The sequence below is a fragment of the Homalodisca vitripennis genome, chromosome 2 (assembly GCF_021130785.1).
Source record: "Homalodisca vitripennis isolate AUS2020 chromosome 2, UT_GWSS_2.1, whole genome shotgun sequence".
NCBI lineage: Eukaryota > Metazoa > Arthropoda > Insecta > Hemiptera > Cicadellidae > Homalodisca > Homalodisca vitripennis.
The window spans coordinates 36,155,956-36,397,574 of record NC_060208.1 but is presented as its reverse complement, the minus strand read 5'-3'; the positions used below and the strand labels follow the sequence as shown (position 1 = coordinate 36,397,574).

The 241,619-nt window shown below is 33.6% G+C and overlaps 3 protein-coding genes across 12 annotated transcripts; 2 read left to right on the top strand and 1 right to left on the bottom strand.

The window, feature by feature from the left end:
- The first annotated feature begins 23,254 nt into the window (after positions 1 to 23,254).
- Positions 23,255 to 85,782, top strand: LOC124353810 (brefeldin A-inhibited guanine nucleotide-exchange protein 1). 2 transcript variants are annotated; one of them, XM_046803821.1, is made up of 33 exons: positions 23,255 to 23,507; positions 30,617 to 30,798; positions 31,866 to 32,012; positions 32,447 to 32,626; positions 32,824 to 33,010; positions 34,223 to 34,314; positions 35,593 to 35,735; positions 36,500 to 36,734; positions 38,238 to 38,407; positions 44,564 to 44,742; positions 45,656 to 45,851; positions 46,267 to 46,426; positions 48,207 to 48,364; positions 48,691 to 48,929; positions 50,144 to 50,244; positions 51,142 to 51,321; positions 54,488 to 54,617; positions 56,577 to 56,750; positions 57,634 to 57,761; positions 57,879 to 58,022; positions 58,159 to 58,310; positions 58,532 to 58,704; positions 58,823 to 58,983; positions 60,172 to 60,432; positions 62,811 to 62,867; positions 71,910 to 72,045; positions 72,936 to 73,102; positions 75,419 to 75,517; positions 76,123 to 76,254; positions 77,486 to 77,666; positions 79,164 to 79,315; positions 80,814 to 80,918; positions 82,767 to 85,782. In XM_046803821.1, the coding sequence occupies exons 1-33, from the start codon at positions 23,384 to 23,386 to the stop codon at positions 82,893 to 82,895; spliced, it is 5,154 nt and encodes a 1,717-aa protein (XP_046659777.1). In that variant the 5' UTR covers positions 23,255 to 23,383; the 3' UTR covers positions 82,896 to 85,782. The 2 variants fall into 2 exon arrangements, with proteins under 2 accessions (XP_046659777.1, XP_046659778.1); XM_046803822.1 differs by lacking the exon at positions 62,811 to 62,867.
- Positions 85,783 to 96,042: 10,260 nt separating this feature from the next.
- LOC124353809 (methanethiol oxidase) lies at positions 96,043 to 142,559 on the bottom strand. 2 transcript variants are annotated; one of them, XM_046803819.1, is made up of 11 exons: positions 142,300 to 142,559; positions 134,266 to 134,426; positions 125,571 to 125,756; positions 113,521 to 113,680; positions 112,558 to 112,701; positions 110,404 to 110,569; positions 104,791 to 104,885; positions 102,990 to 103,177; positions 99,665 to 99,810; positions 98,973 to 99,095; positions 96,043 to 97,264 (listed from the first exon to the last, which is right to left on the bottom strand). In XM_046803819.1, the coding sequence occupies exons 1-11, from the start codon at positions 142,328 to 142,330 to the stop codon at positions 97,192 to 97,194; spliced, it is 1,473 nt and encodes a 490-aa protein (XP_046659775.1). In that variant the 5' UTR covers positions 142,331 to 142,559; the 3' UTR covers positions 96,043 to 97,191. The 2 variants fall into 2 exon arrangements, with proteins under 2 accessions (XP_046659775.1, XP_046659776.1); XM_046803820.1 differs by lacking the exons at positions 134,266 to 134,426; positions 142,300 to 142,559 and adding an exon at positions 128,747 to 128,884.
- An 11,377-nt stretch (positions 142,560 to 153,936) lies between these two features.
- LOC124353807 (PHD finger protein 20-like protein 1) lies at positions 153,937 to 220,070 on the top strand. 8 transcript variants are annotated; one of them, XM_046803813.1, is made up of 25 exons: positions 153,937 to 154,088; positions 163,171 to 163,506; positions 166,155 to 166,453; positions 170,013 to 170,147; positions 175,321 to 175,421; positions 177,127 to 177,221; positions 177,367 to 177,503; positions 178,562 to 178,823; positions 181,770 to 181,899; positions 183,074 to 183,182; positions 185,345 to 185,515; positions 186,672 to 186,844; positions 187,059 to 187,126; positions 188,665 to 188,876; positions 192,179 to 192,392; positions 194,785 to 195,245; positions 195,727 to 195,833; positions 196,687 to 196,830; positions 201,108 to 201,161; positions 203,699 to 203,829; positions 205,405 to 205,571; positions 214,146 to 214,283; positions 216,864 to 216,961; positions 217,607 to 217,735; positions 219,143 to 220,070. In XM_046803813.1, the coding sequence occupies exons 2-25, from the start codon at positions 163,234 to 163,236 to the stop codon at positions 219,268 to 219,270; spliced, it is 3,936 nt and encodes a 1,311-aa protein (XP_046659769.1). In that variant the 5' UTR covers positions 153,937 to 154,088; positions 163,171 to 163,233; the 3' UTR covers positions 219,271 to 220,070. The 8 variants fall into 8 exon arrangements, with proteins under 8 accessions (XP_046659769.1, XP_046659768.1, XP_046659766.1 ...); XM_046803812.1 differs by having other exon boundaries at positions 201,108 to 201,203; XM_046803810.1 differs by having other exon boundaries at positions 201,108 to 201,218.
- The last annotated feature ends 21,549 nt before the right edge of the window (positions 220,071 to 241,619 follow it).

The following is a 241,619-nucleotide window of genomic DNA, read 5'->3' as shown; positions in this document are numbered from 1 at the left end:
TCCCTCCGTGCTATTTCACGATGCGCGCGCATACTGCCATCCCCTTCCTAATGGGCTTCCCTCTCCTCATCCCTGAACTGGCAGTACTACGCCTGACCTTGAACAGAGCGTGTTTACAGAGCTGTATCAATTAGATACAGTGCGACCATTCCCGTTTCAGATTTACGGTATCAATTTCATGCAGTGCGACCGTTTCACGTATCATATTTACAATATCATTGTAGTGCAGTTGCGATCGTTTCTGTTCCGCTTTTTAGGTAAAAAAATGTCAAAACGCAGTTTGAACTTAGAAACCGATGACGGTCAGGAAAACTGTCCATCGCCTCTTATTTTCTGATACAAGTGAAGAATAGAATGAAAGGTTAGAATACATTGATGGTGATAATAGCGATATAGGCGGTGAAGATGTGGTTGAAGAAAGAGAACAAAAACTCCGATACAGAACAGAGTGCTGATGTGACGAACTAATGATGTTGGATGAAACCACAGGCGCAGGTGATCGACCAGCCACAGCCGCAGGTGATTCGACAAGCCACAGCCGCAGGTGATCAACCAGCCACCACCTCTACAACGTCAGGTTCGCCGAAGAAGATGCACAAGACAACTTGTTTTTTGACAGCTAAATGGGGTAAGAATGATACAATTAAGTGGTTCTTAAGACCTAGGCAGTACAATCAAAGAACACAGCCACAAAAACATTTTGCGACGTCCTGCCTTGCGTGATTGGGCCTGCACGTCAAAGCAAATCCGAATTAGATTGTTGGTCCAACTTTTGCATACAAATCAGCATATTACCCTTGTACAGCTAAAGTATTACTAGACTTCGTGATGCCAAAAACCACTGACTTGATCGAAATAAAGGCGTTCATAGGCATACTTTACCTTTTAGGAGTTTTTAAGTCAAATAGGCAAACTCTGGATGAGATATTTTCTACCGATGGTTTCGGCATAGAAAAAATGCAGAATGACGTTTAGTCTCAGACGGTTTAAATTTCTCCTAAGATGCTTAAGATTTGATGATAGAAGTACTCGAGACGAGCGTAAAGAGATTGTTAACTTAGCCGCTATCAGAGAGATATTTACAGACTTCGTAGGTAACTGTAAAAAAATGTTTACTCTCACGGACAACATGTAACTATCGATGAAAAACTGGAAGCTTTTTCGTGGTGGTTGTCACTTTAAACAGTATGTCCCTTCAAAACCAGCAAAATATGGTATCAAAATCTTTGCTCTTTGTGACACTAAAACATTTTACACTAGCAATTCTTGAAGTGTACTTCGCTAAACAGCCAGACGGCCCTTTCTGGACTATTGTAGCTGAACACATTCAACGAAGGTGTGAGACCATACCAGGTTGGAGTAATTCCCTTGCAAATTCAACATGGACTGAAGAAAAATATGCAATGCAGACCGGGATGGAAATTTTTGTAAAAAGAGAGAGGCCACAGTTAGAGAAGCGGACAAGGAGTGAGTTCTGTAAGCTTGATAAGAGAACCCGACTTACAAAAACACTTTGCAGAAAGTGTAAGAAAACCATCTGCAATGAACATACAGAGGTTGTGTGCGTACGCTGCTATCCGAACATGTAAAACAGTGTTCCTTCGTACATAAGTTCTTGAGTTCATTTTTATATATATATATATATACAGTAAGTGGTATTACTGTATTTTACTTTATATAGAAATATCTTATATTTTTAGCGACAGAAACAACTACTTTTTGTTCTGCAATTGTTTGGCTAAAAAAAATGGCAAAATATATGTAATTAGTTTCAATATAAATATATTCCATTATTCCTGATCGTTATTGTCTGTTATTTCTTAAAATCCATGTAATTTACCAAATGTGTATCAAATAGATACAGTGCGACCATTCCCGTTTCAATAACAATTTGGTTTGAGTGCAAACTTTTTGTAAAATATTTTTAATATTTTTAAAACTACATTTAAAAACCAAACTATGATATTTGAAAAGCATGAGACATGTTTTTAGAACCTATAAATATAATATATTATATGATTATATTGGAGTAAATACCACAGAAATTAGTTTTAAATACAAATGTATCAATTTGATACAGTGCGACCTGTCATGTATCGTTTCAGGAGCGACCGAAGGAGGTTAAATTGCAAGTATTTGACTAAATTTGTTATATAATATTAAAAAACTTACGCAATGAAAATCTTAATACAATTTGATATTGAAAGATGAAATCTTTTGTCATTTTGAAAAAGTAAATTGCACAATACTATATTTTTCTTGGTGATTCTTAGGGATACGCATAGGTATCTATTAAAACAGCACATACATACAGGACGGAAAACAAAACATTTTCAAACATATAATCTATTTTTTTTTCTTGTTTTTATATACTGAATCAACTTTTGAAATGTTGGCTACTTGAGTTATGGAGCACTCATTATGCCTGATCGGTTGGCTTGGCTTCCCTTGTGCACTGTCCAGGCCAGCATTTATTATGAGATGAGAATCCGCATGGGGTTCATTTCTACATCAGTCGTTTATTTCAACTCTTATTATATTTGCCTTTAAAGTCAGTTTCAACATGTGAGTCAATATGCAGTGGCTACCTCGCTCTCTTGTTTCTTTAGCTGAGCAATTTTCTCATAAAATTCTTTTTAATTGCTATATAATTACATAACTTAAAACTCAAGGTGAAGGTATTGTATTGTGAAGGCCATCAGGATTCTAGCTGGACTCCAGAGACTGGACACTTGCAGAGAGGCCTTCAAGTCACTAGGAATTTTAACAATTATCAGTCTTTACATACAGGAAGTTGTGATGCATGCTGATGGACAGAACATGATGAGAGGCTGTGATCTACACACGTACAGCACACGTAATGCACAACTCTACAGTCTTCCAGCACACCGGCTAGCTCAATGTGAGAAAAAACCAACATACATGGGTATTAAATTCCTCAATCACTTGTCTAGAGACTTACGGACAAGGAATGGAAATAAGCTGAAGAGAGGACTCCACAGCTGGCTAGTTGAACATCCGTTCTACTCCATAAACGAGTTTCTTCTACATGAATAGACTGTCCAACAAACAACTCTTATTTTGTATAGTTTCTTTATGTACTCAATCAATGATTTTACTGTAAAACTGACACCATTTCTGTTCTTGATGAACATGTAATAAAGGATATTGATTTGATTTGATTTATCGAGAACTCCCTTGTACTGCTTTGTGGATTTCACAAGTTTATTATACAAATGTATTTTTTATTTATAAGACTAGAAAGATGAGGACAAACCAAAAGAGACCAAATGGCCTGTTGAAATTTTATTGTTTTAAAACTACCTTTTTCTATTAAAATTCTCTTCATCATCCCGACATCCTCCTGCTGGCTATGACATTGTTTAGGAACCATTTACTCATAATATTTGCAACTTACATCTTTCAATGCTTCAAAACTTTTGTTAATATCACTAAAAACCTATATAATACAAGGTAAGAGTACCTCACTTGATAACATAACATGCTTCGCTAAGGTCGCATACACAGTTTCAAATCTATATAGCTCACTGCATTCTCTAGATGTCCTATGGACTGATAGCCATACAGAAAAAATATTTCCATCCTCTTTGCAAACAATAGAGAAATTGTGTCAGCCTACTGAGTGATAGGCTTCAGTGACGCTCAGCCAAATTCCATGGTTGGACAAACACCATCATCGACCTCAGTGTTGCTAATATTAAAATGAAACATCATGCAAAATTTCAAGTGTATAGGTCAGTTCGATTTCAAAACATCGTGTGGGGAGAAATTAAGATTTTCCAGCCCCTCGAGTGATGGGTTTCACTAACGTTCAGCCAACAAATAATTTTGTTTTAATAAGAAATATACAATACATCAACATACATGTCTCCGGGAGGGTTCACTTCTGGTTGATTTATACTTTTCAATTTAACCCACACTGAGTACAGCAAATCCTATGTGTTACTTAAATAAGGACAATTCAATGGATGTCCAGGAGCGGCACATTATTAACCGTGAATGTTGATATATTAAGGAGTAAGAGAAGATCGACAGGTCTAGTCAACTGTGGAGGATGACCGTTGGAGTTGGTAGGGTCCTAGAGCAGTTTCTAGACCAGACACAAGGGTATGTTACCCTGCCTGCTTTGACTAGGAAGGCAGGTACAGAGCTGGCCTCTTCTTACCCATCCTGTATATCCTGCTACTACAGAAGCAAGCGCAAAGACCCTTTAAGGACTAATTGCAATGCGAGGTTTATCAGCTTCTTGTAAAGAAAATCAAAACAAAAAATCTTAATGTCAAATTGAAAATATTTCACTCATATATTTATTTATATTTAAGGTCAAAAAAATCAAGCAACATAAAGAATTAAATTCAAATTATTTTTAAAAATTTAACTCACTATAAATATATATAAAATATTTAAAGTTTCTCAAAAGATCAACATCTCGATATTTTACAGTTACAATTACTAGGAACAATTTGTATGAATTTGAAGACAGGAGTATAACTTTTGAAACTCACCTTGACAGTATAAAGAATCAGTGTTGAACTTTAAAAGAGATTTTTTGGTCTTATTTTTATTGTCCAAGGCCGTCGGTAGTCTCACCATGGTTTGTACCTTCAAAATGACCAGGTGAAGGCCATAGTCAATTAAAAAAACCTTATTCAATGAAATCTATAAAAATTCAACATTTTAAATAGTGATTTACAAAATCACAAGCGCAAGATAATAACTTTAAGAGCTCCGTTTGAACCATTCAGTCAAGAGTAAAAGTTAAGATGATAATTTAAGAACAAACTTTTTCATTGAAGTCTAAAGTTACATACTAAAACAGTACACTTGTCTGTATGAAAATGTAGTCTTTACTGTGTATCAAGTTTGCGAGTTATGAATTTTTAAAGTTGCAGTTTGGTTGGAAACCACCAAAAACCATTACCTTTTCTTGTTATAACTGATATAATTGGAGGTTATTATTTGTAAATAATTTGTTTTATATGTCTAAATGCAGAAATAAACAATCTAAATTAAAATTAACTCCTGTAATTGTAGTTCTACTAGTTATTTTGTGATTAACGTTCGAACACGGGTATCTGTACTTTTTGATGATAGTAAAGCAATTCACGCTGAGACTGACTAAATTATGTGAAAACAGTAGATGTAACGCTACAACTCGATCATCTATACTTTTGCCCCCTAGTACAGTTTTAACACCTGGAGCAAATGGCGCCCTATATTCCCCCCCCCCCCAAGCTGCGGCTCTGAGAGTTCGTCTTTGACGTGCACAAATATAAATTCCCACATAACCACTTGTCACTCTCCTGATACCAGTGACTAATATTGTGGATTTTTTTGCGGGTCTCAGCTATGCAATATAAGTGACCTGTGAAGACGACTTCGGTGAGTGCCATTCTCTAGGAGTCCTTTGAATCACGATATTGAGCAGCAGTACGGAATGAGATGAAGTAATCTCCTAATGATTATAACTTACCTCATAGATTGTAGGGAATATTACCATGTTTCATGGTAATGGTAAGAGTGACGTCACTATTGGAGGTAATAAAAAAAATCCATTCTGTAGTAACATGACGGGAATGAATGTGGAGACTGGAATTTTGCCCACCATTTTAAGACACATAAGAGTTGCTGTGGGAATAAATTCAACGTTAAGGTTGCAGATAATACTCCTCTGTAGGAGTCCTTTAAATGAAATAGTTGAAACAAATAATTGACAAAACATGCTGAAACAGTGCCACTCAATATTGTGAAAGCTGTACAATTTTTCTGTTTACCTGAGATCTTTCTTGCTAATAATAAAAGTTGTTTAATATTAAACACTGGCTGGATCTACACATTTCTTTATCTTCTTCCTTATCAATCTCTTAAGTATAACTCATTCAATCACTTTGGAGAAGATTGAGATGAGTGAGATTGGTCTGTAGTTACTGGCTTACTTTGGACTTCCGCTTTTGTACTTAGGATATACTTTGGCCAATTTTAAGGTTATTGGGAATTATCCTGATCTTAGTGACATATTGGTTATGAAAATCACATGTGATAGAAGAGTTTCACAGCATTGTTATAATAACTTGGATGAGACTCCGTCCACTCCCAGTGAGGTTTTGGGCTTGAAGCTCTTGATTATCTTTGAATTTCTTCTATGTCAGTGGCTGGAAGATGTGTGAGGTGGTTTTGCATATACTCAGAGGTGTAGTGCCGAATTTAGCTGTGCCGGAGCGACCATGGTGTAAGTATAATAGGTGTACTACCGCGCAGATTCCCCCCACCCCCTCGACCAGTCGGGCAAGTGTGTCGTCAGCTTGGGCGTTCCCCACGGCAGCGTTACATTTGCAGACTTCCACTTAAACTGTTTTCTGTTTTACTCACTTAAACTAGAACGATTGTAATAAATTTTATATATTCTGGTTAATTATTAAATATATACTTTGTAACTGTAGTCATTTTCATGGTGAAAAACTGTAATATAAATATATTATACTTACACCATGGGAGCGGCGAGTTGCTGGGTATAGCAATAAAAATCTTTTTGATTATTAATAAAGGACATTTTATTTCGTAAACAAAGCTAACACAATTTGTAATGACAAACAGATAAGTTAGGGTTTTAGATATAGGTACTTTGAAAAATTACTGTGTGTCGTGCTAATACATTATTGTAGCCTGAAAAAGAATACCGTAAAAATGCATTGTACAAACTATTAAATATTGAAAAAAGTAATATTTTTACATATTTTGAATGGTAACACGAACATGAATATTGTGCGATAACCTCTAAAGTATGACCCAAAATTCCTCTCCTTTTCCATTCCCATTTCCTTTGGAGGTTCTGCTATTCTTGTTTGGGTGTCAGCTGCTGAAACGATGTCTTCTTAGCCATGTCATGACATAGGCTTCCATCTGTGGGGCGGGGGGACCTTGGAGTTTAAAAAACAGTAGGGCTGAGACATGACTTACTGTCAATGAGTTCCTTAATGGTGTGAGTATGTTATTCATACTGCTGAACCCCTCTTTCACAGTCAGCGGAACTACAGGGTTTTATTTTTAGTGCAGTTTATAAGCACTTGCATTCCATCAGGTACCCGCCTGCTGTTGTCCAAGTAATCCCTGTAAGCAGTCACAGCTCTGTTGATGTCCAACTTGAAGCTTTTGCATAGCTGCTCCACTTGAGTTTGGCCAAACCCAGGTTGAATATCAGTAGGCCAGTATTCGGGTTCCAAAACTTTTAGTTGCCCTACAAACTCCTCGTTCTTGACAATTTTTCGCCTAAGCTAACGGTAAACATTTTCTTCTTTAAGTTGCTATTACACTAGAAATCACAACTGCTCACCATTAAATGATACGATTTTAGGGTTTTTCATTTAAGTTTTACAGAAGCAAAACAGCCTTCCCTCATGGCGACTTGTGCCTCCAGAACTCTTGTCCCAGGTTTTTCTTTCAAAGATTCCAGATATCTGATTGATCTATGAATCATTTTGTCTGCAAATACAAGGAACGTGCTTCTGTTTTCCAGTCTTTCAGACAGCAAAAGCCAATTCAGCAAGAATGTCATACATAAATGCTAAGTTTAACAAAAACTTATGGGAAGTCAGCCTCTTCAATAAACCATTATATTTGCATCTATCAGTGGATGTTCTCTCAGGATCATCCATTGCTTTAGAGAAGTGGCTGGCTAAGGCTTGGTAAACCAAACCACACGGCTGAAACAGTACGAAAACTGCTTGCTACCCACCTCGTGCTTAAAATTCTGCCGATTTTATTCTTTTCAATATCGAGCTCCTGTGCACATTCTTTTAAACTCTCGCTTATTCTTTGGATATGTGCTGTACAATGAATTAAGTTTATCCATGAATGACTACTTCACTTATGGCATCTCCAATAGTCAGTTCCAGTCTGTGATTCACACAGTGCCATATGATAATATTAGGGTAAACAGATCAAATTCTCCTTGCTACATCTGAGTGCTTTTCCAACATGGCGTTCGCCCCGTCGCTGTAAAGGAAACCAAGTTTTGTTTTAAGTACTCGCCATTAAAACATATCCTTCAAGGCACTGGTGAACACTGTTAAAAAACTGTCTCAGATTTTTTTGATCAGAAAGCTCAACTAAGTCCAAAAATAAAGTACGTGGTGGTTTATCCTTGCTAAGTTCACATTTTAAATATACAATGAGGACGGATTTAGAACTAATGCTTGTGGATTCATCAATGATTATTGACAGTTTTCCACAAATTTCCTTTGAAATGTGATCTATTATTTCGACCGCGCTATAACCTTGAATGAAGCCCTACGCCAATATCTACCCCATTTAGTTTTTGTAGCTCAAGCAATCCGAAATGGTCACTGTACAGACGGTCGTTTTAAGTAATAAAATGTGCCGATCTAAACATAGCCTTAGTTGAATTGAGCTGAAATTGATTCATTTGATCAATTAATTTGTGGCATCGAATGTTTGTTTGATTTGTCAATAATTGTTTGTGGGATTTTGTGAACTTTTTGACTGTTTATGTTCAATAATCTTTTTCCTCAAAGATTTGAGTTGATTTGTTCTATTTGAGACATAAAAAAACAAAACTTTGTACGAACGCCACTCATAAGAAAGCGAAACATGTTCTTTTTTTGTAGGCTCCCAAATTACCCGACTTCAAAACAAATTTTACAGCCCAATTTACCTTCTTCTTTTGAGTCTATCCAAGGAAAAGCCGCCTTCTTTCTCTCCCACATATCTTCTGTCCATATTTCAGGCCACTGTGTTCTGGGGGGGGGTCATCTGATCGAACATCCTTTTCATTAGGCTCAGGCTCAGCGAGGTTACTTATTTTATTTTTTAGCTTTTTGGATTTGATGTTCCAGGCACAGGATTTGAGCCAGTCATATTAGGGGCACTACAAAATTAACGTTATATATTTTTGTTTAGGTTTTGGTTTCATCACTTCACAAAAATCACAAACCAATAATTAAAATATTAGTAATAGGCTTTCACAAATGTATTATAGAGGACTCAACTCAAACAAAACTAACTGTATATACGGTACGCTGTTTGAACTCAACCACTACGACTAAGACTGTCGACGATAACAGCTTATACAAGCACTCACAATAACATAGAGACCGGGAACGCGAATAACAAGTCTCGACCTGTCTGTATATGTATACACTTCCTGCAGTCAGTAGGAGATTGGTCGGGGGGGGGGGGGGGGGTTTTGGCACACCTGTCATGGAAGGGGTAGAGGGAGAGTGCGAGAGAGCACCCTAATTTTTTTATGCAGGCGCTAGTTGCGAGTTACAAGAGTTGTCTATTGAACTGCGCCTACAATTATCTTGATACCACTCAACGGACATATAAGTGATGCGGGTTTGTTCTGGCCTTTTTAATTATCGAGCTCGTCACCCCGCCTACCTCACTTTACAGACGGGTGGGTGCTCCTATTTACAGCTCTGTCTCAAGCTGTGCCGGAGCGCCGCTCCGGACCGCTCCGGCCCCACTACACCACTGCATATACTGTACTTTTATGTTGTTGGCTGTGTGATGTGTGTTGTTGGCAAGTGTCTTGTCCGCTATGTTGGTGAAGAAATGGTTGAAGTGTTCTGCAACTTCCCTTGGGTTACTTATTTCCCTGTTATCCACTTCCAGATTTAGTTGGGTTTTAGGCTGTTTATTGTTTTGTCTTTCAGAATTTACTATCTGCCACACAGCCTTACACTTTTTATTAGATTTGTTAATGAAATCTGCTGACACCTGCAGCCTTAACGTTTTGAGTCGGAGATCATAGTCCTTTTTGTCTTTGACTTTATGCCTGTAAGACAATGTTTATTCAGACATTTGATGTATTCTACCTTAAAATCAAGTGATCCTTTGTCTATAAAGGGGCAAGCAGCATCCATGGTCATTGTCAGTGTTGCTAAGAAGGTATTATATGTATCATCAACATTTTAGGATTCATATAAATCGTCCCAATCTTCATTTTCAAGTAGTGCCTTCAAAGTATTAATGTTTTCTTTCTTGAACTGTTATTGAATAGAACTCGTAGAGGGAATGTCATGCATTTTAAAACGTGCTGTGGTCAATTGGGCTGTGTGATCTGATATGCCTGCTTCAATTGCTGATGTTTTTAATCTGTCATTTTTAAAATTTATGCATACACTGTCAATGGAAGTACCTACTGGACTGGGGAGTTATCTTTGTGGGAGGAAGGGTAAGTTTGGACAGATTGTGCCTCATTAATGTTTCATTTAGAATACAGTTGTCCCCGTATTCTTTATTAACTATAAAGATATAAAACTGTAATATGTTTTTTTTTTAATTAATCGACTTACTATTAGATGGAGAGAATTGATTTCCAATGGAAAACTACAACTACTTTTGAGTGACTTCATAGTCCATGTTTCAGATAGTTTTCTTCAATTAATAGTCCTCTGATATTTATCTTAATTATTAATACAGTACATTGTACTTAGACTAAGTATTGTTAGGTTATAGCTGACCCATCAATTCTCAGGTAAGAGAAAATGACTGACAGCTTTCAAAATTTAACCCGGGTGTTTAAACAGGTTAGGTAAGATCTTCTACTGTACTTCAGGTAATGTGGGTTTATAAGTACTACATTAGTTTAATTTACTTCTGAGAGTTCACTTCAATAATACTAACCATGATATTTTTTGTATGATCTTGAGGTTTGATATGACAAGTTTCTTTTAAGATAGAAAATTAAAATACATATTTATTCATTTTACATGATTAAAACTCATTTTTATTTATTAAAATATAAAATACTTGTTTATTTTACTAGAAGATGTGACTACTACGGCGCACCTAGGAGTTGGAGACAATACTAACTCTACACTTTACCCGGTGGCAAAGATTGGAACTAATTTTGTTGCGCTCATGGTAGCCAAGAAAAGAGCTAACTGTTGCACCTTGATGGTAAAAACTAAACTAATTGCTGAGATCTTGGTGATGAATACAAGCTAAAAGTGACATCGCCAGTAACATTGGAAGTTTGACATAAGACTTAATAATTATTTACTAAACATCACTGATAAATAAAACAAGATTTTCCGGACATTTACCATTGTTCAGTGATACAAACACATATTTTCCTAAATCACTAAACGATGGCAAATATCAGGAAAAAGACGTTTCTACCACAGTTATTCCATCACTAAACAAAGAATGATCGGTAAGAGTTAGGATTTTGTCACTATTTTGTGCCCTGTGATTATGTGAATGTGATAGATTGATTTGCGGGGTTTTTACCTTTAAAATCTGACCTGTCACACCAGTGATAAAACTATTCACAGTTTTGTAAGATAACGTGTAACATGTTTACTAAAATGTACTGGAATTAGAAACAAATCTAAGCGAGACTGTATTCTTATATTTCCATACCTTAGAAAAGAGCAACAAGGTATATGAAGCAAGGAAGTAATAAAGTAATAAGGAAGACTATACTTTTAAAACATAATTTTTAGAACAACGCCTCAGTACATTTATAATTAAAGGGGTTAGGTTATTTTTATCTACAAGTATCTGTTAATTTTAATGTCCTACCAATGTTTTAAATAACGCTTAATTTTTTCAGATACCTACTTTTGTTGGTTACTCGAAATAGGTGGTTTTATATTCAATTATAAACTTTACAAGAAACACTATAAGGATTATTATTGTTTATTAATTCATATAGCCTACTTTAAGAGATTCATCTCTCATAATAAATTCTACGACCCAGAATAACACTCATAGACTCTAGACTCTCTAGGTCATTATTATTTCATAAATCTTACCACTATAAGTTCCTGACCTATAAGACTTCCGGCTATTATGAATCCTCGGATTGTTGGAGCTCCCAACGACTGATCTGGCTGGTTTCTTTGTCTTCAATATGTTGGTATAAAGATAATAATGATCTCTAGGCCTCAGGCCTCTAAAATCCTCCATTCCCACGCACAGTTTAGTTTAGTTTACGAGATAGCACCTGTTAACAATATTGAAGCATTTTACGAGGCGCTTAATATAATATTCATTTATACAGTTTACAAGGAACACTAAAAGGGATATAATTGTTTATTAATTTCTATAGCCTATTTGAAGCCATAATTAATTCTACAACCTACGTTAAGAGCGTAAATGCATTTGAAGTTTAACATTGCTTTGCTTCTATGCGGTAAAACTCAAAGTTGTGTCATTACAGCTGACACTTGAACAGGAAGGCACTGTAATTATGTACCTACGTCATAACAGTGATACAAATCGAACAAGATAAGAGCTTCAAATTACATATTTGGCGTGTCTTGTGCTGTGCCCACAAATAAAATAGATGAATATACAATTTCATATTTGTGAGCTCTATTAAACCCAACGAATGTAGTATAGTTCGTTGATTAAACCACAACGTGTTCCTTAGAAGTTATTGAAAACTTGTAAGGAATGAAATATTCTGTATATAGCCTACAGAGTAAATAATCGGGTACAGCAAACTTGAATAATCCTCACATTGTAACTGACGTTTTGGAATATCGCCTTTTATATCTAATTAATTCAAAATAATAACTTTACAAATTTGTTTTGTAGGTTTTGAAAATACTTTTATTTTACTTCGATCAATAATATTATGTAAATTTTTGAAACTTTACTCTATGCACTAGCATATAATTTCAAAACATTTTTGTGTGTTTTAAACCTGACCAATAGTATCGGGTAATCAATATAATGATTCGAACCACTTTGATAGCTTTTGGTTCTTCAGAAACATACAGCAGTGGCGTAGCGAAGGGGGGGGTCCAGGAGGTCCGGACCCCCCCCCCCCGAAATTTTAAGACATATTAAAAAATAAAGCATGGAGCAGGAGAAAAAAGGAGAGTTGTCATTACTCTTGTCTACAAACATTAAATTGATTGATTAAATTGATTAAAGTGACCGTTGTTAAAAATATAATTCTCCATTCGTTTAAATCATAAACTATCAAACGATACTTTTGGGCTCGGCCTTTCGGATAGTGTAGTGTAATCACAGTATTTCTATAGGGCGCGGTCACGTGACGTCGCAAAGTAACCTGAACCGTAACACGGCGAACAGTTTAAATTAGCGACCACTTCGTTCAAATTCGTCTTGAGGACGTAAAATGACTGCTTAGAATTAAGTTACGACGTTGATTTTAGGTGTCATTAAACTGTAGACGTGTATATAATTATCGAAAAAAATATAAAAAATCACTTTCGGTCGGAAAATAGCCTACACTTGAAAAACTCTACTGATTAGAACTTCAACTAATTTGGACTTCAGTGATTGAGGTAAACGTGGTGTTTTCGACTGAGTTAGGACGACCATTTTTTTATCATTAAACTGTACAATGTACTTATATAATTATTGAGAAAAAAATCACTTCCGGTCGGTAAATACCGAAGAAAGCTCTCTACAGATTCAAGTTTTGACGATTTTGGATTTCACTGGTTGAGTGGTTGAGGTAAAAGTGGTACTTATAATTATGTTAGGACGTTTATTTTAGGTATTAATTCAACGTCGACTAATACATATATAATTATCGAGACACAAAACAATAAAATCACTTCCGGTCGGAAAATACCGAGGAAAAGCTCTACTGATTCAGATTTTGACGATTTTGGATTTCACTGGTTGAATCGTTGAGATAAAAGTGGTACTTAGAATTATGTTAGAACATTGATTTTAGGTATCAATTGAACGCCGACTAATACCTATATAATTATCGAAAACAATTTGAAAAAATAACTTCCGGTCGGATAATACACCGGAAAAACTCTACTGATAAGAAGTTCCGACTACTTTTTATTTCACTGACTGAGGTATTATTTCATTTTAGTGTATTCCGATCGGAAGTGATTATAAGTACCACTTTACCTCAACCACTCAACCAGTGAAATCCAAAATCATCAAAACTTGAATCTGTAGAGAGCTTTTCTTCGGTATTTACCGACCGAATAGTGATTTTTTTTCTCGATAATTATATAGGTAGTCGAGTACAGTTTAATGATAACAAAAATCGTCCTAACTCAATCAAAAATACCACGTTTACCTCAATCACTGAAGTCCGAAGTAGTTGAAGTTCTAATCATTAGAGTTTTTCAGGTGTATTTTATTTCCGACCGAAAGTGATTTTTTTCCGATAATTATATACTCGTGTACAGTTTAATGATACAAAAAATCGTCATTATAACTCATTCATAAATACCTCAATCAGTGAAATCCAAAGTAGCCGAAGTTATAATCAGTAGAGTTTTTCCGGTGCATTTTCCGACCGTTAGTTTGATCTGTACCCGAGCAACACTCGAAAATTGCCCTCCTTTTCTAAAGGGTTTTCGGCCGTCAGTGGCCCAATGTCCCCGAAAGGGTATTTCATTTTCTCCACAGAATATAGTTGTGTCAATTATACAACTTGCTCGCTTGCTTGCTTGCTTGCTTGTGTGCTTGCAACTTGCTTGCTTAGCTTGAGTGAAGCTCTGTTTTGTTCTTTTTCTTTCTTATCCAGTGAATCCAACATCACTTTGGTGCCTTCTATTCGACCAGAATTGAACTTCGTAAAGTTTCTGTAGGTATACAAGAAAATTTGTGGTACTAGAGTTGCTGTGAGAGTTGAATTTGCCTATTACATCTTTCCACTTTCTATAAGGCGTAGTTACTAAAGCTCCATATTTTTGGTATTTACCTTTTACCAGTGAACTCATTGGCAAATAACACACAAAACGTCCCACGGATCCCCCGGTCTCGGACCCAAATTTTCGGACCCCTCCCGAACGAAATTTCTGGCTACGCTACTGACATACAGTATTCGCTCTAACGTCCGTAGAAAGCTCATCTTAAATTAATATTTTACTAAATTCCTTATCTAAACATTCTAATATAAATAAATTAATATAACTTTAATCTGGCTAGTTATTTTGTATTAATATACTTACTATTAGGCAGAAAGTAATGATTTACACAGGAAAAACATTACAACTTTCTGAATATTGAGTGACTCCATAGTCCATGTTCAAGGTAGGTTTCTTCACTGAATATTTGTATAATAATCATCTTACTAATGCAATACATTAAACCAGCATTGGTAAACAGACCAAGTATGGTTAGTTTATAGCTGACCGTCAATTCTCAGGTAAGAGAAAATAACTGACAGCTTTCAAATACTAATTAAACTTTTTCTACAAGTAAGAGTCCATGTCCAAGTCCAAGTCCAAGTCGCTGTGACTGTGGGGGGGGGGTGGATCCCCCACATCTTTCAAGGCCTCTGCCGGTTAGGCTTTTGCCTTGTGTCTCGAGGGTCAAAGCCCTAGTAGCTTTCGCTACCTGTCAGTGGGGTGAAGTATCGTGTGCAGTCGAAGTTGTAATCGATGTCATCAGTCATCCATGGGAAGACGCAGTTGGGGCCCCCCTGGGTGTGAAGCTCACGGATGTGATCCCACGGTGAGGACTCTGCATGTATCATGGCATCTGGACTTATGACTACCATATTCTTTAATTTACCTCCGAGATTTTACTGAAATAATACCAATAATATTATTTTCTTTGTGATTATGAGCTGTGATCTGAAAAGTTTCATTTAAGTAAAGCATTAATACACATATTTATAAATTTTACGTTATTAGAACTCATTTTTATTTATTAAAATATCAAATACTTGCTGCTTAATATGTGATCAAATACTTGTTTATTTTACTAGAAGATGTGACTACTACGGCGCACCTAGGAGTTGAAGCCAATATTAGCTCTACACTTTACCCGGTGGCAAAGATTGGAACTAATTTTGTTGCGCTTATGGTAGCCAAGAACAGAACTAACTGTGCAACGAGCTCCTCATGGGCCACCTGAATGGGGTGATCACACGCCGCGGAGAGAACGATGGATGGAGGGGCCCCTCCTGCCAACTACAGATAGCCCGTGTATTGGAATAGTGGAATAAGCAGTCCGCGCGTTCTCGCTCCGCATTCCTCTGGATTTAATTTAGTTCAGTACCTGGCAAACCTATTAAATTGTATCACTGTATTTTCAGCTTATACTCTGAGTTAAACCTCTTTCAGTAATTTCGTACAGCATTCATATATTTAAATTACTACTCTTTCAAGCTGAATGTTGCAGGATGCAGCACAATTAAATTGATTTCATTAAACCTTGATTTTACAACGTAATTAATGACAGGCAATTAATCTTGTCTACATACAAATAAACCAATACAACGGAGTATCGAAAGATCCAACAAGACGTAAGGAAGTCTAATGTAACAAAGTGACCTCGTTACATACAGTGGCGTAGCTAGAAAAAATTCGGTGGATTAAACATCCGGGAGGTTAAAAAGAGCTCTACTCGCAAAATTTAGAAATTTGTTTTGTTTACAAGTGAATTCTCAAGCTAATTGAACTTTTTTAATTTGATTACTCACTCAAATGTGATTGTAATTATTCATGCATGCAAACATTTAAACTTTTCAGAATATTCGAGACTTGTGTTCTTAGCATAGTAGTTAAATAATGATCTTCAAGGCCTCCAAAATACAAAAACAACCATTAAATTGAAATTTTTAACTGAATCTTTTGTATTTTAAAATGTAAACCAATAACATTGTTTTGTAAAATTATATTTGGTAAGTCAAGTAGTTGTGATTGATTTTGTCATATTTCTATGATTATGTTTTTGTTGAACATTTGCTCACAAGTTTTTTTTTTTAATCCCCTTAGTTCCTATTTCTTAATACATCTACTGTGGTAACTCTTTATTACAGCTTTTGTAGCGTAATTATTAATTTATTTTCCACCAATTAAGGACTGCATATTATAATATGTTTTTTTTTGCCCTATTAATTTTAATAGCTTTCCAATAAAACAAAACAAAACATTTACAGTCGTTTTTAGCCTATATGCAAAATATGATGAAATTATGACACTTTATTCGTTGTGCACCGTCTCACATTTTGTCAAGTGTTTGGAGTTATAAAGAAAGTTCAATATTAATATAATTAATTCAATAAACATTAATGTAGTATACGTTCTATATCATTTCTATGTTTTGCAGATATGTTCGGATATAAAACGAATCATTAATTCGTAATAGATTATAGAAATCAGAACCGCTCCGAACTCGGCGTGTGATCACCCCATCCAGGTGGCCCATGAGGAGCTCGTACTGTTGCACCTTGATGGTAAAAACGGAACTAATTGCCGAGATCTTATTGAAGAATACACGTAAAATGTAACATCGCCAGTTAACATTAGTAGTTTGACACAAGGCTTAATAATTATTTACTAAACATCACTTATAAATAAAACATGATTTTTTCGGACATTTCCACCGTTCATTGATACAAAGATGTTTTAAATCACTGAACGATGGCAAATATCAGGAAAAAGATGTTTCTATCACAATTTTATTCTATCGCTAAACAAAGAATGATTGATAAGAGTTAGGATTTGTCACTATTTTTTATGCCATATTCTGTGAATGTGATTGATTGATTTGCGGGGTTTTTACCTTTAATATCTGATCTATCACACTAGTGTGAAAACAATTCACAGTTTTGTAAAATAACGTGTAACAGTGTTTACTAAAATGTACTGAAATTGGAAACAAATCTAAGTAAGACTTTCTGTATTGCTATGTTTCCATAGCTTAGAAAAGAGCAACAAGGTATATGGAGTGTCAGTATTAAGGAAGACTATACTTTTAAAACATAATTTTTAGAACAACACTTCAGTAACATTATTAATTAAAGGTGTTTGGTTATTTTTATGTACAAGTATCTCTTATTGTTAATGTCCTACCAACTTTTTTTAACTCTTTTAAGGCTCATCTCTTAGGCTATGCTGGCTTGTTTTTGGTCACTGTGGCTATTATCGACTTTGTTGTGATCAGCTGATGGGTGCGGCGTCGCCGAAAGTAGTAGCCTACAAACATAAAGGGAGCCTTGAGTCCAAAAAGTTTGGGAAACACTGTGTTAAACGATAATAATATTAAAAATTGTATGTGTGACATCCGCCTGAGAGCATTATTATTATTATTTTGTGCTCTACAAAATCGGCTGTAATTTAAGAGAACATTTAACCTTTTAGAGATCAAACTAGAACAAAAAGGAATTGTACGAAAACGTCGCTACATTGAAGAGGCTCGAAACATGACTATAGTAAGGAACTAAAAACATGTCCTACACCTTTTACCTATAGTTTATACATTCTAAAATGGGCTTCCTTGATACATATATGTTGCTTGAACATTTGGGCGTGTATTTGTATTAGGCTAATTAAATAATATTTATTTTACATTAAAATGTGTTTTTCATTTAAAACCAAGCCATCCCTGATAAATAATATTGAGATATAAATTGACATGCATTTTATAGAGGCTATATTTACTACTTATGTATACAACTGCACAAATTTCGAGACATGAAATTAGTAATTGTGTGTTTTTTTACCAAGACTGAGTGGTTGACGTCCACTGAATGCACTGCGCATAGACGCGGAAGACGCTTGCGATGAACGAATATAGACATTAAAGTGTTAACTTATAGTTAAATATTGTTTGCAAAGCACGATATTTCCTTACTTTGGTTTGTAATTTTTGATTTTAATGCACAAAGATTAACAAAAATATGTTATAGCGATCGGTTAGTAACTATCGTTATAATTAATGAACGTACATACATATAAATCAACGAAAGATAAATCTATTTAGTTTTTTTTTTGTGATTTTAAATGTCATCATACTAGTGATATTCTATTGCCATATTAGACATTCTTTTGGGTTACAGTTTTATATAAGCTATTGCAGGCATCAACCTGAGATCTGATAGGGGAGTCACGGTATAGCTAACATTTTTGTTAATATTTCACATGACAAATTATCCTTTAATTAAGCAGTTTCATAGCAGCGAGTACGCTAAGCCTGAAAAATAAAACTGATAATTTTTAGTTTAATATAAGAGATGTTGAGAGACAAATCATCAATTTTTACTTAATTTTAATCACCAATTCTAATGTATAACATTCGTCATCTAAAGGTGAGAGGGATGAACCGAAATTAAATGGGATTATCACATACGATCACCAGAAATGTAAAGTTTTAGATTCTACCTTTATCGACAACTTACTCTACTACGTTAAAACTTAAATTACTTGACTATTTTGTTAAAACACTCACTGTTTTTCCAACAGGTTTTAAGATTTGTAAAGCTGTCCTAATCTTAAATAATTTAAATTTTAACCTTGACAGATAGAGACCATTGTCAATTACTCGAATGTGTTTAAAGTATTTCAGACAATGGTACATTTATGCATAAAGTAAAATCTACTGTGCATTACTGTACTACAGTACATTATTTAAGTTTATTACCGTACAGTACTACTTTATTAAGACTAGTAATATTGATGTTCATATAAATCTGGGTTCCATCATGATATCTCAACAATTCCTGCCGTTTCTTTACTTGTTCAAATAGCAGTGACTACCGTTTGAGTAAAATTAACTTAAATTTACCCTTTTTATATTTAATTAAAACTTTTGACGTTGTCGATCACGAGAATCTCAGGGTAACTTAAGGTGGGATATTTGAGCCTTGGCTAAGACATGTTTACTCAAAATTTGTTTTCTTCCAAATTTATGTTCCTCGTGGACTTGCTGATCGTCTGGAGCAGGGGTGCCCAACCTTTTTTTTACCCAAGGGCCACATTGTAAAGCCTTTATGGCCAGGCGGGCCAACATCCCAGGGGATTTGGAACCCCAAACAAAACGTATTGCCCGGTGTTTGTTCCAGAAATCTTGTGCAAAATATGATTTTTAAGGTTATTTGGCCCTTGATTCCTGATTATTGTAATTTCTTATTATTTATTAGTTGTTAGGTAAAGGTTTATAATATATTACGTTTTTAGGTTCTTTTAGTAGAAACAAATATAAACCCAGACTTTTGGATGTTTGCTCTAATTCTGAGGGAACAATAAAAAAGTCACCAATAATTGAATACATTGATTTTAATTAAGCCTACTAGGATACTAGGACATACAAATTACGTGGCGAGTGGTGACCTTGAGTTGGGTAGGGGTTACGTCGCCGCACCGCGCGCTGTGCTGTGCTTTACGTGCGCTCTATTCGCCAGCCGGCAGCCACCACCGTAGTCAGTGAAATCTGTCTGCAACTACTTTACTTCTTTCAACACTCATACTCCACCAAATGAATACGGCTCGTTCTACGTGAAATCGGCTGGACTGCTTGGTTCTCAAAATTTGTATTTATTTAATATTTCAAATGCTTGTAAACAAATTTGGTTGTTTTGGCAACAAGGCGGGGCCATATAAAACTGACTTGCGGGCCGGATTCGGCCCGCGGGCCGTAGGTTGGGCAGCCCTGGTCTGGAGTTTCGGACTTTCCGTCTTGCAGCATCTTAACTCTGTATGCATTTATATCATTGCGTTGAATTTTTTAATAACAACAATTTAAACTTTCAGAACAGCTCTGACAATAGGAACTAATATTAGTTAAAAATTTAGAGATTGAAGTTACACATTTATAAAAACTCAATTCTTTACTTCGGTCCTAAGTTATTTAATTCCTCAAAACTAGGACGTTATATGGTCGGAAAGGCAATGTACTGTTTGCATTAACTTTAGGAAGTGTGGAAGCGACCGTCACTGTAGGCAATTATATTTGTCAACCCCTACGGACTCGCCATTCCGAAAAATTACAAAGTAGAGTTTTGTGTTTTACTACTGTATATGTCAGACGTCATAGTTAAAATATGAAACCAAATAAAAACAAAATTGGACTATGACATATTGTTCGAATACGAGTATACTTTCAGTTTAACGCAAGTGAAAATATACCTTAAATATTTTTGTATCAATGGGGGGAGGGGTAACCCCCTTGGATACCCCTATGCTTGCAACTGACCATTAATTTTCAGGTAAGAGAAAATGACAAACAGCTTTCTAAATTTACGCTAAGACAATCCAGGTGTATACAAAATAGTGAACCAACTCTGCTGGCGGGCTGTGGTATTATGACCGCAAAATTAATTATATTTGCTAACGAGTGAGTGCCTAAGAAAATAGTACCAATAATATTATTTTCTGTGTTTTTAACATCTAAGATACAAACACTTCTCTCTTACTTATTGAATTACAAATTTATTTGAATCTTGTTTACATCAGTAGGACATATCTATCTTTATTAAAATTACAATACCAGTTTATTTTCATAGAAGATATAACAACAACGGCTCACTTAAGAGATTTAGATAATACTAACTTCACATGCTTCCCCAGTAGCAAACGTTAAAACTAATTTTGCTGCGTTCATGGTTGCGAAAGTTTTAACTAACTGCTCCACTATTGGTGGTAAAAGACATAGCTAACTACTTCACTAATAGCAGGCCAGAACTATTGGGATGAATCATTGTAATATATTGGCAAGATTTGGAAAGAGTTTTAGTACTATTTTATGTATGTGGTTATTGACTGATATGCAAGGATTTCATGCTTATAAGATATTTAATATTTTAATTATAAGACCTACAAAAAATCAACCTAAATTAATTGTATATCCAAATAATGTTATGTTGACATAATAAACCCGTCATGATTCTAGAAAGCAGAGATATTCTGCAATGGTGACTTGCAATGTAATACAATTAATTGACTGCTTCATCTAACAACAACGATATCACAAATCAACTCTGTACTGTATTAATATTTACTTTAATAATCTGGAATTTATAGATACAACGGCAGAAGATACCAAAGATGTATTTTTTACAATATGTACGTGAGCTATAGCTTCACCGCATTATATATTTTTACGTGTACACCAATTGAGTTTGTTAATACATTTGTCTAAAAACATGTAATTTCTAATATTTAATATAAATTAAATATTTAATACAAATTTAAATTTTATTAACATCTTACGTATAGCCTATGTCTCCAATCTTATTCCTATTTCTCCCAACGAAACATTTACGTACTTTAATAACTGTACCGTATGATTATAACAATAACTGCTTTAGAGATCATTATGAAAATAATATCGTTATTTTAAAGGATTTGAACCCACTGATGAACCGTTCCAAGCTCATACCATGCTCTTAATCAGAGTACGAGCGAGGTTTCAGTCGTATGAACATATCACCAACCAGACAAAACTGTCAATCCAGCACGTTTTAGCCCTAATGTTTATAAAATTTAACGGTCTAAATTCCTAGACATGGAACCTTGTATTAAGCCATGGCTGTAACAGCACCGCTGGGCTGACAACACTAGAACTCGACAAGCTAAACCCTCGATAAGCAGGACCCTAACATTTAAAAAGAAGACGCATTTGCAAATTATTTGTAAACATTTGTATTCGTCTATGACGATATTGAAGCATATGAAAAATTGTTGATATATTAGATTTTTGTCTATTTTTGGTGTAATGATCTACTGCTAATTATGTGGTAGATTCGATGTTGTCATACCACTTCTTATATAGGACAAGTGGAGTTAGGTTGAGAATTATGGCGTTATCTTTCTAATACTGATCAAAATTGCAATTTAAACACTGTGTAATATAATATGTAATAGCAATAAGATGTGATAAATATAAATTAGTAAATTTACGGTGTTTTAAACTATTTACTTTTTTTATATTGTTACGAATGACCTTTTTAATTAAATTAAAGCAGACTAGTGATCTATCTAGGTCAATATTTGAGGCTCTGATCATTTAAACGTTCTATGAAGTCATAGTAACGCAGTTTGCAAACTGAAGATTATTTTATATGTTCTTAATTGCCCATTCAGCATTTCCACAATGAAACAATTACGATTAAATCATTATTTATTACTATTAACACGTAAATTGCCATATAACGCGTATCAGCCCGTATACTAAATTGAGAAATGAACTCTCTTTGTGAGGAGTCAAAATATCCCTGTGCCCATACACTGGGCTGTTACGGATTAAGTTACAATAACAATAGCATTGACAATAACTCGAGCCTACGCACAGGCTGCTTACTCATGTAGGCTCATTTCCATATTATGGTCATTCTTTAAAAATATTTTTACTTGTTAAGTACGACAAAGAAATTGATAAAATATATTTATTTTTATAAAACAACACTGCATTTAATTTTATTTGTTATAGTATGAAATTAAGTTTGTAACCTGTTGCTTATTCATTACTCCATGCTCGTTCTCTGTCATAACATATGGTTTTCAATCAGCTTTTCGTAGACTTAATAATTCGTTTTCTGTAAAAATAAAATTGGGTTGTGGTTGTATTGACTTTAGTTTGTTGTTATGAGTAGTAAATTTGGTGCAATTTATTAGTTATTGTATGTTAAATAAAATATGTGATTTTTTTGTTAATCATGAAAAGAAGCTCTAAAACCAAAGAAATGTTTATTGTTCGAGCACTAGAAAAGATACTGAGCGATAAAGAAATTAAGCGGTCTTACCACTCCCAACTGAAAAGAGCCTGTGAGGTGGCATTAGGTAATAATAAATTATCATAATATGCTATAATGTAATATTTCAAGTTTATTTCATCAGAGTCTTATAGTTTTAGTGCAAAATATCAGTTGTTTATAATGTCAAACATATTATTAAAAGTGAGGTTAGGTCTAGTTAATTAAAGCACTAATGTTCATCAGTAGTTTGTAATAAAACAATCTTTTCATTACACTGCACTATCACATTTCTTTGACAGAGATTAGTGAATTTTATCTAATCTACTTTAGGACTAACCAATTATCTATGTTTGAAACTAATAGGCAAAAATATGTTACAACATATCAAGTAGCCTATTACATCAGGTCACATATGGGGTAGAGTAGGATAAATGACCTGGTTTTTTTTATATAGAAGTTATAAAACGATGTTTAATTATTATACACATTGATATAATCAACCAATAGTAATTAATTTGAATAGTAACTAAATCATCTGTACCAACTGTATGTATGTACATTTTCATATTGTAAACACAATATGTTCTATTGTTTAAATATAAAAGATAGGCTAGTTAACTTTAGAAAAACTAAACAAAATAACATTTAAAGATGATTTATTGAGTCCTTTTCGGTTTCAAGAAGTTTGTTTTATTGTTAAATTTTCTTTATTATTGAAATGACATTTTTCCTGTCACTTGTCTTAGTTTTGTTCGATTAATGGTTCTGGTTCCATTATTATTTATGACATTACGTAATTGTTTTAAACTATGTCTATTAATTTAAAAATGTGACTTTAACCCTTTCCGGGCCAGGCGGCAATATATTGCCACCATAGATCGCGTCTGAAAAGTGCCAGGGGCAACATAATGCCGTCGGTGACATACACGAAAAGCGCCAGGCGGCAATATATAGTCGCCTTGATATTCGTCGTTTTCTTAAATAAATACGAAGTCAAATTATTAAAGTTTTATGTTTTTTTATTCCCTGGTATATTTGTAGATAATTAATATTATGAATATCGTTTTTATTTTGAAGGTCTATGCATTTTTATTTCGTAATTGTCACGTGACATTATCAGCTGACTCAATCTATTGTTGTTAATTCTTTATGCTTTAGTGTAATCGTACTATTGTATGCTGGATATTTCATTATTTTATTTTGTGGTTGTAAATATTAGTAGTGTTAGTAGTTACGTGTTTAGCTATTGTGTGTAGTAGTTACAATGACTGACAATTTGCGTTCTCACGGGAGTGAAATTGTAAGTAGCATATTTGTAAAGGGTAGGGTCCAATAAGCGGACCCGGTTTTTTATATCGAAGAATATAATCATCGATACCTAATATTCGCATATCGAATCATAGACTATCAATCGATATAACAGTAATAACAATCATATGTTTAAATTAAAATGTGAATTTAATTATAACAAATAATAAATGAACATAACCAAAATCAGGGAAACTCATAACTTTAACTAAATGAAACAGAACGAAAACGTTTTTACTAAAGTTGTGTCCACCATTACCTTCTTTTTTTGCATCTGAAGACGACCATGTTAGCTCCTCTGACAGTTACATTTGTTACCTTTCCACAAATATCACATAATGGATTCTTAGGTACTAACCCAACATCCTGAAGCCATAAAAAACATATTTTATCGTCTTTTAAAGCAATTTCGTGAAGCTTCCTAAGATTGACGGCCATTTTAATACACAATGTTACGTGAAATTTAAAATATTACCTTGTATTATTTGAAAGTGTTTACAGCTGTTCATATAGATTATTTAAGTTGTTAAAAATAATTCATCAGTATCGATTGATTATATCGATGGTTATGATTAAGTAATATCGTTTGCCAATTTCGATATAAAAAACCGGGTCCGCTTATTGGACCGTACCCTTTGTAAATAGAAAAAGTGTAAATAAATTTCAAATAAAATTGTGTAAATATTTCTTGGTAAATAGTGTTTTTAACTGTATTGAAACTGTTTATGGATCCTACAATCATCTGTTTACCGGTACATCCATAATGTGAATATTTATTTTAAGTTTCTTGCAGTGTAAGAGTCAGTTGCTTTATCCCTTATGAAAAGTACAATTGCGTATTTATACAAAATGTGTCATAAAAAATTTATTTATGTGAGAAATATTTTTCCTTTTTTAGTTATTTACAAAAAAAAATTTTTTTTTATGTAATCCATTAAAACATTATTTTTTAAATTTTAAATTACTTAAAACTACATCTATATATTTTTTTTTGATAGTATATATCTATACGAGTAATTTGGTGCAACTTTTAGGTCATTCTCTAATTTTTATGAAAAGTTATAAATTTTAATCTAAGAGACTGCAAAATCGCCAATTTTAGCCTGGCACTTTTGACTAGTCACAAGGGGATATGATATGTGAAAAAATTGTGCAACATCTCATATTTGTTCCTGGCCCTGAAAGGGTTAATTTAGTATTTTAGATACGTTGGTATCGATTGATATTTCTGTTATTCTATAGTCTAGGCCTATATAAAGTATCGATGATTGTAATTAGCCATATAGAAACCGGGTCCGCTTATTGTACCCTGCCCCTCATATGCAGACTGGGTATTTAATATCTATCCATCGAAATCTATTCTTAAATAACTGAACATGAACTACTGATAACAACAATCAAATGAATTATAAATCATAATACCTAATCACACATTACACTTTAAAAAGAACTAGTGCTCTTGTATTTTTAATCTGTATTATTATTATTAAATTGTACTAAACAGTGGTTTAAATTGTGTTGCGTAGTTTTATATAACGTTTAAGGGCTGGAGTATAATACACGTCCAACACTCACATGATCTATATTCATAATTATCGTATCATTGATATTTATGAGTAACGAATCCTTGATTTAAACCAAATCACGTTTTGGATGTTTCAAAATTCAGTATAGTTTGGCTGTTTTTGTATCTGAAAAAAGTAATAATTTTATAGTGAATAAAAATTATAGTGAATTTTTATATGTCAAAGATATATGTACACATTTTAGACCATAGAAAATAATACAACTTTGTTTATGCTCATTTTGAGTAGTGTAGTAGTTTACCAATTTCATTTACAATTAGGTTACAGGGTAAACATGTCTTGACAGCATTTTAATCGTTCTAATCGATAGTTGATTTGATTGTGGTTGTGGCCGCTTATCATACTGCAGTCTATTTATGAGTTCCAAATAACTTCTCATAATTTCTTTGTGACACATCTAGATAAATCATGTCATTGATGTGTGTTCACCATGTTCAATTTTCACTAATACAAAGCCCCCAATTCCATTATGGTCTTTCCTAGCTAATCACAGGCCCTCTTAATTAATTAATTAAGGAATACATTAACCTTAATTTTATTCCTGGAATCCATTTGTTTTTATCATCTTGTGTAATACAAAACACCATTCAATAAATTTATAGAATTAACTAGTCACTCACAATGGATTTCATATTGAAATGTGATACTCACAAAGGATTTCTAAAGATATAGAAATGTTCAATAAAACATCAGAAAGTTGAATGTTTTCCTAGATATCATTTAGGCAACAGCAATCTATTTTCAGATTATAATGTATCAAAAATGGTAGGAATATATCTCTTCTGGGAACTGTACATAATTTTCTTTAGCATCATATTATCATGTTAAGGGATAGGCATTGTAGTTGTTTTTCCTTATTATCCATTACAAATTTTATTACCATTCACAAGATGCTAGTAAAACCTGTTACAATATTTGATTATTACATAAAAATACAATAAATGTCAATATAAATTTTGTACCTAGGCAAACACTTACAGCCAATTTTATTGTCCTCTTTAGACAACAATCTAGGACTGTATATATGGACAGATCATGCACATATGTGTAGGAATAGATTTTTATAAGAGCCTTTTTTAGACTCAAATGTGCTTCGAAATTGGTATTTCCACATGAAACAGACATATAAGATTTACTGATTTACTGTAATTGTCCTACTTACTAGTTTATTATGTTACATGTGATAAAAATTAAAATTGTTATTCCCTATGTTCTCATTATTATTGCAAAAACCAAGTTTGTAATAAATCGTATTCAAGTTCATAGTTGCTAAAAGGATCAAAATGGTGAAATGTATTTCAAAAAGTTTTACGTAAATGAAATAAATAAATTAGCATGTTTAAATTGCATGTAACTACTGGTTAGACATTTATTTATGGTTATGACTAAACAAAAAGAAAAATTCTGTCTCTTTTTAACTCTCCTCTTAATCTGTCAATTCCCCCAGGATTCGAGTAGGAATGTAACAAGAAAAATAGGTACCATACAATCCGAGTTCGTCAGTTCAGATACAAAATGCTCTAGGCCAAGGCTTAGAGTCCTTTCCACACCTAGCAGTCAGGGAATGCAAGAATGCTCTGGTAGGACTGGCTAAGAAAAATAGAGTAACACTTGGTTGGGTGCTGAGCCATGAGGGTATTCATGGTAATTAAAAAACAGTTATGCTCGCCAAAAAGGGAGTGGAGTACTTTATGGTGGGGTTAGAGCCAGGTTGCCAGTTAGCTTTCTCTTACAACAGAGCTCTTGTAAAAGATTGGGAAAAGAGGATAAGATATTTTAATTGGAGTAGGGCCTCAGGATTAAGACTAAAGGGTGGGTATCTCTCCTAGATCAGATTAAGAGAATATAAGAATGATTATAGGGATGTTGACAGGAAATGGCCCCCTTAAAAAACACCTTATGAAGGTGGGCCTTAGCCAAACGGATGAATGCAGACTCTGCGAAGAAGCGGAGGAATCAGCGGAGCACATATGGCTAAACTGTCCTGCCATATCTACAATTCGGAAAAGATTCCTAAGGGCATATCTCCTCAGCCCAAGGACATCAGATAAGGATTCTCTTCAAATCGGCTTCTGAAAAAGTCTCAGATTCTGAGTACACAAATACAAGTAAGGGAGGCGCAAAGGTCCTTTTTAGTCCTAAGTGCGGAGAAAATCGTCTCATTCCCTAAAAAAAGAAGATTTATAGTAGAGTGGTTCGACCAAGAAAGCCAACTAAGATTTAAGGACCTCTCCCTCGTGCAGGCATCGGATATGAAATTGAATCCCAGATGTTGAAAGTTTGGACATGCAGGAAAAATATGGTGGGAAATGAGGGATCTGAATAGGACAGTGAATTTTGGGGTAAATTATTGTGTCAGTAACACCACCAAGGTCTACTTCCTGTGAATCATGAATGTGCACTATTGATATATCATAATTTAATTTACATACAAACTAATATAGAGCTATTTACAAAAGTTTAGCATACACAGTTCAAGAAATATCAGAAATGACTCTTGATTGAACTATTCCTTTACATTAAGTCAAGTGCTTAAGACTTTAAAAATATAGTAATATCACACGTACCACCAATAAATTACCTGCAGATATAGATAAAAAACTATTGCAAGTATAAATTGTGTTTTATTCTCATCCCAAAGAATTTTCGGCATCATCTGTTAATAAAACTTCCGGCATTAAATAATCTGTGATATGAAAGTCTTATCTTTGATACTATTTAATAAGTCTTCCCTGTGGATATTCTTTAAATAATTGTTTCATCTCCCATTATTGAATATTTTCACTGCAACAGTTGTGGATCCTACTTGTATATGTGATTTATTTGTTTTAATGTACTTCATTCACTCGCCCCTTATACTACGGTTGACTAAGAGTCTTTCTTACAAACTATCAGAAGTCCTGTTTTTTTTTATAACTTAAGGCAATTGTATCTTTGATATTTTTTTGTGTACGTCTTGATTTTTGTCCATTACACTTAGATTCAGTAAACAGAATTTCTCAGAATTTTGGCATTATATGCAGTAAATGTAGGTCTGGCTGTAAGATGGTGAAATAAACTATATTCTTGTAAGATTTCTGTGTGTGCACCTGTCTATTTACAGCAATATACTTCGTGTTGGGTCTGCCGAATGATCTCCTCTGCTGTCCAAATGAAACTATATGTGCCTTTTGATCTCATTAATTATCGGAGATACCATTAGGGTAATCAAAAAAGGTGGACCTGATTTCAAACATTAATAAGTAAGACTTAGTTTTATAAAGAGAGCTTTTTCCCAACAACAGGTATAGAAAATTTGTATGTTTTTTACATACTTTAATAGATTTTTGTATGTGAACACTCCCTATAACATAACATTAAAGCATATACGGGCATAACAGACTTAAAAGCGATATTCAACTTCTGTTCAGGTTCTCTCAATCATGTCAGGAGTCAAAGTTGCAATCGCAGTGTTGATTCGTTCCCTTGAGTGTCGCAGGTCCCGGATCTTTGTAGCGTAGACATTAAAACATATACTTAACTTTTGATATAACCCCAAAGCAAGAAGTCCAAAAGAGTTGTCAGGGCTCCTTGGCAGTCATGCAACAGGACAACCTCTACCAATCTGTCAAGATGGTGCTTATGTATGTAAAGAGTTGCTTATGTATGTAAAGAGTTGCTTATGTATGTAAAGAGTTGCAGCTTCAAGGTCAGCTCAATGGTGGTGTTAAAACTTTTAAGATTTTTTCTATCATGACATTAGTTTTGCTAAAATTACTTCATTAATACTTTTACAATAAAAATCATGTCCACCTTTTTCGATGATCCTGTACTTGTGAAAGAACCAACAGCCAGGCATTTGGGAAATGTAGTTATATTTTTAAATAGGCATAATATTCCCTGGTTTAAGAGATTTTAATGTATATTTTTATCTTTATGGGAGGAAAAAAAATCTTTATTGATACCATGGGTTACCTTGGATCCTCTGTGATTTTCACAGGCATAATGGATTCCCACCCTCTAAAATCCCCTCTAAAATGGTACAACTTGATAGCATTACTTCAGCCCCAGTTGTATATTTATTACTGGTCTGGTTTTGTAAGAAGGGTTTGTAAAAATTGATAGTTGGGTAGGTTATGTCAGAATCATTTCTGTTTAAGCTATGTTTATTGATCCTATATATAAATATTTAAACTACATAGTAATTTAATTGAATCTTTGATGTGTGAGAAACAAACCAAACTTATTTATAGAGATTTGAAGTATATAAATGTTATGTAATGGCTCTGCATCGAAATGGAATAATGTTGTCTGCCTGTAGATGAAATTCGTACAGAACTGAAAGAGGACCAGAGCAGTAATACCAACTCGTCGTCAGCACTACCACTACCAAAAGATGAGAATAGCGGCAGTATTACTGCTGAGAAGTACTTCTTGCCTTTTGAGTTGGCTTGTCAAAGCAAGACCTCCCGGATCGTGGTTACTGCCCTGGACTGTCTTCAGGTTTGTTAATGCTTACTTGGTTCTTCTGTTTAGGTTTGTACTCCCAAAATTGTGTAGCGATTTTTGGATTGTTATTGAAGGCCAATGAGACAAATTTATTATAGATGTATTGTAAGTTCTCAGTAAATAAATTAACATTCACATTTTATTTTGTATCTCCATCTATCAAAAAGTATTTTTGATAAAAGTGCATAGACTAATAAATAATCATATATGCATAAAAAGATTAAGTAATTAAGGGAAGGGGTTAATTCTATGGGTTGATCTTAAAGTTATAGAATACACTAAAGAGGAATAGGGGATTGATGTGCCTTTGTATGGAAATTTCTATACATTAAATGTAGAAAATCCATAGGTTATTTGAAATAATGTACAGGTCAGCTTAAAATGAGTTGGTTTGTTATTTGGTTTTTTTTACTATGAAACATATAATCAAACAAAAGTTTCAATGTGAACAAATTTTGTATCTAGTGATAAAGTAAATAAAATGTGTACTAAAATTTAAAATAAACATAATCATTAGACGTAAGCAACATACAAAGTAATTGCAAAGTCAACGCCAGCCATGAAGGCTCACTAACTACTGATAGTGCAAACTATAAAGGAAATTTTCATTTGAAAAAATCATATTTACATGATTTATAAAGATTAGTTCTTTCTGAATACACGGATTTTTTCACAAGTCTTAAGTTCATTTTACAGATATACAAATTAGATGCCTATCATCTGACAGTTGTTTGTTTCTCTGCACTGCATACCAAACTCAAAATAAGTCATTTTGTTTTTGATAAATATAAATGGTTTATTACATTTTATATTCACAAAACAAATCCTATTTTTAGGTCTGCTTGTGAAGAGTAAATGTAAATGTTTCATGCTTTTCCTGTTTTTGTTATTTCAATTTAATTGATTAAAAACGGTATTTTTATCATTCCAGAAATCAATTGTTCCTTTAATTTTTGTATCGCAATGTAGAGTCAAAACTACTTCTCCTGGATGTAGATACAATTATTGTGTTTAGCTTCGCTTCAACAAAACAGTTTATGAACATGAACATTGATTTGCAGAAGCTGATAGCGTATGGTCATCTGACTGGCAATGTCCCTGACTCCAACACACCTGGCAAACTGCTGATTGACAGAATTGTGGAGACCATCTGCAACTGTTTCTCCGGGCCACAGACAGACGAGGGAGTCCAGCTACAGATCATCAAGGCATGTATAATTGGTATCTGTTGTAGAATTATCCATATTTTACAAGATAAAATACAACATGCAATAAATAACCTCTAAATAACAGTATGTTAAAACAATGGGCAATAGAGCATATATGAAAGACATAACAAGTAAAAACCATAAGACGTATTAACCTGTGTTAGTCCACAGGTTCAATTTTGTTTCTTTACCAGTACACCAGTATCTGATTGTATGCTCCAGATTCTGGGTATATATGGGTTATAGAAGTGCACATGGTTATTCAAAAATGTTCAAAAATCACACCATAATCTCTAGCATAAAATTCTTCATGGCTATATAGGCCAAAAAATAAAATGCTAAAATCTTGCTGAAAATAAAATAAATGTTGGTTAACAGGTGAATTTAAATTAACATGATTAAAATAAATTTGTTTCTTTATTGGTGTTTCTCAGGCTCTATTGACGGTAGTCACCAGTCAGCATGTGGAGGTACACGAAGGCACTGTGTTGCTGGCAGTCCGGACTGTCTACAACATCTACCTGGCCAGCAAGAACCTCATCAACCAGACGACAGCTCGGGCAACTCTCACTCAGATGCTCAACGTCATTTTTGCTCGTATGGAGAGTCAAGCTGTAAGTTATACAATTGCTCTTTAAGTTTTATGTTTGATCCTATTTTATTCTGATTAGCACCGTGTAGCTCCATTGTTCTACAACTATTCATAGTATTTTCATAGTTAGGTGGTCCTCAAGGATTGATTTTAGAGCCTGTGTTATTTCTGTTATAATAAAATGTTTCAACAAATTTGCTATGTTTACTCGGTGTGAAGGCAGAGGAGAACAGTCGACTGAAGGATACACCGGAGGTGGTGGAACCACTGGAGCTGCCTGTGGTCCCTCCGACACCTACACCTGGACCTGATGTAAACTCTGTGCCCACACCAACTTCGATGGACTCTTCTAGTCAACAGGTGGTCCAGAGTTTACTCAATAGTGTCATAGACGCTGTTGTCTCAGGTAAGCTTCTAATATTGCAGTTTCCAGTAGTGTATGATATAAGATGGCTTTCTTATACATATTACTATAATAAAACTGTGTTATTGTTTGAGACAAAACCTTTTGGTTTGCACAGAAAGGTTTTTTTGTGTTGCTCAGAAATATATAAAAACATTGTTTTAAGAGCTCATATTTTCAAAAATGTCCAGGTATAGTTTCCAGAACTCCCTTTCTTCTAGAAAGTATACCATACCCTCGTGATCCCTAGGAGGTTACAGTTCTGCCATCTTTAATTCTAGAAATCAAGAACTGAGTTGTAAGAGAAGAACAGACATTTTAGTCTCAATGAGAAAGCTATTGACAGTGTGTACATATGAGTGGTGATAACAAGACAAGACTGGAAAATCATACACAACCACAAGCAACAAATTATAAATTCCAAGATTATATTTTACAATGCTTTTCCTCAGAACAATCATCTAAAACTTTGTGGACGAAACAGAAAGAGCTGTGAGTAGGAAAATCTATTGGTGACCAACACACCCATTTTAATCCAAATGTAATCAATAAGTTTTTTGCCAATGTCCCTCTCGATATGTCTCATACTCATGGTTATGTCACGGAGCTAGAAACTGCTATGCGTGATAGACCCGTTATTCAATTCTCTCTCATTGTCCGTTTCATGATCACTAAATTTATTCAGCACTTCCTATCCAGCAGACTGTTTACCCTCACTTGTTTTTGTGCAACCAGTCTGGTAATGGTCAAGAAAAAACTTTCCTCATACCAAGTATACACCTGGTGAATCCCTAGAGGTATCCTCAACATTTTGGTATGTCGATCGTGGATCTTGCTTTATAATTTTCTCAAAGACATTTAAATTTTGAACACCAACTAAATCATGTGAAAAATCAATTTTCCCAATTACTGCTGGCAACCAATCAAGTGATTGCATCTCACTCAAATCATTTTTAAAATCATACAAAATTATTGGACAAAAATCTCTTGTTTCCTGGTTGTTTGTTTATTACTATAAATAATATAATTTCTTTAATAATACTTTATTGTAATTATATGTCTGTTGATTTGTTGACTTTATCAAACTTTGATACTAACTATCTATTTTTATTTCATTGTGGGTAAAAATTTTGGAATAGAAAGTGCAATTAAAAGATAGTTGATGAACTGGTCTGATAGCATTATAATTGCATTTTAACAATATATTTCACATAGGCTGTGAAGAAAATGCCAGAACGGCCTCAGAAAGTGGAGATTCATTCAACAATGAAGCTAATGGCAGTTCCTTGAATAGAGTGCCTTCACAAGTAAGTGATATTTCCATTATGTTCCTTTGAAAGTTATTAATTAATATAGTTAAAAAAAGGTTTTTATTATCAGTTCACAGCCATGCAGTTAAGTTTAATAAAATATATTGTTGAACAAATTGTACATTACTTAAAAATAAATAGTCAAACTCAGACTCGACTTGGGTGTTACTGGCCTTTTTTGTGGTGCTACCCTTTTAGCGTCAATACCCTGTTTCCCGAATTTGATGCAAAGTATACATAAATTGTCAATACATTGTCTCTTGTATATTTACTTTCTGCACAATATGCCAGTGTCCAATTTTCAGTACATATGTAAATAAAGTACATCTCAAATAGTATAAACACAATTAATTGGAATTTGTATTCAACAAAATACTAATGCCATCATTCTAATTTCTAACTAATTAAAAAAAATTTTCATAAATTTGGCTGTAGAAAATATTGGTAAACTCTGTCAACAAATGACAAATGTAAAAGGAGTGTTAAGGTTTTAATAAAATTTAAAAAAGCTCTTGGCAGCAAAAAAATTTAAAAAAGCTCTTGGCAGCAAAAAATTAGCTTTGGGATAAAAATTTAAATAAAAAGTTCATATTGGCCTATTCCTACTTTATCAGTATAGTAGAGAAAACTACTAAACAATTATTTTTTCAGTATATTGGTATGAGAGAACCGATGAGCAAGCGGTCTAAGATGTTATACTTTGAATCTGAGTTAGTGATAGCACAGGTTTAAATCTTGTATGTGACTGTAGCACTTTTTATCAGTGCCATCGACCTTGTACTGTATCGATCCTACGCCTTATTCTGTTTGATAAGATCCTCGCACAGGCCAGCAGCATATTAGGACAGGCAGAGTAATTTAATTTGAGAAGAACTTTAGTTCTAAGCGAGACAATGATTAGTATATGTTTAAAATAAAGAAAGTTAAACAAATCCACAATATCTTAGGGATTAATTTGTCTGAAACTTTTCTGATTGTACTAAAGGATACTAATATGGCTGTTATATAAGCAACAATGGAGAAAGCAAAGTGACACCACAGTTCACCCACATCGTGCAGAAGGATATACTCCAAGTGTACAGAGCATTTTGCAAACTTTTCTGATTGTACTAAAAGCTATTAATATTGTGCCAGGAAAGTGTGGACATGAGCAACGATGGAGAGAGCAAAGTGACACCACAGTTCACCCACATCCTGCAGAAGGATGTACTCCAAGTGTACAGAGCATTTTGCAAACTTTTCTGATTGTACTAAAAGCTATTAATATTGTGCCAGGAAAGTGTGGACATGAGCAACGATGGAGATAGCAAAGTGACGCCACAGTTCACGCACATCCTGCAGAAGGACGCATTCCTAGTGTTCCGAGCACTCTGCAAACTTTCTATGAAGCCTCTGTCTGAAGGCCAGCCCGACCCTAAGTAAGTAAATAAATTACAGCAGTAGAAAAAATAGAGCATAGCTAGAAGCTGATGACGATCTGACATTGTCATATCTTTCATTAAACATTCAAATTTAAAAAGGTACATTGTCATCGTAATAGCATTAATATTTTATATATTTCACTACATTCATTTATATTACTTTTGAAACTTCTCTCCATTGACCATTGTACAATTTTATAAATGTTTTATCAATTATTCAAAGTAATGCTGAAAATTTCAGGCTGCAATGGCCTTCAATTTTATAGTGTTTCCTTCTTTACCTCTTCGACAAAGGTAAAATTGTTACTCTTCATATCTTTTTTTTTTAATATGAAGAACAAAATAAATTATATGGAGGGCTTTGATGACTAGAAAGAATGAAAACCAGTATCATTCTGTGTTACTTTATATATTTCGCACAGACAGTGCAAGATTATATTTTTTTCTTAAAAAAATATCTTTGTTGTGTACTTATTGGCCATTTTTATTTAATGCTTAACTATAAATACAACTGCATATAGATAGTATTTGAACCAATGTTTAAACATTCAATTTTTATAGATGGTAACTTTAAAACACTGTCATTAGTCTAAAAAATTAATAAAGAAATTGTTTTACATTATTTCTTAGGTGAGACTATGGAATTAGAAAACAATTTGGTGGGTGTATGCGCAAGCGCACAAGCGCCTGTGTGTGTCTATCCTGTCATTGTGACTAGGCTGTTTAAATTTCTGGTTTATACGTGAAGAATTGTTGTACAGATCACACGAGCTACGATCCAAGATTCTCTCACTCCACCTGTTACTGTCCATTCTTCAGTCGGCTGGACCGGTGTTCCGGGCCAACTTCATGTTTGTCACTGCCATCAAGCAGTACCTCTGTGTGGCCCTCAGCAAGAATGGTGTGTCTTCCGTGCCTGAAGTCTTTGAGCTCTCCCTAGCCATCTTCCTGGCTCTTCTGTCACGTTTTAAGATGCACCTCAAGATGCAGATCGAGGTAGGTCAAAGTTGAATGAATTAGGAACTGAAACAAATGCCTGGAATATGGTTTTCAAACCACCATCGATTGCAGAGTAATTTTCGATGTCAGGATAACTCAGTGCCACTCATCTAAGCGGTGACCTCACCTTTTGTTGGTAGAAATATCTTCTAACAATGACCACTGTACCATTCAATCCAACTCTGAACTCAACTCTTATCACTACAAATAAAATTAATGCAGTCTGTTGGTAGGTTTTAATTTGAAGTAGAGAAGTTAATAGTAAGATTTTGATTACTATCTATTTTTCATCTACAATTTCTGTTCTTTTCTCTTAATTCCATACCGTTTTAGTTTTCCTGAGAGCAAACTTTGTAAAATACAATCAAAAGCCTTAGTTAAACCAATTACGGCAGTAGACTGTACAACTTTATTATCAAAGCACAAATTGATGCTGTTAACTACATTCTCAAACAAATTGACTGTGCTATAATCCAACATGAAACTAAACTCTACCTTCCATAATAGCAGGGACTAATAATAAAAGTAGACTGGTAATCTTGTGTTGAAATTTGAGGCCAGTGAGAACAGTGCAACTATAGTCCCACTCTAGTTAATCTACTCTATAAACAAGCTGTAGGGTTGGGGAGGGTGGGGGTAAGGGATAAGAAAGTGCGGGCTAGCTCAGCACAGTGCAATCTAGGTTGGTCTGTCAATACTACATCCTGGTTGACACCGAGTCAGCACACTTCTCCTGTATGGATCTGCAGTTTACTTATATTGTTAGTTTCTGATAATAGGCTATTTAAATGGAAATTTATGAATTATCTTTATTTGTTTAATACAGTGCTCAGACTTTTTTTTCCAAGATGGGTGTCAAAGATGACAACTCAAAGGGTTAAGTTATTATTTTTTTAGTAACAGGTTTTACTTTTAAAAGTTTAAGAACACTTGGAAAACACTTTGGCTAACATTATATTGTATAAATAAACTAGAGGCTCAACTATAATATCCATAAGATTGGAAATATCAAAGAAATCTTTTTGAGCTGAAGTGATACTACCTCACATTAACTTCTTTACTTATTTTGTTCTTTTGTGATTTCCCCAATATAAATTGAGAATCTAAATAACAATTATAAACAAAAGTAAAATGTTGGATTTTGAATATTTGACAATGAAAATATACTTAGACTCAATAATAATTGACAAATGGGCCTGGAAAATTCCATTGTCTTGCATAATCGATGAGTTCATGACTGCGAGACATTGAATATTCATATGCTAGTCTTAGATTACCATGATACCAATTATCATTGCAGTTTTAGAAATCATTTCTTTTGCTTTTGACTAGCCTAGTTAGCTTATTTTCCATTTCCAAGGTATACTGTAATATTAATAGTGTTAAATTTTATTTTTATTTTCTGTCAATTGAACCAGAATTGAAACGGTTGAATTTGTTCCAGTGAATATTGTATATGTTCACAATTTATTTATATTTTTATATATGATTAATGTGCAGGTTTTCTTCAAAGAGATCTTCTTGAACATTCTGGAAACATCAAGTTCATCATTTGAGCACAAGTGGATGGTGATCCAAGCGCTGACAAGAATCTGCGCTGATGCGCAGAGTGTGGTGGACATGTACGTCAACTATGACTGTGATCTGAATGCTGCAAATCTGTTTGAAAGGTGAGAGAGATTGTTCTATAAATTGTAATCCCAGATAACAATTATCTTGATGTGATAAGAACTTTTATTTAGATAGTATAAGATGAACACAAGTGCTGCAGTGTTTAATAGGATCGTTTAAGAGATTAGGATCGTTCACCTCACATTCCAACCAACATTTAACTCTTCCATATACAGGGTGTACATAAAGTCCTGCACGGGTATAATATTTTCTGAATGATAACAGATAAATAAACAAGATTTGGTACATCAATACTACACCTAAAAATCTACTTTTTGAAGGAACTATCAGTTTTCTGTAATATCATGGGGACGTCCCGCAAGGAGTCAGAAGGAAATCTTAAATAGGAGCATAGGTCAATATGGACATCATTTTAAAGGGCTTGTCTAGCAGAGTTTAATGCCGCAAACCGCACTCAAAAAGATTGATCCAGTACAAAATGGTGGATGTTCAAAGATTTTACTTGGTTACATTTTATTAGTAGCCATAACCCCAGTAAAGCAAAACTGCAACCAAACAAATACTGCAGCTAACCACTACATTATGCTGGTCAGTTGTACAGAAGTGAATTATGACATTAGTTATCCTCAAGGGTTATAAATTTGGTCCTAATATATTGATAACGGGGAAAACCTGATAACAGTAACAATTAGAAATCTCTTATCTTTGGGTCGCAGTTAGGACTTTCCTATTAGCCAGTCTATTCATAGTAGGCTATTCTAGTTTTCTTGTTTTAGTAGTGCTGTCCATCCATTTTATCAGTAAAGTAAAGAATGTCTTATTTTACCAGGCGAAGTTAGGGCTAAGAAGCCCTCTCTAACACTTAACCTGGGGACCAACGGCTTAAAGGTGACTTCCGAACCACCACCAATGGCCGGGCAGGCGGGCCGCTTGCAAGGACAGGATCGCTCAGCGGTCACCTGTCCAAGCAGCAGCCACGCTCGGCGTTGGTACAGCTTTAGTACAAAAGAGTTTGTCGTATTGCTTGTAGTTCTTCAACTACACTATGTCGCCTGACGAACGTGAACGTATAACACTTCTTATGATGGTTGGTTGGGGAAATAACAGACGATCACACGAAGAAGCATGCCATTTATTTAATAACTACTTTCACGAGAGGCAGCCAATTTCTAGAACAACTGTAGGGAGAACTGTTTCAACACTTTATGAAAACAGGAAGTGTTTCCGATCGTTATAGGTCGCTGAGATTTCTAATTTTTACTGTTATCAGGTTTTCCCCGTTATCAATATATTAGGACCAAATTTGTAACCCTTGAGGATAACTAATGTCATAATTCACTTCTGTACAACTGACCAGCATAATGTAGTAGTTAGCTGCAGTATTTGTTTGGTTGCAGTTTTGCTTTACTGGGGTTATGACTACTAATAAAATGTAACCAAGTAAAATCTTTGAACAGCCGCCATTTTGTACTGGATCAATCTTTTTGAGTGCGGTCTGCGGCATTAAACTCTGCTAGACAAGCCCTTTAAAATGATGTCCATATTGACCTATGCTCCTATTTAAGATTTCCTTCTGACTCCTTGCGGGACGTCCCCATGATATTACAGAAAACTGATAGTTCCTTCAAAAAGTAGATTTTTAGGTGTAGTATTGATGTACCAAATCTTATTTATTTATCTGGTATCGTTCAGAAAATATTATACCCGTGCAGGACTTTATGTACACCCTGTATATTCGAATGATAGACTTTGACCTAAATGCAAACACGATTATATCTTCAACGATACATTGTATATCTTGGAGAGTTTTTATAGTTCACAAAAAGCCTTCAGAATGGCAGGCGATTGACTAGGAAGTATTTTTAGACGACCTTTATGGCAGGGGGAGGGGGTGCCCTTTGTTTAGCTCCATCCATCTGCTTGTCTGCCTTGTCCTACAGAGTCATAACCAAATATATCCGTGGTCTGCTCAGATTATAAGATGAGATGATGGACCTTATATACAAAACTTTAAATAAGAAAACACTCTAAAAGTTAGTAGTTTATATAATTTTTCTGTTTTATTAGATTGTACCATGAATTTGAATTTAGATCAAATTAACAGTTTGGTAAATAGTTGTTTTTAGATTTTTATCAATAAATATCCTAATCTTAACTAAAATGCCCGGTTTTATATTTTTTGCATTTACCTCTAATAGCATATGTATAATAAAAATTAGCTTTAAATGAAAGTTATTATATTCTTTAGCAGCATGCGAAGAGTTGTGATTTAACCCTAGAACTGGCAATGGTGTCACTCTGTACTGGCGGCTCTATTTTAACAGCCTCGCAGACGTTTCTTATAATGTATCACATTTCATAACTGTTAGTCCAAATATAAACTATTATATGTCAACGTATTCACAACTATATGGAGAGCCTTATAATAACAATATCTTATTGTTTCCATGGAAACATATTTTTATTTTTTTTACAAAATGTAAGAAAAATGTTTTTTGGAAATTTTTTTTGTAAATATTCCGTTGTGTAACTTCTTAGCAATAAGCTTTACATCAAAACCGTAAATGTATAACTTATGCGAAATTTTGTCCTGATTACAAAAATATATAATTATTGTAACTTTTACCTCAAAACGTATGTGTTACAGGGCTTTGTATGAAAAAGCACCCATATTTACTTATTTTCAAAAATGCGTACATTTCTAAATAAATATTATTGTTCGTGGGTAAACATAATCTCTTGACTGCATTTATACTTATATAAGTATGAGAGTAAAAACAAAAATAAAATAAAATAATAAATTTTAATCTTACCTTATTTACATATGTACAATATACAGGGTGTACATAAAGTCCTGCACGGGTATAATATTTTCTAAACGATAACAGATAAATAAACAAGATTTGGTACATCAATACTACACCTAAAAATCTACTTTTTGAAGGAACTATCAGTTTTTCTGTAATATCATGGGGACGTCCCACAAGGAGTCAGAAGGAAATCTTAAATAGGAGCATAGGTCAATATGGACATCATTTTAAAGGGCTTATCTAGCAGAGTTTAATGCCGCAAACCACACTCAAAAAGATTGATCCAGTAAAAAATGGCGGCTGTTCAAAGATTTTACTTGGTTACATTTTATTAGTAGCCATAACCCCAGTAAAGGAAAACTGCAACCAAACGAATACTGCAGCTAACTACTACATTATGCTTGTCAGTTGTACAGAAGTGAATTATGACATTAGTTATCCTCAAGGGTTACAAATTTGGTCCTAATATATTGATAACGGGGAAAACCTGATAACAGTAACAATTAGAAATCTCAGCGACCTATGACGATCGGAAACACTTCCTGTTTTCATAAAGTGTTGAACAGTTCTCCCTACAGTTGTTCTAGAAATTGGCTGCCTCTCGTGAAAGTAGTCATTAAATAAATGGCATGCTTCCTCGTGTGATCGTCTATACGTTCACGTTCGTCAAGCGACATAGTGTAGTTGAAGAACTACAAGCAATACGACAAACTCTTTTGTACTAAAGCGCACTGATAAAATGGATGGACAGCACTACTAAAACAAGAAAACTAGAATAGCCTACTATGAATAGACTGGCTAATAGGAAAGTCCTAACTGCGACCCAAAGATAAGAGATTTCTAATTGTTACTGTTATCAGGTTTTCCCCCCGTTATCAATATATTAGGACCAAATTTGTAACCCTTGAGGATAACTAATGTCATAATTCACTTCTGTACAACTGACAAGCATAATGTAGTAGTTAGCTGCAGTATTCGTTTGGTTGCAGTTTTCCTTTACTGGGGTTATGGCTACTAATAAAATATAACCAAGTAAAATCTTTGAACAGCCGCCATTTTTTACTGGATCAATCTTTTTGAGTGCGGTTTGCGGCATTAAACTCTGCTAGATAAGCCCTTTAAAATGATGTCCATATTGACCTATGCTGCTATTTAAGATTTCCTTCTGACTCCTTGCGGGACGTCCCCATGATATTACAGAAAACTGATAGTTCCTTCAAAAAGTAGATTTTTAGGTGTAGTATTGATGTACCAAATCTTGTTTATTTATCTGTTATCGTTCAGAAAATATTATACCCGTGCAGGACTTTATGTACACCCTGTATACAAAGATTCATTTTTCACTCAGCGTCACTAGATCCCGCCCTGCGAGCTCTCTAAGATCATTTGATCGGTCTCTAAAGTTTTCACCAATACTGAACAACTAAAACTATAACCTAAGAAAGCTAAAAAAACAATAATAACAACACCAAATAAATACTATTGGATTCGTAACCTCAAACACAAAACCCGGCACTTGTTTACAGTTTCACAACAATGTGTTTGACCCGTACTACGTTCACGTCAGCTGTCCAAAAAAACGATGTTTTACGGTAAACAAAGAAGACAATAATCGAAGTAAGAACAGTAAATTGGTACTATAGTTAATGCTCTTCCAGAATATATCAAATAAAAATCATTTATATGACCTAAATTGCCTAAAATTTCAATAACTGTACATGTCTACTTTGGCGACGAATATTCGTCGTTGCTAAATCGTTAGGGCCTTTGGCGACGAAAATTCGTTTCATACCAGCTCTAGGGTTAAAAATCGTTATTGTTCTGATTTTTTATGAGCATATTAATGTCTAAATTAAGCCCAATAGCCTTGTTGATGTAAAGGCTGACTCGCTAAGAATTTCAGATTTGAGTAAGTTTTTCATATGCAATTGATCAAGAACCCTGAAACATTCACTGGTGTTATCAGCTATAAGTGCCGTTTCCAATTATGAATCATTGTATCAACATATTATGGTGATTATCAAAATAATCATAAATACAAATAATTTTCTGCTGAAAGAGAATGTAGAATCCATATAATCTTTGGTCAAGATAATGCTTCGAACAAATTATCTGGTTGATGATTGATTGTCAAATTCAAAGAAACAATTTGAGACACAATAGAGATATACTTGAGCAGACAGTTGCTTTGAAAATATTGAAACTGTAGTTGTTCATTTAGGTATGACTCAAAGAACAATAATTCATTTGCAAATTGCTTTTACAGTATATTACCAGGTAGTTATAACCATCAAGCGTGATACTGTGTAAAACAACCTTATGCAGTAGGTATTGTGCATAGCTAAACAAAATAGCTTGAACAGAATTTTACAATAATTTTTTTTTCAATATTCTGCATGTTTGATACTTGTGACCTGTTGTATTAGGGATAAACATGAATACAAAGAAAAAAATGCAATGTTAGTAACGTGCTTCAAAAACCAACATTGTAGTCATTATTTTGAATTTCAGGGTTGGTTAAACTAACTAGTTTTTAATCTAAGGTATTAATGACATTTATTAATAACAAAAATAACTAGGTTAATTTAAATAAAATGATCAATGCAATTTTAGCCATTCATAAATCTTTGGAGACCACAGAAAAAATTATCCAAGAATACCACTATATAATAAAGGGATTAGGAGAGGTTCAGGGAAATGGCTATATTTTTACATTTCGCAATTGGCTGAAAATCAGCAAAATACATCAAGCTTTTTGGGCTTGGGACAAAATCTTTTTATAAAAACAGTTTTTTGAGACATTTTTATGTAAAACTTAGTATGTGAAAGTAAATTTACTGTGAATATTTTTTGACGGGTTCATGGCAAAAATTACATGTTAATATATAAGACTGCAGGTTACCAACCCACAAAACAAGTTTCCCTTAAAAATAACAATGAAATTTGTGATTTAAGAGGTTTTATTTATATTTTTGTAAATTGCATCGAATAAAAAACTTATCTTGTTCTTCAGTATGCTGTAAAGACGTGTAAATTGTGCTATTTGTGTGTAAAAGAAAAACCTTACATTTTGAGTTGTCTGTTTATTTAATCAAAGTTAAATACTAATTTGTTGTGTTTAATGTACTTTAATTTATAATTATAAGATCAATATTTTTAATTTACCGTAAATTTAAATTATTTTATTTGAAAGAAAAGTCAAATATTTAAAAAGTATTAAGAGTTTTCAATTCGCTGTGTCAAACAAAGTTATCTGTCAAAGCTAATAGAGAGGTGGCCGTGTGACTGAGATGTCAAATTTTAGAAAATGTGTAAAAGATTTTCTCTTTCCGGGGAAGACATTCCAAAATTACATATGTTAGTCACACACTCTTCTGTCTGTAGGTTAGTAAACGACTTGTCCAAGATAGCACAGGGTCGCCAGGCCCTGGAGCTAGGAGCCACACCTAACCAGGAGAAGTCCATGAGGATCAAAGGTCTGGAGTGTTTGGTCTCCATACTCAAGTGTATGGTGGAGTGGAGCCGCGACGTCTACGTCAACCCTAACTCGCAGACCAACTTGGGTGAGTTCTCAGTAGACCTTACACAACTGTTTGCGTGGTTGATATATAACCTGACTAGATTTTTATTTAGGATTTAATGTGTGACCTGTTAAGCTGAATATGGTCCACCATAGAACTGGAGTAATATTTCTGTAAATTAATGTATTTCAGTTATAAATTTTCTAATGCTTTTGCTTTCATTGCGTATTCATTGTAGGTACCAATGATCTCTTCATTATAACTTTCTTCATTATTGAATTGGATTAAATCTAATTAATTCATACACACGTTCTATTACCCTTCATATGTTTTGTAGCTAGAATGAAGTTCTGATATTATTCCTGATCCTTACTTTATCTCAATTTAAAATGAACTGATAGAATGGACTGGAGTATCAGAGGATCCAAGAGAACTTATTGAAAGTATTACGCACTGACAGACAAAAGTTTGGACTGTTCTATGACCTTTATAACCTAAAATCAATAGAGATTATTTTCTTGAATGTAGAGGAATATTTGTACCAAGTTCCAAGTTGTAAGACCTTTCTATGAAGAGTTATCGTGCAGACACATGACATAATTTTAAGAAGAACCTGTTGTGTTGACTGTTAAGAAGATACATCTATGACGTGTCATACCATGTCCTTAATCAATGTTGTTTTTACTTGATTTATTTAGGCAAAGTGAGGACCTTATATCTCCTTATACAATGAGCAGATTGAGTGGTCCTCCACGATTTTTCAATTCACTTCAGCTGGCCACTATGTGTGGCCCATTTTATTATGAAGTTTAAAAAAAATCCATTTTTTTCCAGTTGGCTTACAAGTTTTACAGTTACAAGTTAAAGATTATGAGAAGAAATATAACAATTTAATGTAGCAATCACCATTGAAAGTATGTATCTTGCAACCAACTGAAATGTTTGGTGTGGGTAGGGGCCGAACGTAACGTGCGGGACAATGAAGTGACGGAACTGGTACCACCCTCCACACCACGAGACAGCCTGCAGTCGTACGGCAGCGCCACGTCACTCAACTCTGGTAGCAGTGGCAACAAGGAGGCTCCTGACACACCTCACCAGTTGCAGGTTCTCAAACATCAGAAAGAAGTCTGGGAGACTGGTATTGACATGTAAGTTTGGATGGACTTGCAAAACATGGATCATTCAATTATAAATATATGGATCATTTTGTGGCTGGTATAACGAAAAAAATTAGAAACTCTTTATAGATAAAATTTAACAGCACACAACATTTTGACGTAAACACTAATATTTTTGGTAGGAACACCATTTCTATTTTACTTACTTGCCATTTGGATATTCATAACTTTTTTTTGTTTTAAAAATATCCGGCTTGCTATCATAGGTGGCAGAATAAAAAGTCCTTGCCATCAATTTCCATCAAAAGAATTAATATGTTATCGATTAATAATAAATTAAGTGTGAAATGAAAATACACATATTTGAATGATTTAGAAGTTGGAATTACTTGATGATTAATAAATGTTTTTTTTATTGTCGTCTGATTTCGATAATCTGCTATAGGTTCAACCGGAAACCAAAGAGAGGCATCAGTTTCCTACAGGAACAGGGACTGTTAGGAGCCTCTGCCAGTGAGGTAGCCGAGTGGCTGCATATTGACGATCGCCTCGACAAGACAGGCATCGGAGACTTCTTGGGTGAAAATGAGGATTTCAGCAAAGAGGTTTGTTGTTTTGTGCAGTTCCTTTTAATGGTATGTAATTACCAAAAAAAGTATGGTAAATTTGAATTCCTTTGGACAAGATACACCTAATCATTTTGTCATATAGGAAAACTAAGGTTTTGAAAACTCTCTTTGTAAAAATATATATTTGTGTCATTATCATTCTCATAGTGCTGGATACCCAAAGAATGCTCCATTTAAAGTTAAAGGGACAAATGGGACTGAGTTAAGGCTGTAATGTGAATGCGTTTGATCTTGGGCTCTCTTCATAGTCAGGATAACTGTCAATAAGTTTTTAAATTTAAAATGCAGTAAACAAATTACAATAATTGCAACCAAGGTTCAATTCTATTATATTCAAACTCTCTTTATTCAACAATATGTATAACTATACATTATTTTCTATAAATGATTTTTAAAACTTGAATAAGTTATAAATTACTAGCTGTTTCCCGCGGCTCCGCACACTTTTCGTAAGCTTTGCCCGTGTATGAGCACTTCTGGGCCAAGTGAGTTATATTTCCAACACAGATGTAGAGTTTGCTTTATTGCCACGATCAAAAATATCTGTGTATGTGTATGTTATGTATCTTTATAATCATTGTACACGTACATTGTATTTTATTATAAAGTGGTCCAACACTCAAACTTTAGGTACATCATAACTTAGCGCCGTCAAATAGTGTTTGGCTATATAATACACGTAACTGTCTCGTAATTGCAGCTTATAGTGTTCAAGGGCTTTGAAAACTTTTATCTTATGCAGCGCCGCCTGGTGGTGAGTTACATCAATGAGCATAGCATATAAACCTTCTACGTGGAGAAATACAAATAAATACATAAATAATATAAATACAAATTTTCATAGTGATCAGTCAAGTAGTTTACGATTCCATAAATGACAAACACACAAACATTCATTTATATATATATATATATATATATATATATATATATATATATATATATATATATATATATATATATATAAATATGACATTAACTCTTTAGACATCATAACCACTCCCAAATTGAGTACAATTATATAGCCTAATTTGTGAACCTATTAATATGTATGTCTCACGGCAGAACTTTCTGACATCTCTAGTTCCATTCTTTAGACAATAATGAGGCATATTATCTAAACATAGTAGTCATCATCTTCTACAGTGGCTCGGTCTTCTGGGCACAACTTGTTCAATTTCTATCTTCCATTTCTTCTATTCCTGTATACTCAGCCATTCCTTCCTTCTCACACTTCCCCCCTCCCTCCCTCCTTTCCCTATACTCTACTAATTTTGTCCTAGTTTCCTTCCTTACATTCTGTCTGACGTTCTTCATATATTCTTCAAACACCACAGCTATTTTCTGTTGATCATTTCTATTGTTTCGGAAACATCTCTCCTTCATAGTGACTTCATTCTGTCTCATCTAGTAAATTAGTTGCCATAGGAACCGCATGTTACATGCGTGCTACCTGCTGCGTTACTTTTGTACCTCATCCAAATTTTAATTCCATACAATTACATAGATTCAAATCAGGTACTTATTATACACATTTCAACCACTATGTCCTTACTCCTTACTATAATTCCTACTGCTTTCATGAATCTCCTGTTTTTCTTAGGCGTTACTTTCTTATCATTGGTTTGTAATATAAGAGATTTAATTAGCAGTTTGTATAAATGTATCCATATACAATATTTTTCTAAAAACATAAAACACTTAACATTATTTGATAAAATATATTCATTTGCTATTTCAATTGTCTGTTTTCTAGGTCATGTATGCGTACGTGGACCAGATGGATTTTGCAGGAAAGGACATCGTAATGGCACTGAGATATTTCCTGGAAGGGTTTAGACTTCCTGGTGAGGCTCAGAAGATTGACAGGCTAATGGAGAAATTTGCAAGCAGATACTGTGAATGTAATCCAAAGTAAGTTTTAGTCTATTGGTTCATGATAGTTTCAGTTTACTTCTTCTCAACATTTAATTTAATGTGTTTATTAAAAGTACCAGAAAGATAACGGAGGTTGTGTTGAAAATTGTAGACTGATTTCAAACAGCCCTGGTTTTAGAAAATTACAGAAAACAATTAATTACCATGCCATTTTAAAATAAAAGATTGCTCTAGAATTAATTGAGGATTTTAGGCTTTGCTCTAAAAAGAAGTAATAGAAGAGATCAATAGGCTTTACTAAGTATTTATTTCTGATTTGTATCACCAAAGTTACTTACATTTTGTTTTTGATGTGCATGCAGCAATGGCCTTTTTGCGAGTGCAGACACAGCATACGTGCTGGCATATTCGGTGATCATGCTGACCACAGACCTGCACTCACCACAAGTCAAAAATAAGATGACCAAAGAGCAATACATTCGACTGAACCGTGGGATCTCTGATAATCAAGACCTACCTGAAGAGTATCTGTCACAGATATACGATGAGATTGCCGGCCACGAGATCAAGATGAAATCTACAAGTAAACCAGGCAAACAAGGTACCTATGACCACCTTGATTAGCAATACACTGAGTTGTTTGAGATTCAGGAATGGGATTGGATTTGGGAAAATTATTTTAAATGCAACTAAAAACACTAAAAAATTTACAGGAGAGAATGTAATTCTTTCTAATAGAAAGTCTCAAAATCTTGTTCACAAAACTCTTAAAAACATGTTTATGTGTGTATTTAGTTATACTAAAGTATTTACAACATTTAAAAGTTAGCCATCCTTACAAAATCATAAAAGCCTAAATTAGTTATCCCACTCAGTAAACAAATAAATATAAATAAATAATTGGTACATATTCTTTCCAATATCAGGGTGCTGTTAAATAAACATGGTATAAAGAATATGTATATTATCTTACTAAGTTTTTTTTATTCTAACATCATATTAGTTAAACAAATTTACAGATTTTTTTGTAGTTCTAAGAGAGGGTTATTTAGAAAAGAATGAAAGAAAATCAGAATTATTTAAAAAGCTAAATATTTAATTTTATAAAAAAAACAATTTTGTATTTCAAAATACTCTCCATTACATTTGATCCTTTTTTCAATTGATGATTCCATTGTTTGAAAGGTTTTTGTTCATTATTAGAGGAGATCATATTTGATCATATTATAGGAGATATTTGATCATATATACATATAGGTGGCATAAAATTTAAAGTTTTTAGACAGAAATTTTTTTAAACAAAGGGTAGAACTTTTTAAATAATAATGAAAAATGTTCCTTAAAAATCCAAAAATGGCTACACAATTAACACAATTGTACAATATGAGAAATTTTAAATTGTTGTACACGCTTTACATGAAGTAGTAGAAGATGTAGCATGTATTGCACAAATTTTTATCCAGTTAAACATAAAGAGTAGCTAATAATCCAAAAATAAATCTTGAAAAGTTTTTAAAATACATGCAAACTCATTTAGGATGAGAAACTGAAAATCGTTGGATACAGATAATTTGAAGGTGGATAGCAACACCAATGAATTGTTTTATTTGTATACTTTCATGTAATAGGCCACAAGACATGCGTTGCCATGACACAATTTTGAGCTGCCCCCCATTTATATTTTTGTAAAAAAGAGAAAAATTTAAAACTTTGATTTGATTAAATAGGCAGTGTTGTTATGGCATTACTTAGTTTCCACCTTTTATATACCTGTTGTACACTAGAAACTGATGAATGTGATGGAACATTTCACAGTGATATCCAGTGAGAAGAAGCGACGGCTGTTATGGAACATGGAAATGGAGCTGATTTCCACCGCCGCTAAGAATCTTATGGAATCTGTCAGCCATGTTCAGGTAATGTATGTTTTCATTAACTGAATTCAAAAAATAATAACATAGGCTATTAATATTTATACTATTCTATAGCACAGAAGAATGATTGCTAGTGTGGTGTGTTTTTAACTTTAATTTTTAATCGTTTGAAAATCCTCTTCCTTTGAGTATATTTCATTTGTAAAATTCCAAAAAATTCATCCAATCAGACAATGTTGGAGTAATATGATTGTCAAGTTTTGGATTAAGATACCATACATTACAAGTGTAAAAAAAATAGTTTAGTGTTTTTAAACATATCATTATAAAAGTCTTTTATCAAACTAAAACTTAAAACTTGATCATGCTTGTAGTTCTAAAGGTAATGTCTGATTGGGTGGAAATTTTACATATGAACACTCTCTCAAAAGAACACGTCTTGGCAGTTGTTATTTATTAACTCTTAAAGGCTTTTGATGAGTTATTTCAACACTGGATATTTAACAAAAAGCTGCTCACGAGTTTCTATCTAAATCCGATGACTGCATTATTCTTACTATGAGTATTATCATGAGTTGATGAATCGGAAGTAATCAGTTGAGGATTCGATAAAGTATTACTTGCCATGTTGTATAAATGTAAATTAGTAATATGTATAGGTTAGTATTTTAAATTAAACATAAAGAGGTTCAGACGTAATGATTTTTGTAGTTTGTCTTTTGAAAAATCAAAATGTCTACAGTTCTATAGCTATATGAGAACAGTCTGGAAATGGGCAAAGTGTGCCGATCTTACATACAAATTCTCAATAAAAATATGGATATATTGTTCACATGTCTGCTCTGTGAGTCACTACAGGTCCTGCAATTGTTTGATTTATTCTTTTGATCTTTTCTTTTCTTTAAATTTTGATTTTACATAGGTAATTTTTGTTTTCAGGCACCTTTCACATCAGCCAAACATCTGGAACATGTGAGACCTATGTTCCGCCTGGCCTGGACCCCCTTCCTGGCAGCCTTCAGTGTGGGTCTGCAGGATTGTGATGATCCTGAGATTGCTACTCTCTGTCTGGACGGGATCCGATGTGCCATCCGGATAGCCTGCATCTTTCATATGACGGTTGGTGTTTATTTTGGCTTATCTCGGTTCAAAGTGATTCTTATAATCCATCAAATGCAAAGTATACCAGTTGAAACACTAGAACTGCTGTTGAATATTTTTGGTTGAAGCTGAAAGATAGCACTCAAAAGTACTTTAGAACATTTGCACAGATGTTCACTGCCATATAGAATTCCTGGCTCTTATATATCACTGCTTCTTTGATCTGTACTGATACTCTTCTAGTTTAATTATTTAACTCACTGAGGTAGACACAATCGCAAGTCAAGTGATTAAAGTTCTATAGCTATTGTCGAGATATAATATTTTTTGTTAGTCTACATTTGACCTTATACATATTTATTTAATTTAGTTTGCCTAATTTGTACAAGATTTTGTTCACATGTCCTTTCCAAGCATTTTGGTGCAAAAACTATCCAAATAAGTTTGTTCGTTAAGATTGGCTAATCTGATTATTCTTTTTTTTTTATGTCTCTCACATCACTTTTTGGTGCAAGGGCAATTGTTTTCATTCTCTAACAGTTTGTTTACAATGTGTGTAATGACAAAAGATGAAAACATAATTGATTTTAAAGTTAATAGGGTGTTGTGTAGTGATTACAAAAATGTAATTAATAGTGATATGATGAGTGTTAAAAATTATTATACTACTTGCCGCTTTAATTTGAAAATTTTTAAATAATATTAAAAACAAAAAATAACACAGTATTATACATAGAGGAAAAATGATAAGGTAAGGAACTGAACCATTAATAAAGGATGTGGTCATTAATCTGTGTATCGTTACCATCCACAAATTATTTGTAACTGCTTTACCATTCATAATAATCAATTACTTGTTTTATAAGACATTATTACAAAAAATAAAAAATCAAGTAGTTTCTATTGAATTAAAAATTTGTTTAGCTCACTATGTATTTTTTTTTTAAATATTCAAACTACTAAAAGTAGGTCAATGAATACTTCATCAACAATCATATGGCACTGTTTTCAATCTTTACGAGGGTTTCTATTTATATATCTGGCCTATCAATGAATAAACAAGTATTTATGATTTATGATTAACCCTAGAACTGTTAAATCGACATAATTATGTCGGTTAATGCCGCTTTTTGTGGTGTTAACCGTCAACATTTTGTCGATCAAACATTCCCTCGTATAATTACTTTTTATAATATACTCCGGTAACGTATCGATATAATTCATGCACCATTGGATTCGGGAAGAAAAATGCAAAGGAACAGATGAGTTTTATTCCTCTTTGTATTATGGTTATGACGTAGCAAGCTTGTTATTTTGAACGTAAAAGAAAACGCGATGCCGTTTGTTGTGACCGCCATATTGCCGCTGCCGTTCTGTATCACTTTCGTGCCGAGCTGTGGATATTTGTAAGTTTTAATAGTTTTACGCGTGTTTTAGTGTCGTATTTAATGTGTAGTGTGTTGTTTGATGTCGTAGTAGTGTAAACATATATATTGTAGAATAAATCAATTTCTATTTACTGAAATATGTTTTGAGAAATTACCGGCTTTGTGTAGGCTATGGCAAAATGACTTGGCTAAAATTCATTTCACATAGTTTGTTATTGTTTTCACTTACTAAACGTTATTTATATCACTCTTTTAGCTCTGAAGTAACTATTTATTTTTGGTAAATAGATAGTTTTTCACAATAAAATATATATTTCCTGTAATTTCTTTGGTTATATAATATAATAACAGTTATTCTGTTTGGGTTATTCTATATTTTTTCAATATCTTTAGTTATATTTATAGTTTTCTAACTACATAATATTTCCTATTACTTATAAATCATAAATTTATAAATTTTTGATATAGTACAAGCTTTAGAAACTATTTTATATTTTGTTGAATGAAAATTTTTCGCAAAATTTTTGAATAATGGCAAAATTTAACTTTTTTTTACTTTTCAAAAAAATAATTTATGGTAATTATTTCATTACTACTGTATATTCTATTTTATTCTAAGTAATAAAATATGCAAAATAACATGTATTCATAGATAAATGTATTAGCAAAACTTGTTTTACCAAAGTCTTACGTGTACACCCCGATTTTCAGAATTTATACGCATCGCTGCTTTTTGTTTCTATAGCTTTATGATGCTTTCATAAATGTGTATAATGTTTATGTTTTTCTGAAACTAGATAAAATTTGACACAGAATGGCTATCTCACTTATAAATATTTCTCACTATAACTTCATTTGCTAGGTATGGTCCCCCCCAAATTTAAGAAATATTTATCGTAAATTTTATATTTGATTAAAAAAAGTGTTTATTAGAAAATTTTTGATGGTTAATTTTACAATATAGTGCAATTCTACGTTTAATTCTGAACACAAAAAATGTATACTCTTATTTATATTGCTTTTATTTTATATTTTTAATAATTTTTTTAAAAAAACCTTGCGCGAAGCTCCAAAACAGCCCGACACTACAGGATGAAATGACCGCCAGTTCTAGGGTTAAATCTAATTTTATTGTTTTCAAAATATTCTCCATTAAGATTTTTCCATGCGTTAAACCAATTTTCAAAGCACTTTTTCCACTCCGACTTAGATAGCCCCAAATTGTGCGTTTTGAACACAAAAAAGTTTCTTCTGGTGTTTAAAATCGTTGACCATGTAGTGTGTTTTTGATGTGCGGGAACAAAAAGAAGTCATTGGGTGCCAAATCAGAGCTGCATACTGGATTAATTAATTTTTATTCAGTGTAAAATGTGTATGTTATTGTAAAAAACCTCAAAGACAAGTCTTGAATATATTAACTAATTTAACAAATGTTATTTATCAGAAAAAATATAGTTCAGTAAAATAATTTTGGTTTTAAAAACTTATTGTTTCTTATTCATTTTATTTTATTTTTAATTCACTTTATTTAATTTTGGCTTTTATGATTTCATTTAAAATGATTTTTATACTATAGGGGAGAGCTTAATTTTTAAAAAGTTTGTAGTTTTGTCACAAATAGAAAAAAGTTGTAAGGGTAAAACCAAACTCTTACATTTTAACCACGTTTAATTGCCACCATCAGATCTGCAGACGACCAAATAAATACTACCTTAGTAGGTTCAATTAATAATGTATACAATTGCACTGTTCTGTTAATAATTTGAAAAGGAAATAATTTTATTTATTTGTTACAGCTGGAGAGGGACGCCTATGTACAAGCCCTGGCCAGGTTCACACTGCTCACAGCAAACTCTCCAATAACTGAAATGAAAGCGAAAAATATAGACACTATCAAGACTCTGATTACTGTCGCACATACAGATGGTAAGTTTTTCTTGTAAATTTCTACAAAGGATTCATATAAATGGAAAATTGGGAAAATCACATAAAAAGTCAGAACAGTTATTTATTGTTTGTAAATGTACTATGTAATACAACTGTATTTATTATTTATATTGTATCTAATATTTTTAGATGGGTTTTCACATTGTTAATAGATTAAACTGACTGGTTATAATGTAGAATTTTAAATACAGTTTGTAAGTTTTTCCCTAGTTTGTATTTCTTATCATAGTGAATTTAATTTTCTTATATTTAAGACAGATTTCAAAAACATTTACTATAATTTGTTGTATGGTCATTAAAATAGGTTTTAAAACAAAATAAATAATTTTTTAATCAGTTTCTAGATTCAAGATTCTTGATTTGTCTTTAAACATGTATAAATGCAATTTATATCGTCAGAAAATTCATAATATTTGTATAACTAGCCAGTACCAAATTCCTAAATTTCGTATATACAAAATTGTTTAATAAGCGTATGATAAAATAAATAAATGATTAAATACTAATGTACAACTACATTAAATAAGTTCATAACATAACAACAAATAAAATATATAAGAAGTAATAACAGAGAATAAAACAAATAATAACTCAATAAATTTGTAACGGTGGCCTCAAAATTGAGACAGAACCAATGTTCATCAAAAGGCTTTGTCAAATGAGAAATAATAAATAAATGTTAAAAGAAACAACAAATATTATAACTAAAATTTTATTTCACTAGTGTCACAGGACAAATAATCGTCAATTGAATAAAAGGCTTTGTGCTTCAACCAAGTACTAATAAAGCTTTTAATTTTCTAACTGATTAGACATTTTTATTGATGTTGTTTTGATAAAATTTCCTGATGTCCAAAGAGAATCTTGTATCTTTCACTTTACATAAATTCATTAACCCATTGCGGATCACTGACGAGCTGGGCTCGTCACGCAGCGGCCGGGTCTAACGGCACGGTGACGAGCTCAGGTCGCAAAAGCGGTCTGCTTTTAAATTTCCCTCCAAATAGTTCTGTAATGTCTGATAGATCGGGCGATCGTCTTCACTAGTCTAGTAAGAGTGTTTAACAACGGTCTACGTTTAGTTTTCAAAACTTTTATAAATATCCTACAGATCGCAGTTGTATGTCGAAGTTGAAAAATCATTCATATGAGTTTACTCTCTGCTTTTTAGCGCTTCTGATTACGTGTTTTCCTCAGTTGTTATTATAATACTTTTGAGGTTAGTGACACAACTAAACGACGCAGACGTACATGTTGGTGGGTTTAGTCTAGACAATGGCCCGGATGTTGCAATCGATTCGCCCGAGCCGCTTTATTCAGACATCATCCCTGCCACGCCGTAACCTTGCTCGCGTGTTATCGTTCCTACATCCGGATACCCCAGCAGGCCCATGTTCCATCTGAACGAATACCTTCACAGCTGAATTTTCTAGTATACAATAGCGAGCGATATGATGTGGCGCACCATTGCTGTTCGTGCGGCCGCTGACCGTGAATTAATTCACGCCCGCTGGTGCCCGTGCGCCAAAACAATACGATCCGCAATGGGTTAATGATTAAATGCATTTCTTAAGTAGGCCTACTTCTAATTGTCATAGTGAGGGGAATAAATAAAAGCAAAAAAAGTTGTTTTTCATATTTTATTACTTTTTAATGTTGTGTTTGTATGATGCAATGAGGTTATAATATTCTATCTAGTTAATAGAACACAGGAAAAAACAACCAAACAATAACCAATCTGAATTTTTCAGTCACCCCAAAAAATTGAGATTTTCCTAAAACTAAGTATTATATTTCAAGAACAAAACTGTACTGTTTATTTGGTCCACTTATTTATAATTTTATTGGTCATATTTATTAGTTCTTCTATGTATGTTGTTTTTGCAGTTATCTGCAGAAGGTGATGATTATTACTAATACAATTCTGGTTGATTACAGGAAACTATTTAGGCAGCTCATGGCTGGACATAATCAAGTGTATCTCACACCTCGAGACTGCTCAGATGGTTGGGACAGGAGTGAGGCCTCAGTTCCTCTCCGTCACCAAGAGTTATCCATCTTCTGACACACTGTCCCTGTCCTCTCTCAAGCTCAACATGACTTCACTTGATCGTAAGTATGGATTAACAGCAACGCAAACTTTCAGTAAGCATCTAAGAAAATATCATAAAATTACAAAACGTGAAAAACTTAAGAGGAATATGTGAGAAGAGTTGTTTACTTCCGCACATTATATTGTTGGTATCAGCTGTGTAACCAAATAATGTTTGTTCTCTCCAAAAATCAAGAGTCATCAGATCAAACTCAAAAACTTTTAAATCAAGAATTTAGAGCCATTGAATAAAAATCTGTAACAATATCTTTTAATTTTAATAAAAAGCACTATTGGACAGTATTTCATAACCAAAAGAAATCCTCAAGAGTTGACATTAGTTATTGATTTTGTTATATTGGTTTACAATGCAGAACTAATATTGTTGCAAACTAAAAGATTTCATTGCTCTTTTCGTTTCTAGCTTTCTCACAGAGAATTGGTGAGACCAAAAACCAACTTAAGAAATCTTCACTTCTGGTGTGAAAAATCTGAAATTCGCACTTGTTTTGACTATTTTTAGTATTTGGTTTAGGCATTTGTATTTTTTAAACATAAAATAAATCAGTAGTTATTATTTAAAATCACTGCAATGGGCCTATAAATGGTATTATTATTGCAAAATTACAAGTTTTTCAGAATTATATTTGTAAATCCAAGAGAGTGAACTGAACACTTTCTCCATTTATACATACATATAAACACCCATCATCAGTAGACCTCCTGTTCAAAGCCAAAATAATGCAAAGCACTTTTGAATTTTTTATAGATATTTTAATAGAATCAGGATTGTAATAACTAATCTGTAGTGAATCTTGTTTAATGAAAGTTTCATGTTTTAGGTCAATAGGAGGCAATATATCTAATCATATAGGATGTATTCAGTCATTTTTATTGTTACAGCAAGCGTAAAAGAATCTATTGGGGAGACAAGTTCTCAGAGTGTTGTTGTCGCCGTTGACAGAATCTTTACTGGTTCGATCCGACTGGATGGAGACGCCATTGTGGACTTTGTGCGGGCTCTTTGTCAGGTATATCAAACATTGTAGAACTCTTATTACTGCGTAATTTAATTCAGTTTTCCATAGCTTCGATCTTGCTGTTTAGGTCCTTAAATACAAATTGATAAGGTTTCCTATTTTGTGCAGGTGTCAATGGATGAGTTGGCACATGCAACACAGCCTCGAATGTTCAGCCTGCAGAAGATTGTTGAGATCTCGTACTACAACATGGGCCGTATCCGTTTGCAATGGTCCCGCATTTGGCAGGTCCTGGGTGAACATTTCAACAAGGTATACAACAACCAAATTTTGATAAAAATATGTCAAATTAAATAATTTATTCTTCCAACTAAGTTGTTACTTATTGCTTGAAAAGATTTACAGATTATCATTACTTAATTTTGTTATGTTTGTTTTGCCTTTCTAGGTGGGCTGCAATCCAAATGAAGACATTGCAATATTTGCTCTAGACTCATTGCGGCAACTTTCTATGAAGTTCATTGAGAAAGGAGAGTTTGCAAACTTCAAATTTCAAAAAGACTTCCTCAGGCCTTTTGAACACATCATGAAAAAGAACAGGTTAACTTTTTCTATTCAATTTGTCATGTTTTATGTCGTCCAAATTTAGTTTCATATTTATAGAATATTGTTATGTGTTAAGTACGCATGTGTTAAGGTACATTGTACAATCCACCTCAAATGCATTTTGAACAATTCATCATCATAAAACTAATATTAAAATAGACATGAAAGGTAGAAATTACGTATTAGATAGTCTAACCTTCTGTGTCTCACTTCAGATCTCGAACGATTAGAGACATGGTGGTGCGGTGCATTGCCCAGATGGTCAATTCTCAGGCCAAAAACATCCGGTCTGGCTGGAAGAATATATTCAGTGTATTCCATCTGGCGGCTTCAGATCATGAAGAAGCTATTGTCGAAATGGCTTTCCAGACCACTGGCCATATAGTTAGTAAGTAAACACACTTATCAACCCCACTTGTATTTCTGCAATTTGTTATAATTCTTAGTTTGAAATACTTGTCGGAGCTTCAATGTTTGTTTGATAATAATACCTTACGATCTTCCAGACAACTTGTACAGTCTCCATTTTGCCATTATGGTGGACTCATTCCAAGATGCAGTAAAGTGTTTGTCAGAGTTCGCTTGCAATGCTAGTTTCCCCGATACCAGCATGGAAGCAATAAGACTTATCCGGACTTGTGCTGACTACGTACATCAAAAACCACAGGTATCTAAGATTGTTCCGAGTTATATACCTAATAAAATTTTAGAAGTATATACATCTCTAAAGCAATATCAGCAGCTTACTTTGCATATTTGCAATCTATTTTTAGACATAGTTTGATTCTCTAAGAGAGGTGTAACAGGACGGACATCTTGAATCTATAAAAGAAAGTTATTATTACGACATGTCTAAGAAATCTCTGTAGATCACATTTTGTACAGTCTTTAAACATCAAGATAGTTAAAAATGCAATCACGATTGTCATAAATATGATACCAGGAAAAAAAATCAATGCTATTAAAGGATATTACCGCCTAAGTAAGACCTCAAATACACCCAGCAGGGATCACTTCTGGCTGGTTTGTACCTTCCAGTTGAACCCACCACTGGGCACAGCAAAAACTGATGTGTCACTTAAATCTGGGCAACCTTATTGATGTCCAGGAGCGGCACATCACTAACCGCAAATGTCGAGACTCTGGGGTGCATGGGAAATTCGATAGGTCTAGTCTACTGTGGGAGATGACTGTTGGAGTTGGTGGGGTTTGTTCCCTAACCTCAGAGGTTCTTGCTAGCCTCAACAAGGGTGTGCCACCCCCTGCATACTTTGACTGGAGAGGCTGGTTCAGAGCTGGCCTTGCCTTCTCCCGGGGGGACATGACTTTGAGATGTAGTGCCCCATAATGAAATTCTTCATCATGGATCTCGATAGGAGGCGGCCCCTACTCCCTAACCTTACCCATCCTGAATACCCTGTCACTCCGGAAGCAGTGCAAAGGTTCTTAAAGGATTAAGTACAATTTAAATAAGCTTCTTGTCCTAAGAAAAAAAAGACATCATTTACATCATTATGTCTCAAAAACATTTTATATGTTGAAACCTATGGTCAGATATTACCCTGAATTAATTCAAGATAAAATGAATTATACTCTTGCCTCTTAAAACTTGTTTATAGAATGGAAATTTTTCAAATATGGGTAACATAATTTTTTAGACAAATTGTTATAAAAAATTAATTATTTTTTACAATTTGCTTGCTGTAGCCCTTAGTTGTTAGTAATAATTAATATGTTGTGTGACCTGCCTATATGCTGTATTTTTGGTTAACATTGTCAATAATAGCCTGTAAAAATTCAAACCACAAATAATCACTCAACAGCAGTTGTTATTATTATTAACCACTGTCTGCAGCTGTACAGCGAGTATTGTCTGGAGGACGGCAGTGTGAGTGAGGAGGATCGTGCCTGGGTCCGGGGATGGTTCCCGCTACTCTTCGAACTCTCCTGTATTGTGAGTCGTTGCAAGCTGGACGTGCGTACTCGTGCGCTCACTGTTCTCTTTGAGATTGTCAAGACACATGGAGATGCATTCCGGCCCCACTGGTGGAAAGATCTTTTCCAGGTTTTGTTCCGGATCTTTGACAACATGAAGCTGCCAGAACATCATACCGAGGTTAGTGAATTAAAAAAATAACATAAATTTTTTCTTAAGCTTAAAAACTTGAAATTGGGGTACATTTAAAGCTGTTTGTGTAATTTGTACAGCACAATTAAACAGATTAAGTTCATTTGAACTTATAAGCATTAATCTGAACATATCAGTTCTTGATGACTATTTATAGGTTGATTTAGTTTGGTCAGCAAGCTCTACATCATTAATGAGTGTCATGTATCCTTATAATTTACTCTGCATCAATCAATGCCATCTTTATGAAATTCTGATTGTTTACGCATGTTTGGGCACATGATAGTGAATATGAGGGTCACTAGATAAGTTTTGAGATATAGCTACGTTTAAAACAACACAGAGATTAAAAAATTTGGCAAAGCAATTAATATTATTTGAAAGATTAGCAGATCTTGTTTGGAATTTAAAGTGCCTGAGACCTATTAGCTTTGATTGAAATTTTTCTAATCATGGAACTGGTAAAAATCAATTTTGTATGAAAATAAAAAGTGGACTGCTGTGACTGAAGAAACATTGCTGCTGTTAAGAAAATGATAGGAAGATTTATGATATGTAACCAAGAAGTTGAGTTGACCTTAGGGATTAGTTCACCAAGTGCTTCCACTATCCTTCAAGAACAACGCAGTGGAAGGAAGTGTCTTCTTTGTGGGTTTCAATCTGGTTGATTGAAACCCAGAATGAAGCAAGAGTGAAATGGAGTCATAAAATGCAGAATATTTTTAACAATAATAACTGTTGAGTTTGGTCACAGTTGTTGTTAGAAAAAAACAATAATAAACCATTTGGCTCTATCCTGATGACCTCTTATCAACAAAATCAAATTTTCTGAAAGTGTTTGAAAGAGAACTATTGCTAGTTTCTTTCATCTAGCAGACTTGTTGTTGCTATTGTTCTTGAAAACCAGTGCACGTTTACTGCTGAATGTTACACGTGCTTATCTCAGGTTTTTAACAAAATTGAAGAAATGCGATGAAGAATAGACTTTAAGGGGAATTCAAATTCATTGTCTTGGCATTCCAGCTTTGGCACCTTTTGATATTGAAAAACCAAATTTGTAGAGAGCAATTTTCAATACCTGAAGGTACTGAAGAAATGGCTACTTATTCTGGAATAAAAAAGTAGCGAAAGTTCATAGATGACTTTATAAGAGGATAGGATAAATTGTTGAGTAGAGTGTCAGGGAGAATAATTTGTTATGTGGTTTTTTGTGTATCTCAAAACTTTTCTAATGACTCTTGTATTAAGTGTTTATGTTTGCACAATACATTTTTCCCCTCTTTGACCATAACATTTAGTGGCGCTTAACCCATTGACTATCAATGACGTACATTGCCCATCATCACTTAATATCCACATAATTACTGATGACAGGTATCTAAATTAAATTAAGGTATCGTAATTTTGGAGTCGAAAAATATTCTCGATATCGAATGATTCATTGGCATTTATCTGTACTATTATATTGATGGCCTGTTACAATATAACATATTGTATTTTGAAGCTAGTCAACTCTCTTGAAATCGAATAGTTGTTTACCATTTCATCTGTTGTTTGTTTGTATTGATTAGTAGTAGATCTGGTATACATCCTTTTGTAGCTAGACAACTAAATACGAAAAAAATATATAAGATAATAAAATACAATTATATCACGTTATATGGTCATTAATATTTTTAATTGGCCCTAAGCACCCACACAGTGATTTCCATGGAAAATGAAAAAAATTCGGTACCTGAGAGTAAAAATATTTAAATTTAATTGGTAGTCAATGGGATAAAGGCATATTTCCATTCATGCCTTGCGTTATGGCTTTTTTCGGGCATAAAACTATCATGATGCCTGTTGTTTCTAATTGATTTTTTATATAGATCTAAAATAATTTATCATAATAGAGAAATAACAATGTTTAAAAAAAATTAGCTGATAGTTACTTTTTGTCTAAAATCAACACATGGACAAAATTAACCAATTCTACAATAGTCACAATATTATTAAGAAGAGATGCTGACCCTTTTAATACCTATCAACCACCTCCATAATGAAAATTCCAGAAACATTTCAATAAAAAGTTGCCTTTTTATGATTTTAATTGTTTTTATTCTTTAACACGTTTTAAATAATTCAGTTAAAAATTTATACAGTTTACAATAAGATTGAAATTAAAATTCAGTTTTCTTTGGTTGAATAAAAGGTTTAAAATAATTTTTACTATCAACACAATTTTTATTATTTACTCATTTTTAAATACACATTATTAAACACCTTACTTATAGTGTATTTACACCTCTCATCGTTAAAAAAAAGAAAAACTGTTTTGTTACATTTTGTTTATCAGTTTTGTTTTGTTTTCGTTTTCGACACAGAATCAACTGCCAAGCTTGTCTCATTTGGAGGAGTTCTTGAGCAGTAATTTAGAGAGCGTGAGTTCATGGAGGAATGTGTGTTTGGTTTAAATGCATGCAGCATTCTTGTTGTGCTGTTTTAACATTTGTTTTGTGAACTGGGAAATTATTGGGAAACTTGTCGTTTTAGGTCCAAGTTCTGGTTGATTTGTAATCTGTATTATTATTCTTTGGTTTTTGTTTTAAGAATAGAGTTTCACGCAGGTATTTATGAATCGTAATATTTATTTATAATTACTAATCCTTTAATGTTTTACTTGTTTTACTGATTGAATCCTCTATCATATGCAATGATAAATTTAGCAATTATTAAATACATCTAGTATTCAATAGCTTTTTTGTTTAATAGATTGCAAATTCATAATTATATAAGTCAAATCTTTTTAACCTGATATTACACCAAATCTTTATTCATTTTGGTTACATTTCACAGAATGCAATGAGTAAATGTAAAAACCTACAAAACGGAACGTGGTAGATGAATAGAGTACTTCAAAGTGGTTAAAGGCCAATTCTACGAATATATTAATTCTGAAATACTTATTTTAATAACAATACTGTAGTGGTTTAACATTGTGAGGCCAGTATTCAGCTATAGTTCTCATAAGTTGACAATATTTATCTTGAACCAATTGCTTGTGAACAATAGCTGCTTTTTTAGCTTTAGAAATATTACCATTTGATATTACAGGTATTTTACAGATTTGGACCACCAGATGTATTAACTGTTAACTATGTCTAAATTTGTTGTGTATTGTATTGAGACATTAGAGATAAACAATTTTTAAAATGAGTTAGTCAATGGGTGTCTGGTCTAAAGTGTCGGACTTTGAGCCTGAATTAGAGACATCGTGGGTTTAAAATTCTGTTAGAAACCGGTGCACTTTTTATTAATAATTTCCACCAACTCAAGTTCCTTGAGCAGATATATAGTCTTCAGGGAATGGGGTATAACAGATCAACTTCTTAATTAAAAATAAAACTACTTAGTTTATGGGTTGGTTTTTTTTTGTTTGTTTTTACCTGCAGGGTGAGTAAATATAACTAAGTATTGATATCACTGACACTTTTATTGATAATGATGTATTATTAATAATTAAATATTTTCATTTACCTCATCACATAAAGAAAAAACAATATCTGAAACCTCAAAATAGGCTTTAGTGTTGTCAACCTTTTTTTTCAAGTGCCCAGGAACACGAATTGTATTCTTCTAAAAGAAGTCAATTATTGGGATGTTAGTGATCATCTCTCAAATCTGTTGCCCTAATTCCTTCACTCCTAAGAAATTTGTTCTTAGATATCTCCTATTTGGTGTAGCCTAACAAGAAAACAATCACACAGAGTTAAATCTGAACTTCTGGCTGGCCATTTATGGTATCTACACTATTTGAGCAAAATTCCAGAAAACTTCTTGTGAACCATCTAAGATGAAAATTGAGTCACCAATATTTACCACTCTGATACCATAGACCACATGTTATCTGGAGGTACTGGTTGGTATTCATTGTATCACACTGAAAGTAAATATTTAATATCGCTTCATCACTCAACAACACAAAACATTGTGTCCAGTTTTTGTGTAAAGTTACTCCTGAATTCAATTCTTTAATTTTCCTTTAATTATCCTCAAATTTCAAGCCTGCACATCATGGGAATATTCATCCCGGTGTTAATAAGTTAACTATGTAAACAACGTGGTATATTATTGTACTGATTTCAAATACAAAAACAGTATACAGAATTAAGTATAATTATTTGTTCTCACCCATCTTGTAAATTTCCATGTGAGAGAATAATATTCTCCTGCTTATGTACACTTATGATAATTTTACTGTTCATCATTTACGAGTTTATTATATCATAATAATATGATCACATTAAACATTTACAAAACAAACTAAGAAAGTTCAATAATTCCAAAGAAGTGAACAGACATTTGCTGGTTTCAGTAACCTAATATTTACTATGCTGCGTGCATTTACAACTGCATTTGACTTAGTGCTTTCATACGCTTGCCACCTGGGATGATGGGTTTTCGGGCTGGATTTGGATGAGTTGCAGCATAACATGTGTGCTTATAATGGACCAGGAATATTCTATTAGTGATAAAATTTATATATCTGTATTTATAAACAGAGTATAAATGATGTCACAGTGTTGATGTTTTAGAAGTGACACCCAACTAGCTGATGTGTGGAGTGTTTTTTTTGTTTTATAAGTTATTGTGTATAGAAAAAGAATGATCACATTTTAATCCAATAAGCTGTGGAAAAAGAGAATCAGTGCCATTTATTATGCAGTAAATAAAATATTTTGTTCCTTGTTTGAAGTTTGTTATTGACAGTGGAAGGTTTGAATGGATAATATGATTTCGGACATTTTCCATCATTATACGTTACAAAAAGTATAACACTATGTTTCCAGGATTGAGATCGCTTCTGGTGAGAAAAGCCCTAAGGCATTAAAAAAATATAAATTGTGGCAAGGAAATGCCACTCAAAGTTAAAGTAATGAAGTAATTGTGGTTGAGTGGTAGAGAGGGCTTGATAGCGCTAACTCTGCCTCAGTCCTAAGCTATGTCAGTCCAAAGGAGCCTAGAGCACAAACATGTCACGCCCGAGGAACTCAATGTCAGCATTTCCCTGTGATATCACAGCCTTTCTCACCTGAATAAGAGGGTAGATTTCAATCCTTGAAACACTTTTATAGTTTTGTATCATATAACAGAGATATTCAGATTGGAAATTTAAGAAAACCCATCTAAATAATTGTATAAAGAAAACTCTTTGTTTTGTGTGCATTTGGTGGTTAGTTATTTTGCGTGGTACACACTGAGACAATTTAGCACGAACCACGGTTAGTATGCGCTCTAGCCACCCTTCCCACTCCAGACTACATGAAAGCACGTGTTACAGTCCATTCCAAATGTATTGCATTCAGTGTCAGTCCATTCATTGAGAGCTGGCTGTACTGAAACTATCCTGAGTTTTACCCAATTAAAGAAAAATTGTATACTTTGAACACTTTAAATCTCTTATTTTGGTCATAGCTTTATGAGAGATCTCATCTTAAAAATGTAATTAATAAGAATCCAAAAAATTCAGTTTTTCCCAAAAACTGTATACCTTGTAACGATATAGTACATACAAGTCTGGGGTTTTCTAACCGTATAACCAATAAAAATATAAAAAAGTCTAAAAAAGTGTAGAAATTTATTAAGTATATTACGAGGTCCAATCAAAAAGTATCCGACCTCGTCGTGTATCGCGGCTTCTGCTGCCAATAATGAGATAAGATTTGTTGCGACAATAGTTCCTACTATGATAAGGAAAGGTACAAAGTCTTATCTTGATCCCCCGACTGGTTCGCCGGAGACGGGTCAGTATGTACTGATAAGTCAAGTGCGCGTATCGGTTTTCTCTAACTGTGAAGATGACGGAAAAAGTGGAACAACGTTATTGCATTAAATTTTGCGTGAAACTCGGAGAAAAACAAAGTGAGACCATTCGGAAAATTCAGCTAGCATTCGAAAATGAGGCAATGAGTGTTACGCAGATTAAAGAGTGGTATAACCGTTTCAAAAGTGGTCGAACCTCGGCAGAAAGTGACGCGCGTTCGGGCCGACCAAAAACAAGTCGAACTCCGGAAATCATCGAGAAAGCAAAAGTTTTGATCTGTGAAAATCGTCGAATGACTGTGGAGGAAGTAAGTACTGAGTTAGATGTCAGTTTCGGATCAGCTTAAGCAATTTTAACGGATGACTTGGGATTGCGCCGGGTTGCCGCAAAATTTGTGCCAAAATTGCTGACAGACGAGCAGAAGCAACGGCGATTGGATGTTGCCGAGGACATGCTGCAATGTTGTGAGTATGATGCGGACTTTTTTGACATCGATAATAACTGGAGACGAAAGTTGGGTCTATGGATATGACCCTGAGACCAAATTTCAGTCATCACAATGGCAGTCTCCCCAGGATCCTCGGCCAAAAAAAGCAAGGCAAGTTCGAAGCAATGTCAAAGTGATGCTTACTGTTTTTTTCGACCACCGTGGAGTTGTGCACCATGAATATGCCCCTGAGGGTCAAACTGTGAATGCACAGTACTATTTAAGTGTCCAACGTCGTCTCCGAGATGCGATTCGCCGCAAAAGACCTGACTTGTGGGCGTCTCAAAATTGGCGGCTACACCACGACAATGCGCCAGCTCATTCTTCCCAGTTCATTCAAACTTTTTTGGCGAAACACGGCACTCCGCAAGTTCCTCAGCCTCCGTACTCTCCAGATATGGCTCCATGCGATTTTTGGCTCTTCCCCCACCTCAAAAAACCATTGAAAGGCACCAGATTTGAAAGTCGAGAAGCAATTATGAAAAAAACGACGGCTGATCTCATGGCGATGCCGAAAATTGATTTTCAAGACTGCTTCCAGAAGTGGTCGCTGGAATCGTTGTGTTGCTTCTCAGGGTGCTTATTTTGAAGAAAATTAACGCCAGCTTTTTTCAGGTAACTTCAGTTTTACGTTGCACCAAAAGGTAGGATACTTTTTGATTGGACCTCGTATTTAGACTTGGGTCTTAATCTTTAAAAATTGAGAACAACTACAACTAATACAAATTATTTATGGAAATGCTTGATGTCTCATAGGTTCATAAAAAAATCCTAGTACAATGCAGCTGGTGTACAATTACGAATCATACATTGATTCTTCCCGTGGATGGTCTGTCAATTCAAATATCTTCCAATGTTGCTATAACTATCAATCAAAAGATCCCACTCATAATGTTATATAAAGGTAGAGAAAAGTAGTTTTAAAGGACTGCCTAAAGATGTGGCAAGCGCACAATACAGTTTTGTCAGTCGGAGATGTGAAACACAGCAGTTAATTAATACCTAATCTGCCAAAAAAGTGTAGTAGTCATAGACATTGCTTCTTATCACACTGTCCAACGATAAAACTTTGTTTAAAATTTTTGTTTTAACTTTGATCAAGGGTTATAAAATCATTGTGAATTAGTGTATGACGTTTGGAAGACAATATTACGTATAAGCAGCTAATGATGCATAACATGTTCAGAACACTAATGATGAATTTAATCTTCGTCACTACCACTGAGGCTGTTATTTATGTTGGCTTTTGTATAAGATCAGTGAAACACTATGCAATATAAAATGTGGGTGTTCCTGGCTCCATTAAACAAACACTTTTGGGCTTTGATAACTTTTAAATCAAAGTTTTCTAAAAAATTAAGTTAGTGGTATTGTATTAAGTATCTAATGGGCTAGAAGTACTGTACATGTTTCAAAAATGTACTATCCATTTAGTTTCAATCATATATTAAATGACATTTTTACCCAAAATTACATTACAATCTTATCATAAAACATGTAAATACCTAACTAATGAGTGACCAGCAAAAACTAAAAAATGGAGACATGAAATAAGTTTATCTTTGGCTCTACAGGCACACTATTATTATAACTATTGAGTGGTAATGTTAATAGAAACATATTTTCTCCTCTTGTTGTTAGTTTCCTGAAACATCGTATTTCAATTTCAGGTCCAGGATAGGATGTACTCTGAAACTAATTGGTAATTACAGGAAGCAAACAAAACAAATTACTGGTGGTTGTCCCGAGGGCTGTATAACTTATATCGTATACTCTTTTTAAAGTTCATTGTTAACAATGAGTGATTTGAAAAGGGTAACAGGATTATGGATATTTATCATCATTGATTATTACAATATTTTATTGTGTAATATATTGTGTGGAATATTTTCTGGCAGAATAAAATTCTTATTCTTAATAAAAGAAACGTGACGTTTGTATAGTATGCGCTTGATTGAATCATTTATTAGTCAATAAAATCAAAGGAAGTCTGTAATTATGACATTATTGTTGTTCAGCTTACATTTCAAAAATACAATCTGTGAGTGTTAAATTACATGGGGAAATTTGTACCATTAACAATATAAATGTGTGTAACACGTGTTGTGTAATTTAAATAATATTGTGAATGGGATGGTAAAAATTGCAATTAGTTTTTTGTATTTTAATAAGACTGACAGTATTGATTTTAACTATTTGGTTCTTTCTTTATTAACAATATAAATATATATATGAAGTTTATAATAAATCAATATTTAAAAATAGCCAACATTGTTGTAATAAGTGTACTTAACTAATATCAGTATTGGGTCATTTATTAAAAACTTTCTATGTCATGATAGTGTTAATATAATTAAAAATATTAAGGTATTAAGGTCTTCCTTGGGTTTTCAAGTGGAATCAAATTCTTTATTGTCAAAAAACAGATTATGTATTTAAAAATGTAAAAACATCAAGTATTATTACCTTACACTTTAAACACATTTCTTTGATATATATATATATATATCTTTATATATATATATATATCTTTATATATATATATCTTTATATATATATATATATATCTTTATATATATATATATATATATATATATATATATATATATATATATATATATATAAAGCTTGGGTACTGGCAAAGTAGCATTCTGTTACAACAATCCTATTTCTAGTACAAGTTGAATAGGTTTGAACATCGCTTTGGCTCAAAATATGTTAACTGAAACTGTTTATAATAATTTCCAAATCCAATGTTCATAAAATATTACTGTAAAATATCTTCTGTTCTTCCACAACTTATGGAACTCAAACTTATTATTAATAATTTCCAATCCAATATTCATAAAATACTACTATAAAATATCTTCTGTTCTTCCACAAACGTATGGAACTCAAACTTATTATTATGCTCTTTGCTAATTAAATATAGAATTTCTGTATTTCAACATCATAGAAATATTAAAAATTACTACTATTAGTAGCTATTTAACTTTTCCATAACATTTAGCAAATCGTGAGATACTCTAATAAGTAATCTTTTAAATAATCTTAATAAAAATTCTTCTAGTTGAATGTGTATTACTTAACTGATTTGAAATTGCATGTGCACTCTAATTAATAAATAAAAAAATTGATTATGTGACGTATTTCACCGGATGAGACTGAGGATAGTTTTTGAGAGATGACTAAAACTAAATTTCTGTTAAATTTATCATCTTGCCAATTTTCATGCCTGTATCTATAAAAATCCATATTTTGGAGCTATTTTATAAAGACAACCTAATATAACATGGGATCCTGTGGAGTTTTACCCTATCTTCTATAAAAAAGGGAGTTGAGTATATATAGTATAAGTATATATATATATTAAATAGGTATACTACAAGTATTCTCTGAAATTTTGATTGCTCTATTTTATATGGTTTAGGACAACAACCACCATGTGATGGATTGAAATGGTGGACACATTTTTATGTATATACAGTGGAACATTAATATGTCTAACCTCAAGGGAAAAAAATACAAAACTTGGATACATAAAGAATTTTGTTATAATTAAGTTCGATATATCAAGGCTTTTGTGGTAGATATATAGAGGTTTACAATTGCTGTTCTGTTATACATTGTATCAAGGTTAAATCAGCAGACTTTGATACACAGAAATTCACAACTAAAGTAATAATGAGGTCATGATTATGGATACTTCGGAAATGTTGAATATGGAATTGTAAAAAGTTTTGTACATATATTTAAATCTATTTATTTTAATAAAACACAGTATAACAGTACAAATAGGAACATTAAATATAATTGAAAAAGCTATATAAATACAATATGTTGTCATCGCACTTTTACTTCAAATACTGTCACAATTAAAAATGTAACGCGTACAGTTCACTGAGTTAACTTAAATTTGATCGAATGACTGTAACATTGAAATCAAACTCAGGGGTAGAGTATTGATCTACCACTGGCGACAACAGAAAACAAAGGAGATCGTGAGATCGTGGGGATTTCAAGTCATGACATGAAAAATACAGTACTGTACTTCGATTAGTTGCACTAATAAACTGATACTTCAATATATAGAGGTTAACAGTAGGCAAAGTTAAGAGCGAAAATCTGATATATTGAGTTTATTAATGTCAAACCATCTATATATATATATATAGAGGTAAAATCAGCATTGAAGTAAGCGGCACATTTTTGCAAAAGCCTCGGTCTTTGAGGGCACAAATTAAAGTAAGGGAGGTGCAAAGGTCCTTTTTAGGACTAAGCGCGGGGACAAACTGTCCTCTTCCCTCAGGAAAGGAAAAAAAAAAGAAGCGGCACATTCAAGGAGAATGACACAAGTATGATTTTTTAAGAAATTCAATATATTGAGGTTTGATATGTTAAGGTCCCACTGTATTAATTAAATTGACTTGCTATTTCACTCTTTCATGAGAATCTTCATATGCACATGTTTTGCTTATTCTTTTATCAGCTATTAAACACAATATTGACAATTCACTTTGTGGGGCTGTTTATTATGCATGATTTCTGACAGCACAACACAACAACTGCTGTCTATTGTTACACTGCTGGTTGGCTTCTGGTTGATCTTAGCCTGAAAAATTAATAGTTCTGACAGTTTTGAATTTCTTTTGAAAATAACGACTAGCTTAGATGTTACATGATACTTTTTTACCACCAATAATACATTGGAAATCTTAGTAGAGCAAATCATGTCACAAATGTGTAGAGCAGCTACAGAATGTGATAAACTCAATACTAAGGTTGATATTTTTGAGTCATAAGTGTGTTATTAAATTTTTAAATAAAAAGAATAAGAAAAACGTTAATTTTGTTTAAAATGTAACTATTTACTATTTTTGTTAAATGTATGTTTAGTAACATGAAAAATACTCTTTTTTGTAGTATATTTACTAACTAGATTAGAACTGCTTGTAAAGCTGTGTTCAAATATTTGCGATTAAATATGTTAATATTATTGTAGAAAAAATTGATATAAAATTTATTGATTTTACTTACTTAATGAAATGACTTACTTCAAATAGAATTTGAACTTTAGGTAACATTTTTTCATGAGGTTAATATTTTTTCTGTGCAAAGGAGTACCAGAATTTGTTAGTAGCTTAAGTACCAATAGACGTTTTGGTTTTCCAGAAAGCAGAATGGATGACGACTACGTGCAACCATGCTCTGTACGCTATTGTTGATGTTTTTACGCAATACTTTGATGTGCTGGGACCCCTACTGCTGTCTGATCTCTATGTTCAACTGCATTGGTGTGTCCAACAAGGTAAGTAGTATGTGCCCATGATTCCACAAATATAGTTCAAATAAACTGTTAAGGGTAAAAAAGGTGATGAGGCAGTTGAAGTTATAACTTAACCTCTAAAAACAAACTACCGCTTGAATTTACATTTGACAAGAATTATAGTAGAAACACAATTGGAACCAGTACTACGGACAAACAATTGATGGCATATTCCTCCAAGAGATGACATCAGGCTCATTTTGTATTGATATTTCAATTAATATAATTACACTTAGTCCTAAAAGGACCTTACGCTGCTTCCGTAGTGACAGGTTAATCTGGATGGTAAGGTTACGGGTAGAGACCATCTCCTGCCACGTCCATGAGGAAGGATTTTGGGCATTAATCTCAATCATGTCTCCTTGGAAGAGGGGAAGCCAGCAATGAACTAATGACCCCTCCAGTCATAGTAGGCAGAGAGTGGCACATCCTTATTTTGAGGCTAGCAACAGCTCTTAACATTTAAGGAACCCACCAACAGTCATCTCCTGCAGTAGACTAGACATTTCGATCAACACTTGCATTCTAATATCTCAACATTGCAGTTAGTGATGTGCCACTCCTGAACATCACAATAGGGTTACCCAGATTTAAGTGACACATCGGTTTTTGCCGTACCCAGTGTAGGTTCAACTGGACGGTATAAACCAGCCAGGAGAGAATCCTACTGGGAATCAATAATCTTCCGTTGTTAGAATAATAATAACTGCTTTTGCTTTGTAAAAATATCAATAAATTCACAACAACTCTAGTCCTCTTGACTAATACTGAGCCTCTGTATGATCCTTTCAAGAAAGTAACACGTTGCGAACATCATGTTACTTTACAAATACAACTGACAAACTCTGTAACAAAAGCTTGTTATGTTGCAGCCAATGAACAGTTGGCAAGGTCGGGCACCAACTGCTTGGAGAACTTGGTGATCAGCAACGGCCTGAAGTTTGGTGAGGACACCTGGGCCAAGACTTGTCAGTGTGTGTTAGACATGTTCAAGTGTACTATACCGACAGACTTGCTCACATGGACTCACACACCTGAGGTAATACCGGCTCTTATTGGTTCATTCTTCTTTTATTAAGTGTGTTTTTTGAAAGTTAAAAAGATATCTGACAATTTAGATGGTGATGGTGATTCTGTTTTAGAACACAACAAATGAAAACTTATTAAGCACATTGTGAAAGACTGTTGTCAAACTGTTTGATCATGTGTTTTCAAATTTTTAAATTTGTTCTACTACACTAGTTTTTCAAATAAAGAAGAGCTTCTCCTTCAGTCAAATTTCTGAATATTTGTTGAAAATATGCAAACAAATACTTGTTAATATATAGTCTATATTTATTTATTAACATGTTAACATGTTGATGTGCAGTGTGTTGTAGCTGAATAAAATACCTCCTACCAAGTAAATTTGGTAAGGTATCTGTTTTCGGCATAAATTAATGTATTTCAATTTCTGGGCTCTCTTTAATTTGTAATAAATTTATATTTACTTTAAGTATACGAGGGCTGTTTTTTTTTCAACTTCCGATCGTGCCGCTAGATGGCTGGGCAAGCGGTATCGGCCAGCAATGCGCGGCAGTCGACTGCGCACCTCTCCCACTACAACCTCACTCATTTTCGGACAGCCGAACCATTTCCAATTTATCTAGCGACACATAAACATGGCTACCATGATAGAATCTCCCGCCAAGTGTGAGTTGAGAAGTGTCATTCGTTTCTTGCAAGCTGAAGGGTTATCTGCAGCAGAAATTCACCGTAGAATGGAACGAGTATACGGAGAAAGCTTTATGAGTGACAGTGCAGTGCGTCATTGGTGTAGGAAATTTAAAGATGGACGAGTTGACATTCATGATGAAGGGGGCCAAGGACGAAAGTCGGTCGCAAAAGAAGACCTCGTTGATCGAGTTGACCAAAGTGTAAGAAGCAATCCAAGGTTTACGATTACGGAGCTATCCAATCAGTTTCCTGAGATTTCAAGGTCAGCCCTATACTCTATCGTAACTGACAAATTAGGCTACAAAAAACTTTGTGCGCGATGGGTGCCGAAGATGTTGTCTGACGACCACAAAGCTCGGCGAATGGCGTCAGCAACGTCTTTTCTGAACCGTTATGAAGCTGATGGCGAAGATTTTTTGATCAAAATCGTGACAGGGGATGAGACATGGGTTCTGTACGATACCCCAGAAACGAAACAGCAGTCCCAACAATGGATGCATTCAAACTCTCCAAACAAACCCAAAAAATTCAAAAAAAACTTTCAACAACAAAAAGATTATGGCCACCGTGTTTTGGGATCAAAAAGGTGTATTGCTTGTTGAGTTTTTAGAGCCAGGTACCACAATCAATGCGGAAGGATACTGCGGTACGTTACAACGTTTGCGGAGAGCTATCCAGAACAAAAGGAGAGGAATGCTCACATCAGGAGTAGTGCTCATTCATGACAACGCCCGTCCTCACAGTGCTGCTTTGACAAAGCGTCTTCTTGACGGTTTTAAATGGGATGTTTTTGACCATCCGGCGTATAGTCCTGACTTAGCACCGAGTGACTATCACCTTTTCCCGGAACTGAAGAAGATGCTAGGAGGGCAGAGCTTCCGAACAGACAACGCGCTGCAAGACGCCGTGAAAACCCATCTCAAATCACTGGCGGCAAACTTCTATGAAAAAGGTATTGAGAAGCTTGTACCCAGGTATGAAAAATGCCTCAATTTAAATGGCGATTATGTTGAAAAGTAACTAATAATGTACCTAACTTTTGATAATAAATTTATTTAATTACTCTCCCTAGTTTTATTTTTACACCACATCGGAAGTTGAAAAAAAACAGCCCTCGTATATTATTAAATTAAAGTTTTAATTGTTATACTTTAACTTTAATATTGTTGCTTTAATTATTTAATGTTTAGGTTGTTGTTTATTAAGTTTTACTAATTTATTAGTGTATTAAGTTAATTAGTTACCCTAGGTTATGTTTTGGCTTGGTATGTTTGTGTGTGAACTGTTGTACTTTGGTTTTCTCAATGATTGTAAAATGTTAATATGACAACAAAGATATTATTATTAATATTTTACTCACACACCGCAGAGGCATTGGTAGTTTTTAGCTTAAATAAATAATTTATTCAACAAAATTTTAAAGTTGTAACCATGCATTACATGTTTCTAACATTCAATGTGATGAACTATTTATGGACTGGCAATTTTAACAAGTATATCCCCTTTTTTGTGAGGAAAATTCTTTTAACTGTTCTCATGTAATTCTTAAATAAACTATAAAATAAGTTACATCTATAATTTCTAAATTTAAGCTTATTTTATTTTATATTATGAAGAGTGTTTTATGACATGGTTGCAGGTGGAAAATGTTAGGCCTGGAATACTCAAGAGATCCAATAGCACTTTCAGTGTCCACAGCAACAACAGTATCACATCTGATGATATTGCTCTGTCTAAGGTAGGATATTATACTTTTGTCTTTGTAGCAATGGTTTGAAACTCTAAGTAGTTCCTTAAGCTTTAAGAATAATTTCAACTATCAAATATGTTGTGGTGTCAAATTTACTGATTTTCTTCTAGGAAAAGTTTTTGTACAGTTCTATGTGGTAATTCACAGTAGTAATGGTGTAATTAATCGCTCTATATTTTGGTTAATTTTATAAAATAGGTTTTAATTACAGCCCTTTAAGATACAGAAAAACATTTTGATAATTTTGTGAGGAATCGGTAAGATTTAAAGATATAATTCAAACCATCTTGAATTTAGTAGACATTTTAGTGAATGTAAAAATGAATCAAGATATAAATTTCTGTGTTCTTTTACATGTAACCTGTTGTATAATATGTTACATTTAGAGCATTAGCTGCAGTTGAAATACATTTTTGAAAATATACAAATGGTTGGTGTAAAATATTGTGCCACTCCCTTTGGTTTGTGTTACTTCTAGAGTTAAACAAAATTTTCCATAATATTGAAATAAGTACTGCTTTTGAAAAGGAAATGTGATAATTATACATGTTTTTGCCTCAATGCCCTGAATAATATGGTCTGTATGTGAGCAGATGGGGAGCATGTTCACCGCTCTGCTGATCAAGTGTGTGGTACAACTGGAGCTTATACAGACAGTGGACAACATCATCTTTTACCCCGCAACCTCACGGAAAGAGGATCAGGAGAATCTGGCATTGGCTCAGGTACGTTGGCTGATACTAGGTGAGCTTCTCTGTAGAGACGTAGTCGAACTGAAAAGTGCTAGGTTAATTGGGCACAAATCAGTTTTTGCAGGTATTGAATCCTTTCACTAACCAACAAATTCTGGCATACAACCTCTTCCAGTCAAAGATTTGTAGAAAATAATTTCAGACACTTATTTTGAATGAGTGAAAGAGCCTTAGTCCCTGCACTTAGTCTTATAAGGATCTTTGCACTTCCTTTACTTACTTTTAATTCTCAATAACTAAGGCTTTTGAGAAACCTGTGTGATTTGAGGGATCCTGTCCATTGGTATCCTTTGGGCTAAGGAGATAAGCTCCTAGGAATGTTTTCCTGGTTTTGAAAATAGCAGAATAGTTTAGCCATATGTGTTCTGCTGATTCTTCTGCCTATTCACAGAGTCTGCATTTATCAGTCTGGCTTAGACCCACCTTCATCCGATATTTTCTAAGAGAGCCGTGTCCTGTTAGTATCCTAAGTACTAATCGTATATCCTCCTTGCTTAGATCTAGGAGTCTTAACCACCTTTTTGCATTTGGAAAGATACATTTTTATTGCCTGAGTGCTGAGGTCTTTCTCCAATTCTCAAATCTAATTCTCTTTTCTCAAATACTTATTATAGCTTTACTGTAGGCAAAGGCTACTCCACAATCCGACTCTGGTCCTACCAAAAGGTTTTCAGAACCAATCTTGGAAAAAACGTCTGCTGTTTCATTCCCAGCAATGCCTTTCCAGCCAAGGACTTTGTTCCTCTTTGTCAGTTCTATTAGTGCATTCTTGCATTCCCATACTTCCTTTAAGACAAAGGGGCAAGCATCAAGCACCTTTAATGCTGCCTGCCTGTATGTAAGTATTAAATATTCTGCTCCTTTAAACCTCGTTTGTGTGGGCCTTCTGGCGCATGTTTCAATTACCATAACTTCTGCTTGGAAAACTGTGGTGTGGGCATTGCCAATTTGGCTCTTGGCCCATATACTCCAAACCCTGCCCTGGAGTCTGGGTATGAGCCATCAATGTAAAACACTTTAGTAAGGTAGGCCTCCTTTGTATCCCTTTTATCTCTACTTTCTGTACAAATTCAATTACAAATTCCAAATATTCTAATGCAAGATAGTTCAAATAATCATTTTCTAATAGCTTTTGACTTTATCATCCTTATTAAAGAATTGAATGGTGGGATGATCCTTTTACAGCTATTTACTGTTGATACAGGCTGATGTGCTGGATTGGGAGGATGCCTCGCTCTCTGAGCAGCAGAAGGAAGAGCAAGGCATGTACGGCAGTCTCAGCTCCTCTCACCTGTTACAGCTGACTGAGTGTCTCATGCAGAGCCACCGTTTCGCCAAGGAGTTTAACTCCAACCATGAACAGCGCAATCTGCTGTGGAAAGCTGGTAAGAGTGACTGGTGCTAAGTTACTTACTGCACATTCATGCTACATGCTACATGATTATAATGATATACAAGTACTGTAAATGCTACTTGTGTTTCAAAGTTGAAATGTTCTTTTTTTAAATTTAATAAAATTAGAATAAATTCAAAATCCACCCTTGAGTCCTAAAAATGCTAATAGAAAGCCTAATGTTAATGTATGTTTCATTAAAGGAAATGTATGTTTTTTAGAGTTCCACACACAGACATGTACTGAACTTGGCTACTCATCGCTACCAAAATATCAAAGTTGTAACTTCTCTAACCCTAAAATCCAACAACCAAATGGTAAAGGAATAACATGCTATGTTGCCTCAATTTGTTTCAAATCAAACCAATTCCATTCCTTCATTTAGCATTGTCATAAGTAGTACAACAAAAAACACAAGAAAATGTATTTAAATAAGACAGGAAAACTTAATACTATATTATACAAATTAACATTGTTGACAAAATTCGTATAATAAAGCTTATGGAGACAACATAACCTGTATAATACACTTCACAATACAGAATGTAATTCACTCACATAATAGATTTACACTTAACTAAATAACAACTAAATACATAAAACCTTCTCTGCTATTGTGATAAAATTCGATGGTTAATTATGAAATACCACTTCTAAATCTATTTAGACCTGGGCAGCGAAAGTGGTAGATTCTATTGCAATCATCATGGATAGGTTAGAAGTAGGTTGTGGTATGTTGACAAATATTTCAGTTACAGGATTTGGCAGTGAAAAGGTTAACAACCATGCATATACTATTCTGTCACATTATTTCTCTAATTTGATTTCTTATATTAATTTTTAGTTAATTTCTTCATAAATTATGAAATTATTTTTAGACAATTTCAAGTTATGAAGGTCCAAGACATTATTTTGGTTTTTGGTATTATTGTATAAAATTGTTCCAAACTTTTTTGCTTATAAATATATTAGATATATGGATGTAAATGTCTTGATGTTTATCATACCATTTCAGTACTAGTCTAAACACATGTTGAAAATGGAGCATGTATTGGCTACTATTTACTCAATTACATTTAAAACACACAAAACCAATACTTAAACACTTTTATTTTTGTGAGGCCTTACGATAGCAAGGCTGTCTTCATCAGACACACCACAAAAGTGTTGGTTTTGTGTGTTTTAAATGTAATTAAGTAGTCTAAACACAGTTTTCATCACCATTTTTCTTAATTGTGTAACAAAATTTTGCACCAACTTGTGTAAATCCCAAAAATGTTCTAGAGAAATAGTCGTTTGAAGTAATTGCCTTTTGAACATTGTGTTGAATGTAGTTCAGGCTTATGCCAGACTTAAATTTGAATGTGTTTTTGCAATGAAAATTTGTCCATAGCAAAATATACACTTTCAGTTGATGATACCCTGCACATGACATTAGCATAGTAACACATGAAAGTGAAGTATTATTGATCAGTTGAAATGTTTGCAGGGTTCAAGGGCAGTGCTAAGCCGAACCTGTTACAACAGGAGACACAGAGTCTGGCATGTGTGTTGCGAGTGTTGTTCAAGATGGCAGGGGATGAGAACAGACGCAATGCTTGGGCTGCAGTCCAGGGTCGACTGATAGCTGTCTGCAAGGAGGTAATTATAGCATGGTTACATTGGCTTATAGTATGGTAATCGTTGGACATATTTTGTGGTCCAAAAAATATGCTTGGGCTGCAGTCCAGGGTCGACTGATAGCTGTCTGCAAGGAGGTAATTATAGCATGGTTACATTGGCTTATAGTATGGTAATCGTTGGACATATTTTGTGGTCCAAAAAATATGCTTGGGCTGCAGTCCAGGGTCGACTGATAGCTGTCTGCAAGGAGGTAATTATAGCATGGTTACATTGGCTTATAGTATGGTAATCGTTGGACATATTTTGTGGTCCAAAAAAATATACTTGGGCTGCAGTCCAGGGTCGACTGATAGCTGTCTGCAAGGAGGTAATTATAGCATGGTTACATTGGCTTATAGTATGGTAATCGTGGACATATTTTGTGGTCCAAAAAATATGCTTGGGCTGCAGTCCAGGGTCGACTGATAGCTGTCTGCAAGGAGGTAATTATAGCATGGTTACATTGGCTTATAGTATGGTAATCGTTGGACATATTTTGTGGTCCAAAAAATATACTTGGGCTGCAGTCCAGGGTCGACTGATAGCTGTCTGCAAGGAGGTAATTATAGCATGGTTACATTGGCTTATAGTATGGTAATCGTGGACATATTTTGTGGTCCAAAAAATATGCTTGGGCTGCAGTCCAGGGTCGACTGATAGCTGTCTGCAAGGAGGTAATTATAGCATGGTTACATTGGCTTATAGTATGGTAATCGGACATATTTTGTGGTCCAAAAAATATGCTTGGGCTGCAGTCCAGGGTCGACTGATAGCTGTCTGCAAGGAGGTAATTATAGCATGGTTACAGTGGCTTATAGTATGGTAATCGTTGGACATATTTTGTGGTACAAAAAATGTTAGGTTGGTTCAGCTTGGTACAAATTTACAGATAATTTAGGTTTTTGCCCACATATTAATAGAATTCAGTCAAAACTAGTCTGACTCTATGATTGATAATTAATTTATTGTGTTTCAAGACAATCTTGAAAGTTAGTTTCTTTTTCTATATTTAATTTCCAAATCCATAAGGTTTAGAATATCAATAAAAGTAGAGTTCATCAATAAAATGTAGTTGGTGGGATATGGGTCAGTGTCTAAGTTGTTTGGAGAAGATTGTAAAAAATTTGTAAGGGGATTTTTGGATATAGAAAGTCTTGAGCTTAGAGGATATTGAATTTTTTACAATCTTATTGAGGCCAGGATAGAGTAGTAATAGAGACATGTTCTCAGGCTTATATTTAGATCGTTTGGTTGAACAGTGTGATGTACATTAGCTTATAGTATTTACCTGAGTGTAATTGAACTGTATTTTGCTATAGTATAGTAATCATTAGACATATTTTCTGGTACAAAAAAATATGAGTTTGGTTCAAATTTACATGAAATTGTTAAATGTGTTGTTGTGACAGTCTTTGTGCACGACACTTGTTTCTTGATGCAACTTGCCTGGAATACCTATGGTCATGGTTTGTTGCAGGCTCTCGAGTATTTCCTGAGTCTTCAGTCCGAGGCGCACAGAGAAGCCTGGACATGTATTCTCCTGTTGATTCTCACCAGGATACTGAAGATGTCTGACGACAGAGTAAGTTATAGTGAACTATGCTGTTTTACTCTTTTTAAATTAACTCGAGCTTTATAATGTTACTTGTGAGAGAAATAGTATTAACTGTTTCTGCACTGACAGTTAATTATGTCTTGAATAACTTTAATACACCATTAATCCATTTAATATTGAATGTGTTAGTGGGTAGAGTATTTATCTCATCCATCATTGCAAAAAATATATAATATGGATATAAAATAAAAATATGTAAAATTGACTGTTTTCTAATACACTTCTCACTGATAGAAGTAATTTTTAAAATGTGTGTTATGGCTAGTGATGTCAAAATTCACGGGCTATAGCTCCGGAACTGTGTAAATAAACAAAAATGTGGTACTATACCTTGTCAAGCAGTTCTAAAATGTTGTAGATGTTCACTACATGTTTCAGAACAATCGTTCCATCATCAGGTCGTTAAAGAATTTAAAAATGCTCCCCATAGGGTTGTCAACGTTACAAAATTTTAAATAAGGTAAAATACAAACAACAACAAAATAAATAAGGACACACGGCATATGGACATAGGCCTAACACACACAATAGACAATATATTGTCCATTAATAATTTTCAATAAAATTGCAATAGGTTTCGTCAAATATTAAAGCTAAAATTACTAGCCTATTCTGAGGTTAAAATTATTAATTTTTCAATTATTATTCATTAATATTATAGAAAGGCCTATTTTTTAGCCAGCAATAGTATTTATTACTATAAATCTGACATGGTAAAATTTGAACAGCACAGGTAACAAATTAAACTGGTAATTCATGATTTTACTTAATATAGCTGTATCTACATTTAATTCATATTTATTCCTTGTATTGTGTAGTGATGAATATCTATTTCTTTTCAAAACCATATGTAACTTTTTTCTTACATCTACTAATACCTCATAAATATACAGATTAATAACAGTTAAAACACCAATATTTACAAAGGATTACAATGATCTAACCCAGGACAATCCACTAAAATTCTCACAGCCTTCTTATGCATTAGTAGTACTTGATCAATACCTGTAACATTGCTCCAAATTATTAAACCATATCTAATAACACTTTCAAAATGTAAAAAGTAGGCAATTTTATATACATTTATAACACTAGTTTTTTTCTAATTTACACAATAAGTAAATAACCCTAGATAATATTTTACATACGTACTCAGTGTGTTGTTTACAAGATAGTCTGTTGTCCACTGTATCCTTAAGCGTTAACAATAAATTGTTTTATTTTTTCCGTGTTTAAATAAAGACTATTTACATTAAACTAGTTACAGTTTCATTAACAGTAGCTACTGTCGTAACCGTATGTCCACAGTAGGCCTACTGCCTGTATGGTGTGTCTCCTTATTTATTTTGTTATTGTTTATATTTTGAAACGTTAACAACCCTATGTGGAGCATTATTTAATTTTTGAACCACCTGATGATGGAACGGTTGTTCTGAAACATGTAGTGAACATGTACATATTTTGAAACTGTTTGACAAGGTATAATACCGTATTTTTTAAGTTAGTGATGTGTCAAAGCCGAATTCCGAATCTCAAATTTACCAAATCTTCACCAAAGATTTGAATTTGAGAATCGATTGACGAGATTCGACAATCAAATCTGCGGAGATCTGCCACATCATTACTTATCGACTGATCAGCAGTACACAAATTACCAAATGCTAAAACGTAATTACAAAACTTAATTGACAAATAACCATACTTTAGCTCTGTAACTGTATAAATAAATAAACTGTTTTATCCTCTATTAACGTTTTAGGAAATGCAAGAAATAATATCCACAAAATAACCATCTAATTGAACGATTGCTTCCAGTTTGGTGCACACGCCTCCAGCTACTACTCTCTACTCTGTGAGCTCATGTGTTTCGACTTGAAGCCTGAGCTGCGTTCTGTGTTGCGCAGATTCTTTCTTCGTATTGGTCCTGTGTTCAACATCACCTGAGAACGCGCCGCCGCACGTGTACGTGCGCACAGGCCTCGTCCTAAGAGTGTCTCGTTTCATTCTAGTTCCTGAGACCCATCCAACCCAGACTAGTCATGTAGTTTGTACCTTAATGTTCGTGTCTATTAGAAGATTTATTTTTGTAGTTCGGCCAAATAGATTTCGAGGATCCAGACATGCAACACACGTTTTAATATATTCTAATAAGAGAAAACTATCGATGTTGTCATTTTATAAATAGTGCAATATCACCATAATGTAATTGAAATTAATCAGAGTACATAGTTTCACCGCCTTCTAGAATCATTGTATTGTTACCAACCCCCTTCCTCCCTCTCGTAATAACTTTGTCGAAATGTATTCAAATGGTTTGAAAATTTTATAATTTTGACTAAATAAAAGTTGCAAGTTTTTCAAAGATAATTTTATCTAGTATAAAAAAGGAGAACAAACTGCATTTTTCTGTTTATTATATATGCCAAGAAAGATATATGTTTATGATATATTGTAAGAAATTGGTTATACGTAAATATTTTAAAAGAACGTTTCATTGATGATTTAAATTTAATAACTATTGGATGGTGACAAGTTTTACAATTTATAGTGTTTATTATAGACTGGAAGAGACAAGACTTAGTGATTCCTTGGTAGAATAATTAATTACGTTCCATTAGACGCCTAGGTTGGTAGCATTCACGCTTTTGTAATTAGGTTGGCAATGTCGACTGCTTCAATTGTACTTAAGTTAGATTTTATAAATACATATTACAATCATCAAGCGATTGTCAATTACTGTAAGACATGTTAGTTAAGGTTTAAAAGGTTATTATTTTATCCTAGATAGTATCAACCTCAAAATGTAAGTTATTTTATTGCATTAAATTTTATCTTGTATTATTATTATTAGTTTTCTTTTCTTTCACTAATAGTTCTTGTATTATTATTTTACTAATACTCTTATTCCTTTCTGTCTTTTTCAATCAATAAAGGTTGTTGTTATATTTATGGTTTTGAAGAATATACTATAAAACTATTTCATTTCTAATTATAGTTAATATAATGTTTTCTAATGTTTGTTGATTTACTGTATATAAGGTGTTTGGCCATATAAAAGGCATTAAATAAAAGTTTTATTTAAACTGCATAAAATTCGTCCAATTGAGTTTTCTTGTTATAGCATTTAGTAATTTATTTAAGTTATCTGTGATGTTATTATAAAATTTATTATTCTCATGATGGATTCAAGAAAATAGTGACCAAGGTAAAACTTCCAGGTCTATTACAAATAAATCATGTATGTAATAGCTTTCCCACATCAGCATGGTATATAACTAATTTTTTCAATGTGATATAATCATAATAATTGGGATAAAGATTAATAAATTATTTGTGTTTATTATTATTTTTTTTTTTTTTTTTTTTGCAGAATAGCTTTTATGCAAGTGACATGCTTTTACTACAGTTCTTAAAAAGATAATATTCTAACATTGTAGTCAAGACTATTAAAACATCTCATCAAGAGAAATATTTCTTTTAGTGTAAAGATCAGGTTTTCTATTGCTTTTCCCTAATCTGTTTAACCCTATGCACTAAAAGACACTTTTTATAATTTGTCCTTGGAGTTTGTATGGCCAACTCTACTGGCCACCGGCATTTTGTTGGAAGCACAGATTAATGTTTGTCATTATGTTATCTCAGTTTGTATGTCCAGCTGTGCTGACATATTACGTCCATAGCTCGTAAGGCCAGCACCGCTGACCACTAAACAACAGTTATTTTTTAATATTCTCTTTGTTTTATAATGAATGGTGAGTGCTGGAACCTATCGAGCAGCTTTACTTTAAGGTAGTTTTTAAGTAAAGCTAATTCTTGACCACAAAAAAAAGTAAAGACAGAAAATTGTAACTAATAAATAGTCTGAGTATAACATAACTGTAAAAGCCTACTTTACAACATTTTATTTACATATATTTGTTAAGAATATACGTATGAGAGTTAAATTTCCCTAATGTATTAGCTTTATATTAGAAATTCATTAAAAATAAATTTAAAATTATTTTTCACGTTTTCTTTAAACATTTTAAATTACTATGCTAATAACGCAAAGGAAATTGAAAAATAATCCCGATCTAGGGAGGCAAACAACAAATATGGCCGCCAGGCTGTCAATGAAAGTAGCTTGGCCATATGAGTTACGAGGACAAACTACAGCTGCCAGTGCTGCTGACCTTTCGAGCACAAAGGGTTAATCTAACCATAAGCACATTTTAATGACTAAATTTGTCCTAAATATGAATTATCATATTAATTTTAAAAAATGTAATAAAAAGCCTTTATATACCAATTTTAAGTTTTACTTTTGGCTGTTGTATGTTACATACATACTTACTTGTGTTAATATTATTATAATACAATAATTGAGGATATGTATAAAACATTTTTTGGATTAATAATGTAACAGACTATAGTAATTAATTTGTTGTTGTTAAAATATGTACTACATAATAATAGTATTTTAATTCCCTCTGAAATAATAAACTATATTTCCTTTCATGAATAATATTTATCCTTTTTGTATTATATTTGTTCTTTAATTGTTGTTTAAATTTCATATTACATAATTAAATTATCATAAGATCATTATGTTTTATATCGATATTGTTATAACTAGAACAGCTTTAATCATCGGTTGTTATATATTTATTCATTGTTTATAATGAATTTATTGTTATTATTTTGAAGTAGTAATGCGTTAATTTCTTGTTTTGTACATAGCACTGTATATACAACAAGAAGTGCCATTACGTTTCTACTGTCACTCTATGTATTATATTATGACACCAAAAGTATTGTGAATTAATAAATAAATTGTTTATTAGTATTTAAATGTTGTTTTATTTGTTTTCTTTTTTAAGGTAGCAGAATATAGTGCTAGAGCTGTAGCTTTATGAGACTATTCCTTGTCACTAGGATAGATGAATCCAGAGGATGTTTTGTGGATTTTTATTTTCCCCCTCCCCTCCAATTGATACAAAAATATTTAAACATGGAGAGTGACGTACTTGGCGCCAGATAAACAGAAGAATCTTATGCCAATTTTCGAAATATTTTGACTTATAATATGGATTTATCATGCCTTTATACTAACATTCCCATGATGAGAAAAAAAAGGCAATTAATTAAATATATCCAAGCAAGAAACCAGAGAAAAACTAGACAAATTTCTTGCAGCCCACAAAGAATACCTATTGACTTTGGCTGGCACAGAACACAAAGCTACTGCCGTAGAAAGAAAGAGAACTTATAACCTTCCCCTCCAGACCCAAAGAAATCTTATAGTATCTTAGTTTATTACTAATGCTGACGACTATAGCAGAGCAATGTGGAATGTAATTGGCTGAGTTTTAGTGAACTCTATCACTTGTGAAACTGGAAGAATTTCATTTCTGTCTGTAAAGTAAGATAAAGAAAATATGTCTTATTTTAACAAAGTTAAGGCTAAGAAGCCCTCTCTAATACTTAACTTGGGGACCAATGGCTTAAAGTTGACTTCCGAAATACCACCAATGCCCGGGGAGGTGGGCTGCTTGCAAGGACCGGATCGCTCAGCGGTCACCCATCCAAGCAGCAGCCACGCTCAACGTTGCTTGATCTAGTTATCTTGTACCCGCTACACTGCGTCTGTCTGTCTAACTTCACAATATTTGCAAAATAAACTGACCTATAGACTTGAAATTTTGCATGAAGATTTATTTATATATTAGCAACACTGAGTAAGATGATGATGGATCCATGGGATTTGGCTGAGCGTTAGTGAATATTTTTACATTTATCTTATGGCTATCCATGATGGCAACATGAAAATAACAGAATAAATAAATTTTTAAATAAACTTAGTCTTACCATTTGAGATTTGAACGTGTGATTTTTATTCATAGAGTAAACAGAAAACAGTGGAGAGTCAATTAAAACTTGGTGACCAAGATTTGATTTCAGCGCACTCTTGCGTTGCAGTACCTTCCTTAGCTCACCGAAACTGTTATTTTTCGAACAATGCTACGAAAACTAATTTAATTTTAAAAATTACAATACATTCTGTGGCGAGATATCTTGAGAAAGATTTCATCTGTTGACTTTACATTTACGTGAAACATTTCTATGGGCACATGTCCATCCATGGAATTTAGCTGTGTCATTGAAGGCTATGACTCGGTAGGCTGATACATCCTGTGCCTGGTGGAAGAGAAGTAAACATTTCTATGGGCACATGTCCATCCATGGAATTTAGCTGTGTCATTGAAGGCTATGACTCGGTAGGCTGATACATCCTGTGCCTGGTGGAGGAGAAGTAAACATTTCTATGGACACATGTCCATCCATGGAATTTAGCTGTGTCATTGAAGACTATGACTAGGTAGGCTGATACATCCTGTGCCTGGTGGAGGAGAAGTAAACATTTCTATGGGCACATGTCCATCCATGGAATTTAGCTGTGTCATTGAAGGCTATGACTCGGTAGGCTGATACATCCTGTGCCTGGTGGAGGAGAAGTAAACATTTCTATGGACACATGTCCATCCATGGAATTTAGCTGTGTCATTGAAGACTATGACTAGGTAGGCTGATACATCCTGTGCCTGGTGGAGGAGAAGTAAACATTTCTATGGGCACATGTCCATCCATGGAATTTAGCTGTGTCATTGAAGACTATGACTAGGTAGGCTGATACATCCTGTGCCTGGTGGAGGAGAAGTAAACATTTCTATGGACACATGTCCATCCATGGAATTTAGCTGTGTCATTGAAGGCTATGACTCGGTAGGCTGATACATCCTGTGCCTGGTGGAGGAGAAGTAAACATTTCTATGGGCACATGTCCATCCATGGAATTTAGCTGTGTCATTGAAGGCTATGACTCGGTAGGCTGATACATCCTGTGCCTGGTGGAAGAGAAGTAAACATTTCTATGGGCACATGTCCATCCATGGAATTTAGCTGTGTCATTGAAGGCTATGACTCGGTAGGCTGATACATCCTGTGCCTGGTGGAGGAGAAGTAAACATTTCTATGGACACATGTCCATCCATGGAATTTAGCTGTGTCATTGAAGACTATGACTAGGTAGGCTGATACATCCTGTGCCTGGTGGAGGAGAAGTAAACATTTCTATGGGCACATGTCCATCCATGGAATTTAGCTGTGTCAATGTGTCATTGAAGGCTATGACTCGGTAGGCTGATACATCCTGTGCCTGGTGGAGGAGAAGTAAACATTTCTATGGACACATGTCCATCCATGGAATTTAGCTGTGTCATTGAAGGCTATGACTAGGTAGGCTGATACATCCTGTGCCTGGTGGAGGAGAAGTAAACATTTCTATGGGCACATGTCCATCCATGGAATTTAGCTGTGTCATTGAAGGCTATGACTAGGTAGGCTGATACATCCTGTGCCTGGTGGAGGAGAAGTAAACATTTCTATGGACACATGTCCATCCATGGAATTTAGCTGTGTCATTGAAGGCTATGACTAGGTAGGCTGATACATCCTGTGCCTGGTGGAGGAGAAGTAAACATTTCTATGGGCACATGTCCATCCATGGAATTTAGCTGTGTCATTGAAGGATATGACTCTGTAGGCTGATACATCCTGTGCCTGGTGGAGGAGAAGTAAACATTTCTATGGACACATGTCCATCCATGGAATTTAGCTGTGTCATTGAAGGCTATGACTCGGTAGGCTGATACATCCTGTGCCTGGTGGAGGAGAAGTAAACATTTCTTTATGATTGCCCACCTTTATATCTGTCCACAAGATATCTTGAGAACGAAATCAGCTATAGATTTAAAAGCTTGCATGCAACCTCAGCTAAGCCTGTTATGCAACTTGTGGTGTGTCTACTCCTAACTTGTAAATAAAGAGAAATGCAAAAATACAAATGAAACAATACAACTTAAAACTAACAGGGTATTGACATAAGACCCCATGGTAGTAGAACAACTAAATGAATGTTGCCAGTAATACTCTAGCTCAAGCTGTCTACGATGATTAGCCTGTTATATAGCCTCCCAAGCAGAAAATACACAAAACTTGTACTTTGGCCGATAACTCAAAGTGAAAACAACTTTAATGAAACTTAAACCCAATAATTCAATTGGCTTTGATGACATCTCTAAACTTATAAAAGCATGCATTGAGCCTCTAGTGTGCCCATTGACAGCTGTAATCAACAAATCATTTGTACAAGTTGTTTTTCCGTCAAAATAAAATCAGTAAAAGTTGATGTCAAGTTCAAAAAAGGAGACCCAACCCAATGCAGCAACTACCAGCCAACTTCTTTGATCCCTGTAGTTGCCAAAATTATTGAGAAAATTGTTCTAATATGACTTTTATCATATCTCAATAAAGATCAACACGGTTTTGTTGCAATTGAATCTACAATATCCGTGACAATCGTAGAATATCTAATGACAGCTGTAGATAAGGGAGATAAAACAACCTCTACTTCACTAAAGTATATTATGTTTGAGTCACGACTTCCTCCTCAATAAATAGAAGACCGTAGGATTACGGGTTCTATGTATAAGTTTGTTTACTACAGCATGTCTATTCAAGGACAACAGCTGATCTGCAAATTATTTTTACAATTATTGGCTGAGCATTAAGCAAACTATCAGTAGTTGATGAACGAAATCCTATTTCTCTCTGTACACGATAATCCTCAAACATCTGATGGGATGAGATTAAATGTGAAACTTTATGACTACTATCTTTACATCAGTATAGAAAATGGTCTGTTGGGAGTTCTGATTTATATCTGTCTAAAAATGACCCTGACCATTGTTCTTATGGTTCTTATTTTTAACAAGAAAAAACAAAGAATTAAACAAACCGAATATATTGTGAGGATTAATTATATGACATTCTTCAGCAACTTATGTGATGAAGTAACCATTTCGGATTGGTTTATTTCATACAAAGCCTGAACATGTTAGCAATGCAATGCCATCTTGATGGCAGGATAAATTACTGGTTTTGTTGACTAGTATCATTGACAAAAAAATAGGAGGGACGGAGCATGGATCTCGTAAGGTAGTTAGAAAGTTTCTATTAACTCACATTTTGTCGATCAATTACAAATATTTATCAATTTAAACTAACTGCGAAGACCTAGAGTCTTGAAATATTGAACATATCTATACCTATTAGTAATTGCACATATCTAAGATAATGCCCTTTTGCCACCCAAAAATTAATAAATGTTTGTCATTAGACAATGGAGTTATTATTTATTTACATCCCAGATGCAATTGCAAACACGACTCTCTGTATTAAATCAAAATATAAAACTGATCCTGAAGTGAAATCATTTATCAATTTAAATTCATGCATCAAACATTTATCAAGACTCAATCTGAAAACAAACAGCTCAAAATCAAACTCAATAAATTTTTGCCTTCGGCATCGACAAGAACAGGAGTATCGTCCCGCGGTAATGATGGACGATATTCTCTTAGAAGAGGCTGAATCCGTTAAGTTCCTTGGAATGTATCTTGACTGAGACAGGCAGTAGGCTGCCCCAAGGGGAAAAAAACTACTTATAATATATTTGATTAAAATATAAAAATTCAAAATTACAATGTTGGGGTACCAGAAGGTAAAATACTGAAATATGGTTAAATTAAAATATAGAATTAAATTAAATGTCTTTCAATGAAGATGTGCCAGATAGTATGTAGGACAGCAAGATCCTACTCAGAGGGGTGGTTGATTATGCTGGCTAGTTCTGGATATTTGATCAATGTATTTCAGAAAATGGGGTAGGTTTAGAATTTTTTTATGAATGAGAAATTGATTAATAAAAAAAGTAACTCTTCAAAAGTCAAATTTGGGTTAAGCACTGAACTTTTGGGTCTGTGAACTTTTCCAATTTTAATTTTTCAAGGAAACTATCAAGGTCTATGAGTGTAAAGTTCTGATGAAGTAGTAAAGTTTAGGTCTCACCAAAAGTGTATACTGTTCACTACAGAGATTTTATCAAAAGAGCTCTAAAGACTAGAAATACTAGCTCTGTGGCTCTTGCAGCCTAATAAAAATTGGACTGTTAAAACCAAGCACTAGTTTTAGAGGGAATAAAACAAAATTCGTACAACAGAATAATTAGCCTTTCATTATCTTAGGCGTGTAATTTTTTGAACCATTATCTCAAATATTTATCTGTAACAGAGATTTAAATGGGAAGGTTGAAAGCACAAACCGCAAGATTATCGACACACACTGCCCTGGGCAGTCTGACGGTTTGTGAAGTCACCTGAGGATGAAAACCATTGGATTCGAAAGACCCTTATTCCAAAAATAAAACTAATATTGGAAAGAGCTATTATTACTGGCTATATCTAGGAGTCTGGTTAGGTATTCAAATTCAAATTCAAATTCAAAATTTCTTTATTCAGCCATGTAACAGATTACAAGAATAGCGTCACAATAAATCTCAATATAAATTTATAAATTGCTATATTAAAACATAAAAATCAGTTTGACACTCACTGAAAAAGTAAGATTTTGGCTATGTAGCCTTCTACAGAGTAAGTTTTAAAACAATTTTTAAATCAAGACAGTTATTTAGTTAAGGTAATTATTAGGTAATTTAAGGGGATTTTATACATTTCTAAACATACCCAACAATACTTAAATGTTACTTACATATTGAAACAAAAAAAAGTCTTCAAAAGAATACAAGGATAATGTTAATAAATAATTTTTAAGTAGTTTTTTTGAAATTTTCATAATTTTGCTCATTTTGAATATTGAGAGGAAGGTTAAACAAAATTTTGTGCCAATGAAACCAGTTTTCTTTTCATAAAAACATCAGCCTATGTTGTTCCACATATCTGCTACGTCTTTAAATTATGATCATGATGATTTAAAATACTAATTGGGTTGTTGATTTTTTTTACGTATAAAACAGTTTCATAAATGTATAGATCATATACAGTTTAAAATTTGAAAGTTGAGAAAAGTATGGTTTCACTGTATCTCTTTGTTTTAGGTTAAAAATTATTCTTAGAGCTTTTTTTTGTTGTAATAAGATTCTGTCCAGATTTCTTTTAGTTGTGGCTCCGTATATTCCTATATTGTAAGACATATGGGAATTTACCATAGCAAAGTAGATGGCTTTCAATGTCTCAATGCTAACACCCTTGACATTTGGCGTAAAGCAAATAGACTGGAGGACATTTTTTTTACCACATAATCAACATGTTTTCTCCCAACCCAAATTCCGATCTAATATTATTCCAAGAAACTTTGTATTGTCTACTTGATTCAATTTTGAATTTTCTAAATATATGTTAGGCTCAAATTGTAATCTTGATTGTTTAGTACTGAACGATACAAAATTTGATTTATTTGGGTTTAGCAAGAGATTCTTGGAACTCAGGAAATCTTTAACAGTTAAAAGGTTTAAAAAAAAGACAAAAGCTCAATGTCTTCCTGTTTATTACCTGAAACCGTAATACTTGCATCATCAGCATAAAGGCATATTGAGCCTCCACCTGGAACCGTCCCAGGGAGCCCCTTTAAATAACAGAGAAATAAAAGAGGGCCCAGGATAGAACCTTGAGGAACGCCATGTTTAACTATTTTAAATTTTGAAAAATAGGTTCTAATGTAATTATATTGACTTCCAGCATAGTTTAAAATGTGTTGGATTTGAGTACACTGCTGTCTATTCTTCAAATATGACCTAAACCAATTGTATTCCTTGCCTTTTATATTAAAATCACTAAGGACATTAAGCAACCCATCATGTGACACACTGTCGAATGCTTTGGTAAGATCAAGAAAAATTCCAATAACTTTTTCATTTCTGTCAATTGAGTCTATAATCGATTCAATAAATTTAACACTTGCTGTAGCTGTGGATCTGCCTGGTCGAAAAAAAACCATGTTGCTCGTTATCAAGTAACTGATTTAGTTCCAAATATTTCATAAGCTGGTTATAAACTACTTTTTCATAAACCTTTGAGAATACGGGTAACAATGATATAGGTCTGAAACTTGATGGGTCATTTGTGTTTCCTTTTTTATGAAGAGGTATTACCTTAGCAATTTTTAATTGACATGGGAAAAAACCAGAAATTAATGATGAATTAATAATGTGCGTGAGTGGCCTGGAGATGAGCGGGAACGATTGTTTTTAACCAAAGCCATTGGAATATCATCAATACCAGTTGAAAATTTATTTTTAAAAGTCATAAACAATTTTTTTTTACTGCATCTTCATTAACAGATTCAAAAGTGAATTTTCTTGAACTTTGTGTTTTAAAGGACAACTCACTAACAATTTTAGGTTGGATGTTTGGAATTACTAAATTATCTACAGCATTTACAAAATAATCATTAAAAATATTGCTGACAAGGTTTGGCTCTGATACAGTTTTGCCCTCTACAACAATATGTATATTTTCATTTGTTTTAGTAGTGTTGTCAACTTCAGATTTTATAATTTGCCATGTAAGATTTTGATTTATTTGTAGAATTCATTATTTTACTATCCAAAAACTGTTTTTTTTCATTATCAATTTGCAATTTAACTTCTCTTTTTAACTGTTTAATTTTCTGTTTTAAAAACTCGGTTTTTCAGCAATCTATACTCTTTTTCAAGTTTCACAATTTCATCATTTTTAATTTTTACATCATTTGAAATCCATCTAACATTGTTATTTTTTTTCTATTGTTAGTAGTTTGGGAAAGCTAGTTTTCAAAGGCATAAGCAAATTTACAATAAAAAACATTGTATTTAGTTTCAACAGTAGCTTGATAAACATCTAACCAATTTTCGTGTGCCAGAAGTTTTAAAAAATAAATCTGTGTTAGCCTTCGTAAATTTCCTACAGTATTTTTTAGTTTTATGACCAAACTCATTTTCCAAACCATAAATTTCCAACAACTGTCCATCATGGTCTGATAAGTGTGTTATTATACCCGATATTTTTAACTTTTTACATTTAATGTTAGTGATAAAGTTATCTATTGCAGTTTCAGATTCAGATGTAACTCGGGTAGGAAAATCTACTTTATACTCGAGATCATAAAACGTAAAATATTAACAAAGGCATTATAAGTTTTATCCTTATTCAAAACATTTATGTTTAAGTCACCTGCAATAAGGATATTTTTGTATTTTTTGCACAATAAATCACAAAGGAAATCAAATTTATAAAAAAAAAGATTCAAGTAAGCATTGTTGGGGGGATCTGTATATACATACCAAGATAAATGAAAATGTGTTTACAGTTATTTCTGATAAACAGCATTCAAATTCTTTCTCCACCAAAAGATTTTTGTATGGCAGGAATTGATACTTTTTTACTCTTGATGCAATTTTTAACTAATATCAATACACCACCGCCCAATGAATGACATCTACTAAAAAAAGGAACACTTTTTGTAATTTTGTACATTTAAATAAGTAATTTCTGTTTCGGTCATTTTATGTTCAGATATTGCGACAATATCAGGTTGAATTTCCTCTAGATTAATTTTTAATATGTTTAGGCGTGATGATAAATGTTGAACATTGTGATGTAGTATTTTAAGAGATTGAAGTTGAGTGCCGTTTAGATTATTGTTTAAATTGTAATAGTCATTACCAAAAGTATTATTGCTATTGTTATTAAAATACATTGAGTTTAAAATTGGTCTCTACCTTATTAACATCTATACTAAGATTATTATAAACAGATGCAGAAGCGTCTTCATTGTCATAAAACATTAGTTTTAAACCTAAAGGAGAAGAACATAAATCAATAACACTAGATTGCCCATGAATTTTTCCACTTTCACTGGCCACTTCTTCTAACATATCTAATGGTGGATCTGCACTGCAGTCCAAAGGTGTCTCAGTCGGTGAAGTAGTTTCCAATGTTTTATTTGGACTGTCAAACGGTTAGGTTCCTCGGCGTAGCTAACCTCACTTCGCTCAGATTCTGCTCATCGAAAGGGTTTTGTTGGACATGAGATAATGCAGTCATCAAAGAATTCACACAATGGTTTGCTCTTCTAGATGATGTTGAAGGCTCTTCTTTTTGTGCTGTCATCATGGAATCTCCTTGAAGATGTTGGATGATGGTTTCCATCCCTCTTCATAAAATCAGGATGCTCTAAACCATTGTATAATCTTCTTGTTGATCTTTCTTCATAAGACACAATTGTGATATCTACTCCAGAGGATTTTTGAAATTCTATGAGATTTGATAAGAAATGTTCCAGTTGTATGTTATCCCTAACACAGCCCATTGGTGAACAAATGAGCTGTTTGTGTCCTCTATTTATGAAGTCTGCAGCGAATTGATGGAAAGCTGTGTCATAGTCTGCAGAGGTTGGTTTCTCAAAATGTTTTGTCTTTGTAACGAGACCATAAATACCAGCTTTGCCCTTTTCTTGTTGTAGGTTTAAGTGGGAATTTAAGAGATGAGCGGTTGATGGCTTGCCAAAGTTTCTGCCAAAAACTACTGCAAACGCCTGCTGTCATGTGTCTGTCCGATCCAATATCCGCTGATATACAATGGCTGAAAGCTGTGTTAGGGTCATTTTCTGAATTCTTTTATTACTTTACTCATATCTTCTTGTATAATTTTAATTTTGCTAGATTTGGTGATGATTGGGTTTCTGTTGGCTTGAGACACTTGATCTTCTTCTATTAGTTCATGAAGTACAGCACGACTAGTGATGGGGGTTTGGGGTACCTGGTGCAATAAACGATATCTGCTGAAGGGTTTTTTTGAGCTCAGGCAGCCACACTCAGTGATGTTACACTGAGTGTGGCTGCTAACTCATTAGGTAAATTGTTTTACATATACACTAATGAGTTCTGTGATGCTGCATGTCAATCCATCGCATTAGGCTGAGTGTCATTGAAGCCTATCACTTTTGCCTGTGGGGGGGATGTAAAAGTTTCTTTCTGTGACTGTTTGTCTGTCCACAATCTTCTCAAGAAAGTTACGAGATATAGACTTGAGATTTTGCATGCAGCCTCAGCATAACCTTACGCAACACTTGGTATAGCGTAATCTTACATTGTTTATTTTATGGTTTATAGATTTACAATTCTCTCAAGAGAAAATGGTGAATTAAAAAACAATAATTAATAACAATAACATATTCTTTATTCAAAAATAACAATGATTAATAATCTCAATGTTGTATTTAAAATACATATAAATATAATTATGTTATTATTGTAAAATAATATACAAGTTAATAGATAGTTCCCAGATAACATAGCTATAAAGAAACTATAATATGGTAAAATTGTATTGGCTTTTGTCTTGTATATAAAATACATATAAATGCATATAATTGCTAATATATTATAATATAAAAGCTGATTTTAAAAAGTGCTTTTGCTAAGAGTAACAACACAATAACTACAATATTGTAAGTTATATATAAAATGTGCATATTTTTATTTCTAACATTATTTTAAAATTAATTAATATTAAAATGGCCCCAAATTAAGATGATCATATAACAATCTAGAATGTATAAAAAATGTCAAAGGTATATATGACACCAGATAATAACAATTACTTTAGTTTTGTCCTTGATTGTGAATCCTTCTGAGAAGATATATCATCCCTACGGGACAGGTGTAAAAAGCCAGCGTACATGGTTTTATGTGGTTTGCGTACCCGCCACCAGTGTCGCAACTATCGCTTCACCAATCAGCCTCTCGCTCCCCTAACCACTCGCCAACCCGCAAATGTTTGGGGCTTGTCAGTGGTTGTCGGAACTGCTTGGCTCCATCTACCTGACCTTTTGCTAAGAGCTGTTGCCCGTTTCACGCTTCTGAAACAATATTCTAAATAGCACGTGCTGTACTAGTTCTACGATACTCTGCTTGACGCTACTAATAGCGTGTGTTTCCAGCGTTAGCCGCTAGGTGGCACATTCTTCAAGGGCAGAACAATTCATAATCAAGAGTTAAAACCCTAACACCTTAGAAAGTGCAAAACTATATTTTGTAATAATCCTATTGGTAACTATTGTTGGTAGCACCAGTAATGTAGAAATTGTGTCATAGAACTGTATTCACTTCCACCCACATAATTGTAAGAAAGACTAATATTTGTTCTAAACCCACTAAGTAAAATATAGTGTGCATATACATTCATGATATGCATCGATGACAGCGTAATCTAAAATAAATGTTAACCTCTTTACCTCACATATTTTCAATGCACGAAATATTCATGCACACTGCAGTCACATATGTCAAATAGATATACATAAATTATTTACACAATTCCACTTTAGGCTCTTCATCTACCAGCCAAATGTCAGATGTGCAGTCTCCCCCAGGATATCTGAAATATTCACACAGTTAGTCTATTGCATATGGACACATTTGTTCAAGTTTTGATAGCAGAGATAGTGGTGAAACAAAATAATTAATTAAGCAAGACAAAAATAGTCGAGTTATGTTAGTACATTCTTTTAATTTTTATAAAGTTTGTCAATGCAGTTGACATTAGCTGATGATTGGATACAGACACATATCATATCAAACTTATAGGTTTTTGCTTATTTCTTGTTTGATTTAAAACATTTAAATCTGATTCCAACGCTAAAAAAGGATTCCCAATTCTCGAATTTCAATTCCAAATAGCTTCTTTTTGTCCTAAATATGATTCAAACAAATCACCACCAATCCAATTACTCAAATTTTTAAACCTTTGGAGACAACCTGGTAATACAAGTAGTAATCCAAAAATATACTCCATTTCAATGAAGATTCAGAGAAATGCCCTAAGTTGTATCCCCTATTTTCTACTTTAATTTGATAAATTATAATATGGGCCCTCAAATATATAACTTTAATCTGAAGATATATGGACATATATTTATACTATAATATGGGCTCTTATATAGCTTATATATCTTTAATCTGCAAAAATATGGGGATATATTTGTATAACTTATAAAACTTATTTTAAACCTAAAATACTTGAAAAATTCCAAACCACATCTGGATATAATAAAAAATATGAAGATATAAAAATACATATATTTATACAACTAAACATATTGTGAGGTAAATAAAAATTAGCATATGTCTGTATAAAAATACATATATTTATACAACTAAACATATTGTGAGGTAAATAAAAATTAGCATATGTCTGTTTGATTACTGCTGACCGGCTATCGTCTGCGAGTAGACGCAGAAGATTCATGGAAATGCACAAACATTAATATAACATAGAAAAAAATTATTATTTAGAAAACTATGATAATTTGTTGCTTATGTTATCTATTTATGATTCATACACAAAATACAACAAAAACAAGATTTTGTGATCTGTAATTTGCGTACTTCCGACAGGTGTTATTTGCAAAGACACAGTACACACCAGGGCGATGCATTGTTCATAAATAGAGAAGTTTATACCTAAACAAAATATAATTTATTAATGTCTACAACTTTTCGACAGTAATTCGCATAGTGTTGATCAGCCACTAACAACACAGCGAATCTCCGCAGATTCGGTTGTTAAATCCCGTTGATCAATTCTCGAATGCTAATCTTTGTTAAAGATTCACTTGATTCAAGATATTACTTCAAACCTGGTTCTTTAATATACATATTTTTGTAGTAAATTATGTTGTGTATATCTAAAGGAATTAGATAACTAAAGTTTTATTCAGAGCTAAATATATAATTTTCTCTCTCTCTCTCTCCCCTTCCCTTGGCTTCTCTTAACGATTGTTCTTCTTTCTAGAAGGCATTTGGTATTTTTAATATTTAATTTATTACAGAATGTAGATGTATAAATAAAATATCATTGAGTAATTTTGTTGATATTAATTATTCTGTAATAAAATACTTCAAAAAATATTGTATAGGAATTAAGAAAAAAGAGCTGCAAAATCAAAAATGTTTCATACCACTAAGTATCAAGTATCGGAATCAATCCATCCATAATGATATTTATTTAAGTACAGCGCAAACATTGAAAATAAAATATAAACTTGGAATAAAAAAAAACAAAAGAAATTTCCACTACATCTTACCTGGTCTCATGAGCCAAGACCGGGCCATCTGGTTCTGCACCAAAGTCCACTAGAAAATCTGTGTCAAGAGTCAAACCTCCTTTTTCTGTGTCAACATCAACCTTCATCAAGACTGAACCTTTTCTGTAACATCACAAGAAGTTTGTAAAACGGTTTCTATTGCACTTTTCAAACTTTTATTCATCAAAATCACAAAAAGCTTTCTAAAACATGCATACGTTATGTTGAAAATAACTCAATTAGTCCTTTGAAACTGACTTCCAAATCACAACATGTGTAGAAAACAGCAGATTGATACATCAACTGCGATATGAGCTAAAGACATCATGAACCTGGTTAATCAACAAATATATGTCATATGCTACAGCAGTGAAATAAATATTTAAAATACGTATCACAATGACCTTTGTGGGGACTGTGTATCTATGCAGTACCTTTGTAGCTATGTATTTTATTAAGGACCAAACAACTCCTAGAATAATGTTGCTATCTGTCTATTTGTATATCTTTCCATGTAATAGCTCTTAATACTTGAAACTTTCAAGAAAGGCTTTTCTTGATCTAAGAAAGAGCGCTATTTATTTTGAATTTTCTAGAGATCAAAATTAAAGATAAAATTACAATTCTAACACTTTTACATTGGTATTATGGGTAAGGACGATGGCAATGAGAAAATTGCTGAATAAACTCACTTGACCATCTCCGGGTACATCTGTGTATCCCAGGGAGAGAAGAGGGAAGTGGTGACGTAGAGTCTCTTGCCATCCAGACTCAGCTGCAGCATCTGTGGAGAACCGAGGATCTTCTTACCCTTGATAGTCACCGGGGCTGGCTGCTCCTGTTATCCAAATAATGTAATATTTTTAAAAGTTTGAAAACTAACTACACATAAATAAATTTGGACAATAGTTGTAAATGCTAACAGAACTTTAAAAATGTACAAATATTTATAAAAAACTAGCTGTTCCCTGCGGCTTCGCACGCTTTTTGTAAGCTTTGCTCGTGTATGAGCACTTCTGGGGTTCAAGTGAATTATGTATATTGTCAACGCCGATGTAGAGTTTACCTTGTTGACACTATCAAGAAAATCTGCCAAAAGTGTATGTTTATATCCATTGTACACGTACATGTACTTAATAATAAAGTGGTCTAACATTCAAGCTATAAGGCCAAACAGAAATTCATTTGAAAGACAAATATCCATAAAAACTTAGCGCCTTCACATAGTGTGTGGTTATTATACACAACTATCTCGTAATTGTAGTTTACAATGTGCAGACGCTTTGATAACTTATATATTTTGCAGCACCTCCTGGTGGTGAGTTACATCAATGGGCATAGCATATAAACCTTCTACGTGGAAAAATACATATACATACAAATTTTCATAATGATCGGTCAAATAGTTTCTGAGTCTATAAAGGACAAACACACAAACATTCATTTTTGTATATATATATATATAGATAACGACAAGCACAAAAAATTAAATCATTTATAATGACTATTGATAAATAGATAGTAAATTATTATCTCCCTGTCATTTACAACATAATTTGTGAGTCATTAATTAACGATATGCAAGTTCATCTATGGCACAATAGAGGTATGCGAATATTCAAAAATTCAAACCGAGTATGAATAGTTATCTCATATTCAATATGGTTTGAGCTCATAATTATTTGGTAGTTTTATACTATTAAGTGAAGCTGAATCTATTAAGATGCAAAACTAATCTTATTTAAATACTACATCAGTTTAATTCTGACAAAGTAAGTGTGTGCCAATGTAATACAATACTATATTTTATTCATAATGTGACAACAATGTTTTAACAATAATTTATATTTAATAGTACAGAATTACAGAAAATAAAACATTAAGAAAAACTTTGGTAATAAATTTGTTTTAGTAAGGCTAAGGAGGGATGTTTTTAAATGGGTTTTTAGTGAATGTAAATTTGAAAGTAACCAACTCCCTTCGATTTATAATTAAATGCTTATGAATTATTTCTCCTAATCTGTATGATATTACTATTATGATTAATGAATTCCTCAACATTACAATTGTTCTCAATATTATAAGTGCTTTTAGCTTTCAAATATGTTTCACAAGTTTTTTTACTTTGGTGAATAAACTACAATTTTTCTATCTATCGATCATACATTACAATGGTAATGCTTATACAATGGACTTAGTTTGAGCACTTCCATATCACTTTGAACATGATTCTTCTCCAATATTAATTGAATATTACAACAGACACACAAAGCAATGTGCAAGACGATTTTCCAATCAAAGACCTCATTGTTTAATGGTTTGTCATTCTATGCCGAAGCTTCTGCTGTGTTACCAAACTAAACTGGAAGTGATGGAACATGAATGTATGACTGTTGTCAAATAATTAGTGACACTGAAAATCAAAGCAGACTCAAGTGCTATCGGTCAATTTTCAAATCCAAATCTTTTTTTACGATTTAATGGATTTGAGATTAGCCTTCGACAATTATTATTAAAGCCTAAAAAGCTATCAAGATCCTACCACTCAACCTCAAAATTAAATTTCTTGAAATTTTTGAGAGGCAAAATTGTGCTGCAAGAATAATATTTGGAACAGATGTAAAAGAATTTAAGCACCTTTTCATTATTCTGTAAAATTCCAGTATATTTAATGTTTTTTCCCAGCACACAAAATTCATCACAAATCCTGATTTTCTGGAATTCCCTGGAACCATTTTAATAAATCATGACCAAATGGTTTAAGCCTTACAATATTACACTGAGAATCTTTGCCACCAGCTATATACATAAGAAAAGCTAAGGTACAAATCATTGCTATCTATTTTAAGGTTCTTCGTTCTTATTTCTCTGTCTTTCTACGTTCTGAAGTAACAACTTGTATTTCCAAATGATTTTTCTTGAACATTTTATGGTATTTAGACAAACATTGTCCAACAGTCTAACACAGCGCTGCTATTAGTTGAGTAGAGATGGCAGCCCAGTCTGGCATTGCAGTAGTTGTGTTTTGAACCTTTCTTACCAGGTTATAATTTATAATTTACAATTACGTAATTATTACACACTAACAGTGGCGAAGGCTGCCATGGTATCTCCTTCCCAAAACCTAAATGTAAGTGAATTGTGGTCAAACAAGTTATAATTCATATAAATAAATATAGAATACTATATGTAAGTAAAGATTTGTACTGCAATTTCGTTCTTAGTTATTGAGCCTCAAAAATAATATGATGAGTAAATTTCATACATTTTTTAGACTATGCGCTCTAAAAATACATTACAGGTCTATGTGTATTTTTAAAAACTGCTTTTGCTTTTAAACTTGGTTCTAAACATAACACTTAAAATTAACAAATGTCATATTATTAATATTCCCATTAAAACAATGATTCATAAGTCATCATCATCATCTGACGTTTCCGTTATCACGGGTCGTCGTACACAGCCTCCTCCACTTTTGTCTGTCATTCCAGGTCTCCTCTTCCTCCACCTGCATTTTCTGTAGTCCCCTTCTCTCTATGTCTTTCCACACTTGATCCTCCCATCTTCCTCTTGGTCTTCTTCCTCTTTCCTCCTTCTCCAGTGCTATTCTAGGCATTCTATTATCTCCCATCCTCTTCAAATGCCCCATCCACTGTATTCTTCTTCTTTCCATTGTCTCTTGCAGTGAAACTACCTTCAATCTTTCTCTGGTTATTTCGTTCCTTATTCTATAAGGAATAAATATTTATAAATATTTTTCTTATAAATATTTGCTTTTAAAATTCATAACTAATGATTTTTAAAAGCTTTAAACGGATACATAGTATTGGATTCGATATAAAATTTCATTAATCATATTCCTCTACTACCAAGTAAGCAAGGTATGTTTATACTATCCACCCTTAATTGTTTCCATGAAGTAATTTTGTTCTGTATACTAATACTGTGTAAGGTGATTACCAGCCTACAAATTGATGTTGTACGTAACAACAAATTGCAACTGAGTACATGACTTACAGTGAGCTCATGGTCTTCGATGACCTCTACTGGGCCACCCTTGAGTATGCTCCCACCCAGAAACACTTGGCCGACGAGTACGGGCTTGGAGGGGTTGCTTACATCATACTGTCGCACGTCTCCATGAAGCCAGTTGCTGAGATACAAGAACCTGTCGTCAAGGGAAAGCAGGATATCCGTCACCATCCCTGGACAGTCGACACAGATGTTTAAAAACATAGTATTTCAGAATACATGTGACATTTTTTTAAAAGTACTGTAGGGGGTACTGACAAAAGCTTCTTTATAGAGCTACCTGTAGATATTCCTTATTCAAAACTAGATTTAGGTCATAGAAGATACACAACTCTCCTTCCAGGTTTGTTCTGAATAATGTTGTTAACATTAACTTTTTTGAGCCATTGCTCTGATACTTTGCTTATCTAATAGAAAAAAAAACAATTAAATTAGGTATTTTTTTATTTGACATAGGTTTTCTCTCCTCACAATGTATAGCAACACCAAAACTCAAACTGAAAAGGGAAACATAGGTTGTTTATTATAAAATATAATCTTGGACATACAAAAATCCCTAGATAACGAATTTTGTTGTTTGGTTATTTTTAAGTGTCACAGAGTAAAGAAAACTAATCACTTTTATATGTTAACTCTAGACTCACTGTAGGAAAGTATAGCGTCATAAAACTAACAAGGAGTATAGGAAAATGGACCATTTTGTTTCTTAATATTTTTCTTAAGTAGACATTTAAATATCTATAGTTTTAATGGTGTGTGGTGGCATTATATATTGTTTTATTAAATTGTTGCCTAAACTTAAGTATAACACAATAATACATACACACTTGAATATATCACTAAAACTTAAATAAACAAAAACAAAAAAGGGTAATTTTTCATGTAGTACATTTTTTTAAGCTTTCAGAAGCTCACAAACTTAATAATGATAGATTTAACCTTCTCCCACACAAACGTCCAAGAGCAATTGGCTGCATTCAACCTACTTCATGCCTGACCGCCTGAAATCAGTCCATATTTTGTAGTTACTTTTGTCAGTATTTCCCTGAATTGTCCTATTATCTCAAGAATTCTATTGTAGCTATTTATACTTTATATTAAACAGAACATGACATTTTGTTAATTCAGCATTATAATTGTAATTGATTTAACAGGAAAAATATTGCTTTTATTTGCAGGTTATTGCATATTTGTACAGTTTACTTGTTTGTTATTACTCTGTGTTTTTTGTCTATTTATTTGTTACTTTCTACATTTGTTATATGATCTTATCTACATCTGTTATAGTTTAAGTTACCTTAAGTGAATACTATTTAATATTTTGATGATGCACCTGTTTCCTATTTATTACTCACATTATTGTATCAAATGTTAATGTACACATATATAACAACAACCATAAAGGCCATAGAAAATGTTGAGCTAATACAAGTACAAATTATTTGAAACTACTTTAAATGCGTACACAGATTTTAATCGTGTAAATTTTAAAGGTTTTGGAGTTTATACATTTTTGAATCGGTTGAGTTAATACCTATTACAGTCGTCGGACCATCCTGTTGTTTAAATTAACCTTTCAAATTAATATTGCATCTACAATTTTATATTTTTAAATGACAGCCACACATTGAATCTTCCTTTCTTCTGAATGTAATGAATAGGATATTTAGTTGCAAAGTTCAACAACTGTACTCAAAAATTCATTTAGGACATTAGGAGCCAATATCACTGTTGGCAGAAATAACAATTAGTTTTAAAAAAGCCCAAACATTCCGTTTTTATTTACCCTGCATTTCAGGAAGTGCCCATCCTTTCACTTTCTTGGGTGGAATAACGATCACCTTCTCTACCGCCCAAGTACCATCATCTGTTCTGTAAAATCTGAAATCACAAAAATGGTGCTGTTAAAAAGAAATTTTACAAAAAATAAAATAATTGCATAAAAGATAACAATGTTTAAATACAAAATATGTTGAAAAAACTATGTCACATTGTTGACATCCACTTATCCAGAGAAAGGAATAACAGGACTGAAATGCACACTAACTAATTTTCACTAACTTGCTCTGTATTTCTGCAAGTTGTGAAATAAATGAAAATTAGCTTCCTGCAGTTTTTACAAAATACAGTAAGTAGATGTGAAAGAAACTTTTAATTACATTTTTACTCTTGTGTGTTGTTATTTATATTTTATATTATTTATATTTATATTTTATTTATATTTCTGTCATTGCTACAGTACTATTTTTAACTACAATATTGTAGCAGTAAACAATTAAACGAATTACAATACGATAATTAAAATATGAGTTTTAATTGCTAACCTTCTAACAACAATAATGAACCGTTCACAACTGTTTAGTAAATGTAGACTACTTTTAAAAGGGAATTTGTTAGTATGATCAAAAGGGATAATCAAAAATGTTACTGATACAAAAAAGGTTTTCCAAATCTCCTTGAGACTTGTCTCAAGGTTCTACAGTGTTAATTTATAAACACCAAAAATAGCCATGTGTTTGACACAGTAATGATAACACAGCTCAATCCTGTAATTAAGGCTTGTTAACTAAGGCATCACCCATTACAAGACAATCTAATTTGGTCTACAGTCAAAATCATCTATGTTGTTGGTATATACACAACTGTACATGGACAAAATTACAAATATGAAAGAAAAGATACTGGACGGATTTATTACATTCATGACCAAAGACCAATATATGGTCTATTTATCAACTCACTTACTGTCTAGCATACTAACAGTGGTTCATCATTGACCAAATTGAAAGTGGAAAAACTGTTACAAGCCTGTTCCTAGATTTTAGTAAAGCATTCGACTGCATAGACCACTCATTGCTCCTAGAAAAACTACACCAACTGGGAATCAAAGGAACATCAGCTAACTGGTTCAGGACCTTCCTACAGTAGTGAAGTTACTGAAGACAGCAGTTAGTGGAACTAAAACACAACCTGAACGGAACAACTACCAAGGTTCACTCAACCCCACTTCAGGTGAATAGAGGAGTACCACAAGGGACAGTGCTTGGACCTGTCCTTTTCCTCTTGCTTACACAAACGACCTACCTCAGTACCTGACCAACCTCTGCCAAACAATAATGTATGCAGATGATACTGTTCTAACATTAGCTAACAAAAATAAAAATCAACTTGAAATAGATACACGAACCATCCTCAACTCAGCAAAACAGTACTGTAGGACAAACGACCTAGCTTTGAATGAGAGTAAAACTGTACAGATGACGTATAGCACAAGAGGAAACACACAGAATGGGATACCTGACTTAAAAGTACAAGATAATTTAAAATATTTAGGTATTAATCTTGACATGAACCTCAATTGGAAGGCTCATGTTGATGTGCTGTGCAAGAGACTTGCATCGGGCACCTATGTCATAAGAAGGATAAAAGAAATATGCAGAACATCTGCAGCAAGAATTGCCTACTTTGCTCTTTTTGAGGCACATGTTAGATATAGCATAGCAGCATGGGGTGGAACTACTAGCTCCAACATGGAAAGAGTTTTCTTGCAGCAGAAGAAAACAATAAGATGCTTAACAGGCCTTGGATTTCAAAGCAGCTGTCGAAGAGCATTCCAGGAGCACAAAATACTTACAGTACCTGCACTTTACATAAGCGAGGTAATTCTACTAGTAATCTCATCAAACAAGCCAAAACTTGGAGCTTATCACCAATATAACACCAGAAATGCCTCAGATTTCTCACTTCCAGCACATCACCTGAGCTTTTCTGAAAGGAAGCCAACCTTCAGGGGAGCACGGTATTTCAACAACCTGCCAGACCACATCAAACAAGACACGGCAAAGACCTTCAAGGGAAAACTCCTTCGATGGCTTGAAGATCATCCCTTCTATAGCGAAAAGGAATTCATGGAGTGGAAGACTTAAAGATAACACTCGCAAGATAGAACTTCATTTTTATGTAACATTGTTTTGACGCCAATACCGATCTCTATGATTGTGTAAATGAAGTAAGATTGTCTATAACAGTGATCCAGTTGTGAGGATCGACAGAACTGTGAATGATCACCATCAGCCACTCTCTTACTGCCTAGCATAAGCAGTTGCTATAACAGTGATCCAGTTGTGAGGATCAACAGAACTGTGAATGATCACCATCAACCTAAGCCTAGCATAAGCAATTAGCTACGACAGTGATCCAGTTGTGAGGATCAACAGAACTGTGAATGATCACCATCAACCACTCTCTTAAGCCTAGCATAAGCAGTTAGCTATGACAGTGATCCAGTTGAGAGGATCTACAGAACTGTGAATGATCACCATCAGCCACTCTCTTACTGCCTAGCATAAGCAGTTGCTATAACAGTGATCCAGTTGTGAGGATCAACAGAACTGTGAATGATCACCATCAGCCACTCTCTTACTGCCTAGCATAAGCAATTAGCTACGACAGTGATCCAGTTGTGAGGATCAACAGAACTGTGAATGATCACCATCAACCACTCTCTTAAGCCTAGCATAAGCAGTTAGCTATGACAGTGATCCAGTTGAGAGGATCTACAGAACTGTGAATGATCACCATCAACCACTCTCTTACTGCCTAGCATAAGCAGCTGCTATAACAGTGATCCAGTTGTGTGAATCTACAGAACTGTGAATGATCACCATCAACCACTCTCTTACTGCCTAGCTTAAGCAGCTAGCTATGGCAGTGATCCGGTTGTGAGGAACAACAGAACTGTGTATGATCACCATCAACCTAAGCCTAGCATAAGCAATTAGCTACGACACGGATCCAGTTGTGAGGATCAACAGAACTGTGAATGATCACTATCAGCCAATAATTAGCATACCAGAAATCACTCAAAATATTGTTAAAATTCTTGGATTTACCCTTGGAAAATTCCCTAGCTTGTTTTAAACCAAATATAACTAGCAATATTGAGTTATCCCTTTAAGTGGCAAGTCTACTAAATTATGTCACCAGCTGTATAAGTAACAAATGTTAAACAATATTAATATATATCGATGATTATGGTATCATGAATTAATCTTTTTCTGTCTATTACATGATTACAAAGACAAATCCATCAATGTGTTTTTTAACATTTTCAATGCTGTGAACATCACTTGGCAGTGATGAATTCAATATGGTTTTAAATACATTTTCACATTATTTGATGACTTGTTTGTTTGTTAAATGTATAATTCTAGATTATAACTATATAGAATCCAGTCACTCAAACAATCAATAGATAACTGATGTATCTAAATATCAATATCAATGAACTACACTGAAAAATGTTTGTTTACAAACTATTTTAAATGTTTTATAAAATAATTTGTACTACAGCAACAATACAATATATTGTTTAATGTGTTTTCTAATATACTTAAAGTATTTTCCTGATTGGATTTTATTCATTTAAACAATAGATAGTTGACTAATATATAAAAATATCAATGTGCAAAAGAACTATGCTTAAACCACTTTTATACAAAAAAAAATTTTTATTTAATATTTTGTAAAATTTCTTTGTTGCTATAACAATCACCTAGAAAAACAAAATGCCTCCTCCGTAGACTAGTGGATACAGTCACGGCTCTCTAACTAAGAGATCATGGGTTCAAATCCCGAGGAGGTCCAATCATGATAGGAATAACAGCCACAGTGACAAAAAACAAGCCAGCATAGCCAAGAGCTGAGGCTTAAAAAAGAGAATAATAATTAAAATATATATATATATATATATATATATATATATATATATATATATATTAATTATTATTCTCTTTAGACTCTTTTCATTGTTATAAGCATATTATTTATTTTTATATTCCAGCTATATAAATATACAAATAAAAACTTGGGCCATACCAGAGGATTTTTGAGGGTAGTGTTTTTACTTAACTAGCCTGGGTGATTTTGAAAATAAGTGTTTTTATTATTTGTAAAGATTTTAAAATGTTGTATGTAATGTTTACAATATTTGTTTTATACAAGCCAAAAAAGTATTTTGTTATAAATTCTACATCAGCATTTATTTGAGTTTTATGAACATTAGACTGTCTAATTTACTTTTTTTTAACTTGGAAGGCTACTTCCTTAAAAAATTTCCTAGTCTTTCAACATAATTTTCAAAGTATTAAAAAAAACAATTTTTGGCCGTAACTGATAAACCTTTTGGTACTTTGACAAAACAGGATGGTAGCTGTTAAAATTTAAATAATCCGAAGTATTTGTGTCTTTAATGTGAATTTTTGTTTTAAGAAATCTGGACTTAATAAAAACAACTAAATCTAAGAATGGTAAGATATCTTTGGAAAACTACCACGCAAATTTCAAAATTGAGAATTTGTTTAAATTTTCCAGAAAGACTTACAAAAATAAAAACTATTATTCCAAATCATGAAAATGTCATCAATAAATCTCAACCATACATGAGGTTTTTAAGGTTGAGAATTAGTTACCCTTTACATCTTTCTCTATAATTGTAATTTTGCCTGTGTTAATTTTCAAGAAGTTCACAATACACACTACAGGCGAAAAACCGCATTAATTTTAAATAGAGTAATCGTTGATCCTATTTAATTTATTTTTCTTTAGTAAAAAAATCATTAATTTAAATTAGAAAACCATGTAAAATTTTGTCTTATAGTTAGGCAGGTAGTAAGTTTGTTGTTAACTGCAATAAAATTTGGCTCAATTTTACGTTAATGTTTCATAAACTATATCCATTTAAATTTTTAATGAACATGTGTATGAAATCAGTTTTTATTTCAGAATAAAAACATAAACAACCTGTATTGCCATTTATACAGTTTAACAGTTAAAAGTAAATTATTAGGTTTCGTCGACATGAGTTTGTTATTTATATTAAATGCATATGTGACAGATACGGCCAAATACAAAATAATTGAATCGGAAAAAGTAAGCACTCTGTGGTGTAATGGTAGCACATTCACCCGGCAAGTGAGAGATCCGGGTTCGACTCCCGGCAGAGAGCAAGTACTTTTTGTGATTCAATGTTTATTGAAATTAAATAAGGCTATTGCCATTTATACAGTTTAATGTGTATATATATATATATATATATATATATATATATATATATATGACCAAAATGCAAAATTTCAAGTCTGTATGTTATTTAATTTTCTAGATAATGTGCAGACAGACAGAAAGAAGTGAAATTTTTCCAGCCTCTTGAGTAATAGGCTTCACTAAACCAAAAATCAACAAACAGAATTTCGAATACTTTTAAGCATGCTCAATTAGATCCTGGACTATGAGCTTCTGAGGACTGTGAAACTTCAACACTACATAAATGAAGGCTGATAAATCTGTTAGAATGTGATAAGACTTAGGGTTTTAGGCTGAAATTAACAACTACAAGTACCTGAAGATGTTGGAAGTCACTGCACAGCCGACAAAGCCCTGAGCTTCCAAAGGGTTGTGGAGGAACCGGGTCTCCAATGGAGCGATCCCTTCATCCCCAAAGGAAATGGTCTGGAGCAGCTTTCGCTCTTTCCAGGAATACAAGTTGATTGAACGGCCTGTCAGGGCTACCAACACAACAAGGATAAATATGTCGACAGCAAAACATTTATACACTAATACAAAGTGACAACCTAATTGAAACTAATTCATCATTGCCATTTTTAGATGTATTAGTGAAAAGGAATAATGGCGACATAGAATATAACATTTACTGAAAACCCACTTGCAACAACAGATACATACACCACACGATTCGAACCATCCACCCTCCCAAAAAAGAGTTGCTTTCCACACAATGATTAATAGATTACTTACAACACCTTTAAAACACAATGAATACATGCAGGAAATAAGAAACATAACAAGTATAGCAGCTTTCAATGGATACTCAACTAAATTAATTGACAGTTTATTAAAAAAACAAAAGAAGAATTTATCAAAAACATCGAGAACAACTTTAAAAAGTGAACAAAAAGAAAAACGGAACTGGCAATCCATGAGTTATCCATTTTATAAAGACATTAAAAAAGTATTTAGAAAACATCTTGACATGAACATAACATTTTGCACACCAAATAAAATAAATAACCTAATTGGAAATCCAAAGATAAAATTTTAGATGAAAATAAAAGTGGCATTTACAAAATTAACTGTGAAGATTGGGATAAAATTTATATTGGCCAGACAAAAAGAACCATTAATAAAAGATTTAAGGAACACGAAAGATATTATAAATATGGACAAACTGAAAAATCAGCTATTGCCAAACATGCATTTGAAACAAACCACACTTTACATTATTAAAACAAGTCCATAAACAAGAAGAACTCGACGCATATGAAACATTATACATAACAAAACATAAAGATAAAATATTAAACAATAATTTTGGACCGATTCAAAAAATTCACCATTCCTTTAAAATATATCTAAATTCTTGTTTGATCAAAACTTTTATACATATAATAATATTTATTTTATTTTACTTTTAACCATATAAGTTTTGTATTAAGTTTTACTCAGCTGATATTTGTTTTAAATTGTTGATTCACACCTGATGATGGCATCTTCGATGTCGAAAGGCCTTGTGGTAAAATACAAAAATTATTGGAGAATTGTGAGTTTTCTTTTGTAAAATAATAGAAAATTTAAAAAATCGTTTTAAAAAAGACTTTGCTTTCTTTGTATAGCATAGTTTAGTGATACACTTTCAAAAAGGAGATATAAAATAGTTTTGTATACTTATTATAATACAAAAAATAATTTCATTGCCACTATAAAGAAGAAGATACAGGGATTTCAGGAAAATAAGTATCTTTTTTTACATTAACTAGTTTCTGAGTTATGATATTTAGAAAAACATGCAAAATGGTCAGCTATTTATAGATGACCACATGTTTGAGGACAGACAAGTACTTAAAATGTTAAGTTTATTAATACATAGTACAATGTAACTTCAACACCAATCATTTGTGAAATGTGATTTATACATATTACAAATATTAATATGTATATATACATATTAAAAGATGATTTGTTATAGGTAAACCGCTTACAAAGAAACTGGGCGAATTCAGTTCACACAGGGTGGAGTAAATACCTCTCCACCACTGTGATGCCACCCTCTCCCAGTATTCCTGCCACTGCTCGGTACTCGCCCGTCGACCTGGCCACTGCAACTTAGCAGCTAACCTCACACCAAAGCTCCTTGGATACGTCTATGGTTACATTAGTCTGTTCAATTAATATTTTATGCTTGCATAGGCCTACACACAAACAACAATACACTTATAGAATAGGTAAGTGGCTGCAGTGTAAACGAAATGGTGTGCACGTAAAAAAAAATGCAGTGTAAGCGTGAGTGAGACACGATCCACACAGCTGATAAAACAGAGATGATGAGATGCTTGCCCCACTCCCCACCACTGGAGGGGGGCCCCTCCTGAGCTCCTGCTGCTCAGATATTTGCTTCTGCACAGGTTTCTTTGCAAGCGGTTTGTCAATAGGCAATTTTCAGGTATCATACTACAACACAGGAATACGCTATACTCACTCGGATCCAAAACGTCGGAATGTTTGTAGCCGGGCTTGAAAGACTTGGGGGCTCCCCACTCGCTCGACACCATGATGTCCCAATACGGCTGGTACCAGAAGTCGTATCCAAACTGAGCCACTTTGTCACCCTCCGTCCACAAGCCTAAAACAACATAAAAATCCCTAGTTTTCCTCACAACCTTTAGAGCCATATTTTATGATTTTCCGCACATAAAAACTATCCAGACAAAACAAAATATTGTGAGGCACATAAATGAATATGTATGTTATGTTCAATGAATCTTTAGTATTTACATTTGTGTATTACTTATAACGACTTAGAAATCACATAAACACATTTTTCACCATTTCAAAATGCTGTATTTATTTATACAAGTTGGCATAAACAATCTAAATATCACATTCACCAAAAATTAATGAAATATCAATAAAATCTGTACAAAATGGGGAAAAGTAAACAGAATAATAATAAGGTAACGAAAATCAATTTATATCTGATTGTACATAATAGAGAAATGATTACTGCCTCCCTCCAAGTTTTCCTGAATTGTACAGAGATAATGGTGATATTCTAGTTTACTTCTTCAGGTTCTTTCCAAGAACTTGGTTGCTCACCAGAATCTGATAGATTGCTTGTATATCTGAATCACCTAGTATTTATTAGTTTTAATCTTGACTGGGTGGATCCTTTTACAATTTACCCAGATACATCATAATTTAAATAAAGTAATTTTAAGTGTTGTTAGGTTAATTTTAATGAACATGTTGTTTAGTAATAGTAACTATACAATAGGCGCTAAAATAAATTTAATTTCATATATGTTAACTCACGTTCTAATCAGAATATTGAAATTTTGTGTAGTGAAACATTTAAAACCATAAAAATTTGTGGGGGTATCAAAATGGAAAAGAATAGACATGGATAACTGTTGTTTTTGTGCCATTTATAAAAAAATCTCACTTTTGACTTTCCAGGTAGAGCCATCAACAAGTATAAAGTCCCCATTGCCTTCTCCGGACACTGTCCCCATGGTAGAGATCATGATGTCCCCAGAGGGCAGGCAGTGTGTGGTGTGAGGTGTGGCCACCCCCAGCGCGTGCATCTCCTCTGGCTCTATCACCTGGCCGTCCAAAAACCCATTTATATTTAAAATAATTACTGCAAATTTAAACCAATAACGTGAAAGGACATGTAAGAAACTAGGGATAAACCAATACAAAACAGTTTTGATTCCTTTTCCAAAACCAAAATAATTGATGTCTTGATTTCCAATTCTGATTTCAATAACAATTCCTGTATTATTTTGAAATAAGCTTATAATACAAGATTATTTTGTTACCATTAGAAGCAAATTTGGCCATTAAGAGGGAGCGGGAAAATTTCAACCTACTCTTAGCCATGATAAAACATGTTAGGTTATAAACATACACATATTTGTATACAGGATACGTGTAGAGGATACAACTACACAAATTACGAGATATATAAAAATTATTGTTTGTTTACAGCCAAGCAGAAGACATCTTTGCATAGTCGCCGCAGATAGGAAATAGGAACTACTGTACACAGTATTTTCATTTAAACTTTTAAAACGTTATTTCATCATTTTTAACAACCAGACACAGATCAACATACGATAATAGGGAAAAATAAAAGTGGGGTAAGGACTGATCTTGTGAGACACTCGTTATAGTAAGTAGCGCATCCACTGGAGTATTAATACATTTTTTTAAGGTTACATAAAATATTTCCTTTTTGGACAAAAACCTTACAACTAGACACATTACAGTACACAACTTTGACTTTACTGATAACATTTAATTTATTCAAGTATGTAAGAATTTTATAAAACTATTTTTTAATTTTTTTTTAGTAAGTGACATTTTATTTTTAATTTGACTTTGAACTGCAATCATGAAATTTGTTTTTGTACAAAATTTATGATTTTTAGTTTATAAATTATAAGAAGATAAAATTAAAAATTAATATAATTTTCATCTAACGATTTAACAAATAATTTCTTATTATTTTGTGTATTAATTGGTCCTCTATCATTATTCATTCCTGTAAAGACAACCATTCTTCATCAGAATGTAGACTGTATTGGAAATAAGGTAGAACGCCTAAACCATCTGCTTGATGATCATAAACCCAACATTGTTGTAATCACAGAACATGGGTTGGACTGTTATTCCATCTCAAATGTTCACCTAATAAACTATAAGCTAATAGTAGCTTTCAGCAGGACTAATCATAGAAAGGGCGGTGTGGCCATTTACAGCCATAACTTAATTGCCAACCCTATCGAGAGCCTAAACATTGAACATCTTAGCAGGGAGTGCCTTTAGGAGCTGTCAGGTATAAATATCTCTCTAAATCAATGGAGAAAATCTTCTCATCCTGGGTGCCTATCGACCACCAGATGCCCCCCTTGAAGATGCCATGGCACTATTAGCAAATGCATTTGAAACACTACCCTCCAATAGCAGTGGAATCTGCTTAGTGGGAGACTTGAATGTTGACTACCTGGAAGATTCACAAGATAAATCAGCCTTAAATGAGCTATTAGCTTCTTATGACATCCATAGGTTGCCTCTCCCTGCCACTAGAATAATGAGCACATCACAGACTTCAATTGACCTAGTGTGCACAAATCTGGACCAGGACCTAGTAAATACAGAAATAATTAATGAACATCTATCCGACCATACTGGCCAAATATTCACCATAAATGTACCATCATTGAAAAATACTTCAACTGTCTCCACTCGGCGACAATTTAATTGCAATTCAATGTTAACCCTTAGGGAAACGATCTCTCATCAGTCCTGGGATGGAGTGCTTACAGAGGAAGATGCAGACATGGCCTATTCCAGATTCATCACTCTGGTGGTTGCTAATTTGGACTTTGCCTGCCCATACAAGATAGCTCGCAACAGGCTTGTAAAACAAAAAACAACTGCATATGACAAGGAGGTGAATGAAAGGAAGAAATCCTTTATTGAAGCACGGGACAGATTTATTCTGACTGGAAGACAAAGTAGATTTGACTAAAAAAAAAAAAAATTTATGATCTTAAGCTCAGATCACTAAGGCAGTCTGCCAATGAGAATTATATCTCTGAATCTACAAACTAAAACAAAGCCATCTGGACAGTAATAAATGCCAAAAGAAGGACATTGAAAAACCCAACAGACTCCATATGCTCACTAAAAATAGCCAATGAAGCATTTTGTGAATTAGACAGCATTTCTGAGCACTTCAACAATTACTTCATCAATGTGGCTGAAGACACCTTGAAGGAGAAAAATCCCCCAAAAACGTATGCACCCACAAATAATACTTTTACTGTTGAAGAACATCTCAGAGTATTTGCTCCAACCACAAAAAATGAAGTTCGGGTGATCATCAGAGCATCCAAACCATCCTCTTCAGCTGGTGTAGACGACATCTCTTCAAGGATCATGAAACTATGCGAGGAAGAACTGCTGGTTCCTTTGACCGACGTGATCAATAAGTCTCTGGCACAAGGGGTGTTTCCATCTAAGATGAAGACCTCAAAAGTATACCCTCTCTATAAGAAAGGCAAGATAGATGAGATCAAGAATTACAGACCGATCTCATTGCTTCCCACATTCTCTAAAGTCTTGGAGAGAGTTGTTTTAAGTAGACTTAGAGCGCATCACCAGCAAAATGATATTATTCTTGAAGGACAGCATGGCTTTATACCAGGCCACTCGACAATAACAGCTCTTGGAGAAATCATTGAGTGTATATAACTAATGACCTAGATGCTGGGAAAACAATCATCAGCACATCCCTTGACCTAAGCAAGGCATTCGACTGCCTCGATCACAACTTCATTTTAGACAAACTCGAACAGCTTGGAGTTGTCAGAATAGCTCGCTGTTGGTTTAAAAGCTATCTAAGCAGTCGAATGCAGCTTATGGAGCTAAAAGGAACCACCAATGGTATTACAACACTGACCAGATAGAAGCCACTAAATGTCAAGAGAGGAGTCCCTCAGGGCTCGGTCTTAGGACCAGTGCTATTCGCTTTGTTTACAGCTGATCTCCCCAACTACGTTAGCCAATATAGCAGAGCTATCATGTTTGCCGATGATACCATACTCCTGCCTAGCAATACGATAGCAGAAGCACTGGAGGTGAACAACTTCATTGCAGTGAGTTTAGCACAAGACTACTGTATCAGCAATGATCTGGTCTTCGATGAAGACAAAACTACACAGCTAATCATTGCTCCCCGAAAGGTTAACCGTTACAAATCACTTAGTAGAGGAGCTTGGTGCTAAAACCCAATCGTCTTGCTCTTCTTTATTATCTTTCTTTGTGCTTCCATTATACAGCATTTTTAACCATTCGTAAAATAATCTATTTACAGTAATGTTATCCGATATGCCCGTGACACAGGAATAGCCACTTTACAACTATATAGATATTTCTCCACAACTAATTCATATTACATATCAAATATACTATTCAGAAATGTTTCTAGATTCTTTCACGCTTATAATTTCTTTAACACACAATCCTGTCAGTTTTGAAAAAATCGTATCAATGAGTGGCTATTGCAATTAGGCGTATCAGAGGCGGAGATCATTATCACTGCCGGGTACAGCGGACCTGGCCCTTGACTATGACGTTGTTACTATTACTAACCGAACACACACACACACACACACAGATGCACGCACACACAGATGCACGCACACACAAAAATACACACACACTCCTCTCTCTCATCTCACTCCGTCATAAATGGATCATTTTTTAGCCACACATACCATTTTTATTCATTTGTTTTCCACCGCTTGAATAAAAACAATCACTTACAGTAAAAGAAGCAATTCAAGAAGCAATAGACATACATCCCTCTATCTTTTTTTACCTTATTCTATTACTAACATATCCAGTGTATTATTTAAATTTTATGTTGGCGGCTAGATGCAACTAGGCCTACGCACAGGCAGATTGCCCATGTAGGATTTCCAGTATTGTTATATTTATTATTCTATTCGTTATACTTATTTTACACTTCTTCTATATATAAGCTGCTGTGTATGTATAAAATAATAGCTATTTCATCTAAGAAAGATTGTATATATGTATATAAACTGCTGGAATAAACGTTATTCATTCATTCATTCATTTATTATTCATTCATTCATTCATTCCTTATTCACAGAACGTTTTTCTGCATCGTTGTGCTACCTGTTTTATACATCACTCTATTAACAATGTGACATTTCTTTCTAAAAAAAAACCAATTGCTTTCTGAACCATTAGGAAAAAGGAATAATGATATCACATAACAGTTCATGTAAATCTAGGTTTAGGTAATTTATACTATTAACTGAGAGTTAGCAAAGCCTATCATTCGAGCTGGAAAAAATTCATTTTTGTCTGTCCGCACAATATCTTGAGAATGAACTGACCTATAGACTTGATATTTTGCATTTGCTTTATTTCTATATAAGCAAAACTGAATTTGATGATGATGCATGTCACTTGATGGGATTTGACTGTATGCTAGTGAAAATTTTTACATTGGTCTTATGGGCAACCATGATGCCAAAGAAAAAATTGCAGGATAAATAAATTTCTAAAGAACTAAATACAGCCATATGACATCATTACTTTGATTGTTGTACTGTCATCGGTGGCAGAGCTTTACTGTGAAATCATTTCGCAAGAAACTCATTTAGAGACACTAAAATCCAGTTCATTAGCTGATGAAGCAAAAAAAAATCCTTCTGATATAGGTCATTTACGGATACAGTCAATTCAGAAAAGACAGAATGCACACCTTAGAATTCACTACTGAAGATCCTAGGTGTAGACTAATCAGCTGGAAGAGACTGCTAAACACATTATTTTGAATTGTGAGAAGATTGAGGTTAGAGAAGAACCCTATTTGGATATTTGGGATCTCACAGACAGGTGATGAATTCGACATCAGCATTTGGCAGAAGCTTTTGGATCTCGTTCGTTGAAGGTGCAGGAGTAGACAGGCCTTACTAGTGGAACTTGAAGTTACATATACACACATACATAAGCTTAGGTTGACAAATTTGGAACTAAGAGTCCTTTATACAACCTTATTTAATCTAATTTACTTGATTTTTTTGTACACCACCTCAGTGAAGCTTGTTATGCAACTTGAGGTGTAGCGTACTTCTACTTTGTACATTAAGATTGGGATAAAATTTTAATTCTGTGAGTCTAATAATTTGTATATGACCATATTATAGAGGATTAAATAAGCTCTACAAAATATGTAACATGTAATACTTTTGTTAAAACTGAATAAATCCTTAGAATTAGAAAATAAATATTGTAAATAAGTGTTTTCCCACAGTTAATTTAGCTGAGTAGCACTAGAAGCTCGACTCAGTAATTCGATCAAGAGAGAAGAGTAAAACAAAGTAAAAGATATTGTTTACAAAACTTATTTCCAGGTGCCTGCCTATGTCAAACTTTATAATGGAGGAAATAACCAAAGTAATCATTAAAACTGAAGCTTGTATACGAGAAAACAGAGGTCGAGGGTCAGGTGTCAGTAATTGGTCTTATCTCAGTGATTACTGGCTAATTAATGGAACAATATATTATGTCTTATAGTTCATGATTGGACTGTCTGTCTTCTATTCATGGTACTTTAACTTATTACGATATAAGAAAAATACCTACCACCTTTTTTGGTAGGCAGTATATTAATTCAAAATGTTAAACCGAAGCAGAGCATACAGCTCTAAAATGTAACTAAATTAATTTGATCTTTAAAATATAAAAATTGAAATTGAAAGAAACATTTTCATTAATTGGTATTTTGACAATCAGTTTGGTGATTATATAGAACTATGTAAAAAATATTTCCATAAGTAGTGTTTATTGATAACATAAGATATTGGTTAGGATAAATAAGTTTACATGCAAAAACAATTATTAATTGTTGTCTATTAATGTAAGCACTGAATGTTTATCACTTGTCACCAATAGCACTGTCATTTGTGGTAATTGCTCCTTAAAAAGTTTTCAATCCAATCTACATCTAAAAATAATGAAAACTGTGTGAGGCTTGAAAATATCTGAAATATTAGAAGCAGAGGCTATAACAAATCAGTTTCAAAGTAGCTAACATAAGTAATTTAAAGAACAGTGTCCAATACACTATATCTCTGAAATATTGTATTATAATCATTATGAAAAAAATGATTATATATTCATGTGTGAAATGATTATGGTAATATACAAAAAAATATTTACTTTCTTATATCTGTCAAAAAGTTTCATAACTTTTTTTATGTGGATTTCACAACATGTTTCAAGACTAATGTTTTATCATCAAGTGTTTAAATATGATATTCGACAAAAATAACTACTCAAGTTGAATTTGTTTTTTAAGATACAACTACGACGTTTAATACTTATAGATAATTATACCAATAATCAATTCTTTGTTTGAAGGTTATTTTTGACAATGGAAGGCTTGTGAAGGAAACAGGATTTTTCCGGACATTTTCCAGCGTTCAGTGAAACAAGAAATCAGTAACACTACGTTTCGAGATCTGCAATCTGATCTCTTCTTCAGGTAAAGAACTAACCTAATACATAATTACAAACTAGGTTAAAATAAACAAATCATACCAAAGCGTTATGGCACGCCTAAGCCAAGAATCACAACCACCATGTTGTTTGTCAACTTCACTAACTCTAAAAAACATGCACTTTATAAAAACCTATATACAACACTAATCATTAAAACTGAACTACAGAATACAGGTCACTATACGTCTGCATTCGTCTACTAACCACCTACGACCGACCAGAGGGCACTACGTCATGGCAGATAAAAACAAGATGGCGGAAATAAAAAGGAAGGGGGACAGGAATGGGCCCTTTTTTGTTATTATTGGTTCATGCAAAGAGTAACAAAATTGAATTTATTTGACACAGCAATACCCAGTTGTCTCAAACTGGCTCATCTAATCTGCTACGCAGTTCCGACGAGGAGGATCATTTCTGAATTTTTTCCAAAAGTTCTATTAAACACTAAAAATAGCGTGAGTGAACTAAATCCAAAAAAGACACATTTTTTACTTTGTGGTAACCATCTGATAAACCGTTTTGTGTTAGTCACACAAGCAACCAAGAGCAGAAAAAACCTTCTTAAAACAAACTTATATGCATGCATTTCCATTGTTGCAACAATCAGCTGTTTTAATTCATGCAAATAGCTATGAACTGTTGAGTTATGCACTACTCTTCGATATTGCCTGAATGGTTGTATAGCAACTAATGGTGCTCATATTGAGCATTTGCAGTGCACATTAAAACTTTTGTAATATACATTATAACTTGTTAACATAAAAAAATTGTTTTATGCAGTTCTAATTTTGAGACTATCCTCTGCAAATATACTAACAATATTTTCCCACCATTCTTTTTAAATAACCCTATGTTAATAATATTGTTATTATTTATAAATCTGTTAAACTTGGTAGTATAGTAATCTTTCTGTATGTAATTACGGTGGTACAGCCTTTATCAGCTTTGCATAGTAAAAAGTAATTATTAATGAACTTCTTTTTTTATTTTTGTATATCAGCATATTCAAAAATATTGTCAATCCAATCAAGCCTGTTTAACATCTTTGTTACTGATTTGTTTTGTTTGCAATTTTCAATATAGATGCATTTCTTACATCATCTGAAATGGCTTTTAAATCTATTATTGTATAATTAGTTAATTGAACACATCCCTCTTAACAGAGCGTGGGAAGTTTTATTTAAGTATTTGTGAAGAACTGATATATCATGACCAACAAACATAATTTTGGTTTATGTTTACCCCAATAATATAATGTAGAATCACGTAATACAACGGATTCTATAGATGTTTATGTATTTACCACAATAGAGAGTTTTTCTTCATATTTGATTTTTTACAGTACAGGAAATGGACAGTTCTACTTCATGTAATAAGCATTAGATAGTTATTAAGGAAGGATGGGTTTTATTTAAGATATTTCCTGTATATAAATGTATTACACTGATTTTTCTTTGATAGATATAATTAAAAAAACAAATAATTCCAAGTTGTTGCTGGAGGGTTAAGTGAACTAATGAGTTTATTGATAAACACTAAAATAATTTATTTTAATTTGATGGGAAATTTTACAATCAAACTGATAACTTAGCTTAGTGTTCACAACTATCGACTATTCACCATCTTAAAACTATTAGACATATGGCAAAACTTTAAATACAAAATTTGCTTGTTTTTTATTGCCCTTTAGTTTAATGTAATACGTGGCTTAATTTACTATTTGAAAATTTATGTTAAAGAACTTTCAATTTTTTTAATGTTAAAAAATACGTGAAACCTGTCAGTGTCGTTTTATGTGATTATCTTGGTCAGCAAACTTGCCTTGCAGTGGTTTCAAGTGAATGCTACGTATTTACACATATTATACATTCATCCTATGAGCTGCTATTGATGGCAGACAGATCTGTTTCAAGCAGTTATTTGTATCACGTAATAAAGAACAAATCATTCTTTATGTTTGTCATTATCACGTTTTGTTTGGATTATTCATCTGATGTTTTTAGCCAAACAGACGATTTATGTCAGCTGGTTGTTTCAACATTACATAATGCAATGTTCACTGCTGTTTGAATGGCTAAGGATTACATCATTTTTTCATCAGACGATAAAGTATAATTATTTTAGTCAATACAGATTATACTATAAGTCTAATATTGTTTACATATAATAAATGCATCAAAGTGTGCCATAAGTGTCGTAGTTGGGAGAGCTTTGTAAGCATCTCCTAATTATTTAAATTTTGTTTTTATTTTGTATAATGTACACAGTAATGTAAAGTGTCGTTATTAATATAAATAGTTCTTTTTACTACGTTTAAAAATATCTCCTTGCAAAAATAATAATGACTAAACACCTAACTCACAATGTCACCGACAGGAGATTGAATTATTCTGCTGTTGACTGGGAATGTGAAAGGTTTTATGCAGCAAATATTTTGACATTTAAAATTCTTTAAATAGTTTTGTTTTATGTTAAATCAGTGAGTGTTTCCTCTGATGAATGAATTGAAATAATAGGCAGCACATAATTACAAGCATTAGATTTAGGTTTGCAAATAAAATTGCAAGGATGTTATAACCTGAAGACCATTTAATGCATGAATTATTTTAATGTATGGCACAAAAATTTAACAATTATTAGCAATAATAGTTTCTACATCTAACAACAAGAAAAGAGCTTTTGCAATAAAAACATAACCATATGGCCATGATGACTAAACAACCTTATCAATAACTGATAACCTGCCATTGTCAACCATCTGGGTTTAGCTTAGTGGATTGACGACTGGATCAAATCCGACGATTGTCATAAACATTTTTGCTACAAGATTTAATCTAGAACAGCATTATTTTGGAAGTTTTAATCTATTTTTTTTATTTAATTGGATCCAAATATTTATTACAGCATTATTTAAAATTATTCTAACAAATCTGAGTGTACAAGTGTTTTATTAAGTGTCATTTTATGATTTATTTCTATTTTAACTTAATTATTTATATTGTATTTATAATATTTTTTATATAATTACTAAGATGTGAGATTCAAAGGTCATCCTGAAAGTAAGGTCCGTTTCACAGTAACTATTCGAGCGGCGAGGGAACAATGCAATGTGCATGCGCGCCGACTCCCAGCACGCCTTGCGCACAAAGTGATGCCATTTGCAGTGAAATCATTGTAGAGTACTGTCTACTGTATAAATTTAAGATGTTCACAACAATTAACCTGCCGACTGCAAGATACAATCAGTTAGCCAGTTTTTGACAACAAGGAACATTCTAGCAGTAGAAATTCATAGACAGATAAATGAAGTGTACGGCCCTAATGCGATGAGTAACAGAAAAATGCGGAAGTACATGAGAGCTTTTAATCATGGACAAGAAACTGTCCATGAACCGTAATGTGACCAGCCATCAGTGATCACAGAAGATTTCGTAAATGTTGTTGATGAAAGGATTCGTGAGGATCGGACATTTACCATTTCATCATCAGCATTGGAATTTATCACTATAAGTAAAGCAACATTGCACAAAACATGAAACATTAGAACATCTGGACATTAGAAATTTCACAAATTGTGCTCACATTGGTTCCCAGGCTTCTTACCGACAAACACAAAATGAGAAGAATGAGTTGTGCTCTTGAGTTTTTGGTCCGATATCATGAGGAAGGCGATACACTTTTAGAGAACACTGTCACAGGTGACAAGACATGGGTTTCTCACATAACCCCAGATATGAAACACTTTTCAATGGAATGGCATCATACGATGTTACCGGTTAAAGTCAAACACACAAGGTTATAGTAACCGTGTTTTGGGATAGACATGGAATATTGTTAGTCAAGTTTATGGAACAAGGAAGAACAATAAATACAGCCACTTATTGTGATACTCTGATTAGACTTCGATGTGCAATACAGAATAAGCGACGTGGCTTATTGATGTCTGAAGTTCTCTTGTTGGATGACAACGCCAGACCCCACTCTACCATCCAAACCTAAAATTTTATCACATCATTTAGTTAGGAACAGATTGACCACCCACCGTACAGCTCGGACTTGGCACCAATAGACTTTCACTATTCGCTTTTCATTTTCACTGCTTTCATTAATTAAAGGAGTTTCTCAGGGGTAAGAGCTTCAACAATGATGACGAGGTAAAAGAAGCAGTTAAAGATTGGTTATCCTCACAGGCGGCAGACTTCTACGTCATTCCAAAGCTCTTAGAACGTCATGACAAATGTTTAAACAAAGATAGAGGCCCAGACGGTATGGGACACTCAGTATGTAATAAAGGTCAGTAACTTGACACCTTAGCTAGAGGAATATGAAATTTACTAACATTTCATAAAAGAAGACCCAAATAATATTTTAATCATAAACGATTGAATTCAGGTCCTGTATTTTAATTTATCATATCGGTTACAAGAATAGTTTGTTAGCAACAGATTAAATTTTAGTGAATAAGAATGCCACCATCAAGTAGGGGAAGATGAGTGACATAACTCGCAGCTTCAGTGTGTCCACCAACAAATATTTTGTTTAAAAAAAACATTACCACCAAGAGTAAGGAAAAGAGGTTATTGGTCTCATTACGGGGCATAGTCACCTGAGGAAGCATCTTCACAGAGTCGGCATCCATCAGGAGGATCCACTCTGTAGAAGGTGTAATGAGCAGGAGGAGACTGCTGAGCACCTGCTCTTTGATTGCCCCGCAATAGCAAGGGAGCGGTATGCCATTTTTGGTAGTTTGGACAGGGGTGGTGAATTTCCCCAGGAGGACCTGATAGGTTGTTTTCGGCGGTTTGTGGAACTGCTGAAGTTGTAGACTGGTGGGCCTCATGGTGTGTTTCCGGGGTGCGCAAAAAGCCCTTGAGGCTTAAGTGCATGGCAGTAGGCCGCCCCAAGGGGGGGGGGGGGAAAAGGAAAAGAGATATCAACTTGGAAAGATTGATTCAATGTGAATGTTGAGTTTAACTCCAGTTCACCTTCCTTTTAGTGCAATGTATGAAAACTGATGCTGTCACAGAACCTGGAGTCATGTAAATGTCTGTGACTTTTTTTGGATCTTTTCAGATGAACATGACTCCAGATTCCAGGAGTCAAGTCGGTGACAGCATCAGTTTTCAAACATTGCACTAAAAGGAAGGTGAACTGGAATTAAACTCAACATTCACATTGGAAATATTGTACAAAACAAAAAAGATGAAGATTTTCTATAATGAATAACAGAAGAAGAGCACATATGGCTATGTACACTTTCTGGCAATATTTTCAATTGAGCACATAACTTATTATTATTGTATAATGTGACATAATAATCGTTCTGATAGAGAAAATATTAAGGAAAATCAAGATCTATCTCCAGTATGTGGAGTATTGTACCTTGTGCACGGTAGGAGCCCGGGGGTTGGCCGCCACATCCAGGATGTAGATGCGGTCACTGCCAAGGCAAGGGATCACCAGCTTGTCCCGTTGCTTGGTCACGTTGCCATAGCAACTGCTGCAGCTGTTCCATCCGAAATGATGCACTTCATCACCTGGGTACAACATCTTGGTCCTGTGAATCACCTGCGCACAGAGTACAACCGTTAATGGTCTTATAATATCATCTTTTATTTTAAGCATTATTTATTTTAAAACAATATAATATTTGTTAAGACTTAGATATCTAATAAGGTGTTGAATTGTTAATACTGGTTAAATCTAAGACAGATTTGCTACCCTAATTTTGACATAGGAATCTTTTTAAGTTTACACTTTCACTACCAAAGTAATAAAACAACTATCACTAGAGCCTACTGCTACAACAAAATATTACTATAAAATATCAACATCACCGTTGAATATACAACCAAACGATCTACAGGAATATCTGTCACACATCTACTACATAATTTGTATATAACTATATGTTTTTCAAGCTGTAAAGTTAACATTTTAAAGTTTTCTGAATGTGATACAAATTATGTAATGTTATAATACAAAGGCATTAGGTTGAATTGAACAATGATTTGATTTAATAGTGCAACATTTTTTAATGGCCCTATTCAGCTGTCACACATTTCCGATCATGAATACATGAGATAGTACTTAACAATAGTACACATATTATGAAATATATGCAATCATTTACTAAAGCTCTAAATTAACTGTATTTTTAGTGTATTTAGTATTTTATTGTATTTTGACACAATACTGTACTCTGTGTACATACAGATGATTTGATTGATTAATTGATTGATTGAATTTACAATATGGGATGTTATCAGTTTTTGTGTAGAGTTGCATTTTGAATCATCTGCAACCTTCATGGATGATGTTAAATTAATATTTATATCTTTACATCACTCTACTACAGGATGTACTATGACTTTTCAAGAAAAACTTCATTATTTGGTGCATTTCAAAACTCAATGGTGTAGTCACACTATTATTGTTGGAGGGGATTTAAATAAAAATCTTGATATTACATAAAAAAAAAACAACTTAAACTGTTAGTTTTCTAATTAAACAATTGAATTTTAACTGTATATGTACCAAACCTACAAATGGTAGAAATTATCTTGATAATGCAGTTATCAATCTATCAATCCTGGAAGAATAAAAACATATACTTCATACCATTAGATCTCTGGAACAGGAAACAATCAGTGGAAAGACAAGTTATCTGTGGATGGATTTAAAATCAAATATCAATATAATGACAAAATTAAATGTCTAAATAAAACCATTCAAGTTGAATAACAGGAGTTCAATGAGAAAATTTATATGTAAGCAAGAGAGAAGGAACAGATTGAAAAAGAAAAACAAGAGCTGAAAAGTAAAATAGATTTTATAACATCACTCTCAAAATCAAGTGAAGGTTGAAAAACTCCACAAAATACTGTCTGTAGGCAACAAACCATTAACGGCCAAGTAGGCAAGTTATAATGCTAAATTTTGTGACCAAAAAATAGATATTATAGACCTTGATATTTACGAACAAGAAAATACACCTACTAACTTACTAACAAGAAAATGAACAAAAATATGAAGGCAGTTCCAAATAACCGTTAATGAACAAGTGGAGATGTCTACTAAATCTACTGGCAACCAAATACATCAGGTAGCAGCAAAGAAGACCGTTGGAGTCCAGCCAATAGCGGCACAGCGCATCGTCGCTGTTGGCGTATAACCTCTCCTCCAGCAAAAACGCTCTCATTATGGTGGTTAAAATTTTGTTAGAAAACCTATTTATAGTTTATCACATTCTCCAGTGAATATTTAGCATAAATAAGTGTTACTGAAATCTATTTTAACTTATGTGATACAGGGTACAGTAATATGTCTTTAATTTAGTTCATATTAAAGACTTTTTTTATTTAATTTATCACTATCACCAGAAATTAATTGATTTTATTTTATATATTTTTAACACTAATTAATAAGGAATTTTTACAATCACATTTTAAGAAGTAATTAAAGGTAACTTAATTGAAATAGCTCGTTTTGACACATCTCCCTCTAGCTCGTGTACATTTTGATACTCAAGTGAAGCCATTCATGCAGAGACTGACAAAACTACGTGTAAACAATTGTGACTCAACAAATCTATCTTCTAAATTTTTGTCGCTCCTACAATTTTGCTGCTCAAGGCTAAACGATCCCCCCTCAAGCTGCCGCTATGTGTACAAATAAAAATTCTGAAAGGATTTCTCCAGAACAGTTAAAAATATCCATGCCCCATAGTATTGATGTAGATTTCTCTTCTTCAGTACAGTTTCTGGGAATTTTCATTGACAAACCACTTAACATGGACAACACATGTTGAATATAAAGCTACTAGTTTGTTAAGAATTGTTTATATTGTGATACCTAATAGATATGGGATCACTTCTATTCCACAACACCGTATTAGAGTAGCCTACTTTGCTTTATTTCAAGCTGTTTTTAGATCTGATTGTTTTGGGGAATTATTAACGAATTAATTGGGAGGAATAAATGTAGAGACAACTTTCCTATTCAAAAATTTCTACCAGGTGCACCTTTGTAACCTCTGTACCTATATGATGATTGTGGAAATAAACTTATATTTCATTTTCATTTCATCTGGGTTATTATTCTGGGAAAACAGTACTAAAATAAAAAAGGGACATTAGTTTTTAAGTTACTGCTTCATTCAATACTAATAGATTTTCATATTTATAATATTGTTATATAACATATCATGATTAATTTACATTTTTATAGTTTTAATTATATAATATGCGTATTTTGCGTATATTAAAATTCTACACTTTGTTAATTAGGTTAGTATTTTTATTTAATATGACGGAAACAAATGGCCAACATAACTTAGTCAATGATTTTTTAAAGTTTTATGACAATAAATTGGAAATTAAAATTAAAAAATGATATGGGGTAGAATAGTAGAGGTTGGTAGCCAAAAGTCTCTCTTTTAATTAAAGACATTTTTCATTTAATTTTCTAAATTAAACTACTTTAGATATTGGTAATTGAAATATTACTACTAAAAATATGTTTTATTAAATTTCAAACCAAAAAGTTTTATAATTTACCCTACTAGAAACAATAACCTAAGCGCTTCAGGACTACTAGATAATCGGTTGATTATGCATAAAAAATCCAGACTTAAAAAAATATTTTGATCTAGATTGAACTGTTTTCATCATTTTGTTCACATTCAAAATGATGTTGTTGTGTGAACAGACTCAACTACACATCACACAACTATGTGACTCTGGGTTTATTCCACTCTCAAGGCTGCAGTATTACATAACTTACTGCAAGCCCCAGTTAATCTTACATGTATTGCAAGTGAATAACACAAACAATATGATTGTGTTAGACCAACTATGTTAGACAGGATTTCCATAACTTGAACATCAAATATCTGCTGAGCATATATCTGATATTGATACATCATTTTAATTTTAGGATTAGTTGTAGACATAGACACATTTAAATTGATACTAATTTACTAATGTACCGTGGCAAAATTATTTATATATCTCGTAATTTTAAATCTCTGTTGTTTCCAAATGCATTGTATGCTTTTAAATATTTGCTATGACAACAAAATAATAACAATGTAAGGTTCACAAGAGTACAATTTTAATAAAATAAAATTGTTCTTTTTGTCTAATTGTGTCACCTAATTCAAATGCAATCTCATGTTTTTATTTTTTCAGAAATCAAATAGTTCTTCATTCAATAGAATGATCCAAAATAGCTAATAATTCAGCTTCATCAAAAGGGTACATATTTATAATTATAAAATGTTGTTTAGAGAGAACATTATTGTTCTATTGATGTTGTTTTTTAAAAACGCTTCCAGTGCATTTACACCATTTTATATTACAATTTTATCTTTCTTATTCTATAAATTGCTAAAAACAAGTACCTTATTATTAAAATAGTCTTAGTAGCCTACTTGAAAATTATATATGAGTGAGTAATTACTCAATATATGTGAGTAATTACTCAATCAAAGACATACTACAAATGAAACACTAAGCTCAAAATTTGTGGTAAATTAGTATAATATTACAAGTAGAATAATACAGTAGTTCCGGAACTGATTTACAACCTCATAAAAAATCCTTGGCTTCACCATATTGGTTTACTTCCCACACCTGATTTTTCACTTTATCAAAAGTGGCCTTCAGATTTATCATCTCCCATGGTTTGTGTAGCCTCTGGTGCCCTCTTTAAGGTTGTCAAAAAAGTAAAATAGAGGTATTTAAATACATCAAACTGAAAGATGCCAACTTGAAACTTTATTTATTAAGTCACAGAACCTTTATATATTTTTAATGAACTTCAGTTACCATAATATTTAAGGGGCATATTGTAAAGTGCCTGGTTTTAAAAGTCTATGATATACAGTTCTGCCTCTGCAGATCCAAGCCTTCTTTGAGTTCTGAAGCACTTAGAATTTGGTGTTCCGTGGTGTTCTGAATGCGGAGAAGAAAACTTTAACTGCCATTTACATTTTGGGTAAAACATACAAAAGTTTCTTGAATTTGTTTCACAGTGGTGACTTCAGTTTAGGAAAGTTTAGACAACAACCGATTATATTCTGTACAGCCTAATTGTTCTGTTACTACTTTATGAGGAAGAGGTCTTAAAAAATGTATGAGGAAAATTCATGTGCTCAAATAAAAACACTAGTTTTCCTCCAGTAAAAGAATGACACTACTCACTTCAAATTTGACAGGATTTATGATAAGCACAGCCTTTCTGATAGGTTACATAACAAAGACTTACAGTGCACAGTTAAATAATGTTAGCTCACAATTTAGCAAGAGACGGAGCTAACTGGCCTTTATGCCATTGTTGAGGAAAAAGATCGGCACCAGACATGATGCATAATCTTTCATTGTTTTCTGGACCATCCTTATGCTAAATGTTACAAAACCTTTGTAACAACATCGATGGGCCTTTATTTTAGAAGATTAACCCTCTCACAGTAGAATTACTAAGGAGCACTTATGACCCTACTGGGCTGAATTGATTCATCCGCTCTGCCACACGAGAATACTTTAGTGTTTTTATTATTTTTAACAATTCTATTCAAACAAAACTGTCCAGTGTTACATACCATACATTGTTGTAGATACTATTAAATTCTCTATAATGTGATGGTATTTGAAAAATTATAAAGCTTATTCATTTCCAAAAATAAATCGAAATGAAGTAAAATATCTTAACATTTTTATTCAGAAATTTCCAACAGAATGATTTTCAAAAAATCAAAAGTAAACAACAACAATAATGAATTCTTATTATGACGGCCAAGCTCAATCAATGAGCTGATCAATGTACTGGGTGTACATCACTTATGAGACAAAATAAATCCAAAATGCACCTGTACAAGAAATGTTTGTTTTTAAATTCATATAAAAAGAACCATTTTTAAGTCTTTTAAATAACTATGAAAATAAGATAACAATATTATGTTAGTAAACCAGTAGTTGCAGAAAATTACAAATAATTCCAATAATTCTATACAATATCAACACAAGTTGGGAAGAACTGATGAAAAACATCTAAATTACTGTCAATGAAGAGACTGATAAAGCGTTTTATATATTACTCCTAGATAACATCCCTAAGCAACACAAACTAGGGAGCAATGGAGCAATGATAAAGTAGTTTGTGGTGATCGGAGGCGATCGGACTCAAGCACAAGGTTCCCCTTCGAGGGTTAAGATGACAAGAAAATTCCTTGTCAGACAATTAACAACAGATTTTTTCCTTATTTTTACAGCTCTGAACTATGTTTAGATAATTTAGAGTAATACATAATTTATATTTAAACCATTATTATTAATTAAGGTGTTAAGTATTTCAATTATTTTACAACAATTACAGTACTATACAGTAAACAATTAATACAAATCAAACTGTCACAAAACCGCCTGAAGAACACATAATTGAAACAAATATCCATAAATAAAATGAAGAAATTCACAAGAAAATGTGAATTGCAGTTAAATAATTCCAGTAAAGGAATCAAGGTCAGCTCATTAACCACTGAGCTATCATGAGCTGATTACATTGCAGGGAGATATCAGTTTACTGTTCTTCAAGTACACTAATGAAGAATAAACAAGTTCTTCATGTGAGAAAAGATTTTATTCATTACGCTAGTCACAGATGTTAAAAATATTCAGCAATTTGATATTTTTTTTTAACAATAAAGAACCTGAATGTAGTTTAAGGGCCTGTATATAGTTTTAGCTGATACTGATATAACATTTATTTAAGTATCAGACAGTTGGTTATAGGTATGTAGACCTAAGACAAATATAATCTGAAAGTTATTGTTTCTCATTTTCAATGCTTTTGATATCTTCCCATTTCGACTTCCTCCAATATTAACATGGCTGACAATCAGTTTTTTCTTCGAAAATATTCCTCTATTGATTTCACGAAAAATCAGGTTGTGTACTTATACTTTTTATACAGAGTAAATTGGCTGTCAGCTTCAAGACTATCAAATAGTAGCAGTTCCATGGATTTGTTTTTTAAATTTTCACTTTACTCTAACTTAGGTAAATGTATTAGTAATAACAATTTACTGAACACATAAAGGTGATTTTAGTACTTACTCGAGTATAACTTTGATATTTTTAAATCATAAGAATAAGCAAAGGAACCTAAATCTGATTTTAAATGGGAATTTTAACGTTAATCTAAGAATTTACAACCAACAAACATAAGTGTTTTTGAACTTATTAAGATCTTTCAATTTGTAATGTCTTCATACTGACAAATATACTTAATTTAATGTTCTTTGCGATTTCGAAGTGCTTAAATAATGTATTTACTAATTTGTACTTACTTACTCCCATGGCCATGGATACCCTAGGTGGTATTTGGCCTCGCCAACCAGCTGCCTCCATCTCTCCCTGTCTTCACAATCCTCCTGACCCGCTCTCAATTTCCGCAAGTCCTTCTCCACCTGGTCCTTCCAGCGATTTTTGGGTCTACCTCGAGGTCTTCTTCCAACTGGATTGTGTTTCCAAACCTCTTTAATCAATTTATCATCCTCCCTCCTCATCACATGGCCTGACCACCGAAGTCTCTTGCTCTTTGCTTCTCCTACAGTGTCTGGAGATTGAAACATCTCTCTGATTTCTTGGTTGTGCCTGATTCTCCATCCATCTCCATCTCTAATAGGTTCGAAAATTTTTCTCAAAATTTTATTCTCGAATGTAACCAATCTCTTTTCTGCCTGTTTATCTATAATCCATGTCACTGCTCCATAGAGAAGAACTGGTCTTATAACAGTCTTATATATTCTTAATTTTGTTTTGTAAGACAGTAATTTTGATTTTAAAATATTATTTAATGCGTACAAGCTTCTATTTGCCAAATTTATTCTATTTTGGATTTCTATTAGTTCATTACTCTTTGAATTAACTATTGCTCCGAGGTATTTGAATCTTTCTACCTGTTCGAATTTATGGTTCAGTATTTCCAAATCTTCTCTACCATTATTTCCTCGCCTAAAATAAATCAACTTTGTCTTAGCGTCGTTAATTTCTAGTCCTATTGACCGGGTTTTGTCTACTAATATTCCTGTCATCTCCATCAGTTCATCTCTGTCATTGGAAACTAACACCACGTCATCCGCAAATGCCAGTGCTCCTATCTTAGTTCCAATGCTTATACCTAGTTTCCTATTTCTTATTTCTTTCAACGCTTCTAGGGCTAAATTGAACAGTAATGGAGAGAGGCTGTCTCCCTGTCTCACCCTTGTTTTTACCTCAAACTCGGGTGAATATTCATTTTCCACTTTAACTTTGCATTTGGAATTTTCTAAGCTAAGTTTTGCCATTTTCGTTAGTTTTGTAGGTATTCCATACTGCTCCATTTTTCCCATAGTTTATTTCGATTGATACTGTCTACTAATTTGTGCAGATATAAATATTTAACAGACAGTACAAAACCCAGACATTTGGTCATTTTTAAACATAAATAATAAAATAAATAAAACATATGTGTTCTCATCACTTTTCCTTGGACACTGAAACTCATGATACTACAATTACTGCACTGAATATCATGACTTTATTCCAAATAAGTGGCTTGGTCCTTTCAATACATGGAAAATCTACTTAAAATTGCAATGAAGCATGAGGGGATTATGTTAGACACGCCTAAAGTTTAGTACGCCTTGCACAAAAACTGTGATTGTATCTCCAAACTACTTACTGAATATACAGTGTTAATAAAATAAGTGACAAATCTATAAAAAAACCATCTACCCAAGGCCACTATTTTTCTGTACAGAAAATTCTATTGTTTATCTAGTCAAAACTGGTTCCAGGAGCTCTGAGTGTTTAAATTCTATTCAAACAACTCTATTCAATATTTTAGCTGCACAGGTATTGTCAACAATGCTTCTGCGGACTCCAGACAACAGTTTTACTGTACACGATATAAGTGAATACTTCACATCCTTCTGACTGTTGCCAAGGACTCAGATGGTTAAAAACATTAAAGTTATGTTATTTACTAAACAAACATCAGTGCTCTATTACTAAAGAAATTTCTAAACATATACCTGACAATATGAGGGGCTAGTAGGGTCAACGTCAACTATAGCCAAGTAGTCATGTTTGGTCTTATCAGGCTGAACACACAGAACATAAACAATTTCCTCACGAGGACCATTCTTGAAAGCGTCTTGTGGACTCCTGTAGCCAGGACCTGAGCCACAGCATCCTGCCAAACAAGAATAAAGAAGAAGTCACTCATTAAGAATCCTGATTCTCAGATAATCGCTTAACATATATTCAGATACAATAACTGATTTCCTTGATTACTGAACATATAGTTCACTACATGTATGGTATTTTTTAAACAATGCTTTTAATAGTTTCCAAAATATGAAATTTGTGCTCAATAATTTGAATTAGGGCATATTTGATACTTTGCTTTTGGGCAGCTTATGCAGTGCACTGATATGCAGTGCACTGGTAACAAACCTACTCTTTGTTTTCTAAAGCAGAATGTTGGTTTGCTTTCAGAGGTCTATTGCAATAGGTATGAACATCAAAAAGAGATGAAGCTTCAAACCCAAAAGTAAAGTATGTATTGTAACTATACAATTTTTTAATCTGAATAATTAATCCTAACAATATTATATGTGAGAAAGTGATTTTGTTTGTTTTACTTTCATGCGTAAACCATTCAACACATTGTACTGAAATTTTTCATGAATATTCTTAGGGCCTCTGGTATGAATATAGGCCTAGTCGTATTTAAAAAATCCCTCCAGGCTACGTCCCACTGGTTACTTAAGTATCAAAAATCTCATCTTGGTCTCTTAAAGTTGTGAAATATTCATTTAAAGACCTGTTAAATGTAATCAATTTTCTCAGATCTGTGTATGTAGGCTAAATATATTTTATTTATCTAGAAAGAAGCAAAATCAACTATTGAACAAAAAATACTAATAACGGAGTAAATTACAATAGACAATAGACAAAACATCTTTATTACATGATCATAGAGAACAGTAATTGAGTCATTACATTTTTGTTTACATAACAAATAAAATTAATAGCAAATAACATATTACATAAATAGGTCAGAGTTTAAAAATTTGTGTATTGTAGTTGTGAATATTGTTATGTCTTTGTTGTCCTGAGTTAACTGCTTGTAGGATGATGTCTTGAATATAAATAGATACTATTGTGAGAATTTTAAGTTGCCTGAATGACTCTCTGCAGCTTTCTCGGAATTGTAGACCTGTCAGACTCCTGATAGCTCTCTTCTGGTGCTTGAGAACTCTCCCAAGGTTAGTTGCAGAATTGTACTTCCCCACACTGCTAGTCCATACCTCAGATGTGATTCAATCAACAATCAGTGAAATAAGCAGTTTTAGCTACGTAGATGCCTGAGCAAAGTTTTTTTGCAAAGTTGCTCAACATGAGGCTTCCAGTTTAGATTTAAATCAACGATGACGCCGAGGTACTTAGTGTGGTTTTTGGCTTCCAAGCCAGGTAGTGCTGTCAGGTCTGCATTTATGTGTTTTGTTGTTAAATTAATCTGGACAGTTTTATTTTCATTTAAGACTAAGTCGTTGGTTTGGCAGTATTGTTTAGTTTTGATCAAAGTATTCCTTGTGTATATGTTGAGGTGCTCTATTGATTTATTTGCTGCAGTGAGGACGGTGTCATCAGCATACATAACTGTTTGGCAAGCACCCTGAAGCCAGTCTGGTAGGTCGTTTGTAAGCAACAAGAATAGCATTGGGCCTAGTACTGATCTTTGTTGTAGTCCCCTTTGCACACTAGTGAGTTGTGACTGGACCCTTTGCATGGTGTTTTCCCTGGTGCATTGGATTTCTACTATTTGTTTTCTGTCATTCAGATAGCTCCAGAACCAACTTGCTGCTGTTCCTTCTATGCCTAGGGTTCTTAGTTTTTCAAGTAAGTGAAAATGGTTTAGGCACTCAAACGCTTTGCTGAAGTCAAGGAACAAGCTGGTTACTGTGCAACCTTCTTATAGCTGATCGACAATGTGCTCAAAAAGCTGTATGAGGGTGGTAGTTGTAGATCTGCCTCTTAGAAAACTGTGTTGTTGGCTTGTTAAAAGGTTGTTATACTGAAGATGCTGCAGGAGGCCTTCCAGCACAATCTTTTCAATAATTTTGGAAAAGGTTGATACTAGTGAGATAAGTCGATAACTGCTGGTGTTGGTTATTGGCTCGTTCTTATATTTTGGGTAAATTCTTAAGTTGGTCTGGAAAGATTCCTTCTTGAAGTGATTTATTTATGATGTCTGTAAGAGGAGCGGATAGGTCTTTTTTGCAGGATTTAGTGAGCTTTGCTGATATTTCGCCAGTACCAGATGAGGTTTTTGGCTTTAGATGAGGTGTCTATGGCCTTCTCTACTTCTGTGGGAGTTACATGTGGAAAATAAAATTTATTAATATTAACCTGCTTTAGGTTTTGGTAAGTGAGAGGTTGGGGGTTAATTTGGTTTTTTTTGAAGTGTTCTCTGAGCCACAGTAGCAAAAAAGTTGTTAAAAACAGTTTACTACTTCTGTAGGTTCCTTAATAATGCTTCCATTAATTTGAAGATGAATTTGATTGTCTGCATTAGGGATAGCCTTTCTTTCATTGTTTATCACTTGCCAAAGGGCTTTGGACTTGTTATCTGCTCTATTAATATAGGCTGATGTAGTTTCTCTTCGGAGTGCTTTCAGCTTCTGTTCATATATCTTTTTTCAATATTTTGTTTCTTCTTTATTTTCGGCTCGTCCTGAGCACTGCTCTTTTTCTAGAGCTTGGAAGTATAGATTTTTTAGCCTGGGCATTCTCCTTCCCATGGCTTAGGTGTTTTGTGCTGTTTGTTTCTTGATGTAAGGGAGTGATTCCTGAAGTCAGAGAGTTGCCTTCTTCTGTCGGAGGTGTAGTCAAAATGGTTTCGTTTTTTATTACAGGTTTGTCTGTCTCCTGATGTCATCAAATCCTTTGAGGTGCTAAGTAGCTCATCGTGAAGAGAAATAGTGGAGTGACGGGGGTCATCCAGAGTTTTAGTTATAAGGGGGGCATGTGAATATTCGTAGATAGTGGGAGGTAGAAGGACTGATATGCTATTTTTTTTGTTTGACAATTTGTTTGAATGGAGTGGATGAGCCATAAATGGCACACTTTTTGACAGGTTTTCTTGATTGTTGCAACAAAGCAAACTCAATATAGAAGTCAGAAATATATTCACTCGAACGAGCAGTGCTGATAGACGTGCAAAGACATGGGTAACTACTACTACCAGTATAATTATTTACATCCTCTTCCCCCTGTTTATGTACCCTATTTATTTGTGTTACCATTTCTCAGCTGGCTTCAATAATAATTATTTCATAATCAAAATGTATATATATATCATCAAGTATTTGAGTTATATAATAACATATTAACTAAGTTATATATAACAGATAACATATTAAATACAATGTCCATGATTTTCACCCCAATTATAAACTTAATTTTAAGTTATGTTGAAATTACATTCTACCAGCTTCTACTTACTTATTGGAATATAATTATTTATAAACAAACACTCGAATACACAGAAGACACTCCCACACATCAAGGGTCTGATGATGTGTTCCTTGAACAAGAAAGGCCTCACAAAAATAAAATTTAATAATTATTATTGGAGTGTTTGTTTATAAATTAAATGGTTTATATACAAAGCGTATTAGTCGATACTCATTAACTACAGCTGTTATACTGAAATTCAAAACTAAGACAAAGAAAAAATTATGGTTGCCTGTAAAGTCGGTTTTACGGGCGAAGATTTTACGTGACAACGTCTTTTTCTCGGTAGAATATTTATTGATATGAATATTATTAAATTGCACAATAGGAACAAGGAATTGAATGAAAATAAGAATTGCACAAATTTTAACTATAGAAATATATTTTGTTTACTAAAACATTGTACATAATTTGAAATTAATTAAAATTTTTTATTGTAAATGGTAAAGTTAAAAATAAAACATTTACTAAAATTGGAATTTGAAATTCTTGCTAAACACAGTTAAATTCTAACTCCGCGCGTGGTGATTGGTCAGTTTAGTTCGTTTGTTTGGTCGCACTGTTATGACAGGTTAGAAGTTATAATTTGTTATTTTAAATGTTTGACTAGCAATACGCGCTGTTTCTTCTCAATCGACTGAATTACGATTGATTGCAGAGTGATTTAAACTAATAATTTACTTAACACTATCAACATTTGTCAATAGTATGACATAACCTATAAACTCAGTTTCTCAACTTTTGTGTCAATCTAACAATTAATCAATCAATCATAGTTTACGATAATGAAATATCAGTGTACAATTATTTACCTTTATTGTTGTAGTTGTTGTAAATGACGAATCTAAGCACTCCACATTTTCACGAATAAACATAGTTATCTGCTTTATCCCGTGCGGCGGACCCACTGGACGGGCATCGTAACGTTACCGGGCGTTACACTTTTTCATGAGTGACTCCGAGCCGCAACCTAATTTAAGACGTTGTCACGTCAAAAAACATATAGCCTATCCTCCCTATATGATTTTGCACCAAGTATGTTATGAACACGTGACAAGAAAATCAAATGAACCTATGTGATCAGAATACATTATTGGACTTCACTTCCTGTTTTTCTCCTACAGACTCTCCATTGATACAAGCCTCTGTTGAATAAGTAGAATAGGCTTAACCTAAATTTGTCTTTAATACTCCAAATAAAATAAGATAAGAATTTTGGATACAAGAAGAACCCAACTTTCCTCATCTCAAAGTAAATAACTGTCCTTTTTACTTAGGTAATTCTGTGGTGAAAATATCAACAACTGGAGTTCTAATTTAACAGCCTTTTACTTCAACAATAATTGTGATTTAGATCAAGTGGAACAAGACAACTAGATAAACAGATTAAAAGTTACTGCTTTCAGGATCTGTACATGGTTAGTTGACACTGATTTAACATTCTTATGTGTCTCACCATTGGTTTTTAAATGTGTTAAGCTAGGAAAAATATGATCTGAAAACAATTTATAGTTTTTAATCCTTTGATAACCTTCCGTATAAACCTCTAAAAAAAATAATGCGGCTGATGTTCAATTTATTTATTAGGAACACTTTCTCCATCAATTTCAAGATAAACCAGGTTGTGTACTTATACAATTCAAAGAGGCACTCTTTCCCTAGACTATCTTTCTGTTTTAATATAAGTTTGAAATTTTAGTCACATCATTTTGAACTGTGACAACAAATAAGATTAGCTCCAGTTCACCTTAGTGTAACATATGAAATCTGATGCTGTCACAGACTTGATTCATGGAATCTGGAGTCATGTTTATCAGAAAAAGATTTTCCTTTGAAGTCGGTAACAAAGAAGCTCAAAATGAACTCGTTGGATCATTTTGACATCAGAGACACATAGACAACAAAATATAATGTAATCTAGGTAAAGAGGTATTCCAATTGCCTCATCAAGTGTACAATTAATTGCACTACAATGTTTTAGATACAATCCCACATCATGGTGGAGCAACTGAGTTTTCTATAAATAACATAGCTGTGGTGGAAATGTTGAGTTTAGCTCCAGTTCACTTTCCTCCTGTTACAGCGTTTGAAATGATATTGAATCAACCCCTCCGACACAACTATGAATCCTTGACCAATCAATTTTTATAGGGGTATTATCCAGACTTTTGCCTAACTCCGTATAGTATTATTAAAATAAATGAATAAGAAAAAACCAAATAGTTAAAAATATTTAAAATTTATGACATTTTCAAAAATAAAACCAAGACATAAGAAACAGATATGCCAAATAACATATTAGTTTGAACAAGATAAAAAACAGCATGGTCTTGGGCAAAAAACGTTCTTATCACTTGGTAACATCAACAATGACTGCCCAACACCTAATTTTCAAGTTTCTTACTTTCTAAGTAAAATACTATCTGGTATTCATACTAAAATATGAAAGAGATTGAAGTTGACCCAATAATTACTTACAATTGCCCATTGTAATCTGCATCATATTAGATTTTGAACTAGAACTCAAACTACTAAAATATTGATATTCTACATAAAAGGGGAGCTAAGACATTTTCTCTTGTGGTTGTTTAAAAAGTTTGTTCACGTTTCCATTCACTAATCTCAAAATCCACATGGTCTATGCTCTATGCAGCTGAAAGGTTGTGTAACAATTCCTGTATACAATGAACTTCAATTCATATTTTAATTCAGTGGGTAAAGACACATTAACAAAGTAGATGTCCTAGAGTACTACATATGACTGTTAAAACGGTTCTTTTTGTACTTAGATATGTAAATAAGTCTGCCATAGACTACATGAATGTATTATGTATATCATTGTTAGAGAACTTTATTGTATTGTTGCATTTATGGATATTTATATGTACTCAGTTTATATGGTTTTTTTTAATTACATTATGGTTGGTTATTAAAATATTACAAGATAGGAGTACGCCACACCACGTGTTTTGGGTAGACTTTAGCAAGCGGCCTACACTTGTTATTTAGATCACTATTATCGAATGGTTCAATTGTTTTTATCTGAATGATAATTCAATATTACAATTTATTTAACTTATCATATGATTTCAACTTCTTAGTAACTAGTATGATGAACAACAAGAAGTAACTAGTAATATTTTGAGACTTTGAAAATGGTGACGAATATGAAGAAAATATGTAAGATATTTCTCACAAGTGACAAGATTTGTTTAAGAAGCTTCAACATGTGGGTTTGGCTCCTGGGGAGAATTCTTTCCTCCATTTCACAAAAGCGGTTACTTATTGATATCAAACTGGGCAAGTTATAAATATTGTAAGGTTTATTTGATATCTAAGTCTAGGCCATAGTTGGTTTTGTTGTTTTCTAATGTTATTGTGAATTGTGTGTATTTAAAATTGTAATGTATGAGATTCTTCTGTTAGAGCAATTTAATATAGCTCTGTATAAGATTTTTACATATATCGAAGTTGGATAATATATAGAATTGTTCGATAATAGCAATCAAATAACAAGTGTAGGCCGCTTATTAAAGCCTCCACCACAATGATTTGAAACAGACAAATTTCAAATCTGTAGCTCATTATAATCTTAAGATATCCTGTGGACAAACAGACATACAAACGATCATACAGAAAAGAAATTTGTATACCTCCTTATTAGTTGCCAAAATAATCACGAAAACCATAGGTACCAATCGATATGTAATTATAACTCCTTGATAGATAAAGGGGGTAGTGTACGATAAGCGGACCCGGTTTTTTTATATCGAAGAATATAATCATCAATACATAATATTCGCATCTCAAATCCTAGACTATCAATTGATATTAAAGTATCTATAGTCCTAAATAACAATCATAAATTTTAAATTAAAATATGAGTATATAGGAATATAGGACAACTCATAAATAATTAAGAAGTGAGATAAATAATAAACAAACCAGAACGAGATCGATCAAACAAGAAAACTCATAAATAATTATGAGCCACAATTCATATGGTTTGTCATAACCATTGAATTGTTTACAATTATACACAAATAATCATATATTATTACGTGTACGTATAGTAATAATAATTATTTAGGCTATATATATATATATATATATATATATATATATAATAATAATACGATTATATGGTACGATAGGCTATGTGTATTATTTGAAAGTGTTTACAGCTGTTAATATGGAAGAAGTTAATTGTTCAAAATAATTAATCAGTATCGATTGGTTATGATTTCGATATAAAACACCGGGTCCGCTTATCGTACCCTACCCGATAAAGACAATGCTGTTGTACTCCATAATCCTTAAAGCGTTTTCAATATGTGTTCCATGCAAATATCTGTATTTTAACTTCTAATGGTAAGAATATAAAATGAAAATAGTTTTGAAATGCAGATTAGGTAGGAAAAACATAACTTGTAAATTTGTATACTAAACTATAATTATAGAAAAAACAATTCTTTAGTCAATGTAAAATATATTTAGGCTTAATATGACTGTTAAGAGTTTAACCTGAACTGTATAGACAGTACCTGTGCGCAATGTGTTTTTTTCCACAGACATTATTCCACTACAAAAATCAGGAAAAATATAGTTTTAAGATCCACTGAACTTCTAAGAACTGAATAAAGTAAAATTAAGAAATAAAGAAATTCATTTACTACAAAAATAGACTAGCCACGCATAAGATCTCAAACGCCAACTCTTGACAGTAAACAGTCATACATTGACGTTAACACAAAAACAATAACACCAAGAAGTAGACAGCTCTGTCCTTCTGCTTTATATAAAACAAACAAGTAATTATCTCCCTCCAATATATCACAGCTGTTTTTTATGTTACACAAAAGTTTGGCAGGCTTCGTTTCTCATAGTTACGACTGCAAAATATTTTCCTTCTTCTTCGTTCATGAATACTACTAGGGATACTTACCTTAGATTGTGTAGCAGATAGGTTTTTTCTGTAAAACCATTGTGCTTAGACAAAACTAATACCCTAAATCTTTTGTTTAGAGTTTAAATCCATTTTAATCTTAATCTTAGTAAGTATCTCATTTTGATTAAATAAATTTTAAATGCTCAGTATCTTTTGTTATTTTTGGAGTTTACACAACACTACAGGTTTTACAGATTTCTGTAATGGATTTATGGTGGCTATTTCTTTAATTTGCCTGCTAAAAAGTACGCATCCACAATATCTGAAGTGGTAACAGGCTTTAGCATTTTATATAAAATCTCATAGACTGGTACATACTGAAAGATGAAATCAATACATTGACTATCCAGTGACCAAATTAGAATGGTCTCCAACCCACAAACTATCCGATTATTAAAACAAGATCAAAAGAACTATAAAGCACCTACATAATGAAGATGGCGTTCGTTCACACCTCAAATTTAAGAACACCTTGGTTTTGTGAATTTAGAGTACCATTTTAAATTCAATCTTAGATATATCACTTACAGAGACTTCAACACGCTTTTGCTGAATTAAGGGCGAAATCAGCATTAAACGTACAATTAACATTGTTTTGAATCTATAGTGTCTCCAAGAAATATAAGAAAGGACCATATGGTCCTAATTTCGCCTCAATAAAGAAGTGTTTCTTTCTTTATAGTGTCTCTCCTTCCTGTTGATGGTTCATATAGAGTGAATATTTGTTGCAAGTGTTTCACTAGACCATCCAAAATCTCGTTGATGTTGCCGATATATTTCATCAACACAGCGGCATTGTAAATATTTTACTTATGTAATCGGACAAGTGTGTATGTGCAATTTCCATATTTACTATACCTACCTTTATTTAGGCAAATGGGTCGTGTTTGTTATTATTGCGTCGAAAGTCCCCTCCCTTGGAGCGTTAGGTAGCTTAGGGATCGTAAGACTAGCAAGGAAGTAGATTTTTGGAGCTCAGCATTATGTTTTCGTTAAATTGGTATCGAGTAGACAAGATCTGATAGAATCGCAGTTTTTCGGTCTGTATAATATTAACTTAACAGTACAGTGAGTTCCGCGTAGTGTAATTGTGTAATGATTGTCTTGCTTCGTTATGGTTTATCATATCACAGTTTTTGGCATACCACATTGTCATTTTTTGGTTTTGTAATATCACATTATCGGCGATGTGCGAAGCAAGGGGACAAAATGTCTGACTGGAAAACTATTACGAGGTGTGCTCCACAAGGCTCCGTTCTTGGGCTCCTTCTATCCTCACTTTAGATATACGATATTACTTCAATCATAAGGTATTCAAATACACATATTTAGCCAATGATTTGCAAACATACGTTTACTTTTTATTTAACGATCTAGACACTTCTGAGTCACTACTCAACTCAGATATCAGATACTGAAGCTATTAACTTTTGGTCTAAGCAACACGGACTGAAATGAATGAAAACAAAAATAAGTGCGAGCAAATTTTATAGGTAACTCGAGATTGATTAACCGTATTAACCTTGATACCACACAGAAACTAGAATTCAACAGTCGTGAACTAAATTACCAACTTAAATTGAAGAATCTCGGACTTACTATGAATACAGGTCTAAAATGGGCTGACTATGTTATAATGGTATGTAGCAAAGTCTTTGCTGGCATCCGTAGTTTAAAGACATTTGCTTTGTATTTATCACTCAATATTAAAGTGATGCAGGTTGAGACACGTATATTTCCACACTTTAACTACAGACTTCAGCTTGCACAGAATTACAATATTATATTTATTTCAAATCTCAAACATCATGAGCACGTTTCACCATTTTTTCAGCAGTTATCACTCATGAAGATTCAAGGACTACCCTGATTCCATATTCTTTCCATTCTACATTCAGTTATCAAAACTAAAACTTCTATTTATCTGTCCGATCACTTCAATTTTAGCTCTGCTACAAGTGCAGACCTACTAGAAGAGGATCAACTTGATTACCAATTCCAATTCATAGATCAGCAATTTTTAATAGGTCGTTTACTGTTCAGGCTTGTCACCTTTGGAACGCTCTTCCTGATGATATTAGAAGTATTGAGGGTCGTGCGTGCTTTGGGGCGAGGGTCAGGGACTTGTTACTGGGGCATTTTAGAGGGGAGGGTGATGGGCGTTGGTGCTTGTGGTGTGTGTGAGATCAGACATTGTTTGGAGTGGTTTAATTGTGTTATTGTTCTTTTTATTTTCTCTTTACATAGTTAGGTTCTATTCTTTATATTTCATCAAGAATTATATTTTAAAGTTCACGAGTTATTTTATGGGAGATCATTGTTTTACAATTCATTATAAAGTATAAGTATGTTAACAGTTTACATGTCTCTGAATTAAATTATTGTAAATGTACTGTTTATATGATATGGGGTTAAGTGGTAGAGAGACCTTTAAAGCCCTAACTCTGCCTCTTTAATAAAGGCATTTTTTATGTTTTATTTCATTTCAAATTTGAGAACAGTATAAATGTTGGTAGCAGGGTTAAGTAATTACTAAGGAGGATAGTCTAGGTAGGAGCGGGGTCTCAAAAATACGAATTTAGCGTTACGAAATTAAGGCATATCCCATTAGACTGATTCCAAATTCATTGCTTTGGTAGTGTCTGAACCTAGTTTGTTTATTTGAGGCACCTCTTAAGCAAGATTCCCCCTTAAAACGAAAAAGGACGCTTGTAGGAGGTAGGTAAGAGAAATGAATACAACCTATACTGGAGCTTGTAACAGTTTGGCTTTATCGGACGACAATACGCCTTTTGAAGAAATCATTGAGCTTATCTTGGTAAGGCGTTCGATTGCTTTGACTACAACTTGATACTATAAAGTGTGAAATGTCTGTAATTGAAGGGATGGCTCAAACTGGTACCGAAGCTATTTTATGAATTCTAGGCAGCTGTTAGAGTTAAGACACTTGTAGTGGTATTCCAACTGTGACTACATTCAAGCTACTGAATGTACAGAGAAAATACCCTAAATGGTCTGTCTCTACTGTGAGGCTAGTCCTCTTCGTTCTATCCACGGTTGCTCCATTTTACATTAAGTAGTTCAATTCAATTGTCATGTTTGTTGATGATATCGCTGGAGAGACGAGCAACAGATTGTAAGTGTATAATTTTTATTGCCGTGTACTTAGAAAGGACCTATTGCATCAATAATGTTGTCTTCATCGAATAAAATTGCAGCAATCTAAAATGTAAAATTAATTCACCGATCATCCTAGATTGTAACTTTAACATGAACCAAACACTTAAGAATTGTTCTATAACAAACGTAACATGAACTATCGTGTCTGATGATTATGTATATAACTGAAACTTTGACTGTCCTTATAAAGCTCCTGTTCTGTAATTTTGTATTGAAGCGGGCAAGTACGATCAGCAAGTTGGAAGCAAATAGAAGAAGTTGCTATGCTTTCTTTAACTATCACTTCAGATATGAATAATATTCTTAGGTGTGTGATCGCGGCGTAACCTACAGGAAGAATCCTATCACTGTTTAGTTAAATTTCATATTAATATTGGTTTTTTGGAAGAATTTAAACCAAACTCATATTGATTTAAATTATTCTATTTATTAGATGTACAGTAGTGTTTGGTTATTAAACAAGATCTATATATCGTCTAATTAATTAAATTACTATTCAACTTCTGTATAGGCTGAAAACCTCAATGCTCACGTGTCACTTAGAATTGTTTACTCTTTGCTTACATTGCCATAGATTATAAAAGAAAAAATAAGTATTGCATTAGACTCATAGTCCAGTCCTGGTTAACTTATACAAGGCAAGATTGTTTTCTTCTTCGGCTAGTTCGGGAGTGGGCTCTCCTTGTGTACTACACCGAAATGAGCGCTAGTTGAAGTACCTTCTTTTTGATTGGCTGAAGGATTGTATTGCAAAACTAAAATCAAAATATCAGCTGCCAAAATATGATCGTATGGCTATTTATGATATATGTTCTTTGCCCTTGTTCGAGTTCGTTTTGTTCCATTACAGTTACTAGAACAAAAGTTACGACAATGAAAACTGTGTTTATGATACTCACAGACTCGGTTTTTTTAGTTTTTTTTAACTTATTACGGTTTTTATATTACATGGCAAATTTTGTATAATTATGATGTACTTGTATTGTAACGTAAAACAAAAACATTGATTAATTGGTTCTAAACGTTTACAAACCAAAAACAACAGAATTGTGTCTAGTTTTTTGTAGTATCAACATGGTTTTCATAAATTTGAAGTTGGCGCCACGTGTGAGGTCCCAGAAACTAGAACTTACAGTTTCTGGTGAGTGAAGGTGGGAACTATAACGCAAAAGTATGTTGAAATAAAATCTTTGCAACATTGATAGTCCACCTTTTTTCTCTATTATTTTTGTATGCTCTATGTCGTAGACTGATACCTTCATATGCACACCCAAAGCTGATACATAGTTAAAGGCATTGTTCAAAAACAATATAGCTTTCTATATTTTTATTTGTTATTAAGAAGACCTAAACTTTTTTGTTCATAATCCTTTTAATCTAAAAAAAACCTAGTATAACTTTGAAAGAATTTGAATGTGCATTACAATTTCTTTAAAAAGAGACATCTCCATAATTCTGAAGCCAATATTGTTTTATAGGATACGAATTCAAAATCGTTTCACCACAACAACTCTAACGTATACTCTGACATTAACAAACAATATACAATACTTCATTTTAATTCTTAAACGAGATCATTACTAGAAGATTCAAATGGATTACTACTCTGGACTAAAACAATTTAGTGTGGTATTACTTTCTACACAACGCCACACTTAATTAATTTTACTGCATGATAGGTTTAGTTTAGTTGCAAACATTTGCTAGCAACACCTTTGCCACTTATCATTTACAAGAGAATTTCTAGTGGGTATTTGTTACCCTTGTTACCTAATTAAGTTATCAAATTTTAAATAAATTCGGAAATTTAAAGGTTCCACAATTTTCGCGTTTATTTGGAATTGTCCTTAGCTCTGGAGACCATTGCTCATCAGCATTGAGCCGATTGAGTTATTCGTACCATTTATTTTGTATTCTATGCTTGGTATTCACTTCAGATTAAATTTCTGAGATATTTTTGTAATTTTTATTATTAAGAGAACCAAAAGAATACGGAAAATAACTGATGCAGTAACAAAACAGCCTCTCTGGCTAGTTTGTCAGCCGTTACGTTTTCCATTAAACAGGTTGTCTATAGCCATGAACATGTAGATTGTTAACGGATAATTTATCAACTAACATCAAGAGTTAAAATGTCTTTTCCATCTATTTAAAGCTATAAAAATAGCCGAGCAATGTTTTTAACCCAGTTAGAGCTGACGTCCTTCCAGAAGGATTGATGCAATGTTCTTTTTATGACCTTGTGGATTTTAGTACAAGTTAGCGCCACCGAAAGCAGCACTGTTTATTTGTCAAACATAACCTAAAAATTTGTTTAGCACATGGTTTTTCACTGGAGTCTTTTAAGTGGCCTTGTTCTCATGATATAAACATTCAGTTTTGAAAAAATGGATGAAGAGGACGTTGTTCGTGTGGATGGGTAAGTCCTTATAAATTTTATTAGTTCATATATAAAATGTTATTACTTTATATATTGGTAGCTAAAAAGGTATATTATGAAACTAAAATGTGTAATTGTTTTTCCTGAACATAACCTAGATACTATTTCTTCTCATGTTGTAAGAGATTCCTTCCAGAAAGGACGTTAGCAAAATCTACATCAGAAACATATGGTTTACTTAGTTCGATTATTTACATAGTTCAGGTGAACAAATAATATATTTTTTTGTTGTGTGTGTGTTTAAAATGTGTTGTTTGTTGTGTGAATGTGTGCATGGTGTGTGGGGGCGGTGGTGGGGGGTTTGTTTTGTGTGCATGTTCATATGCCAGTGTGATTTTTTTTATTTGGCTTACCAATAAAAATTATCATATTTGTTTATTTTTTAGGAGGTTTGTTCCCTTGCACCAACTATTAGACTTTATTGAAGGCAATGATGATGCGATACCAAACACTGGAGTAGATATAACCTTACTACCACCAACAAATGCAACAGCTGATATGACGGATGAAGACTTCTGGAGAGGAAGATAATGTTGAGATAGACAATGTCCCTCCAAGCCAAGTTGAATGCTCCTGCTTTGCTTGAAGTAGTAAAACATACCTTTTGATGAGCAGAAAGAAATCAAATATTTGTGAAAATGAAAATACAGAGGAAACTTTCAAAAACTGTTTTCTATAGAACAAAAGACTCACAAAAGGAAGAACAGAGACCTTTTGCTTTCCACCCGAAGTACTCAGTTGAGTGAAAAGAAAAAAAAATCTTTTAATTGGAAAATTAATTCTGATTTAGAGACAATACTTGAGGATTGGCCACTAATGTTAACGGTTCCCAACATTGAATAAGACACCTTTAGAATATTTTGAGCTATTTTTTGATGAAGATGTCATAAACATGATAGTGACATACACAAATCAATATGCAGCTAAAAGGAACCGTTTGGGTGATTGCTCAGAAAGTTGAGATGAAATCATTTCTTTGTGTTTTGCTACTAAGTGGCTATAATACTGTGTCCAGATAGAGAGATGTACTGGGGAGCAGTCATCGGATTGTCATAATCCCCTTGTAGTAGAAGCTCTCTCACACGTGGACAGGTTCAGATTTAATAATGCAAAAACTTGCATGTATGCAACAACGATGAGTTAGATCATAAAGACCGATTTGCTAAGATAAGACCACTACTGGTAAAAAATAAATCAAAGATGCAAAAGTTTTATGCCACATCACCAAAACCACTCGATTGATGAAAGCATGGTTCCATATTTTGGCAGACATGGGACGATAGCAATTTATTAGAGGGAAACCTATTCGTTATGGTTTTAAATTTTGGTGTGGAGGGCCTAGCAATGGATATTTAGTGTGGTTGGAACCTTATCAAGGTTCAGGAACTTTACCACCGCAATATGCCAACTATGGTCTTGGTTATGGCGTTGTCATGACGTACGCCGATACACTAGAAAAAATGCCATATACCTTTTATTTTGATAATTTTTTCACATCATTTCAATTGCTGAGTGATCTAAAACAAAGAGGAATCAATGCAACAGGTACCATAAGAAGCAACAGATTTGGTAAAGGATGTCCCATCTCAGAATCAAAAACTGTGAAGAAGAAACCCAGAGGATCTATGGAGTATGCTAGTGACCACGACAGTGGGCTTTTGTTAGTTTCTTGGAATGACAATAGTGTCGTTAACATTGCAACCAATAGTGACACTGTACACCCTTTGCGCCACGTGCAAAGATATTCACAAGAGAGGAAAGAAAAGATTTCAGTTCCACAACCAAAACTGATCCATAACTACAATACATCAATGGGCGGTATAGACAGAGCGGAATCAGAATATATCACTGTACCGAGTTTTCCATTCGAGGTAAGAAGTGGTACTTTCCTCTCATTGCCCATCTCTTGGATGTTTCCGTACAAAATGCATGGCAGCTACACAGGCAAGATGGCGGAAAACTCGACCAACTTGCATTTAGAAGAAGAATAGTGTTGGCAGTGTTGGAGGGAAACAAACGAGTTGTTTCTGGAAGGGGGACGTCCATCTACCTCTTCTAAAATTGACTCCAGGTGAGATTACCATACCAAAGATTTTCTGTCTAAATTACTTATTTTCCTTTGTTACGTTATTTTTTTAAGCCTAAGTACATAAAAACTGTTTGTTTTCTTTTGCAGATATGACAGGATTGACCATATTGTATCTGACATAGAGAATGACCCACGCACAGGAAAAAAGAAAACAGTTTGCATTGCCGTTTATGCCACAAAAAGGCAACTACAAAGTGCATGAAATGCGAAGTTCCACTCCATGTGACATGCTTTTTGCACTATCATACGAAATAAATGTTCTTTTTACAAGTGTGTCTTTTTTTAAAGCTTGTAAAACAAAGTGCTATTTTAAAAATCATATTGTATTTTTTAGTTGTGAATGTTACTTGTATTCGGCTGACATCCTTCCAGAAAGGAAGGCTATTTTTAAGAAATATAGAGTTTCGAAAAAGGTAAAAAACTTAATATCCTGTTTACTTATACCCTAAATAACTAAAATAACCAGATTTAGTTTCATTTGAAATAAAAAAATAATTCAGCCATATCTGGGTTAACGTGATTAGTAAACAGAAACCAGTACTCAGGGAGGCTGCATAAATATTTTAGTCAAACCCAGAAGTTGGAGAAAAACATTCTTAGATTCTGATTCTGTCTGACTGTTAATTAATCAGTTAGTTCACAGTTCATTGTTTACATGGTGTCAACATCTTTGTTGTGTTGCGTTGCTAAGAGTGAATAATAAATTTAGTGATATTCAAGAACATCATCATTTGAGTTAAATACGTCGAATAATTGTGTGTTTGTAGATAAAATCTTGGGATTTTAGATTTTATACCTGTGGTTGCCTGTTTAAAACTTACCTAAATAAAATTTTCCATTTGATTAACCTCAAAAAATTGTGGTTTAACTGAGGTGTGTGTTGTGTGTGTGCTACTATTGGCAAAGTTACAGACATTTATTAGGCATCAAATTTCTATCCTTTAAAATTTTGTTAAATTATACGTCACATTTACACACAATTCAATTATTACGGTAGGTTGGTCCTGACAAAATGTCAGGTTCAGCAAACTCCCCTCCAGGAGATATTGAATCACAGAAATTGGAAATGGAAACTCAACTGGTGGTTGCTTCGATTATAAGTGTAGAAATAGAAAATACAAACGTCAATCATGATTTTGCAGAAAATATTACAGTACAATCAGACCATAACACTGCTAATATAGGCCAACAGAAAAGAAAGTTCAGTGACGGTGATAATTTTATTAATCCAACAGAACAAAATCCTAGACCCAATACCTCCAGTTTGGACTCAAATCATGTGGCAAAAAAAACCTAACACTAGACGGTTGACTGTTGAGATTATACAATGAATCAAACAAAGGACCGTATGAAGTAATCATACAAAGTAGGGACGGACGGGAAAAAAATCAACCCATTTTTGGTAGGCAAAATATTTAAAAATGGAGACTGTAAAATTAACCATATTAAACGAGTAGGCAGACATCTAACTGTGATTTGTGAAGATGCTTTTTCGGCAAATGAGTTAGTAAATTGTGTTCATTTAAAGAATTTTAATGTTTTTATACCAGCAATTCTCATTATATTTGGCAGAAATAAACAACTGTTTGCCTGAAGGAGTGATATCCCTACAATATGCTGATGATGTGGCTTTGTACTCAAGTAATAAGAAAATTGATAAAGTACTGGTTAAAATGTAGACTGCACTTTCAAATATTGATAAACTTTTCAATAATATGAGCTTTAGTTTAAGTGTGAGTAAATGCAAAGCTATGGTTGTATCTAGAAAGAAGAGGATAAACAATGTTGTAAATCTTAAAGTTGAAGGTGAAAAACTCGCAATTGAGTCAAGAGTTAAAATGCTCGGTATAACGATCGATAATCGATTAAAATTTGATGAACACATAAACAACTTAATAAATCAATGCAGTAAAGATCTGAATATCATCAAGAAGATCTGATACCTGTGGAAGAAACGGTGTTAATCCTCATGTCGCACTTACAGTTTATAAAAGCTTAATTAGATCTGAAATTTATTACTGCTCGTTTCTGTTTGGGAACTGTTCAGAACATAGATTGTTTGAAATATAAAAAAATTTAAAACCAACCAATAAGGATAGCTTTAGGAGCCCTCAAATCATCTCCTATAATCACCTTACAATCCTAATCAGCTTTATAATCTTTAATCCTGCGAAGAAAAGTTTTAACGGAAAGACTTGTGTATAAAACTATTACAGATATTGATAACTAAAATCGATACAGATGCCTATACCTACAACTACTGATTAACATCAACCCTTACTGGAAATGTAAAAAGACTCCACTCTATATTGAGGCCATAGATTCCATGGTTAACTTCATCCCAGACTTTCCTGAAATGAATAAGAAAAAATTCAGATCTACTGATTGGGAAATTCCCCCTCAGCTAGCAAACATTTCTATTCAGATTAATGATAAAATTTTAACTAAGAAAGATAATTCTCCGGAAGTTTTCCAACAGATAGTTAACCAAATGATCAACTTAACCTATAGAGACAGAATCAAAATATTTACAGACGGTTCTAAAACAGGTGAAGGTACAGGAGCAGCAATATTGATACCACAAATGAATGTGGAAAAGATATATAAACTTTCACCAAATGCATCGATTTATACAGCTGAGCTTTTTGCTCTATACATGTGTTATCAGCTTATGAATAACCTTCCCAACTGTGACGTATAATCTGCACTGATTCTCTTTCTGCCATCAAATCACTACAAAGTATATGTGATGGCATAATAGAAGATAACATGTCTCTTGAAATAATAAAAAACTGTGTAGACTCCAAGAATAGAATAACCTTTCAGTGGATACCTAGCCACGTGGGTTTGAAATATAATGAAATGGTTGACAAGCTCGCAAAAGAGGCAGTAGTGAATTGAATATCTGTTCAAGACATCGCCCTTCCATTAACTGACCTCAAATCGTTCCAAAAGAGGAAGATACGAAGAAAAAAACAACTTGTTGCTAGATACAACAAAGGCCAGGTGGTATAGTAGTGTACAACCTATCAGTCCTTGCCTTTACTACCATGGTACCAAGATATGAGACTTAGCAGAAGGGAAATAGTAAATATAATCAGACTAAGTTAACATGTCACAATTAACAAAACTCTTCATCTAATGAAACTTTATTTCACTCCTCTGTGCTTAAATTGCACTGCAGAAGTGAATGAGACTGCGAATCATATACTATTGAAATGTCCACAATTTGACTATGCAAAAAACTCATGTTTCCAACAAATTAGAAGAATACCTGATGACGATACCTCTAGTTTTGATGCAAGATTATATAAGGAAATAAATCGATTTCTGACAACCATAAAAAGAAACATATAGCATAATCGTGGAATAATGATCGAAGGCAATCGCAGATGAAACCAGTGCAAAACATTGACTGTAAAAATTGACTGCATGTTGTAATTCCAAGTCAGCCGTAAGGTATTTAGATGAAAAAAAAAAATCAGTTAGTGTAGTGATGACACAAGGCGGTGGATAGATAGATTATAATCGTATAAACATTAAACAATATACTCCTCCCCTCAATAGGGGTAAAATAAAAGAAATTACTCAATGCTTACAATACTATCTTAATCTTGGTCAGTTTATAGTTGTATGTGTAAGTGTGGATACGTGTGTGAGAACCAAACGGGTTAAGGTGTGTTGTGTGATTTATTTTTATAGGTTAGATGACAAATCTATTGACTAATTGTATTTTAGGAGAAAATTGATGAGTTTAAATTGTTATAAATAAGTAGCAAATGACGTTAGTGTAACATCATATAGAATTGTAGCCTATGATGCCAATTTGACAAATAAGCCTATTTGTACAATGTTTTCAGCAGAAGGGTGAGCACTTCTATTTATGCCAAGGCCACATAAATTCTCTCCTGTATGAGTGTAGATTCAATAATTGTTCAATTAAAAGTTAATTTTTTGTTTTGAACTGTCTTGTGGTTTATTTAATAAACTGTGAAAGTGAGTGGTAAATATTTTAAGTTAAGGCCTGTATGTTGCAATCTTATTTTACTAGGTCTATTTTGATATATGATGTCATCAATAACCTAAGTTATACTAAACTTAACTATAAAGCAATCTAATTAGCCTAGCCTATTTACCGATGAGAAACTGCGGTAATTACACATTAACGGCCGGAGCAGCAAAATACGAGTTTCGCTTTATTAACTTATTGGAATCGTCCTACAGAACAAAACAATATAAGGTTTGACAGGGTGGAAATGAGAAATAACGAAGTTCTAGAACATAAAAAAATGGAACATCTGTTCAAGCGCGGATCAATATTTCCACGTTCTACATCCACATCGGCCATCACGTGACCTTTTGTGACCATGATTCAACTTCGTGATGACGTCATCGGATGCGTTTATCTTTACAAACGTAAATTAAAAATAATACTGAAATGGGCAGAATTTTGATCCAAATGAACAATGTTTTTCTTAAATTTCGAGCTACAAATTAATTAGTTGTTATCGAGTTGAGACGAGTTCCTCCAGCCATCAGCGCGGGCTTCAGTGGTGCTGCCCCGCACTGATGTCAAGGAAAGAAAAACATCCCTCGAGATAGTACCTATCAGTAAAATATCAAATTCTAGAAGGGCTGATCAGAAATATAAATTGAATTGTAATGGAAAGGCAATTATGTACGTGTAAAAAACTTAGTAAACCATGAATATCCCTAATATGAATACGTATATAAATGGACATTAATAGATAACACTTACCATTAGTGTGTTCCACAGAATGTACAGAAACTAAATAATTTCGTTTCTATCTAAACGTAACCTCTTAACATGCCTTGCAAAACATTCCGACACACCAATTCACTACGATTGGTCGAACTAGTGGATAGTTTGATCCATGATTGTCACGCACTCACTCGATCAAAACTACAGTACACGTTATCTAGTGAAGCACTGACTGCTCCGGAGCGTTCAGATAACATACGCTATCAGTCCAGCCGCAGATAATATTTACGACACACCAGTTCACTACAATTGGTCGAACTAGTGGATTGTTGATCCATGATTGTCATGCACTCACTCGATCCAAGGTACAGTACACGTTATCTCTAACTTCTGCCCCAGAGCGCTCAGATAACAGATACGCTATCAGTCCCACCTGCAGTTAATATTTAGATATCCAGACACAGCACTCAAACAGAACATTAAAACATTAAGAACTTAACTATTTATGTATATACCCTCTAAAATCATGTTATTTGTCATTTGCACCCCCTAAAACCATAGGCCTATATATTTTTTGTTCAGGAGGATGAGCAGAATATGTTGATAACGTCAAATTCGTGATTTTCCACCTCGACCTTTAATCTTGTAATATCCGAAGCTGCCAATGAATTCCACCAAGGAGTTCTATTCCATTTCGAGAAGAGTAAGAGTAATGGGTGACAAACATTGAAACCTAACCTCCAAACTTACACATGTAATCTATACACTAAATAAAACAATGTAGGGGCTGGCATATTACCTAACTAAACAAAAGGGTAATATTGTTAAAATAACGGCTGGAGCGGCAAAATACGAGTTTTGCGTTATTAACTTATTGGAATCGTGCTACAGAACATAACAATATAAGTTTTGGTGGGGTGGAAATGAGAAATCACGAAGTTGTTAAACATAACAAAATGGAGCAACTGTTCACGCGTGGAGCAATATTTCCACGTTCTACATCTACATCGGGCATCACGTGACCTTTTGTGACCATGATTCAACCTCGTGATGACGTCATCAGATGCGGCGCCATCTTTGCAAACGTAAATGAAAAATAATACTAAAATGAGCAGAATTTTGATCCAAATGAACAATGTTTTTCTTAATTTCAAGCTATAAATTAATTAGTTGCTATCGGGTTGAGAAGGGTCCCTCCGGCCATCAGCGTAGGCTGCAGCAGCACCTAGTGCTGTCCCGCGTTGATGTCAACGAAAGAAAAAAATCCCTCGAGATAGTACCTATCAGTAAAATATCAAATTCTAGAGGGACTGATCAGAAATATAAATTGAATTGTAATGCAAAGGCAATTATGTACAGTGTAAAAAACTAAATAAATCATGAAAACCCCCTAATATAAATGGACAGTAATAGAAAACACTTACCATTAGTGTGTTCCACAGAATGCTAATTCCAACGAAATATAGCATTGTCACGCTGGCTTCAAATGCAACAACACGGTCACCAAACCAAAATATGTCTCTATGTTTAAGCGCATTCTTTCAAAAAAGGAACCTGCCATGGCCGATTTTTAAAAATTACGACATTCAAAACTTTTACGAATTTTTTTGTCACAACGAAACATCAAAGTCTCCCAGGTTAAAAACAATATGCGACCGCACGACGAACAAATTCACCCATTATTAAAAATTCCACGTTCTATTGAAAAGAAAATCTCCTGTTTATCAAAACGTAAACTCTCTACATGTCCGAGAAAACACTCTGACACACACAATTCACTACAATTCGTCGAACTAGTGGATGGTTGATCAATGATTGTCACGCACTCACTCGATCCAACTTTCAGTACACAATATCTTATGAAGCACTGACCTCTACCCTGGAGCGCCCAGATAACAGATTCGCTATCAGTCCCAGCTGCAGATAATGTTTACAGATATCCAAACACAGCACACAAACAGGACATTAAAACATTAAAAACTTAAATATTTATGAATATACCCCCTAAAATCGTGTTATTTATCATTTGCACCCCCTAAAACCATACATATTTTTGTTCAGGAGGATGAGCAGAATACATTGATAATGTCAAATTCGCGATTTGCCAGGTCAGTCCTTAACGTTATAATATCCAATAAAAGTTTAACATTTATATTGGCTGCAGTTTAATAAGCATCCAACACTCAAATGATCGATAATATCAATTCATCGATATTCATGAGTAAAGAATCCTTGCTACAACTACTTAAACCAAATTAGTTATATTTTAATGCATTGTATTTCAAATTACACTATAAAAAGTAATGATGTTATGGAGAATAAGAAACAGTCAAGGATATATGTATTTATAAAATATACCAAAACATACAGGATAGCATTTACTTACTAATTGGGCTACTATTTTTAAGGATAAAAATGTGTGATATAAATAAAACATGTTGATAATCTCTACACTTGCTGCCATTACAGATCTGCAGTATTAGTGTCAGTAACAGGATACTATTGTTTCAGTAACAGCTGGACAGAATGATTTGTTCTCAACGAATTTTTTATTTAGGGTTTTTTTTATTCTGAGGGAAAGAGACGATTGTCCCTGCGCTTAGTCCTTAAAGGACCTTTGCGCCTCCCTTACTTATATTTGTGTCCTCAGAATCTGAGACTTATAGATTTGATTTTGAGTTACTTGGTAATCAGTAACAGCCCAGGCCATTTCGTAGAAGCAATGTAGCATATCTTAGCAGTGAAAATATTACTATACTATGCAGTGTTATTATGCGATATTAGTAGGTATAGATTAGTTTATTGTAAATTTGATACTAGTAGTACCAAAGTTAAACATAACCACCGAAGCCCGCACTGATGGCCAGAAGCATTTACTATGGATATTTTCTTGATTTTAGATCATGTCCTAAATCTCACAACATGATCTGACGTAGGAGAAGTAGGACCATCTGGGACGTGATCTGAGATCGGGAAAATATCAATCAGAAATGCCCTGGCAATGGGCACGAGCTTCGGTGGCGCCTTCTGTGCCACTCCGCACTTCTGGTGAAATCAAACCTTCCCTCAAAATAGTACCCAAAATCAAGATAAGATCACTTGAGCAGTTGTTAAGGTTATCTTTAACTTTTTATATTTATAGTACAGTCATTTCGTATAGTCTAATAACAATTAGTAGATAAGGACGTAGTAGTGACCAATAATTGTGTTGTATTCTATAGTCAAATTTGAATTAACCCGTTTATAAATTTATTAGTCTATCAGTCTATGTTACATTGTAGTGAGTCAAAAGCCACTTATATATATATATATATATATATATATATATATATATATATATATATATATCTAAGAATGTTTGTTTTTCTTGTTTGAGTTCTTACCTATTTTTTTGTCACAATTTATGTAAATATTTATACATGTATATTTATCTGAAGAAGTGTACCTAGATACACGAAAATTTATAAATGTTTCAAACCAATATACCGTGGTTTATTTGTTAAGAAGAGAATAACCTGTTTCTGTAAATATATATATTCTATTAAATTCTAGTATAATAAAATTCAGCTACCTGAGAATTTCTACACGGTAGTCATACTCTTCTGCAGTTCCAAGTCATCATCAAAACACTGCGTCGCTAGCTAGATCTTTATTGCAGGAAACAGCTGGTGGTAGTCGCTGGGTGCACGGTCCGAAGTGTACAGCAGATGTGGAGACACCTCCCTCTTAAAAGCATTCAGGACTTCTCAATTCCAATTTGCCATGGTGGTCGGACCTTGCCAAAAAAAATTATGAATAAATGAATGAAATTTTCAAACATAACTTTCCTCTGTGCATGTATTGTTTTGATCTTAACTTTTACAAATTTTGACAATACCTCACAAAATTTATGGTTGTGCCACGTTCTAAGAAATCAAGAAGAAGAACTCGCTTTCCTGTCCCAAAATACAGTTGCCATAATCTTCCGTGCCGACAATGTTTGCATGCATTTCTTTGGTTTTTTGGGGAGGGAGTGTGTGTGCCCCCCACTCCATAGAGTGTAATTTGGTTTAGCAATTCATGTGATTTACCCATATCTCGTCTCCTGTAAAGATCAATTGAGCAGCGAGTCACCACCATCTTTTTCGTAAATGTCCAAAATTGTCAGTGAAGCAGCCATATGCTGAATTATATGGAATTCTGTTAAGATTTTCGGAACCCATCTTGGACAAAATGTATAGTAACCTAACTTCTACGTAACAAACTCCTTGAAATTTGAGAAAACTAAGTGAGAGTTCTGTTATTGTGAATCGGCGGTCTTCATTAATCTTCTCATCAACTTTAGAGATAATTTCATTGGTCACAATGCTTGACCATCCACTTTGTTTATCATCATGCACATTTCGGCCATTTTGAAACCTAATGCACCACTGACTCATTCCACCTTCAGTCATCACATCAGTACAATAATCATAGAGTTGGCGATAATTCTCATTTGGTTTATTGTACTTATCCAACAAAAACCATATTACCAACCGCAAGTCATAGAGAGAAGGGGACTACCGAAAATACAGGTGGATGAAGAGGAGACCTGGAAGGATAGACTAAAGTGGAGGAGGCTGTGTACGACGACCCGTGAGAACGGAAACGTCTGACGATGATGATGATGATGACTTCACAACTTGTGGGATTTTCAATCGTGTTAAACATTTAAAACTGCTACTGTAAAACAACTAGGTGCAACTGTAATCGCTCACTACCAGGGCTAGATAGTCACTGAACAGAGAAACGTCCTAACATCAAAATGACCATGATAGTACCATCCCTACCAAACCCCAGAGCGACATGTAATCTACTCTCTGGATAACCCTCGTGTGTATATATATATATATATATATTTATACATACGTCCCTATCTACTACTTGTTATTTCACAATATAAATAGGTTTACTCAGTAGATTAGATTATCATAAATATGTTACAAGTAGTACCAAAGTTAAAGATAACCTTTACGAGCTCTCACATGATCTGAGCTGGAATTTAGGTACTATCTCAAGGGATTGTCCTGCCAAAATTCGGCTATTGCCATTTTTACAAATTTAATTAATACGAATAAAAGTCGTTTGACAGTTATTTGGCCTTCCGATCATATGTTAGTTTGGTTATTTGAACCTGTATGTGACAGATACGGCCAAATACAAAATAATTGAATTGTAAAAAGTAAGGGCTCTGTGGTGTAATGTTAGCACATTCACCCGGTAAGTGAGAGATCCGGGTTCGAGTCCCAGCAGAGCAAGTACTTTTTGTGATTCAATAAAAAAAAGTTCCTATAAATGTATGTCCTATAACTTTATTCTAAAACAAACGATACCTCATTTATTGAAATCACTGAAGAGATAAAAAAGTTGTGGAATATTTCTTAACCTAGTAGCATATCATATTTGCAAGTTTCAGAAAAGTAAAAGTATTTTTTTTTTTTTTTTTCAAAAGTTGATGTAACTATTTAGGCAGTATAAAATAAAAAGTTATTTTGGGCATGAAAAAACAGCAAAATGCATTAAACACAATAATTATTATTACATTTGAAAAGTGATATTGTAACAAACAATCAGCATGACTCAACTTTCATGGTTTAAACACCTGAATCTGCTTTCATGTTGACACAGCTGATTAGAACAACAATGAAGTCAGGTAAGTTAGTTATTTCCTTGTTTATTTTTGACAAGATATCATCTGTTACTTTCAAAAATAGCAACTGCTTAAAGTTTTAAAATCGTGGTGTAATGTGACTTGTAAAATATTTCCAAATGTTAGTCTACGAGTAAGCGCTTTCTCAGGTAGAGTGCAGTAAGTGGTACTTGTATTCAGTGAATGGAATATTGATATATAATGAAGACACATATGTAGGCCTTGTAAACCATTAACTGGAAAAAATGTTTTGCAATCTAGGTGAAGAGGTATTCTCATTGTCTCATAAGGTGCACAATTGAAACAAAAATACCTCTTCTCCCAGATTGCACATTTTGTAGTCTTTGTTTCTGATGTCGAAACGATGCAGAGTTCATTTTAAGCTCCTTCGTTCTTTGTCGCTGACTAGTTTTAGATCTCTTATGACGACCATGACCATACTTCAGGAGTCAAGTTTACGACAGCATCAGATTTCAGATGCTGCACATAAGAGGAAGGTGAACTTGGAGCTAAACTCAACATTCACATTGAATCAACCCTTCCCAACATAGATTAGTTACACCTCCAACAACCATGTAGGCTTACCTTGGTACCGCAGTGGGTCGACATGACAGCGGCAGCGAGACGGCCACGCTAAGCTTGTAATAAAACTCAAATAAAATAGGTTGAATTGTCAACATTGAAGTTATTTTTAACTTTTGGAATAATTTTTTTTTTTTACCAAAATTTGTCGCCCCCTGAATTCTGCTGCCCTGGGCTATAGCTCATTCAGCCCTGCATATGTTGTGTTTTTCTGATTCCTTGTAATAGAACAAGAAAATCAAATAAACAAAATGTTCTGCGTTTTTATTAAAATTGGTTTTTTTCAGGAGGGAATCCCTTAACATAACAATGGAAAGTTGTTCTGGAATGTTGGGCTTTTTAAATCTATTGTTAACGACAGCTGATTCTTTATTGCATGTAGTCCATTTCATTACTTAATACTAGGCTACAGACTTGTAAATAAGTATCTGAAGTACATGCTTTATTGTTTCTTTTTGCAATGGTATTGAATGAGCCTGAATAAGTTAATGATGCACAGCTATGGTGATCATGCCATATAAAATCGTGAGGTGCAAAACTTTTTTAATTATATATTTCTAGAGATAAATCTAGTTTCCAATTCAACAGTCATAGAAACAACTCAAATGTTTTGAATTGATAGGCAGTAAAAAAGACCTGTTGAGGTCTGGAAGATCAAAAAGTGCAAGATTTAATAAAGCCAGCGACCATTTGAAAGTTCTACGGGCTTGGCCTTTAAAATTATGCCAATAATAATAATAATATCCTTTATTGCATAAACAATTATACAATTGTATAGCATGAGTCAATACTACTGTGGTATTAATTATAACGTCAACAATAAGGCCTTGGGCATGATAATAAGACAAGGTCTGAAGATACAACCCTGTGGAACGCAATAGTTAAGATTCTTCCACAGTGACATGCAGTAACTGCTGTACTTCTGTTACTTAATTAAGAGGAAAAACAACTTATTTCTGTGTTATTTATACAAAATTATTTTAAGTGTTGATATTAGTATGGTATGATTCACACAGTCAAAAGCCTTGGACAGGTCACAAAGAACACCAACAACTCTCTCAGACTGGTCCAAAGACAGTGATATGTAATCAACAATAATGCCAATAACTTTGCCTTTGCTCATTAACTTCCTGAACCCATACCGACTAGAATTTATTAAGTAATTTTGTTCTAAAAAATGTTTGTAAGTTGAACTTTTACAACTTTTCTATACAATTTAGAAAAAGACAACAACAAGGCTCCTGGACGTTAGCTGGATAGATCATTAACGTTGCTTTTTTCAAAACTTGGTTTGATATCAACAAATTTTAGTTTATTGGAATGGATTCCTTCACAGATTAATTAATTTACACAACAAATGTTTAATTTCTTCGTAGACATTTCTAAAACTAAAAATGAGCATTTCATCCCATCCCATGTCTTTTGATTCTCGAGTCCAATCATAATTTTTTAGTTCAACTACATCTATTTTTTTTTAATTTAAAGATTGAAAATTAGTTTTTTTTATATTTTAGAGTGCATTTAATTGCACCTGTTTTCTTTAATGTTTTATTATATGGCTGAGTAACATCAATAAAATAAGAATTGAAGTTGCACTAAGTATTTAAGTGGTCACATTTTTTTAAATAGTACTGAAATTTTAAACGGTATTTCATTTTCTTTTTTAATTTCTAATTCTTTTTTTTGACAACAGTCCATACTACTGGAACAGTAGGAAGGAGCTAGCATGCATTCCCAGCTTATAACTTATTGAAACTCTTTCATTAACTGATGTCTTTTTTTCAGGTATTTCACAATTACATCTTTTAAAATCTGAAAAATATTTACTAACCTTCAGTAGAAAGAAAAATGTCTAATATGAAAAAGAACAAGCCTCCAACTTTAAGACCGGATGAAGAGGAAGAGCTCCTCAAAGAAGTTTTATCCAGAGCTAAACAGGGGTTACCTGTCCGACGTCAAGATGTTATTGACAAAGTTGTTAAATTTATTCAGTCGGATAAAAGGAAAAATCCTTTTAGAAATGGAACACCAGGAGATAAATGGTTTTCCCTCTTCAGGAGACGACACAATAGCCATTTCATGGAGTTGGATCCATCACAGTTGGAAAATGTGGAAAAAGTTGTAAGTGGAAGTAGATTTTGTAAATCTGAGTAAATTCTTTAGCTTAAATACTACTCATAATCTTGGATCTTTGGGGTTTAAATCTATAAAATATTATCCCCTGAAATTCTTATATTTAGTCTGGATAACAATACTGCAAACTTTGGGCTTGAATCTCAGTTTATTGGTATTTAAATATATTTGCAATATCTGATGCCAAATATATATAAAGTTGTCCAACTGAGTTCATATTTGGAACTTGATGCTAAATGCTGAATGGTGTCAAAACATTTTCCTTTAAACACAGTTTTCATATTTTAGAAATTTCAGAAGTTACATGATGCTAAATCGGGTGAATATGGCGAATGTGGACAAACAGGAAACCTTTTTTGACCAAAAGCTATGATTACGCTATGCCCACACTGTCGAAAAAAAAATGAGCATGACCTTGAAGTCCTGATCTGCTTGAAGACAATCCTTCAACTCTGTGACAGACTGACTGATTTTTCTTCTGTTCATCATTCAAAAGTCTAGAAACAAATTTTACACTTATTCGTCTCATTTGCAAATTATTGGTTAAAATGCTTTGAACGGGGCGGTATGAGATGTTATCTTCCAATAGCCAATAAATAGTCATCTGCCTGTTCGAACGAACCATTGTTTCTAATTTTTGCTTATTGTCGTCTGTTTTTAAGGTTAATGGACGTGCCGAATGCTGCTCGTCTTTTACTGACTCATTTCCGCCTTTAAATCTATCATAACCATGTAAAAAGCCTTCAGAGTTACCACATTACCGCCATACACAGATAAAACAAAACTTAATGTTAATGCGTTGTTCTAAGTCCATGATGCTTGACAGACATGATAAACACAACTCTAGTGGCTCTGGCAGTCGACTGATAAGTCGAAACTTGGTGCTGCTTGTCTCAGCAGATTACACTACTAGGAAAATTACATCATATGGATATAGCGTCAGTAGTTTTCACCGCTACAAAAATTCATTTAGCAAATTTTTCAATCACACCTTATATATTTTCTACATAAGGACAACAAGGCCATCTCAACTATTGTATCACTTTTTAGTTTTTATATATGCTAAGCATTATGCCATAAAGTTTTTGGTAAGTCAAGAAGATGGTAGATATTAATTGTCTATAGTAGGGGAGCCCAAGCGGGGATTTTTCGCGTAACTAGAACGCGTCAGAAAATTATATGGGGAGGAATGTCGTACCCTGTAATGTACCCCTAGCACATATGAACCTTTAATATAGGGGTCTGCGTTGATGGCAGACCGTCAGACTAGTAAAAAAATCGATCCTCAGAAAAACTTGTGCGCGTCAGATAAATACAAGGTAAGTTAAGTACATGTAGAACAGTGTAGATTTCAATAATCTGACGATTTAAGCGTGGTATTCTTGAGCCATTTTGTCATATCTTTTAAAGTATCAAGTACCCCAGACTTACTAAACACCTGATTGCAAGTTTGGCAGATGTTCTCTATCTAGGTTGTTAGCTAACAACAGAAACAGTACATGCTCCAAAAAGAACCTTGGGGCACATACTTTGAGTTTGGGGGTCGGTTTGATTAGGATTTTTTTGTTATTCAACTAAAGCAGTATTTAATCTTCACTATCTGTTCTCTTCCACTTAAATATCTACAATACTTTGAAGAAATCTATTTTCTTCCCACGCATTGCAGTTTCTTAATCACCAAGGCACTGTCCCGGAAGTCAAATGTAGGCTTGATACAAAATATCCTTTATGTGACTTTAATTATGTACTGTAGTAGTTACATTATTCATGATTTTGTTGATTTAAATTCATATGGTTTCTTGTTTATAACCATTGTCTTTATGCCATGGCTAACCATTCGTTGAATCATTAATTTTCGTTTTGGCAATTAATTGAAATATTTAAAAATTGATTTCTCAAGGCAGTATTTATTCACTGACTGCTATTTTACAAGGCCTGTTATTCAACCAGCTTTATATTGCAATGGTTTGATTTTAAATAAAATATGTTAAGTACAGGGAACTTTTAATTGTCTAACACACATATTTATAATAGTTAAAAGTAGGAAATATTCCCTGTCTCAATATAATGAATATTGCAATACTTTAGGTGACAGTTGGAACATTCAATTTATGCTGGGTTTGGACCAGAGATTGGATATGAGTTTCCCATTAGTTACTATTATTTTATCACAGCCGATAAGTTTATTTATATTCATCCATTTAATCATAGCCTCCTAATTTTCTGTACTATAAAACTCCTTGAGGCGATTAAATGTCTTAAATGCTTCATGATTGGAGCATTTAATCTGAGTCTATAAATCTGTTATTACATTTTCTGTGTTTTCATGAGGGAGGTGTTCCTAAACTACATTACTGTTTTATGTTTCTGTTTTAAGCTGAATAATTTCAATCTTATGCTGTTTTTTTTTTTTTTTTTACCTTATTCTCTAGATTTATGTTTTTATGTCTGATTGTTCTTAAAATGCAGAGTGGTTTCTTAGTCCAAAAATTTAAAAAGTTTATTTCTCTAAAATAATTTATTATAGATACTGAAACATAAATATACTCTACTTAAATAATACTTAAATATAAAAAACATATTTTTGGGCACTTTTTTTAAAAGATTTATTTAAGTATCTGATTTTCTGAATGTAGGGATTCACCGAGAAGGTGATGGCCACTGTCCAGTATATAAAGGGTCCCGGGGGTGTCTTGCGACGGAACGATGGCCCAATGGTGAAAAGGAACCCTGCCGGTCGACCCAGGTTGGTCCCAACTCCTGTACATGAGTCGCCTCCCCACCAATCTTCATCATCCCCTCTGAGCGACGACAGTCCCCATGATTCAACGATGGAGACTGATGATGGTGATGGCAAAAGCCAGGACAGTCAATCTGAACCTCCCGACTTCCAGCCAGGTAGCAGACTTGAGGTCATGGACTTCAATGAGAAATGGTAAAGTATTTAGTTTTATTTTGCATTGAAATTTAGGTGGATCAAATTAGATAGTGTGTAGCAATAATTAGTTAATTTTGTTCTATATTGTTTATTTTACTTGTTTTTTTGTGTAGAAAAGTGTAATTTTCCCCACTTTAGAAATAATAGTACAAGGGATTGTTTCATTTAGTAGTTTGGAATAATGTATAAACAACACATCAATCTTTGTTAGTCTGTTTGGTCTCTACCAAATCAGGGACCTCTTAATTCAAATATTTTTGTGAAAATGTCAAAAACTGATTTTCTGAAACATTTTATATATTAACCCTTCCCACGCTGTAGACGGATATATTAGAATGGTAGGCTTTGATCAAAACGCCAAACATGAGTATATCTGATATTACAGATTGGTCTCTTGGAGAGTTTTTTTTTTACTTAAAAACCGTCAAAATGGCAGATGCAAGCTCCGCCTATCGCGGTTGATAAGGATGTGTTTATAGACGACCTTCACTGGTTTGTATAGCAATCTGTCACTACAGAAATATGAGTAGGTGCCAGTTATTTTTTACCAAGGGCGTTAACTAAGTGTTTTCTACCTAAAAAACACAAAAAATAAACTGATAATAGTATTAGCCGGTCACTAAAAACAACAAGATAATGCAACAGTCAACCACAGTTTACAAATTTTTTTAAATTTTATGTTTTTATTCAATACAGTTTTACCATGAAAAATCTTTCTTTGTCTTATTATTTTACTTATTAAAATTGCTATAATGAATCCAGGTGGGTGCAATCTCATTATGCTATGTTATAGAACCCCTTTATTCCATTGGTATAAAAATAACGCATATTCCATTTGGTAAGCTAAATGGATAGTATTACAAAAAATCTATCAACATGTTAATGATACAGGTCCGGGTTTTGTATTCACTGATATTATATTGTCAGTTATGTAGATATAGAGCTTAGTATACATTTTTCTTATAAAATAAATAAACAATTTAATATAATGCTTCTCTTAAAAATCATTAGAAAAGGATACATTATTCTGAGTAAAAGTGCAATTAAGAAAACCGTTCGTATGAGTTTTGAAATATTAGGAAGTTAGTATATATCTTGTTTTTTAGGTTAATAGATTAGTTTATATTATGTTTGTAATTTCTAAGTGTAAAATTAAATCATGTTATTTTACTTTATCATAGAATTTAACTGAGAATTTAATATCAGCTGTTGTACAAAATTTGAATTATTTATGAATTGTATTGTTAGAGCAAGTGAAATTTACTTATGATCAGTACAAAATAATACTAACATTTAATTAGTTTCACTGTTCATAAAATAGTTAGTATTGTCAGTGAAAGTGCATAACCTCAAAAAGCTAACCACTACAATCTTTAATGAAAACCAACCACCGGTAATGTAATGGTAGCTGTTATTTTTGTAATTATTTCTGTAAATCTGATATGAAAATTACAATTGTGGTTATGGTAGTAGTAGCTTTTAACCCTAGAACTGGCGGTCATTTCATCCTGTAGTGTCGGGCTGTTTTGGAGCTTCGCGCAAGGTCTTTTTAAAAAAATTATTAAAAATATAAAATAAAAGCAATATAAATAAGAGTATATATTTTTGTGTTCAGAATTAAACGTAGAATTGCACTATATTGTAAAATTAACCATCAAAAATTTTCTAATAAACACTTTTTTTTTAATCAAATATAAAATTTACGAAAAATATTTCTTAAATTTGGGGGGGACCATACCTAGCAAATGAAGTTATAGTGAGAAATATTTATAAGTGAGATAGCCATTCTGTGTCAAATTTTATCTAGTTTCAGAAAAACATAAACATTATACACATTTATGAAAGCATCATAAAGCTATAGAACAAAAAGCAGCGATGCGTATAAATTCTGAAAATCGGGTGTACACGTAAGACTTTGATAAAACAAGTTTTGCTAATACATTTACCTATGAATACATGTTATTTTGCATATTTTATTACTTAGAATAAAATAGAATACACAGTAGTAATGAAATAATTACCATAAATTATTTTTTGAAAAGTAAAAAAGTTCAATTTTGCCATTATTCAAAAATTTTGCGAAAAATTTTCATTCAGCAAAATATAAAATAGTTTCTAAAGCTTGTAGGCCTACTATATCAAAATTTATAAATTTATGGTTTATAAGTAATAGGAAATATTATGTAGTTAGAAAACTATAAATATAACTAAAGATATTGAAAAAATATAGAATAACCCAAACAGTTTTATATATAACCAAAGAAATTACAGGCAATATATATATATATTGTTGTGAAAACTATCTATTTACCAAAAATAAATAGTTTACTTCAGAGCTAAAAGAGTGCTAAGAATAACGTTTAGTAAGTGATAACAATAACAAACTATGTGAAATGAATTTTAGCCAAGTCATTTTGCCATAGCCTACACAAAGCCGGTAATTTCTCAAACATATTTCAGTAAATAGAAATTGATTTGTTCTAAAATATATATGTTTACACTACTACGACATCAAACAACTCACTACACATTAAATACGACACTAAAACACGCGTAAAACTATTAAAACTTACAAATATCCACAGCTCGGCACGAAAGTAATACAGAACGGCAGCGGCAATATGGCGGTCACAACAAACGGCGTCGCGTTTTCTTTTACGTTCAAAATAACAAGCTTGCTACGTCATAATCATAATACAAAGAGGAATAAAACTCATCTGTTCCTTAGCATTTTTCTTCCCGAATCCAATGGTCCATGAATTATATCGATACGTTACCGGAGTATATTATAAAAAATAATTATACGAGGGAATGTTTGATCGACAAAATTTTGACGGTTAACACCACAAAAGCGGCATTAACCGACATAATTATGTCGATTAACAGTTCTAGGGTTAAAAGTTTTTTTAGAACTGGGCATTGGTATTAACAACTAGTTAGTGCATTGGTTTCTCTTGCAGTAGGCATATTTTTGGCAGTTTGCAAGTTTTAAAAACAGGACATCTTAACTGGATAGGGCCTCTATACATACAGTATGTTTCAGGAGGAATCTGCCATACTGCACAAGCTTATTCCTCTCATCAAAATAATGAAAAAGTTCACATAAACATGGTTTCAGAAATGCTTTGTTGGCAAGTTACACAGGGTCAAAGATTTCACCTGAAATTCAGCTTCCTTTAGTGAAATTATGTCACACCGAAATCTTTAAATTGTTAGTTGAGTTTGTTAATTTAAATACATTTTATGTAAAATAAGCTGAAAACAGTAACAAATGTGTCCCAGAACTATATATCCAGTAGTTTAGGAGCAAATCGAGTTAAAGCAAAAAAGGTTAGAATCGAAAACACACTTTTTTGCGTTTGAACTATAACTCCGTTAAATTTCCTACAAACAAAGTAAGAGTGTCACCCAGTAACACTTCAGTACCACACATAGAGACCCACAAACCCCTGTAGATCTGTGTCGCTTTTTATTAATTATTTCAATATTTTATGAGCGTGTGAAGTATGTACATGGTGGTGGACTCCAGAAGAAACTATGAAGTTTGTTGTTGAAGGTATCCAGTTAAGGTGGTGGAAGTGGATTACGATGAGGGGGAGGTGCTGGTGCACTTTGAGAAGTGGTCGGACCGATACGACGAGTGGGTCCGTATGGACAGCAATCGCATCCGACGACCAACCCTGCCGCAGATGTGAGTACATCAAGCTTGTTATACATATTTAGTAAATGCCTACCATCATGTATCGCTCTGGGAATCACGTAAAAACATATTGAAAATCCAGAGAAATTTACAAATTTGAAAAAGTAAGAGAATTTATTAGCCCTTTGCGCTTGAAAGGCCAGCAGCACTAGCCACATCAAGGTTGCAGATAGCTTGCGTTAGTCATACTGTAGTTTGTCCTTGCAACTCGTATGGCCAGTATAGATGGCTGCGCTACTTTCATTGACAGCCTGGTGGCCATATTTGAATTGGAATTATTTTTCAATATACTTCGCGTTATTTGCATAGTAATTTAAAATGTTTAAAGAAGAAATGAAAACTAATTAAAAATTTATTTTCAATATATCTTTCCAACACAAAGATAAACGTACATTTGGGAAATTAAACTCTTATTCGTATATTGTTAACAAATATGTGTAAATAAAATATTATACATTTTCTAGGTTTCTATCACTTCAGTGTATAGGCCCACTACGAATCATTGTCTTACTTGCAAAATCAATGTTTAGAAAAGAATTATAGGCCAATTTAAAATTTACTGCTCTACCTAGAAATTACTTTAAAACATAGCTGCTTGATGCGTTTCAGCACTTACCATTTATTATAAACAAAGAGACTATTAGAAAATAACTGCTATGTTTAGTGGCCAGTGGTGCTAACCTTACGAGCTATGGACATATTATATCTTGACCAGTACAGTTTGACATATGAGCTGAGATAACATCAAGGCAAAAGTCAATCTGCACTTCCGAAAAAGTGGTGGTAGCCATACAAGCTCTAAGGCCAAATTATAAATACTGCCTTTGAGTGCATAGGGTTAAAAGTTACAGTGAACAGTGAAAGCAAATAGATTTTACTTCAAAAAATGAAGGAAGAATAATGTGTGAATATATATTTAAAAGATGAGAATGGTTTTCTAAATGTTTTTAATTTAGTTTTATTAGTTGCCATAGATTGTCTTTAAGACTATATTTTCATATTTCAATCATTCAGTTGAAACAGGCCTAGTTTTTTCACTGAGTTTGGAAGTTACGTAATTGTAGCTTAATACTAACATCATACAAGTTTCTATTACTTTAAATTGTTAGACTATGATTAACTCTATAATCTTTTAAATTCCACGTAAAATAAATTGTATATTAGTGTAATCGAGAGAAAGATAGATATACCTATTTGTACACATTCACACCGTGTTCGATTGTATTAGGTGACGTCAAAAGTTTGCTGTTTTAATTATAAAGTTTAGAAACTGAAGTTGCATCCAACACTAATCATATAATACATTGATGATTTTTGTAATAAAATATAGACTCAATAGTCTATTTACCATTGTTGGGGCCATGAGCTGTCCAACTCCTATAGAATATATAAAACGTTTCTTATTAATTAAATTAGCACAGGAGCTGTTTTTACAGGCTCAAGTTTGGTTCTTTATTCTTTGGTTTCGGCAGACAATTCTTTTACAGTTTTTATTTGTTTATTTCATACCTGTTAAAGTTCTTTCTAAGTGTCATCCATGCTGTGATAGGCGATCCTGCTTTGGTACATATATTCTTATTGGTTGTAATGCTTTTTCTTTACAGTGAACTCTCAATTAATTGTTGACAAGCTTTTTATCTGTTTTGTGGATTATATTTGAAGCAGTATACCATAACACTAAAATAAAGCATATAGAGGATTGTAGAAATTTGCTATTGTTATATATAAAACTTAAGTTTCAAGGATTGAAATCTGTTCTCTTCCTCGTGTATCAAAATTGTAAGAAAAAGTTAAAAGCTGACTGTACTGACATCCATCTTCATTTTAGCCCCATTAACATATAAACGATAAGTTGAAACAACATTCAACATATTTAACATCGCACTTAAACATTTTTACAGCCATATTTTTATGTTATTATATTTATTATATTATTTGTCATAGAATTATGAGAGATGAGTAAATTTAATATTTAGAAGTGCCCTGGATGTGTGTGCTCAGTTCCCAAAAGTGTGATCACTTTTTAGTGTAAGTATGTGTATTCCAAATACTTTGGGATTCTTTTTGAAAATCTTTTTTAGTTATTTAATCCAGACCATAAGGGTTTTTTTGCAACTCCATTAGGCTAAATTACAAGAAATAATGTTAGAAGAAATATTTGTAACTAAGCATTATTAACTTGTTATTGCTTCTAGGTTATATTCCTTGAAGCCTCAATCCACCAGAATACTCCTGACTGAAAATCCTGCCACTGTAATATCACTGATTAAATTAGTTTGTTTTTTTTTTAAATATTGTTATTTGAATTATATATCCAATTTGATTTTGTTGTTTCTTGTACCAATAACATTTATATGTAAATTATGTTATTTCATACAATTGTTTTGCTTTTGTTTATTTTCAAACTGTAAGTTTTTATTTTCCTGAATTTTAAGTTATACTGTATACTTATATTTATTTTATGAATAAAAATTTTTCTTCTGTTTGGATTTACTAGATTTTCATTAATAATGTAAAATTTTTAATGTGTTGGGTTTATCTATACTAGATTTTTGTATTTTAAGATACTTTAACATTACTTTATCAGTTTATCATTTGTTTCGGTTTGTTTCTTTTATCAAACCAGCGTTAAGGTACTTTTCTTTTTTTTGTTGTTGATTTAAACTTTGGTCCAGAACCTTTTATCACACTATTTAAGAGTCAGATGGTTGAAATATTATTATTTATTATTAAATAGATTATTTGATGGCATGTACAAATACTGTGCTCAAACCTGTAATTGAGTTGGGTCCCTTGGAATGATAAGCTGATATGCTACCTGCTCGACAATCCAAGATAATTTAACTTATTTATCAGATATTATAAAAAAGTTATTGTTAGTGTGTTACACTATAGTTATACCCTCTTGTATAGTAGGAATGAAACCATTTCTATATTTTGTAATTATTGTAAATTTAAAGTATCATGATGGAATTTTAACAACTTATGAGATAATTGAGAAACGTTATGTGAAAATTTGTGATTTTGTTAATAAAAATATAAGATTTTAAATATATAATAATTTTTGAAGACAAATTAAAAAAAATGAATGTAACATCCAAACCTGAAGGGTTTTTGAGCAGTGGTTTGCTAAAGGAACTCTAATCCAGAAACAATTAAAGTGAATACTTTGTTTATTCCTATACATTTTTAACTTCAACTAAGCATAAAATTTACATTTTTTAAACTTGTTTAAAACAGCAACCAGTTAAAATTAAACTGATTGATTTGATTTTAATTACATAATAAGTAAGGTAGTTTTGTTATAGAGCATTCCAGTTGATGCCTAAATGTCATATAATGAAATTGTAATTTCCAAACTTATTAACACAGTTTAAATAATTATTATTGCACACTAAAAGGAGATTATACAAAAATCATAAATTTGCTATAGTTTAATATACTTTGTAACTGTTAGACAAACTTTATTGAACAGTTTGATGTATATATTTGTCCTTATTTTCAAACAAGTGTTGTGCATTGCCATGTTGTATAAAAAACATATTGGTATGCAGAATTTTGTAACAGATAAACTGCCATATATCTTATGCTTAGCTGTAGTGGATGTTGTGGAACGATGCATTAAGAAAATGAATTAATGTCTCTTCACAAAGATTCATGTGGAAATCGCTTAACTGATGCTCTAATATTCTTAACGACCTGCGGAGTTAAAACTGACTGCTGCCTGTCGAGATACTTGGCTAATACTGAACCTGTTTCATGAAACTTTTTAATTGACTACTGTATTACACTTTTAACTGGTGTCTTTTTCAAATTTGTCCATTAATCGTTGCCGACACACAACAATACACTAATATGTAACCTAACCTCACTTTGTTCAAACGTCAATGCTCGCTTGACCTTCACTGGTTCAACTGCAATACGCTGGAAATAAACAGCCATCCCCACTCCAGCTCCATCATACCAACATTAGAAACAGTATTTAATCCGTTTCACACAAGTATATGCATTTCTCCCAAAAAATTAATTTAATACAACCTTATGAGCAATGAGGCCTCTTTTAAGTTTAATACCCTGTAGAAAAATTAATAATACATTATCACCATTCTGTAAGGTACCAATCTTAAACTATATATTTTAAAGTATGGTCCTTTTTGAATGTTTCTAATATCTGACTGATTCTGAATACCAGAAACGATAAAAGGTATTAGAATACTTGCCATCTTTATATTTTATAAGAGTAGGAGACTGTTTTTCGAAGATTGGAATCTATACTCTATCTGGGTGTCAAAGACCTCCTAAAGGTTAAGTATGAATAAGAACCTAATCAATGAATGACAATGAACTCGTCAAAATTAAAGTTGACAGCAGAACAAGTTGTACAGTCTCTCACCTTCCTTGGCTTGTTTATTTTTTATGTACAACTTGACATACTGTTTTTTTAGGGGTGGTGCAATCAATTTTATGTTGGGCTATTTTTTTTTAATTGTATAGTTACCAATATATGGAAAGGAAAAGATAGAAAACTTACTTTTAATAAATTCACAAAGAATTGTCGCACTTAAAACAGTAATTTTGGTCATCTTTGTTGTCAGGCCATTAGAAAACTGCTGATGGTGAGCACAAATATGTTTTGCACAAGTGTATAAAATATAACTGCTGGCTATTACACATTACTTAAAATACGTAATATTTCATTAAAAGCATACAATTTTATTGATATGTTTAATTTACAAAAGTAATTCCTTTCAGTTATATTCCTTTAAAAAACATTTCATTCTTATAATTCATATATACAATGTAAAGATTCTATCTTTAGCTGTTTTTACTTGGACCCAGTTACAAAATTGTCCCAATGTCCTTTTTTAAATTGTAATTCCTCGTGGAGTGTTAAAAATTGTTTTTCTCTTTTTATTGTCTTCGGGAAAGTTATATAAAAGGGCTGTGATTGTGAAATTGAAAAAACATTAACCCAACCAAAATTGATTGAACCACATTAATTGAAAAATAAACTCAACATTGTAGTAAATAATTCAATCACGTCAAGTTCAGGGAAGGATATTTGTATTCCATAGTGACGAGGCAGTGTATTGATTTTGGATAGTAAATAACTATATAATTTTATTTTCAAACTGTATCTTATCTTGGTATGTTAAATTTTCAGTTCCGCCACCAAGAAGGTGTTTGAGAAGAACGAGAGGGTTATAGCGGTGTGGGCGTACAATCACAAGTATCCAGCTACCGTCAGAGATGTTCTACCTAACGGTGAGTGCACATACTTCATAACCTAACCTAAATATTTAGTTTTGTTGTCCCCAATGTTAAGTTGCATTGAGTATGAAAGGGGAGAAAAGCTGAAAATGAGCAATTTTCAGAGATTTATAAAATTCATAATTTGAGTTATAAAAGGTATAGCTGTATAATTGATTTACTAAAATTTGTCTACTGAAATGTTCTATTATCATTTGAATTTAAGAGATGGATAACTAATTAATTAATTAATGTTAAAACTTATTATAATATATTATAAAACTGTATTGTTATCAAATGTAAAGTAATTAGAGTGTCTTAAAATACACATTTAGACCGTGATGCGTGATAAGTTACATTTATAGTGAAAGAGAATGAGATATTGAATGTTTACAAATCACCACAAATTCAGTTTGGACCGAACAACAGCTTCCTGCTGCTGTGCCATCAGCTGACTCGTGCAACTCATAATAAACACTCTTGTTTGTTTCTGTTTCTTGGTGGAAATGAATGAATTAATGGTTCATTTCAGCAATTAAACAATGTTAGAAGTACTTAAATACAAAATTTTATATAGTATAAGTTTGTAAAATAAATACAAACTCCCTCTACCCTCTTAATACCTCTTAACAACACTGTTTATTCGAAAAATGCCAGCATTGTGTCACGAGTGCGCAACATTCAAGTTCGTTAAATGTGCCGCTGTGCTCCAGGCACACATCTGGTTTTTCTTATAATGTGATTATAATATTGGGCATAATGCAGTCAAACCTTGCGTATTGGATCTAGAAATCAGACTGGTAAAACAGTTTTTACTCTATGTCAGGTTTCTTCTGTGTTCTTCGTCAAAGTTTACTTATGGTTGATGTTGTTGACAAGTGTTCTTAAGTACAATATTTTTGAAAACGTAGTCTATATATATTTTAAATAAGTTGTGGTGTTAGTGTAAATTTCTTCAGTGTTATGTTTGAAACTATTTCAACCCTTACATTTCAAGTGCAAACAAATATTTCTGGAATTCATGCACAAACATATTGGATATTTATACTGCTTTTGAAATTGTACATACATGGTTTTGAGATAAATGTTATACCTACTAAATTTTTTAAGTTAGGTGCTACAATGTTTGTCTGTGCATTTATAATTAATTAGATGTAGTTAAAAATATGTCATCTAGTCCTAAAATTATAAATATGTTACAGAAGAGTTTCAAACATGTTAAGTAATGTGACAATAACAATCAATATTTAAATTCAACTTAACAAAATGAGGTAATACTAGAAGATTAATTGAATTAAAACTCCAAGCAAAAGATTTAGTCACACAGAACTCGCTATCATCACACATTATTTCTGCAACACAATCCTCATATAGATACAGGACCTATTCTATTGGTAAAGTCAAGGTATCTAATAGTTAATTATTACAGAATTTTGGGGGAAAATAAATTAAAATTAATATTTATGAACTGTTATAGCATGGTAAAATTGCGATAAGTACATACGTAACAAAGATGATCCAAATCCGGTATCTCCCAAATACATCAAGCATCTGATTTTATTATATTTGAGTAATCTATCTGTAATCTATATTAAATATAACTATCAAGTAATTAAATATGCTATTAGTTGTAACTGTCCTCATAAGACTTTTCTCACAAATCTATTTCTGTTCATTTGGTATCAATAACATTCACACAGCTATTTTTGTTTCGTTACAGACAAGTATGAGGTCCTGTTCTGCGATGGCTATGCAAAAATACTGAGAGGCTGCAAACTGTTTAAGGCCACTGAAGAAGATCTTAAAAACTGTCAGGTAACAGACTACGAATTACTTGTCAAGTGGAGTGATGAAATAGTTATTTGTATGGTAAATATTTTCTTTAAAGTATATTTTTCTTATTTTTATCTCGAGTACAAATTGCTTAGTTATGTAAAAGTAACAGTATATATATATTTAGTTACCACCTCCGAAGAAACCAGCTCCGCCCATGGGAGCCGATCCAATCGACCCTGATCTGGGTCCGAAGGAGGAGAGAAGACTGAAAAAGCGCAGAATGGATGTGTTGGAGGCATTTCGTCCTCATAAAAGACAAAAGTAAGTCAAATTTTTGGACGAAGCAAGACATTTTAAAACGTTAACAACTGACATGCCTATCATACTGAAAGACTTCTTATAACTGGGCATAACCAGGTCAGTTGCATTTTCACTGATAACTATTGATTAGGAGTTTAGTGGCATGAGTTTATATCAAAGGAGGCCATTGAAGAAGCCTTGATGTTTTTATTATATATAAAGGTATTTATCTTTTTAATTCTATATACAAGTTATGCTTCACTATCTAGATTTTACATTTTGACACGTGTCTTTCACAGTATGAAAATTATTACTCAAACAAATGCTGGCGTTTACTCGCCTGTTCTAACTCTGGGTTATCTTCTTTGTATTGGATCTCTATTTCTTACCCCGTGCGTATATCAGTTATATACGCACAGGTTTATTTCTGTTTTTGGTATTATTTAAAACTGTTTTTATTTTCTGTATGATCGTAGTACATTATCAATATACGGTGTAAAACTGAATCAAAGGCCCTAGACAAATCACACGCCAGCCATGACCTGTAAGTCACGAAAGGTGTCTGCTATTTCTCTAATTCAAAGGCAGTCTCAGTACTAAAACCTTGCCTAAAACAAAATTGGTTGTTTGTTAACAAGTTAACCCTTCAAAATATCCAGTTAATCGTTCTTTCAGAACACTGAAATATTTTTGCAAATATACTTATTATAGAAATAGAGCAATAATTTTCTAGATGTGTTTTATTCCACTTCTTAAAGACTGGAGTTTACTGTGGCAAGTTTTAGTTGGTCTGGAAATTGTTTGTTTTTCTGGTCTTTTCCAGATAAAAATTAATTAATAAGTAGATTGTATCCGAAATTTTATATTTTACTCTTTTTATAATAAAAATTGGAGTCTCATTCCAGCCTACAGACATTTTATTCTTTAATGTTGAGATCATTTTGTCAGTGTCCCTACAAAGTAAAATCATGAGCTATTTTCTCTATATTATGTGTGCTGTATCAGGGTTGTGAAATTATATTTTTAAATTATGAAGAATCTTGTTTATTTTACTGCCTCCAAAGAAAGTATTTTTTTAGGTCCGATGGAAACCAGTTAACGCCAGAGTCTTCCCCACAACCCTCTACCTCCACCTTCACGCCCTCTTTGTCACTCAAGTCCAAGGAGACCCCGAAGATTGTGTTGAAGGGGAGAGGTCGGCCTCCAAACAAGCCAAGAGAGCGTGAGGAAGAGAGGCAAGATGAAGATTATGACGAAGACAGTGGCGGGGAAGGCCCAGCGACTTTGGACACTCCTCGACCAGAATCTGAAGCCAAGCTGAGGAAGCCGAGAAGGAAAAAAGTAAATGCTGTAGTTTTTACTCTATTTATGTTTTTTTTCTGGTTGAACGGATCTCTTTAATTTCAGGTAGGCCAACCTGGAATACTTGGATAAAATCAGGGAATTTTACCCATATGAAAGTCAGGAAATTGATTAAAAAACAAAACAATACAGGGCTCTAATCAACCAAAATACAGAATTTTTGTGAAGTTTCTGATAGAAAAATAGTTTTGTAATTCATAATTTTGTATAAATTGTTTAGATGTATACAGTTATGCATTTTCTATAACAAAGTATTTTACTTTGTTTTTTATTTTGCTACACTAAAAAAACACAAGAGCAAAAAAAACAAGAGTAAACCACTAAAAACAATCTCAGTAAAGGCAATAAATAAAAACCAATATAAAATATTAGATGAAGTACATCTTTCAAAAATAAATGTAATATTCGGTACAATATAAAGACTGTAGGAAAAATATAAAGATATTGAAAGTCTACTAAATATATTGTTAAACTCAAGTATTAATACAGAGAGATTTTTATTTTGTTGTTTTAAATGTAAGTCCATGCAGTAAGAGTCATATTTAAAATACCAATGAGAAAACTGTGTAAAAATTATTTTTAAATGCAATAGCATCCTAACATTTCCTGTTATTTACATATTAGAATTAGCAATGTATGCCAAAAAAATTCTCTCTTTCATTATTTACATATACATAATTATAATATTCAAAGAAAAGAAATGATATCAACATCAAAAGCTACAGAACAAGTATGTACACAACAATTAATTTTACACACAGGAACAACATCCTAAAATAAACATTTACCAAATTACTTTAAAGGAGAATCAAATATAAAATTTAAATGAAAATTGTCATTCCTAACGAATACATATTTTTATTCAATAAACAATTATAACCAGTTATAAATTGTAAACAATAAGCAGGTAATTTCAGCTGTCAATTACAACAGTCAGTGGTCATTAATCATCAGTTAAACAGCATTGTTTTCTCGATTAGTGTATTTTATAAATAACATTATTTACATGAAAATGATCAAGAGTTAAGTTATTTAACAATGAAATTACTGTATAATAACATTAACAATAATTAACCCTTTTAGGAACAGACCAAAATTTGACATGTGCAAAGACAATTTTTGCATTTTTCTGGCCATGCTCCAAGAACTGTGCATATTAAAAATGTGTGATTTTTCAAGCGTTTGAGAGAAAAATCATATCTTCAGAACTAATTACTGTACAGATTTGGTTTTTAGGCTTAAAATGTTTATAATTAAATTGTTCATTGTGAAAAAATAAATTTAAGTCGTTATATAGCAAAAAACAAATAATTATATATACTACATTTATCAAATAAAAAAAGAAAAAATAAGAAAAATGAGTTTGATCTTCATTAACTACTAATAATAAGAATAAATCTCTGTGGGAAATGGTATTTATTAGTTCTACATATAATTCTCTATAACTGTACACAATTTGAAAGCCCTGGAATAAAAAATAAAAAGTTTATAAATGAATTAAATTTTTCTGTAACACTGTTTAAAATACACTTTTCAGCATTAGCCTAACATACAAAACCTTATAGGCTACTAAGGATATTATTCATATCAGTCAACTTACCCATATGAAAATGGGGCTGTTCTTCAGATCAAAAACACTGTTTTTATACACTTTACACTATTTACAATATTTACAAAACAACTAGAATTCCTTAGCCTAAACCTATTTACACTTATGTTTCACAAGACAAAGAGAGTGGCAGCCCTCCTTGCAATTAGAACATACAGTTCTGGTCTTCTTTCTACTTTTGTTGTAGTCCTTGCCTTTTTTTTTAGTACGCTGAACTCAATAGAAGAACAATAAACCACATGCGAACTCGACATTCTCTGCCGGCTGCCGTAAACAAACACAGCTGACAACATTATGATGCAACATGGCCGTAAATATTTTTTTTCTCCAAGCTGATGATTCCAAAGACGTTTAAAATTTGATATCATAGTAAGAAACATACAGGGAATAGAAAAATAGTATATTTATTCCATATAGAAGATTAAAATATCTCTTAAAAAATATGAAAAGTCCGCCGGTGATTAGCCAGACGGTTGGTCCTTTTCGCATAGTTCACTGCCGGCGATAAATCAGACGGCTGGTCCTTTTCGCATAGTACGCCGCTGGCGATAAATCAGACGGTTGGTCCTTAAAGGGTTAAGCATAACACACATAAAACAGACCAATTATGCAGGTCAGTACATCCCACCAGGATTTGATCTGTAGAATAATATCATTTTTTCTAATAAAACAAAAGTGTAGTTTACTGAGAAAATTTCTGCTGCTCTCAGTTGTCTTCAAATTCCAAGTCAACACATTATACAGCCATAGAGTGGAAAGGTAAACACTCTTCTCACGAACAGTCAGTCTATGAATAGGAGAAACCATACTCTCCCCCTGGCAAGAGTAGTAAGAGTGCAGAACAATGTAATTCTGAAAGAACTAAGGGTTAGCTGTAAGGAAAGACGGCACATCATAGATGTAAGTGCTTGGAAAAGTGAAAATATTAAACTGAAAATACGCCTGCAATGATCACAGTACCCCCGTCTTCACATATTACATGTACAATTCTTTTGTGCATTTTACAAACCTATTAGGATTCAGAGCAAGATTCCCAAAAGCCAACAGTAAATCTCAAGGATTTTATACTATTATGATATATGATTATTAATAATTATAGTTATGATATAAAATTTGTAATCGAGATTTCCATTTAATTTACTTTTCATTGAGAGTCTGTCTAAATTCATCACCACTAACAATGTTCATACAAATACTAGAACATGTATCCATGAAGTACAAATTTACTTAGGTTGAAGTTAAGTTTTAGGGATGATTAATATACATAAATATTTTGGTAATCAGTATCAGAATATAATGTTTCTGTCTTATCTCAGAGACTGTTTGACGAGTCTACCTACATCTATCGAGGGCCCAAGCAGCGGCCGGGGATGGAGGAGGATCATGAGCGATGGAACGTCGAGATACCGGAAGGAGCTTCCCCCGTTCAGATAAAGGATCAGGAAGGTAATTATAAATAGTTGGAATGGTCAAGTGAAACAAGGAGACATACATTTTAGAGTAAACTAGCGGGCCCGGCGCGCTTTGCTGCGCATTTCAATAATTTTTTGCAAAAGTTGCCCGCGGCTTCGCACGCAATTTCCCGTTGAAAACAGTACACTATATTCACTTATTCTTTTTCTATCACATTCTAAACATTGCTGAGATAATTGATAGTCGTTCCATCGTGAGCCTCTTGGGCGTATTATGAAGGTATGTACCATATTCCTGCCTCTATCTAGCTGTTACCCACGGCTTCGCACGCAAATCTTAAGAACCGAAGTCCTTATATTACTTAGTAAATTTTTTTTTTTTACTATAATAAATTTTAGATTAAATTAGTTATATCTCCGATGCCACGATTGAGCTTGCTTTGTTGTCTCAATCGAGAGAATATGTACACACGGAGTTTTGAGAACCATACTTCTGTCAAAAAAAACAACTAAGGTTGATTTTATAACATTCTTTATATTTGTCGCCAACGTAAGATAGTAATTATGATATCTGCATTGCTCTTCTGATCAAGCATGAGCATGGTTTATATTAAATAAATATTGCAGTTAAAGGTGAATTTTTACGTCAAATTTGAATTGTATTATCTGGATAGTAAAGTCTATGTTTAACAGTGATTGCAGAAACAGTTTAAACAAAATTTGTCGTTTCTCTTAAGCTTACTCTATGCTTTAAAACTATAAGTGTAATATATGTTTACAAAGAACAGCTGATTAAAAATTTGAAAAGACGTTAACATATGTTTGCTGCAATGCATTTCTTATGGGTATTTCTGTAACCAGTGGGGCGGAATCCTGAATCGGGAAAGGGATGGGCATAGCTTATAAACCTTCTCCGTGGAAAAAATACATATACGTACAAATTTTCATCATGATCGGTCCAATAGTTCACGATTCCATAAAGGACAAACATACAAACATTCATTTTTATATATATAGATGATTACAAATACAACAGAGAAAAGAGAATTGTGCATATTTATAAGAATAAAGATAAGGGGTGCTATACAAATGTTTCTCTTGTCGCATCCAGGAAATATAATCTACCTCCATCCTCATCAGTGAACTGAGATACACACTAACCATAATCTCTACCAGCCAATACGACTTAAATCCATTCTTTGTCATAGGATACTACAGAGAGTCAGTGATAATCCCAGACAAAAAGATGCTCCCCGGCTGGACTAAACACACAATGCGGCGGAAGAGCGGAGCCAAATGGGATGTCTTTCTTGTCAAGTAAGTGAGGGTGTGATGGAAATGAAGCGGTTAAAATTGAAATATTAAAAATAATATAGATTTAATGGAACATGTTTCATTTCAACGTCCAAGGTCAAAATACAACTGTTTTGAGATACCATTTTTCCAAAAATATACTCCTTGAGATCTATAGCTCTTCAAGGTGTTAATAAATAAATATATTTCTTTTAAACATTGAGAACAGTTTAGGCTAAAGGTACCAACTTTGGGATACTCTTGTTTTTGTACAAAATATTTGTTAATAACATTTTGAAAATGTGACTGTAAAATCATTACAGATTGAATAGTTGAGAACCCCTGCAATTTTTGTCTGTTGGGTACCGTAATTTTGAGAAAATCTAAATCCAAGAAACCTTTTTGCCCAGCCAGCCGACTGGGATGATAAAAAGAAGTTTGCATGAATTTTGTGTGATGAAATATTACAGCTCCATTTATGAGTTACATTCATTTACACTCTCAGCCCCATGTTAAGATTCATGTTAATCATATGTACACTTACTGTAGAGTAAAATAGATACTTGGAGTTGAAATTTTTAGAACACTGTTTAAATATTATTTTCAATGCATTAGATGGTTTGTCACTGGTGCAAACTAACATAAAAATTAGATAGTAACTTTGTCTTTGCACTCTGCATAACACTACTGAACAAACACTGTATATTTTCTAAAGTTTAAATGTAAAACAAATGTTTCAGTCACTTCAGCTAAAAAGCGTCAACAGCTGTTTAGGGTCAGTTAACTTTTAATTACTGATTTTAACCCATTGGCCTTGTATCACGGAACGGTTCCATGACAGGTAGTCTGGGCTCAAAATTTATATCACGAAACCGTTCCGTGACAAGTACAGCGCCATCTAAATATTTTTTTTTTTACTCCTTTTTCAACCAAATCTTAGTATAAATTAGACTAATATTGTTGTAACACATAAGAAAACTGCAATACTACAGTTAATTGAAATTTAAATGAATAATAAGTTACTATAAGAATATTAGTGTACTACAAGAGAAAAAAATCAATATTCTAGGAATTTTCAGTATTTAGAAAAAACATTTATCCTAACAAACTATGCATATATATACACATATTCTAGTATTGCTAGGTAGAGAAATACATTTCAAATAAAATAAAAGCAACAATGGGGTATTTTATTTTATATTATTTGAGTAAAAAGATTTAAAAATTTAAAAAATTCCAACACTTTTTTAGTTTGTACAGCATTATTATTTTTAAATTATGACAAAATATATCACTATCTATTTATTATTAAAGCCCATTTCATGTTAATCCAAAAAGATATTAAATATAACCAAATAACTTGAAAAATAAATTTTTTATAAACATATAACAAAACTTACGTTTTTAGCATTTTTAATAGGATAACTCCAGTTGAGCTGATAGTAAAAATATGTATAAGCCAATGGGTTAATAGTTCCACATATAACTATTTTGTAGTGTGACGTTTGACATGTTTTGTTGATGGATGTTTGATGCCAAAAGGTTTTCAGCTAAAGAAGAGAATAGATACTAGTTCTCTAAATATAGTATTTTAGGTTTTTAACATGTGAGATGACAAGTTTATGGCCATAATCCTATTAACCTTTAAACTTATTGTTTCATTAATTTTGATTGTACTTTTGCAGAGACAGAGAGATGAAAAAGAATTACACAATAACAAAAATAAATAATTTTTATCTGAATAGTTTTACTCTTTCTTTATTTACAAAAGTTTTGAATGATGGGAAAACTATAAAGACACATTGAATGTTTCAGTATAATCAGAAACGCATGTTGATTAACAAAAATTATAAGTTGTTAATTTTTATCTTGGAATATAATGTATTTTCTCTCTTGTTTGAGAGAAAATACATTATTTTTTAAATTTTTGAAATCTCTTTGCTATTATAAATATTTTTAAAATTCTACTCTTTCCATATCCTGTTTATCATATTATTTATTCATTACACTTTTCCCTTTAAATTGAAAAATAATGTGTTGAATATTCTGTAGTAGTGTTCAATAAATCACTAAGTATTTAGTAAATATTTTTTTACATATTAGAGACATTACTGAATACGAGTTGATGAAACTTGTAACTGAAATACTTCCATGTCCATTCCCTAAATGACAGTAAATATTTGCAGTCCAAAAGGTCGGAAATTCCGATCACGTAATGAGCTACGCAACTATTTCGCAGTAGAGCTCAAGCAGCCATTTCCAGAGGACTCGTTTGACTTCATGGTCGGACGGAAGCTGGAGATGATCCGGACACAAGGAGATGGGAAGCGGAAACTTGACTCTTCTGGAGTAGACGGGTAGATCAGCTGTCTTTGTTTCTGTTTTGTCTTGTTTTCATCGGTTTCTTGGTTGTGTTTAGTTTGCTTCAAATTATGAATCCTATTTTGCCCCTTGGGTTGAGTTTTTACATGATGTTTTTAAATTTATGGAAAATTGAAATCCTTTACTTTTTACATCATTTGAATATTTCTTATATGGGCAGCTATGTGGTTGTCAGTTATTTGCTTCTAAAATTTCGTTTAAGTAGTATTTTAATGATTTTGAAATTTTATATTCTATTCAATAACAGAATTCTTTTTAATAGAGTAAATCTTCTGCCGTAGATGTTCTGTCTCTTTTTAGATCTCTCATATTAGATATATTGTTTTATTAATATGTAGTTTCTTTACTAAATACTGATGGCTTTTGTTTGAGTTGTTGTGTTTAGTATATTAATACTCTTTATTGTCTGTATTAAACTAAGATTTTTTTATAAATCTTCAGAAAATTTTGGTGTTCATTATTCTATTCGTTTTTGTATTGGTTGGTGTATCCTTTTTACAATACAATTTTCTCATCATGGTAACCTTTTTTCTCCCATTTTATTGTCTAATGGATATGTTACTGTCTAGTAAGGATTTTGAGAAATCTGTTTTCATTTTTTGTAATTTTTGTTTGTAATGTTAATCAAGTACGAGAGAATTATTGAATTTGTGACAAACAAAGAGAGTAAAAATCAGACAGGGAAGAAGTCAGGGGATTTCACCTCTTTAATAGAGTAAACCATCTGTCTTAAATGTTATTTCTCTTTTTAACTCTCATAATAGATTGATTTTATTATTATTATGTAGTTTCTTTACTAAATACTGATGGCTTTTGTTGAAATTGTTGGTTGTTAATATATAATCTCTTTATTGTTTGCATTAAATCAAGATTTTTGTATATCTATTAAGAAGTTTGGTAGCTAAATTGTCCCCATTAGTTTTTGTATTGGTTGGTGTGTCATTTTTGCATTGGTTGATGTGTCATTTTTGTAATACAATTTTTACTTACTGGTAAGCTTTATTCACCATTTTAATGTCTTGTGGTAGATTTCACAAAAAAATTATTTCAAGTTTATATTTTGTATTGTTTTTTGAAATGTTATGAAATGAAACCAATACGAAAGAATCAAATTGAACTTTTGACAAACAGGGAGGGTCAAACTCAGGGAGAGAAGAAGTCCGGAGATTCCACCCCAGATTATAGGAGGATCAGGACTCTACTACCCAAGGGTCGGCTGTTGGAGGGGGAGGAGGGCAAGTCGGATCAGTCTCCTGGTTCTCCTGCTACTCCCACCCTCACTTCCCCTCCATTCCCCCTCACAGGTACTAACTTAATGTGATAGAAAACAGCACTTGTTATTTAAATCTTTAGCTAGTGTACATGTCCTGTTAGTCCCATTTGTAAGTGATGTGTCATCTTGGATGTACCATACTGTATTTTGATTCTTGTTTGAATATTTATCATTAAACAGTTATGTATTTAAGTTAAAGATAACTGCCTTTGATAGTAGTAACCGACCATTTTATTGTATTTCAGAATTGAGGACTCCAGATGGTGGATTTACATGCTGTGGCAAAAATTTCCGTAAAGAAAACCTCTTTCAGGTAAATTGCTGATGTCTAGCCAGGTGTGTTGACCTGTCTAATGTTACAGTAGTCAATTAAATGAAAGGAAAAGGTCTATTTCTGAGGTGAAGTTAGAACTGTTTAAAATCTGGAAATACTCTCTTCTACTCAAATTCAGAACCAATCAAAGAATTATTATTAATATAGCTTTTTCTTCCTTTAATAGTGTGTGTTTTTGAACTTGTTATTTGTTTTACAGATGCATTTTATACAATGCTAGTTAGAACAAGATGTCAACTGTTAGAATAAGCTTTTAGTTTTAAACGTAGTTTGAATAATGACGTATAGATATTGGTAATTATTAAGACGTATCTGTAATTGTCTATAATTTGTCATATTTCTTTTAATCGTCCAATTTACCCTTCTTGTTACTTGTAAGAAACACATTAGGATGCCCAGGATGAGCAAAATTAATATGAAAGAGAGTTAGCATGCTCGATATGCATGCAGTGGAGAGAGACGAGTTGCAAGTGGATATAGTAAAGTAAAATATTCAACATTGTAAGATATTAAGTCTGAGAACGCACTCATCAATAGACATACTACCATTGCTTAACAGACCTTTTAAAGCTTAAATTCATAATAAAATCATCATTCTACTATCTTGATATACTACGAAATTATAGTTCATCATAAACATTTTTCTAATTAATTACAAATAATAATAACAATATATCTTAATAATCTAAAACAATTGCTTTAAATATAATATCTAAACATGAAATAATAATCGTACAATGTTATCAATTGAATAGATAACGTGTTAAACCAGCATTATTATTTTAACCAGCTATGTATTATTGTTGGTCTGAACTGTAAATGAAAAAATGCTACTAACATTCTTTACTGTTCAGGAAGCGCAACTACAAACTGAACTCTCCAAAGTCAGAAGTACAATCAGTCAATCCAAACTCAATGGAAGCACACACTCTATTACTGATAGAAAAGAACATTGTTTGTCTGAATGTCTAATTCATTGCACAAGCACAATGACGTATTTCGAATCTCACAAAGTAATAAATACAAATCACAGGGATGCTACAGGTCAGGGAAGTCAGAGAAAAGTCACAGAAAAAAAAACAGGACTGGAAATCAGGGAAAAGTCAGGGAATCCGGTCTCAAGTCAGGGAAAAGTCAAGGAATTTCGACGTTGGTCAGGGAAAAATATATTTATATTTGGCTTTTTTATATTTGCCACCCTGTTAGCCTCAACACCGCTTTTTTCCACCCATTAATTGCCAAAAACCCTGGGGATTGCGTCGAAAAAAGTCAGGGAAAAATGAAAAATTTGGTCTGAAAATCAGGGAAAAGTCAGGGAATTTCATTATTGGACTCCTCTAGCAACCCTGAATCATGATTGCAACACAGTTTAAAGCAGTAGTTGCTGGACTCTGTTAAGAGCTAAATTTTTTAAAGTCCTAATTTGGTCAAGCTTTATAATACTACTCGAGACCAAGCCCAAATAGTAGAAAATTTTAGTTAAACACTTGGTAAGAAACGTCTGTTGTTGGTTCTAGATGCACATGAAGCATTATCATCCTGAGTATAGCACATTGTTTGGCTCCACACCGAATGTGGCAGATCTCGCTTACGCACGCACTGTGGGTGAGCCACTGGAGGACTCCCGTGCAGAGGCCATGGCACCACGCAACACATTGCTGGAGCGTGTTACGCGGTACGAGGCCGAACGGAAAGCCTCAGAGACTGCGACAGCGTCAGCGTCTTCTGGGTGAGTGATATCCAATATTATTCACGATTGTCATAATATCAGAAATATATTTCCTATAGCTGTAAATAGTTGAATTAGTAATACAACATTGAAAGTCATGGAACTAAAATAAAGGTAGTTTCTGTGTCCTAACTTTTTTGATCAGATAGTGATCAGCATCTTGGTAGATTTAACCTAAGAAAGAAAAACCGACAGACCTTTGCTTCTAAATTGTCAGTGAATGGATTCTAAGCACACATTTTGGACTGATTTAATCCACTAACTGGCAAGAACTGACACACCCAGCCTAATATTACCCAACTTCCAAATGTAATTTATTTTACTAAGTCAAAGTTAAAACATGAATTAATAATCTAGATGTTTGTTGAGAGCAAGGAAGAATTCTGACTTAGGCACAACATATAATTTTTCTGTCAAGATGAAAATTTGCAGAACAATTAAAGAATCTGCTCTAGAACTGGAGTATGTAAAGTCAAACTTATTCATGATAATCGAAACTGAATTGAATCCAAATAGGTTACATACCTTAAATCCGTCTTCAGTTCCTCTTATATTTCAAGTATTTAAAGTCAGACTTATTCATGATAACCAAAACAATTGAATCCAAATAGGTTACGTACCTTAAATCCATCATCAGTTCTTCTTATATTTCAACTACTGGTTTTGGGGTTAAAACTCCATTGTTAGACTATAAAATCTATACCTTTGTCAAAATTATAAAAATGTAGTAACACATATATGTTAGCGAGAAAATAAACTCACATAATCAAATTTTAAAATTATGACTTGACGAGTTGATTTTAATTTGCGAAACTAGTAGGTAGTTGAAAAATAAAAAGACCTAAAGACAGATGTAAGGTAAGTTTTTTCAAAACATTTTTTTTTTTAAGTGAAACGTTTTAAAGTTCTTTTATCAACATACAAAGTAACCCTACACTGAGTAAATAAAAACCAATTTTTCGCTAAAATGTGGGCAACCCTGTGGATGTCCAGGAGCAGCAGCATACATCACTAACTGCAAATGTTGAGATATTGGGATGCAAGGGTAGATTAATAGTCTAGTCTACTGGGGGATGACTGTTGGAGTTGGTGGGGCTCCCCAAGTGTGAAAGGCAGTTGCTAGTCTAATCATAAGTGCATGCCACCCCTGGGCGCCTTGATTCGAGAGGCTGGTACAGGGCTGGTCTCTCCTCCCAAGGAGACATGACTGATATCCAAAATCCTATTGAAGACACATATTGAAATTTTAAAACGCAAACTAAACAATATTTTAAGATTTTTTTATTTTTTACAATACATTTGCACTGAAGAAGTGTTAAGAATGCTGTACTTCTCTTTGGTCAATAGTAGGCTTGACTATGGAATATTTTGTTGGGGTGGAGCCTATGAAACAAATCTAAAGCCACTTCTAACTCAACAAAAGAAATTCATAAGGTTGATTAAACGAAAACGAAGAATGGAGAAATCTTTTCCTCTTTTTGTTGATTTAAATATTCTTCCCCTTAAATATATGTTTGTTTATAAAGTTTTAAAAATATTTTATGTCATAAGTGGCAATTTACCAGAATTAAAAAATAATTACAAAAACAAATTAAGAAAGCAAGAACCAATACCAGTTCCAAAGCCTAACCTAGCATTTTTTTCAAATAGTTATTGTTTTTTGGGACCTAAAATGTTTAGTATAATTTCTTCAATTATTAGTTGTGAGAATATAAAGTTATTTTCAAAAACATTAAAGAAGTGGTTATTGGGTTTTGATAAATTAGATTTTCTTCTCTGCATAGATTCCTAGTTAATTAAAGAAAGTAACAGTAAATTTTAGTTTGAATTTATTTAAGTGGATTTTCATTTGCTTTGTAACTGCAGCAGCACACTTTTAATAAATTTTTTTAGGAGCTTATAAAAAAATCAAAGTTTTATTGAAATTTTCTTTGAGCTAAAAAATATTTTTGTAATAAAAGGAACCTCTCCACAGGCACTTGCCTCTAGAGGCCCTAGTTATTTTTGAAAATATTTCTTTTGATTTACGAGTGTTTTTGTTTTAATTTTATTTACAAGAATGTTACATTTTTATTTAAGTTTGCTCATTAGGTTTGTACATTGTGTATGCATTTGGTTGTTTACTTACTTTATTGATGTATTACATTGTGTATACCAATGTATATAATGTGTTATTGTAATATTTTCAAAAATAAATTCTATTCTATTCTATTCTATTCTATTCCTTTGTTGTGGATCTCATCTGCAGGTGGCCACTTAACCTTACCAATCCAGAATATCCTACCACTCCGGAAGTAGCAAACGGGTCCCTTTAGGACTAAGTGCAATTTTAAGAAAACAAAAAAACCCTCTAGTACAAGAATCACTTATTTGTCTAAAATATAAAACCAATATTAATGATTGATGGTTTTATAGGGTCCTTTTAAGAATCCCTTTTTATTCTTATTAACTACAATTCTATAAGGGACACTATTTTGATTATAAACATCAACTTTTTAAGAAATGACAATATGATTATTTTCTTTTCTAATTATCACTATTCTAAACACTTGTTATATTGCTATACCAGTTTTCAACACTACCAACAAACAACTCTGCTGTCTGTGCAATTAACAAACAATAACAGTTTCTCTATGAATCTTATCATTCTCATATTGCTTTAAAAATTATTCTTTTTTTTGGGAAAAAATGAAAATTAAGAATACTAAATCAGGATTGAATGAGTGAGTAGGTTGAATGACCCAATACCTCCCATGAAAAATTGTCCAGTAGTGTTGTTCTAACTTGGCAGCAACATAAGGACAAGCATTGCTGTTATGCTGTCTTAAATAGCCCCTGCTAGCAATTTCGAATGGCATGTCAAATAATCACAGTGTTTCTTTAATGTGTTGTAACTTTCTCTTATAATCGAGCAATTTCTCAGTAAATTTCAGCAGGAATGGATGGTTTTGCGTTAAAAATCCTATTGAGGGAACAGACTTCAAGTTGTCAGAATTACTAATCATTACGGTGGCAAAACATAGAAATAACCAAATAGCTAACAGGTACAGAAAGTTTAAACTCAAACGCAATGGCTGACCTCAAATTGGTGTTACCTCATACAATGTGTGAACTTGATGTGAAATAAGTTTTTACATAAGAACCATCTTCAGGTATGTAGTGTTAAATGGAAGCATATTCTTAAGGCATATTAAAAAATGTAAAACGTTCATTAGATTTTAAATTCTATTTTTAGTTACCCTCCAATTCAGACAATGATTTGATTGTGCAATTAATCATATATGTGTCAATTTAATCTTCAGGGGGAAGATATTGCCAAGTAAGGAGCCTGCTCCAGTCGCACCTCCAGTGACAGAAGAACCTGTGACAACACCTCTCTTGGAGAAAACTGAAGACACACCTGCAGCACCCTCTGTTGTGGAGGAGGCTGTTGTGGACAACCCAATTGCTGCAGAAGAAAAGGAAAGCAGTGGAAACGAAATTGTGGAAGAAGTTGCTGCATCTGCTGAAATTTTGGTACTATTTAATTTTACTGGTGATCTTTTACTTTTTATTATTATTTTACGCCAGACACTACACAGAAAATGTGTACATTGTATTGTTTTCAACAAAATTGAGCATAATTTGTTGTGTAATTTTGTAGCAAAACACTTCTAGATTGATACACAGTACTAAATTCGTTAACCGGCAGTGCCAGTGTAGTGCTTTGTTATGTTAGTACAGTTACTACTTCGCTAGTGCGGAGCTTACATGCATTGAATTCGTGTTTCATGAAACAAACTCTTCAACATCGGTTCATCTATGGTTTTGAAATTAACATGGAAAATTCTCCAAGCAGTCTTATAATTTACAATTTCCACACATTTACCAACTTTGCAACGTTATATCACAAGCTCAAAGTATACTTGATCATCACCCTATGTAACTTAACCCTTAGCCCTCAAATTACTTTCAACAAGAAATGGTTGCCTAATCAATTTACCGTTTGTGGGTTTAGGGGTGATATGGTGTTTTAGGTGTTTCTTGTTATATTTTGTCCTCTTTTATGGGTTAGGCAGTTTCATTCTTGAAAGGTATGTAGTATCATTTATGAAAACCCTAATCAGAGTAATTTAGACACATTTATACCATTTTTGAGAACCAAAAATAAATAAGTAATGTAAAGTCGTAAAACGCTTCTTTAGTTTTTTATTTTAAAAAGTAAGAGGAATTGTCTATAATTTTTTTTGTTTTTTACATATTTCTTTCAGGATACCACATATATTGATTGTGTGGATGCATATAAATATTTAAATTCCTGTATGACCAAAAACCCTTATTATTATTATTTACGTGTTAGGCTGAGGTATATCTGAATGTGCTCTCTTTACTATTAGAACTAGTTGATGGCAAGTCACCATCTAAATTAGTTTTCTGAGGATCAGTAATATCTTTTTATAATCAGTTATGTTTTCATTATCAAATAAAAAATCATCTTTAACACCATAAAAATCACTAAACCTACTAACATTGTCATGTGAATATTCACCAAAGACTGCACCTATTTCGTGCCAATCCAAATAAACACATTCCATGGTAAAAATAATAACTTACATAATAATATATCAGTTAAATGAAAAAAGGGAGTCCCTGTTTGCTAAGAGACAATGAAAATACATCACAGTTACAGAAGTGTTGAACAAAGTAAATATAAACAACCGGCCCGTATTAGACTACAATCCCCAGGATGATCGCAATAAACCAAAACAGCTCATCTGGAAAATACGTTTTTCAAAATGTTGGAAGCAACCAGTTGTCTCAAAGTTGATTATTTTTATTGAATAATGTATGGAAGTATATGGTAAGATCGATTTCGATTGGATTTTCCGTGAAATATTCTGTCTATGACGCAAAAAGTGACAGCTGTGCAGTAGGCGGGTTGGTCTCAGTTAAACAGAAGTACGTCCTCATCATCAAAAATATTACTATTTCCACTGCTAAAGCATTGAAGATGGTCGTATAAAACTTCTAGAGTCAACATCATTTTTTGTGTGATTTCTATATAAAATTTTAATATAATTTTCAATGTTCGTGTTGGTTAAAGAAATTGAGAAAAAAAATTACATTGTGCTATGAAATTGTTTAACTCTTTGAATGCCAACGTCCGATTTTACCGGACGTTTGGGAAAAAAAATCACTAAAAATCAAAAACTTAATATTTTAAAACTAATATTGTATTAAATTGTTTGTGAAGAACTGTTATTTACAAAATAAATTGTTATAGTACACTTCCAATCAACTGACTTTAACGAAAATCAATCTAGAACTTACATATAAACATCTTTGGTTGACATACCTACCGGAAACAATGTGATATTAGTTTCTTAAATGTTGTATAACTCACTCATTATTGAAGATAATAATATACATTTTTCAAGATTTATAGACAATTGAATTCCCTTTCCAGTGATATGGACCAAGAAAAGGATATGATTTTTTTGGTAATGATAATTAGGTTAAAGAATGAAATTTAAATAAATTCTGGAAATTTTTTGACGTATGTCCATTTTTAATATTCTTAAATTTAACTTTATGGAAACTTTGTTATTTTATGTTAATTAGGCAGAGTTTTCAAAGAAAAATTACAAAAAAGTATGTTGATAGCTTATTAAATAATCAAATTGTGAATTTTTTACTGAAACCTTGCAAAATGCCTTCAAAAGGGCCAGCACTTTTAGGTGCACCCACTAGAAAAATACCTGGCACTTTTCAGTACACCCACTCAATAAATACTTGGCACTCAAAGGGTTAACATATGTATTTTAATTAACATTTTACTTATTTTATATTTAATTGTTATTAATGTTATTGGAGTATTTTTAAGATTCTGTGGGTGAGTGAATTTATTTAGTAGTATACTTATTTTCAGGCACCACAGCCCCCACCAGTGGAAGAGCAAGTGAAACCCACAGTAGAGGTGAAGGAAGACTCAGAAATCCCTGCCCCTGAGGAAGCCTCCCCAGCTCCCCCTTCCACCGCACCCTCTCCAGTCACCACGACACACTCTGTCCCCGTTATAAGACCTGTTTCCAAGCAGACAGCACTGGTCCCAAAGACAACCGCTTCAACTGAGCCTGCATCCCAAGTACCTCCCACTTCCACACAAAAGAGTCATCCAACCCCCACAGTCAGGACCCCAATTACCATCACCAAATACGTGCCCCCTGGACAGAAACCTGCTGTGTCATCACTGACCAAGCTGACAATATCCATGACAGCCCAAACCTCTGACAAGGAGGTTAAACCGACCATCAAGACTCTGTTGCCGATGCGACCACCTCCACAGGAAGCTAAGGAGGCACAAGAAGCTCCAAAGCTCAAAGAAGTCACGTAAGGGATCGTAATTGTTGTGTAGATATTTGTTGTACTTTGGTTAGTTAGCTTAGTGACTTGTTCTTTTGGTGTTTTTTCTTCACCAACAGAATTTTAATTAAGGATAGGCTATTAAACATTTTTAAAGAAAACCCGTTCAAATCCATTTGCATTTTTTCATTGACTTCCTATCCAGGAATTGAACCTGTGACCGCTGCTATAGCATCATTACCTTTAATTTACTAACTGTGAAGGTCAATAATCTTAATATACAGTCATATCTTGTGGTTATTTAGGTATGGATTAATTGTGTTGGGGGTTGATAATTCAGCTGAACAAATTTAAAACGTAATAAAAATCTCAATGAGATAAAAATCAGACCATTAAAAAGAAATAAATGGGTAAGAAGTAAAATCACAAACTAGATTTTAAATCTTTATTCTGTAGTTGGCACATAATTTTAGAAAACACTACTTTATATTTCTATTGTATGTTGCAGAGTCAAAGAAGAATCAGAGGAAGAAGCACCAGTTAGGATAAAACCGCGGAAACGCACAGTCTCGGAACCTTTCCCCAAGAAACCCAAACTTGTCAAACATCCCACAGGTTAGTAGAGTTGTGTGATACAATCACGCAATTAGTGATCTCATATTGAAATTAAACTATTCATCATGTATAAATTCAAGAAATCTAAACCTATACAGAGACAATGTACCATATTTTATGATTTATTTTACTCAGTCATCACAAAATGTACCAAACAAAATATTGTTTTAGAATGTATGTATTGTAAATGGCTTTTGTCATCCCACACCACTCTTGAATGGGACCATAGACATGTAAATAATTTAACCTGTAGCTTTCAGACAGCCAGTGATATATCAAATATTATTTGGACATGTGGGGAAAGTTGATAATTACTCTCATAAAAACAGAGTGTGATATGTTTTTACCTGAAACTACTTCAGAATGCTTTTAGGACTTTAAAAAATAACTGGAAAACGACTAAGGTCGAACGATTTAGAAAATTTACAAATTGTAGTATGTTTTATTTCTGTTTCTGTCATGATTGCTTAAATAGGTTGATCTCGCCACGTCTAAGGTCATCTTTGATGGTTTTCACTTCTGAACTAGCAAGAGTCAAAGGGCTTTTATTGTGATACAGTTATTATTTATTTTGCCATGCAAGCAAGTTATTGTTTATATGTTGTATACATAAATATTCTATGTTCATAATATTATGTGTGCTTTATTATGTGCTTTGTTATGTGCTTTGTGTTAAAATGCATTGTATCGTAGCCTATAGAGAACAATCACATGGCCAGACTTAATTCTCTAAAATTTGATATCACTGAATTTTCGCATTTATGATCAGTGGAGAGTAATGTCTATATTCAACTTTGATGAAAAGAAATGTTACTCTTGTGTAGGTAACTCACAATGATCTTTAACTCTTCAGGTTCATTAGAGGAGGAGCCAGCACTAGATGAGGAGGTGCAACCCTCCCACACAGTTGTTAACCCAAGCTACAGGTTTTCCCGCAACCGCTCCCAGGTGCCGCGGGTCTCACTCGAGAAACTAGTCATCACTCCTGATAGCAACGGTGGGTGGTAAAATAACTAAATGTGTTTTACATTATTAAATGTTTCTTTCTTATTCATTTGTTTATGTTCAAAATGGCTTATGGCAGAGTTCACCAAGAACTCAATTAAGGATATGCTTTTTTAATTGTTAAATTTGTGTTGATTTTAATGAGTGTGTATAACGCCTTGAAGTACAATTAATTAACTTGGGGTTTTTGTATCTTAAAGTAGCATGATGTTGTCCTATGTATAAACTCCACATATGCCACTCTTGTCATTTCAAACTCATGTGATCAATTCTAGATATCAGTACTCAACTTGACTTCAATAATTGGCATTGCGATTCGGGTTTCATCACTACTTGAAAACGCGTGTAATTTTGAAAATTCATACTCCTGTAAACTTGGTATGGTAGTTGGTTACAACATAATTTATTAAACTAACATACAGTTCACTGTCAGTGGAAATATGTACTGAAAAAAGTACAGTAAAACTTTAACTCTAACCTTAAATGAATAACACAAGTGTCTTAAAAAGAGGCTGAGAAAAAATATTGTAACTCCACGATATATTTATATGACAAAATCATTAAAATTATAAATATTTAAAAATTATTTTTGTACTATATATTTATTATAATATGAAATATTTAGTAACATCCTGTAAGAAAATATAAATTCTTACGTAATAAGAAAATCATTACGCATTTTGTACACATTCATTTTTACTTATGGATGTATTATGACAATAATGACTAAAAAACGTCATTGTAAGGGGTTATGCATTGGAGTGGTAGGGGTTGGAACACTGGTCCTGGCAGCTATGAGACACGGAGGGAGACATTTAGATTGTGGACATTGCTTTTATTCATGAAAATCAAACGGGTTTGGCAACAGTATGTGCATACAATCATTGTCAGTTAACTACAGTATTGGACAATACACTTTATTTTGCAGTGTTTACTTTTGGAAATTATATATACAGTAGAATCCCGCTTATCCGAGGTAAATGGGACCGAGACTACCTTGGATAATGAAACACTCGGATAATCCAGAGACGATGTTAAATAGATTATAAATAACTACAAACGTGTTTGTTTTTAAAGACAGTATTATATATGTGCCAAATTCATAAATTACACTTAATTACAAACAGTTGTTGTATAATATACAGTAATATAGAAAGTGTAAAAAAAATTTAAGTTGTGAAAAAGTCTTTGATTTTTGCACTAACCTCTTTCCCCTTTTGGTCGCCGCGATTTTGCACCACCGCTGCAGTGTTAGGAGGTCAAGTGGCGTGTGGACTCCTCTTGCTGTTCGATGTAGGCAATGACAGCGTCGATTGCCTTCAGTCCATCGAAATGAGACACTTTAGGGGTGATATCGTTTGTGTCAGGTTATTTAGTTTTTGTGGATTGTTGACAATGTGCACAATTGCGTCACCACTAAGTTCCATTTGAACATCTTCATTGCACCAAACATGGATATCTTCATTTTATATTTGCTGATAACAAGGAAGCTGATTAGCCTGTTGCGCTAATTCAGATAGGCTTTTATTGTCCTCTGCTGATACATTTTCTTTCTGCTTTGGCAAGATAAAAAGTTTTCATCACTATTTTTGTAGCGTTGTATTTTTAACTTAGTCCCTAGCCGTTGCGGTCCATTGATTTTTTTTCAGAGATTCTGTAACACTCATCCCATCGTCTAGACGTGAAATAAGCGTTTGTAGACTATGTATGTTTTTTTCATGGTCTCAAGAACTGATTGATCTAGTGGCTGTAGTAGCGAGGTCACATTAGAGGTAAAACATGCCTTTAATATCACCACTACAAAGCTTGTCCTCATCGTGGTGTGAAGGTGCATTGTCCATCAATAGGATTGCTTTTCGGAGAAGCTTTCTTGTTTTTTAAAAAATGCCTTGACAACAGGGACAAACTCTTTATAGAACCATTCCTTAAATATCTCTGTTTATCCATGCACTTTTTGTTTCTGTGCATGGTGGGCAAACATTTAACATTGATGTGTTTGAAGACTCTGGGTTTGTGGGCCTTTCCGATCATTAGAGGTCTCAGTTTAATAATGTTCCTGATGAATTGGAACATGCTAAGTTTGTAACACGCTCTTTGCTCTTATTGGATCGGATTTTTAAAATTTACCCGCCAAAGTTTTAGTCAACAGAATACGATAATTGAGCCCATTCTCATCTCAGTTAAATAATTGGTTAGATGTTAGATCAGACTTCAAAACAACTTCTGCCAATTTTTTGTAATTTCTTAAGATTCTGCCGATGATTTTTCACCAACAATATTAAGCTGTCTAAAACCGTGCCGCTTTTTCCACCTGTTTGGTTCCACCCATCTCCAATCACCGACAGTCACTTCACCAACTTCTAGATCTACAGCCACCATTTTAGTTTGTCTCGCCATTGTCTAAACTTGTTAATACTTTCATTTTTGCTTCCAGAGAAATCACTCGCCTTTTTTGTTTTCCACTCATGCTGTAACACTAACACTGTACACTTTTCACAGCTAAAAACACGGGTAGACCACAGCAACAAAAACAACAAATGAAACGAACTTGTCCAAATAACTTGTGCGACTAACTAGCAGTAGAAATGTCTGTGGCGTTCCAGAAATATGGCGCTGTTGCTGTGTCACTCAGTGAAAGTTCATTCCTATAGGCTACGCTCAGACGAACCTCCTTTAAACAAACGTCAGGCGACCTATCATAAATCAATAATTTATACGTCACAAAGAGGATGCGTAATCAAGGATTTGCTATTCAACCTAGCAATAGCCAGAGTACACGCATCACAAATTGATACAGCTGCTGTTCACACACGCATTATCTTATTATTGTACTGCAACTGCTTGGTATACAAAAAAACTTTTTTTATCTACGAAGGCCTCTATTATCCCGGAGCCTCGGTTAATCGGGACTCGGATAAGCGGGATTCTACTGTGTATATATATATATATATATATATATATATACATATAATGTACATAAAAATTTTGAGCTATCGAAAATGTACAAATATCAAGGAACTGGAAGAAGAGTTTTGATTATCCATGTTTCATTGAAATGTATTGTGATTAAGTATTTCTAAGACTTAACATAATTTTAAATGCAATAATTATTTCTTTATTTTAAACATTGGAGTAGTTCTTTTAAAATTATGTATTACATCAAATGTTTTAACATTTTAAAATTAAAATTAATAGAAACTACATTTAAATTACAGTATATTTTTACTTGTATACTCTGTGTGTGAGAAATATGATAACAGGATTACTCATGACCGATAGCGAATGTCTATAATCTTGTTATCCTTTTAGATGGATACTATGTACATAAATTCTACATATCTTCATTTAACATGCCCCAGAGCCAAAGAAATTGGCTAAAGAATTCTCAACTCCATTATTTATGAACCTAGAGAAAAAAAAACAAAGTATTCTGGAATGCTTATAAAATTTACAAAACATTGTGTAATCAACAGTTTTGTTGTATCTTAATGGATTTTCAAAAAATTGATTATATATAAATCTCATAGGAATTTTTTTATCACCAAGAACTGGCTGTAGGAATGCTGAAACGAGTTTAAACTTGGTACAAAAATTGATTTTGTAAATATCTCGACTAAGTTTGTTGGACAGCTTAGTACACTATTTCATTCCATTATGGCAGCCGTTAACACTATAACAAATAGACAACTCCATTAATTTTTTAAACTAGAGAAAAACTAAAAAGTGTTCATGAATGCCTATAAATTTCCACAATTTTGTTGCATTTTGAATGGTTTTATATATACTGAGTGCACGTAAATCCCATGAGAATCGAATAATTGATATTTCAGTTGTCATACAATCTACCCACTTATTTAAACTAGGAAATACTAAGAAATCATTCATTGTCAGTCAATAATGAACTTTAAATAAGGTGCATGGACCCATACACGTGTGCATTTGTGTTTGTGTGTAAACCACTTGTGTGACATTTAATGTAATAAATCATTATTTGAAATATCAATTTCTCAGATATTTTATTTATACTCATATCTGTTAGAAATTGTATAACTTCATCATGGCTAAGTAAAAAACTATTAAATTCTCAGAAATGCATGCGAAATTTTGAATCAATTAATCAATTATGATAATGTACCTGTATTTATCTAAAGTAATAACTTGAACCAGGCTATTAGTCTAATATTGTTGTGTTTTTTCATTGCCTTGTTTATTTTTTTCTAAGATTTTGATTTTGCTTTATTAATTGATTGTTATGTTATTTTTTGATAGGCCGGGTTGTCTTAGGAAATGGTCACTCAGAGGATAAAATCACTAATACTGCAGGTAGACGACAGTTTAAGAATTTTAAGGCTGCCAATAAAATTAGTAAGAGGCCTAAAGGTAGTATTATAGTGTTAAATGTAGTATTTAATGCTAGTTGTTACAGTTTCAATTTAGAAGTAAATGGTTTTAGTTTGTTGACCTTTAATTTTGAGGTTTTGAAATGTATAAAAAATGTGTACATGAAAGATTGCTATTTTTCTATAACTGTCATAGCAAAAGTTTAAAAGGTAAAAACACTTTTTTGTAAAATAATCCTCATGTTTATGAATGGTCAAAATCTTATTATGTATTTAGTAAAAGATTTTGAACAATTAAGTCATTTTACACTTAACTTTTTGAATTAATGAAATTATTGATATGAAATGTTAAATAGAACTATAATTTTGTTGATATTCATAAGGTTTATCCAATTAGACTTAGAAAAAAAATTGGATTTATTAAATCTGTTTTAATTCTTCTCAATTAATGAATTATGACAAAAACAATAACAATTAATACTTTTTATATTTTCCCCTATTGATGAATGTATGTAAGGTATCGGAATCTGTGTTCATTTTCCTTTTAATATTACCTTGTTGTTAAATTTTTAATCTTGGCATTTGGTGTTATAATAAAGAGGCCTAATTGTTACTGTTCAAGCCACAACAATTTCAATACTGACTGAAAATGCTATGTTTGTAATGTACACTTCTGTTGTCTTTCCCCTGTAAGTTCTTTACAATTAGTTTATGTATACATATAACTTACACATTATTTCATTATTTCCTTGTATGTGCTGAGCTTCTGAAATTGACAAAATGTTTCAAATATGAGCTGCCTTTATATGAACTGACGACAATCAGTCAGCCACTGTACTGTCAGCAATATTTATATTTGCTTTTATTGTCAGTCAGTAGAGACACCAGCTATTTGTCTGTCATCGTACCTTGTGCAAGTTAAATTTGTGTTTGAATGGTATCTGTGATATTTGTATCATGCAACTGAGTGGGAAGCAGATAAATGTTGGTTTGTAATGAAATCAATGGAAGGGCCCACCTTGAAATTATTTAGTTGATCAGTACTGATCGCGAGAGAAAAGAAGAGACCTGGATTCTGGCCTATCTGAAATTTGCAGGCGCTACTAGTAGTATGTTGCCGCGCCTTGTTTCGTAATTCCATTATTGTTTCACTGTTCCATTGCTATGATAAACAATTCGCAGGGTTGGCTGTGAGGCGATGCGCCTGAAATTACCGCGCGGCAACACACTAGTACACAGCTGTGCGCCGGCACGAGCCAGGTCTCTTCTTTTCTCTCGCCAACAGTAGTAGAAATGATCAGCTACTGCTCATTTTTCTAAAATGTACTACATCTGCTTTTAATTGTTCATTATCACTGGGAGCATGTTTTAAACAGGGCAACAAGTTTTATGAATGAGAGTGGGAATGACAAGCGATTGCTCGAGTGAGTGCTTTCATGGTGAGTTAAAAAGCTTGAAATTCATAAGGAAATTGAATCTTTCACCAACTCGGTTCTTGTTTCAATACAGTTAGGAAGGTGACTTATACAGGAGATGGGACTTGAGACTCTCATATCTGGAATGTAACTCTTTCATCACCTATGGTGGTTTCGGAAGTACCCTTAAAGCTGTTGGTAGTCCCCAGGTGAAGTGTTGGAGAGGGCTTCTTAGCCCTAACTTCACCTGGTAAAATAAGACATCTTTACTTTACTTTATCGAGGATCTGTATATAACCAAATGCAGGATTAGAGCCACATGAGTGTGTGCGTGTGTGTGGTATTCACAGAGTTCAGTCAGTTTCATTAGTGCAGGCTGTTAAAAAAGAACTTTACAAGATTACCACAACACAACATTGTTTTTTTATCTGATGTTGTAGTTGTGAGCTCTTTGTAAAGTGTCCGAAAGGTTAAAATTCGTATCATTGAGCACAGTCTAAGAATAGTTAAAGTGTGGCAAAATCAAATAGTTTATCAGCATAATCTTAACAGTCAGATATGAAAACCAGGCAAAATATTTTAGACCCTATACATCAGTTGTTACACGTGAAATAACTTGTTTAGTCTATCTCAAATACTTTTTCATTATTAGTCTGAGAAGTTGTCGCTGATGTATCAGTTGTTTTGAGTTTGTTTTCGAGCTTTAAGGGAGGAAGAAGCCTTAAGGGTAAACATAACTTTTTAGGGAGAACAATTTGTAACCCATTTTCTTCAGTCTCTGTTTTCTGTATTAATTTTTGTTTAGTTATGTTTATTTATCAGTACCAAGCGATATGGCTTATTTAATATTCACAAAGATAATAGATTTTACTTACAAGTTATAACTACTAGAAAGTTGTAGAAATTCCGAAATATAGTGTATTTAATAATTAAACAGATAAATTACATTACAGAGCAATATATAATAAATTATGTGAATTGTTAAGAAACAGAAATTAAAGCTAAATTTGTTTCAATGAAGTACAGAATTCAGTTGAGTAAAGTTTATCTAGTGAGAGAATTGACATTTGTAAGTGTGGTGTGGTACGGAGCTATGTGTTGACAGGAGAGAGCACAGTGAGCAGTGAGCCTTTGCCAGACAATGAGGCACAGGATGCGGTGTACGAGAACCTGCGCAAGGAGGAGATAATCAACTGCACTTGTGGCTACATGGAAGAAGATGGTCTAATGATTCAGGTTTGTTTTATTATATTTATTTTTGTAGTTAAAAAATTAGAACGAGTTGATTAATTTGGATTTGTGTATTTACCGCTCGATTTTGAAATGATTATTTAATTTTAAATTTGCTTGATTCTGTAACTGTTCACTTTATGCAGTGGCAGCCGACAATTTTTGTCCGTTGATGCAGTGCATCGTTCTTTTCAAAATTTTATATTGAATCGATTTCACGTAAATAAATTGGTTCTAGCAAGTATTTTACAGTGTTTTATGTATTGTTATTGTTTCTTTTTAATTTAATTAGTTGTAAATCAATAATGTCATTCGTAATATCATCTCGCAAATTTATTATATACAGTCCCAGAAACTAATATTTTTAGCAAGTTCAATTTAGTTATTGTTTTTTTATAGATTTCAATACAGACAACTTTTTAAATTATGTAAAAATATACTTCATTCAATTAATTCTTCTACATAGTTAGCATCCACTATGGTGTTGGATAATTGTGTTTTTCTTTTATAATTTAATTGGCATATGTGACATTACAAAACACGTAAAAATATAATTTTTAATTGTATTTAAGTTTTTATGAAAATCTGTGTAAAATACATTTTTAGTTTTGTATCAATAGAATATTCTAAATTTTAAAAACTATTATTTTTTGCAACCATCTACATTTCAATTTTATGAAACTTAAATCAACAAAAGGGTGTAAAACATCGCAATCCTTTATTTAATTTATAAAGTTTATTTCTTTTATTATAATAATATACTATAACTAACCCACAATATTGCAAGAAAACCAAAGTCAGACTGCCGTTTTGTGAGTGTTTTGACTGCAGATTTAAACTATTACGTTACATAATGGTTTTTTATTTTCTCTAGGGTACATCTACTGATATGATTGTTCTTCTATCAAGTTAAACGACTTTTTTGTGAGAAAATTCAACAATTATTGTAAAGTGATATCAAAGTTTCCAAAGATGAAATGAAATAAAAAATGTCTTTATTGAATACAACATAAAACATATTCAATTGGCGAGGTTAGGACTATTAAGTCCTCTCTTACACCTAACCATAAATTAATAAACTATACTATTACTGTAAAATAAGAGCCACAATACAGTTTACATTACTATTTTACATTCAAAAATTATAATTTCTATTTATATAAAGTAATAAAATGAACTAAAGGTTCTCTATGAAACTAAAAATAAATAAATAAAATAAAACTCAAAAGTATGGAGTATAGTTCAATAAAGTATGGAAGATATACTTTAATTGTGAACTAATCCGTAATGGATGCTAATATAGTTTTAAAAAATTCAGAAAGAAACATTCATGGTGGAAACGTGTGTCCCTTTTACCTAGGATGCATGAATAAGTGCTCGGAAAGTATAAACCTGTGCTTTACACTTAAGTCTGAATGATTCCTTTAGTTCAGATTAATCAGAATACCTATAATACCTTAGGAACAGCATGTGGATATCTATACAGTGTGATAGTACTTTATTAATAATTTTCTAATTTTTGCAGAAAATATTTTTCATGCATCTGGCCTCTTAGATTACAGGATTATTATAATGTTGCAGTGTGATCTTTGCCTCTGCTGGCAACACGGCCTGTGCAACGACATCGACAAGGAGTCGGACGTGCCAGAGAAGTATGTCTGTCACATCTGTCTGAACCCGGCCAGAGAACGTCCATCTACGAGGTTCCTGCACAACCAGGACTGGCTCAAGGAGGGGAAACTGCCCAGGTATGACAAAAATAGACGTACTAAATCACATTTAACTTGGACAAGATCCATATGAATAACAAACATTTTGTACAGTGACTTCTTAGGGGTGCAAATAATTCACTTTTTTTGATGCGTTGGTTTGATCAAAGACAATAGTTAACACAATAATAAATTTACCTAAGGGGTTAATGGATACTCCGTCGCAAAACAGAACACTGTTCAAAAAAGATTGATTTATCATATTGGATAAACCGTGAAAAATCATGCCATTTAGTCTCTTCTAGAATGATTTCAATCATAACAAACAAATTCTTAAATTATCATAAATATATGCAAGTATTGCATTGCAATAAATCATAATTTGTTACAAGCTTACATAAGCAAGAACATTAGTATAGATCCAATAAACTCCTTGTGTACCAATAAAGAGAGGTGTACCTCAGGGTTCTATCCTAGGGCCTGTTCTGTTTGTCCTATTTACATCCGACTTTCCAGCATACATAGAACCCTACAGTAACACCATAATGTATGCCAATGACATGGTTTTTTTTTATTTCTGGAAAGAATAGAGAGGCACTTGAAGTACAGTCATTCATCGCATTGAATGTTACATTGAGTACTGTGCAGTGAACGACCTTGTTTTTAACGAATCAAAGACGAAAGCAATGACTCTTGGCAGCTAGAAAGAACAATTGTCAGGATTTCCAACCTGGACTCTGTAAATCCAGTAGAGCATCTTGGTATTGTGGTCGACAATAGAACATCGTGGATGGACCATGTTGATAAACTGTGCAGCAGACTGAGTAGTGCCATCTTTGCAGTTAGATGAATCAAGCACGTCGGCACAGAGGATACTGTGAAAACAGCTTACAATTCTCTGTTCGAGTCCTATCTCAGATATGGCATTGTCTTGTGGGGCACTACGGCGAGTGGCAACCTGGAGCGTGTTCTCATCATTAAAAAAAAGTTATAAGAATATTGGCTGATCTGACTGGGAGAGACAGCTGCAGGAGTGCTTTTAAAGAAATGGGAATATTGACAGTCACTAACATCTACATGCTGGAAGTGATCTACCTGGCATCCTCAAGACAACTGCAGCGCCACATGGACACTCACACCTCCCAAACCAGGAATGCCACAGACTTTGCTCTGCCGATTCACCACAGTAGTCGCTTTCAATCAAAGGCTTCATATGCTGCAGCCAAGTTTATCAACATCCTTCCTGACACAATTAAGAGAGCTGACCCAATTATCTTAAAGAAAAAACTTCAAGCTTGGTTACTCCAACGACCATTCTACACCATAAGTGAATTTCTGGACTCACCGAATTTTACTAGGTAAAGCAAGTTATGGACTGAAATTTTTTTTTTTTTTTTTTTTTTCCTTTGGGATATTGGGGTGGATTCATAGATCCTCACACGTCAACCTGAGCTTATTGTGTGCCCCTTTGATGTTAGAGGGGTAAGCCTATCTTTCGTGCCCTTAATTAGGCTAAGAAGCTTTCCCCGATACTAGCATCTGGTTCGTCGCCTGGTTGTTTGTCACCGAAAAGAGCCCTTCTCCTTGCTCCCAGTCTCTCACAGTCCAGTATTATGTGTTTTGCAGTCTCTTCAGACTTATTGCAGAGTCTACACTCCGAGGCCTCATTTCGTAAACCTAGAGTGTTTAGGTGTTTCCTGAAGTGGCCGTGTCCAAGTGAATCAAGGCAATCACTTGCTTAACCCGATCCCTGCCCAGCCCCATCAGCCATCTGGTGAATCCGGAGCTAGAAATCGGCAAGCAGTCTTTTGCCGAGTGCTTGTCCTTGGTGACTCTGCCACCGCACGCGGTGTGTCTTCCTGGACCATTTGTTTATACTTTGGTAAGCGCTGACTTGCTTATACCACAAACTCGGTTCTGGACCGGTGTATGGCATGCTTGCTCCGCTTTGGCAAGCCTGTCGGCGCATTCGTTGCCCACCTATGCCTGTGTGTGCCCGGTACCCAACCAAGACGCACACAGTTGCGTGATCCAAGCTTGCAGAGAGTGTTAAAGCACTCCCACACAAGCCTGGATGAAATGCTGTTGGAGTCAAGAGCTTTAAGAGCTGCCTGACTGTCTGACATTATACAGATGTTCATTCCCTGGTACCTTCTGGTGAGGCCTAGGTTGGCACAGGCTAGGATACCATAGATTTTCGGCTTGAAATATGGAGCAGTTCCGACCCAAACTGCCGCTAAGGCAGTTCTAGGGGATTGACTAAACACTCCATATCCAGTTCTACCCTTAATAAGCGAGCCATCCGTGTACCAGACAAAGCTCTTTCTTATTGTTTGGGATGTTATCTTGCGATTTCCACTCATCTCTGGAGTAGAAGTCAACAGAGAATGGCTTATTGAATACGAACTCCGTTCTCATTGTGGTCGGAGACCATTTCGAGAATAGCGCTTGGGTTTTACAGCTTCAGTGATGGCGCCATGGCTCGCGTTAGACGCGCCATTCCTCCACAAGCCAGCAACCATCAGCCGATAAGCTGACTTACGCGCTTCAGCTTTTATATGGACATCAAGAGTAGAAGTCCTAAAGCACCTCGAGGGTCGCTGAGGGACTGCTTCCTGAATGCTCCGGTTACAAAGATTGTGCCAAGCCTTTGTAAGCTTTCAAGCTTGTGGCTTTGGCAGTTACCTGATTCACCTTTGTCCACCAGACTAATGAACCATAAGTGATTTGAGGCCTTACAACTGCTTTGTAAAGCCATAGTGCTATGTGGGGTTTTACGCCCTATGAGAATCCTGCAAGTCTCCTGGACGTCATGAGCGCCCACTTTGCTTTGTGCAGGATATTATTAAGATGATCATTCCACGTAAGCATATGATCTAGAGTCAGTCCTAAATATTTGACTGTCTTTGACCACTCCAGCTGAGTGGATGCGAGTTTCAGCCTAGAAAGAGACTCTAGGTTCTTTTTTTCCTAGTGAATGGTACAACTACTGTCTTAGAGGGATTTACTTTCAGTCCCTCTCCCTGACACCAGTTGTGTACATGTTGAAGGTTGGTATTCATGATATCAACAACAACATTTGTATATTTTTCCCTGTACCATAAGGACTATGTCGTCTGCATATCCTTGGACATAGATTCCGTTGTTAGTAAGGTCCTCAAGTAGACCATCTACTACTAGGTTCCACAGTAGAGGTGACAGGATGCCTCCTTGAGGACATCCCCTTGTGGGTGGTGCGATCACAAGCGATACTTCAATTAAGATCGGCCCTGATCCGTCTGGAGCACAGCATGGCCCTAAGCCACCGGCACAGAGCTGGCTCGAGGCCACGTCGCTGTGCTCCACTTACCATTGCAGTGAATTTGGCATTGTCGAAAAGCTCCTTCAATGTCTATGAAGGTGCACAATGCCAATTCCTTGGCGGACAGGCTATCCTCAATCCTACTGACTAGTTGGTGCAGTTGCTGATTCACAGGATTTGCCTTGCTGGTATGCATGTTGGTTGCGATGAAGGGGAGTGTCTGAGAGAACTCCCTTTCTCAGGTGCCTCTCCACCAGTCCCCTTTCTAATGTTTTCAGTAGAAACGAAGATAAACTGATGGGACGAAAAGATTTAGGGACAGAGTAGTCCGCTCTCCTCACCCACCCTTTTTTTAGGGATGAAGACCACCCTGTTGAGACGCCAGACTTGTGGTATGTACCCATAGGCTAGCTCGCCCTGAATAGTTCACATAGAAGGGTAAGGAGATTCTCCGGCCCTTGTTGAAGCAGGGCCGGAAAGATTTCCATCCCCTCCTGCAGATTTGAAAGGGGCAAATTTAGAAATTGCCCATTTGGCTTTAGAGAGAGTGACAATCCTTCTGGCAATGGCCCAGCTACCACGACAAGCTCTTGGCCGTGAGCCTGCCTCGCGGTTACCAGACGATCCAGTGTCGTCATTCTCAAAGATACAGTCAGGGAAGTGAGTCTCAAGGAGAAGTTTGAGGCTATCACTAGACCCGGAAGTGTGTTGACCTCCCTGGGACCTTAAAGATCCCAAGTGAACCGGTTGGACTTGAGGCTAGTAAGCGTTGCAGTCTAGCTGCCGCGCTTAACTCATTTACCTTCTGTGTAAACTGCCTCCAGGAACTTTGTTGCTTTTTTAATCGCTAGGCTGTATTCTGTAAGAGCTCTATGATAGGACTCCCAGATACGGCTCCTTTTGCATTGATTGTACAGCTTCCTGACATTAGCCCTTTTGCGAGCGAGGTCCGCAGTCCACCACTTAGTATTGGTTCGACTCTTCCCCCGTCGCAATGGGCAATTGTCGTGGAAGCTATTGATTATAGCATTCTGCAGGTCAGAAGCTATCTGATCTATGTCTGTGAAGCATCGCACCCTTCCCGCCTGACCGATCCCAACTGTGACTGAAGGTCAGACTTATATCCCAACCAGTCAGTCCTCCTGGGATTGCGATAGAGGACCTCTGCAGCCTCATCTTGCAGGTTAAAGCGGATATACCTGTGATCCGATAATGAGGGCCTCTTCGCTTACGTGCCACTTATCAACCATTCAAGTATACCTTGTGTGCAGATTGTTATGTCAATAACTTCTTGTCTAATTCGTGTTGCGAACGTAGGGCGGTTACCTTTATTACATATAAATAGGTCCCTACTTAGAAGAAATTGTAAAAGTGCCTCACCTCTGGGGTTTAGTGTTTGTGCTGCCCCATCCAGCAGAGTGATGGGCGTTGGCGTCACAACCTAGAAAAGTTGTTGACGTCTGGCTTGTGCTTCTTCCACCAGGAGCTCTAGGTCTCTTGATGGAGGGAGTTCCCTGGCATCATATGGCAGGTATACGGAGCCTACAATTGTGCTCAGCACTGTGCCTCCATTCTTCCAGGTCAGTGTGCCCACAGTAAGATCTCTGGAGCAGAAATTCGTTGAGGGTTAGAAAATCCAAGCCTCTCCTCAACAGGATGCAGGTTCTGACATTCTTAGAGAGGTGCAGTAAATTAACTTACCTTTGGTTTCATTTAGGCCCGCCACTCTCCCTTGGTGAAGCCATGGTTCTTGTATCAATGCCAGATCAAATCCCTCTTGGAGGAAGAAACTGGCAGAAGGCTGCCGCGAGGCATCTCTTACTGTGCTGGAGGTTGATTTGTAGAACTCGTGCATTTGTCCTTGACTGTCGAGGAGACAATTGAGACCTGCCAGAGTCCTAAGTTGGCTCTACAGTTGGAAGCCTTCACAGCCTTGTAGCAGACCTCGTCCAGGAAGCAGACGAATTCCGTAACCTTTCGGGTCTGGCTTGGATGGAAGGATTTTCCACTCGTTTACATTCAGGGTTGGGGTTTCTGCTTATTAAACATCTCAAGTACCTTTTCAGGTGTCTTCTTCAGAAAGCTTCGGGTGAGCTCTGAAAAACACCCTAGTGGACCTCAAGATGTCCTTACGCAGTCCCACTCTCAGAGAGATGTCATCTCCCAGAGGTTTTAATCCTTTGAATAACTTCTTCCAGCCAACGTTTGGTGTGTTCGTTGATGCAGGAAGCAATTAAAACACCTTTTCTCTAGGTAGATGCCCGCAAACGATGGAACGGAACCATCCCTCCAGGGGTTGGATTTCTTCCATAATTGCGTCCTCGATGGCTTCTCCTTGCTCTGCACTTAGCTTTTCGCTTCCGGGTAGCCTTCGAGGGCTATGGCCATTTTGATTGCTGCGACCTCTCTGTAGGTAGCCTTGGGTGTGCTACCAGAGGGCCTCGGGATCGTGGGGCTTCGGGCTTTTGGGTTTCCCTCCTAGCCTTACTTTGCGGGTCCCCTCCGCGGAGGGCGGGGTGACCAAAGTGCCTCTGGGCGCGCTTTGGCCGACCCCACCCCCGCCTTGGCACCCGCAGTTGGGCCCGGAGTTGAGACCTCCTGCCGTTCTTGATTCTTTTTCCTCTTCTTTTTCCCCCTCCTCCACTTGGAAGGGTCAAAAAGCTTTACCCTTTTCGAGAAGTTTAGCCTTTAGTGCTTCTCTTCTTTGAGCAGTGGTGAGATTGGGCCTCTTCATTCTAAGGTTGCCGAGTTGCTCTGTGGCATCATCCAGCGTACCTGTAGACTTGGGAGTGCTTGGGCTGTTGAGGAGCTGATCTTCTATATCTTGAAGGGATTTTGCTTCCTCAGCGCTTGTGCTGCCTTCCTCAGATAAAGCCTTGCATGTATGGGAGCTTCAGTGTGCAATGGAACCTCCTGTGTTCCTAAGGCACTTTGTTGAGGAGAAAGGTAGGGATGTTGGCATAACAACCTCTTGAGTTGTGTTGCCAGGTGGTGGTATGTGCGAGGTAGCTTCAGGAGCTACCTCAGCAGGAAGAGGTAGGTTTGAAACAGCTTCAGGAACTGTTTCAAGGGTTGGTTTGTTTTGATTTTTGTGTTTGTTTTTTTCCATGTTGTTCCCACGAGAAGCTAGGGAATGGAAGGTCCACCCAGACAGAGCCCCGCATGCCTGGGTAAGCTGCTTTTAAACTGGAGGGTCGCCGGTGTCCAGAGTCCGCATAGTAAAGACTGGTTTGCCACCAGCCATTCAGCCCTGGCCTACGCTGTTCCATCACCGTGGCTTGGCCCCTAGGTGGGAGAAATGAAAGGGAAACTAGATCGAAGAGTTGAGGAACTTTACCTCAGATAGAAGAGAGTGAAGAAGAGAGATAGGCTGACACATAGAAAAGTGTGCCAGCCATAGGCCTCCAGAACAAGAAGAGAAGGGATCTGGAGCATTAGCTAGGGTACCTCGGGGTCGTGCCATTACCCGTACGGCCTTGAAAGTAAGACCGCCCCTGAGACTGAAATTAACTATTACAAATGTATTGTATTAACCCTTCCCACGCGGAATTTATCTTTCAAGTTTGACTCATAACGCGTAATTAACTTTAAAATTTTTTTACATTTTACCAACTCTAATTTTTTTTTTAGTTAGTGATGGCTATTAGGAATAAAAAATAATACAGTATCACAAAATAATGAGACTCCTATATTTTTTAACAAATTTTCAAATTTTACGAAAAATCGTCAGGATTTGCCATTGCATAGAACAATATAGACCTGTAGCGACACAACAAATAAAGTAATAACAAAATAAAAAGATAATATAATGCTAAATACAACAGGAACACGAACAGTAAATAAGGAAATATGGCCAAACAGCGTTAAACACTAAAATATGCCGTGCCGGGATATATCCGTTTACCGCGTAATGGTTCGCCGCAGACTGAGGGTAAATCACGCCACGAGGGACAAAGCCACGCCTTCCCACCACTGCGACGCGCCAATGAGGTTCAAACTGTAACATCTGCTTTTCGGAACAAGTATTCAACACTCCCTTGAACTGTAGCGGATTCCACGGTAACTACAATTTATTAAATAACACAAAATAGACTTTGAAGGATATAACCGTTTACTGCGTTTCGGTCAAAATTAGGCCTAACGGATTTATCCGTTTGCCGCGTGGGAAGGGTTAAGTGACACCATTTTCAGTCTTGAAGATTGTAAAATAAAGATATTCTCTCTCTCATTGTTTTAAATGTAAATCTTAAGATTATTCTATTGGTCTTCTTTGATTTCAACCTTTATTTCATTTTAGAAGTACAGTTAAGTCCGATTAACTAAGCTAAATGGGACCAGGTCTACCTTGGATCTGAAAACACTCAGATATTACAAATGTTGTGATCAAATATTTTAATTTACAGAAAAACTCAATATTAATGAATTAACCCTTGCCACGCCACTAATAAATCCATTAACTTTCCTTTAACACCAAGACAAGTAAAAAAATGTTTTTTCTTTAAGTTCAAAGTTAATTTTATTATATCTAGATTATAAAAGGTAAAAGCAAAAAAATGTATAAAACAGGGCATTTTACTTAAAATTAGCTTATTTATAAAAAAAAAATAAAAAAGAACTATTTACAAAACTGTTTATTTTAAATAATAAATTTAAATTTCATTTTAAAATGTAATTCAATTATAAAACAAGATTAATATTTGAAACTAATCACAACACTATATCATGATGAATAATAATAACAATGAGATATGTACCTCGTGACAACTGAGAAAGCAGTAATACATGCCATGGATATGTATTAACCAGTATTGAGGAAAAGGGTTGTGAAAATATGTATTCATAAAATACAACTAAAAACAGTACAATTTATACCACCAGAACTTTTGACAGAAAGAAATTAAGAATTTATCAATGGAAATTATCAGAAATTATCAATGGACTGAGGTTTACCATTTTCAATAACATTATAAAGGAAAAATTGCATACCAAATTTTAACCTTATAGGTCAACTCGTTGACACTAGTACACATAAAAAAGGCAGTAAACTTTAAAAAAAAACTATGTTGAACATGTTTTCTTATATTATTAAAGGTACTGTGAAAATCATGGAGTTAAACTGTTATTATTTTCTGGATGTATATATTTTACTTAGAAGTTAATGAATTAATATTCTCTAAACAATGCTCAGGCTTCTCTTTCAGCAACTTACTCTAACATAGCACGATGAGTAAAAAATTGTCAGTGTACCATTTAGTTGGGATATTGATTCATCCCTAATTAGTTGTAATACTAACTTTGCTCAATGTGTCCAGTCTATCCATCTGTCAGAAGAACAAAGATGGAGAGGTTCAACGCGAGACGATGCTGAAGAAATCACATGACCTGGTCGCCTCTTTGTTGGAGCTACAGACCGTCATACGAAGCCTTAGAGTCAAGACGCATATTGCTACGTGAGTGATTTAATCTTGCTTTCTGCTTCCATACTTTTGATAATTTCACCCATGATGGAATATTTTTTTATGAAAGGTGAGTCCAATCCCTCTTAAACCGTATTTTGCTCATATTCGTGGACCACTGGCTCACATGAGGATTTTATCAAGTTAAATAACAAAAAGAGTCTGTACATTTAGATTAAATCAAAATTCCTTTTATTTACATATGTATTATGTATTAAATATCTACAAAATATTTAATAAAAACAAGTTACATATAATAAGGTACATTATTAACAAGAAGTTGTAGCAATGTTGAAAATAGTAAAAGTCATCATCTAAAATCAAGATCAAGGAAATTTATTCAGTGAGTAGAAAGATTTTCTTTCAGCCAGTTGGTTTGCAGGTGTATCCTAGTACTTGGTTAATCAATGTATTGGGGAGACAGTAATGTGTGTTATCGGGTGTTATATGTCTGCAGCTTTGACCCTGTCTTCAATGGATCTAGGGTCTTTGTGTGCGCAGGTGTGAAACTTCAAGTATGAAAAGTCCAACCACAGAAAGGATGTAGAGCTCTTTGAATTTCCCAGGATTATATAAGAGTTAGCTCTTGAAGGATCCTTATGGTTCTCTTCTTTTGAATAAGCGCTCTCTATGCATGTTTTTCATAGATGAGTTTCCCCAAACTAAAAGACCATATTATAGGTGCGATCCAAAAAGAAAGGGGAAGGCTATTTTGGCAGTGTTTAGGTTACTAATGGTCATGATTCTTTTGAGTATATAAATTCCTGTGCATTATTTCTTGCAGAGATTGTCTATGTGAGGTGTCTTAAGTTTGATGTTCATCAATTGTGATTCCAAGATAGGTAGTGCTATTAGTAATTTATAAGTATGGGAGAACGTTCTGATAAAAGGTACAACAGTCACAGACAGGATCTGAACCTGAATTTTCTCTAACGCAATCGTGCAACCACCGACCATCAGTTAAGAATTGATGTCTCATCACTAAATCGAGTTTGGGGACTGTTATACTTCACAATTTTCTTGGTTTAAAATAGTTCTAGTTACTAATGATTTAATTCATATTTGCCCATAAATAAGCACCGAAGACCCCACAGCAGATAATTAAAGACTACTGCACTGTCTCTGAGCTGTGAAATGGTGTTTTGTTTGTTCTGTCCACATAAAGCTGGATAGCCATGAACTCACTTACTGTACATATTAAAGTAAAAGGTGATTTTTTTATTGGTGCGGTTTTTAAAACTAAATAAAAAAATTAAAAACAACCTGCATTGACATAAAAATGCATTTATTTGAACTACAGTGTCATGACATTAACGTTTAAAAATGATTTCTGGCATATGGGCTCCATTTCGTTCGCATAGAAAGCCCAATCGAGAAGTCCAATTTTCGAATACTCTTTCCAGCAGCTGTGGTTGAATTCCGCCAATAACTCGACGAATGTTAGCTTCCAAGTCATTTAAAGTTTGTGGCTTGTCAGCGTATACTTGAGACTTAACATATCCCCACAGAAAGTAGTCTGTTGGCGTGATATCACACGACCGTGGGGGCCAGTTGACACTACCTCTAAATGAGATGATACGTTCACCAAATGTTTCTGCCAAGAGGCCAATTGTGTCGTTTGCCGTGTGGCACGTCGCGCCGTCTTGTTGGAACCAGACATTTTCTAAATCCACTTCAAGTTCGTTTAGCTGAGGAAAGAAAAAGTCCCGTAACATTGCCCGATAGCGTTGACCATTTACCGTAACAGTCTGGCCAGCATTGTCTTTAAAAAAATAAGGGCCAATAACACCACCTGCCCAAATGGCGCACCAAACGGTAAGTTTTTGTGGATGAAGGGGCATACCAACAAATTCTTTTGGGTTTTCATCACTCCAAATCCGACAATTCTGTTTGTTGACAAAGCCGCATAACCAGAAATGAGCCTCATCACTGAAAAAAATCTTGCCTGCGAAAGCTGGGTCACGTGTTATCTTATGTTAAGCCCATTCAACGAAATCAAGACGCTTGCGATAGTCGTTTCAGTTCTTGCACCAACTGAATCTTGTATAGATATAGGCGTAGATCCTTCCGTAAAATATTCCATAGAGTTGAGTAGCAGATCGCTAATTGCTGCGCACGATGACGAATCGACACACTTGGATCCTCTTCAACACTATGAGCAACAGCATCAACAGCCTCTTCGGTCCTTACTGTGCGGCGTCTCTGCCGATGCTTGTCAACAAGAGTGTGGGTATTATGAAAACGATTAACCAAAGCTCGAATACCTGACTCTGATGGACGATTATGAGGTCCGTAAATCGGACGAAGAGCTCGGTAAGTTGCCCGAACTGAACTGCGGTTTTCAAAATAAATTTGCACTATTCGCAAACGCTCTTCTTTTGTAAGTCTGTTCATGGTTACTATACAATAATACGCACTAGACAATACAAATATCGAAATGACATAAGATAATAAACAAAGATCAGTTGTTTTATTCAAATTTAATTGTTGTGTTTAATAGTGGTGCCAACTTAAAAACCACACCAATAAAAAAAAATCACCCTTTATATATTATAATGCAATCTGTCTTTGTAGAAAACCTGACCATCCAAAACTGTACCTGTGGGCTAATAGTTGGAAAAATGAAAACGCAGAAGTTAGAACTGGAAACGAAGAGGATAATTGCAAACAAGGTACAGTTATTTTTGGTTATATCAATATTGCAACATTATACAGCTTTCAATCACTACATTGGAAATCACTAGAACCAATATTGATAACTTTTTATTTTCAGGCCTTTTGGTAGCAAGGATATCTTCTTCAGACACATCACAAATGCAAATATTTAACTAGAATGTTTAACAACTTCTGTTACAAATTAACACTTTCTAAAGAAATTCTATGTAGTTGAAATGATATTACGTTTGTAAAGAAACTTTTAAAATTATTTTGTTTTGGAATTTTGAAATTAAATTTTGTGAAAATGTAAAAAAAATCTACACGTAACGGTTATTGCCTTTTTGTTATAATAAATAGATCCATGTATAAAATATCATAAAAAATTCTTTGTATAGCGAAGGAAACATTCAATTTAATAATAGCCAATATTTTGCTTTTCTAATTTTAAATAAATATTTGAAACAAAATTTTGTACAGTAACCAAGTTTTTTGAAACAAGCAAATAAAATCACTCACTGTTTTCATATTAATATGTCATTACTATTGTTAATAAGTTAGTTCTATATATTTGTTTTGCTAATTTGTATTTTTCTCTGTATTGAATAGTTGTAGTGTATGAGCTACTAAGCTATCATATGTCGTGGATATGACTATTACAGAGGTAAGCGGACCACAGCCTGAAGCAGCCATAGATGAGACGGAATGTCGTCTGAGGCTCCTAGAACACGTAGAGGACTACCAACACCAGGTAGATGACAGGCTCACATCCATCCAGGCGCAAATAGCAGGTACTAACTTGTTCTGACAATGTTTTCTCTGTACTTACGATGTCATCAATTTTATAAACTTGATTATTTTAAGCGTTAATAGGTTGTGATTAATTAAGAAAGTTTGTTGAAAAAGCAAAAGTATTTGGTGACCAAACATTCTAAACAATCTTCTGGGGAAAAGGAGTTTGGCACAGTCTGCATCATTATTTGTAACAAAATTATATAACACTACATTTCGAGGATACGGATCTCTACCCTTCCTCAGGTTTTAAAAATTCCAAAATAAAGTTAAAGCATACACGATTTTTTTTATGAATGAAAGTGTTGTAATTAATTCACTATCATCTAACTTGAAAACTGTACCTAAGAAGTTTGTTTTTGACAATGGAAGAATTGTGAAGGAAACAGGATTTTTCCGGACATTTGCCATTGTTTAGTGAAACAAAAAATCAGTAACACTACGTTTCGAGACCTGTAATTCAATCTCTTCCTCAGATGAATAACTAACCTAACACATAATTACCAATAGCACCAATAGTTGTAATTATTATGTTTTAGGTTAGTTATTCACCTGAAGAAGAGATCTGATGAGAAGATGATTTTTTTGTTTCACTAAACGATGGAAAATGTCCGGAAAAATCCTGTTTCCTTCACATTGTACCTAAGAATCCTTACCTGGTCCTTTCTGTGTTACTTATCACAAGTCTCACATTATACTACTATTTTAACTTTTTCTTAAATTTAATAATAGAGAATTGTTTGGTGTAAGCGGGCGCAAGAGATGTCTTCCAATAATTTAGAATAACTAAATCAACTTTAAAGTCCTATAAGCAGAGATAATAAACTAACTCGGCAAGACAAACAAACAGTGTTATAAGTAATACATATTTATTAAACTGAACATTCTCTTTGTTCTTCTTTTGAACTAAAGAACAGCACTTCAAAAGCTTTTCCGTTCAAAACTTGTGGCGGTTTAAAGATTTACCGGAATTCCAAAACTCCCGAAGAACATTTGTGGTCAAATGTACATTTTGGATTTTTTCATTTATATACTTCAAGTTAGATATAAAACAAAATTCTGGGGTGTGTAATAAAATAATTTCTTTAACTACAAAATCATTTATTTCACTAGTTAGTGAAGCTTTAAAAAGTTATATTGAAATTTTATTAAAATAAATCTACCAAATTTGTTTCTCTGTTCTTTTTGTGAGAAACATGTTATGTTGTATTATATGTTGCACTTGGAGCATTGGTTGTAGTTAAAATAAGGTTTAGAAAAATACATTAATGAGTACTTTAAACACTGTGGCATTACAGTAAGTTTGCATGCCTTCTCTAGGGTTGTAAGAGAATTTCACTTTGAATATTAGCCAATGAAAAATCTATGCAAGTTGATGCACAGCGTGAATGAAATGAATGTTGCAGCGCTGGAGTCAGAAGATCCTGACCTGGCAAGTGACGAGGCATCGGACCACTGCCCCGCCACCAAGCAGACGGTACAGATGATCCTGCATGATCTTTGTACTGTACGGCGGGTAGCGACACTCAACTGACACTGGCCTCAAATTAGATCAACTCTAGTGTCATTATTTAGACTGTGAACACATAATATATAGAGATTTTCATAAAGACCAACAAACCAGTGGGTAATTTTTACCAAATTCAGTATCTTTTTTATCCTCTGAAGTTTAGAAAAGTTCTTTTTAAAGATACCATTTAGAGTTAATGAGAATAACACATGTTTATGTAAATACACACACTTTAAGAAGCACAAGATGCAAGCAAAAAGGTGTATTTGAAAATTGTCAAACACATTTTTGAAGTATTGGTCAATAAACCGGTTGCTGAATAAAGAAGGGTAAAAATTAAGAGGAAATGGGTACCAGTGTTGTCACCTTTAGGGAATGTTTAAAATAATTCGTATAGGGTGTTTTAGAAACTCTGTTATCTACTTTCCACTTACTTCTTTCTCAACCTGATACGAGGCAGTGGCCATAAAATGTTTGAGAGCTATTATCATGTGTATATCAGAAATAATGTTTTTCTATAAAATGATTTTTTTACATCAATAGTTAAGCTTCCCATTCACATTGTTTTTATGTAGTTAAATATGTAAATAATTGCATCCAAATTGTTTTTCTAAAATTTAGTTCAGATATGTGAAACTAAAATTGTGTCAATGAGTAAAACTTTGATTTGTATTATAAATACAATGCCTTATTTGTGTGTTTTAAAAGTGATTGTACTGTGATTCTTGACATTTGCATTGAACTTATAAATGTAGAATGCCGAAGCTTCTTGTCATATTACTGTAACTATTTACAGAATTGTGATTAAATTTTAATGAACTAAGTATAATAGTACTTACAACCTAGTGGTGCCTGATACATCGTTTGGACTTAATTTTCAACATTTTACTGAGAATGTTTGAGCAGTTTATTTATTTAACTATATTTAATACAATTTTAAAATAGTTCATGTATGTTGCCTACATTTATAATCAAATATTCAGTAATTAAAATAAATGTGTGTGTTAATCCTTTGACCGCTGTAGATTGTGTAGCCGGCGGTGCCAGTCCCGCTAACTTTTTCTTAGCCGAACCTGCACGTGGCACCAAGGTCGTTTAATGTACCTTCGATAACTAATATGTATTAGATATAACGTTTTCCTTTTTTTCATTATTTTCTAGTGTATTAAAATTACACCCCTAAAGAAATCATTGAAAGTGTATTGGCTTATATTTATCAGGATATAAGTAAGAAAGTTTATTCCACAGTTGTTTTATATGGCAGTTTTAGAATACAACCCTAGAAGTATTTTAGTTAATGGTATTCTGAAAATATGGAACAACATATAAAGCGACGTCGCAAAACACACGCATGTAATGGGATTCACGTTTTGTTTTCTCACGCCTTGTGGTTGTGCAGCAGACAAGACATCTTGTTGGGTTTACTTTTTTTGGTCGGCACGATAAAACTTGGAAAGTGTTGTTGAATAAATAAATCAATAAATCATCATCGACATCTGTACTATCGTGTGTACATCTGTACTGTCGTGTGTACATCTGTACTGTCGTGTGTACATCTGTACTGTCGTGTGTACATCTGTACTGTCGTGTGTACATCTGTACTGTCGTGTGTACATCTGTACTGTCGTGTGTACATCTGCACTGTCGTGTGTACATCTGCACTGTCGTGTGTACATCTGTACTGTCGTGTGTACATCTGTACTGTCGTGTGTACATCTGTACTGTCGTGTGTACATCTGTGATTGTCTTCTGAAAGATCATCATAAATTCCCAACTCAGAACTTGGTATATCCAATATACGGTCAATTTCATTTTCATTATCAATATTGTGATTCATTACCACAAAAAAAATGATAATAACAATGTATAGCACAAATTTGTAAATATATGGAGGTTATGTTTCGTAAATGGGGTGAAAACAAGAGTTTTAATGACTAAGTAATTCCTGCTCCTCCCTCTCAAGTTTTCCCATTTCCCCTCCAGCCAACATCCATCCCCACACCGTATAAGATCTCACTCCTACTTTCGACCAATTAGAATACACATCAGACAGCTGACTGATGAGTTAAGGTAGCTCACATGACTTTGCCAGAGCGCCGATAGCGCAGTGCAAGAATACTCGACAGTAGCATTGATGGCAAGTGTTCTGCTTGCAAGTATACTTGTCAACAGCAGTTAAAAGGTTAATATGAAAACGTCACGTAATCTTAGGCTATTATCCAAATAATCCTGTTACTGCCAGTCATGTTTAAATGTGGTGTATGAAAACTACCTATGTATTTAATGAAAATTTAATAATTAATATTATAAATAAACTCAAATATAATATTTTTCAGGGTGGAGGTTTGTTTACTTGAAATTTTTAAAAGTAAAGGTTTAGCGTAGCTCATTTTAAAGTAATCTTGACATAGATAATTTTAATAAATTTCAATTTGTCTTTTTGTAACTATAAAGGGTGTAAAAAAATCTAAAAACAGCTTTAGTAGGTTTTTTATTGTTACTTTATTGAACAATCTATAAAACTTCCAATGTTACCCAAAATAGTTAAGGCCTTACCCTTCCAAAAAATAACTAAGAAAGTTCATTTCCCAACAAATGTTGATGTGTAAAAATTATTTAAACTTAAAAACAAATGTATAACTAAAAAATATTAGATACAACCCTTAGGTTTGCATTACACCAAAATAATACTTTAGCTGCCAAATCATATTTTTGACCTTTCTCTTAAACGTGTCAAATTGTAAGTTGGTTCCATATGCCATATTGTTATTACACAGGACAACTCCAGTCTCCTTGGAACAGGATTGGCCCACTTGTTTTAGTGTGCTAAATTAACACTCTGAAATTGACCTTAGCATGGTAAGTGTTGGCCAGAAATAACCGCAGTACTAATTAGATATAATGATAATTTTGTTGCTTACAAAATTAATTAATTTTCGTGTTTGAAACTCATTCTACATGTTGGAGTAACTGTTTAAAGATTTAAAACACTATACGGTACAATTGTGGTTTTATAAATTTTTAGTTTAATTTTTACACGAGTTTTATATAGTAAAACCAACAACTCTAAACTAATTTTATCCTAGCAGAAATTATCCATTTCTTTGTAAAACTTTGTTGTGAAATAAACACAAATAATTAAAATTGAGTACGCAGTTGGTAGTTATTGGCAATAATTACATAACTTTTTGTTCAAAAATGTCATATGTGAACTACTCGAAAACAGTCTTTTCACAAATATGGCTTAATGGGAAACTGATCACAACATGTGTTTACACAGTTTCTTGGCTGCATCATGTACTTTTAGTTGTACAGCTTGCTTGCAGCACAATTTGCAGACCTTTCCTGTTTGTCCTTATAGTACCCACAAGGTGGATTCTTTTGGCTAAAAGATTTTTGTTAAGTTGGACTGATGTGTAGTAATTTTTGACATATAAGATTTGACCCATATCCAAGTGATTTTTCATGAGTTCAATGACCATTGAGGTTGAAACTAGTTCATTATTTTCATTTGTAATGGTACCTTTACCCATTTAAAACTGTAATACAATAGGTATACTCCAGCTGGTCTCATAGTTTGAAAATCTTAAAACCATATTTCTGTGCTTTATTCGGTATATACTGTTGAAATGACAGTCATGATCTGAAGGGAATCATGCTCTTGTCTATTGCAAGACCTTGGCTAGCAGATTTTTGTTCAAAAAAATCTTGTTCAACCTTGATATTAGGTGCAAAATCTTTGAGATATGCCTAATTTTTTTCTTCATCAGCAGTGTCATTGAAATGCCAAAATCGAGCATCAGTTGAAAACTGTTTCTGCTCATAATGTAACAAACAACCGAATTTTGCTTATAGCCCACAATACAGACCAATATTCTATGATGTGGGGATAATTTGCCAAACCCATCCATACGAGGATACCAATAAACTTTCTCTTTTCCACCTCATCTGTGGGAGTCCATTTTTTTGTTCACTACTGCGGTTCAATCTGGTTTCTCGTAATACTTTACTGGCATTTCTGTCTCAATGACCATTATTTGAATAATTTTGTTTGTAGGAAAAGCTGAGTAATAATCTACAAACCTAGCATTATTGGCCATATTTAAATGGTTCTTAGAAACATTAATGAGAGGTAAATCCTGTTGCCTATCATTGAATTCGGTCCATTCTTCAATCACTGTCATTTTCACCAGAACTGCCATTGTTCACATGTTTGGTTTCAATTTCCTTGGTAGACTCACCTTCACCATCACTATTGTCATCCTCAGATTTGCGTGGCAAAAAGTCTGGATCCTCGTCCATGTCCGTCAACAATTGGGCCATTAAAACAACCACCTAGTAAGTTGCCCTCACTTTCAATGTCATAATAAAAGTTTAGTTCATTCAACATTGGACAGCCTAAAAGTCTTGGAATATGGTCATCACTCACTTCTCTATTACGTAATAAAGTCATTTACTCAACTTTAGATCACACTAACCAAAATAAAAAGACTACGCATGAACACTAGTTATTATTAACACATGTAATAAAGTTTTGGTGGGAACGCTCATCGGGCAATGCTAGATACAACCACAGAAAAGGAGTGGTTGCGGGCGCAGCACAGTAGATGTTAGCTATTAACGCATTGCATGTGGCACGGTCACCAGTGACCGCACGTGCCATTGTTTGTTGAAGGGTTCAGTGTGGTTCAGCCATTCGCTAGAGCAGAGTGATACTATGGTGCTCCTCAGCTAGGTATTGTGTTACCTCAGCGGATGTTGTGGTTTCAGTTATGCGCCAAGTGCGGTCTGGTCACCGACGACTGCAAATTTTTATCTTTTTCTCTTGTAAGTATGGAAGTTTTTAGTGGTTAGTGAGTGTAAATATAGTTATTAGAATTGTTTATTTGATCAATAATGGTTTTGATATTCTTGGAACTTCGACACAAAGTGGTCCACACTCTGGCAACGACAGTGGCTATGACGTAAACCTTCCAAACCGTACTGTGGATCCTGTGCAAAATTTAGTAGATGGTGATTCTGGTGATTTGTCAAGTGAATCCTCCAATCAGTATTGTACTTCTGACGATGATCCTGATATTGGTACAGTTCCCCCTGTATGGGCCCGGTTTGAAACCAATTACTTTAACACGTGCCTAGACTTATATTACCTTGTCCTGGCCAAAGTAAACCCTTAGACTATGTTAGGCTCTTGCTTGATGACATTTTCTTAGAAAATATAATCAAATTTTCAAGTGCGTGTGCCTTTAAAATATTCAGTAAACCAGAACTGACTTCACATTCTCGAATTAATAAATAGAAAGACCTAACAATGGCTGAGTTGTTGCATTTTTTTGGTATTCTATTGCACACTGGAACTATTAGATAGAATTGACTCCAGGTTTATTGGAAGTTATAAGTTATTTAATTTACATGCTTTCCGCCATGTAATGTCAAGGGATAGATTTCTGAACATTTTACAATGTTTGCACTTTTATAATCCAAACCACCAGGAAAAATCAAATATGAATAAAATCCAGTTGTTATCCGTTTCAATAAAAAAATTAATGATGTGTATATTATCTACATGAGGAGCTTTCATTAGATGAGGCAATGATTCTCTGGCGAGGCTGTCTAAATTTCCGCCAGTACATAAAAGGAAAACGTTACAAGTACAGTGTGAAATTGTACTCCCTTACAGAACACTCTGAATTGATACATAAATGATGCATAAATTTCATGTGTATGCTGGTTCTTCAGATTCTGGTGTTGGGGGATGGTCATACAGAAAAGGTTGTACTGCATTTGGTAAAAGAAAAATAATGGCGACTCCATTTTTATTGACAACTTTTACAACAGTTATTCACTATTGTGCCAGGACTTTGCGTCTCGACAGAAAAAAATGTCCCAAATGAGATAAAGATTGGCAAACTAAAGAAGGTGACCGTCAAATTCAAACCTGAAAATTCATTTAAAAATTATGGGAGCCAGATTTCAATCATTTATCTATTTTACCACAAAAACTTAAGTTTTCATGCAATAAAATTATTTTAGGTATCTAGTTAGTTTTAAAATATATTTTCCGCAGTCAATGTGTTAATCAAACAAAATGACAGCGGATAAAATACTTGTGCAACAATTAATAAACAAGTGATTGTTAGATCTCGCCGACAGTAGTATTTTTGATACAAAATGATAACGAAAAAAAGTTGTGTCGGCCAGCTCTGACTGACGACACTCAAATGTCATTATATTCAACAGATTTCAATACAATTTACATGAACAATTACTTTAAAATAACATAGCATTTACAGTATATAATTAAATACTTGTCCAATCTGAGCAATTACATGAGTATTACCTTTAGAGATTAGTTTCTGTCGGTTAGATGTGACCTTCCTGGCAGAATGTGTTTAAGGTAGTAAAAAACATTTTTTATTTGTATTTAATTAAACTTTATCTCTAGCAGTGTCGGTTCTGTAGGCAAAAGTAACAATTTGAAATGACGTGCAATAAATTGTAATAGGACAGGTGGAACATTACTAATACTTTGAAAATTCCATCAAGCCCAACAACACCTTACAGGTGCATAAACTGTTTCCCATTGTTGCCAATGCCAAGCTCCATCCGCCCAAGGCAGTCTACAGCTTCTTCTTCTGGCAAAATGAAAGCTACTGCATTTCTTATTCTTTCCATCATATCCTCTCTAGTTTCAATTGCTTTTTCGGTACTGAATTGGCCATTTCAAAATTAATATACCATGTTAAGTTTTATAACAATGACAAAATTTGCATTATTGTTATTTTTACCAGAAGAACAATACACACCTTATCATCTGACAAAAATTGATTGTTTAATTCCAAAGAAGCTAAATACAAAATAACTTAAAGGTAAGGGAAATTGTCTTTTATCCTCATGGACAGACACCGAAATTTTGCTAGTGGATTTCATATTACATTATTGATATTATTATTATTATTTTGCGGAGATGATATGAGTTTGAGGACATGCAACAATTTTACCAATTTTATAAGGACATTGTTTAAAGAGTGTTTTTTTTTTGTCACATGTGGTTTATTTCTCTAAAGCTAAATCAGATGTGTGTGAATAGTGTATTGTTGCTGCTGTACATGTGATATTTTGAGACTATGTTACATATATTGTCAATAAATAATATTATAATAATTATTGTTAAAAGTAAATTAATTCAAAGATGAATATTGTACTGTACAGGGGACTCATATTTAATCAAACTGTACCACATTGTTCAGCAGATAAGAACTAACAAATAATACATGATGAAATGTGTCCTATATTGCTTAGTTGTTAAAAGTTGTCTGAAAAAAATTATCTCTAAACGGTTTCAGATAAATTCATGAAACTTGGCAGAAACCTTAATCATGCTGAATTACACAATCATGCAAAATATTAACTTTTTGCATTTATCTGTTTCAAAATTGTGGCTTTTTTAAATTAAACTTTTAACAAAAAAAAGTTAAATACAAAATATGTAGGTAATGTCAAGGCAAATCAAATGGTGTATCAAATTTCAAACTTACACAATATGTGGTTTTGTGTGAAGATTTAGATTGTTCACATACGTGAGGAGCCAGGAAGGAACCTGAGGTATACACTGATTAATTGGCAGAAAGTTTGTACGGATTTATTATTTGAACACATTGAAAACACAGATATGACTTAACCCTAGAACACTAGCGCTAATTGAATACCCGTTTTTACTAGTACTACGTAAAACTGACGTGTGCAATACAAATTGTGATATTTATCCTTGGTTTACCATAAAAAGATTATTACTAATTTTTTGTTTTGTTTTTATTTTTTATTTTTATTTTAGAACATGTTTTTATTTTTATTTATTTTATTTTTTGAGACAATACATATGTTTGTATATTATAATACAATACATTGTTTCTTTTGCAACAGTTTAGTAAAACTAAGGGTACCTAGCATTGAAACATACTTGTAATTAATTGTTTTACTTTAACTAATAACTATTTTTAATTAATATTCCTATTACTTTATTTACTAATTACTAATTATTAAAGGAAATACATTTCTTTTTTTAGTTTTAAATATTCCTTATTTTGATTTAAATAATGGAGTAATTAAGTTGTATAACATTATAAGCAAATAATTATTGACTTAGATACAGTAAAAGGTAAAGTTACTTTTTAGAAAAATCATAATGTTCACTTAGACATTTTATGTTAGTTCTTAGTAGTAGTTTATGCACAATCTGGACATTTGTTTGTTTGGTGTTCACCACAAATGACTTTTCCACAACTACAATAAGTACTTGACATTCTCTTCTTCTTCCATTAACAAAAATTGCAGTATTTTCTTTGTCCTTGCTGTGGAACAACTTCCCTTCTGATTTGGTCAAGTCCCAGGACTTTGGTGATGCTGCCACGCAGTTCACGAGATAAGTTCGGTTGGCTTAGCCTTTGCCTCTGCAGCTCCTCACACAGCTCTTCATGGAGTTTGATCATAAATGTCTGTCTTGACAATGCCTTCTCATCATTTAATCTAAAGAAGTTGTGTGTATATATAATATAAGCATTAAGAACAGCTATGTTCAGCATATTATAAAAAAAAACAGAGAGGCCATCTTTTGGTTTTTCGACCACAGTTCTCAGACTGGTATAGTTGGTCGAAAGTGTCGACACTACCTTTAGTGTTGTTATAGGTCATTATGATCTCAGGTTTACCTGAAACTTCATTTACAGCTGATCCACCATGCATTGTTGATATCAATGTAACCATTTTGTTACTCTTTGCTTTATATGAAACAGCAGTTACATCATCATGAAATAAAAACATGCTGCTCCCCACTTGGCGATCCTTGTAGTGGACATCTTTGAAGACATCTGGCAATTCCCTCTTGTTTTTTTTATTGTGCCTACGATTTTAAGGTGATACTCATTCAGTAGGTTCTGGGCCAAACGCACGCTGGTAAACCAATTATCAGTGCTTACATTACGGTTATTCCCAGCAATCATCCCTACTAATCTCTGGAGAAAATGATCTGCAATCGGCGCAGGAACTGTACCCTTTCCCGAAAGGGACAATTGCCCCTAAAACCCACCAACTGCTCGTCAATCGTTACATATGAACTGGCTTTATAGTGTTTCTTGCAGTTTTCTACTAAAATATTCCAGATTTCTGAGATTGGTGCTAACTTGTTATCCTTTTTTCGTTGATCTCTTGTTGTTTTATTGTCAAAGCGGAGGCAGTCCAGTAGAAAGGAAAATCAACGTTCTGACATTGTTGCACGGTATTTTTCACCTGTATATACTGGATCAATCAACATTTTAGTTGTCAAATGGATATATTTTAATATGCCAGCTAGTATCAACAACCCGAAAAGTGCGTACAATTCATGTTCATCCAAATCCATTAGTGATCCATCACCAGGATTTTTGTAAAGAACCCTTTTTTGCGCAATTTCTTCATTGGTACACGTTATTATTATATGTAAAATATTCTGAGAAAACAGCAGCTGAAAATATTCTGTTGGAATAACAACGTTTCGAGCAGAAGCATTAGGCCCTGGTTTGATATGGATTATGTTTTTTGAAGGTGTTTTTCCAGTGCACAATGCAGATTTAGTATTCCACACAAATCTATCTTTACCATCATGGTGTACACAGACGCCACCACTAGAGACACGCCTGAATGACGTGTTAATATTTACTAAAACTACTAGAGCTACGTAAAGTTTACGTACTGTGAAAAGAACCAGCGAAATAACTGCGCAATAACCGAACGCAAGCCACAACACACCACGCCGTCTCTTTGGGGACTGACCGAGAGAAGCACTGCTGGAGGGGTGATGACTTAGTGGGAGGGGGGAGTGGATAAGAAACAAAATGGCGGAGGCACACGTCAATTCGACGTACGGTAGTATTCTGGGGTTAAACCATTGGAGGGACCTCTGGCACTGTGTGACTCAGGACTATTAAATAGAAGCCGGTAGTTCATCAAGTCAAAAGCCTGTTCAAATCACAGAAAATACCTGCAGAGATAATTCCATCGTTCATTGAAGAAAGTGTGTTCATTTATAGTGTCCGTAGTTAATTTGACGGCCAAAGATTCTGGAGATGCTGGCACTACAGAAATTGGTCTGCAGATACTTGGGGAAAGTTTTGAGCCTTTCTGGAAGATGAGGGGTACTTTTGAATACTTGAGAGCTGATGGAAAACAGCCAGAAATTAAATTGTATGATGATTAATTGGTGCAAGCCATAAACATACACTGTATTATACCAGAGTACAGGGGGTGCATACCAATAAATAAATCTTAGCATTCAGAGCTGACAATCATTAATTGTAACACTGTGATGATATTATGAACTGACACTTGTCTGGGATAAATCGCTGTTGACCATGAAATGAATGTTGACTACTCCTTAACCATGAATCTGCCTAAAAAACCCCAAATTAATTAGCTTTAAGCTGAGACATTTGTTAATGAAATAACAACTACCTCACCAGAAGGGTTAAGCAAGTACAACTGCACTACTGGTCTTCAAAAACAAAAAGGTAAGAACTGAATTACTTTTATCATTTACTGTACAATACATTAATAGCAATATTTACAAGGACTTCTTGGCTTAATAACTATTCAGCCAACATCATACGCAGAATTAATACTTATGAACACAGCTCGTGAATTAGTTTTGTGGCTGGAATAGGCCAATTTGTGTAACGAATATACCTTGTACCGGAAAGAGGTTGTTTAACTCAGCCACATAAAAAATAAGCATTCATGACAATTACATATCATACTATGAAGTATTACAGGTCACAATGTGGATGCAAAATAAACTTGTGACGTCACTGGAGCAAGCTATTATGTATGTATTCTAATAACCGTGGGAATGACACTAAATTTTAGAGATGGAAATTAGAAGATAATCCAGGTGCTATGCTGTCCCTAATACTCTGGGCTCATAAGTGTAAGGGTTGAGCGTGTAAAGTGACGATTTGGCCCTTCAACGCCATTCTCTAATTGAAAATTGTATAATATGTTATTATTTAATTTTAATATGTTTAATGTAGGTATGTTAGTAATTATAAAAAAAACAATTAATAAGGAAAACATTAAATATGAGATGAAGAATAAAATTGTCTTCCGAATCTTTTTTATAATTGCTTACCAGTCACGACTTAATTCTTGTGATTTAAGCCGGAACCTTCATTGCTCACCACCCTCCTTACCCTCATTTTCTATAACGATATTATCAGTTAAATCACATATATTACAGCACCATCAAGCTTCCGGCTTATTCCATTGATTGTCTGATACTTTTTACCATAAAAGCACGATACATGGCAAGATTGTCCACTGTTAACTGATGACACAGTGGCGGTGATGGCACATATTTATTTATCCGCAACAAGCTTTTTAATGTTTGTAAACTAAATTCATGGGTAATAAAGTGTATTTTATGGAAAACGAAGCTCATAACTTAATCATGGTTGGGTGGGATCCTGTATTGGTTACATTTTGTAGCATTAAAATATTATTTCTGTGCTCTGGAAAAGGTGGAGTTTAACACCAAACCCTCCCCCTCACTGCGCCACTGTTAAGTTATAGAATCGGACTTGCACAGATTAGTGTCAGAGCAGAGGAAAATTAAAACAGCAATTAATAATATTTGAGAAAGAAATCTAGGTAAATATGTATTTTGTTAAAAGACGTAACAGCTTGCTTAGGGAATTCTGTCAAACAAGGTTTGAGTATGTAGGATAGCATTGTAATCATGTCAAAATGTATGATTCTTTATAAAAAAGGCAAATTTTAAAGTATGTAGTAGAATAAAGTTAGGTCCTCAACCCTTTAGTATTGTCTAGTGTTCTATATGAGGGTAAATAAATGATTTTATGTAACTGCCGATAGCCTGGCACGGATTTTTCACTTGGCGAGTGCCTAGAGGCGGCACGGTTTGACGGATGCCTCAAGCTGGTCCGAGTTGTTGACGTGGCGGGGCCGGTGACTCAAAACGGCAGTCGAGCGCTCGCTTTACAATCTTGCTCGTAATCCAAACACAATGCAATTCATTTTCTAATAAAGTGCAGATTTTACTAAATCAGATATATTTTATTTTTAGGTATATTGTAAATTTAATAGTTGGCAACAAGCGTTGTCTTGCTGGGAACACTGTCAGGTTACTTGATCTTACACGGTTGACGTTCACTTTCTGTAGTGTTTGTAAAATAGGTCATATGGTTGACGTTCAGTAGTGTTAATCGTCGTTTTTTACCAAGTCATTCTTATTCCTAGTTTTTTGGTAATAGTTATTTTGCTTTGCATTCCCATTAATCAGTGGCTTAAAGGACACCTCCGCATTGCGGTGCGGGAGCGCTGCATATTAAGGGGGCGACCCGGGATGATGAAAAATGAGGAAATGTTAATAAAATTAGTAAAAATACAGTCCAATTTCACCACGTTACTCTTTTATATGACGAACATTACTGTTTTTGTTATAGTGATCTATAAAACTGTTTTGTATAACTAAGCTCGCCAGAAAACCGACACCTTACTTGTTACAGCAATAATGTAGCCTTCAAAAATAAAACAGACTAATTGTTTACCGAATCGCCACGTGCCGGCACCAATCGTGTATTCGCAGACCACTGTGTGGGTGTGTGCTGCATTGTTTCATGTGACTGGAATGATTCCCCCCTCGTCACTACTGTATATTCATTGTACGCTCCGTACTTCTTTCTCAGTATTTATTGGTCAGTCGTTATGTTTACTGCACTTCTCGGAAGTGGTGAATTAATTAGCGCGACTGTGCTACTTCTTATCAGACAATTTACAATTATTGATTCGATTTTCTAAAAATTAAAACAATAAAGCATTGTCTGAAAAACCTAGTGGAGCGGAGTACGGTAAGCGAAAAAGATCAGGGAACAAAGCAAAACATCAGAAACTCGATTTGTTTATTAATCTGATGTATTTATAAGTAAAAGTGTAAGGAGAAAAGAAACACGGTGTTTTCTAGTGAGTGTAGTGAAATAAATTCCAACCTATCTACCACCGGCACTGAAAATGAAAAATCCACACCTACCCCACCTGAACTCACAAATAACGAACCAGACATGAGTCTAGACAATAATATCATTAAAAATAGTCTTTAGTTATATCGTAGACACGATCAACACTATTATTTTTCGTATTTATACTAATGAAATCGATCAAAAGCCTGCAAAAATGTTTAGCTTGTTTAAAACTATCATTGGGCTGTACAGTAAAGACGGAGTATTTATCTTACAAGAAGAAGAAAACACTTTAATGTTTTGCTCTGAACCACGTAGGCCTAAAGAACTTTTTCCTAAAGACCCAACAAGCAAGAGTGTTTAGCAGTGATATTTGTATTACAGAACATGCAAAACTCGAAAGGTTCTGGCTTTGCTACTTGCCTTTATTAACCCTTTAAGGACCAACCGTCTGATTTATCGCCGCCAGGCGTACTATGCAAAAAGGACCAGTCGTCTGATTTATCACCGGCGGCGTACTATGCGAAAAGGACCAGCCGTCTGATTTATCGCCGGCGGACTTTTCATATTTTTTAAGAGATATTTTAATCTTCTATATGGAATAAATATACTATTTTTCTACTCCCTGTATGTTTCTTACTATGATATCAAATTTTAAACGTCTTTGGAATCATCAGCTTGGTGAAAAAAAATATTTTACGGCCATGTTGCATCTTAATGTTGTCAGGGTACTTTGGGATTATACCGACCACACCCAGACATGAATCGTTATTTGACATTTTGCTTCTACTGATTACTAGATTAGCGTAGAACAATATTTCGTCAATATAAAACAGGAATAGTCTTATTGCAAACCCCTCCCCATTCTCAGACAGAGGTCAAAGTCGAGCGGTCTAGTAGATAACGTGATTGCAGTCTCGCCGCCCGTTCAGCTGGTGCGTCGCTTTGTTGTACTTCCGTGTTTTACCCCTACATTTCTACAAACACAAAAATTCAACAAAAACAAACATTACCAAACAAAAACTAAACTCTTTATTGAAAAAAACACACAACACTTGTTTTTATGTACCGTGCAAAAAACTTAAATAATCATGTGATGCCGCGCGGCCTGCCGTAATCGGGATTCTCGAGAAAGATAAGATAACAGCGACAACAATACCGATCACAATACCTGGAAATGCTTGTTGATTGATGGAATGTTAGTTATGTTACTCAACTACATCGTTTTATAACGTTCTAAGTTCATTGAAAAAAGTTTAAGCGTTGGGAGCATATAACGGAATCTGACCCCATTAACAATTGATAATCGTTGTAAGTTTGTAATTTTGTAATTAAAGAGTTGTTTTTTCGTTCTATCATGTTTGTTTCTATAAATGTATATTTTTGTGTTCTTCATAATAGTGTGGTCGGTATAATCCCAAAATACCGAATAATATCCTTAGTAGCCTGTAAGGTTTTGTATGTTAGGCTAATGCTGAAAAGTGTGTTTTAACCAGTGTTACAGAAAAATTTAATTCATTTACAAACTTTTTATTCCAGGGCTTTCAAATTTTGTACAGTTATAGAGAATTATATGTAGAACTAATAAATACCATTTCCCACGGATAATTTTTTCTTATTTTTGGTAGGTAGTTATTGAAGATCAAACTCAATTTTTAATTTTTTTTTTCTTCTTTTATTTGATAAACAGATAAATCAAATTGTTTTTTGCTATATAATGACTTAAATTTATTTTTTCACAATGAACAATTTAATTATAAACATTTTAAGCCTAAAAACAAATCTGTACAGTAATTAGTTCTGAAGATATGATTTTTCTCTCAAACGCTTGAAAAATCGCACATTTTTAATATGCACATTCTTGGAGCATGGCCAGAAAAACGCAAAAATTTTCTTTGCGCATGTCAAATTTTGGTCTGGTCCTAAAAGGGTTAAATGAAGTTTACTGTGAACCTTGTTGGTAGTTTGCTGACAGAACCGATCCTAAATTTAAAGATGCTTCATGTAAAGGTAATGATAAATGATTGGCAAGGGTTGAGCAAAATCTTAAAGATCACGGAACATTCCATATACACACACGTAAATTCATATTTAGTATACAGTACCGTGAAAAATAACCATGATGCAAAGTTACTTGTCCAAAAATATGTACCTGATTGTGCCAGACTCGTTGGTCGTCTAAATATGATTTTTTGTTGGCCATAAAGTGTAACTTTGTTTCTGTTTTAAGCCGTTTAACAAATATTATTCTCACTTCCATAAAGGATAGAGAAGTTCTAGCGGCAACAAGACTCAAAAAACAAATCACTAGTTTCCAATTTGTATTGATGTTAGTTTTTCAAAGTAAGGTTGTAGAAAGACTTAAGATAAATTCAAAAGTCACAAACTATCTCTTTACGAAGTTACAATCTTTCTTGATAAGGGTTTAAACGAACTGAAAAAGCAAGAAACCAGTTCGGAGGTGTTGTTAAAGAAACTTAAACGCTTGCCAAGGGATGGGATATTTAGACTTCTCTGCCGACTAACCGATGTAAAAAGTAAAAAGCTTTTGTAACGAACTGACCAACGATGCTGAATTTTCTGATCATTTACAAACACAAGTAAATGTTAGTGTACAGGGGCTTAAATATATTTATCGATCATAGTATCAGACGTTTTGACAGCATGGTCAATATTTAAGATCATTTAATCTTTTTAACCCCAACGTACCTCACAGAAAAAGTGACGAGGGACTAATTTTTTTCATCCAGGAAGTTTTGTGATAAGTGTGAGGAGGATGATTCACATGCGCCAAAGACACAAATAGTCTGCCTCAGAAATAGGTATTGCTTCAGATTACATAAAAAACAGAGGAATGAAAAAGTCAATGAGTTAGTCTCATTCAAAATATTACTCTATCAAGCAGGCTTTCTGACGTCTGTACAGCCATGATGATGTTCCTAAATCTTCCAGTTACGTCAGCTTCAGTTAAAAGGTTTGTAATTACCAAAATGTCTTCAAAACTTCTACACTTTTTCGAACGCGCAATTTTCACGTCATTTCATTACAAATTTGAGTAGGTTAAATGAAGCGTTTAAAAAATCTGTTAATGATTTTAATTTTGAGCATGACATTTCCAAAATGACACCCTGAAAATTTTAAATAAAGTTAAAAACGTTGTTATAGTTTTGGTTTATGGTAACGTGACCATAACAACGTTTTTAACTTTATTTAAAATATTCAGGTCATTTTCAAAGCTTAAATTGATCAAGACTTATTTGAGAAACACGATGATGAATCCCAAAGCTGAGTTATTTAGAAATTTTGAGCATATGTCACCAGCGAACTCGTATTATCGACTTAAACAAGTTGGCTGAAGACGGTTTTAATTAGAAGAAAAGAAAATGTTTTAAAAATACATAAATAACCATCAAATACTTGACTATTATTTGTATTAACTATTGGTTTTGTACATCTTTTATTTTCTGACTAAGATAAAGCATAAATATATCTTGATGTTAAGTGTGTTTTAATGTTTTCTCTTCCTATTTACAGAATCTATGCATATTGAAATTGTACATAATATATCGTGTTTGCACAACGTTGAAGTATATACACGTCATGAGAAGAAATGTACCCCTACGAGGAAGTAAGCTATATATAGAAAGATACGGATAGATCGGTATTGGTAGGGTGGGTGGTTCTGGAGTAGACAGGAAAGGCGCATGTCCCTACGTTGCGAGGGGCGCCACACTGGCTAGCTACACCACTGCCATTAATATTAATAATAATGAGTGATAAACGAAGAAAACTAAGTGGTTCGGGTCATAGAAAACTTGTTAGCGAAAGGAAAGAAAAAGAAACTAACCTGTTAATGTCTTATATAAAGGTTGGACATTTTTTAAATCAAGTAATAAAGCTAGAAAGTACGAAAAGCTGTTCGTCATGGTAATAACACAATGTGTCAGATATAAATCCAGGCAGTAAAAATAGCGATCTAGAAATAAGTGTTGCTGAACCCTATAGTGTTGAACTGAGCAGTGATAATGAATTTAATAACGTCGACGTACAAGTAAGTGTAAATTCAAATATAGTTTCACAATAAACTGAACAAATCTTTACAGCAAGTGATGACCCGATTGAGTGGAAGATAAATTATGGTACAATTGATATATTATTAAAACAAAAGATAAATCAGACAAAGGCTGGGACTTTTAAAACTCGAAAAAGGGAATTTCGCACTAAATTAAGATATATAAAGCTTTTGTAATAGGAAACTATTATAACTATATCACGAGATCACTTAATGTTTTTAAAAAGTGCAGTTTCAGTATTTTGCGGTTCCTGTAGGTTATTTGGTTTTCAACAAACATGTTCCGAATTAATGTGAAATTAAGGAAATGTGGGGGTAATGAGTCCATAGTAGACCAATTTTAATTCAGATTTGTTGCAGTATCTGGAGACGCTTCTTAATACAGTAAAAATAGATTGGATGGAATTTGTTTGAGATATTGGTAATTTGTGATCAATATAGATACCGAGGAATTTACCACACTTATTTTCAGACAATAGTTCTTTTCTGATCATTACGCAATGTTTTTCAATTTTTCAGTCAATAAATATCATGTAAGTTGATTTCGACTCATTTGTTAAAAGGTTGATCTTCAAAATATTGGATGCAATAATTTAATTTATAGTACGCCGTTATCTCTAATAGATCTTATCTTCCGCTCTGAAAGTGATACTTGTATCGTTGGTATACTGCGTTAGACATCCCACATGTACTTTCTTATATACATAATTTATATAGATAAGAAATAAGACCGGTTCAAGGATTGAACCTTGTGGAACTCCACATTGTAAATTTGACGACTGAGATAATTGACTCGAAACCAAGGTCCACAGATAGGACTATATCCAGGTCAGAGAGATTCCTCTGAACCCGCAACTATACAGCTCATCGAGTAAAATGTTGTGGTTCACTCGGTCGAAAGCCGTTGATAGGTCTAGAAACATACTAAGTACTGTATTACGCGCCTCTAAACCATCAACCACTGTAGGTGAACCAAATTATCAATAATAATTGATAACCCTTTACGAAAACCAAATTGGTTTTCTGATAATACCTGGATTTTATCCAATATCTAAAAAAGTGGCTTGAAAACGATTTCTCAAAACTACTAAGAGTGGGTAAAATAGTGGCCTACAATTATAAAATTTTTGTGGAACACCACTTTTGAAAACAGGGATAGGTTTTGCAAGTTTCAACTGAGACGAAAAAATTCCTTCACTAAAAAACATATTTATAATTGCAGTTAAGGGTTCCAAAAGAGTATTGTAGTACTGTTCAGCAGCCACACCAATACACCATCCTCATCCGTCAAATCCTTAGGCTGAAGTTGTTTTATGGCCAATTCAACTTCTCACACAGTAACAGGATATTAAACCATAGATAATACAAGACCGTGGTATCCCAGGCAATATTGTAGAGACAATATTCACGAAGTACTCGCAAAGAAAATTTGCCACACCAATCGCACCTGTATATGTTTTGTTATTTTCTTTTATTTCAATTGGTTTTTTTGGATCTATTTTATTGTTATTGTTATTTATGATGTTCCATGCTGTTTTGCTGATACAATTTGAATTTCTGATGTTTTGTTGAATATCCTATGCTTTTGCAGTTCATGGACCACATCAGACCTAAACTTGATTATCCTCAATCTCTTCGTTCAAAGTTGTTTCGGATTCAATGTATCAATATTGAAGTCGCCCATGAGGATATTTGTTTTTTCATCACATACCCCAATGAGGAGGCCTGCAGTTAAACAACTTTCAAATTGACCCCTCCCCCTGGAGATCTGTATATGCCAAAGATATATATGTAGGAATCTTTAACTCTTGTAAAAACTTTTAATCCAGAGAATTTAAAGTCTTTATCACTGCTGAATTTAACATTCATGGGTTCGAATTTCAGTAACTGTTTTACAAAGAGGGCAACATCTCCCCCTTTATAGTCATAGCGGCAGTAAGCGTTTCCTACAGTGTAATTAATAAGTTGAAAAACTGGGAATGAATCAGGGTTCGGTTACTGGAACATCTGGTTTTAGCTCATCGTATAAAATCTCTTTTTCCAAAATTGTATTACTTGCTATTTGGGGATGTTTTATGGATGATAACCATATTATTCTTTTGATCCTTAAAGCCAATAATTTCCCCAATGCTTCCAGGTACAACACCAGAGGGAGAGCGCTCTCGTACTATTTCACACAACTTGAAGCTACGTTTAACTTTTAAAAATTATCCGTAGGATCGACAGGACCATTAACTGCAGTAATATCAAAAGTTGGTGCGCTGGTCGAGACATGGTTGCTACTGAAGTGTCAATACCCGGAGCTTCCGATATACATAAACCCAAAATTAGCGTTCTTGACCCGTAAAAGAGGAGTCGGAACGCTTAAAAGTCAATTTTATTCTTAACCTAACCTGAATGGAAATACGAATGGAGACTTCCGTTTCGAGGTTCGTATGTTATATTTGGGTCGCAACACAACGGTGAGTATATGACGTCACTGGAATTACTATCCGAGTTCGATCCTTTCTTGCTCAACATATACGTAAATTTGGTAATCCAGGTTCATGGAGAACATTTTATCTTTCAACATTCATTTACAATGAAGCCATTGAATTGTTGTCTTCTAAAGTAAAATATGTTATCATTAACGAGGGGGAAACAGACAAAGTATTACCTCATAATAGTGGACTCAAAGCCTGACGTAAATCTCAACGATCAGTTGTGATTTGTATTGAGGGGTCTGTAAGAATGTACTGTTATTATAGCACATATATTATATTAATTTGGAGCTAATCTATATATATAAAAATGAAACTGTTCGTGTGTAACAGCATCACTCACAAACGGCTGGACGGATTCGCCTAATTTTTTTTTTTTAATTTGTTCGTCTTGATCTGTAGAAGGTTATAGGATACTTTTTATCCCTTTCCCGATTCAGGATTCCGCCCCACTGGTTACAGAAATACCCGTAAGAAATGCATTGCAGCAAACATATGTTATTAAGTGAAAGAGTCTTTTCAAATTTTTAATCAGTTGTTCTTTGTAAACATATATAATGCGACAAAAAATATATTTATATATAAATTTCTTTACACTTATAGTTTTAAAGCATAGAGTAAGCTTAAGAGAAACGACAAATTTTGTTTAAACTGTTTCTGCAATCATCTATATATATAAAAATGAATGTTTGTATGTTTGTCCTTTATGGAATCGTGAACTATTGGACCGATCATGATGAAAATTTGTACGTATATGTATTTTTCCACAGAGAAGGTTTATAAGCTATGCCCATCCCTTTCCCGATTCAGGATTCCGCCCCACTGGTTACAGAAATACCCATAAGAAATGCATTGCAGCAAACATATGTTAACGTCTTTTCAAATTTTTAATCAGCTGTTCTTTGTAAACATATATTACACTTATAGTTTTAAAGCATAGAGTAAGCTTAAGAGAAACGACAAATTTTGTTTAAACTGTTTTTGCAATCACTGTTAAACATAGACTTTTACTATCCAGATAATACAATTCAAATTTGACGTAAAAATTCACCTTTAACTGCAATATTTATTTAATATAAACCATGCTCATGCTTGATCAGAAGAGTAATGCAGATATCATAATTACTATCTTACGTTGGCTACAAATATAAAGAATGTTATAAAATCAACCTTAGTTGTTTTTTTTTGACAGAAGTATGGTTCTCAAAACTCCGTGTGTACATATTCTCTCGATCGAGACAACAAAGCAAGCTCAATCGTGGCATCGGAGATATAACTAATTTTAATCTAAAATTTATTATAGTAAAAAAAAAAATTACTAAGTAATATAAGGACTTCGGTTCTTAAGATTTGCGTGCGAAGCCGTGGGTAACAGCTAGATAGAGGCAGGAATATGGTACATACCTTCATAATACGCCCAAGAGGCTCACGATGGAACGACTATCAATTATCTCAGCAATGTTTAGAATGTGATAGAAAAAGAATAAGTGAATATAGTGTACTGTTTTCAACGGGAAATTGCGTGCGAAGCCGCGGGCAACTTTTGCAAAAAATTATTGAAATGCGCAGCAAAGCGCGCCGGGCCCGCTAGTAATATATAAAAATGAATGTTTGTGTGTTTGTCCTTTATAGACTCAGAAACTATTGGACCGATCACTATGAAAATTTGTATTTTTCTATGTAGAAGGTTTATACGCAATGCCCATTGATGTAACTAACCACCAGGCTGTACTGCAAGATATAAAAGTTATCAAAGCGCCTGCACATTATAAACTGCAATTACAACACAGTAGTTACGTATATTAAAATATCCAAACACTATTTGAAGGCAAAGAAATATACGGGCAAAGCTTAAGAGACGCGTGCGAAGCCGCGGGAAACAGCTAGTACTTTATAAATCAAAACAACTTTTCGGAATTACTTGATTTATTCCGAATTAGAGTTCACCAAAATTTTAACAAAGTTTACAAACTTTAGATTTGATTTTCTTCAAAAACTTCTCACAATCGATCAAATCTAATTAAGAGTCTGATCAAAAAAGAATTAAAATTAAAATGAAACTAAAAATGTATACTTCTCCAAAAATGGTTTAAATTAACAAAATAAAATAAAAAGTTCTCTTCTCAAAATATTCAAAATCAATATAACACAAAACTTGATATTAACTTTACGACCAAAATTTAATTCACAATACTTCAAAAATTGAATTAATTCTCAGACTCTGTAATATGGGAAATTTTACAAATTTAATCACAACAGTATAAAATAAAAGATATTAACTAAACGCTGGTACGGGACTTACTACTTTGAAGACTATGGAGGCTGATAGGAAACTAAAAACGCACTAAAGAAAATTAAAACTTGATTTAAATTTACACCCGATTAAAAGAATTACTCTAGATCCCAAACTATAGGATTAGAGGAAGAAATACTGCTTCTCTACTGACGTCTGCACCTTCTCGTTGTGGCTTCAAGACTGCGCTCCCTCTCTCCACCCAACAGGTTCGGAACATATCACCGTAGATAACACGATCAGCTGATTGACCGGTCTCGAACCAACAAACAATGTCCACGCACCGCGTCTAGTTAACAAAGAGCCTACTTCCTACCGCGATTCAGCATAAATAATTACGACTACGGTACAAGAAGATGAATTTCCTGTTGAACGATTTCTCTTTTTTACAGAATATGGATCATAAATCCAAGGAATTGACCAAAGCTGTATTGTCTGTGTTAATTTCAACCTCCATTGATTTAGCCAGCTGTAGAGGGCAGTCGTACGATAATGCAAGTAATGTCAGGTGTGTATAGCGGCTT

Coding starts and splice junctions, on each gene's coding strand:
- LOC124353809 (XM_046803819.1), bottom strand. CDS start 142,330: ATGTCTGTGGAAAAAAACACATTGCGCACAG. Junction 110,570..112,557: donor TTCCGACGTTTTGGATCCGA/GTGAGTATAGCG, acceptor TTGTGTTGGTAG/CCCTGACAGGCCGTTCAATC. Junction 99,811..102,989: donor TCGAAGACCATGAGCTCACT/GTAAGTCATGTA, acceptor TTTGGATAACAG/GAGCAGCCAGCCCCGGTGAC.
- LOC124353810 (XM_046803821.1), top strand. CDS start 23,384: ATGAAAAGAAGCTCTAAAACCAAAGAAATGTTTATTGTTCGAGCACTA. Junction 58,023..58,158: donor TGGGTGAACATTTCAACAAG/GTATACAACAAC, acceptor TTGCCTTTCTAG/GTGGGCTGCAATCCAAATGA. Junction 77,667..79,163: donor CAATCTGCTGTGGAAAGCTG/GTAAGAGTGACT, acceptor AAATGTTTGCAG/GGTTCAAGGGCAGTGCTAAG.
- LOC124353807 (XM_046803810.1), top strand. CDS start 163,234: ATGTCTAATATGAAAAAGAACAAGCCTCCAACTTTAAGACCGGATGAA. Junction 186,845..187,058: donor CCCTCCATTCCCCCTCACAG/GTACTAACTTAA, acceptor ATTGTATTTCAG/AATTGAGGACTCCAGATGGT. Junction 195,246..195,726: donor CCAAAGCTCAAAGAAGTCAC/GTAAGGGATCGT, acceptor TGTATGTTGCAG/AGTCAAAGAAGAATCAGAGG.